Here is a 288,358-nt window from a genome sequence, read left to right on the forward strand (position 1 = left end):
CCTGACTTTTTCGCCCATAGGAAGCAATGATCCAAAAAACACGGAAAAAAAAAACACAATTACACATGCGCTGTGGATGCATCACACACGTAATTCGCACCCAACAAAATGCTGCAAAATCCTATAAATTTTTTTTTTTTTTTTTTTTTTTTTTTTTTAAAGCCACATTTTTACAGCCAAGAAAGCAGACCTTTGTCTGCTGAAAATGTGTACAATGTTCCTGGCACTATGAAAACGTACCTGAAATTGTTGATACCAGGGAACAATAGAGCGCAGTGAAATACACAGTAAATGGAAATGAGTTGGAGGTTTATTGTCTGACTGATACTCCCTGCTCTCATGCTACTGGCCCTTTAAATAAGGGCTACCTGACTGTATTTGGTTCTATACACTTATTACATAGAAAATGGGTCACATTGGCCCCAGAGGCAGGAAATGAAGTTCCTGGGTCCCGATGCACACACGTTATTTTATATACTGGTGCTGTCTTATGTGGCAGATGAGGGACCCCCTTAAGTGCCAGGGCCTAGGTGTGACTATTGGGTTGTGGTCTCCTTTAAGGGTAGATCGGCCTTTTCTCTATGGCGTGTTGTTCAGTTGCCCATACGACGGCGGTAAGAATGTGAAGGATGATCGGCGGCCATCACTGCGGTTATTTATGGTGTTGCTATAGGGCATCTAGGTGCGGCCCTGTGTACGTCTTAGGAAAATATAGAAATCTCCCCCGCCCCATATTGTACGTCCTGCAGCGGGGAGAGCCAGCAGTGCTGGTGGACGGGGCGACCATTCAATCATCGCCCCGTTATTTATTATAACTTTCTGTGTTTTTTTTGTTTTTTTTTATATATTAATTATGGTATTTTATTTACCCCATTTTAACGATCGCTTTCTATGAATGTAGCTTTTTGATTGGATCCTGGGGGGCTATGGTTACACAGGATCCTTAACGAAGCAGTTACTAAAATATCTCTCTGGAAGACCCGACAAATCCGCACAGTTTTATTGAAAACTTGTATTTTGTTAGTTTCTCACCATTTCCTTGGTCTCTGCTTCCATTTAATGAATGTGAACCTCCTGCGCTGATACATTGTAACAACCTGTCATGAGAGGAGAGTGATTGGCGCTGCTGGTGTAATGACCTCACAGAAGATTGTCTAAACGGGATGCAAATGTGACAAACCCTCCTCTGTGAGAAGTATAACGTCAGGACACGTGTTCAGACTCTGCTTGCTTTCAGTGAACAGGAACGATGTTTTGCATTGAAATATGTGGCTCCTATTTTTTTTTTTAACTATTGGAAAGTTGCAGAACATTTATACAATGGGGGGGGGGGGAAGAAATGAGGCATCTGCATAAATATAAAATAATATAAATAAAAAAAAAAAATCTGATTAAACTAAACCGCAAAGTGACAGTCGGCTCTGCTGCATCTTTCTCTTAATTTGCTGACCTTTTTTCCCACATTTTGGCCCCTTTTTTTTTTTTTATGGGATAGATGGATGCAGGAATCGCTTCCCATTACCGACCTCGTAATATGGCTGTGCATGGATTAATTTGGACAGTCAGGATCTGGGAGAAGCCGGATGTGGTGCCCACTAGGCGCGTACACCTAGATGATGGGATACAAGGGTTATCAATGCTAAGCCAAGATCAGATAATGTTTTATTGATATTTTTCCATTAGCTTTAATGCAAAAAACCAGCGCCACTTTGGCTAATCTGCAATACCAGACACAACCTGTAAGAAAGGGAGGCGCTAGTCAGAGCTTCAGTGTATTATAAACCAATGTTTTTGCCCCAGTCTTCTCTAAGCTTCCATACTGGTTCTCGGTCCTCGTGTTCTACCTGTAGGTGGGGGTAAGGGCTGAATTTGAGGAACTGTACATTTTTGCGTAGGAATGTGGTATTCGGCTGAAAGGGCAGCGGTCCCACCTGAATACCTGACGTGAGTGAGAGCTGAAGCCTCCTGTAGATGGGCGACTTTCTGAATGTGCTGGTTATGTGGGGTCACGGTAAGTATACGGGACCCCAGTGAGGAGCATGTGATGGGTGACGTGTAGGAATGCGGTGAGGCCGGGACAACCACTCAATGTAGGGTCCCGGGAGAAGGAAAACTGGTTTTCAGTTTGTTTTTGGTTTTCTTACATCAAGAGAGACTTTTTTTTTGTTTTTATTCCTCTCATTTCCATAGACCAGGCCCAATCTCCCTGTTGCTTTGTCTTGATATGTATAGTTTTAAATGGCCGGGACTGGGGGCAGATAAACCCCACTGCACTGCTAATGTATGTGATTTGTCCCCCCCCCCAAAAAAAAAAAATAAAATATATAAAATACAATACCAGACAAAGCCTGTGAACAGGTGAGGCGCTGTTTTTGCCAGAAAACTGATTTTAAAAAAATAGATTTACATAATCTTGTACAACCACTTTAATATTTAATGGCATTGTTCAGGAAAAGTAAAAACATGGCAATTTTCTTTGTAGAAACCGCACCACTCCTGAGCATGGATTGTCTCACATTGCAAATCTGCCCGATTGTAGTGAATGCAGCAAACACTACATACACCTCCCCCTGGTCAGGAGTGGCACTGATTCCAGAAATAAAGCAGCCATGTTGTTCTAACCCTGGACAATCCCTTTAAATCGGAGGTAGTTTATTATGATCATGTTATTACGGTACTGTTTAGTTTCTTTTTTTTTTTTTAAAGTTGTATTCTCGGAAACAAGACTCAGAGATCTAGTATAATATAAATGTATTTTTTTTTTTTATTGATAGTTTGCTTTTGTACTGACCTGGAGTCCACTAAAGAAGAGACGGGTCAGGAAATGTCTTTTTCTAAAAAGTCTACCCAGTGTTAAATGTGCCCCAAACTTGACAAAACTATTGATATTAAACAGGAGGTGACGAATTGTTTCCAAACTTCTCTTCTTGATTACTCTCCTCGATTTTAGAAAAAAAAATACTTTCATAGTCTTTAAAATTCTAGTAAGTGATTAGAGACCCCGACTTTGGGTAATAAAGTATATTACCCCCAATATGTCAACAAGAAAATAAAGAGAAGGGTAAGAAGGGAAAAAAAAAAAGTAAATTTGCAGGTGGCGTTTGTAAATGTAAGGACTGGTTATTGTGGGAAGCCAAAATGACTTTAGGACCATCTGGTTATAGTCCCAACACAATTAGCTGAATGAAAATTAGTAGTGCTGGGATGAGGTGTTATCTGAGCATGCTCGGGTGCTAATAGTGTATCTTCCGCGTGGAAGGATGGCTGACTGTCTTGGGCATAGTTATAAGGCCACTTGGGGGGGACGCCATCCTTTCATTCTATGGATCTTCGGATTGTTGTCCATGATGAAGATATGACCTAGATCATCATGACACTCAGATCTACCTCTCTGGCCCAGACGTCACCTATCTGCTATCCAGAATCCCGGAGTCTATCAGCCATATCCTCCTTCTTCTCCTCTCGCTTCCTCAAACTCAATGTAGACAAATCTGAACTCATCATCTTTCCTCCATCTCGCATATCTTCCCTACCTGACCTATCTATCACAATAAATGAATTCACACTTTCCCCTGTATCGGAAGTCCGCTGCCTCGGAGTAACTCTCGACTCTGCCCTGTCCTTCAAACCACACATCCAAGCTCTTTCCAACTCCTGTCGCCTCCAGCTCAAAAATATCTCCAGAATCCATCCTTTCCTCAGCCGTCAATCTACTAAAATGCTTGTGCATGCCCTAATCCTTTCCCGCCTCGACTACTGCAACATCCTTTTCTGTGGCCTCCCTTCTAACACTCTTGCACCCCTCCAGTCCATCCTTAAGTCTGCTGCCTGACTAATCCATCTCTCTCCTCGCTACACTCCTGCTTCCCCTCCTGTAAATCCCTTCACTGGCTCCCATTCCCTCAGCATATCCACTTTAAACTACTAACACTGACCTACAAAGCCATCCATAACCTTTCTCCTCCGTATATTTCCAAACTAATCTCTCAATATCTTCCCTCACGTAATGTCCGGTCCTCCCAAGACCTCCTTCTCTTCTCCACACTTATTCGCTCCTCACCCAACCGCCTCCAAGGCTTCTCCCGAATATCCCCCATCCTCTGGAATTCTGGGGATCCTTCCAAAGAAACTTGAAAACCCATCTCTTCAAGAAAGCTTACAACCTGTAATGACCACACGGCCACCTCAACACCATCGGAGCTACTGTCTCCTTCCCCACCATCCTGTAGAATGCAAGCCCGCAAGGGCAGGGTCCTCACCCCTCTGTACCAGTCTCATTGTTAGTTTGTTTGCTGTAAGTGATATTTGTATTCTGATGTAACCCCTTCTCATGTACAGCACCATGGAATTAATGGTGCTATATAAATAATAATCTGTAGTCGCGAGTGAGCTTTTGTCAAGGACAAGAGTCATGATGCACGATGGTCGTCCTCCACGCCGTCCTCCTACAGGTCTATTGAGCTGATATCGCCTTTTATACACTGTGTGCAAAATGCATCTAATAGTTTACTCTGAAAATGTAACACTCGATTGTTTCCTCTTTTGTAGATTGTCCACTCTTGACAAAATGAAGGGAGATTCAGGAGTTCGTTGTTTCCAAGTGATTCTGATATTCGGCAATGTGGTCATTGGTGTAAGTAGAAATGTTTCTGACACTTTCCTTCACATAGACTGAGGAACGCTTATCCCAGCTGGACTAGAGGAAGACCAAGAAAGATAGCGATATTTCCTTAGTAACCTCCTAGAAGTGATCATAGAGATATTGGTCCTATTCTTAAGGGCTCATTCAGACGCCCGTGACCATTGATCCGATCTTGGAACGATTTGCACAGAGATCTGAATGAGCCTTTAGGGGTTTCTCCATCCCAATTATTTTTACAAAAACTTAAAAAATTTAAAACTAAAGGTTGGTGGTCGGCCGAGTGACAATTTGGCCTTAAATTGAAGACCTGAGTATCACTAGATGACTTTTTTTTTTAACAACTAGTGCCCAAACCTTTACTCTGTCATATCGCAAGACAAGCTCCTGTTGGCTTTAGCGGCAGCTGACTGGCATTTCATGTGATGTTTTAGTTTACGATAATCAAGAACTTCTAAATCTTCTCCAGCTGGGCCGGGCACCTTCAGAAGAAATGTCATGGAGGCTGTTTGATGGCTGTGACCTATTATCCAGTACTTTTCCAGGTGACCATTAGAACTTGTGGCTTTCTTTGTTTCCCATCAGCTGGCTGGTCTTGCCCTGACGGCGGAGTGCATCTTCTTTGTGTCAGACCAGAATCGCCTCTACCCCCTTCTAGAAGCCACCAACAATGATGACATCTTTGCAGCGGCATGGATTGGCATATTCACTGGTTTCTGCTTTTTCTTACTCTCCATCTTGGGTATAGTTGGCATCATGAAATCAAATCGGAGGATGTTAATGGCGGTGAGTTGTCCCTGGTCCTTAGTGATGAAAGTTAATTTAATGACGTTCTCTTATGCACAGGCTGGTGTCCAAAAATAATTCTCAAAAGGTTTGATCGTTTAGGATTCTGGCCACTTTGTCCTTCATGATTCTCAAGAACGTTCGATGCCGCTGCTGACCTTCAGTAGTCATTGTCTTATTAAATAGATGGGTATTATGAAAGGGTCAATGGTAAGTGAATGTGTCAGTATTGGTCTATTTTGCATACTGACTATGCTTGACTGGGATGGTTTTGGGTTGTCTTCTACAAGAAGTCCCATTAAGATTGGTGGAAGCCTCTGGACAAAAATATAGGTGATGGCATCTTCCCTTCTGTTCACTTGACCTGCCAAAAGAATAACTTGAGGGGTCGCTGCGTAGGCAGGAGATATGGAGACTTCGAAAACCACCGAGAGCTCGGAGCCAACGCCCTTAACATCAACATGGGTCAAGTTCCACCTCGGTGATGTCAGAAATGAGCTATATATATATTTCTCAAATCGGTGAATGCAACAAGTCTCAGTATTTTCAACGCCTGAAGCAAATGTTTGGAAAAAAAAGCAAAAACTTCCTCCTAGTTCTTATCTATCTAGTTAGAAGGTCACTGACTTGGATATGAGACACAGTTGGCAGAGAGGATGGGTGGTGGGATCACTGAAGAAGATGCCCCTTGTTCCACTTTTAGTGCATGGCGTTGCTCAGTTATGATTTTTTTTTTTTTTTTCAGTATTTAATCCTGATGTTCGTCGTTTACTGCTTTGAAGTTGCATCTGCCATCGTTGCAGCAACGCAAAGAGATTTTGTAAGTATTTATGGGTGACTGATGGGTATCACCGCAACGATTGTATGGTTGGGCGAAACAATCAACGTGGTGCCTATGCTCTCTCCCCCAAAAAAACTGAACCCCCTCTTCTGATGCTTTTGATCAGTAAAGCCACCCCCAGTGCTTCATTAGGGAGCTGCCAATGTAGTAACACTCCTCATCCAGGGGCTTTACCGGTAACATCGATATTTCCATAAACGATGCCATTGTTACAAATGATTGTCCTAATTCATATGTTGCACATTGATCAAAATAACATTTAAAAGGGTTGTCCACTTTACACCTGGTTGTCCCCATTAAGTGCCCCCTGACATGAAGTTGGTCACAGCGAGTCCTGCTGAAAAGCCTGTAAGCAACTGTTTACTCCACCTGCAGCGCCCCCGCAGGGGTAAAAAAGTATTACACAAATCTCATTGAAATCCACATACTAAACAAGTCCAAAAAACGGCAAAACAAACGAAGGGCATTGAAGAAAGGATAGTTCTGCTTTTGTAATACTTTTTTGTTTTTATCTTTTTAGTTCACTCCTAATTTATTCTTGAAGCAAATGTTGGAATATTACCAGAACCAAAATCCCAGTAACAACAATGACGAACAGATCAAAGCTAACGGAGTGACGAACACCTGGAACCAGCTGATGTTATTGGTACTTTATGTTTATTGTACTTTTATGGCCCCACTGTAGGAGAACGGCAGTGGGTGATACATACACACTACATGAAGACCACCTTGTCTGTATGGGGGTGTTCTGATTCTTTCCCTGATGGGTCAGACATGTAGAATGTCAACATGCTCAATCCTTTCGTTTTTCACTTTTTTTTTTTTTAATATAGTCTGCCACCACTGCTGTCTAACAAATTTTAAGATCTGAAGAAATATGTGGCTAGGTTTTTAGAGTGGAATTTGACATCTTTAGAGCCGTATCATGTCCTCACTCCTCCTCGTGAGCAGTATACGGTTATGTAGTCACCGTCGGTACAACGTTCAAAATACACAAATCTATTGTAGTGGTGGTAATTTTTTATTTATCATTTATTTATTTTTTTGTAGAAAAAATGTTGTGGTGTCAACGGTCCTGGAGACTGGCAGGATTACACTTCGGCATTCCACACTTACAACAGTGATGCCGCCTATCCTTGGCCTCGGCAATGCTGCGTCATGGACTTTAATGGACAACCAACTAATCTTCAGCTCTGCAGACTTGGAGTCAATGGATATTTGTATATGAACGTAAGCAACTTCTCTTGGCGAGGCCTTCAGTGAGCCTTTGAATCATCATTGTGCATGTGAAGCTGGCCGGGTCCTGCTCGGTCGCATTACTGCTCGGTCGCATTACTACTATATCCTTGATGTGAGAAGCAGAAAGTATATTTGCCCAGATACCCATAGGAGCCCCAAGCCCTGTCGTATAGCATTGGCCCAGATTTTGGTTAATGCCAGTCCTAGGCTGGACTCCCTGACCATGCAAACTTGGACTTGTGGTGGCTCTGTTACAATATGGTTAAATATGCACTCTTCTTGTAAAAAGGGGCTTGGGCTCTCGCCAAAGCATCTGCATAAACCTGGATCTAGCCCTAGTGCATCTCTAGCATAGTCTGTGTTCATGAGTTGTCAAGCAAGAACCTTTTTCTAACGTACATGTCTGATTTTCTTAATTACAGGGCTGTTATGATCAAATTGCTGGACCACTGTGGCGTCACGCTTGGGGTGTAGCATGGTTCGGATTTGCCATTCTGTGCTGGACAGTAAGTATATTGACCATCTTGGTTGAACCCTTTTTTTTTTTTGTAGTAATCTTAAACGTCTGTCTTATATGCACTTTCTGATCTATCCGCTCCTCAGGGGTGGTGCCTTTGTTGTTAACGCCCCTGAGCAAGTGCCACAGTGCTTCTCTCACTAGTCCTTTTATTTCCTATTTTTACCAGCTTCTCTTCTCATTCTATGACTTTTTTTATGGATATACATTATATTAATATTTTAATTCTTCCAATCTCTTTAGTTCTTTGTGCTGCTTGGTACCATGTTCTACTGGGTTCGAATTGAATGTTAAATTCCACGATTTCTTCTCCTGTTGGAAAATTTTAAGAAACTAATGACCAAAGAGCATATGGCCAATATGGAAGACGGGATGTGAAAGCACCTCTTCACGAAATCCAAAGTATTCTCTCTGACTAATGATATGTTGGCCGCTGGACTTGTTTATTTTGGGGGGGAGGAAGAGGAAGTCATCTGAAATAACGCTGCCTGCTATAGAGTTCTGTAGTGGTTATGCGTGAATAAGTATTGTCCTCTTGTATATATCTATAATGTATCTCAGCCTGTGACCAGTTTACCAATGTTCCGCATGAATCCTACCAGAATATTCCTGACCCGTTATCACCTGAGCTTTTTTTTAACCGAAATTGTAGCCGGTAACTTTCAACATTCCATTTTATTTTAGTTTTTTTGTTCCTTTTAATTGTGAATTAAAATGTAACAAATGATGATTTTTTTTTTTTTTCCCTCTTTATTTTTATTATTCTTTATCTTGAACAAAAGTATTAGGTCCTCTTACTTCTGTCTGCGCACTTCTTGCTTTGTGAGAATCACAGAATTAAATATTGTCCAAAAATTGACTCTTGGCTTAATGTAATTTTACCTTTTTAATAAGCACAAATGGTTGATGTGGCGGATGGCTACAGAATTGTGGAGTTTTGAAACTGTGCCTATATAATCCTCCCCTAATCTGTGCCCATACCTGGATCAGCTTCGCCTTGTACCTTTTTAATATCCCTGACCACTTGTATTCACCAAGACGTTTATTTTTAGAGAATCCCAAGTTAAAATACGTTTTGCTATATATTTTGTGGGGGGTGAAAAAGTATCAAATGGGGTTATCTCATTAGAATAACCCCTGTTCACCTTTCAAAGACAAGGATCCAGGAGGAGGAACAATTTGCATCAAGTTTTGTTTATGATCGTGCCCGCTTTACTGAGGCCACCCCTTATTAGCTGCCACCATGGGTGAAGAAACCTCTATTTTTTTTTTTTTTTTTTTTTTTTTTTTTTTTTTGGTTTGTCAGGGGCCTCGGAAATTGATGAACCCCATACAAACCTTCACACTGTATAATTACTTGCACACAGAATAATGGCCCCCACATAACTCTCCATAAAGTGTAAAGGCTTCCACATAGCTCTCTAAACATTATAATGGCCCCCCACATAGCACTCCAAATATTAATAGCCTTCATATAGTATAATGGGCCCAATAGTCCTCCATATTGTATATTGCACCCCATAGTCCTCCATATAGTTTAATGCGCTCCCCATGTAGTGTAATGCGCTGCCGATAGCCCTCCATGTAGACTAATGCGCTTGCCATAGTCCTCCATATAGAGTATTGCCCTCCCCATAGTCCCCCATATAGACGAATGTGCTTCCCATAGTCCTCCGAGCAGTATAATGCGCTCTCCATAGTCCTTATAGTATTATGGCAACCACAATGTACGCATGAGGAAAAAAAAAAAAAAACATACAATACTCGCCCCTCCTCCTATTTCCCCTCAATGCTCCGATTTTTTTTTTTTTTTTGCAAAGAAAATCCTGAAGCACTGTGCTAAGACGTCAGGCACCGAGGAAGAATGATGGAGGAAGCATTAGCTGATGCTTCCTCTTTCAACATTGCTTTCAACTGTATCGAATCCAGGATAGGTTCACATGACCGATGTCTCCACATCTGCAAAAACTATTTGATTATTCTGATCGGACAGACATTCTTGCTTTTTTCAGATATGGGCAGAAATGAAAAGGTTCCACCACCTTCTCCATTCTGTCAGTTTGTGAAAGGTTTTTCCCCAGACACACAGACTTTCTTTGACTTTGATCCGATGCATGGATCAAAATAAAACTTGTCTCAGAATATTTCTACATGTTTTTTTTTTTTTTTTTTTTTGTTTGTTTTTTTCAATGGGTTAGGCATTAAAATAGCGGACCGTAAATTTTGTCAATGGGTTTACTTTTTTTAAATACTACAGAAAAGCTTTGATTCTTTACTTATAATAAAAAAAAAAAGGAAAATTGCTGTTGTATTTCTGTCTCCACATAGAAGCTTGTGGAGGAGAACAAAAAGCACCAAAACCGCACAGTCCTTTTTTTTAACTGAAATCTACTGTTTAACTGTCCAAGAAAGATAGATGTGATTTTAATGAAAGCTGCCCCCCCCCCCCCCCCCTGTGCATCTAAAGATGCGGCTGAACTGTGCGGTTTTGGTGCTTTTTTTTTTTTTTTTTTTTTTTCCCCCCCTCTGGAGACTAGGTGGAGCCTAAGCAAAACCTCTGGTTAAAAAAAAACAACAAAAAAAAAAAACTGCAGTTACTTTAAGTGCAGAATCAAATCTTTTTTGTTTTGTTTTTTTAATCGTATATAAAAAAAAAAAAAAAAATACAAAAAATAAAATCCCAGCTTCAAATCTGCACCAAATAAGCGAGAAAAGGCCTAAATAAAAATGCAATAAACAGAGAATATCGTTATTGTGTAGTTTGGAGCGTATACTGCAGAAAATCTAAAATACAGTATTTTATACAGCGTGTGAACACGGCCTTACAAAGACCAAAAAGACCAATTGTCGTATAGTGAAGCTCCATAAAGATGAGAAAGTTCTGGCGCCTCCGACTGTGAATGAATGAGCAAAAAAATAAATCCACAGGTCCCACCTAGAGATGAGCAGGACGCACAGATAATGGCGCACCAACCCTGGGTGATCAAAAGCCGCGCCGGGGACATCGGAAGGTTAGATTCAGAGGCCTCCGGTCCAGCCGCCAGGTACCACTGATCTGGACGCTGGATCGGAGTCCCGTGAATCGATCCTCTCATCTCTTGTCCCAACTGTCCTGGATACGGCGGACAGTCCTGGATTTGGGTCTCTGCCCTGCAGTCTCGGGCGTCTGCTGAATGTCCCTCACTGAGACATACTGAGCGTTTGAACATGGCCTAACAGTCATGTGTTTCTGTGATTGATCCTGTATGTACTTCAGCCTCCACTATCACAATACACCATATTGGACTCGCACACGCCCTTCGCCAAGCTGACAGGAAAACGACGACGGACTCGATCATTTCGAACATAGCTGAGGTAAAAGGAAAGCTGAGCTGTGATTGGGTAAAAGGAAGATGTGGTAAAATGAAAGCAGAGCTCGGATTGGACACTTGGGTAAAATGAGGGCTGAGCTCTGTCTGATTGGTTTCTCTGGTAAATAAAAGCTGTGCTCAGATTGGTTGCTTTGGGCAGTGCAAGCGGTTTTACGGTCGGTCAGTTCTGACGAATGTGGCTCGGTAAGCGACGAAAGCTGCGAATCGTCACCCGGCCTGTAGATAGTGTGACCATTCACCCCTTTAGGGCACTGCCAATTTCCACTTTTGGGTTTTTGTTTTTTCCTTCAGTCTTCCAAGAGCCTTTATTTATCGGTCGTCCATGACAGCACTACGGAGAGAGGGGATCCGCCCTTCAGGAACAGGAAACCTACAGATACATAAGGGCGGCACCTCTCCCACGCATCAGTTGGTTTCCTGTTCCTGGAGGACAGGATTCCCTGCAGATACGACTTCGTTTCTCCTATCAATACCCAGGCCGGCTGTCCGACCCAGGTAGCGAGGGGGTCTCCTACCTCGGGCAGTGCGGGTCCCTGGAAGCGCCACGGTGGGTCCGGGTAGGGCTCCACGACAGTGAGCGGTGCAGTGTGGAGCGACATCCGGAGGAGGTCCATCCCCAGTGGTCAGCAGGTGAGTATGTCCCCCCCCGGGGTCCGCTCTCCCCCCTGGGCCTCGGTCTTCCCCACTCTGATCCCCGTCGGTGCGGTGCAGCGCGGCGTCCTGTGTGCTCCTTTCGATTCGGGACCGGAGCTGGGGGTCGGACGCCGGCCTCTGCCGCGGTCACCGCTGGGCTGCGGCCGTGGAAGCGGCGGTGGCGTAGCGGGGGGGCGGCTGGATGGTCCGGCGGCACCGTTCCCCGGCTTCCGGGCACGTTTCTGAGCGTTCTGCCCGAAACCGGAAGTGACGCGCAGGGGGCGGGGCCAAAACCGGAAGTCAAACGCCGGCCGGTTTTTTTTCTAAAAACGCCGCTGTCCTGCATGCGGCGGGGGCGGGGGGGGGCGTTTGGGTGCAGGGGGGGGTGGAGCAGTCACCTGCAAGTCGGGGGGGTGGATTTGGCCACACACCTGCACTGATTCCGGATCCGGGGGAGGGCTATTTATAGCCAAACAGAATGCTGCAGCACTGCTTGTGAGCCCATCTGCAGCTATGGATGAGCCGGAAGCTGCCGTCGGTCTGCTGGAGCAGGAGCAGGATGGATCCTCGGAGAAGTCCCATGCGAACCCCCAGCTGAAGACCCGCGGACGCAGTAACCAGACCAGTCGCAGATCTAAGCAGAAGGATCTGGACCGACCCCCCAGTAATCCGGTACCTACCGCTACTGCCTGGGTAAGAGATCTTCGTGAATGTACCCTGATGCAGTCTTTTCCTATGTTTATTTCCGTAGGGGAAAAAAAGCGCTGGTAAATCAAAAAACAAGGCGTGCGCGCTATGCGCTTGCCCTTTGCCAGACGCCTACCCTAAGAGACTTTGTCAGTCGTGTGTACGGCAGACGGTAGGAAATAAATTGATGGGAACACTGATAGCGGTAGCGCCAGATAAATTACATAGCCTTTTTCTCCGCTCCCATAGGTGGCGGAAGAGTCTCCTGATTTCACATCAAGCCTTAGGGAGATTATCAGGAAGGAGGTGAAAGATTCCCTGAAATCCCTGTCCCGGGGGGAGTCTTCAAAAAGAAGAAGGGAGCCTAGCGCCTCAGAGTCGGAGTTGTCCGCTGGCCCTAGTAGGGAGAATGAGTCAGACGCCTCTGTCTCCTCAGCGTCCTCTTCGGAAGAGGAGTCTAACCGGTTCTGTTTCCCATTGGACCAAATGGACAAACTTATTAAGTCAGTTAGATCCACCATGGGGGTGGCTGATGAAAGGCCAGAACTCTCTACACAGGACCTAATGTTTGGCGGTCTAGACCCTAAAAAACGTAGGTCTTTTCCGCTCAATGACAAGGTCCAGAACCTCATCAAAAGGGAATGGAAAAAAACGGAGAAGAAAGGCTCTTTTCCACCTGCCTTTAAACGCAGATATCCCTTTGAGGACCCCATGGTGAATACATGGGATAAGGCGCCGAAATTGGACGCAGCGGTGTCTAAGGCGTCTAAAAAATTATCTATCCCCTTCGACGACATGGCTTCCCTAAAGGACCCTCTCGATAAGAAGGCTGACTCATTCCTTAAAGGGACATGGGAGATGTCGGCGGGTGCCCTGAGACCTGCTGTAGCTGCGACATGTGCAGCCAGATCGACGATGGTCTGGCTGGATCAGCTAGGGTCTAAGTTGGAAGGCGGTGTTTCCAGAGACTCTATGTTGAAATTCCTGCCAACAATTCAGAATGCCGCTGCCTTTCTCGCGGACGCATCTGCGGATTCGGCAAGAATGGCGGCTAGGGCGGCCGGACTATCAAACGCAGCACGCAGGGCCCTATGGCTGAAATGTTGGCCAGGTGACCTTCAATCCAGATCCCGTCTGTGCTCTATCCCATGCGAAGGGGAATACCTGTTTGGTCCAGTCCTAGACGAACTGCTGGAGAAAGCTGGAGACGAGAAGAAAAAGTTTCCCAATCTACCAGCTACCTCTTACAGGCGTCCCTTCACAGGGAAAAGATTCTTTCGGAGGAGACCAGCCAGAGACCAGAGCAGATGGGATGAGAAAAAGAAGAAAGGTACTGGATTTATGTTTGGAGGTGGAGGACGTCAGGAGCCATCCCGTGAGGTCAAAAAACCACCCCAATGACTAGTCGCCCCGGTGGGAGGTAGACTATCTGCCTTCTACCCGGCCTGGTCCAAAATCTCCAGTAGTGATTGGATTTTGGGGTTAATAGCCACGGGTCTGCGGCTAGAGTTCTCCTCCATCCCTCAGAACTTCTTCAGAGTTACCCCACTCAGGTCCTCTCCAGCAGAACAGGCGGCCCTGGAAGCAGAAGTTCACGACCTGCTCAGTAAGAATGTCCTGTCAGAGGTTCCGGAAGGAGAACAGGGTAGAGGATTCTACTCTCCTCTATTTCTAATAAGTAAACCTGATGGCTCCTTCAGAACAATTATTAACCTTAGGGCTCTTAATAATTTCCTGACCGTCCAATCATTTAAGATGGAAACTATTAACACCGCAATAAAGCTGCTGTTTAAAAACTGCTTTATGGTAGTATTGGATTTGAAGGACGCCTATTACCATATCCCCATTTATGCAGGTCACCAACGATACCTGAGGGTGGCGGTAAGGTTGGATGGGGTAATCAGACACTTCCAGTATAGGGCCCTCCCCTTTGGTATATCGGTCGCCCCTCGAGTGTTTACCAAAGTTATGGCGGAGGTTATGGCTCACTTGCATGAGTCCAACATTCTAATAATCCCCTACCTGGACGATCTCCTTATCGTAGGTAAAACGGTGGATCACTGTCTGGAACAGTTACATAAAGTGATGTCTGCTCTGGAGCATCTGGGGTGGATGCTAAATGTCAAAAAATCACGCTTACAGCCCATGACGGTGCAGCGATTTTTAGGCCTGACCCTGGATTCCCAGGTTCAGGAATGCCGTTTGCCTCAAGAGAAAATTGATCGCCTGCACCTTCAGGTGCTGAATGCCTCTAAAAACCCCACCATGTCCCTTAGAAGAGCCATGTCTCTGTTGGGCTCTCTCTCGTCCTGTATTCCAGCGGTCCGATGGGCCCAGTATCATACGAGGATACTTCAGGGCGAGGTGCTGTTACAACAAAAAAGGTTGGGGGGATGTCTGGAGAGCCTGATGACCCTATCCCAAGACGCTATTATATCCCTCGGATGGTGGCTAGTCCAAGAGAACCTGTCCACAGGGGTCCCCTGGGAATATAATGTAACTCGTATAGTCACCTCGGACGCTAGCCCTTCTGGATGGGGGGCTCACATGGGGGATACATTGATCCAGGGGCTTTGGGATCAGGATCAGATAGAAATGTCTTCCAACCTAAAGGAGTTAACGGCTGTGGAACAGGCAGTTAAATCACTCCTTATCTATCTACAGGGCCACCACGTGCGGGTATTCTCGGACAATCGGGTCGCCGTGGCATACATAAATCACCAAGGCGGGACTCGTTCCAAATCCCTAATGTGCGTAGCAGATCGTCTATTCCATCTAGCAGAGCAACATCTTCTCTCATTGACGGCTCTTCACATAAGAGGGGCAGAAAACACTACAGCGGATTTCTTAAGCCGCAACACATTGAGGCAGGGGGAGTGGTCCCTGAACGACTCCATCTTCAACCTCATCGTGGAAAGATGGGGTCAACCAGAAATAGACCTGTTTGCCACAAAAGAAAACAGGAAAGTGGCACAATTCTGCTCTCTCAACCCCAGAGAAAATCCTCTGTCAGTAGACGCCCTCCTCATAGACTGGAACTTCAGGCTAGCCTACGCCTTTCCTCCCCTGTCTCTACTTCCTCTGGTGGTGAGGAAAATCAGGAAGGACAAAGCCACAGTGATAATAATTGCCCCCTTCTGGCCCAGAAGGACGTGGTTTCCATGCCTGAGGGCTATGTCGATATCCGACCCATGGGTCTTGCCAGACATCCCGGATCTCCTATCCCAGGGCCCAGTCTACCATCCTCGGGCGGTTGGCCTTCATCTGACGGCGTGGATTTTGAGCGGGCGCTGTTAAAGGATAGGGGGTTCTCTCCGGGCCTCATTAACACTCTACTGAAGAGCAGAAAAATAATCACCACAAAGATTTATGTTAGGATCTGGAAGAGGTTCCTTCAAAACTCGGGGGTAATAGCTGGTCAGTCAATACCAATAGACCAGATTTTAGAATTCTTACAGAAAGGGTTAGATATGGGGTTATCCCCAAATACACTTAAAGTGCAGGTATCAGCCTTAGGGGCCCTCTTTGGCTGCAACATTGCTGAGAATCACTGGGTCAGCAGATTCATCAGAGCGACAAAACGGTCCAGGCCAATGGTGAAGAATAGGGTCATGCCATGGGACCTGAACCTAGTCCTCTCAGCCATGACAGAGGCCCCATTTGAGCCAATTGCATCAGCCTCTATTAAAAATGTATCACTTAAAGTAGCCTTCCTGGTGGCCCTAACATCGGCGCGTAGGATAGGCGACATCCAAGCATTATCCAGGGTTCCCCCTTACATGCAGCTTAGGGATGATAGAGTGATACTATCCCCTGATCCAGCATATCTTCCTAAAGTAGTGTCCAGGTTCCACAGAACACAGGAAATAGTTCTTCCATCCTTCCTCCCCAATCCTACTAACGATAAGGAAAGGAAGCTACACACTTTAGATGTAAAAAGATGTATCCTGGAATATCTGGCAGTAACTGATCCCTGGAAGATAGATAACGCCCTATTCGTGTCCTATCAGGGTAGTAGGAAGGGTCACAGGGCATCAAAATCTACTTTAGCTAGATGGATCAGGGAGGCTATCTCGCTGGCATACATCTCAAAGGGCAAGCCGGCGCCTGAAGGTCTGAAAGCGCATTCCACTAGAGCTATGGCGGCTTCGTGGGCGGAAAGATTGGAGGTGTCGATCGACCAAATTTGTAAGGCTGCTACTTGGTCTTCTCCACACACATTCTATAACCATTATAGATTGAACTTGGGTGCCTCTTCTGACCTTTCGTTTGGTGTAAGGGTGCTGCAAGCTGTAGTCCCTCCCTAGTTAGTTACTCTCTGTAATTCTCTCCGTAGTGCTGTCATGGACGACCGATAAAGTCTTAGTTACTCACCGGTTAACGGTGTTTTTCGGAGTCCATGACAGCACCTGTACATACCCTCCCGTCTTCTTAAGTTCTGGGTGTACACCTCTTCCTTTATTTATATAATTCACGGGTAGTGAATAGTTAGTTATTTGTATCATTGTTTATTATGTATGCTATTAACCTTGGTGGTCCTCTTGTGCTCTGTAAACCAACTGATGCGTGGGAGAGGTGCCGCCCTTATGTATCTGTAGGTTTCCTGTTCCTGAAGGGCGGATCCCCTCTCTCCGTAGTGCTGTCATGGACTCCGAAAAACACCGTTAACCGGTGAGTAACTAAGACTTTTCCTTCCCCCATAGCCAACAAGTTGTCGTTTTGAATGACTCCATTCATTTTACTATATAATGTGCCAAAAAATGGGAAAAAATAATTGAAGTGGGGTTAAATGGTGAAAAAACTAAAATTCGTCATTGGTTTTTTAGATTTTGTTTTAACGGCATTCATTGTACGGTAAAAGTCACTTGGCGACCTGATTCTCCAGGTCCGTTTGATGTCGGCGACTCCGAACTTGCAAAATCACTATTTTGAGGCCTGTAACTTTTTTCAATGTTTCTGCTGATGGAACTGTGTGAGGGCTTGTTTTTTTTTTTTTTTTTGCATGTTGAGTTTACGGTTTTATTGCTACCGTTTTTGGACTACATTTGATGTTATGATCCCTTTATATTGTATTTTGGGGGTCAAAATATAGCAATTCTGGAGTGTTGACCATAGGGGTTAATTAATTTGTATATATTGTTAGATTGTACATATACAGAGGCGGAAATAATGAATATTGTATTTTTTGTCTTTATTTTAAGATGAGTTAAATGGGAGCAATTCAAACTTTTAGGTCCTTTTTTGTTATATATACTTTAAAAAAAACTTTTCTTTTTTTATCAGTTTCCCATTTATTTAGTGCATTAGCACGTTATTGCAGTAAGTAGACACCCTATGATGGGCAGCCGATGCTTTGTTGGTGCTGATCTGCAATACCACACACAGCCTGTAGACGGGGGCGGCGCTGTTGTAGAATGAAAGCAGCCATATTTTTCTAATTGTAAACCTCTTTGTGGTCACCTTTTAATCTGCTTTGTACCTCGGCACATTAAACCCAAAAGCTTTGCTGAACTTAACTCACCATAGGGTCTGAGGCCGTAATATGGTCCCTAAGATGCGTCCCCTACACTTACTACATCACAAAGATGCCTAGTAATTCTAAATCAGACCTTTAATATCTGTCCCAAGTTGTAAAATATTCTGGTCTTCTCTGCGAATCTTTCATTGGGTCTGGGAGGGACCCGTATTACTGACAATGGGGCCTGATTTCACTGCAGATTTTTATAATACCGCCTCATGGTACCATAAACTACACCGCCACATAGGAACATTATTGTAACTGTGACGGTAGGATACCTCTTGTATGCAGCATATTATAGTGACATGTGACCGCCCCGGGGTAAACATTAAAGATATTCTGAGTATGGAGATATCTGGAGCAGAAACCTGTAGCGCAGGATTCTCTGACTGTAGCTTTATGTGAGAAGTTGTCCAATCCGCTCTGTCGTCTGCTCAGATACTTTATAAGCTCCTCCCATGACGTCGGGGGACGTACAGTGTATTTACCTGGGCTGTAGGTAAAGTAGACGATCCCTCCTGCGGCACCTAACACTGCTATAATAAGGATACAGAGAGGCCTAATATGTGTAGGTGGGAAGATAGTGGTTCTCTGCAATAGTATCACACATGATAGGATTAGATACATGACTCGTCAGACAGTATCACATATGGTGGGATTAGATACATGACTCGTCAGACAGTATCACATATGGTGGGATTAGATACATGACTCATCAGACAGTATCACACATGATAGGATTAGATACATGACTCGTCAGACAGTATCACGTATGGTGGGATTAGATACATGACTCGTCAGACAGTATCACGTATGGTGGGATTAGATACATGACTCGTCAGACAGTATCACATATGGTGGGATTAAATACATGACTCGTCAGACAGTATCACATATGGTGGGATTAGATACATGACTCGTCAGACAGTATCACATATGGTGGGATTAGATACATGACTCGTAAGACAGTATCACATATGGTGGGATTAGATACATGACTCGTCAGACAGTATCACATATGGTAGGATTAGATACATGACTCGTCAGACAGTATCACACGATAGGATTAGATACATGACTCGTCAGACAGTATCACATATGGTGGGATTAGATACATGACTCGTCAGACAGTATCACATATGGTAGGATTAGATACATGACTCGTCAGACAGTATCACACGATAGGATTAGATACATGACTCGTCAGACAGTATCACATATGATGGGATTAGATACATGACTCGTCAGACAGTATCACATATGGTAGGATTAGATACATGACTCGTCAGACAGTATCACACGATAGGATTAGATACATGACTCGTCAGACAGTATCACATATGGTGGGATTAGATACATGACTCGTCAGACAGTATCACATATGGTAGGATTAGATACATGACTCGTCAGACAGTATCACGCATGGTGGGATTAGATACATGGCTTGACAGTATCACACATGAGGAGATTAGATACACGGCTCGGCAGACAGTATCACGCAGGATAGGATTAGATACACGGCTCAGCGGACAGGATTACGCATGGTGGGATTAGGTAAATGGCTCGGCAGATAATATCATGCATGGTGGGATTAGCTACACTGCTCAGCAGACAGTATGTATATACAAAGACCCCAAAATGTTTTTTGGTGAGCGCCCCCTTTTTCAGTTTGCGGATACAGGCTGGTAGTGACAGAAGCGATCAGCTCCAACAAACAGCAAATAAAGAGTAGATTAGTCTGATAATTTCCATGGGGCAGGCAGGGAGGGGTTAATGTATTATTCCTGCAGGCTGGTTTCTCTATTCACACCTGGCGCCATCTTGTGGAAAAATCCGGTAAAGCTGTAGCCATAAGAGACCATTGCTACCCTAAAGTTAGCAATTTATTATTTCTTGCAGCTTATTTAGCACCAGCATGTTTTGCAGCACAGCACATAGACCATTCCCAACAGTTCACTTTCCTAACGTGGCTCAAAACTTAATTTTCCTATCTAAAACCTATTCAGAGTAGAGGGTGGAAACAAACTCTAGTCATTCTCTGGCCGATATGGTGTCATAATGTTGGTCTGGATCATGTCTCCCTTTGGTATTTTTCCACCATGTGGACGATATCCTCTTGTTGACCATATACTTTTATTACAGTAATGTGATGTATACACTGTGTGCAGAATTATTAGGCAAGTTATTTTTTGGATCACATGATACTTTTTATACATGTTGTCCTACTCCAAGCTGTTCAGACTTGAGAGCCAACTACCAATTAAGTAAATCAGGTGATGTGCATCTCTGTAATGAGGAGGGGTGTTGTCTAATGACATCAGCACCCTATATAAGGTGTGCTTAATTATTAGGTAACTTCCTTTCCTTTGGCAAAATGGGTCAGAAGAGAGATTTGATGGCTCTGAAAAGTCCAGAATTGTGAGATGTCTTGCAGAGGGATGCAGCAGTCTTGAAATTGCCAAACTTTTGAAGCGTGATCACCGAACAATCAAGTGTTTCATGGCAAATAGCCAACAGGGTCGCAAGAAGCGTGTTGGGCAAAAAAGGCGCAAAATAAATGCCCATGAATTGAGGAAAATCAAGCGTGAAGCTGCCAAGATGCCATTTGCCACCAGTTTTGCCATATTTCAGAGCTGCAACGTTACTGGAGTAACAAAAAGCACAAGGTGTGCGATACTCAGGGACATGGCCAAGGTAAGGAAGGCTGAAAAACGACCACCTGTGACCAAGAAACATAAGATAAAACGTCAAGACTGGGCCAAGAAATATCTTCAGACTGACTTTTCAAAGGTTTTATGGACTGATGAAATGAGAGTGACTCTTGATGGACCAGAGGCTGGATCAATAAAGGGCAGAGAGCTCCACTCCGACTCCGACGCCAGCAAGGTGGAGGTGAGGGACTGGTATGGGCTGGTGTCATCAAAGATGGACTTGTGGGACCTTTTCGGGTTGAGGATGGAGGGAAGCTCAACTCCCAGACCTACTGCCAGTTTCTGGAAGACATCTTCTTCAAGCAGTGGTACAGGAAGAAGTCGGTATCGTTTAAGAAAAACATGATTTTCATGCAGGACAATGCTCCATCACATGCCTCCAACTACTCCACAGCGTGGCTGGCCAGTAAAGGTCTCAAAGAAGAAAAAATAATGACATGGCCCCCTTGTTCACCTGATCTGAACCCCATAGAGAACCTGTGGTCCCTCATAAAATGTGAGATCTACAGGGAGGGAGAACAGTCCACCTCTCGGAACAGTGTCTGGAGGCTGTGGTGGCTGCTGCACGCAATGTTGGTCATAAACAGATCAAGCAACTGACACAATCTATGGATGGAGGCTGCTGAGTGTCATCATAAAGAAAGGGGCTATATTGGGCACTGATTTTGGGGGGTTTTGTTTTTGCATGTCAGAAATGTTTATTTCTACATTTTGTGCAGTTATATTGGTTTACCTGGTGAAAATAAACAAGTGAGATGGGAATATATTTGGTTTTTATTAAGTTGCCTAATAATTCTGCACAGTAATAGTTACCTGCACAAACAGATATCCTCCTAAGAGAGCCAAATCTAAAAAAAAACCTCACTCCAACTTCCACAAATATTAAGCTTTGATATTTATGAGTCTCCTGGGTTGATTGAGAACATAGTTGTTGATCAATAATAAAAATAATCCTCTAAAATACAATTTGCCTAATAATTCTGCATACAGTGTATGTGTGTGGAGTATTAGAATATATACCAGGACTCCTTGGGTGATTGAGGTGAGAGCCAGAGCTCTTACTGTTGCTCTTATTCATTCTCATCTGGACTATTGGAACTCTCTGCTAATCAGTCCTGAATGCTGCAGCAAGGATCATATTCCTAACCAACCGCTACACCGATGCCTCCACCCTGTGCCAGTCATTGCACTGGTTGCCCATCCAATACAGAGTTAAATATAAACTTATCACTCTCACCCACAAAGCACTCCATGGTTCAGCACCACCCTACATCTCCTCCCTTGTCTCAGTCTACCACCCTACCATGCCCTCTGTTCTGCTAATGACATAAGATTAAATTCTCAATAATCCTAACCTCCCATTACCATCTCCAAGACTTCTCACGTGCTGCACCAATTCTTTGAAATGCATTACCAAGGACAATTTGATTAACTCCCAATACCCACAATTTTAGGCGTGCCCTAAAAATGCATTTCTTTAGTCTGGCCAATCGCCTCACCTCACTTATCTAACTATCCCCGTTTTGCCCATTCACAATCTGTTCACACTCCCTCCATGCACTTAATAGCCCTCTGGTAGCCCTCTGGGTCTGTACTGTACACCCATTGGCTGGTGACCGGTTCATGCAGCATTATATGAATACCTTATTTACTATATTGATGGCTGGACCCTACAATGCAAGCACTTTACCTTTTACCTTTCGTGTCTCCCCTATTTCCTCATAGATTGTAGCTTGTGAGTAGCAGGACGCTCACTCCTTTTCGTATCTCTTGAATTTGTTTATTCTGTAATGTCTTTATTGTCTGTACGAGTCCCTTCTAAATTGTAAAGTGCTGCAGAATATGTTGGCACTATAGAAATGATTATTATTAGATTTATAGACCACAGAGTTGTGATCTTAATGATTTAGTATTTATTATGTAGCTGAGCAGAAAAGTTTAGAAGCTTAAAACAGCTCCACTTCATTGCTGCATTTTGTGTGTGCTCAGTGCCTGTGGTGTGTGTTCTGTGGTGTGTGTTCTGTGCCTGTGGTGTGTGTTCTGTGCCTGTGGTAAATGCTCTGTGCCTGTGGTGAATGCTCTGTGCCTGTGGTAAATGCTCTGTGCCTGTGGTAAATGCTCTGTGCCTGTGGTGAATGCTATGTGCCTGTGGTGAATGCTATGTGCCTGTGGTGAATGCTATGTGCCTGTGGTGAATGCTATGTGCCTGTGGTGAATGTTCTGTGCCTGTGGTGAATGCTCTGTGCCTGTGGTAAATGCTCTGTGCCTGTGGTAAATGCTCTGTGCCTGTGGTGAATGCTATGTGCCTGTGGTGAATGCTATGTGCCTGTGGTGAATGCTATGTGCCTGTGGTGAATGCTATGTGCCTGTGGTGAATGTTCTGTGCCTGTGGTGAATGCTCTGTGCCTGTGGTAAATGCTCTGTGCCTGTGCTAAATGTTCTGTGTCTGTGATAAATGCTCTGTGCCTGTGGTAAATGCTCTGTGCCTGTGCTAAATGTTCTGTGTCTGTGGTAAATGCTCTGTGCCTCTGGTAAATGCTCTGTGCCTGTGGTAAATGCTCTGTGCCTGTGGTGAATGCTCTGTGTCTGTGATAAATGCTCTGTGCCTGTGGTAAATGCTCTGTGCCTGTGTGTGTTCTGTGCCTGTGGTAAATGCTCTGTGCCTGTGGTGAATGCTCTGTGCCTGTGGTGTGTGTTCTGTGCTTGTGGTGTGTGTTCTGTGCCTGTGGTGAATGCTCTGTGCCTGTGGTGTGTGTTCTGTGCTTGTGGTGTGTGTTCTGTGCCTGTGGTGAATGCTCTGTGCCTGTGGTGTGTGTTCTGTGCTTGTGGTAAATGCTCTGTGCCTGTGGTGTGTGCTATGTGCCTGTGATAAATGCTCTGTGCCTGTGATAAATGTTCTGTGCCTGTGGTGTGTGTTCTGTGCCTGTGGTAAATGCTCTGTGCCTGTGGTGTGTGCTATGTGCCTGTGATAAATGCTCTGTGCCTGTGATAAATGTTCTGTGCCTGTGGTGTGTGTTCTGTGCCTGTGGTAAATGCTCTGTGCCTGTGGTAAATGCTCTGTGTCTGTGGTGAATGCTCTGTGCCTGTGATAAAGGCTCTGTGCCTGTGGTGAATGCTGTGTCTGTGGTGAGTGCTCAGTGCCTGTGGTGTGTGCTATGTGCCTGTGATATATGCTCTGTGCCTGTGGTAAATGCTATGTGCCTGTGTGTGTTCTGTGCCTGTGGTAAATGCTCTGTGCCTGTGGTGAATGCTCTGTGCCTGTGGTGTGTGTTCTGTGCCTGTGGTGTGTGTTCTGTGCCTGTGGTGTGTGTTCTGTGCCTGTGGTGTGTGTTCTGTGCCTGTGGTAAATGCTCTGTGCCTGTGGTGAATGCTCTGTGCCTGTGGTGAGTGCTCAGTGCCTGTGGTGTGTGCTATGTGCCTGTGATAAATGCTCTGTGCCTGTGATAAATGTTCTGTGCCTGTGGTGTGTGTTATGTGCCTGTGGTAAATGCTCTGTGCCTGTGGTAAATGCTCTGTGCCTGTGGTGAATGCTCTGTGCCTGTGGTGAATGCTCTGTGCCTGTGGTAAATGCTTTGTGCCTGTGGTAAATGCTCTGTGCCTGTGGTAAATGCTCTGTGCCTGTGGTGAATGCTCTGTGCCTGTGATAAATGCTCTGTGCCTGTGGTAAATGCTCTGTGCCTGTGGTGAATGCTCTGTGTCTGTGGTGAGTGCTCACTGCCTGTCGTGTGTGCTATGTGCCTGTGATATATGCTCTGTGCCTGTGGTGTGTGTTCTGTGCCTGTGGTAAATGCTCTGTGCCTGTGGTGAATGCTCTGTGCCTGTGGTAAATGCTCTGTGCCTGTGGTAAATGCTCTGTGCCTGTGGTAAATGCTCTGTGCCTGTGGTAAATGCTCTGTGCCTGTGATAAATGTTCTGTGCCTGTGGTGTGTGTTCTGTGCCTGTGGTGAATGCTCTGTGCCTGTGGTGAATGCTCTGTGCCTGTGGTAAATGCTCTGTGCCTGTGGTAAATGCTCTGTGCCTGTGGTGAATACTCTGTGCTTGTGGTGAATGCTGTGCCTGTGATAAATGCTCTGTGCCTGTGGTAAATGCTCTGTGCCTGTGGTGAATGCTCTGTGCCTGTGGTGAATGCTCTGTGTCTGTGGTGAGTGCTCAGTGCCTGTGGTGTGTGCTATGTGCCTGTGATATATGCTCTGTGCTGTGGTGTGTGTTCTGTGCCTGTGGTAAATGCTCTGTGCCTGTGGTGAATGCTCTGTGCCTGTGGTGAATGCTCCGTGCCTGTGGTAAATGCTCTGTGCCTGTGGTGTGTGTTCTGTGCCTGTGGTGTGTGTTCTGTGCCTGTGGTGTGTGTTCTGTGCCTGTGGTGTGCGCTCTGTGCCTGTGGTGAATGCTCTGTGCCTGTGGTGAGTGCTCAGTGCCTGTGGTGTGTGCTATGTGCCTGTGATAAATGCTCTGTGCCTGTGATAAATGTTCTGTGCCTGTGGTGTGTGCTCTGTGCCTGTGGTGTGCGCTCTGTGCCTGTGGTGTGCGCTCTGTGCCTCTGGTGTGCGCTCTGTGCCTCTGGTGTGCGCTCTGTGCCTCTGGTGTGTGCTCAGTATTTGTGGTGTGTGCTCAGTGCCTGTGGTGTGTGCTCAGTGCCTGTTGTGTGTGCTCTGTGCCTGTGGTGTGTGCTCTGTGCCTGTGGTGTGTGCTCAGTATTTGTGGTGTGTGCTCAGTGCCTGTGGTGTGTGCTCAGTGCCTGTGGTGTGTGCTCAGTGCCTGTGGTGTGTGCTCTGTGCCTGTGGTGTGTGTTCTGTGCCTGTGGTGTGTGTTCTGTGCCTGTGGTGTGTGTTCTGTGCCTGTGGTGTGCGCTCTGTGCCTGTGGTGAATGCTCTGTGCCTGTGGTGAGTGCTCAGTGCCTGTGGTGTGTGCTATGTGCCTGTGATAAATGCTCTGTGCCTGTGATAAATGTTCTGTGCCTGTGGTGTGTGTTCTGTGCCTGTGGTAAATGCTCTGTGCCTGTGGTGAATGCTCTGTGCCTGTGGTAAATGCTCTGTGCCTGTGGTGTGTGTTCTGTGCCTGTGGTGTGGGTTCTGTGCCTGTGGTGTGGGCTCTGTGCCTGTGGTGTGGGCTCTGTGCCTGTGGTGTGCGCTCTGTGCCTGTGGTGTGCGCTCTGTGCCTGTGGTGTGCGCTCAGTATTTGTGGTGTGCGCTCAGTGCCTGTGGTGTGCGCTCTGTGCCTGTGGTGTGCGCTCTGTGCCTGTGGTGTGCGCTCTGTGCCTGTGGTGTGCGCTCTGTGCCTGTGGTGTGCGCTCTGTGCCTGTGGTGTGCGCTCAGTGCCTGTGGTGTGTGCTCTGTGCCTGTGGTGTGTGCTCAGTGTCTGTAGTGTGTGCTCTGTGGTGTTTGCTCAGTGCCTGTGGTGTGTGCTCAGTGCCTGTGGTGTGTGCTCTGTGCCTGTGGTGTGTGCTCAGTGCCTGTGGTGTGTGCTCAGTGCCTGTGGTGTGTGCTCTGTGCCTGTGGTGTGTGCCTGTGGTGTGTGCTCTGTGCCTGTGGTGTGTGCTCTGTGCCTGTGGTGTGTGCTCAGTGCCTGTGGTGTGTGCTCTGTGCCTGTGGTGTGTGCTCTGTGCCTGTAGTGTGTGCTCTGTGGTGTTTGCTCAGTGCCTGTGGTGTGTGCTCAGTGCCTGTGGTGTGTGCTCTGTGCCTGTGGTGTGTGCTCTGTGCCTGTGGTGTGTGCTCTGTGCCTGTGGTGTGGGCTCTGTGCCTGTGGTGTGCGCTCTGTGCCTGTGGTGTCCGCTCTGTGCCTGTGGTGTGCGCTCAGTGCCTGTGGTGTGCGCTCAGTGCCTGTGGTGTGTGCTCTGTGCCTGTGGTGTGTGCTCTGTGCCTGTGGTGTGTGCTCTGTGCCTGTGGTGTGTGCTCTGTGCCTGTGGTGTGTGCTCTGTGCCTGTGGTGTGTGCTCAGTGCCTGTGGTGTGTGCTCAGTGCCGTGTGCTCAGTGCCTGTGGTGTGTGCTCAGTGCCTGTGGTGTGTGCTCAGTGCCTGTAGTGTGTGCTCTGTGGTGTTTGCTCAGTGCCTGTGGTGTGTGCTCAGTGCCTGTGGTGTGTGCTCTGTGCCTGTGGTGTGCTCAGTGCCTGTGGTGTGTGCTCAGTGCCTGTGGTTTGTGCTCAGTGCCTGTGGTGTGTGCTCAGTGCCTGTGGTGTGTGCTCTGTGCCTGTAGTGTGTGCTCTGTGGTGTTTGCTCAGTGCCTGTGGTGTGTGCTCAGTGCCTGTGGTGTGTGCTCTGTGCCTGTGGTGTGTGCTCAGTGCCTGTGGTGTGTGCTCAGTGCCTGTGGTGTGTGCTCTGTGCCTGTGGTGTGTGCTCAGTGCCTGTGGTGTGTGCTCTGTGCCTGTGGTGTGTGCTCTGTGCCTGTGGTGTGTGCTCTGTGACTGTGGTGTGTGCGCTCTGTGCCTGTGGTGTGCGCTCTGTGCCTGTGGTGTGCGCTCTGTGCCTGTGGTGTGCGCTCAGTGCCTGTGGTGTGTGCTCAGTGCCTGTGGTGTGTGCTCAGTGCCTGTGGTGTGTGCTCAGTGCCTGTGGTGTGTGCTCAGTGCCTGTGGTGTGTGCTCTGTGCCTGTGGTGTGTGCTCTGTGCCTGTGGTGTGTGCTCTGTGCCTGTGGTGTGTGCTCAGTGCCTGTGGTGTGTGCTCAGTGCCTGTGGTGTGTGCTCTGTGCCTGTGGTGTGTGCCTGTGGTGTGTGCTCTGTGCCTGTGGTGTGTGCTCTGTGCCTGTGGTGTGTGCTCAGTGCCTGTGGTGTGTGCTCTGTGCCTGTGGTGTGTGCTCTGTGCCTGTAGTGTGTGCTCTGTGGTGTTTGCTCAGTGCCTGTGGTGTGTGCTCAGTGCCTGTGGTGTGTGCTCTGTGCCTGTGGTGTGTGCTCTGTGCCTGTGGTGTGTGCTCTGTGCCTGTGGTGTGCGCTCTGTGCCTGTGGTGTCCGCTCTGTGCCTGTGGTGTGCGCTCAGTGCCTGTGGTGTGCGCTCAGTGCCTGTGGTGTGTGCTCTGTGCCTGTGGTGTGTGCTCTGTGCCTGTGGTGTGTGCTCTGTGCCTGTGGTGTGTGCTCTGTGCCTGTGGTGTGTGCTCTGTGCCTGTGGTGTGTGCTCAGTGCCTGTGGTGTGTGCTCAGTGCCTGTGGTGTGTGCTCAGTGCCTGTGGTGTGTGCTCTGTGCCTGTGGTGTGTGCTCAGTGCCTGTAGTGTGTGCTCTGTGGTGTTTGCTCAGTGCCTGTGGTGTGTGCTCAGTGCCTGTGGTGTGTGCTCTGTGCCTGTGGTGTGTGCTCAGTGCCTGTGGTGTGTGCTCAGTGCCTGTGGTGTGTGCTCATTGCCTGTGGTGTGTGCTCTGTGCCTGTAGTGTGTGCTCTGTGGTGTTTGCTCAGTGCCTGTGGTGTGTGCTCAGTGCCTGTGGTGTGTGCTCTGTGCCTGTGGTGTGTGCTCAGTGCCTGTGGTGTGTGCTCTGTGCCTGTGGTGTGTGCTCAGTGCCTGTGGTGTGTGCTCTGTGCCTGTGGTGTGTGCTCTGTGCCTGTGGTGTGTGCTCTGTGCCTGTGGTGTGCGCTCTGTGCCTGTGGTGTGTGCTCAGTGTCTGTGGTGTGCGCTCTGTGCCTGTGGGGTGCGCTCTGTGCCTGTGGTGTGTGCTCTGTGCCTGTGGTGTGTGCTCTGTGCCTGTGGTGTGTGCTCAGTGCCTGTGGTGTGTGCTCTGTGCCTGTGGTGTGTGCTCTGTGCCTGTGGTGTGTGCTCTGTGCCTGTGGTGTGTGCTCTGTGACTGTGGTGAACACTGTGTGCCTGTGGTGAATGCTTCTCTTAATGCATTCATTTAATTTTTTTACGAATTGTAATGGACAAATGGAGACTACCATTTTTTTGTATAAAATTTTTTATTTTCCAGACCAAACTGCAATAAAAACTGGACTGAGATAACAGGATAAAAAAATTGCAAATCACATCTGAAGTTTAGCCACCAAGGGCACTGCTCAGCTTCTAAAGGCCAGAAATGCCTCTGGGTGCGCTGTGCAGGGCCGAGGTCCCCATCAATGTTTGCATATTCTCCTCACCAGGAGATTTACATTAAAGCTTCAGCCACAGATTCCAGTTTTATCTGAATGCGAGGAAAAATACAATCAAATTAGCACCGCTATTTGCAAGTTGTCTGGTCCAGTTGTGGGGTCTTCTTCACAGCCCCATCTCCTCTTATATATATATTTACTTATATTCTTGTTATTTATATTATTATTATACACTTCAGGGACACGGCGTAGATACATCACAAATACAAAGACAGCTTACTGTGTACGTACAGTATAATACACCCCTCCCCCACAATCCGCACCTGACAACTGTTTGATGGAATCTATAGTAAATTACAATATATGAAGTTGTCAGCAAATATCACTCCTGAGATGGATTTATATTGGGAAAATCAAATTAAAATTGAAATCACCTTTCCTGCAAAGGTAACTAAGATGTAGTGTTTAGTGATTTATGACTTCAGTTATAATGCAGCTTTTCCTAGATATGTTGGTTTGTTCTTGTATGTTCAGTTAATCAAACATCAAAAAGATTTACTCATAAATGTACTATATTATACTGCTTTATTCTTGTACATACAGGCAGTATTATAGTAGTTATATTCCTGTACATAGGAGCAGTATTATACTGCTTTATTCTTGTACATACAGGCAGTATTATAGTAGTTATATTCTTGCACATAGGAGCAGTATTATAGTAGTTATATTCTTGTACATAGGGGCAGTATTATAGTAGTTATATTCTTGTACATAGGGGCAGTATTATAGTAGTTATATTCTTGTACATAGAGGCAGTATTATAGTAGTTATATTCTTGCACATAGGGGCAGTATTATAGTAGTTATATTCTTGTACATAGGGGCAGTATTATAGTAGTTATATTCTTGTACATAGGAGCAGTATTATAGTAGTTATATTCTTGTACATAGGAGCAGTATTATAGCAGTTATATTCTTGCACATAAGGGCAGTATTATAGTAGTTATATTCTTGCACATAAGGGCAGTAATATAGTAGTTATATTCATGTACATAGGGGCAGTATTATAGTAGTTATATTCTTGTACATAGGAGCAGTATTATAGTAGTTATATTCTTGTACATAGGGGCAGTATTATAGTAGTTATATTCTTGTACATAGGGGGCAGTATTATAGTAGTTATATTCTTGTACATAGGGGCAGTATTATAGTAGTTATATTCTTGTACATAGGAGCAGTATTATAGTAGTTATATTCTTGTACATAGGGGCAGTATTATAGTAGTTATATTCTTGCACATAAGGGCAGTAATATAGTAGTTATATTCATGTACATAGGGGCAGTATTAGTTTTAATCTTATACATTGGGCAGTATTATATTTGTTTTATAACACAGGGGCGGTATTATACTTAATGGATCTTGCCTGTAAGGGGCAGTTTTATGGAATATAATACTGCTAATGTTCTTGCACATAGGGGGGCAGTATTGTAGATACATGTGTACACTATTATGGTAGATATATTATTGGACATTGATGGCAGTATTATAGTAGTTGTATCCTTGTACTTAATTGGTAGAAGATGTAATTAATGGGCAGTTGTAAAACCTTCTGCTATGCACAAAAGTATAAGCAAGAACTGATACGATAAGGTTTTGTGGGGGTATAAAGAAGCTGTATCTCTACACCTGTGTTTCTCAACTCCAGTCCTCAAGACCCCACGACAGGTCATGTTTTCAGCATTTCCTTAGTATTGCATAGGCGATGGAATTAATGCTTGAGCAGGTGATGAAATTATCACCTGTGCAATACTAAGGAAATCCTGAAAACATGACCTGATGTGGGGTCTTGAGGACTGGAGTTGAGAAACACTGCTCTACACTTACAAGTACTTCTAGTTTCTGAGTTACTAATATGAACCATACAAGGGAAACAAAACAACATATTTAGGAATACTTGCATAATCACTAAAACTATAAATCTAAGTGAATTCTCTAATACTTTATCATTGGGAATCTTATCAGAAAGCAATTTACAAAACCGTCTTCTGGCAAATCTCAGTCACACCAACCATTGTCATTGCTTGGCATGGCTGCTAAGTTGGACATTAAGCACTGGAAAACCGAGAACAAGCCCAGCATCTGTTCCATCCATTGGTGACCATAGACAGACAAGTTATCAAATCAGCCGTATAATGGACTACTGTATGGCCACCTCTAGGCAAAGATCTTCTTCTGACCCCATCATTCCGACTAATGAGGAATAATTATATATCTCAGATAATGTAACAAAAAAAAAATCCTCTTGAGGAAAGCATAATCCTAGACAGCTGAGCCGGTGGCTTTGAAAGCTTTTCATTATATTCATATAAAACATCCTCAGAAATAAAGTCATTTTACTTAAAAAAAATAATAATAATAATAATAATTAAATATTTCAAAAATAAGATGTCTTCCTTCTTCAAAAATTCACATGTCTAGAATATGGTTGCCTTGATTGTGAGTGAGAAGATGCTGTTTCCACCTCTTGTTTAGGTTGAGAGGAACGAACATTTTTGATGTTTTTTTCAAAGTGCTTTGGAGACATATAAAATTTTTGGGAAAGCATGCTAAGTATACAGTGACCGCTTTGTAGTATTTTACATATCGATTAGTCTGATCATGTGAACTGCACTGCAGCTATATATTATTGTTAATATTTAGAGAAAGGGAAGTAAATAGTAAAAAAAAAAAAAAGCTAAATCACCCAAAAATTTTTTTACATGGAAAAACTTTTTTTGCATTGAATATTTAAGTCCTTCCACATTGAAATTAGAACCTTCATTGAAGATGTCACTCAATTTGTCTTCCACTCCGACTGTCCAGGATGACAGATCTCCTTTGGGGTTGGTAAAAACAACTTGTGGATGTCTCAAGTCTTTGACCATTTTTGGGGATTGTCATCTTACTCCTGAGTATAACCCCATCCGGCGTTCTTTGGTTCTCGCCCGTGGATTCTTGGTTTGTCTGGGTTTGGCTCTTAATAGGACTCAGAAGAATTTTTGAGTCAATGGCAGGGTGATCCATAATGGGAAAAGGTGGGCTGAACAGGATTAGACTCTGAGGTCTTCCAGATCTCGCCCGAAATGAAGACCTCGAAAGTCCAGAAGATCGTTCCATTTTGGATGACAACGGTGTATCTCCTGCAGCTTCCCCATCGGAAGTCCGCTTCCTTCGGAGGACTGGGGCATCTTGAAGAATGCTATGATTGATATCTGTCAATGAATTCAAACCGGAATTATGGGAATTATCTACAGTAATTGGGTCGTTGTTTTCCTTCTCTTCTACAGGTTTGACCTCGGTTTTTAGACTCTTTGGAATGTCATTATGTGCAGTCAATGGTGGCAGAGGCTGCTTTGGTCTCTGGTCAGGTTCACTCACTACATCTTTTTTCTCCAGATCTGGAACTTCGGACTCTGCATTTACTGTCTGCAAAGGTTGCGGTATTTGAGTGTACTGAACTTTTGGTGGTATGACTGGCACTGCTTTGGCTTGACACATTTTTATCATGAATGATGCCCTAACGGCAGATACACTCACAGGAGCAGAATTGCGCCGACTCATGGGATGGTGATTTGTTGATTTATAGTCTCTGTCTGTACTTTGACTAGGTAAAGATGGCTTCTCATTTAGACTTTTTGACCGGTCATACATTGCTATTGTCGACACTGTACTTGACTGGTGAACCTGTTGACTCTTTGGCACTATATAATCAGGAGGCTTTGAATTTTCAAAAGTAAAAATAATAGCTCCTGATGTAGAGGCAGGGTCCAAGGTCAAAGATGATGGTCGTGTTTTTGATTTTTCTGAGACTTCTTTGTCATTTCTAATACTGTTTTCAATTGGCTCAACCCGATTACAAACCTTAGGTGGCATTTGAATATCCTGGGCATTTGACAAATTATCCAAATCATTTAAGGGTATGGTAGAGTTTTGGTGTGGACCATCCCTTACCCATGACAAATTTACGACAGATTTCAAATATGGACTTGTTTCATTATTAATAGGGCAGCAATCACTCTTATTTCCAATTAACGGCACCTCAGGAAGATTAGATATCACTTGGCAATGTCTTGGTTCCCTCTGCATGTTTTGATTGAATATTTGATCAGTCCTTGATCTTATATATGAACCTCCATCTGCTTTCATTTCAGCAACTTTCATGGTCCACTGACTCGCCCTTGTGTCTTTACTGTCCAGAGATAAACTACGAGTGAACTCTGGCCTTTTGTACAATTCTCCTGTGGTTCCTCTCCTTTTTGGTGGTATGGCTGGTGCCTTCTCAAAAAAGTTCTTTAATTTTGGAGAATGTAGTGGACTTGTTACCCAGTGGTGATCTTCCCAAAATTCTTCAAGCTCGAATGTGTGTACACTTTCCACCTCAAGATCATAGTCATCATTGTCCAAAGACTCGCTTGACTTTCTTTCATCAACCTTATCTTCTAAATGTTCAACTTTTTCTAGATCCACACTTATTTCCAACTTTTTGCCACGTTCCTTTTTCCCTCCTTTTTCTATAGTCGTATCCTCTTTGTCTGGCTTAGCAGGAACCAGTTTTGCTGAGCTTCGAGAAGATGTCAACTTTGAAGGTGGGTCATCGATAACCGGTTGATCCTGCATTGTGCTATCCTGGGACTCTTGAGGTAGAGTACTGCTACTTTCCAGTTTATTTGTAACTGATGGAATGAGGCTATCCTTCTCAGATTTTGCATCTTTTTTCAGACCATCAGCATCTACAGATTCCGAAATTAAGTCAGTTTGAAGACTAGATAAGACATCAGTGACACCATCTGATTCTACTTTAAGATTAGTTGCAGTAAGAGGTGACAGAGTTCTCTTAGGATCCATGGTACTTTCTGAATGGGTTGAAAGGTCTTCCTCGGACTCGGTAATCTTCAGCTCTTGTTGGATGTTTGACCAAAGGGGGTCCAGAAGATTGATGGAGGCGTCATCATCCTTAAAGAAAAGAAAATATACCAAAGCAGAAGATTAAAACTTGGTAAACGCAATAAAAAGCAAAACTTATTAAAGGGGTATTCCCATCTCCATACTCAGATATTCATATCCATTGAAAATTTCTGGGACACTCACAACAAAAAAAATGAGAACAGGGATATCCTGAACCTTATTCCACATGATAATATATAGGGAACAGAATGCAGAGAGCCAAAAACATAAGTGGCCATGTCTTCATTCTCTCTCTGCCTTAATGGACAATGGCCTCGTCTTGAGGCAGAAAAGGGGACCTACATCTAAGACACAATAATGAAAAACACCAATAAAGGTTATTAAATTGGTTGCCTCAGCTAGATATCCTTGCACCAATTTCCGAGAGGAAAGGTAGTGCATAATACACTTTGCACTTACATGCGCAATTTGTAGTGGACTTTCTCTAGAGAGAGTAGACAATCTCATGACTATAAACTGTATTTCAAGGTCCAGTCTAGTTTGAGACTCCCAATTCAGTCACAATCAGCTCAAACAAGTTAGCACATACCTGATCATTCAAGAACAGATCATCCAGATGACTTAAAGTCTTCTCTTCGACAGGTGAATTGACAGATTCTGGTTTCTTTGGCTCCGAGTCTTTGACTACAGGCAGCTCATTGATAGACACAAACGTGTGCTCAATCGGTCTCCTGTCTGCTGCCGAGCTGGGCAATATGTCTGGTAACTGGGACATTTCCAGCAATATTTCCTTGAGAGTCAGGGTTCGATCATCTTCTGCAAGGACAAAACACCAAAATTATTTACTGGAAAAAAATTATTTTGACAACATGGATTATCTTTGAGGAACTGTAAAAAGACAAAAATGAAAAGGTTTGGAGATGATCATCCCAATGATATGCCAATGTGTCCAACCTTACCTTTCCTCATGATACACATCAATACAATATCACAAGTCAACAAAACCCTTGACAAGGTGTAATTCACATCACAATCACTAGATGTTCACATATAGACACATACTGCATAAACATCTCCCAAAAGAGTACCAGAAAATCATGTTTTTTCCATTGCTGGTAATCTCGTGACATTCATCCTGGGAAATATTGATCCATTAGGAATGGTAAGGAAGGACACATCTGTACATGCCCCTGAGACCCAGGTAGAAGAAGTTATGGAAAGACATTACTCACTATCCAGTATTACCTTCAAACAAATCTGGGCTAAGGTCTTTAAGACATGGTCTCCTTGGCTCATGCATTCTAACTGGTTCAGCCACATCTGGAAATCCAGGTCCTGTTTTAAGTCCACTTTTGGTAATAGAATCTGCACCTGGAGATTTGGGACCCGCATCTGGCTCTAGCAGAGGTAGCTCCTCCAGGCTGGAGAGAAGATGGCGTTCCTTGGAATTGGCTCTGCAAGGAGTACTGTTGGCACTGATGACTGCAGAGACACGTAGAGGAACTGAGACAGCAAACGGTTCTGAGATGTTGAGAGCTTTACGTTGGTGTCTGGGTGAGGCTTCCAAAGGAAACAGACTGCCGGGAAAACCAGATTTAGTGGGTCCTTCACTTGAAGTATAAAACATCTTCCTTCCTTTAGGAGAGTTTTGCTCATTGTCCAGGTCATCGCCGATCCGGAATACTTTCATCTGTTCAGGTGGGGGTTTTACCGGAGGAGTCTTGAGTGTAGTTTTGTCTTGGGAAGACCCACCTGTAGCACCAATGGCTTCTTCGCTGTCCCATTCACTGTCTTGCTTGCTTACATCATAAGCGCTACCAGACCCTGTAGCTCGAGACCTGAGGACCGGAATAAAGAAGCCGCCGCCACCCACAGGTCTCTTGAATCGGCCTGCTTTCTCATCTTCACCTTGAAGAAAAAAAAGGAAAAAAGTGGGGGTTTTATTGTACCCATTCTGATCATACTAAATCATGTCATTATTGGATGAATTACTAAGCAAGAGATGTCCCATCACAGAAACAAATGGCATCATAAGTTCAAGTTCTGATTGGTAGATGTCCAACTGTAGACAGATAGATACAGATCTAGATAGAGAGCGATGACATCACTGAGAATGCAGCCTATCCATTCACTAGAGATAGATAGATAGATAGATAGATAATAGATAGATAACAGATATATAGATGATAGATAGATAATAGATAGATAACAGATATATAGATAGATAATAGATATATAATAAATAGAATAGATCGAAAGATAGATAATAAATAGACAGATAATAGATAGGTAATAGATAGATAAATAGATAGATGATAGATACATAAATAATAGATAGATGATAGATAATAGATAGGTAGTTAATAGATAGATAATAGATAGTTAATAGATAGATAATAGAGATAGATAATAGATAGATAATAGATAGATAATAGAGATAGATAATAAATAGATAGTTAATAGATAGATAATATAGATAGATAATATAGATAATAGCAGATAATAGATAGATAATAGACAGATAGATAGTTAATAGATAGATAACAGAGATAGATAATAGATAGATGATAGATAGATAATAGATAGATAATAGATGGATAATAGAGATAGATAATAAATAGATAGTTAATAGATAGATAATATAGATAGATAATATAGATAATAGCAGATAATAGATAGATAGATAGATAATAGACAGATAGTTAATAGATAATAGAGATAGATAATAGATAGATGATAGATAGTTAATAGATAGATAAAAGAGATAGATAATAGATAGATAATAGATAGATGATGGATAGATAATAGATAGATAACTAGATAGATAAATAAATGTACAGACAAACAGCTTCTAAAATCCACAGGTCGCTTCATAGTCATTTTCTGGAGCAGGTCTATCTATCTATTACTGTGCGGTGTTAATCAATGTGCCGATGCTGGAGACTTCCGTCCTGCATTTTTCTTGCACTCGTACATGTTTATAGCGCACAGTAAATCAGCGACTGCTGTGAGGATGGACTATGGATGACACAGTAGCGAGTCCTCGCCATGACTGGTGCGACCGGCGGCCACCTCTCCAGGCAGCACAAATCATCCGCAGAGTGACAATAATTCTCAGTGATTGGGATCGGAGCGCGGCGCTCACTGGAACAACTTGTAAATATTATTTTTCTCCATTACTGGAAGTGATTGATGAGCTCTTGACCAGCGTAAAAAAACGCCGGCTCATATACAGGGAGTCTACTGACCTTCTGTGGGTAATGAGCACAAGGAGTCCATGCTCTTAGCCGGTCGGATGGTGGCTTTATCTGCGGAGAGAGACATTCAGTGTTATAGATATGGAAAGAAAACGTCTTTACCCAAACATTTGTATACTTCACGGTTTGTAAACGGCACAAAATATTTTGAAACATGATGGCGTTGCCCACGTGTTCTACTCTTCAGATTCAAAGAATGGGGCATAGTGATCCATTCTGTATTAGTGAAATTGGACGTCAGCCACCAAAGATGAGGAGTCAATCAGTGGCTACATGAACCATCCGAAGGCATGAAGGCATCTGCATGACATCGAGCTACGAGCCAGACGTTATGCTATTGATCCCACACCACTAATCTCAATGACTAATGTGCAGAACAAGACCACAAGGAGGCTGGAATGGAGGTCTATCGACTTCAATGTTGAGTCCTTCTCTTGTTTTGGAAGCAATGATAGTCAGAGATTGGTTCTGGAGACCATGCAGCAAAGCAATGAAGAGGCATACTACTCCTGAATTTTGGTGGCGAGTGTCATAATGTATGGTAACCGGACCCCTCTAGTCTTCATTCCAGGTACACCAACTGCACAGCATTACATTGATTTGGTGGTGGAACCAGTGGTGCAGCCATTTCTCCAAAGTATCCCAGAAGTCATTTTTTAACACAACCAAACCAGGTCATATGTTTCTTGCACTACTGTGAGCAACCTGCATGGCGTAAGCGTGCTAACATGGTCTCCAGACTTGTCTCCCATCAACACATGTGAGACGTCATTGGTCAGTGATAACACAGGAGCTGCCAGCAAAGGATCTTGATGATTTGCACAAGTGCATTTAATGGCAGATCCTTCCTCAGACGACCATGAACAACCTCAGTGACAGCAGCCAAGGCTGGAAGCGCCGGGATCTCCACACAAGACTTATTAAATTCAGATGTTCTCAGTGTCACGGGGTCCTTCTCCGGTATTACACAATCAACAGAGAAAGAGAATAGTGAACAATTCCAAGACCTTTATTTAGGCAAAAATACGAAAGGTGCATATACAATCCACCACACAAAGGATAAGATAGTCCAGAAGCCAAATGCAGTTCAGTAAGAGGATAAAAGCCCTGGGATTCCAACAATCCAGCAGAGGATAACATATAACTCTTAATTCTCTCTGAGGTGCTGTGTTCACATCATAGTTCCACACAGGATCTGATCTGTGTCTCACCTCCCTGATATTTTAAAAGTCCCTGTCCTCATTCACAGGTCAGGAGGGGGAAGGTAGCAGGGGCTCATTGTTTCAACAAGCTAGTTCAATATGTAATTAGAATATTAGCAAACAGGATTATTAACTGACCCTGTGAGAAGACAACAATACAGTACTGTGGGAGCTGATATCAGATGGCAACCACAGCCACCCACCAACTAGCAAACTCCTCATCCTCAGGTGTCTTCCCCTCATCCTTCAAGCATGCCAAGATCACACCCATCCTCAAAAAGCCCTCCCCTGACCCATCCTCTGTGTCTAGCTATTGCCCGATATCTCTTCTCCATTATGCCTCCAAAATTACTGGATCAACACATCCATCTTGAACTGTCCTCCCACCTCTCCTCCTGCTCCCTCTTTGATCGGTTACAATCTGGCTTCCGTCCCCATCACTCAACTGAAACTGCCCTAACTAAAGTCACCAATGACCTACTAACTGTCAGGAGCAAGCAACACTACCCTGTCCTCCTCCTGGACCTGTCTTCTGCCTTCAACACTGTGGACCACTCCCTTCTGCTACAAATCCTCTCATCTCTTGGCATCACAGACTTGGCCCTATCCTGGATCTCGTCATATCTGACAGACCGGACATTCAGTGTCTCCCTCTCCCACACCACCTCCTCACTTCGCCCCTTGTCAGTCGGTGTTCCTCAAGGCTCTGTTCTAGGACTCCTACTCTTCTCCATCTACACCTTCGGCCTTGGACAGGTCATAGAATCCCACAGTATGCAGTATCATCTCTACGCCGATGACACGCAGATCTACCTATCCGGACCTCACCTTACCTTCTTACTTACCAAAATCATGCACGGTCTGTCTGCTATTTCAGCCTTCTTTGCTGCTCGCTTTCTACAACTGAACATGGACAAAACAGAATTCATCATCTTTCCCCCATCTCACTCTACCCCTCCACCAGACCTATCCATCAATGTCAATGGCTGCTCACTTTCACCAGTCCCACACACCCGGTGCCTCGGGGTTGTCCTCGACTCTGCCCTCTCTTTCAAGCCATATATCGAAGCCCTTGCCTCCTCCTGCCATCTCAAACTCAAAAATATTTCCCGTATCCGCGCATTCCTTGACCGTGACACCACAAAAACACTAGTGCATGCCCTTATCATCTGCCGCCTTGACTACTGCAACCTCCTACTCTCTGGACTCCCCTCTAGTACTCTAGCACCACTCCAATCCATCCTACACTCTGATGCCCGACTACCTGTCTCCCCGTTATTCCCCAGCCTCTCCCCTATGCCAAGCCCTTCACTGGCTTCCTATCACCCAGAGACTCCAGTTCAAAACCCTCACAATGACATACAAAGCCATCCACAACCTGTCTCCTCCATACATCTGTGACATGGTCTCCCGGTACTTACCTACACGCAACCTCCGATCCTCTCAAGACCTCCTTCTCTACTCCCCTCTCATCTCTTCTTCCCACAACCGTATCCAAGATTTCTCCCGTGCTTTCCCCATACTCTGGAACTCTCTACCCCAACACATCAGACTCTCGCCTACCATAGAAACCATCAAAAAGAACCTGAAGACCCACCTCTTCCAACAAGCCTACAACCTGCAGTGATCCTCAACCTACTGAACCGTCGCACAACCTGCTCTACCCTCTCCTAGTGTATCCTCACCCATCCCTTGCAGACTGTGAGCCCTCGTGGGCAGGGTCTTCCCTCCTTATGTACCTGTGTGCCTTGTTTTTTTGCTCATGTTTAATGTATTTGCCTATATTTGCCCCGTATTCACAACCTCTCATTGCAACCTCTCCCCTCCTCTTAATAAGTGAGCACACCATGAGGTCTACACAGACCTCTGGCCTGCTCAGTCCAGTCCACATTGCTCCACTGTCCATAGCTCCCTGTACAGCAGCAGGGGCCGCAACAATCATGAACAATTGCTGTGCATAAATTCCCAGGTCCTGGCTTTATGGTCATACCAGGATTTTTGTCTGGACTGGGCCATTCGCTGATGTTCTTTAGCCAAGGTAGCTAGCTGGGCGAGACGGTCTCTGAACTCTAGAACATAGGGAATGATGGGCACTCCGGTATCTGCGATATCTCACTCATTTGTTCTTTCACGGACCTTCTGGCCAAGCAGATTGCTTCCCGGTGAGGTCTGGATGTCGTGGTGCTTGAAGGGCCTGTAGTCAGGTGACTGCCCTCACAAAATGACACTAACTCCCCAATGTCATTTCCAAGGAGGATATCTGCAGGAAGTCCTCCCATAACGCCAATCCAACACAGTTTTTCTCCAAAACCATAATCCAAACGTACCAAAGCTCCCTGTATATATTTGCGGACACCCCCTGCCAGGACAATGGGAATTCCCGGGCCCTGGTGAATTACCTCGGGTCAAACCACACAGGGGTCAGCGATAGTCAGGAATGCCCCCGTGTCTCTAAATCCTGACACTTTGTATCCACCAATTAAGACATCCTGCAGGTTGCAGTTGCTCTGTATTTCTGAGGGACAAAGGCCGGAGTCCGTACACTCCAGGAGGGGTATCTATGGTGCTGTGGTCGGTGGTCCACTCTGGTGGGGGTGGTGGTTCCTCTTCCTCAGGCGGGATGGAGTGTACAGGATGCACTGGATGAGGTGGGGCTGCGTGAATCCTTGAGGGGACAGCTGGATTGTAAATGTCCAGGTTGCCAACAGCCATAACATCTCCTCTCTGTGATACCCCCAGGTTGTGGTCGGAACTGTTGGGGCCCAGGATTGTGAGGCGTGATTGTCATCGTCTTGCAACGAGGTGGAAGGGCAGATATAATCGGAGGGGGACGGGGCGCGGGAGAAGGCCGTGGTTCATTGTCCAGAAGCCTCCTCCATTGCGGTCGTATAGTAAGGGCTTCATTGGCCAGGGCTGCAGCTCTATCCACGGTGCACGGCGTGCGCTCCCGGACCCATTCCCGTACCTCGCGGGGCACTTGGCAAGAAATTGTTCTATAAGGAACGCCTGTATGACATCTTCCACAGTAAAGGCGTTTTCTGCTTCCAGCCATCTCCGACATGCCTGGGACATCATACATCCTAAACAATCCCCCCATGGTGCATGAGAGGTCTCGGAACTTGGCCCTATATGAGTCTGGGGTGATAGCATGGTAATCCAGGATAGTCCGCTTTACAATGTTATAATCTCGATTCCGCTGTGAGTCAATGGTTCGGTAAGCCTCCGCCAGGCTACCGTTCAGGAGTCCCACTAACAAACGCATCCAGCCAGAGTGGGGCACCTCCATCACAGCACACTGCTGCTCAAAGTCCTTGAAGAAACCCTCCACATCTCCAGAAGCCTCATCAAATGGCTTAAAGTCTGTCCGGGTGATCCGTACAGGCTCCCGGATCGTTGGGTTTACATTCCACATTGTGTTACTCCCTCTTTCAAGCTCCATTGCTTCTTGTCTCCGCTGTGCCCGGCAGGCAGCCTCCTCCTTGTACTCCAGACGCCTGGGCCCAGAACCGCCATCTCTTCTTCGTACCACACCACCCACTGGCTTTTTGGGGTGGGGGTCCTCGTCTCCTGCGCTTGTCCTTCAGACATATGGGAGTAGATGGTCTGGCTAGCACCCAACAGTAGGTCAGTTAAAGCTTCTTTAGTCAGTCCCTGGTAGTTAAGGCTCCAGTCTCTTCAGAGGCGTTGCTTCGAATCCCACTGCTGCCACCAGTTGTCACGGGGTCCTTCTCCGGTACCACACAATCAACAGAGCAAGAGAACAGTGAACAATTCCATGACCTTTATTTAGGCAAAAGTACGAAAGGTCCATATACAATCCACCACACAAAGGATAAAATAGTCCAAAAGCCGAATGCAGTTCGTAAGAGGATAAAAGCCCTGGGAAATGAGAGTCCAACAATCCAGCAGACAGAGGATAACAGTCCATATACTCTTCTTTCTCTCTGAGATGCTGTGTTCACATCATAGTTCCACACAGGATCTGATCTGTGTCTCACCTCCTTGATATTTTAAAAGTCCCCCTCCTCATTCACAGGTCAACAAGCTAGGTCAATATGTCATTAGCATATTAGCAAACAGGATTATTCACTGACCCTGTGAGAAGACAACAATACAGTACTGTGGGGGCTGATATCACATGGCAACAACAGCCATTCATCAATTAGCAAATAACTCATCCTACAAGAGAAGATCATGATAATCAGTAAGATATTAATACAAATAAAATGATACCCACATAACATATCACACTCAGTCATATGAATTCCATTATTTTACAACAATAATTTCAATATTGAGGAGTGCAGGACATATATTTGCCACAAGAATGTAAAGTAAACCTATTGCTTCCTATTTGCATCTAAATTGGTCCAATATAAGTTACATAATTATTTATTGAAATACCTTCTTTACAGTTAAAGCTCCAAATCGCCAGAATAGACAGAGATACAAAAATAAAATTAGTACTGCAGGCGGCCACCACTAGAGGGAGCTCACTGTATACTAGTCAGTCAATTAAATGTATATACAGTAAGCAGTGAGCTCCCTCTAGTGGCGGCTACAGAGAAACAGAATTGGATGATGTAGTTTTGTCTATGCAGGGGATATAGATTTTCTCAGAAATGTATATATATTTACATAAAAAGAAGAAAAAAAAAAAAAAGTACAGAGTGTACTGATTAGTTGTAATAATTAATTTATATATAAAGATACAACGACCTCTTCATATAAACTTACCACCCATTTCTTTCTGGCCTCTGACAAACACACTTCCATTACGGTTCAGTTTAGATTTGGATTCAGCTCCAGACCGGCCAAGGTTGAATATGGATCTCCATTTTTTAGACTTGGTGGAAAGTTTCCTCCTGTAGACAATCAACATGAATAAACACAGCATATTAAGAACAAATTCAAATTGGACAATCATAATACTACCAGATCGGTCATTTAAATGTATAATACGTGTCATCGATGGGGAGTTGAGCTTCTGTTGCCATCTTTAATACACAGCTATATTATTTTAAAAATATATTGATTCAGTATTGGAGTATTTAACTAATAATAGTTATATAAAGAACAATAATATACAAAGTATTCAATAGAAACTAATGACATAACTCAGAATGCAGCCTATCCATTCACTAGAGAGCGGTGACATCACTGAGAATGCAGCCTATCCATTCACTAGAGAGCGGTGACATCACTGAGAATGCAGCCTATCCATCACTAGAGAGCTGTGACATCACTGAGAATGCAGCCTATCCATTTCCTAGAGAGCAGTGACATCACTGAGAATGCAGCCTATCCATTCCCTAGAGAGCATTGACATCACTGAGAATGCAGCCTATCCATCACTAGAGAGCGGTGGTATCACTGAGAATGCAGCCTATCCATCACTAGAGAGCGGTGGTATCACTGAGAATGCAGCCTATCCATTCACTAGAGAGCAGTGACATCACTGAGAATGCAGCCTATCCATTCACTAGAAAGCGGTGACATCACTGAAAATGCAGCCTATCCATTCACTAGAGAGCGGTGACATCACTGAAAATGCAGCCTATCCATTCACTAGAGAGCGGTGACATAACTGAGAATGCAGCCTATCCATTCACTAGAGAGCGGTGACATCACTGAAAATGCAGCCTATCCATCACTAGAGAGCAGTGACATCACTGAGAATGCAGCCTATCCATTCACTAGAGAGCGGTGACATCACTGAGAATGCAGCCTATCCATTCACTAGAGAGCAGTGACATCACTGAGAATGCAGCCTATCCATTCACTAGAGAGCGGTGACATCACTGAGAATGCAGCCTATCCATTCACTAGAGAGCAGTGACATCACTGAAAATGCAGCCTATCCATTCACTAGAGAGCGGTAACATCACTGAGAATGCAGCCGATCCATCACTAGAGAGCAGTGACATCACTGAGAATGCAGCCTATCCATCACTAGAGAGCGGTAACATCACTGAGAATGCAGCCTATCCATTTCCTAGAGAGCAGTGACATCACTGAGAATGCAGCCTATCCATTTCCTAGAGAGCATTGACATCACTGAGAATGCAGCCTATCCATCACTAGAGAGCGGTGACATCACTGAGAATGCAGCCTATCTATTCACTAGAGAGCGGTGACATCACTGAGAATGTAGCCTATCCATTCACTAGAGAGCGGTGACATCACTGAGAATGCAGCCTAGCCATTCACTAGAGAGCAGTGACATCACTGAGAATGCAGCCTATCCATTCACTAGAGAGCGGTGACATCACTGAGAATGCAGCCTAGCCATTCACTAGAGAGCAGTGACATCACTGAGAATGCAGCCTATCCATCACTAGAGAGCGGAGGTATCACTGAGAATGCAGCCTATCCATTCACTAGAGAGCGGTAACATCACTGAGAATGCAGCTGATCCATCACTAGAGAGCGGTGACATCACTGAGAATGCAGCTGATCCATCACTAGAGAGCGGTGGTATCACTGAGAATGCAGCCTATCCATCACTAGAGAGCGGTGGCATCACTGAGAATGCAGCCTATCCATTTCCTAGAGAGCAGTGACCACTAAGAATGCAGCCTATCCATCACTAGAGAGCGGTGGCATCACTAAGAATGCAGCCTATCCATCACTAGAGAGCGGTGGCATCACTGAGAATGCAGCCTATCCATTTCCTAGAGTGTCCCACCATCTTCCCCTAAGATCCATTAGTCTTAAAGGATCACAAACATCTCATCTTAAAGGGCCAATGCGCCGTATTAATATATATTCAGTCTTGCCTGTCTTTCACGGTAACCCATACACTCTCCTGTACTGCACGTAATATTAGTCTCCGGCTCCTTTCTAGGTCTCAGACTCATTATTTCAGCTGTGTGTGGATTGGCTGCAAAATACATTTAGTGAAAAATTTAAAAATTCACAAAAAAATCCATTTTCGGTACAGAGCTCCTGTGAGGACGTACAGTCCTCCATAATTACAGACTAGTATAGGAGAACAGGGGACACGACTACAGGACCGGACTGCACGCCGCATGTCGCCTGTCACCATGGGGACACATAGTTCTGCACAGGGGCTGTAAACCCCAAATAGTCTCTTTGCTTCATTTTCAACGCAAATATAATTTGATTGAAAAAAAGTCTCCGTGCCCTTAAAGCGTGACAGCTAAGGGGAAGATTTAGCTTCCTTGAAACAAGGACATCAAACATGGCCCTGGGATTCTAGATGAATAGTATACTCAGAAATATCATGTCGCACCCTCCTCCCGGAGAATAGGGCAAATCATTCTGCTGGATTTTTACCGGAAATTATGATCCTCTGTAAACACTGCAGATATTATTCTGCACATTAACATTCATTAAAAAAACAAAGGCAAACACTGAAATGAGAAACTGTGAAGCAAAACCATCAGTCATGGCGCAGTTCCTCAAAATGACCTGCAGGTGGCAGCATCTGACCGCATTCAGTGCTGTGCTGCATTGCGTAAGCCAAAATACATCTGTCTGATGGATACAGTGCAGCAAAAAAGCTAAATTCTCCATGATCGCAGCATGAACTCTGGGGGACCAGTTAGCTATGTGAAATTTACACTGCAGGGGTAATCAGATAACAACAATGTAGTTACTGTAAGGAAAAGTAAAATTCTACGCTGGTTACCATATTTGATACAGATATTATACATTTTTATACAGAGCTCCATATCAACATAGAAAGTCAAAGTACTGAGGAATACGTTGATATAGAAATACAATTATTATTATTATTATCATTGTTATTATTAATAATAATAAATTCTGGCTACCCGAAGACACCACTAGGGGGAGCTCACAGCTCCCATTAGAATGAATGGGACAATATAAATACAGATGCCCACAGCTCCCTCTAGTGGCAGCTAAATTGACTACTCTTACAGTGTAAGTACAAGTTGGGGCAGAAGGAAGAGTTGTAGAGGGGGTTAAAGGGTGAGTTGTTTAGAAAGATTGTATTATTTGGAAACTATATGGCCATATCAAATTATCACTATACGTGAGTGTTACGGTCACTATATGGCTGCATTATATTATCACTATATGGCTGCATTATGTGTGCAAAATATTGAAAAATGTTACGAACAAAAGGCAGCAGTATTATAGGCACTTTATATGAGAACGATATGGCACTATTTCATGGAGACTTTATGGTTGTTTTGTTTGGCAATATTTCAGACACTATTCGGCAACATTTTATAGGCCCCAAGACAGTAGCAATCGACAGCTATATGGCAGTATTATAAATGCATTATATATAGCAGCATTACAAAAGCAGTGAGAGTATATTGTGATGGAATGGAAGTATAACGGGCTCTCACTATATGGCAGTAATAATAATAATCTTTATTTTTATATAGCGCTAACATATTCCGCAGCGCTTTACAGGTTGCACACATTATCATTGCTGTCCCCGATGGGGCTCACAATCTAAATTCCCTATCAGTATGTCTTTGGAATGTGGGAGGAAACCGGAGAACCCGGAGGAAACCCACGCAAACACGGGGAGAACGTACAAACTCTTTGCAGATGTTGTCCTTAGTGGGGTTTGAACCCAGGACTCCAACACTGCTGTGCTAACCACTGAGCCACTGTGCTGCCCAATATCAGAACAATCACTGGCAGTATTAAATGGGCACTCTTTGGATATGGCAGTATTATATATAAGTATCATATGGACACTATACGGCCATATTAAATAAGCATTACATCGCAGTATTCTATTGGCACTAGAGTTGAGGAAAATTTGCAGCAACCTAGCCCCGCAGCCACAATGGTGGTCCGTAGCCACCAGGCCAGAGCCCTGCGGACCTCCTTTTACTTCCTGGCATCTCCAGCTGTTTCTTTGATTAGTCAGCCTTCTGGCATGACGCCATCATTGAAGCAATACAGGCACGTCATCACGCCAGGACGACTATTCTGGCGACCGTGGACTACCAGTGTGGTCGCTGAACCACGGTCCTGTAAATCACTATGCTGAACTCAGATAGGCACTGTATTACAGCATTACATAGGGCACAGTATTACAGTACTACAGTATATAGGGTACTGTATTACAGTATTATATAGGGCACTGTATTACAGTATTATATAGGGCGTTGTATTACAGTATTACAGTATATAGGGTACTGTATTACAGTATTATATAGGGCGTTGTATTACAGTATATAGAGCACTGTATTACAGTATTATATAAAGCATTGTATTACAGTATTATATAGGGCACTGTATTACAGTATTACAGTATATAGGGTACTGTATTACAGTATTATATAGAGCATTGTATTACAGTATTATATAGGGCACTGTATTACAGTATTATATAGGGCGTTGTATTACAGTATTACAGTATATAGGGTACTGTATTACAGTATTATATAGAGCATTGTATTACAGTATTATATAGGGCACTGTATTACAGTATTATATAGGGCGTTGTATTACAGTATTACAGTATATAGGGTACTGTATTACAGTATTATATAGGGCATTGTATTACAGTATTATATAGAGCATTGTATTACAGTATTATATAGGGCACTGTATTACAGTATTATATAGGGCGTTGTATTACAGTATATAGGGTACTGTATTACAGTATTATATAGGGCATTGTATTACAGTATTACAGTATATAGGGTACTGTATTACAGTATTATATAGGGCATTGTATTACAGTATTATATAGGGCATTGTATTACAGTATAATATAGGGCACTGTATTACAGTATTATACAATATAGGGCATTCTATTACAGTATATAGGGTACTGTATTACAGTATTATATAGGGCATTGCATTACAGTATTATGTAAGGCATTGTATTACAGTATTATGTAGGGCATTGTATTACAGTATTATATAGGGCACTGTATTACAGTATTATATAGGCACTGTATTGAAGTATTATATAGGGCACTGTATTACAGTATATAGGGCACTGTATTACAGTATTATATAGGACACTATTACAGTATTATATAGGGCACTGTATTACAGTATTATATAGGGCACTGTATTACAGTATTATATAGGGCACTGTATTACAGTATTATATAGGCACTGTATTACAGTATTATATAGGGTACTGTATTACAGTATATAGGCACTGTATTACAGTATTATATAGGACACTATTACAGTATTATATAGGGCACTGTATTACAGTATTATATAGGGCACTGTATTACAGCATTACATAGGGCACAGTGGCACAGTATTATAGTACTACAGTATATAGGGTACTGTATTACAGTATTATATAGGGCATTGCATTACAGTATTATGTAAGGCATTGTATTACAGTATTATGTAGGGCATTGTATTACAGTATTATATAGGGCACTGTATTGCAGTATTATATAGGGCACTGTATTGCAGTATTATATAGGGCACTGTATTACAGCATTATATAGGGCACTGTATTACAGTATTATATAGGGCACTGTATTACAGTGTTATGTAGGGCAATTTATTACAGTATTATATAGGGCACTGTATTACAGTGTTATGTAGGGCAATTTATTACAGTATTATATAGGGCACTGTATTACAGTATTGTATAGGGCACTGTATTACAGTATATAGGGCAATGTATTACAGTATTATATAGGGCACTGTATTACAGTATATAGGGCAATGTATTACAGTATTATATAGGGCATTGTATTACAGTATATAGGGCACTGTATTACAGTATCATATAGGGCATTGTATTACAGTATATAGCGCATTATGTTACAGTATATAGGGCACTGTATTACAGTATAAAGGGCACTGTATTATAGCATTATATAGGCACTGTATTACAGTATTATATAGGGCACTGTATTACAGTATTATATAGGCACTGTATTACAGTGTCACGGGGTCCTTCTCCGGTACCACACAATCAACAGAGCTAGAGTATAGTAAACAATTCCATGACCTTTATTTAGGCAAAAATACGAAAGGTCCATATACGATCCACCACACAAAGGATAAAATAGTCCAGAACACGAATGCAGTTCAGTAACAGGATAAAAGTCCAACAATCCAGCAGACAGAGGATAGCATAGTCCATATACTCTTCTTTCTCTCTGATATGCTGTGTCCACATTATCATTCCACACAGGACTGACTTCCTCACTGATATTTAAGTCTCCCTCCTCATTCACAGGTCAGGAGGGGGAAGTCTCAGGGGCTCATTGTTTCAACAAAATAGGTCAACATGTCATTAGCATATTAGCAAACAATACAGTACTGTGGGGGCTGATATCAGATGGCAGCAACAGCCATTCATCAATTAGCAAATAACTCCTTCTACAAGAGAGCACCATGAAAATAAGTAAAATAGAAATATACACAAAAATGATACCCACATAGCATATCGCATACAGTATTATATAGGACACTGTATTACAGTATTATATAGGACACTATTACAGTATTATATAGGACACTGTATTACAGTATTATATAGGGCACTGTATTACAGTATTATATAGGACACTGCATTACAGTATTGTACAAAAGAAGAAACACACTGGCGCTCCTAAGATAAATAAGATGGAAAGCTGCTGGTGCCTAGACAGCCACTGTGCTAAATCTGTCACGTAATATGGAAAACTATAAAATGGATAAGGACACCGCGCTAACCAGCTGGAAACGTGCAATAAGATCAAAGTACCTAAAGAATGAGAAACCTAAGAATGGATGCAAAGGAGCTGCTAATAGGCAGCTAACAACAATGAGGAAGCGGCTCCGTCCCTCCAACAACACTGCTAGTCACAACTCCACTATTAATAGGTAGGTGCAATATATATGTAAGTGTATAACGGATGAGTTAAAGTTAATACACTTACTGTTGAGTACTTACTGGTCCAGGAAAATGCTCCTTTTCACACCAGCACAACGCTAGCACCTGCAACTCAACAGTAAGTGTATTAACTTTAACTCATCTGTTATACACTTACATATATATTGCACCTACCTATTAATAGTGGAGTTGTGACTAGCAGTGTTGTTGGAGGGACGGAGCCGCTTCCTCATTGTTGTTAGCTGCCTATTAGCAGCTCCTTTGCATCCATTCTTAGGTTTCTCATTCTTTAGGTACTTTGATCTTATTGCACGTTTCCAGCTGGTTAGCGCGGTGTCCTTATCCATTTTATAGTTTTCCGCATTACAGTATTATATAGGGCACTGTATTACAGTATTATATAGGGCACTGTATTACAATATTATATAGGACACTGTATTACAGTATTATATAGGACACTGTATTACAGTATTATATAGGGCACTGTATGAGAGTATTTAGGGAAGGTAATAGGTGAAAATTGCAATGTTACTCTCCACTTTTCTTCCTAAACAAATAAATAAGGCATTGTTTCCCACACATCTGTGCGGGGTCCTCCACAGACCTTGGTTCCTTCCCATTTTCTATTATTTATTACTATTCATTAAATTCCAGCTGATAATGTTCTGCGCACAGTTTCGGCTTTATTCCGGAATCTTGGTGTATATGAAGCGTGGAGCGTTGTTGTGCGTTTGCTGCCTCCAATTAGATTTCCCTTGTGCCCGCGACGTGTTTCTTCCAGAGAGTAATTAACGCAGGAGATCAGAGCCACTGTGTTCCCACTTATTGTTCCTGGGTAATTAGAGCCGGTGCCCGCGGTGCCGCCCGTGTCCCACTTACATACGGCTGTGATAAGATCTCCGCTCTGTATGCTACATGTATGCACCCAGGTAAACACAATGCCACTATCTGACAGATCTGCCCCATCCACATCGCACATTCCTCATCCTCTGTCTTCCCCGACATTCCACAAATTCTGATTCCGGAACACAATGGAGATTGATTGAGATACAAGTCAAGGTCTGAGCTGATGACAGCACCTGGTACCTCTACCTCCACAATGCCTCCACGGAGCGGCACTGCTGGGGGATGGTCCGGACCCCTATACACCGGACAAAGTCATATTCCCGTGTAATGCCTTAAAGCATTCTCGCTCTCTCATTATTCTGGCATTTGGTAAATATTAATAATAACGGTATGTTACTATATACAGGAAGATGTAAAATCATATGCCAAAATATACCCAGCCACCAGCCCTTTAATTGCTCCTTACACTGAGAGTACGCACGGACAACATTCACTGCTGAACACTGTGGCGCATGCAATGAAGTATTACGTGCCAGCATCAGGACGCACTTTGTGGTCGTTGTCAGCGTGCTCTGTGCTCCAGTCCCAGTGACAAACACAGTAGCATCAGCCCTAGCGTATCCTGTGATCTATATACCCCAGCCAAAGGGTCTCTGGTGATGTATATGGAGCGGCCCCCAGACGCAGGGCAGCGGGGTACTCGGTACCGGGTCTTTCTCTCGGTTCTGGGGATGTCACGGTGGCCTGACCCGGTCCGTGGTCCTGCTAAGGGGCGCCCAATTAAAGATGTAGGTGACGGTGTAGGTCGCAGTAAATGACGAGGACACAGGGTTGCAGTCTCTTTACCTCTTTACTGAAGGCTTCGGCATCCACAATCCAGAGCACTGCTAACAGGGCTGGCTGAGACCGGCCGGTCCGAAGGCACATCCAGAGTTCCCTTTACAGGTGGAAATCAGTGTCCTTCCTACTAGCGCCTGGGTGTTGTAGTACCTCCCTGCTGAGCACCACGGGATAGTCCTCACAACTGTCATGTATGTTTCTGTTCTTTCTCTCTCCGTCCCCCAGATGATATGGATAGGACGCACCCGTATGACGGGGTAGGCCTGGAGTTATTTTATAGGGACCCTAGAGACGCCCCTCTCCCACAATTGCCTCCGTTGTCTTCGTTAGGTGATTTAGGTGAGGCAGCCAACCTATAATTAACTGCCCTGCCGTTGGTTTAAAGTAATGCGTGGAGCCCAATACTTCCTCGGCGTTCTGGCCACCGGCTACGCGCCTCAGTAGAATGTTGCCACCATCTTAGGGCACGACTCCTCCTGGTTCTATCTCCTTGTGCTGTGATCTCGTTTCTCACTTCTCCACAATATACTTCGCTTCGTGTCCTTTCTTAAGATGCCGACGCAATGAGGTGCAGGCACGGCTCTGTAATGATCTGTCCTTTTGCTAGGCCTCTGCCGGATCCCACCCCTGACAGGGACCCCCCTGAATCTTTCCCCGCAACACCCTCTCTCACTAGGGCAAAACCCAGTCAGCTTCTGACTAACTTCCTATCCAGCCCCCAGTTTTACCAGAGTGTGAGGAGTGGCCTAATACATAGAACCCTTTGCTCCCCCTGGTGGCCGGAATGTGAAGTGTAATGTGTGACTGTGATACCTGGTCAGGTGAACTCCTTTAGTGCAATCAGACGTAACATCGCTTCCCTTAGTGGCAGAGCGACAGTACTGCAACGACCAGGACGCTGGGGCGCTGCACTTATGCACCAGACCCCAGCGTCTCCTGTGTTGTATGTACTTCAGCGTCTCCTGTGATGTGTTTGCACCAGCGTCTCCTGTGATGTATATGCACCAGCATCTGCTGTGAAGTGTATACCCCAGAGTCTCAGAGTCTCTTGTAATGTATATGCCCCAGAGTCTCCTGTGTTGTATATACTTCAGTGTCTCCCGTGATGTACAGTATATGCCCAAGTGTCTCCTCTGATGTATATGACCCAGCGTCTCCTGTCATGTGTATGCCCCAGCAGCTCCTGTCATATGTATGCCCCAGCATCTCCTGTCATGTGTATGCCCCAGCATCTCCTGTCATGTGTATGCCCCAGCATCTCCTGTCATGTGTACGCCCCAGCAGCTCCTGTGATGTATATGCCCCAGCAGCTCCTGTGATGTATATGCCCCAGCATCTCCTGTGATGTATATGCCCCAGCAGCTCCTGTGATGTGTATGCCCCAGCAGCTCCTGTTATGGGTAAGCCCCAGCATCTCCTGTCATGTGTATGCCCCAGCATCTCCTGTCATGTGTATGCCCCAGCATCTCCTGTCATGTGTATGCCCCAGCATCTCCTGTCATGTGTATGCCCCAGCATCTCCTGTCATGTGTATGCCCCAGCATCTCCTGTCATGTGTATGCCCCAGCATTTCCTGTCATGTGTATGCCCCAGCATCTCCTGTGATGTATATGCCCCAGCAGCTCCTGTGATGTGTATGCCCCAGCAGCTCCTGTTATGGGTAAGCCCCAGCATCTCCTGTCATGTGTATGCCCCAGCATCTCCTGTCATGTGTATGCCCCAGCATCTCCTGTCATGTGTATGCCCCAGCATCTCCTGTCATGTGTATGCCCCAGCATCTCCTGTCATGTGTATGCCCCAGCATCTCCTGTCATGTGTATGCCCCAGCATTTCCTGTCATGTGTATGCCCCAGCGTCTGCTGTGATGTATATGCCCCAGCATCTCCTGTCATGTGTATGCCCCAGCATCTCCTGTCATGTGTATGCCCCAGCATTTCCTGTCATGTGTATGCCCCAGCGTCTGCTGTGATGTATATGCTCCAGCATCTCCTGTGATGTGTATGCCCCAGCATCTCCTGTGATGTATATGCCCCAGTATCTCCTGTCATGTGTATGCCCCAGCATCTCCTGTGATGTGTATGCCCCAGCGTCTGCTGTGATGTGTATGCCCCAGCATCTCCTGTGATGTATATGCCCCAGCATCTCCTGTGATGTATATGCCCCAGTATCTCCTGTCATGTGTATGCCCCAGCGTCTCCTGTGATGTATATGCCCCAGCAGCTCCTGTCATGTGTATGCCCCAGCACCTCCTGTCATGTGTATGCCCCAGTATCTCCTGTCATGTGTATGCCCCAGTATCTCCTGTCATGTGTATGCCCCAGCATCTCCTGTGATGTGTATGCCCCAGCATGTCCTGTGATGTATATGCCCCAGTATCTCCTGTGATGTATATGCCCCAGCACCTCCTGTTATGTGTATGCCCCAGCACCTCCTGTCATTTGTATGCCCCAGTATCTCCTGTCATGTGTATGCCCCAGCGTCTGCTGTGATGTGTATGCCCCAGCGTCTGCTGTGATGTGTATGCCCCAGCGTCTGCTGTGATGTATATGCCCCAGCATCTCCTGTGATGTATATGCCCCAGCATCTCCTGTGATGTATATGCCCCAGTATCTCCTGTCATGTGTATGCCCCAGCGTCTCCTGTGATGTATATGCCCCAGCATCTCCTGTGATATAGATGCAACAACTCCAACATCTCCTATGTTCAGTGGCGCCGTTACCATGTGGCAAGTTGAGCGCTTTGCCTCAGGCGGCACTGCCGTCACTGAAGTGAGGGGGCGGCAGATTCTGCCGCTGTAGTAACTGAATTTGCGTTGGAGACACAGGATCAGTTAGTACTCTATTATACAGGGCTCAAGGCTGGCGTCAGCACCCGGGCAAGTGCCAGGGCCATAGCGAGAAGGATCACCAAAAAGAGACGGATCTGTGTGTGACTGGCCGGGTTCTGCTCCTCCTGCAACATTAGCTCAGCTGCGACATCACTGACAACACGTGATTGATCACATGCTCGAGACATCATGAAAGGTCCTCTACCTCCCGGATGTAGTCTTCTCCAGTATGGTAAGTATGTGCTCCGTCCAGTGCTACTCTGTGCAGCTCCGCTGCTGAGGTACGGCGGCCGCATTGTTCTGTGCTCCTCCGCGCACACTATCAGGCGGCTGCAGTGACTGGCGGAGAGCTGGGTGTGTCAGGGACCAGGTGCAGTTTGTGCGTGTTCACAGTTTTGTCTGTGCTGCGGATTCCCTGCAGATTTTACAAGTTCACACGTCCAGACCTTGCTGTGGATTCCGCACACGTCTGCAGCAATCTATAGTACTATACAGGTAGTGGGAGTTTCACCATCCCATTCACACACTGCAGAAAAATGCAGGGTGTGAAACCTGCCGCGGACTTCACCATAGCCTGAGTAGGGTGAACTCATCAGTAACCTGCGCATTCACTCACAAAGCCGCAGCGGATATTTCCTGCAATGTGTGAACATGGCCCAGAGTTAAAGAATAAATATAAGCTGAGCTATATGCTACGTGGCTGTGCTATATGCTACATGGGCTGTTATATGCTACGTGGCTATGCTATGTACTACGTGGGCTTTGTTATATGCTACGTGGGCTGTGCTATATGCTACGTGGGCTGTTATATGCTACCCGACTGCTATATGCTACGTGGGCTGTGTTATATACTACGTGGCTGTTATATGCCACGTGGCTGTGTTATATGCTACGTGGACTGTGCAGTATACTACGTGGCTGTACTATATGCTACGTGAGCTGTGTTATATACTACATGGGTCTGTTATATGCTACGTGGCTGTGCTATGTACTACGTGGGCTGTGATATATGCTATGTGGGCTGTGCTATATGCTATGTGGGCTGTGCTATATGCTACGTGGTCTGTGCTATATGCTACCCGACTGCTATATGCTACGTGGGCTGTGTTATATACTACGTGGGCTGTTATATGCCACGTGGCTGTGTTATATACTACGTGGGCTGTGTTATATGCTACGTGGGCTGTGCAGTATACTACGTGGCTGTGCTATATGCTACGTGAGCTGTGTTATATACTACAGGGGCTCTGTTATATGCTACGTGGATGTGCAATATTTCTGTGCTGTATCTGTGCATCATGAATCGTGGTATGTGTTAAAGGGGGGCCCACGGGGGGGGGGGGTGCCATTTTGCAGCTCGCCTCAGGCAGCAGAGAGGCTAGGTTCACCCCTGCCTATGTTACATATATTCAGCAGTCTTGGGGGCTTTATGTGCTGTATAAAGTTTGCTGCAGGCACAGTGTCTCCTATGTCATTTACATGCTCCAACCCCAGTGTCTCCTATGTGAAGTATATAGCACTCTCTGTGTCTCCTTTGTAATGCATATAGAGCACTTTCAATGTACCCTATGTAATGTATATGGAGCAGTTTTGATTTATCCAATGTGATGTATACAGCAGTTTCAGTGTCTCCTATGTGATGTATACACAGCTTCTTAGTGTCTCCTTTGTGATGCATTCAGGAGAGTATTGATGTCTCCTATGTGATGTATACAGCAGTCTTAGTGCCTCCTATATGATGTATATACTGCAGATCTCCTACTGCTTGAGTTGTATAAATGTTACGTGAGCAGCGATTAATTTCCCACAGTGAGGAGACCTGCAGTGTAATATACATCTGTATTCATAGCTAACTGCTGAAAGTTCTCTTCCAAATTCAATGCAAAGAGATGACTGCGCTCCAGACCGCTGCAATCCGATAAAGCAGCTGTGAGCAGCAACATCATCCATACCACCAAACATGACACCTTACCAAGGGGAAGACGTTCCAGCCATCACATTAACTGTTTGACCAAATATAGCAGGATACATTTCTAGTTAATAATTTTGTACAGCCGAGAATGATGGTACAAATATCCCGATGGCCCCTGGCAGAAGAAAGGTTCCCATCCCTGAATTATATAGAGAAGATGCTCAGGTTATACCGGTTGAGTATATAAGTAAGTTGTGGTGGCCATGACACAGATAGCCTTCAACATGAGTCAGACCCCAAAAATGTTCAGAACATATAAAACACAATAAATGTGATTGAATTCTGGAATGTGAAGCTTACTTGTTTTCTGGTAGATCTATGACTGTGTGGAATAAAGCGCCTGTGACCGGGACAATCTCTGGTAAACTGTTCTCTCTTCTTTCTTTCCTGGCAGGGTGCGTGGCCGATAAACTACGGGCTTGAGCTTCTTCTAAACTGACCAATTTCATGGGGAGTGATCCACATGGTAGGGTCATACTCTTCACAATCCGGCAATCTGGAGGAGGGAGAGACATTATATATGACCATAGAGAGTACGACACCAAACAATCAGTATAAATTACCCCTCATAACACACCTGATTCTTGTACCTAGGGGGCAGTATTATAGCAGTTATATTCTTGTACATAGGGGCAGTATTATAGTAGTTATATTCTTGTACATAGGGGCAGTATTATAGTAGTTATATTCTTGGACATAGGAGCAGTATTATAGTAGTTATATTCTTGGACATAGGAACAGTATTATAGTAGTTATATTCTTGTACATAGGGTCAGTATTATAGTAGTTATATTCTTGTACATAGGAGCAGTATTATAGTAGTTATATTCTTGTACATAGGAGCGGTATTATAGTAGTTATATTCTTGTACATAGGAGCAGTATTATAGTAGTTATATTCTTGTACATAGGGGGCAGTATTATAGTAGTTATATTCCTGTGCATAGGAGCAGTATTATAGTAGTTATATTCTTGTACATAGGAGCAGTATTATAGTAGTTATATTCTTATACATAGGGGCAGTATTATAGTAGTTATATTATTGTACATGGGGCAGTATTATAGTAGTTATATTCTTGTACATAGGAGCAGTATTATAGTAGTTATATTATTGTACATGGGGCAGTATTATAGTAGTTATATTCTTGGACATAGGAGCAGTATTATAGTAGTTATATTCTTGTACATAGGAGCGGTATTATAGTAGTTATATTCTTGTATATAGGAGCAGTATTATAGTAGTTATATTCTTGTACATAGGGGGCAGTATTATAGTAGTTATATTCCTGTGCATAGGAGCAGTATTATAGTAGTTATATTCTTGTACATAGGAACAGTATTATAGTAGTTATATTCCTGTGCATAGGAGCAGTATTATAGTAGTTATATTCTTGCACAGAGGAGCAGTATTATAGTAGTTATATTCTTGTACATAGGGGCAGTATTATAGTAGTTATATTCTTGTACATAGGGGCAGTATTATAGAAGTTATATTCTTGTACATAGGGTGTTGTGAACTCCGTTCTCGAACTCCCTCCGGTGGTCAGGAATGGTACTTCTGTGAGTTCTGTCCGTGGACTCCCTCTGGTGGCTGAAAGTGGAGCTGCTGGTCTGGAAGTGGCTTCCTCAGCTGCATCATTTAGGACTGGGCTGGTTCCTCTATTTAACTCCGCTCAGATCATTACTTGATGCCAGCTGTCAAAGTATCAGTACTGGTTCAGATCTCTCTTTGATCCTTCTGATGTCCTGTTTACTTCAACAGAAGCTAAGTCCCTGTTAAGCTCATTTGTTGTTCATTTGTGTACTGAATATATTCCTTAGTACCTGTTTATTTTCTGTCCAGCGGGTAATCATGATTTTGTTTTGCTAGCTGGAAGCTCTGGGTGGCAGCGGGGCGCCATCGCACCGTGAGTCGGTGGGGGGGTCTTTTTGCTCTCTCTGTGTGGCTTTTGTAGATTTTTGTGCTGACCGCAAAGATCCCTTTATCTATACTCTGTCTATTTAGTAAGACTGGCCTCCTTTGCTAAAAAAACTGTTTTCATCTCTGTGTTTGTACCTTCCTCTTAACTCACAGTTAATATATGTGGGGGCTGCCTTTTCCTTTGGGAAATTTCTCTGAGGCAAGTGAGGCTTTGTTTCTCTTTAGGGGTAGTTACCTCTCAGGCTGTGAAGAGTCGACTAGGCAGAGTCAGGCACGATCCACGGCTAATTCTAGTGTGTGTGATAATAGGATTAGGGTTGCGGTCAGCAGAGCTCCCACTTCCCAGAGCTCGTCCTATTTTGCAGTTTGACTATCAGGTCAGTCCAGGTTCTCCTAACCACCAGGTCCATAACAGTACAGCCGGCCAAAAGTGTTAATGCATCTCAATAGAGGGATAAGAGAAGTTCTGAGACCATTTTTTTTTCTCTGTAGTGTGCTCTGCCTTTCTTTTCCCCTTAACCCTTGGGTGGTTCAGGAATCAGGTGTAGATATGGACATTCAAGGTCTGTCCTCTTGTGTGGATCATCTCACTGCACAGGTACAAAGCATTCAGGATTATGTAGTTCAGAATCCTATGTTAGAGCCTAGAATACCAATTCCTGATTTGTTTTCTGGGGATAGATCTGTTTCTGAATTTCAAGAATAATTGTAAACTGTTTCTTGCTCTGAAACCTCGCTCCTCTGGTGACCCTGGTCAGCAAGTAAAGATCATTATTTCCTTGTTGCGGGGCGACCCTCAAGACTGGGCATTCTCCCTAGTGCCGGGAGATCCTGCATTGCTTAATGTAGATGCGTTTTTTCTGGCGCTTGGATTGCTCTATGACGAACCAAATTCTGTGGATCAGGCAGAGAAAATCTTGGAGAAAGGGCATATACGCCTGTCGTCATCACCATTAGGAGCAGGGTTCTTTTTTGTGGCCAAGAAGGATGGTTCTCTGAGACCTTGTATAGATTACCGCTTTCTTAATAAAATCACGGTCAAATTTCAGTACCCTTTGCCTCTATTGTCTGATTTGTTTGCTCGGATTAAGGGGGCTAGTTGGTTTACCAAGATAGATCTTCGAGGGGCGTATAATCTTGTGCGTATTAAGCGGGGCGATGAATGGAAAACCGCGTTTAATACGCCCGAGGGCCATTTTGAGTATCTGGTGATGCCATTCGGGCTTTCTAATGCGCCATCTGTGTTCCAGTCCTTTATGCATGACATCTTCCGAAAGTATCTGGATAGATTCATGATAGTATATTTGGATGATATTTTGGTCTTTTCGGATGATTGGGAGTCTCATGTGAAGCAGGTCAGAATGGTGTTTCAAGTCCTTCGTGCTAATTCCTTGTTTGTAAAGGGGTCTAAATGTCTCTTCGGAGTTCAGAAGGTTTCCTTTTTGGGCTTCATTTTTTCCCCTTCTACTATCGAGATGGATCCAGTTAAAGTCCAGGCCATTTATGATTGGACTCGGCCTACATCTGTAAAGAGCCTTCAGAAATTCCTGGGCTTTGCGAATTTCTACCGTCGCTTTATCGCTAATTTTTCTAGTGTTGTTAAACCACTAACTGATTTGACCAAGAAAGGAGCGGATGTGGTGAACTGGTCCTCAGCGGCCGTTGAGGCGTTTCAGGAACTGAAACGTCGTTTTTCTTCGGCCCCTGTGTTGTGTCAGCCAGATGTTTCGCTCCCTTTTCAGGTTGAGGTTGATGCTTCTGAGATTGGAGCAGGGGCTGTTTTGTCTCAGAGAAGTTCGGATGGCTCTGTGATGAAGCCATGTGCTTTCTTTTCTAGAAAGTTTTCGCCTGCTGAGTGTAATTATGATGTTGGCAATCGGGAGTTGTTGGCTATGAAGTGGGCATTCGAGGAGTGGCGACATTGGCTGGAAGGAGCCAAGCATCGCGTGGTGGTCTTGACGGATCACAAGAATCTGACTTATCTCGAGTCTGCCAAGCGGTTGAATCCTAGACAGGCTCGATGGTCACTGTTTTTCTCCCGTTTCGATTTCGTGGTTTCATACCTTCCGGGTTCTAAGAATGTGAAGGCTGATGCCCTTTCAAGGAGTTTTGTGCCTGATTCTCCGGGAGTTTCTGAGCCGGCTGGTGTTCTCATGGAGGGGGTGATTTTGTCTGCTATCTCCCCTGATTTGCGGCGGGTTCTACAGGAGTTTCAGGCGGATAGACCTGACCGCTGTCCAGCAGAGAGACTGTTTGTCCCAGATAGATGGACTAGTAGGGTTATCTCGGAGGTTCATTGTTCGGTGTTGGCTGGTCATCCTGGAATTTTTGGTACCAGAGATTTGGTGGCTAGGTCCTTTTGGTGGCCTTCCTTGTCGCGGGATGTGCGTTCTTTTGTGCAGTCCTGTGGGACTTGTGCTCGGGCGAAGCCCTGCTGTTCTCGTGCCAGTGGGTTACTTTTGCCCTTGCCGGTCCCGAAGAGGCCCTGGACGCATGTTTCCATGGATTTTATTTCAGATCTCCCTGTCTCTCAAAGGATGTCGGTCATCTGGGTGGTTTGTGATCGCTTCTCTAAAATGGTCCATTTGGTGCCCTTGCCTAAATTGCCTTCATCCTCTGATTTGGTTCCGTTGTTTTTCCAGCGTGTAGTTCGTTTGCATGGCATTCCGGAGAACATTGTGTCGGACAGAGGTTCCCAGTTTGTTTCGAGGTTTTGGTGGTCCTTTTGTGCTAAGATGGGCATTGATTTGTCTTTTTCTTCGGCTTTCCATCCTCAGACAAATGGGCAAACTGAACGAACCAATCAGACTTTGGAGACCTATCTGAGATGCTTTGTTTCTGCTGATCAGGATAATTGGGTGGCCTTCTTGCCATTGGCTGAGTTCGCCCTTAATAATCGGGCCAGTTCGGCTACTTTGGTTTCACCTTTTTATTGTAATTCCGGTTTCCATCCTCGTTTTTCTTCAGGGCAGGTTGAGCCTTCGGACTGTCCTGGTGTGGATTCTGTGGTGGACAGGTTGCAGCAAATTTGGACTCATGTAGTGGACAATTTGACATTGTCACAGGAGAAGGCTCAACGTTTCGCTAACCGCCGTCGCCGTGTTGGTCCCCGACTTCGTGTTGGGGATCTGGTTTGGTTGTCGTCTCGTTATGTTCCTATGAAGGTTTCTTCCCCTAAGTTTAAGCCTCGTTTTATTGGGCCTTATAAGATTTCAGAAATCCTCAATCCTGTGTCATTTCGTTTGGACCTTCCAGCTTCTTTTGCCATCCATAATGTGTTCCATAGGTCGTTGTTGCGGAGATATGTGGCGCCTTTGGTTCCTTCCGTTGACCCTCCTGCTCCGGTGTTGGTCGAGGGAGAATTGGAGTATGTGGTGGAGAAGATTTTAGATTCTCGTATCTCGAGACGGAAACTTCAGTATCTGGTCAAGTGGAAGGGCTATGGCCAGGAGGATAATTCCTGGGTTCTTGCCTCCGATGTCCATGCTGCCGATTTAGTTTGTGCCTTTCGTTTGGCTCATCCTGATCGGCCTGGGGGTTCTGGTGAGGGTTCGGTGACCCCTCCTCAAGGGGGGGGGTACTGTTGTGAACTCCGTTCTCGAACTCCCTCCGGTGGTCAGGAATGGTACTTCTGTGAGTTCTGTCCGTGGACTCCCTCTGGTGGCTGAAAGTGGAGCTGCTGGTCTGGAAGTGGCTTCCTCAGCTGCATCGTTTAGGACTGGGCTGGTTCCTCTATTTAACTCCGCTCAGATCATTACTTGATGCCGGCTGTCAATGTATCAGTACTGGTTCAGATCTCTCTTGGATCCTTCTGATGTCCTGTTTACTTCAACAGAAGCTAAGTCCCTGTTAAGCTCATTTGTTGTTCATTTGTGTACTGAATATATTCCTTAGTACCTGTTTATTTTCTGTCCAGCGGGTAATCATGATTTTGTTTTGCTAGCTGGAAGCTCTGGGTGGCAGAGGGGCGCCACCGCACCGTGAGTCGGTGGGGGGGTCTTTTTGCTCTCTCTGTGTGGCTTTTGTAGATTTTTGTGCTGACCGCAAAGATCCCTTTATCTATACTCTGTCTATTTAGTAAGACTGGCCTCCTTTGCTAAAAAACCTGTTTTCATCTCTGTGTTTGTACCTTCCTCTTAACTCACAGTTAATATATGTGGGGGCTGCCTTTTCCTTTGGGAAATTTCTCTGAGGCAAGTGAGGCTTTGTTTCTCTTTAGGGGTAGTTACCTCTCAGGCTGTGAAGAGTCGTCTAGGCAGGGTCAGGCACGATCCACGGCTAATTCTAGTGTGTGTGATAATAGGATTAGGGTTGCGGTCAGCAGAGCTCCCACTTCCCAGAGCTCGTCCTATTTTGCAGTTTGACTATCAGGTCAGTCCAGGTTCTCCTAACCACCAGGTCCATAACAATAGGGGCAGTATTATAGTAGTTATATTCTTGTACATAAAAGCAGTATTATAGTAGTTATATTCTTGTACATAGGGGCAGTATTATAGTAGTTATATTCCTGTGCATAGGAGCAGTATTATAGTAGTTATATTCTTGTACAGAGGAGCAGTATTATAGTAGTTATATTCTTGTACATAGGGGCAGTATTACAGTAGTTATATTCTTGTACATAGGAGCAGTATTATAGTAGTTATATTCTTGTACATAGGGGCAGTATTATAGTAGTTATATTCTTGTACATAGGAGCAGTATTATAGTAGTTATATTCCTGTACATAGGAGCTGTATTATAGTAGTTATATTCTTGTGTATAGGGGCAGTATTATAGTAGTTATATTCTTGTACATAGGAGCAGTATTATAGTAGTTATATTCTTGTACATAGGGGCAGTATTATAGTAGTTATATTCTTATATATAGGGGCAGTATTATAGTATATATTCTTGTACATAGGGGAAGTATTATAGTAGTTATATTCTTGTACATAGGGGAAGTATTATAGTAGTTATATTCTTGTACATAGGGGCAGTATTATAGTAGTTATATTCTTGCACATAGGGGCAGTATTATAGTAGTTATATTCTTGTACATAGGGGCAGTATTATAGTAGTTATATTCTTGTACATAGGAGCAGTATTATAGTAGTTATATTCTTGTACATAGGGGCAGTATTATAGTAGTTATATTCTTATATATAGGGGCAGTATTATAGTAGTTATATTCTTGTACATAGGGTGCAGTATTATAGTAGTTATATTCTTGTACATAGGAGCAGTATTATAGTAGTTATATTCTTATATATAGGGGCAGTATTATAGTATATATTCTTGTACATAGGGGAAGTATTATAGTAGTTATATTCTTGTACATAGGGGAAGTATTATAGTAATTATATTCTTGTACATAGGGGCAGTATTATAGTAGTTATATTCTTGCACATAGGGGCAGTATTATAGTAGTTATATTCTTGTACATAGGGGCAGTATTATAGTAGTTATATTCTTGTACATAGGAGCAGTATTATAGTAGTTATATTCTTGTACATAGGAGCAGTATTATAGTAGTTATATTCTTCTACATAGGGGCAGTATTATAGTAGTTATATTCTTATATATAGGGGCAGTATTATAGTATATATTCTTGTACATAGGGGAAGTATTATAGTAGTTATATTCTTGTACATAGGGGAAGTATTATAGTAGTTATATTCTTGTACATAGGGGCAGTATTATAGTAGTTATATTATATAGTTATACATTTCTGGACAATGCCTTTACATGTTACATAAGACACGAGGAGGATCCTGGAATATTTGTCTGTTTTGTTTTGAGCTGTTTGGTGTCAAGAACATTTGCATTAAGTTACAGCATTGCAAAGTGAGAACAGATCCCTTCGCACATCATTTCTTGGCACTGAATGAGAATTTCCTTAGCGATACGACATCAGATAAATTATGAAAATAAACATGGAAGCAGTGGAGCCAAAAACAGCACGGTGACCACAACTGAGTTTATCAGCCGTTAGTTTTGGGTTCGATCATAGACAAGGTCATAATAGCTTAAAATTGCTTTTGGATATGTGCCATTATGTGATGTCCAGAGAGGACTTGAGGGTCAGGGGGGTGGTATTTTACTACCTATTAAACAAAACCCTGTTTCACTTTGAGTATAACATAATAGAAATATATAAAGAGATTTTTGAGTTCCATGTTTCCTTCTTCCTCATTTCCTTGTCCTGTGTCTGACTGTTAAGACAAACCGCTGCAGCAGGAGCCTCTCCCTCTTCTCGGCTCTATAGGCAGTATTACACAATGATAGGTTAGCCTTGCCCCATGGATGAGTCAAACTCTTGATGCTCATCCCAAATGAAAATGGAGCTGACCAACAGGAGATCAACCCCCATGTTCCCTAGGATTTCTACAAAAATGTTTCCAGATCCTTCAGAAAATTCTTCAAAAAAAAAAAAGAATAAGGTTGTATAGTCCCTTTAAATTGAGTGAGAGGACGGAAAAGATGAAACCCTATGGCCACACACTTACCAATAGGTGCAGGCTTGCTGGCCAAAAATAGGTCCTCGGGGTCCCTGTGCTTGATGGGGGCCATGGGACATTTACTGAAGATCTGGTCCACATGATTGAGGATGAACTCGATGACAACTTGCTGGACTCGTACCTCCATGAAAGCTGCATCTCCATTACACCCCGAATCCTCGATTTCTTTGGACCTGGCAGCATAAATGATATGGAAATTGTTTAAGAATGATACATCATGAGTTAGGAATTGAACTGATGGAGCCCCCTAGTGGTCAAAACAGCATGAAGAACAATAAAAAGATAGAATTTCTACAAAAGTACCAGATTGGCTACAAAATAGGATCCTCACTAGACCTGCGACCAACATGGCCCCCATCCCAAACTTCAGAATAGCTAAACAAGGGATGCATCTATACACAACCAGGTAGATTTGGCATCCAGAATGAACCTGATAAAATATTTTTGTGCACAAAGAGTCACAAGAATTCAGGAAATACAGTATGCTCTAATGTACATGTTTAATCCCCTCAAGGGTGGGGTCAAGGGCGTAACTTGAAGCTAATTGGCTCAAAAGGAAAAATCTGTGGAACTTATTACTCTAGTGTCTTCTTATGTGGAAGAGAGGCCTTTGGGGCATCCTGACTCAAAAACTTATATAATACTTGCAAAAGTAAAAAACAAAACAAAATAAACCAGTAAATATAATAGTTTAAGATTACACCTTAGAAGATACAGGACCCTTATTATGTTTTTATTAGCATTCCTGTATTCCCAGATGCCTTTTTTAGGAGAGGGGTGCAAAATAACAATAGAAAAAAATCCAATCATCAATGTACCTTAGAAGGTTAGGAGCCCAGACAAGGGCCAGGTTCCTGATATGCATATTGGTGGTGGAGCTGAAGGAGGCGATGTGAGTCAGGTGTCTGCTCAGGTATTCCAGAGTCCTAGAAAATAAAGGCAAAAGATCAAAAAGTCAAATACAATGTAAAGACTGAACAGAGAGACGTCGTCAATATACCGGCACCCACTGAGAGGATGGAAGGGAATAGTGGAATATCACTTTATCAGTCCTTCGGATCATCACAGAGAGATGATTAGGAATCATACCACTCCACACTTATTCCATATCGTATCTTAAAGGGAACCTGTCACCACGTTTTTGGAAGATGGGATAAAAATAGCGTTAAATAGGGGCAGAGGTGGGCATTACATTAGTGTGTTTGTTATGCGTTTATTACCCACCTAAGTTGCCGAAATACCTTTGCAAAGTCTCCGTTTTCGCCTGTCAATCAGGCTGGTCTGGTCAAAAGGGCGTTGTCTTCCCCCAGATTTTGCGTAGTTTTCCGTTGGTGGCGTAGTGGTGTGCGCATGCCCAAGGTCCCGAATCCACTGCCAGGGGATTTAAAAGAGCGCGCTGTTCGTTATTTCCTTGGTGATCGGTGGGCACGGCCATCTTCCTTTGGCCGCGCGTGCGCAGAAGCAGCGCTCTGCTGGCCGCGGCTTCAGGAAAATGGCCGCCGCGATATCCATCTGCGCACGCGCGGCATCCCGCAGCCATTTTCCTGAAGCCGCGGCCAGCAGAGCGCCGCTTCTGCGCATGCGCGGCCAAAGGAAGATGGCCGCGCCCACCGATCACCAATGAAATCACGAACAGCGCACTTTTTTAAATCCCCTGGCAGAGGATTCGGGACCTTGGGCATGCGCACACCACTACGCCACCAACGGAAAACTACGCAAAATCTGGGGGAAGACAAGACGCCCTTTTGACCAGACCAGCCTGATTGACAGGCGAAAACGGAGACTTTGCAAAGGTATTTCGGCAACTTAGGTGGGTAATAAACGCATAACAAACACACTAATGTAATGCCCACCTCTGCCCCTATTTAACGCTATTTTTATCCCATCTTCCAAAAACGTGGTGACAGGTTCCCTTTAAGCTTTCAAAGGAAATTAATAAAAGCAGGTAGGAAAAGAAGTTAGCTACTTCCTCTGCGACCATTCTTCTATTTCACCATTAAGTTAAGGATTCCAGTCAAGTAATTTAGGAACCATACCCTTACAGGCAATTAATTATTTGTGACAAATTGTGAGGAGGACCTGGTGAGGAGCCTCTTGTTGACCATATGACAAAACATACAAGCCAATGAGAAGTAACATGGCAGACAATGGTGGCTGTCAGGTGCTTACTACCTATCTCTCTCATACAGCTTCACTTCACAGTAGATAACACAGGATCCACCACTCACAATAGGTGGTGTCACAACTCACCTCCTCCTCCTGTACAATGACTGATAATACCTCTATATACAGTACATAACACAGGATCCATCATTCACAATAGGGGATGTCACAGCTCACCTCCTCCTCCTGTACAATTACTGATAACACCTCTATATACAGTAGATAACACAGGATCCACCATCCACAATAGATGATATCACAGCTCACCTCCTCCTTCTGTACAATGACTGATAACGCCTCTATATACAGTAGATAACACAGGATCCACCATTCACAATAGATGATATCACAGCTCACCTCCTCCTGTACAATGACTGATAACACCTCTATATACAGTAGATAACACAGGATCCACCATCCACAATAGATGATATCACAGCTCACCTCCTCCTTCTGTACAATGACTGATAACGCCTCTATATACAGTAGATACCCAGGATCCATTATTCACAATAGGTGATGTCACAGCTCACCTCCTCCTCTGTACAATGACTGATAACACCTCTATATACAGTAGATAACAGAGGATCCACCATTCACAATAGGTGATATCACAGCTCACCTCCTCCTCCTGTACAATGACTGATAACACCTCTATATACAGTAGATAACACAGGATCCACCATTCACAATAGGTGATTTCACAGCTCACCTCCTCCTGTACAATGACTGATAATACCTCTATATACAGTAGATAACACAGGATCCACCATTCACAATAGCTGATGTCACAACTCACCTCCTCCTCCTGTATAATGACTGATGTCACCTCTATATACAGCAGATAACACAGGATCCACCATTCACAATAGTGTTGTGATCCGCTTTTTGGGCTCCCCTGGTGGTGGCTGGTGGTACTGGAGGCTTGTGTGTGCTTTTCTCCCTCAGCTCACCTGTTTCCATCAGTTTTGGGAGTTCCCTATTTAGCCTTGCTCTCCAGTCACTTCCTTGCCGGTCATCATTGTAACCTGAGTCTTTCAGTTGCATGTTCCTGCTACTAGTCTGCTGATCAGCTAAGTGGACTCTTGTCCTTTTTGTTTTGTATATTTTGTCCAGTTTACAGTTTTGTCATTCCCTGTTACTGGAAGCTCTTGTGGACTGAAATTGCCACTCCTGTGTCATGAGTTGACACAGGAGTCTTAAAGTAATTTCAGGATGGGTTTTTGAAAGGGTTTTTCAGCTGACCGTGAAGTCCTCTTTTGTATCCTTCCTCTATCTAGTAAGTGGACCTCGCTTTGCTAAATCTACCTTCATACTGTGTATGTCTTTTCCTCTGAACTCACCGTTAATATATGTGGGGGCTACTATCATCTTTGGGGAATTTCTCTAGAGGTAAGCCAGGTCTGTTCCTTCCTCTTCCAGGCGTAGTTAGTTCTCCGGCTGGCGCGTGGCATCTAGGCAGCCGTAGGAATGCTTCCTGGCTACTGTTAGTTGTGTGGTAGATTTAGGTCACGGTCAGCTTGAGTTTCCATCACCCGAGGGCTAGTCTGTTATTTTGTGTTTCTGATGTTCCCATGCCATTGGGGAATCATGACAGTATGACCGGCCGCTGTTAAAGTAATTGGCAGAAGAAAGGAGAGTAAAAGAAGTCTGTAGATTTTTTTTTTTTTTTTTCCTCTCATGTTTGCTACTTAGTTGGCTCAGTTGTATTTCTGCTCTATTTACAGCCTTGCCTTTCTCTCCTTCTAATCCTTGAATGGCTCTGATCTCTCCGGTTTAAGGATGGACCCTCAGAGTTTGGCTGCAGGTTTAAATAATCTTGCTACGAAGGTTCAGAATTTACAAGATTATGTTATACGTACTCCTATTTCTGAACCTAAGATTCCTACACCAGAGGTATTTTCCGGAGATAGATCTCGGTTTCTGAATTTCAAATGTAATTGTAAATTATTCCTTTCTCTCAGACCTCACTCCTCAGGAGATCCTGTCCAGCAGGTTAAGATTGTAATTTCCTTGCTGCGAGGTGACCCTCAAAATTGGGCATTTTCATTGACACCAGGGGATCCTGCGTTGCTCAATGTGGATGCGTTTTTTCTGGCTTTAGGGTTGCTGTATGAGGAACCTAATTTGGAGATTCAAGCTGAAAAAGCTTTAATAGCCCTGTCTCAAGGGCAAGATGAAGCTGAGATATACTGCCAAAAAATTCGTAAATGGTCTGTGCTTACTCAGTGGAATGAGTGCGCCCTAGCGGCAAATTTCAGAGAGGGCCTTTCTGATGCCGTTAAGGATGTCATGGTGGGGTTTCCTACGCCCACAGGTCTGAATGAGTCCATGACAATGGCGATTCAGATTGATCGGCGTTTGCGGGCGCGCAAACCCGTGCACCATTTGGCGGTATCTTCTGAAGGGACGCCAGAGAAAATGCAATGTGACAGAATTCTGTCAAGAAGCGAGCGGCAGAATTCTAGGCGCAAAAATGGCTTGTGCTTCTACTGTGGTGATTCCGCGCATGTTATATCAGCATGCTCTAAACGTACTAGGAAGGTTGACAAGTCTGTTTCTATTGGCACTTTACAGTCTAAATTTCTTCTGTCTGTAACTCTGATTTGTTCATTATCAGTTATTACCGTGGATGCCTATGTGGACTCTGGCGCCGCTCTGAGTCTCATGGATTGGTCCTTCGCCAGGCGCTGTGGGTTTGATTTGGAGCCTCTGGAAGTTCCTATACCTCTGAAGGGTATTGATTCTACACCTCTGGCTTGTAATAGACCACAGTTCTGGACGCAAGTGACTATGCGTATGACTCCAGACCATCAGGAGATGATTCGCTTCCTCGTGCTGCATAATTTACATGATGTTTTGGTGCTTGGATTACCATGGTTACAGTCTCATAACCCAGTACTGGACTGGAAAACTATGTCTGTGTTAAGCTGGGGATGTCGGGGGGCTCATGGGGACATACTTTTGGTTTCTATCTCGTCATCTATTCCCTCTGAGATTCCGGCATTTTTGTCGGATTTTGGGGATATTTTTGAAGAGCCTAAAATTGGTTCTCTCCCTCCCCACAGAGAGTGTGATTGCGCCATAGATCTGATTCCAGGCAGCAAATTTCCAAAGGGTCGTTTGTTTAACCTATCTGTACCTGAGCATGCTGCCATGCGAGAGTATGTTAAGGAGTCCCTGGAAAAGGGACATATTCGTCCTTCTTCGTCACCTTTAGGAGCTGGGTTTTTCTTTGTCTCTAAAAAGGATGGCTCGCTGAGGCCGTGTATTGATTATCGTCTCCTGAATAAAATTACAGTCAAATATCAGTATCCGTTGCCGCTGCTTACTGATTTGTTTGCTCGCATAAGGGGGGCTAAGTGGTTCTCTAAGATTGATCTCCGTGGGGCGTATAATTTGGTGCGAATTAAGCAAGGGGATGAGTGGAAAACCGCATTTAATACGCCTGAGGGCCACTTTGAGTATTTAGTAATGCCTTTCGGCCTTTCTAATGCACCTTCAGTTTTTCAGTCCTTTATGCATGATATTTTGCGTGAATATCTGGATAAATTTATGATTGTGTATTTGGACGATATTTTGATTTTTTTCTGAGGACTGGGAGTCTCATGTTCAGCAGGTCAGGAGGGTTTTTCAGGTCTTGCGGGAGAATTCTCTGTGTGTAAAGGGTTCTAAGTGTGTTTTTGGGGTTCAAAAGATTTCTTTTTTCGGGTACATTTTTTCCCCTTCTTCTGTTGAGATGGACCCTGTCAAGGTTCGGGCTATTTGTGACTGGACGCAGCCTACTTCTCTAAAGGGTCTTCAGAAATTCTTGGGCTTTGCTAATTTTTATCGTCGATTTATAACTGGTTTTTCTGGTGTTGCTAAGCCTCTTACGGATTTGACTAAGAAGGGTGCTGATGTTGCCAATTGGTCCTCTGCCGCTGTGGAGGCCTTTCGGGAACTTAAGCGCCGCTTTTCGTCTGCCCCTGTGTTGCGCCAGCCCGATGTCTCTCTCCCCTTTCAGGTTGAGGTCGATGCTTCCGAGATCGGAGCGGGGGCGGTTTTGTCGCAGAAAAGTTCCGATTGCTCAGTGATGAGACCTTGTGCGTTCTTTTCTCGAAAATTTTCTGCCGCCGAAAGAAATTATGATATCGGTAATCGGGAGCTTTTGGCCATGAAGTGGGCATTTGAGGAGTGGCGTCATTGGCTTGAGGGTGCTAGACATCAGGTGGTGGTTTTGACTGATCACAAGAATCTGATTTACCTTGAGTCTGCCAGGCGCCTGAATCCTAGACAGGCGCGCTGGTCGTTGTTTTTCTCTCGGTTTAATTTTGTGGTCTCATATCTACCAGGTTCTAAGAATGTGAAGGCGGATGCCCTTTCTAGGAGTTTTGAGCCTGATTCCCCTGGTGATTCGGAACCTACAGGTATTCTTAAGGATGGGGTGATATTATCCGCTATTTCCCCAGATCTGCGACGTGCTTTGCAAGAGTTTCAGGCGGATAGACCTGATCGCTGTCCACCTGGTAGACTGTTTGTTCCTGATGATTGGACCAGTAGAGTCATCTCGGAGGTTCATTCTTCTACGCTGGCGGGTCATCCTGGAATTTTTGGTACCAGGGATTTGGTGGCTAGATCCTTCTGGTGGCCATCTCTGTCTCGAGATGTGCGTGTTTTTGTGCAGTCTTGTGATGTGTGTGCTCGGGCCAAGCCTTGTTGTTCTAGGGCTAGTGGGTTGTTGTTGCCCTTGCCTATTCCAAAGAGGCCTTGGACGCACATCTCTATGGACTTTATTTCTGATCTTCCTGTCTCTCAGAGGATGTCTGTTATCTGGGTGGTGTGTGACCGTTTTTCTAAGATGGTTCATTTGGTGCCATTGCCGAAGTTGCCTTCCTCGTCTGAGTTGGTTCCTTTGTTTTTTCAAAATGTGGTTCGCTTGCATGGCATTCCTGAAAATATCGTTTCTGATAGGGGTACCCAGTTCGTTTCTAGATTTTGGCGGGCATTCTGTGCCAGGTTGGGCATTGATTTGTCTTTTTCGTCTGCCTTCCATCCTCAGACTAATGGCCAGACGGAGCGAACTAATCAAACTTTGGAGACGTATTTGAGGTGTTTTGTGTCTGCGGATCAGGATGATTGGGTTGCCTTTTTGCCGTTGGCGGAGTTTGCTCTTAATAATCGGGCTAGTTCTGCCACTTTGGTTTCCCCTTTCTTTTGCAATTCGGGGTTTCATCCCCGTTTTTCTTCTGGTCAGGTGGAGTCTTCGGATTGTCCTGGAGTAGATGCTGTGGTGGATCGGTTGTATCGGATTTGGGGACAAGTGGTGGACAATTTGAATTTGTCCCAGGAGAGGACTCAGCGGTTTGCTAACCGCCAGCGTCGGGTTGGTCCTCGTCTTCGTGTTGGGGACTTGGTGTGGTTGTCTTCCCGTTTTGTCCCAATGAGGGTTTCTTCTCCTAAATTTAAGCCTAGGTTCATCGGTCCCTATAGGATTTTGGAGATTATTAACCCCGTTTCCTTTCGTTTGGACCTCCCGGCATCTTTCGCTATCCATAATGTGTTCCATCGGTCGTTGTTGCGGAGATACGAGGTGCCGGTGGTTCCTTCTGCTGAGCCTCCTGCTCCTGTGCTGGTTGAGGGTGAATTGGAGTACGTTATAGAGAAGATCTTGGACTCCCGTATTTCCAGGCGGAGACTCCAGTACCTGGTTAAATGGAAGGGCTATGGTCAGGAAGATAATTCTTGGGTAACTGCCTCTGATGTTCATGCCTCGGATTTGGTTCGTGCCTTTCATAGGGCTCATCCAGGTCGCCCTGGCGGTTCTTGTGAGGGTTCGGTGCCCCCTCCTTAAGAGGGGGGTACTGTTGTGATCCGCTTTTTGGGCTCCCCTGGTGGTGGCTGGTGGTACTGGAGGCTTGTGTGTGCTTTTCTCCCTCAGCTCACCTGTTTCCATCAGTTTTGGGAGTTCCCTATTTAGCCTTGCTCTCCAGTCACTTCCTTGCCGGTCATCATTGTAACCTGAGTCTTTCAGTTGCATGTTCCTGCTACTAGTCTGCTGATCAGCTAAGTGGACTCTTGTCCTTTTTGTTTTGTATATTTTGTCCAGTTTACAGTTTTGTCATTCCCTGTTACTGGAAGCTCTTGTGGACTGAAATTGCCACTCCTGTGTCATGAGTTGACACAGGAGTCTTAAAGTAATTTCAGGATGGGTTTTTGAAAGGGTTTTTCAGCTGACCGTGAAGTCCTCTTTTGTATCCTTCCTCTATCTAGTAAGTGGACCTCGCTTTGCTAAATCTACCTTCATACTGTGTATGTCTTTTCCTCTGAACTCACCGTTAATATATGTGGGGGCTACTATCATCTTTGGGGAATTTCACTAGAGGTAAGCCAGGTCTGTTCCTTCCTCTTCCAGGCGTAGTTAGTCCTCCGGCTGGCGCGTGGCATATAGGAAGCCGTAGGTATGCTCCCTGGCTACTGTTAGTTGTGTGGTAGATTTAGGTCACGGTCAGCTTGAGTTTCCATCACCCGAGAGCTAGTCTGTTATTTTGTGTTTCTGATGTTCCCATGCCATTGGGGAATCATGACACAATAGCTGATGTCACAACTCATCTCCTCCTCCTGTATAATGACTGATGTCACCTCTATATACAGTAGATAACACAGGATCCACCATTCACAATAGATGATGTCACAGCTCACCTCCTCCTCCTGTACAATGACTGATAATACCTCTATATACAGTAGATAACACAGGATCCACCATTCACAATAGCTGATGTCACAACTCACCTCCTCCTCCTGTATAATGACTGATGTCACCTCTATATACAGTAGATAACACAGGATCCACCATTCAAAATAGATGATATCACAGCTCACCTCCTCCCCATCCTGTACAATGACTGATAACACCTCTATATACAGTAAACACAGGAGCCACCATCCACAATAGATGATATCACAGCTCACCTCCTCCTCCTGTACAATGACTGATAACACCTCTATATACAGTATATAACACAGGATCCAACATTCACAGTAAATGATGTCACAGCTCACCTCCTCCCCCTGTACAATGACTGATAACTCCTCTATATACAGTAGATAACACAGGATCCACCATTCACAATAGGTGATGTCACAGCTCACCTCCTCCTCCTCCTGTACAATGACTGATAACACCTATATATACAGTAGATAACACAGGATCCACCATTCACAATAGGTGATGTCACAGCCCACCTCCCCTTCCTGTACAATGACTGATAACACCTCTATATACAGTAGATAACACAGGATCCACCATCCACAATAGGTGATGTCACAGCTCACCTCCTCCTCCTCCTCCTGTACAATGACTGATAACACCTCTATATACAGTAGATAACACAGGATTCACCATTCACAATAGGTGATGTAACGGGTCACCTCCTCCTCCTACTGTACTATGACTAATAACACCTCTATATACAGTAGATAACACAGGATCCACCATCCACAATAGATGATGTCACAACTCACCTCCTCCCCATCCTCTAAAATGACTGATAACACCTCTATATACAGTAGATATCACAGGATCCACCATTCACAATAGGGGATGTCACATCTCACCTCCTCCTCCTCCTGTACAATGACTAATAACACCTCTATATACAGTAGATAACACAGGATCCACCATTCACAATAGGTGGTGTCACAACTCACCTCCTCCTCCTGTACAATGACTGATAATACCTCTATATACAGTACATAACACAGGATCCATCATTCACAATAGGTGATGTCACAGCTCACCTCCTCCTCCTGTACAATGACTGATAACACCTCTATATACAGTAGATAACACAGGATCCACCATTCACAATAGGTGATGTCACAGCTCACCTCCTCCTCCTGTACAATGACTGAAAACACCTGTATATACAGTAGATAACACAGGACCGACCATTCACAATAGATGATATCACAGCTCACCTCCTCCTCCTGTACAATGACTGATAACACCTCTATATACAGTAGATAACACAGGATCCACCATTCACAATAGGTGATTTCACAGCTCACCTCCTCCTCCTGTACAATGACTGATAACACCTCTATACACAGTAGATACGGTAATACAGGATCCACCATTCATAATAGATGATGTCACAACTCTCCTCCTCCTCCTGTACAATGATGATATCTCCTTTATATACAGTAGATAACACAGGATCCACCATTCACAATAGGTGATTTCACAGCTCACCTCCTCCTCCCCCTTTACAGTGACTGATAACACCTCTATATACAGTAGATAACACAGGATCCACCATTCACAATAGGTGATGTCACAGCTCACCTCCTCCTCCTGTACAATGACTGATAACACCTCTATATACAGTAGATGACACAGGATCCACCATTCACAATAGATGATCTCACAGCTCACCTCCTCCTGTACAATGACTGATAACACTTCTATATACAGTAAATAACACAGGATCCACCATTCACAATAGGTGATATCACAGCTCACCTCCTCCTCCTGTACAATGACTGATAACACCTGTATATACAGTAGATAACACAGGATTCACCATTCACAATAGGGGATGTCACAGCTCACCTCCTTCTCCCTTTGCACTTGCTCATTAGATGCTTCAATACAAAAGATAGAACCTGAGTCAGTCTATTCCTGCTAATGTGCATGTGCATTTCCTGAAGGAACAGTGATCAGTGAGTGAAAAAGATACATTTAACAAAAAACCTGTGATTCAAACATTAGGTGATGTGCGGCGGACACACTCCACAGAGGCATTAGTTGATTTCCTCCAAGGCTCTGCCTCTGCTGACTGTTGCCATGTTAGGGTTGGTTTATCGCCCCTTGTGCACAGATGTAGGGTCTGCACAACTGGGAAAGCTCCTGCTGCCAATACTCTGGTGTGTAAATAACCTCATATATACACCAGAGCTCCAGAGTGACATCCTCGGTATGACGGACGCTCATGTCTGCGCCTTCTGGATCCAGAGCTGATAATAAACTGATGGGTAAATATTTATCCTAATAGTAACAGATACCTGGAATTCCTCCTGGGGGAATTACAGTATGGGAAGGATGAAGCCCCCTACCGCAGGAGCACTATATAAGGTCCAGGCCGTCTACACACAGCGCCATACATCAGCTAATGTTACAAAAGAACAATGCCGAGAATGTAACATTGTAACCAAACTCATCTGTAGTAGAAACCAGCAGGAATGTTTTATCTTATTATTATTACTATTTCAGATATAAGAGAGAGGATGAAATATCAATCACCTCTAATCCTCGCTCTATTCCTAATTCCCCAGTGGATTCCTGTGACAATTGCATCAAGAAATCCTGCAAGTCATACACGGATACGATCAGGGTTACCGTCACTAGTTGATCCAAGCCAGCAAGTTCCCCTTAAATCAGGGATGGGGAAACTTTTTTCTGCCAAGGGCCATTTGGAATTTTATAATAGCGTTCGGAGGCCGTATAAAAATATTAACTTAAAAATTAACAAACTATATTGATTCAAAGATTTAAATAAATTGCAGCTCCCCCCACCACAAAGTATAGTGCAACAACCCCCCACACCCAGTATAGTGCACCTCCCCCCACACACAGTATAGTGCAGCCCTCCACACACAGTATAGTGCAGCCCCCACACACAGTATAGTGCAGCTCCCCCACACACAGTACAATGCAGCTCCCCCCCACACACAGTATAGTGCAGCTTCCCCACACACACAGTATAGTGCAGCTCCCCACACACACAGTATAGTGCTGCTCCCCAACAAACAGTATAGTGCAGCTCCCTCCCACACACAGTATACTGCAGCTCCACCCACACAGTATAGTGCAACTCCCCCCCACACACAGTATAGTGCAGCTCCCTCCCACACACAGTATAGTGCAGCGCCCCACACACACAGTATAATGCAGCTGCTCCAACACAGTACAGTGCAGCTCCCCCGCACACACAGTACAGTGCAGCTCCTCCACACACACAGTACAGCACAGCTCCCACACACAGTATAGTGCAGGTGCAGCTCCCCAATACACAGTATAGTGCAGACACACACGCACACACAGTATAGTGAAGCCCCTGCACTCACACACACTCACAATATTCACCCCTCCTCCTTGTTTCCCGCGCTGCTCCAGGCTCTGCTCTACTGCTGGTACAGCGTGGCCCACGATGAAGTGACGTCATCATGCACCCGCTGAGTCACAAGCAGAGGGGAGTGATGGGAGAGGGAGCGTCTGACGCTCTCTCCTCCATCAGTGCTTTCAATTGTATCCGCGTCTATGATGCCAATAAGTTGAATGAGCAATGGTGCGGCGCTGGGCTACAGAGCGGCCGTCTGCGCGCACCTCAGCAGAATTAAAGGGCCTGTGGCCAATAACGGGCAAAGTGGCTGTGGGCCGCAGCAGATGATATTGGGGTACGCAGTTTTACACCATTCCATCCGATGCTCGGCATTGTGCTTGGTGATGTACTGCTGCATACTGCTGCCCGGCCATGAAGCTCCCGGGGGGGGGCAGTGTTTGTGCTGCTACCAGAGGTGGTCTGGACTCTGCAGTTATGGGGTCAGCAGAGTGGTGGTGACTTTTCTGTCCTCTGATCCTCAGCACTCGGCCCCCCGCTCTGTAACGTTACGGGGTCTCCACTTCGCAGGTGACTTGCCGCAGTTTCTTCCACTTCCCAATAATATCACTCACAGGTGATGGGGGAAGATTCAGGAGGAATGAATGTCATGGACGGACTTGTTACCCCGGTGGCTCCTTTTACAGGACCGTGCTGGTATCAGGAGCTCTGCACCTTCTGCTGTTGTGTCACATGGTAGTAAAGGCAGGCGGGGGGCTGGAGGTTATACACCGGGGGGCGAGGGGCCGAATGTTATACATGAGGGAGCAATGGGACTGATGAATAAAACCGGAACTTATTGATTACAATGTATCTATCATTATGTCCATTTCCAATATGACTGCTGACATCATTTTGTGTCCCGCTGTAGCAGTAGGTGGCACTTTGCTGGGCAGGCGCCCGCTGGAGGGTACTTTGGCCCCTGTGGACAGCCCCTGCTGGGTATTGTGGGCTCACCAGCTGTCTACCTCTGAATGTTTTGGAATGTTTTGTCGAAAATAATATAAATTCTATATAAAGTTCTGCTTTGCTTATTTGTGTTGCTAGGACAACAGGAAGCGAGCGTTTCCTGCACCGCGGTCGCAATTGTTATTTTGACGGTGATCTTCTGAGTGGGAGCATTTATGTGGCAGCTGCAGAACTGCGGCGTCTCGGTGTTTTGTGCTGCAGCCAGAAACCCGTCTCCTCCGCATGAGAAGCGCGACATCTAAACGGTGCAGACCGAACGCCGCCCTCGCTGGGGTGTAAAACGTTCTCACTTTCTGGGGGGAGGGGGCGGATGGATCGCCATAATTCAGGAAAGTTAAACTTATGCAGACTCTGCGGGCACAAAAAGTGACCTCACCGTCCTGGAGGAGTTTTATGTAAGACGGGTGGTGCCAGTTGTTGGCAAGGGACAAAGTGGCAAAGATTTGGAAAGCTGCTGCGATGCAATCCGAGGCTCTTCTGTGCTTTTTCTTTTCCTTTTTTTTTCTCTTGAAAGGGCACAAAATTCTCCTGATAATTTATTTTATAATGTATCTTTAAAGGGATGGAGCGCAGCTTTTCTGACACCTCAAATCACAAAGTTACAAACGTAAATAAGTTTCTGTCTGCCTGCAACTACCACTAGGGGGAGCTCACAGCCAGCACTAGGGGGAGCTCACAGCCACCACTAGGGGGAGCTCACAGCCACCACTAGGGGGAGCTCACAGCCACCACTAGGGGGAGCTCACAGCCACCACTAGGGGGAGCTCACAGCCAGCACTAAGGGGAGCTCACAGCCAGCACTAGGGGGAGCTCACAGCCACCACTAGGGGGAGCTCACAGCCACCACTAGGGGGAGCTCACAGCCACCACTAGGGGGAGCTCACAGCCACAAACAAGGGGCAGCTCACAGCCAGGACTAAGGGGAGCTCACAGCCACCACTAGAGGGAGCTCACAGCCAGGACTAAGGGGAGCTCACAGCCACCACTAGGGGGAGCTCACAGCCACCACTAGGGGGAGCTGACAGCCAGGACTAGGGGGAGCTCACAGCCACCACTAGGGGGAGCTCACAGCCAGCACTAAGGGGAGCTAACAGCCAGCACTAGGGGGAGCTCACAGCCACCACTAGGGGGAGCTCACAGCCACCACTAGGGGGAGCTCACAGCCACAAACAAGGGGCAGCTCACAGCCAGGACTAAGGGGAGCTCACAGCCACCACTAGAGGGAGCTCACAGCCAGGACTAAGGGGAGCTCACAGCCACCACTAGGGGGAGCTCACAGCCACCACTAGGGGGAGCTGACAGCCAGGACTAGGGGGAGCTCACAGCCACCACTAGGGGGAGCTCACAGCCAGGACTAAGGGGAGCTCACAGCCACCACTAGGGGGAGCTCACAGCCAGGACTAAGGGGAGCTCACAGCCACCACTAGGGGGAGCTCACAGCCAGGACTAAGGGGAGCTCACAGCCACCACTAGAGGGAGCTCACAGCCAGGACTAAGGGGAGCTCACAGCCACCACTAGGGGGAGCTCACAGCCAGGACTAAGGGGAGCTCACAGCCACCACTAGGGGGAGCTCACAGCCACCACTAGGGGGAGCTCACAGCCACCACTAGGGTGAGCTCACAGCCACCACTAGGGGAGTTCACAGCTAGGACTAAGGGGAGCTCACAGCCACCACTAGGGGGAGCTCACAGCCATCACTAGGGGGAGCTCACAGCCAGGACTAAGGGGAGCTCACAGCCACCACTAGGGGGAGCTCACAGCCACCACTAGGGGGAGCTCACAGCCACCACTAGGGGGAGCTCACAGCCACCACTAGGGGGAGCTCACAGCCACCACTAGGGGGAGCTCACAGCCAGGACTAAGGGGAGCTCACAGCCACCACTAGGGGGAGCTGACAGCCAGGACTAGGGGGAGCTCACAGCCAGGACTAAGGGGAGCTCACAGCCACCACTAGGGGGAGCTCACAGCCAGGACTAAGGGGAGCTCACAGCCACCACTAGGGGGAGCTCACAGCCAGGACTAAGGGGAGCTCACAGCCACCACTAGGGGGAGCTCACAGCCAGGACTAAGGGGAGCTCACAGCCACCACTAGGGGGAGCTCACAGCCACCCCTAGGGGAAGCTCACAGCCACAACTAAGGTTCAGCTCACAGCCATCACTAGGGGAAGCTCACCGCCAGGACTAAGGGGAGCTCACAGCCAGGACGAAGGGGAGCTCACAGCCGCCACTAGAGGAAGCTCACAGCCGCCACTAGGGAAAGCTCACAGCCACCACTAAGAGGAGAGCTCACAGCCACCACTACGGGGAGCTCACCGCCAGGACTAAGGGGAGCTCACAGCCACCACCAGGAGGAGATCACAGCCATCACTAGGGGAAGGTCACAGGCACAACTAAGGGGAGCTCAAAGCTACCACTAGGGGTAGGTCACAGCCATCACTAGGGCAAGCTCACAGCCAGGACTAAGGGGAGCTCACAGCTACCACTAGGGGAATGTCACAGCCAAGGCTAAGGGGAGCTTACAGCCACCACTAGGGGAAGCTCACAGCCACAAACAAGGGGCAGCTCACATCCGGGACTAGGGGAAGGTCACAGCAACCACTAAGGGGAGCTCACAGCCACGACTAAGGGGAGCTCACAGCCACAACTAAGGGGAGCTCACAGCTACCACTAGGGGGAGCTTACAGCCACTACTAAGGGGGAGCTCACAGCCAGGACTAGGGGAAGGTCACAGCCACCACTTTGGGAAGCTCACAACCACCAAGAGGGAGCTCATAGGCACCACTAGGAGGATCCTACAGCCACCACTAGGGAGAGCTTACAGCCACCACTAGGGGAAGTTCACAGCCACCACTAGGGGAAGTTCGCGGGCACCAATAGAGGAATTTCGCAACCACCAATAGTAGCTCATAGCACTACTAGGGATAGTTCACAGCAAACCGGGGATGATAGCAATTTTTGCTACATCTCGGGCATTGATGCAAGTCACAGACAAGAGTGACTGGAGGCAGCAGCGAGCAGAGAAAGAGCGAGAGCAGTTAGAGAGCTGTAGTGCAGGACCAGGCCCCTTGCACATGTGGCTCATTTGTATGAAAATTCGCAGATGGATTTCTATAAAAAGGAGGCACAGACTTACAAAACAAAGGTATGGACGTCATCAACATTAAAGGGACTTTGCATAGAAGAGTTAGTTTGGGGTCAAAAAACTGCTCATCTTGTGATTGAACTTTGATGAGGTCTTTGATGACAACTCAGCTGAGAGAAGGTCAGAAAAAGACAGATAAAAAAAAGTTACAGATTCTCCCGTCAGACCATCATGAAGAGCTCACTGACAGATTTTCGGATCACTCATTCTGCAGCCAGCAATAGACAATGTAACACACAGAGGCTTCAGAAAGAAAGTGATGCAATGTTTGTAGTGAGAACCAATTGCAGAAATGATTTTTAGCTCCAAATACAAGCATTTGAGTAAAAAAATAAAATTATCCCATTTAAACAAACTACTTCTTGTAGGCTGAAAATCAGCGCTCCCACCCTTCTGAGGATTTAGGGGAGTTACATTTCTCTGATATAGAGCTGCACACATGTAGCATGAGATTTCGCATTTCATACTACAGTCGTCCACTTGCCAAGTTTTACAGTCGCTGATCTGATTGATGTTCGTGGCGTACAGAACGCCTCGCCAACATTTATAAGTTCCGATAACTGTGCTGCCGCAACCCCTCCACATCTGTTTCATGCACCGATATCCACTCCCAAAAGCTGCGATTTGACGCCAAGTCTCTGTACAATCACAGAGCATCACATGGAGGATCCGGCGCACACATCTTCATAAATTTGGCACATTTTTGGGGGTCTGTTTTAAAGGTCAAAATTGAAATCAGCTGTCATTGATTGTGCCAATTTCACAATTAATAATAAATCTTTATCGCTCGGAATTATCCACCTCTCCTGGAAAACCAAACCCACATTTTTAAAAGTTGAGAAAAGTCACAATGTTTGAGTGGTTTAATATATTTACATGCAGAAACGCTTCCTTCCTGCAGCTGCCACTAGGGGGAGCTAAGTAGTATATTGAATACAGACTTATTATGGCACTCAATGTAAGGACTGTATGCAGTCGCTCTAGAGCTCCCCCTACCTGTAAAAATGGGAAATATATACTAACTGGGCAAATAGCTTATATTCATCAGACCAGCGAATCGAGAGGTAACATTTGGTTTACAGTCCCTAAAAATTCAGTTCTAAATGTTTTTTTATATCAGTATTCTACCATTAAATAATTTTGTTTCTGTTGTGCATCTAGCAAAAAAAAAGTTAGGACTTGTTTTTTTAGACTTCATTTTTATCTGACAACTCAGGATACTGTCTGACAACTCTGATCACAAGTCCCAGTCACTAGAGATGGCTTGTGATAAAAAAAACATTACAGAGTTTCCCAGACCGTACATCTCCCACTTTAATTCATTTCCCTCTTTGTCATCATTTATAATATTATATTAATTAGAATTTTGTGAGACAAATTCCTGGAACTGGAGGGGTCAGACGAGAATGATACAGAAGAAATCTGACATTTACTGAGCATCTTAGTCATGTGGAAGTGGATGCATCGCTCTGTAATCCGCGGCCTGCGGTCTGTTGTGCAATAAACTGGAGAGCGAGTAAACAGTCACATCTGGGACAGATGCTGCTGCGCTCAAAAAGGGGAAATCAAAAGCATAAACATGCACAAAATAATGTCCCCTGGAGAAAAAGGATCCTCAATGCTCATACATAGAAATTAATACTGCCATACAGTGTACAGATACATATAGCGTCCAAATAATATTACTATATACTGGGTTAATGCACATTTCTAATTGGAGGTATTTGCTAATATTATTATTATACCCACTACATATTGGGATAGGATCTATTGGGATAGGATCTTAAAGATGGGAATACTCCTTTAAATAGGATAGTGTTAAGAATAGTATTGGGGATAGGGTTAGTGATAGGGTTGTGGATATGATTGGGTTTAGTTGGGGATAGAGTTGGGGATAGGGTTGGGGATACAGTTGGGATAGGGTTGGGCTAGGATTGGGGATAGGGTTGAGGATACGGTTGGGGATAGGGTTGGGGATAGGATTAGGGTTAGGGTTGGGGATAGGGTTGGGGATAGGGTTAGGTATAGGAATAGGGTTGGGGATACGGTTGGGGATAGGGTTGGAGATAGAATTGGAGATACGGTTGGGGATAGGATTGGGGATACAGTTGGGGATAGGATTGGGGATAGAATTGGGGATAGGATTGAGGATAGGGTTGGGGATAGGATTGGGGATAGGGTTGGGGATAGGGTTGGGGATAGGGTTGGGGATAACATTGGGGATAGGGTTAGGGATAGGATTGGGGATAGGGTTGGGGATACGGCTGGGATAGGGTTGGGAATAGAGTTGGGATAGGGATAAAGATAGGGTTGGAGTGGAGTTGGGGATAGAGTTTGGGATACGGTTGGGATAGGGTTAGGGATAGAGTTAGGGATAGGATTGGGGATACGGTTGGAGACAGGGTTAGTGATAGGGTTGGGGATACATTTGAAGATAGGGTTACAGATAGGGTTGGGTATAGGGATAGTGTTAGGGATAGGGATATGTGATAGGGTTAAGGATAGGGCTAAAGATAGGGTGGGGATAGGGATAGTGTTAGGGATAAGGTTAGGGAATGGCCTAGGTTAATAAATGAGTTAAATAACAAAAATATAATGTAAAACTTTATTTTTACATTTATACGTCAAATTTGAGTAAACCACAGAAAACAAAACTAGCGGGTCAAAGGGCAAACTGTAAAAACATCAGGGGTTTATTACTAAACTGGAGGAAGGCACTAAGAGAATGCTAATGGTTCACTGGTTACAGGATGCGGAATCCTAGCCCTCCGCCAGGTAGCCCACGGAAAGACCCCATTAAATGATCTGTGTATTATGAGCACATGATTGAATATATGACTATTGTTACATCGTCACTATTAGTAACATATTATATTGACGCGCTCGAGCAGACGTCGTACACTGATTGTATATACAGCCGCAGACAGGCGTCCTGGGATACAGACACCGGATATTCGTGAGGCCGGTGTCGCCTCCATTCACAACGATCTACTAACAAACACTAAATCCATCACTGCTCTGGGGCCGACACCAATAAGCTGGGATCAGAGGAGCGGGTCAGAACCGCGCGCTAAACCAACATGGACAGCTCTATCAGTCACATATTATTTCCACTGCCCAGGATTCACAATTTATAACCCCGCCCCGTTAATATGAACCACTAATAGACACTATAGATGGAGTAAAGATGATCAGAATCTGTGCAGAGGTGTCACCTAAAATCCAGAATACAGCAATAACTGGGTGAGATTAATGATGAGAACTCGCGTGTTCTTACCTGTAATGCGATGAAGGCAACTCCTGGATGACATTCTGTATTTGGGATAATTGATCTCCCTCCACCGAGCATGAGACAGCGTCCTGAGGAGAAGACAAGGAGAAGCTGCATTAATGTCATACTCTAATTATTGTTATGAAGTCAAACAATAGCAGAAGTATTAAAGCAAAAATGTTGTACATAGGGGCAGTATTATAGTAGTTATATTCTTGTACATAGGAGCAGTATTATAGTAGTTATATTCTTGTACATAGGAGCAGTATTATAGTAGTTATATTCTTGTACATAGGGGCAGTATTATAGTAGTTATATTCTTGTACATAGGAGCAGTATTATAGTAGTTATATTCTTGTATATAGGGGCAGTATTATAGTAGTTATATTCTTGTACATAGGGGGAGTATTATAGTAGTTATATTCTTGTACATAGGGGCAGTATTATAGTAGTTATATTCTTGTACATAGGAGCAGTATTATAGTAGTTATATTCTTGTACATAGGAGCAGTATTATAGTAGTTATATTCTTGTATATAGGGGCAGTATTATAGTAGTTATATTCTTGTACATAGGGGGAGTATTATAGTAGTTATATTCTTGTACATAGGGGCAGTATTATAGTAGTTATATTCTTGTACATAGGAGCAGTATTATAGTAGTTATATTCCTGTACATAGGAGCAGTATTATAGTAGTTATATTCTTGTATATAGGGGCAGTATTATAGTAGTTATATTCTTGTACATAGGGGGAGTATTATAGTAGTTATATTCTTGTACATAGGGGCAGTATTATAGTAGTTATATTCTTGTACATAGGAGCAGTATTATAGTAGTTATATTCTTGTACATAGGGGCAGTATTATAGTGGTTATATTCTTGTACATAGGAGCAGTATTATAGTAGTTATATTCTTGTACATAGAGGTCAGTATTATAGTAGTTATATTCTTGTACATAGGGGGAGTATTATAGTAGTTATATTCTTGTACATAGGGGCAGTATTATAGTACTTATATTCTTGTACATAGGAGTATTATAGTAGTTATATTCTTGTACATAGGAGCAGTATTATAGTAGTTATATTCTTGTACATAGGAGCAGTATTATAGTAGTTATATTCTTGTACATAGGGGGAGTATTATAGTAGTTATATTCTTGTACATAGGAGCAGTATTATAGTAGTTATATTCTTGTACATAGGGGCAGTATTATAGTTGTTATATTCTTGTACATAGGAGCAGTATTATAGTAGTTATATTCTTGTACATAGAGGTCAGTATTATAGTAGTTATATTCTTGTACATAGGAGCAGTATTATAGTAGTTATATTCTTGTACATAGGGGGAGTATTATAGTAGTTATATTCTTGTACATAGGGGCAGTATTATAGTACTTATATTCTTGTACATAGGAGTATTATAGTAGTTATATTCTTGTACATAGGAGCAGTATTATAGTAGTTATATTCTTGTACATAGGGGCAGTATTATAGTAGTTATATTCTTGTACATAGCAGTATTATAGTAGTTATATTCTTGTACATAGGAGCAGTATTTGTTGTGAAATTGGATTTTGGGCTCCCCCGGTGGCCACTGGTGGAATTGAACTGGTGTGCATCATCCCCTCTGTTCACCTGTTTCCATCAGGATGTGGGAGTCGCTATTTAACCTTGCTCCTCTGTCACTTCCATGCCGGTCAACATTGTAATCAGAAGCCTTTCTGTGCATGTTCCTGCTTCTAGACAACTCCCAGCTAAGTTGGACTTTTGTCCTCGTTTGTTTTTGCATTTTGTTCCAGTTCACAGCTGTAGTTTCGTTTCTGTGTCTGGAAAGCTCTTGTGATCTGAAATTGCCACTCTGATGTTATGAGTTAATACTAGAGTCTTAAAGTAATTTCAGGATGGTATTTTGATAGGGTTTTCAGCTGACCATGAAAGTGCCCTTTCTGTCTTCCTGCTATCTAGTAAGCGTACCTCAATTTTGCTAAACCTATTTTCATACTACGTTTGTCATTTCATCTAAAATCACCGCCAATATATGTGGGGGCCTCTGTCTGCCTATCGGGGAAATTTCTCTAGAGGTGAGCCAGGACTATATTTTCCTCTGCCAGGATTAGTTAGTCCTCCGGCCGGCGCTGGGCGTCTAGGGATAAAAAACGTAGGCAACGCTACCCGGCTACTGTTAGTTGTGCGGCAGGTTTAGTTCATGGTCAGTTTAGTTTCCATCCTTCCAAGAGCTAGGACTTATGTTTGCTGGGCTATGTTCTCTTGCCATTGAGAACCATAACAGTTTGACCGGCCAAAAAAGGGTTAAATTAATTGACAGAGAAAGGAGAGAAAAGAGAAGTCTGCTGAAGATTTTTTTTTTTTTTTTTTTTTCCTTTCCCTTCAGTTCTGAGTGTGCTTGTAATTGAATCTCTTGCAAGTCTGCCTATATTGCAGCCTTTCTCTCTCTCTCTCTCCTTCTAATCCTGGAATGGCTCTGTGTTCACCTGTTTAAAATGGATATTCAGAGTTTAGCTGCAGGTTTGAATAATCTCACCACGAAAGTTCAAAATTTACAAGATTTTGTTGTTCATGTTCCTATATCTGAACCTAGAATTCCTTTGCCTGAATTTTTCTCGGGGAATAGATCTTGCTTTCAAAATTTTAAAAATAATTGCAAGTTGTTTTTGTCCCTGAAATCTCGCTCTGCTGGAGATCCTGCTCAGCAGGTCAGGATTGTGATTTCCTTGCTCCGGGGCGACCCTCAGGATTGGGCTTTTGCATTGGCTCCAGGGGATCCTGCGTTGCTCAATGTGGATGCGTTTTTTCTGGCCTTGGGGTTGCTTTATGAGGAACCTCAGTTAGAGCTTCAGGCGGAAAAGGCCTTGATGTCCCTATCTCAGGGGCAAGACGAAGCTGAAATATACTGCCAGAAATTCCGTAAATGGGCTGTGCTTACTCAGTGGAATGAGTGCGCCCTGGCGGCGAATTTCAGAGAGGGTCTCTCTGATGCCATTAAGGATGTTATGGTGGGGTTCCCTGTGCCTGCGGGTCTGAATGAGTCCATGACAATGGCTATCCAGATCGATAGGCGTCTGCGGGAGCGCAAACCTGTGCACCATTTGGCGGTGTCTACTGAGAAGACGCCAGAGAATATGCAATGTGATAGAATTCTGTCCAGAAGTGAACGGCAGAATTTAAGACGAAAAAATGGGTTGTGCTTCTATTGCGGTGATTCAACTCATGTTATATCAGCATGCTCTAAGCGTACTAAGAAGCTTGATAAGTCTGTTTCAATTGGCACTTTACAGTCTAAGTTTATTCTATCTGTGACCCTGATTTGTTCTTTATCATCTATTACCGCGGATGCCTATGTCGACTCTGGCGCCGCTTTGAGTCTTATGGATTGGTCCTTTGCCAAACGCTGTGGGTATGATTTGGAGCCTCTTGAAACTCCTATACCCCTGAAGGGGATTGACTCCACCCCATTGGCTAGTAATAAACCACAATACTGGACACAAGTAACTATGCGGATTAATCCGGATCATCAGGAGATTATTCGCTTTCTTGTGCTGTATAACCTACATGATGTGTTGGTGCTTGGATTGCCATGGCTGCAATCTCATAACCCAGTCCTTGACTGGAAAGCTATGTCTGTGTTAAGCTGGGGATGTAAGGGGACGCATGGGGACGTACCTGTGGTTTCCATTTCATCATCTATTCCCTCTGAGATTCCTGAATTCTTGTCTGACTTTCGTGACGTTTTTGAAGAACCCAAGGTTGGTTCACTACCTCCGCACCGGGAGTGCGATTGTGCCATAGATTTGATTCCGGGTAGTAAATACCCTAAGGGTCGTTTATTTAATCTGTCTGTGCCTGAACATGCTGCTATGCGAGAATATATAAAGGAGTCCTTGGAAAAGGGACATATTCGTCCTTCGTCATCTCCCTTAGGAGCCGGTTTTTTCTTTGTGGCTAAGAAAGATGGCTCTTTGAGACCGTGTATTGATTATCGGCTTTTGAATAAAATCACGGTTAAATATCAATATCCGTTGCCACTGCTGACTGATTTGTTTGCTCGCATAAAGGGGGCCAAGTGGTTCTCTAAGATAGATCTCCGTGGGGCGTATAATTTGGTGCGAATTAAGCAGGGGGATGAGTGGAAGACCGCATTTAATACGCCCGAGGGCCACTTTGAGTATTTGGTGATGCCTTTTGGTCTTTCAAATGCCCCTTCAGTCTTTCAGTCCTTTATGCATGACATTTTCCGTGATTATTTGGATAAATTTATGATTGTGTATCTGGATGATATTTTGATTTTTTCGGATGACTGGGACTCTCATGTCCAGCAGGTCAGGAGGGTTTTTCAGGTTTTGCGGTCTAATTCCTTGTGTGTGAAGGGTTCTAAGTGCGTTTTTGGGGTTCAAAAGATTTCCTTTTTGGGATATATTTTTTCCCCCTCTTCCATCGAGATGGATCCTGTCAAGGTTCAGGCTATTTGTGATTGGACGCAACCCTCTTCTCTTAAGAGTCTTCAGAAATTTTTGGGCTTTGCTAACTTTTATCGTCGATTTATTGCTGGTTTTTCTGATGTTGTTAAACCATTGACTGATTTGACTAAGAAGGGTGCTGATGTTGCTGATTGGTCCCCTGCTGCTGTGGAGGCCTTTCGGGAGCTTAAGCGCCGCTTTTCTTCCGCCCCTGTGTTGCGTCAGCCTGATGTTGCTCTTCCTTTTCAGGTTGAGGTCGACGCTTCTGAAATCGGAGCTGGGGCAGTTTTGTCGCAGAGAAGTTCCGATTGTTCCGTGATGAGACCTTGTGCCTTTTTCTCGCGTAAATTTTCGCCCGCCGAGCGGAATTATGATGTTGGGAATCGGGAGCTTTTGGCCATGAAGTGGGCTTTTGAGGAGTGGCGTCATTGGCTTGAGGGGGCTAGACATCAGGTGGTGGTATTGACTGACCACAAAAATCTAATTTATCTTGAGTCCGCCAGACGCCTGAATCCTAGACAGGCGCGCTGGTCATTGTTTTTCTCTCGGTTTAATTTTGTGGTGTCCTAACTGCCGGGTTCTAAGAATGTTAAGGCGGATGCCCTTTCTAGGAGTTTTGAGCCTGACTCACCTGGTAACTCTGAACCTACAGGTATCCTTAAGGATGGAGTGATATTGTCTGCCGTTTCTCCAGACCTGCGGCGGGCCTTGCAGGAGTTTCAGGCGGATAGACCTGATCGTTGCCCACCTGGTAGACTGTTTGTTCCTGATGATTGGACCAGTAAAGTCATTTCTGAGGTTCATTCTTCTGCGTTGACAGGTCATCCTGGAATCTTTGGTACCAGGGATTTGGTGGCAAGGTCCTTCTGGTGGCCTTCCCTGTCTCGAGATGTGCGAGGCTTTGTGCAGTCTTGTGACGTTTGTGCTCGGGCCAAGCCTTGTTGTTCTCGGGCTAGTGGATTGTTGTTGCCCTTGCCTATCCCGAAGAGGCCCTGGACGCACATCTCGATGGATTTTATTTCGGATCTTCCTGTTTCTCAGAAGATGTCTGTCATCTGGGTGGTGTGTGACCGTTTCTCTAAGATGGTCCATTTGGTTCCCCTGCCTAAGTTGCCTTCTTCTTCCGAGTTGGTTCCTCTGTTTTTTCAAAATGTGGTCCGTTTGCATGGTATTCCGGAGAATATCGTTTCTGACAGAGGAACCCAGTTCGTGTCTAGATTTTGGCGAGCATTCTGTGCTAGGATGGGCATAGATTTGTCTTTCTCGTCTGCTTTCCATCCTCAGACTAATGGCCAGACCGAGCGGACGAATCAGACCTTGGAGACATATTTGAGGTGTTTTGTGTCTGCAGATCAGGATGATTGGGTTGCTTTTTTGCCTTTAGCGGAGTTTGCCCTCAATAATCGGGCCAGCTCTGCCACCTTGGTGTCTCCTTTTTTCTGTAATTCGGGGTTTCATCCTCGATTTTCTTCTGGTCAGGTGGAATCTTCGGATTGTCCTGGAGTGGATGCTGTGGTGGAGAGGTTGCATCAGATTTGGGGGCAGGTAGTGGACAATTTGAAGTTGTCCCAGGAGAAGACTCAGCTTTTTGCCAACCGCCGGCGTCGGGTTGGTCCTCGGCTTTGTGTTGGGGACTTGGTGTGGTTGTCTTCTCGTTTTGTCCCTATGAGGGTTTCTTCTCCTAAGTTTAAGCCTCGGTTCATCGGCCCGTACAAGATATTGGAGATTCTTAACCCTGTGTCCTTCCGTTTGGACCTCCCTGCATCTTTTTCTATTCATAATGTTTTTCATCGGTCATTGTTGCGCAGGTATGAGGTACCGGTTGTGCCTTCCGTTGAGCCTCCTGCTCCGGTGTTGGTTGAGGGCGAGTTGGAGTACGTTGTGGAAAAAATCTTGGACTCCCGTGTTTCCAGACGGAAACTCCAGTATCTGGTCAAATGGAAGGGATACGGTCAGGAGGATAATTCTTGGGTGACTGCCTCTGATGTTCATGCCTCCGATCTGGTCCGTGCCTTTCATAGGGCTCATCCTGATCGCCCTGGTGGTTCTGGTGAGGGTTCGGTGCCCCCTCCTTGAGGGGGGGGTACTGTTGTGAAATTGGATTTTGGGCTCCCCCGGTGGCCACTGGTGGAATTGAACTGGTGTGCATCATCCCCTCTGTTCACCTGTTTCCATCAGGATGTGGGAGTCGCTATTTAACCTTGCTCCTCTGTCACTTCCATGCCGGTCAACATTGTAATCAGAAGCCTTTCTGTGCATGTTCCTGCTTCTAGACAACTCCCAGCTAAGTTGGACTTTTGTCCTCGTTTGTTTTTGCATTTTGTTCCAGTTCACAGCTGTAGTTTCGTTTCTGTGTCTGGAAAGCTCTTGTGATCTGAAATTGCCACTCTGATGTTATGAGTTAATACTAGAGTCTTAAAGTAATTTCAGGATGGTATTTTGATAGGGTTTTCAGCTGACCATGAAAGTGCCCTTTCTGTCTTCCTGCTATCTAGTAAGCGTACCTCAATTTTGCTAAACCTATTTTCATACTACGTTTGTCATTTCATCTAAAATCACCGCCAATATATGTGGGGGCCTCTGTCTGCCTATCGGGGAAATTTCTCTAGAGGTGAGCCAGGACTATATTTTCCTCTGCCAGGATTAGTTAGTCCTCCGGCCGGCGCTGGGCATCTAGGGATAAAAAACTTAGGCAACGCTACCCGGCTACTGTTAGTTGTGTGGCAGGTTTAGTTCATGGTCAGTTTAGTTTCCATCCTTCCAAGAGCTAGGACTTATGTTTGCTGGGCTATGTTCTCTTGCCATTGAGAACCATAACAAGTATTATAGTAGTTATATTCTTGTACATAGGGGCAGTATTATAGTAGTTATATTCCTGAACATAGGAGCAGTATTATAGTAATTATATTCTTGTACATAGGGGGCAGTATTATAGTACTTATATTCTTGTACATAGGAGCAGTATTATAGTAGTTATATTCTTGTACATACGGGCAGTATTATAGTAGTTATATTCTTGTACATAGGAGCAGTATTATAGTAGTTATATTCTTGGACATAGGGAGCAGTATTATAGTAGTTATATTCTTGTACATAGGGGCAGTATTATAGTAGTTATATTCTTGTACATAGGAGCAGTATTATAGTAGTAATAGTCTTGTACATAGGAGCAGTATTATAGTAGTTATATTCTTGTACATAGGGGCAGTATTATAGTAGTTATATTCTTGTACATAGGGGCAGTATTATAGTAGTTATATTCTTGAACATATGGGGGAATTTTATACTAAATATTTCATGTCGCATACACACATTCTGCCCTGGTAATGATAAGTGCAGCTCTGATGACACTATGGTTCTGACTGGAATTTCTCTTTTCTATGTTACTTTATATTATAACCACACAGGTATTTTGAGTGTTGCAGTTTAGTGGCCCTTAAATATTTATCTTGCACTTGCAGTCATTTCTAGCCTTGTCCTTCATTCCGAGAGACTGGAATTTGAGAGATTGTGTATGAAGTGATGTCACAGTCCAGCAGCTGCTGGGAGGTCTGCAGCATTAGTGTCTCAGCACTGGAAGCATACAGGCATTTTTCCAGCCTGTCGTTCAGATAAGCAGAGTACACTTGATGGGACATGACACCAATCCCAGGGCTCCCGGTATGAACTGGCCAAAGACTCTCTATGGATCTGCAGAAACTCTCTGTAATCCCTGCAAGCTAAATCCAAACCATTACACATATTACAGGGCTGAATCAGGTGATTAGTGACATTGAGGTCTCATAACAAGAAAAGTCCTCCTATATACTATATACTGTAGACAACATGTTATTAGGGCGAGTAATGACAATCACCAGTGAAGATATATGTATACACTGAACAAACAGCCTGCATATTTATGAATTCAGCTCTGGAGTATAATACAGGATGTAACTCAGGATCAGTAATGTAATGTATGTACACAGTGACTGCACCAGCAGAATAGTGAGTGCAGCTCTGGGGTATAATACAGGATGTAACTCAGGATCAGTAATGTAATGTATGTACACAGTGACTGCACCAGCAGAATAGTGAGTGCAGCTCTGGGGTATAATACAGGATGTAGCTCAGGATCAGTAATGTAATGTATGTACACAGTGACTGCACCAGCAGAATAGTGAGTGCAGCTCTGGGATATAATACAGGATGTAACTCAGGATCAGTAATGTAATATATGTACACAGTGACTGCACCAGCAGAATAGTGAGTGCAGCTCTGGAGTATAATACAGGAGGTAACTCAGGATCAGTAATGTAATGTATGTACACAGTGACTGCACCAGCAGAATAGTGAGTGCAGCTCTGGGGTATAATACAGGATGTAGCTCAGGATCAGTAATGTAATGTATGTACACAGTGACTGCACCAGCAGAATAGTGAGTGCAGCTCTGGAGTGTAATACAGGATGTAACTCAGGATCAGTAATGTAATGTATGTACACAGTGACTGCACCAGCAGAATAGTGAGTGCAGCTCTGGAGTATAATACAGGATGTAACTCAGGATCAGTAATGTATGTACACAGTGACTGCACCAGCAGTATAGTGAGTGCAGCTCTGGAGTATAATACAGGATGTAACTCAGGATCAGTAATGTAATGTATGTACACAGTGACTGCACCAGCAGAATAGTGAGTGCAGCTCTGGAGTGTAATACAGGATGTAACTCAGGATCAGTAATGTAATGTATGTATACAGTGACTGCACCAGCAGAATAGTGAGTGCAGCTCTGGGGTATAATACAGGATGTAACTCAGGATCAGTAATGTAATGTATGTACACAGTGACTGCACCAGCAGAATAGTGAGTGCAGCTCTGGAGTGTAATACAGGATGTAACTCAGGATCAGTAATGTAATGTATGTACACAGTGACTGCACCAGCAGAATAGTGAGTGCAGCTCTGGGGTATAATACAGGATGTAACTCAGGATCAGTAATGTAATGTATGTACACAGTGACTGCACCAGCAGAATAGTGAGTGCAGCTCTGGAGTATAATACAGGATGTAACTCAGGATCAGTAATGTAATGTATGTACACAGTGACTGCACCAGCAGAATAGTGAGTGCAGCTCTGGAGTATAATACAGGATGTAACTCAGGATCAGTAATGTAATGTATGTACACAGTGACTGCACCAGCAGAATAGTGAGTGCAGCTCTGGAGTATAATACAGGATGTAACTCAGGATCAGTAATGTAATGTATGTACACAGTGACTGCACCAGCAGTAGTGAGTGCAGCTCTGGGGTATAATACAGGATGTAACCCAGGATCAGTAATGTAATGTATGTACACAGTGACTGCACCAGCAGAATAGTGAGTGCAGCTCTGGAGTATAATACAGGACGTAACTCAGGATCAGTAATGTAATGTATGTACACAGTGACTGCACCAGCAGAATAGTGAGTGCAGCTCTGGAGTATAATACAGGATGTAACTCAGGATCAGTAATGTATATACACAGTGTCTGCACCAGCAGAATAGTGAGTGCAGCTCTGGAGTATAATACAGGATGTAACGCAGGATCAGTAATGTATATACACAGTGTCTGCACCAGCAGAATAGTGAGTGCAGCTCTGGAGTATAATACAGGATGTAACTCAGGATCAGTAATGTAATGTATGTACACCGTGACTGCACCAGCAGCATAGTGAGTGCAGCTCTGGAGTATAATACAGGATGTAACTCAGGATCAGTAATGTAATGTATGTACACAGTGACTGCACCAGCAGAATAGTGAGTGCAGCTCTGGGGTATAATACAGGATGTAACTCAGGATCAGTAATGTAATGTATGTACACAGTGACTGCACCAGCAGAATAGTGAGTGCAGCTCTGGAGTATAATACAGGATGTAACTCAGGATCAGTAATGTAATGTATGTACACAGTGACTGCACCAGCAGCATAGTGAGTGCAGCTCTGGAGTATAATACAGGATGTAACTCAGGATCAGTAATGTAATGTATGTACACAGTGACTGCAGCAGCAGAATAGTGAGTGCAGCTCTGGGGTATAATACAGGATGTAACTCAGGATCAGTAATGTAATGTATGTACACAGTGACTGCACCAGCAGAATAGTGAGTGCAGCTCTGGAGTATAATACAGGATGTAACTCAGGATCAGTAATGTAATGTATGTACACAGTGACTGCACCAGCAGAATAGTGAGTGCAGCTCTGGAGTATAATACAGGATGTAACTCAGGATCAGTAATGTAATGTATGTACACAGTGACTGCACCAGCAGAATGGTGAGTGCAGCTCTGGGGTATAATACAGGATGTAACTCAGGATCAGTAATGTAATGTCTGTACACAGTGACTGCACCAGCAGATTAGTGAGTGCAGCTCTGGAGTATAATACAGGATGTAACTCAGGATCAGTAATGTAATGTATGTACACAGTGACTGCACCAGCAGAATAGTGAGTGCAGCCCTGGAGTATAATACAGGAGGTAACTCAGGACCAATAATGTAATGTATGTACACAGTGACTGCACCAGCAGAATAGTGAGTGCAGCCCTGGAGTATAATACAGGATGTAACTCAGGATCAGTAATGTAATGTATGTACACAGTGACTGCACCAGCAGAATGGTGAGTGCAGCTCTGGGGTATAATACAGGATGTAACTCAGGATCAGTAATGTAATGTCTGTACACAGTGACTGCACCAGCAGATTAGTGAGTGCAGCTCTGGAGTATAATACAGGATGTAACTCAGGATCAGTAATGTAATGTATGTACGCAGTGACTGCACCAGCAGAATAGTGAGTGCAGCTCTGGAGTATAATACAGGAGGTAACTCAGGACCAGTAATGTAATGTATGTACACAGTGACTGCACCAGCAGAATAGCGAGCGCAGCTCTGGAGTATAATACAGGATGTAATATAGAAACAAATGAAGTATATAAATTACTTCACTGGGAGAGAATTGGGGTCCTCCCCCTCCAATTGCTCTCCTTATTGAGCTAAAATGTTATAGTGGGTGGGGCTTAACGAAAATGGGCATTGCTTAAACAGTTTGTCTCATTGTTAAAGGGAACCTGTCACCCCCAAAATGGAAGGTAAGCTAAGCCCACCAGAATCAGGGGCTTATCTACAGCATTCTGTCAACAAGGCAGATAAAGTACGCTGGATCTGCAGCGTGGAGACAAGAAGAGGCCAGGGACCGGACTGCGACACCCATCAGACCAGAACCGGACCGGGACCGCCCCTGGGTGAGTATAATCTAACCTCTTTTTCTCATATTTTAGGATACATCGGGGGCTTATCTACAGCATTACAGAACGCATTACAGAATGCTGTAGATAAGCCCCTGATTCCGGTGGGCTTAGCTCACCTTCCATTTTGGGGGTGACAGGTTCCCTTTAAAGTCCTCAATTGTTTGAACACGATTTTACTCGCGTTAGTGATGAGCGAATATACTCGTTACTTGAGATTTCTCGAGCACGCTCGGGTGAACGTATTTTATTGCTCGGAGATTTAGTTTTCATTGCCTCAGCTGAATGATTTACAGCTATTAGCCAGCTTGATTACATGTGGGGATTCCCTAGCAAACCAGGCAACCCCCACATGTACTCAGCCTGGCTAACAGATTTAAATAATTCAGCTGCGGCAAGAAAAACTAAATCTCCGAGCACTAACAAATACTCGGAGGACCCCCGAGCATGGTCGAGAAATCTCGAGTAACGAGTATATTCGCTCATCACTACTCGGCATACGTGTAACCCTGACATTGAATGTTCTACATTTACAAAACATGTAAAGGGAATTATTGCCATAGAGCACTTACGTATTTTTATTATTAGTAGGATTTTATATATTATTCCAAATATTACTCTTTTAGTCATTTTGTTTTGTTATTATTATTTTTATTTTTTTGCTTTTTTATTATTATTATTTTACTTTTTTTTTATTTTTATTTTTTTCTTTATTTTTATTTTTTATATTCACTTTTTATTGTCAGTTTTTAATTTTAGGAATACATTTCTGTGGTGGATAAGACTGAAAATGATCCGAGCTGCAGGCGGAACACGTGAGCGGTCTTTGTGGAGGATGTACACGCTGTGCGGGGAGCTCGGTCTTTAATTAGCGCCTGAATGTCGTTCTGAATCTCAATGTCTCGTCCTTTATAGGATTCTTAGTAAAGCCGCTGACTTGTGCGGTCAGAGGAGACATTGCTGGGATTCCTGCCCTGCACAGGTGATGCTCGTGGCCTCATCGCAGTCTTATATACCATAAATGATGGAGTTCATGCAGCTGCAGTATGGAGCATAACCTCCTGTTGGGGGATGGAGGTAATATTATACCAGACCCAATGAGGACCAAATAGTCTCAAAATATCTATGGACGTGAACATAAACTGAGCAGAACCATCGTATGCAGCTATGGACTTGTACTATATTCCTCTGTGCTTAGGATTTTATATGGAGGTACATATTCTTGCTTTTTGCATGAACGGGTGAAGCCGCACACTCAGTACTTGGGGTTCTGAACCTGTAATGACTCCTTAAATGGATTTTTCTTATCTTAAAAGATGGATAATTTTGGATACAGCTTGTAAAAACGAGCACTTTTGCAATTTGCTGCTTGTCAAAATTTGCAGCTGTTCTTGAGCTATTAACATTTACAGCCCGTTGCCAAGGAGACCGACCACTGCCGCTGAATAGCACGCAAGCATTGCGCTGTAGCTGGACTGGATTAGGAGGGAACTGCGATCCGTGCCAGCTTCTCAACATTACTTAGAAAGTCAGTGGAAAAGTGCATGTAAACACTGCGCATGTTCAAATGTCTAGCTGCAGTGGTCGGTTTCCAAGGCAACGAGCTATAAACAAAAAAGAGAAAAAAATGAATATCTCAAAAACGGCTGAAAATTTGAATAAGCAGGAAAATGTGAAATAGCTTGTACCCATTTATGAAGATGGGAATGACCCTGTAAAGTGATGCGTTCACTTGTGCATCTCTAATAAAAAAAATGAAGCAATACAAATAGTTTAGGTTAAAAATCTTCTATCATTTTGTGCACAAAGCTCCATTGCAATCCTATGCGTCTCCATGGTTACAGACTACAAAGAAATCCAGCGTAGTCTGATGGCACATTTATGAGTCTCCGATGAGGAATGGTCCTCAGAGTGAATCCAGATGTAGCTGGGCAAGGTGAGCTCCAGAGGAGGCACTAACAAGCCACACTCACTTGGCCAGGGTATCTAAATAAAGATTCGGGACAGCAAACTAAATAGTTGCCTCTTATGATAACAATTTTTCCCAAAATCACACCCCTTCCATTAGCTGAAGTCCCAGTCACGCCTTGGTTCATTCCCTCTAAATGTCTGATTAGATGCCGGTGACCGGTCTGATGATGGAGCTCCTCGGTGTCAGGCACTAGAAGACTTTTGGAAAAGATCCTTTCTTGGAGATTTCGACAATTCACCATACAACTCTTTTCGGAGTCTGGGAGGATTGGCAAGGATAGCATAGCTAAAGAGGATGCGGAGGGAGAAGTCACATCCAAGGACCGATACCAAAGGGTGCCCGAAGGTCTCCTCTGACAAAGTTGGTGTCACAATCCATTTTTGGATTTGTGGCAGCTCTGGTTCCACTCTGTTTTAAAAGTAGCTTTTATCCTTTCAGTACCATTGGGGGTTAATGTCAGTTTTTCCCCCGCTGGTAATCTGGTGTAACTGTAGTGCTGCTGGGTCATCTGATGTGGGTGGTGACCACTCCCACCATCCTTTAAATGGTCACCTGATACATCAGCTGACTGTTGGTGCACTAGCCAGTGCAGTGTTAGGTGACAACTATGGACGAGGTTCCTGACGGCAGTGGGGGAAAGGACCCACTTAGGGCATTAGGGGAGTGAAGGGACAGGCTCAGGTTTGAGCAGGAGGTGACCATTCCTTCATTTCCCTATTGATAGGGCCTTCCTCGCCCTTTTCCATCCTGTTGTGAATCTGTTATGCAGTACACTTACCGACCCCCATTGGGTCGCAATACGTATCGTGACAGATGGGGCCATGTTATGGATCTTGCATCGGGAGCATTACAACCTACCTATGGCTCTGGTGATCTAAAGAAAGTTTATGTCAAATATTCTGCAATTATCTACAATGTGCTAATTTATTGCTATCTATCAGTATTGGCGGGCGACCTTCATTTTTTCATCCTTGAAGTCTACTGTTGGCGATATGCATAATTATAGTGATTCATCCATGGCACCTTCTCTCCACAGAAATAATAAAAAACAATAGACCTGCATAACAAAACCTTAATATCATAATCTGGAAAATCATTGACCCTCTCAGTAGCTGAACCGCCGCATACTACACCTCAAGGATCCTGAGTGATCGGTGACATTGACTATTCTCTCGAGTTTGGAAAATCGTGAGGCACACAGAACCCTTTCTATTGAAGGAGACTAAATGGACTTTTATGATTTATAAATCCTCCATGCTGGCATTGTATGCCTAGCTATGTTGCTGCAAATGTGTAGGCAGTACAATTTTTATGTCTGCTTTGGAAAACAAAAATATAAATCAAGTCCGTGGAGCTATATCCTGAGAAGTATTTTTGAAATCCAGAAGATCTCATCATCACCTTGACCATTGAAAGGAGCAAGATGGCATTGTCCATGGTGAACTGGAATGTGCCAAAGAGTAGAGCATGACATCAGTGTTTAATATTTAGGACCCATAGCCGGTAATCATGGTGCCTAGAAGCAAAATTTGGAATGGTGTCCTCCTCACAAAAGGTTCTGATAAAGAGGTAGCTACACATATGCCTCAATTTTAGAGAATTATGGGAACCCACGAGAGGATATTCAAAACATAGAAACCTGAACCCAATGGTTTTGTGAACATTTATAGGCTTTAAAAATTAAATTCTCCTGTAGGAACAAGATTTGATACCAGGCAATGCCAATGTGCCCTGTGCCAGTTCCCAACAAAAAGTATATGGGTCACTGTCTGGCTTGTTATGATGACCTGGTGGTTAGGAGCACTAGGAATGACCTGATGAGCAAACTAGTAATACAGGACAAGCTCTGGGAAGTGGGAGCTCTGCTAACCGCAACCCCTAATCCTATCACAACAACTAGAAATAGCCGTGGAGCGTACCTGACTCTGCCTAGACGCCTCTTCACAGCCTAAGAGCTAACTACCCCTAAAGATAGAAAATAAAGCCTGACTTGCCTCAGAGAAATTCCCCAAAGAAATAGGCAGCCCCCCACACGTATTGACTGTGAGTTAAGATGGAAGTCACAAACACAGGAATGAAATAGGTTTCAGCAAAGGAGGCCAGACTTAACTAAACAGACTTGAGGATAGAAAAGGTATCTTTGCGGTCAGCATAAAAAACTACCAAAAAACCACGGCATGGAGGTGCCACTCTGCATCCCAGAGCTTCCAGCTAGCCAGGCAGAATCATGATAGTAAGCTGGACAAAAAAACAGTGGTAAACAAATAAGCTAGCAGGGACTTAGCTTTTGCTGGAGTAGACAGGTCATCTAAAAGATCCAAGAGCAAACTGAACCAGTACTAGGACATTGACAGCTGGCATCAAGTAACGATCCAAGTGGAGTTAAATAGATCAGCCAGCCTAGGACTAAATGAGGTCAGCTGAGGACAGAACCTCAGAACCAGCAGCTCCACTCACAGCCACCAGAGGGAGTCCATGGACAGAACTCGCCGAAGTACCATTCATAACCACCGGAGGGAGTTCGAGAACAGAATTCACAACACTGGCTGTTCCCTGTCAATTCCACCATCAAGCATAGATTAGGTTTCATCGGTCCTCTTTGTGTCTTCCAAACCCAGCAGACTGTAGAATCTGCTGAAGTTTATCAAAGAGAGTTGGCCGCGGCCATTTTTTCCGGTAGTAATGAGATTTGATAATTCCAATGTGGCCAGGACCGGCTTTAAACAAGGTATATGGGTAACAGTCTGACTTGGCCTCTGTCTACTCCACCGTTAAGAAAAAAAGGTTGCCCCAGAACACTTTATAGGTTCCAAACCCAAATGGCCCTAAAATCTGCCGAGATTTACCAAAGCAGAGTTGGCCATCGCCATTTCTTCAGTAGAAATGCTACTTGATACCTGGTAATGTCAATGTGCCAGGGGTATGTGAGTAACAGAATCCGAGTTGGCCCCTGTCTACTCTACTGTCAAGCTTGAATAAGGTTGATCTGATCTGTTTAAGGCTTCAATGCCCAATGGGCTCTAGAATCTGCTGCAGTTTATCAAAGTTGGTCATGGCCATTTCACCAGTAGGAATGAAATTTGATACCAGGCAATGTCAATGTGACCAGGGTCAGCTCCACACACAGAGTAGCCGCTGTCTACTCCACCATAATGCATGTATAAGGTAGCTTCAGACCTCTTTGTGGCTTCCAAGCCCAATGGGCACTAGAATCTGTGAAGTCTATCAAAGGAGGGTTGGCCGTGCACATTTTTCCAGTAGGAAAAAGATTAGATACCAAGCAATACCAAGGTGGCCAAGCTCAGCTCCAGACATAGAGTATATGGGTAACAGTCCGAGTTGGTCCCTGCCTACTCCACCGTCAAGAATAGATAAGGTTGCCTCAGATCTCTTTGTGGCTTTCAAGCTTAATGAGCCTGAAAATCTGTCAAAGTTAATCAAAGGAGAGGTGGACATCATTTTTTTTTTCATAGAAATGGACTTTCGATGAACTTTGTTTCCAGGCAGGTAGCTATTGTCATGTGTCTAGTAGGATGTAGATAGGATACCAGGCAATGCCAATGTGCCAGGGCCAGCTCCACTGACTTGGCCCCTGTCTACTCCTTCATGAAGAGTAGATAAGGTTGCCCCAGATCAATTTGTGGCTTACAAGCCCAATGAGCCTTCAAATCTGTTGAAGTTCATCAAAGGAGAGGTGGTCATCACCATTTTTTTAGTAGAATGCTTTTGATGATCTTTATTTCCAAGCAAACCAAATGTGGCTAAGTCCAGCTTACTTTTAGGTCCCAATAGAGCACGCATGGTGCCTACTAAGATCCTCAAAAATGTCTAAATCTTCCACTTGTCTTGGCTAGAATTACCTTGAAGAACACGATCCAGTGTGAATTTCTAGATGATGGAAGAGCTTCGGAGTCCCCAGATTTTACTAATTCCTCACGGCGCCTATAGACAGATATGCCAAAGTTTACAAGGCTGAAACCAGATACATAGCTATTGGAGTCTCAACACCAAACCAATCCTGTAGCCCCTCTTTGATATACTGTATGAACACTTCATACTTAGTTGTACTCGGTATCACTTTTTTCCCCATATTCTTGATTTTGTTTTTGCTGATTCAGGTCTCCGTACAACTTACCAGAAGCATATTTGATCCATCTTTGCCTCAAAAACCATGCCATGTTTTATCAAATGCCTTGCTACTAGCAGAAAAAAATCATGTATGTGTTCTATTTATCATGCCTCGAGAGTCAATCTGGCGGTCATGTGCTCTATTGTCCGCATCTCTGTCCGCTGAGCCACTGAGCCACAGCAGGTTCTGTCGCTGTCCGGATGCTGATTACCTTTTGCCTTTGTCCAGTCCTTTCGGTCAGCAGGCATTTTTCATTTGTTAACTAGCCTGTCCTATCTCAATGCAGGTGCTACCATTTAAACCTTCCCCTTGCTGGTCTTCTCTGCTGGTGATAGTCTTTAGTGGATCTTGCTGGGAGTACTAGTCCTACTGCTGAGTATCTAGGCTAGATAAGTGTACTGCTTTGGTTTCTTTCTGGCGCTGCACTCCTCATCGGTTCCTTAGGAGGTGCATGATACACTCGACGGCCTCACAGGGAGCCAGGTCTGAGCTGTCTTCTCTAGTTTTACTCTCATAGTTTATCAAGGTTGCGCTGAATCTGCGTTTCTGGATACTTTAGTCTGTACTGGAACCGGGTGAGGTTTATCCAGATTTTCTTATCTAAATCCTTCACCCCCGTGTTTATTACCACGTGTGCATAACAATATGTGTAGGGCACCTTCATTGTGCTAAATGGTGGGGGTCAAACATCTTGCGCAAACTCCAAACAATGAAAACTGTTATTGATTACAGCTGGGGAGGTCACGCTGAACCACCCTGCTACCCTTTTGTCACGAACAGCCCTCTGCTGCCCCCTATTGTCTGGACAATTACACAATTGACCAACGATTAATGAAGGAAGCTGTGGTTGTTTCCACTACTAGGCCAGTTATTAGGAAACTAACTATATATACAACAGATTCCAATGCATGGAATATATCCAATAAAAATAACCCAAAAATGATTAGCTGCCACCACCTATTGTTTACAGGCCGATTGGATCAATGACAGGTAGCTTATGGCTTTGGGGTGCGGCTAACAGAACAAAAGGAACAGATCTATTACATTTTATATCTAATCCATAAAGATAGGCAGTGTTTATAAAACATATACCGTGCCTAAGATTTTACAAAAGGGACAAAACAAAGACAGACCAACGAAACTTACTAACCCTGATGTCACAGCAATGGCTCAGAGCTTAGCAGAGGGAGGTACTCCAAGAAAACGGACAGAACCCACAGTGAACTGTGTCTCAAAGTCTCTGATTTTAAAAGGAGTTTTAATTAGTTTTGTCACTTCTTAGCTATTACGAATTTCCTTTTAGCCCATATGTCAACTATGTAACTGTACTTCAAGGAGTGTAAGCTCTTTGTCCCAGGATGCCCTAGGATATTCTGTGTGAGGGGGCGGAGGGTGAATGCCCCTTCCCTGGAGACGCCATACGTAACAATAAAATTCTGGGTAGCCCCTATAAAATTAATAATAAACGAGTGCCAGTAAAGTCACTAGATTACTACCTCCCGCAGTATAACAGTACGCAGTCACAGTTATGGGACACATTTGCTGACATGTTTCTGTTTTTTTTTTGTAAGTTAATAACTTTTTCCATTTAGTCTATAAAACGCGTTCGCTCCTTTATCTCCGTTGCCTCTCCATTAAAGCCTGACCTGAATAGATTGCTTTGCAAATGGGAGTTTTATTCTCCATACGGCGATGTATCCTGTCGCTGCAGTTTGTGCTTTGGTTCACATATTTTTTTTAAGCAAAAATAAATGTTTCATTCGACAACATAAAAGCCGAGGTTCTGTCAGGTCAGTCGCAGATATCGTCATAAATTCACTCCGGCTTTTTTTCCGCTTTTATCTGCGGGATTCTGTGAAGTCTGACGCGTCTGACCTTTAAGTTTGGCATAGTAAGCATGTTAGCGAGCAGAAGATCCATCAGGCGCCGTCTTACTCTTTTCCTTCTTTCTTCTTGATTTGATTCCTCACAGATTAGACGAGCGGCACTCAATACTGGATACCGAGCTTGATAGAAAATACCAGAGACTTCTTATCGCAAATATAAAAGGAAAACGTCTTGAAAACCTAAGAAGAGTCCATGAAGTAGCGACGGTTCTCAGGTTCATTGTCCTCACTGTTACAGTAACGTTTCTACATAGTAGCAATTCCAGGCTGTTCTTTTGCTAATGTATATGGATCCCCCTTGCTATATGGATTCCTCTCCTCCATATGGATCCCCCTCCCCATATGGATCCCCCCTTACCCATATGGATCCACCCTCATATGGATTCCTTTCCTATATAAGACCCCTCTCTCCATATAGATCCCCTCCCCATATAGATTCGTCTTCTTTCCATATGGATCCCCATTTTTCATATGAATCCTCCCCAAACAGATCCTATGGATTCTCTCCCCCATATAGATCCCCTTCCCCATAGAGATTTGTTATGAACTGGTGGTTTAGGAGCAACATGGGACGTGCTCTGGAGGAGGTGGTACCTGTACTGACCGCAGTTCCTGATCTTAACACAACACTAGAAGTAGCCGTGGGATGTTCCTGTCACTCCCTAGACACCTTGTCACAGCCGGAGGACTAACTACCCCTAAAGATAGAAACTGGAAAGCTATCTTGCCTCAGAGAAAATTCCCAAAGGACAGACAGCCCCCCACAAATATTGACTGTGAGTGGAGAGGGAAATGACATACACAGAATGAAACCTGGATGTAGCAAAAGGAGGCCACTCTAGCTAGATAGATAGAACAGGACAGAATACTGTGCGGTCAGTATTAAAAAACTAGAAAAATCCACCACAGAGTTTACAAAAATCTCCACACCTGACTAAAGGTGTGGAGGGTAAATCTGCTTCCCAGAGCTTCCAGCTTAACTGAATAAATCCATACTGACAAGCTGGACTAGAAAAAACATAGAAAGTGCTGAACGATTAAGTCCACAAAAAGTGGACTGCAAAAGAACAAAGCAAGGACTTATCTTTGCTGAACTGGACAGAATATCAGGGAAATCCAAGAGAGATGTGAATCCAACCAGGAACCATTGACAACTGTCACTGGCTGAAGGATAGAGCCAGGATAAATAGCCGAGCCAGAAAGACGATCAGTGGAAGCAGCTGCTGACTACTAAATCCAAGAAGCAGCAGTTCCACTTAAAACCACCGGAGGGAGCCCAAGAGCAGAACTCACAAAAGTGCCACTTACAACCACCGGAGGGAGCCCAAGAGCGGAATTCACAACAGAGATTCCTCTATCCACATGAATCCCTCTCCCCAAATTGATCCCCGTCCCCAAATGGAACTCCCTCCCTAAATGGACCCTCTTAGCATATGAATCTCGCTCCCCATATGGATTCCACTCCCATATAGGTTTCTTCTTCCCATATGCGATCCCCTTTCCCATGTGGATTCCCTTCTCCAAATGAATCCCCCTGTGCTATGTATCTCTGTCCTTATATGGATTCCTCCAATATGGATACCCAAATATAGGATCCCCCTTGCCATATGCATCCCTTTCTCCATATAGATCTCCCTCCCTATATGGATTCCCCATATGGATTCCCATCCCCATATAGGATCCCCTTGCCATCTGGATCATTCTCCTCCTATGGATCCCCCTCCTCTTATGAATCTTTCTTCCCATATGGATTCCTATAGAGCTCCGTGTAATATTACACTTTCCTTGCAGCGGCCGCTGCCGATGAAACGTTTGTTACTTATGTAGCAAAAATCTACCCCTTTAATGCAGATTCAAAGCTGTTCTACAGGGTCTGTCCAAGTTTATTTCAGACTAATACTGCCACATAATGCAGTAAAGAAAATAATTAACCACTTATATTTTTGTAAACCACAATGCCCAGCACCCCAACGCGCGTTTCGCGTCTAGCTTCGTCCCACCCCCAGAGTAAGGGGCATTGCTATCATGCAGGTTACCCGATTACAACAGCACAATAATGTTGGTCTAACATATGTCATGGTTATATATTTTCGGCTTGGGTTACACTCATTGTCAAGATCTCTACTTACTGTCAGAGAATGAAAACATTTTCGCTTTCATTCACGAATATTTATTATATAATGATCAATAGTGAGATCACAGGAACGACTTCAGAAGCCCAAATGTCAAGAAGTGCAAGAAATGGTTGAACCTGAGCGTCTCACTGGTCTTATGGACATACGGATTGAAAAAGTCCAAGAAATAGAGGCAAGCGGAATGAATATAAGGATATGAGACTGGTGTCACCCATAGCCCTGTAGATTATGAGCTTAGGCACTTTCTGCTGGTATCAAACATTTTGTGTTGCTCCCCGTTTACATCTCGCGTTCTTAGAACCTCACTGGCTCACTACCAAATGTTTCTCACTAAGGGATCAGGTTACAGCTGCTTGTGGAAGTCTATGAAGAAGAGGAGGAGCATAGTGAATAAGATATTGTTCTGGCGCTTTCTAGTAAGTGTTTTAGCTCACCCCAAAGATGGATTCACAGCTACAGTTCTCAGTACCCCTGTATAATGTCCTCCATGCTGCTGAATGCTTCTGAATATGAAATATATAGAGATAGGAGAGCAAGGATCCCTCATGTCTGTGTGTGCTGTGCATGGGAGACATCAGTTTCCCCAAGAGACAACTGAAAATTAGAGCTAGAGGGGAAAAGTGGTGTAAAATGCAGGAAACAAGTCAGAAAAAGCATTATCCCTCATGAGCAAACACGGCAGCTTATTCTGAAAAGTCACCTGAGATGGGCTTTCAAGAACAGAGCTGAATGGTGGAAAGGAACAAAGGTTGATACCAAGAAGGCGATAGTCACCGTGCCGGACTGGCATGCCAGTGGGCCACCATTGAGTCTGGGGGAGAAGATTGCGGTATACAGAGGGGCGGAGATGATCTGGTCGCTGAGATTTGTTTTGGTATTTTTTTGGGAATGTGTTTTAAAGAAGTGGACAATCCCTTTAAGTGAAACTTTATTATGATCCTTTTTATGCTACAGTGGGTCTTACCCGACTGGTTTTGTAATTTCCCCTTTAACTGTTGATTTGATGTAATCCCCATTACGCTCGCCACACTCTCGGCAGTCGGGGATCGAGGCCAGAGGCATTTACTGTGTGTTTATTTTTCTGGTGTTAGAAAATCAGGACAATTGTTTTCAGAAATACTCGGAAGATTCTCAAGTTTTCTGGAGAAACGAAACGTCTCGAGCAACCGCAACGAAGGTTTAGTGTGAGACATAATAATGTGCCAACCACGCACAGCGCTGCCAAGAGTCCACGGTCGGGGCCACGTCTCATGGCGGGACGCTGACGTGGGGGTCACGCTCACCTGGCAGAACTGAACCAACGAGGAAATGCGCGAAAAATTCTACTATAAGAACGAAGTTCTGTATTATGTATCCACAGGAATAAACAAAGTAACAAACACGATTCATTGTGTAACAGTCTCCCTTTAACCCCTTTACGACCAGGAAAATTTTCATTTTTGTGCATTCGATGTGTCCTGCCATTCTTTTTTTTGGTCCCCAATTGTTGGATGAAGTTTTTTTTTATTAGACTTTTTGTAGTTGTGAATGACAGCGTTCACTTTAACACTTATTGTGCTGAAAAAAAAGGGAAAAAAATCAAAATATATAAAAAAAAGAAAAAAAAATCACATGGTTTCTGGCTTTTGTTTTTATGGGGTTAATTGTGTGGTAGGAACGACTTGGCTGCATGATTCTTCCGGACAGTAAGATTGCCGCGATAACAAATTTGGTTAGATATTTGTAAAAGTTAACGATTTAAAAAAAATTCTGAACTTTTGTAGTCCTCTTGCAGGACCGGTGACGGTTGGATAACGTGTACTATACACTGCAGTCCCGCAGTATTGTAGTATCTTGGAGAAATGATCATCTCGTATAAAGAGCAGCCTGCGGATGGCCTTCATGGGAGTACAAAGATGGCGCAAACAAGGGCACTCTCTAGGCCGCTGGCTACAAGCACTTTCCAATGGGCACAGGGACAGATTCAGGACTGGATTGCTCTAATTTAATGCTTTTTGCTTTGGTTTGTTCTGTCAATAAATATATTTTTTTCATTTTATCTTTGATGGTCCTTGAGCTAGCATGCCTTCTTTTTTCTTTATTTATCTATTCTCAGTGTGTATTGTGTATGTATTGAGTGTGTGTTGTGTGTATTGTGTATGTGTATGTATTCACTGTGTATGTACAACGCATATGTATTTTACATGTATGTAGTGTTTATTGTGCATGTACTATGTGTATGTAATTAGTGTGTAATGTGTATACATTTAGCGTTACTGTGTGTCGTATGTATTGTGTATGTATTTACAGTGTGTAACGTGTATGTACTAGGTGTGTATTGTGTATGCACTATGCTTATGTATTTAGTGTGTATTGTGCAAGTACACTGTGTATGTATATAGAGTGTGGTCTATATATGCTGTGTATGTATGTAGTGTATGTACACTGTGTTGAGTTTGTATATAGTGTGCGTGGTGTATGCATGCTGTGTATGTATTTAGTGTGTATTGTGTATGTACGCTGTGTATGTATATAGAGTGTGGTATATGTACACTGTATGTATGTAGTGTGTCTGTACACTGTGTTGTGTTTGTATATAGTGTGTGTGGTGTATGTACACTCTGTATGTATTTTGTGTGTATGTTGTATGTACGCTGTGTATGTATTTAGTGTGTATTGTGTATGTACTCTCTGTATGTATTTTGTGTGTTGTGTGTGTACGCTGTGTATGTATTTAGTTTGTGTTGTGTATGTAGTGTGTGTTGTGTATGTATTTAGTGTGTGTATACGCTGTGTATGTATTTAGTGTATGTTGTGTATGTATTTAGTGTATGTTGTGTATGTAGTGTGTGTTGTGTATGTATTTAGTGTGTGTTGTGTGTGTACGCTGTGTATGTATTTAGTTTGTGTTGTGTAGTGTGTGTGTTGTGTATGTATTTAGTGTGTGTATACGCTGTGTATGTATTTAGTGTATGTTGTGTATGTATTTAGTGTGTGTTGTGTATGTATTTAGTGTGTGTTGTGTATGTATTTAGTGTATGTTGTGTATGTATTTAGTGTATGTTGTGTATGTAGTGTGTGTTGTGTATGTATTTAGTGTGTGTTGTGTGTGTACGCTGTGTATGTATTTAGTGTGTATTGTGTATGTACTCTCTGTATGTATTTTGTGTGTTATGTGTGTGTGTACACTGTATGTATTTAGTGTATGTTGTGTATGCAGTGTGTGTTGTGTACGTATTTAGTGTGTGTATACGCTGTGTATGTATTTAGTGTATGTTGTGTGTGTATTTAGTGTATGTTGTGTATGTAGTTTATGTTGTGTATGTATTTAGTGTGTGTTGTGTGTGTACGCTGTGTATGTATTTAGTGTATGTTGTGTATGTAGTGTGTGTTGTGTATGTATTTAGTGTATGTAGTGTGTGTTGTGTATGTATTTAGTGTATGTTGTGTATGTAGTGTGTGTTGTGTATGTATTTAGTGTATGTTGTGTATGTAGTGTATGTTGTGTATGTATTTAGTGTATGTTGTGTGTGTACGCTGTGTATGTATTTAGTGTATGTTGTGTGTGTACGCTGTGTATGTATTTAGTGTATGTTGTGTATGTATTTAGTGTATGTTGTGTATGTAGTGTGTGTTGTGTATGTATTTAGTTTATGTTGTGTATGTAGTGTATGTTGTGTATGTATTTAGTGTATGTTGTGTATGTAGTGTGTGTTGTGTATATATTTAGTTTATGTTGTGTGTGTAGTGTGTGTTGTGTATGTATTTAGTTTATGTTGTGTATGTAGTGTATGTTGTGCATGTAGAATGTATCATTATGGCTGCTGTGTGTGAATATATGAGTTATGTTTCCTCTATAATGAAGGCTGTGGGGTCGTTAATCAGTAATGGGCAGATTATTTATGAGTGTGTCTTGGACCGTGTAACCAGAGACAGATATACACGGTGGCGCGCCAAGCTGGCAAAGACTTCAGGGCAAGATGGAAAAGGGAGAAACCAGGAATGTTCTGAATGTGGAGCATAAACACTGGTGGGGATGGATCTGCCCCGTTCTGTCACAGATACGCTCCAGTCTGTAACATTTACACAGCCCAATGTAGATGAATAACCCGTAACTGATGGACGGAACCTCGTGGATGGGAGACTGCAGGAGCCGAGGAGCGAGACCTGGCAAACACCAGGAGAGAATTATCCATTGTCATTATGAAGTCATCATCTGAATTATTTGTGATGATCTTGCAGAGAAAATTGAGTATTACATGATATTCAGATGTATGGCAGTCCATGAAGTATATGGATGGTTTAAGGCTATCAGAGCGGGGCCCCTGGGAAGATGGGGCCAAGACCATGTTTCCTAAATACTAGGCTTAGGAAAAGTAGCCAAAGAACCAGATTCACCTGCCCCACATGGTAAATGGCGCGGTGGTAATAACTACCACCACAAGGGGGCACTATGGAAGTCAAAGACCCCACCAATGTGACAGTGTCATCATTACACAATTGTCTATGCCAGACTATAGGTTAAGGTGTAACGCACCTTTAAATGTAATTGTTTGAGAAGAGAACAATAAATTGATACTATATATATATATATATATATATATATATATATATATATATATATATATATATATATCTTCTTCTCCATTACCGGGAAATGTGGGTTTATGGCGGAAGTCTATGGTATTTTCGAAGAATCTTTACATAAAAAAGAAGAGGCGGAGTGGGGGTCTCAGCGTGAAATGTGGCTTTAAATACCAGAGCTATAAATATGTATCGTGAAGCAGCTGCAAGGAAATATGAGGGATGAACAAACATAGAGCCCTTGTTTTCTGTACACTATATATACTTATATATGCAGCCAGCGGAGAAGCAACAGGATCAATGGTCTGAGCAAATAGACCCAAAGCACTGGACTGGATCTGTACTGAGAAGCTCACTAACCTCTGGAAATCAGAACATTTCAGATGTCAGTTAAAGGGGTAGGTAGTATTTTGAACAACCCAGCTCCTCGGAGACCATTGGGAATACTAATAAAAATGGGTGTGATGTTTAGTAGATGCACGGTGGAGGGGTCCTGCCATGGGCACGGACCAGATGCCAACATGTTCTAAACATAGTAGTACCAACTCCCTAATATACACCTGACCTGGTGCCAAGAAAAGAGGACACTCCCTGTAATAACCACCAAACCGCCCGCAACTCTCCGGTGGTGTCAGAAAGCTCGGTCCAAGCCGCAGGTAATGGGTCATCCAACAGGATAATGACCCAAAATAGCGAAAAACATCCAAGAACGGCTTAGAGCAAAACATCGGACTCTTCTGAATAAGCTTCTGTGAGCCCTGATCGGAATTGTACTGAACATCTGTGGATGGAGCAGAGACCTGCAGTCTGGAGAAGACGCCTCCACACCAGAGACACAAGATGACATTTGCTCATGAGGAGCCAAAATATCTGTAGACGGGGGCAGAATTCTCGCCAAGAGGTGTATGTGTATCATTTCTTTGCAGTGATAGATCCAAAAGTCGTGCAACAAAATATTATGCTAAGGAACCTTTTGAGCAGGCCCGGGAAATATTTAGATTTAATTTTTCTGTTGAATCAAAATTCAGAAACTAGAACTACTAGAGAGGAGTCTCGGCCCGTGCTCAGGATGGGTTTAATGTCCCATTTCTCGGACGGGCCCTCACCGGACACACAGACGTCAGCAGAGCAGACAGAGGCTTACCGTGAACTTGGTGTACAGCTGGTAGGTGAGTAGCGGGTTGGGAAGCTCCCGGAAGTACAACTTGCACAACGACCCCACACAGTGAATGTCCTGGAGGTAAACTTCTCTGGTCAGGTCCGGGCATTGGTCAGAGACAAACTCCTGCCTGAAAAAGAAGACGGCACCGGCTGAGACCAACAAGTACTACAACTCTCACACGATGGGGACTGTAGTGCTGCGGATATAACTGGAGCAATAATTCACATTTAGGTCATTTTCCAGGATTTCTTCTCCTGGATAATTAGCAGTTATTAATATCCGATAATTAGAAGACAAACAGGGCCGGCGGGGCACCGGGCCGGCAGATGGTCCTGTGTGAGCGCACCCAATTATTATTAGCGGAAGACTGACCTACATCTTATCCGCTATGGTACATGATTAGTACCGACCCCGATAATACTGGAGGCTCATTAATGATGTGATTAGTGCTGGTTCTGTAGTCGCTGGCATCGCGGTGATATATTTTTTTGTCATTAGTTTATTTTCTTTTATAAAATATCATACAGATAAAATAAAAGTATCTGTTGCTGCCTGGAATCCATCAGCAAACCGCAGGTTTTTTTTTTCAGCCGATCGCTGGTTCCTGTCACTTACGGAAACTAAAAAAAAGTTATAAAAAATAAATAAAAGTAAAAAATATAGAAAAGTAAAAAATATAGAAAAGTAAACAACATAGAAGAGTTGTAACCCTGCCCCTCCTTTCCATTTCTTAGAGCAAAAATAAAGAAAATAAATAAACAAATATATTTGGTCTCGCTGCGTCTGTAAAAGTCCCAAGTATCAAAGTATAGAATTTGTTAAGTTAATACAGTTATATGAAAAAGTTTGGGCACCCCTATTAATCTTAAGCTTAATGTTTTATAAAAATTGTTTTTTTTGCAACAGCTATTTCAGTGTCATATATCTAATAACTGTTGGACACAGTAATGTTTCTGCCTTGAAATGAGGTTTATTGTACTAACAGAAAATGTGCAATCTGCATTCAAACAAAATTTGACAGGTGCATAAGTATGGGCACCTCACCAGAAAAGTGACATTAATATTTAGTAGATCCTCCTTTTGCAAAAATAACAGCCTCTAGTCGCTTCCTGTAGCTTTTAATGAGTTCCTGGATCCTGGATGAAGGTATTTTTGACCATTCCTCTTTACAAAACAATTCCAGTTCAGTTAAGTTTGATGGTCGCTGAGCATGGACAGCCCTCTTCAAATGATCCCACAGATGTTCAATGATATTCAGGTCTGGGGACTGGGATGGCCATTCCAGAACAGAGTAATTGTTCCTCTGCATGAATGCCTGAGTAGATTTGGAGCGGTGTTTTAGATCATTGTCTTGCTGAAAGATCCATCCCCTGCGTAACTTCAACTTTGTCACTGATTAATGAACATTATTGTCAAGAATCTGCTGATACTGAGAGGAATCCATGCGTCCCTCAACTTTAACAAGATTACCGGTGCCGGTATTGGCCACACAGCCCCAAAGCATGATGGAACCTCCACCAAATTTTACTGTGGGTAGCAAGTGTTTTTCTTGGAATGCTGTGTTTTTTTGCCGCCGTGCATAATGCCTTTTTGTATGACCAAACAACTCAATCTTGGTTTCATCAGTCCACAGGACCTTCTTCCAAAAAGAAAATGGCTTCTCCAAATGTGCTTTTGCATACCTCAGCCGACTCTGTTTGTGCCGTGCTTGCAGAAACGGCTTCTTTCGCATCACTCTCCCATACAGCTTCTCCTTGTGCAAAGTGCGTTGTATAGTTGACCGATGCACAGTGACACCATCTGCAGCAAGTTGATGCTGCAGCTCTCTGGAGGTGGTCTGAGGATTGTCCTTGACTGATCTCACCATTCTTCTTCTCTGCCTTTCTGATGTTTTTCTTGGCCTGCCACTTCTGGCCTTAACAAGAACTGTACCTGTGTTCTTCCATTTCCTTACTATGTTCCTCACAGTGGAAATTGACAGGTTAAATCTCTGAGACAGCTTTTTGTATCCTTCCCCTGAACAACTATGTTGAATAATCTTTGTTTTCAGATCATTTGACAGTTGTTTTGAGGAGCCCATGATGCCACTCTTCAGAGGAGATTCAAACAGGAGAACAACTTGCAAGTGGCCACTTTAAGTAGCTTTTCTCATGATTGCATACACCTGGCTATGAAGTTCAAAGCTCAATGAGGATACAAAACCAAAAAAAGTGCTTTAGTAAGTCAGTAAAAAGTAGGTAGGAGTATTTAAAACAAGAAAATGATAAGGGTGCCCATACTTATGCACCTGTCAAATTTTGTCTGAATGCAGATTGCACATTTTCTGTTAGTACAATAAACCTCATTTCAAGGCAGAAACATTACTGTGTCCAACAGTTATTAGATATATGAAACTGAAATAGCTGTTGCAAAAAAAACAATTTTTATAAAACATTAAGCTTAAGATTAATAAGGGTGCCCAAACTTTTTCATATAACTGTATCGACACATAAAAGACAAAAAGAAATCAAGAAGCCAGAGTCGGATTTTTTGGTCCCCACCTTTTCCCCAGAAAAAATGCAACAAAAAAGCACTTAAAACATTTCAAAACCATATCAAGAAAAACAACAGCTCGCTACATAACAACAATCCTACACTCTGCTGCATCGGCGGAAAAAAAAAAAAGTGTCTCAGAAATAAACTAAAAGTTTTGTTTTTTTTTAACAAATTTTTATTTAGTTTCTTTCACCAATGTAGCAATCAAAAAACCTTGACAAGTTTGGTATCACCGTAAATCGTACTGAATTAGAGAGTCACGTTACCAAGTCATTTTTACCGCATAATGAACACAGTAGAAACAAAACCCAAAAAACAATGGCTGAATTACATTTTTATTTTAAGCATTTTACCCCCATTTGGATTTTTTTTCCCCATTTTTCCATTCATTGTATGGTAAAGTGAATGGTATCATTCAAAGCTACAACTCGCCTTGCAGAAAACAAGCCCTCAAATGGCTGTGTGGATAGAAAATGTGAAAAGATATTACTCCTGGAAGGAGAGGAGGGAAAAAAAAAAAGCCCCAAAATAAAAACTGTAAAAGGTGGGTAAAATAAAAGTTGCACTGTGACTGGTTCATATGGGCAACAGATAGTTTTTTTATGACCCCAATTATGTGCCCTGCTGTATTCTGATTGGCTCGTTAACACCATAAAGTTATTCCATATCCATTGGGACTTTGATAATGGTCCCACACCTTGATAATCATCTCATGCTGGATTAACAAGAGTTTAATCTGATAATCTGGACTTTAAGACGTAGGTGTTGCTATGTCAATGTCCCTTGTTTAAACATTTTCATGAAGTTGTATTTACCAGTTGCAATACCACCTTTCGCCACTTTGCAGAAGGACGAGTTCTGCCATAGACAGCAATGCAACAGCGCCATCTTTTTAGTAAATCGTTTCCTTTTGTTCCTTGTCATTAAAAAGAATGGATGTTTGTAAATAGGAAGGCAGAAGTTACCTTAGTTTCTGTATATTCGATGTGACTCCTGATAGGCGGTAGATACCATCCACGACCCCGTGCTCTTCGATAAACTCTGCGCAGCTTTTCAACACAAGGGGAACTAAGGGAGAAAGACATAAGAAGGGATGACGTCACTGGGAGATAAAATGGTCACTTTCATAGATCACAATCTGAGATTAAAATACATGCAAGCAAGTCATCAGAATTCAACACGACGGCTATGGATGGATGCGTAGATACAGCAGAGCAGAGTTTGCCGTGTGGCATCACTCAGCGTTTCATCAATAATCTTACATAGGACTGCAGACACGACAATTTATCAGATCTATTGATAAATCATGAGGGATTGGAACTCAAAAGTACATTAGAAAGTTACAGAACTTTTCCAACTTAAAAGTAGAACAATCCCTTTAAATCTAAATGGTGGACATTAATAGGAGTTACACAATGAGTCCCAGGGATTAAACACTAGTGAAGGATATAATACACAGCTTGATAGCACCCGACGTGACAGGTAGAGAGTCAGTGACTGGTTGCAGTGGGCGCTCCGGGCCCATTAGTCTCGGATGACACCGTATTTACTCCATATGTCAGCAGATACTTATGTTATCAGTTTTCATTACCACTTGTTCTAAACACCTGAGAGGCCGAGCTACCACATTCTTGGAATGGGGCCGAATACTCCTCCATCACCCTCCTCCTCTGTGATCATGCCTCCCTTTCCCGTGCCTCCTCATTTTCCAGCCTCCTTAACACATTAAGGTCCCAGGTTCAAATCTGACAAAGATAATATTTGTAATTGTGTTCTTTTGAGCTTGCTACAACATTTTTTCCAAAAATTCAAAAACATGTTTTATTTTGGTTTTCCCAAAAAAAGCTCCCCTTCCTCCATTACCAAATGCATGACCACCAAAAACTCCATGCAAACTTCCTCTCACTCCGGTGGTCATGACTGGAGGGACAAGGGCTCAGGATTCTCAGTCTAATAATTAATCAGTCTTCAGCCGACAGAAAATGATTCCTCGTCCTTCCTGTGGACAGCCTTGACTCTTCTGGGATGGATTAATCTTATGGCCAGAGACTGGCTACATAGACAGAACCATTTGCCGTTCCTGGAGTTGATCAGATTTACCTCCCTCTATCTATCACAGCTTCCACTATTTGGGATTGGCTTCCAACTAGAAATTAGACCATGGTCATTGGGAATTATGACCGCATATCATTATCATGGTCCGGAACTCATTGTTTCAGTGTAGCCCTGTTTGCAAATTTGTCCAAACAATTTATAGCTTTGTTTATGTTGAGGGTCATGATAAAATAGAAGAGGACTTTCTTCAAGTGTTTGCCACAAATATGGGCGCTCAGGTTTCTCTGCAATAGAAAAATATGCAAGAACATAGAGTTCCCTTTACGGAAACTAAGAACCCTACCAAGAAGAACATCTCCCAACCATCGTCCTGGTATCTACTATGAAGAATTTCTCCCAATTATCTTCCTGTACCACCTAAAGCTGGAAACTTTCATGACACAACTATTAAGAACATTTCCCAATCATCTTTCTGGCACCAATCATGTAAGAACATCTTCAACCTTGAGAATAAAGGAAACAAAAAGGGAAAGTCAACTCACCAACAATTGTAGCAGGAGCCCAAAAGGCTCAGATAAAAATCATTGTTAGGACCGAAACGCATCCCCTTTAACTTTTCATTAGACAGTTATGTTTAGGAGCTATACAAAAAATTTTTTTTATATGGACTGATTAAATAAATCTTGGATTTTATCGGAAGGAGCAGGAACAATTTTGAGATTTTTTTCAAGAACATCTACAAACCATTTTCCTGGTACCTACTACGAAGAACATCTCCCTATTATAGTCTTATACCACCTAAATCAGGAAACTTTCATAACTCAACTATGAAGAACATCTCTCAATCATCTTCCTGGCACCAACCACAAAGAACATTTCAAAAATATCTTTCTGGTGCCAATTATGAAGAACATATTCCATTCATCTTCCTGGTACCTACTATGAAGAACTGCTCCCAATCATCTTCCTGGTACCTACTATGGAGAACTGCTTCCATTCATCTATCTGGTACCTACTATGAAGAACTGCTTCCAATCATCTTCGTGGTACCTACTATGAAGAACATCTCCCAATAATCTTCCTGGTACCTACAGTACTATGAAGAGCATCTCCCAATCATCTTCCTGGTACCTACTATGAAGAACATCTCCCAATCATCTTCCTGGTACCTACGATGAAGAACATCTCCCAATCATCTTTCTGGTATCTACTATGAAGAGCATCTCCCAATCATCTTCCTGGTATCTGCTATGAAGAGCATGTCCCAATCATCTTCCTGGTACCTACTACAAAGAACATTTCCCAATCTTCGTCCTGGTATCTACTATAAAGAGCCGCTTCCAATCTTCTTCCTGGTATCTACTATGAAGAACATTTCCCAATCATCTTCCTGGAACCTACTACCTACTATGAAGAACAGCTCCCAATCTTTGTCCTGGTACCTACTATAAAGAGCTGCTTCCAATCATCTTCCTGGTACCTACTATGAAGAGCATCTCCCAATCATCTTCCTGGTACCTACTATCAAGAGCATCTCCCAATCATCTTCCTGGTACCTACTATGAAGAACATCTCTCAATCATCTTCCTAGTACCCACTATGAAGAACAGCTCCCAATCTTCATCCCGGTACCTACTATAAAGAGCCGCTTCCAATCATCTTCCTGGTACCTACTATGAAGAACTGCTTCCAATCATCTTCCTGGTACCTACTATGAAGAACATCTCCCAATAATCTTCCTGGTACCTACTATGAAGAACATCTCTCAATCATCTTCCTGGTACCTATGATGAAGAACATCTCCCAATCATCTTCCTGGTACCCACTATGAAGAACAGCTCCCAATCTTCATCCCGGTACCTACTATAAAGAGCCGCTTCCAATCATCTTCCTGGTACCTACTATGAAGAACCGCTTCCAATCATCTTCCTAGTACCTACTATGAAGAACCGCTTCCAATCATCTTCCTAGTACCTACTATCAAGAACATCTCCTAATCATCTTCCTGGTACCTACTATGAAGAACCGCTTCCAATCATCTTCCTGGTACCTACTATGAAGAACATCTCCCAATCATCTTCCTGGTACCTACTATGAAGAGCATCTCCCAATCATCTTCCTGGTACCTACTATGAAGAACATCTCCCAATAATCTTCCTGGTACCTACTATGAAGAACATCTCTCAATCATCTTCCTGGTACCTACTATGAAGAACATCTCTCAATCATCTTCCTGGTACCTACTATGAAGAACATCTCTCAATCATCTTCCTAGTACCCACTATGAAGAACAGCTCCCAATCTTCATCCCGGTACCTACTATAAAGAGCCGCTTCCAATCATCTTCCTGGTACCTACTATGAAGAACTGCTTCCAATCATCTTCCTGGTACCTACTATGAAGAACATCTCCCAATAATCTTCCTGGTACCTACTATGAAGAACATCTCTCAATCATCTTCCTGGTACCTATGATGAAGAACATCTCCCAATCATCTTCCTGGTACCCACTATGAAGAACAGCTCCCAATCTTCATCCCGGTACCTACTATAAAGAGCCGCTTCCAATCATCTTCCTGGTACCTACTATGAAGAACCGCTTCCAATCATCTTCCTAGTACCTACTATGAAGAACCGCTTCCAATCATCTTCCTAGTACCTACTATCAAGAACATCTCCTAATCATCTTCCTGGTACCTACTATGAAGAACCGCTCCCAGTCATCTTCCTTCTACCTACTATGAAAAATATCTACCAATCATTTTCCTGGTACCTACTATGAAGAACCGTTTCCAATCATGATCCTGGTACCTACTATGAAGAACCGCTCCCAATCATCTTCCTGGAACCTACTATGAAGAACAGCTCCCAATCTTCGTCCTGGTACCTACTATGAAGAACATCTCCCAGTCATCTTCCTGGTACCTACTATGAAGAACATCTCCCAGTCATCTTCCTGGTACCTACTATGAAGAACATCTCCCAGACATCTTCCTGGTACCTACTATGAAGAACAGCTCCCAATCTTTGTCCTGGCACCAAGCATGAAGAACATCTCCAAGCCATTTTTCTGGTGCCAACTATGAAGGACATCTTCAAACCATCTTCCAGGTCAATGCCAAGCTGAGACTAGACCAACAAATGGTTAAGTGATATTGATCAGTCAAGGGACTCTCCATTGCCGACAAGTCTAGTAATAGGGTAATGAAAATTCTCGACAACTCATCGTTTAAAACATAATGTAGAATTGAAGTACTACGTCATTTCTATCGACCTCAATTGTACACTTGTCAATTTACAGGTGAACTGATTTTGTCAGGTTAAGACTCTCTCATTGTAGCACATCTTTGATCTGGATAACAGACTTGTCTCCAGAAAGGGGGTCCCTCCTGTAGTACATCTAAACAGTGTCAGAGAATAGAAAGAGCACCAGGAAAACATGATCGCGGTCTTTTACCACTATGGGAATCTTGAGGCATCTAAACAGCATTTGTTAATGCTCTCCTACTAAGCAGAGGTGGGGAGGTGGCCATGCATGCTGGTTTATCTACTTTCGTAACTCCAAAGTAATTGTAGACACGGAATAGGGGGCACCACCAACCATAATCCAACCATCACACTACAAGTCTCAAGCTAAATCTGAAAAAGGGTTTTCCAAAGTGAACAACCCTTCTGGGTCAGGGGAACCCACTGTTCATCTGCGCAATGTACACTAAATCGTACTTCACATTGGACCGAGGGCATTTTTGAATGTCAAGTAAAGAAAAGTGTAACTATAGCAGGGCATGACAGCTATCGGAAAATGATGGCAAATAAGACAATTCATTTTCTGGAAATCAATCATCCATCTCTCCTATCATGATCACACCCAGCTGCTGCCATCACGGTGGTGTCCTTTTTTTTCCTTTCTAGAGGCAAAAACAGTCTGCTGACATCAGCTGAGGCCGACTACCCGATGCCTTCTACGGAGATGCCAGCTGGGTCCGTGTGCTCAGGACGTCTGCAGTGCATGTGATGCAGGAGCACATCTGTATCATCTGACTTCATAAAGATTGATCACAGCTGCTCCAGCAACCTCACAAATATCCCATAGTCAGGTCAGGTGACTAAGGCAAAAGTGTAATGTTATAGAATCAGGTCAATACATTTGTTACTGAAAACAAAGAATATATACATAACACAGATTGTAAAGTCAACAAGGAGGTTACTGAAAATGCAGCATTCTTTAGAAAGTAGTAAAGTCACTGAGAATGCAACCTATCCATCACTAGAGAGCGGTGACATCACTGAGAATGCAGCCTATCCATCACTAGAGAGCGGTGACATCACAGAATGCAGCCTATCCATCACTAGAGAGCGGTGACATCACTGAGAATGCAGCTTATCCATCACTAGAGCAGTGACATCACTAAGAATGCAGCCTATCCATCACTAGAGAGCGGTGACATCACTAAGAATGCAGCCTATCCATCACTAGAGAGCGGTGACATCACTGAGAATGCAGCCTATCCATCACTAGAGAGCGGTGACATCACTGAGAATGCAGCCTATCCATCACTAGAGAGCAGTGACCACTAAGAATGCAGCCTATCCATCACTAGAGAGCGGTGACATCACTGAGAATGCAGCTTATCCATTCACTAGAGAGCGGTGACATCACAGAATGCAGCCTATCCATCACTAGAGAGCGGTAACATCACTGAGAATGTAGCCTATCCATCACTAGAGAGCGGTGACATCACTGAGAATGCAGCCTATCCATCACTAGAGAGCAGTGACCACTAAGAATGCAGCCTATCCATCACTAGAGAGCGGTGACATCACTGAGAATGCAGCTTATCCATTCACTAGAGAGCGGTGACATCACTGAGAATGCAGCCTATCCATTCACTAGAGAGCGGTGACATCACTGAGAATGCAGCCTATCCATTCACTAGAGAGCGGTGACATCACTGGGAATGCAGCCTATCCATTCACTAGAGAGCGGTGACATCACTGAGAATGCAGCCCATCCATCACTAGAGAGCAGTGACCACTAAGAATGCAGCCTATCCATCACTAGAGAGCGGTGACGTCACTGAGAATGCAGCCTATCCATTCACTAGAGTGCGGTGACATCACTGGGAATGCAGCCTATCCTTCACTAGAGAGCGGTGACATCACTGAGAATGCAGCCTATCCATCACTAGAGAGCAGTGACCACTAAGAATGCAGCCTATCCATCACTAGAGAGCGGTGACGTCACTGAGAATGCAGCCTATCCATTCACTAGACAGCAGTGACATCACTGAGAATGCAGCCTATCCATTCACTAGACAGCAGTGACATCACTGAGAATGCAGCCTATCCATTCACTAGACAGCAGTGACATCACTGAGAATGCAGCCTATCCATTCAGTAGAGAGCGGTGACATCACTGAGAATGCAGCCTATCCATTCACTAGAGAGCAGTGACATCACTGAGAATGCAGCCTATCCATTCACTAGAGAGCAGATATATAACTTTGTAATTAAGCCCACTGCAATACTTTAATGTCACTTGGTTGATGTCAGATATGAATTAGAATCAGGAATCTTATCTAATCACAGTTCCGGGGTCAGCGGTGATGTATGTGTGCGGTGATGTATGTGTGCGGTGATATATGTGTGCGCGGTGTTGGTTCTGGATTCGGAGCGCGCTCTCTGGGACTTATTACATAACATTTGGCTTTGAACCGCGTGTGACAATTAGATTAAACTAACAAGTAAAGACGATGATAAGGCTGAACTAATTCCTCATGTAGGAAACTGGAGTAACCAAAAGATTAATGACCGCGGAGCGACCATGCCTCACAGCCACGGCACAACAACAACACGCCTGCCAAAATCTCTGATTGCATGAACCTTGCCCAATTACTCAGAACCCGCTGGGTACGGCTGAGGCCACCGCTTTGCTCTGTTTACCTTTCACATATTTATTCTTAAAGGAACTGCAATATTAAAGAAACATTTAAATTTCCCAAAATTGTGCCACCTTTGACCTCTGGCCGCATCTGGTATCACAGGTTAATTAATTTAAATAAAAGGTGAGTTGTAATACCAAACACAGCCAAAGATGGCGCACTTTCCAAAAAGAGGCAAACTCTTCTATTCCAATCAGATGCACCCCTCTACATGTTTCCATTCATTTCAATGAGCGATCAAAGTGGTTCAATCTGTACCAGCTCCGATGGGATTAGGTATTATTTGTGCCATCCAAAAAAAATACTGCTGAATTTTCAGTCAAATATTTCCAGAAGCTTTTTTTTTTTTACCTAATCTTTCATAAAGGGAGGAGGAAAAAGTCATCAGAAAATCGCATGTTGTCCCAATTGTCTTTATGCTGGATTTTGAATCCCATTTTTATTTTTTCTTCCACCAATAAGCAAATTGATCGGCACATTAGATATGAGACTTGTGAAGAGGTTAAAAAAAGGATCTTGGACTAAAAAAAAATAAGGCAGTAAGCATTTTATTTTTATGCAGTGCCCCCACAGGTGAATTGCAGTATTACACAACTCTCCTTTAAATGTAATGAATGGATGTGTTGTGTCCTCAAGAGCTAGAGATACAATTTGTAGCCAGTTTATCTATGAGAGTCATCAATGGCACAATTCCCAGTAGGTTATATATATATATATATATATATATATATATATATATATATATATATATATATATATATATATATATATATATATATATATATATATATATATATATATATATATATATTTTACAACCAGACAGCAACTTAGTTTTAAAAACAAACAAATCCTCCCACAGTTCCATTGATGGAAAAATAAAGTTATTGGTCTTGAAAAATTACTAGAAAAACTTTTTTTTTTTAACAAAATTGTAAGTTTGGAATTTCCATAATTGTACGGACTCTGGAATCATACCACTAGGACGCCATTTTTACTGCACAAAAGGAAATTGCCCAAAACAATTTTCAGCTTTATTTTCGCACTTTTCAGTGAATTATATGGTAACATTTAAGGCGTCATTCAAATCTACAACTTGTCCTGCAAATAGCAATCCTTCATATGGCGATGGGGATGGAAAAATAAGGTTACGGCTCTTGGAAGACAGGGAGAAAGACACAAAAACGCAAAAATGAAAAGGTCCAAAAGGGCCCAAAGTTGAAGTTAAAAGGACTGAACTGCAATACCGGACAAAGCCTCTAGACAAGGGTGGCGCTGTTTCTGTAGAAAAATCGGATCCATTTTTTTTTCTAATGTTAGAAAAATACCTTTAAGAAAAATGAATGAAATGTAAGCAGAAAATGTCAGGGCAGGTCATTCCCTCTCCACCAGGTGAGCTCTAATGATCTTATTGTTACACCAAGGACTTGTGTAATTGAAAGCAGGAATCTCTCCTGAAAAAGGTCAAATCAAGTCACAAAACATGGATCAGATTGTTCACAGAGTCAGCAGAACTCTCTCCTGTTCTGTCAGGACGACAATAGAAACCAGATGCTGGAGAAGAAAGGAACATTCTCATCTGAAACCGTGGAAAAACATGGCAAAGGGGTGACGCCGAGAATGGCCGCCCCGGGACTGTAACATAGCCATCGGAAGATCACGCCGTCAATTACAGGTTTGTAGCACAGAATAGTCGTGTGGCTAAAAAAGAAAGAAAATAGCAAAAATTGCTACAAAAGTGACAATGAAAATGGTTTTGAGAAATGAAATAATGCGCTGTCTTTGTGGTGGAAAACAAAATGGAAAACTGTTAACAAACAAGGAATCTTCCTCTGTGACACAACTTGGAATCTTTCCGTCCGTGATATTTTAAGGGATATTTTAATGTTTTGTTACAAGGAATTTTATTTTGTGTTAAAAATAAATATTTAGTGTCATCTGCTCTTTGTAGCACAAACATCAACGAGTGCTCAGATCCACGTATATGGCATCAAGTAAACCAAAATTATATAATGTGGAGAACTTGGTAACATTAATAACAAAATTTGCTTTCAAGAATTAAAAAAAAAAATTCAAATGGACAAGCAGCAGAGAATATTATAGTAGTTATATTCTTGTACTTAGGAGCAGTATTATAGTAGTTATATTCTTGTACATAGGGGCAGTATTATAGTAGTTATATTCCTGTACATAGGGGCAGTATTATAGTAGTTATATTCTTGTACATAGGAGCAGTATTATAGTAGTTATATTCTTATACATAGGGGCAGTATTATAGTAGTTATATTCTTGTATATAGGGGCAGTATTATAGTAGTTATATTCTTGTACATAGGAGCAGTATTATAGTAGTTATATTCTTGTACATAGAAGCAGTATTATAGTAGTTATATTCTTATACATAGGGGCAGTATTATAGTAGTTATATTCTTGTACATAGGGACAGTATTATAGTAGTTATATTCTTGTACATAGGAGCAGTATTATAGTAGCTATATTCTTGTACATAGGGGACAGTATTATAGTAGTTATATTCTTGTACATAGGAGCAGTAGTATAGTAGTTATATTCTTGTACATAGGGGCAGTATTATAGTAGTTATATTCTTGTACATAGGAGCAGAATTATAGTAGTTATATTCTTGTACATAGGGGCAGTATTATAGTAGTTATATTCTTGTACATAGGAGCAGTATTATAGTAGTTATATTCTTCTACATAGGGGCAGTATTATAGTAGTTATATTCTTGTACATAGGGGACAGTATTATAGTAGTTATATTCTTGTACATAGGGGCAGTATTATAGTAGTTATATTCTTGTACATAGGAGCAGTATTATAGTAGTTATATTCTTGTACATAGGGACAGTATTATAGTAGTTATATTCTTGTACATAGGAGCAGTATTATAGTAGCTATATTCTTGTACATAGGGGACAGTATTATAGTAGTTATATTCTTGTACATAGGGGCAGTATTATAGTAGTTATATTCTTGTACATAGGGGGGAGTATTATAGTAGTTATATTCTTGTACATAGGAGCAGTAGTATAGTAGTTATATTCTTGTACATAGGGGCAGTATTATAGTAGTTATATTCTTGTACATAGGAGCAGTATTATAGTAGTTATATTCTTGTACATAGGGGCAGTATTATAGTAGTTATATTCTTGTACATAGGAGCAGTAGTATAGTAGTTATATTCTTGTACATAGGGGCAGTATTATAGTAGTTATATTCTTGTACATAGGAGCAGTAGTATAGTAGTTATATTCTTGTACATAGGGGCAGTATTATAGTAGTTATATTCTTGTACATAGGGGCAGTATTATAGTAGCTATATTCTTGTACATAGGAGCAGTAGTATAGTAGTTATATTCTTGTACATAGGAGCAGTATTATAGTAGCTATATTCTTGTACATAGGGGCAGTATTATAGTAGTTATATTCTTGTACATAGAGGACAGTAGTATAGTAGTTATATTCTTGTACATAGGGGCAGTATTATAGTAGTTATATTCTTGTACATAGGGGCAGTATTATAGTAGCTATATTCTTGTACATAGGAGCAGTAGTATAGTAGTTATATTCTTGTACATAGGGGCAGTATTATAGTAGCTATATTCTTGTACATAGGGGCAGTATTATAGTAGTTATATTCTTGTACATAGAGGACAGTAGTATAGTAGTTATATTCTTGCACATAGGGGCAGTATTATAGTAGTTATATTCTTGCACATAGGGGCAGTATGATAGTAGTTATATTCTTGCACATAGGGGCAGTATTATAGTAGTTATATTCTTGTACATAGGGGCAGTATTATAGTAGTTATATTCTTGTACATAGGGGCAGTAGTATAGTAGTTATATTCTTGTACATAGAGGACAGTAGTATAGTAGTTATATTCTTGTACATAGGGGCAGTATTATAGTAGTTATATTCTTGTACATAGGAGCAGTATTATAGTAGCTATATTCTTGTACATAGGGGCAGTATTATAGTAGCTATATTCTTGTACATAGAGGACAGTAGTATAGTAGTTATATTCTTGCACATAGGGGCAGTATTATAGTAGTTATATTCTTGCACATAGGGGCAGTATTATAGTAGTTATATTCTTGTACATAGGGGCAGTATTATAGTAGTTATATTCTTGTACATAGGGGCAGTATGATAGTAGTTATATTCTTGCACATAGGGGCAGTATTATAGTAGTTATATTCTTGTACATAGGGGCAGTATTATAGTAGCTATATCCTTGTACATAGGGGCAGTATGATAGTAGCTATATTCTTGTACATAGGAGCAGTAGTATAGTAGTTATATTCTTGTACATAGGAGCAGTAGTATAGTAGTTATATTCTTGTACATAGAGGACAGTAGTATAGTAGTTATATTCTTGTACATAGGGGCAGTATTATAGTAGTTATATTCTTGTACATAGGGGCAGTATTATAGTAGTTATATTCTTGTACATAGGAGCAGTATTATAGTAGCTATATTCTTGTACATAGGGGCAGTATTATAGTAGCTATATTCTTGTACATAGAGGACAGTAGTATAGTAGTTATATTCTTGTACATAGGGGCAGTATTATAGTAGTTATATTCTTGCACATAGGGGCAGTATTATAGTAGTTATATTCTTGTACATAGGGGCAGTATTATAGTAGTTATATTCTTGTACATAGGGGCAGTATGATAGTAGTTATATTCTTGCACATAGGGGCAGTATTATAGTAGTTATATTCTTGTACATAGGGGCAGTATTATAGTAGCTATATTCTTGTACATAGGGGCAGTATGATAGTAGCTATATTCTTGTACATAGGAGCAGTAGTATAGTAGTTATATTCTTGTACATAGGAGCAGTAGTATAGTAGTTATATTCTTGTACATAGAGGACAGTAGTATAGTAGTTATATTCTTGTACATAGGGGCAGTATTATAGTAGTTATATTCTTGTACATAGGAGCAGTATTATAGTAGTTATATTCTTGTACATAGGGGCAGTATTATAGTAGCTATATTCTTGTACATAGGGGCAGTATGATAGTAGTTATATTCTTGCACATAGGGGCAGTATTATAGTAGTTATATTCTTGTACATAGGGGCAGTATTATAGTAGTTATATTCTTGTACATAGGAGCAGTATTATAGTAGTTATATTCTTGTACATAGGGGCAGTATTATAGTAGCTATATTCTTGTACATAGGGGCAGTATGATAGTAGTTATATTCTTGTACATAGGGGCAGTATTATAGTAGTTATATTCTTGTACATAGGGGCAGTATTATAGTAGTTATATTCTTGTACATAGGAGCAGTATTATAGTAGTTATATTCTTGTACATAGGGGCAGTATTATAGTAGCTATATTCTTGTACATAGAGGACAGTAGTATAGTAGTTATATTCTTGTACATAGGGGCAGTATTATAGTAGTTATATGCTTGTACATAGGGGCAGTATGATAGTAGTTATATTCTTGCACATAGGGGCAGTATTATAGTAGTTATATTCTTGTACATAGGGGCAGTATTATAGTAGTTATATTCTTGTACATAGAGGACAGTATTATAGTAGTTATATTCTTGTACATAGGAGCAGTATTATAGTAGTTATATTCCTGTACATAGGGGGCAGTATTATAGTAGTTATATTCTTGTACATAGGAGCAGTATTATAGTAGTTATATTCTTGTACGTAGGGGCAGTATTATAGTAGTTATATTCTTGTACATAGGGGCAGTATTATAGTAGTTATATTCTTGTACGTAGGGGCAGTATTATAGTAGTTATATTCTTATACATAGGAGCAGTATTATAGTAGTTATATTCTTGTACATAGGGAGCAGTATTATAGTAGTTATATTCTTGCACATAGGAGCAGTATTATAGTAGTTATATTCTTGTACATAGGGGCAGTATTATAGTAGTTATATTCTTGTACATAGGGACAGTATTATAGTAGTTATATTCTTGTACATAGGGACAGTATTATAGTAGTTATATTCTTGTACATAGGAGCAGTATTATAGTAGTTATATTCTTGTACATAGGAGCAGTATTATAGTAGTTATATTCTTGTACATAGGGACAGTATTATAGTAGTTATATTCTTGTACATAGGAGCAGTATTATAGTAGTTATATTCTTGTACATAGGAGCAGTATTATAGTAGTTATATTCTTGTACATAGGGGCAGTATTATAGTAGTTATATTCTTGCACATAGGGGACAGTATTATAGTAGTTATATTATTGTACATAGGGAGCAGTATGATTGTTTGGCTCATGTTTATGAACTGACATACAACACAATAATGTGCTGATCACAGTGGTCACCACTTCCCCCACCACTTTTCTCAGCTCATATAATGTACATTACTGTACTCAGCTGCTCTTTGAAATAAAGAGTTCATGTTCTCTCCCATCTGAGAAATAATGGAAAAATAACAAATTCTGTTGTTGTTCTCTAGTAAATGATTCAGTTAAAAAAAAAAAGTATAAAAATATGGTCTCCAGTAACGAGTCCTTTCCAGCTCGCCCCGGGGCCACTTCTGGGAACATGAAGACTCTGTTATATTCGTACACTATGTTAAGTTGATCGGTGGAGCTTTCCTCTTATGAATGAGGGTCGGTCTCGGTGGATGTTTTCTGTGTATGTGATGGATATGGTTGGTATGTAGATTGTGTGTACGCTGGCCACGGGCCAGGCCTGAGCAGCTGTAACAGGGGGACCCATTAAGGAATAAAACATGACCAGGGTGAAGCCCCCAGCTGCTGGAAACATATCCATCATTTGAACATATTCTAGTCAGCTCCAGTCTTTTAAAGCCACAAGAAAAATGTATTCCGCAATCTGTATACCGCACACTGGTGCAAATCGACCATTACCGCTATTGTCAATATACGCTTTGCTCTATGGTTAGCTCTTAAAAGATTAAGAAAAACATGGTGGTTTTCATCCAAAAACAATGCCACACCTGTCTTCAGGTTCTGTGTGGTATTGCAGTTTAGCCCTTAGTTTAACCAGTAGGCAAGAGTGGTGCTGTGTTGTTTTTTTTAGAAAGAAGCATGTTGTTTCTTTCTATCTTGGACAAGCACGTTGTCCAAAAACAGCACCACCCCTTTCTAAATGTTGTGTTTGGTATTGCAGCTCTGGACCATTCAGACTGATAGAGCTGAGCACTGGCATACCTGCAATAGTGGCCCTGTGTCTGCCATGGGGCCCGTGAGAAATGGGGGAGCATTGATGCTCAGGACCACCCTCTCCCCAACTGGTGTTACAATTTCAATGATACTCGCATCCGCAGGATTAGGCTACCATCACAGGTTTGTTTTTCCAACTTTGTGTGTCAAAGTTTCAGTCCAGCAGGCAAGATAACATCACTAAATCGCCTGCGGTGCGGAGTCTCAGTCCACACACAACACAGACCGGTGCTAGATAAGTAGTTTTATTTTATTAGTCAATACTTGACAAGGACTATCTGAGGCCATCACACGGTGTGGGGTACAATCATACTGTGTCTGGGAGAGTATGGGCATCATACTGTGTGTGGGAGGCTGTGGGGGCACCATACTGTGTGTGAGAAGCTGTGGGGGCACCATACTGTGTGTGAGAGACTGTGGGGGCATCATACTGTGTGTGGGAGGCTGTGAGGGCATCATACTGTGTGTGGGAGACTGTGGGGGCATCATACTGTGTGTGAGAGGCTATGGGGGCATCATACTCTGTGTGGGAGGCTGTGAGGGCATCATACTCTGTGTGGGAGGCTGTGAGGGCATCATACTGTGTGTGAGAGGCTGTGAGGGCATCATACTGTGTTTGAGAGGCTGTGGGGGAATCATACTGTGTGTGAGAGGCTGTGGGGGCATCATACTGTGTGTGAGAGGCTGTGAGGGCATCATACTGTGTTTGAGAGGCTGTGGGGGAATCGCACTGTGTGTGGGAGAATGTGGGGGCATCATACTGTGTGTGAGAGGTTATGGGGGCATCATACTGTGTGTGGGAGGCTGTGAGGGCATCATATTCTGTGTGTGGGAGGCTGTGGGGGCATCATACTGTGTGTGAGAGGCGGTGGGGGCACCATACTGTGTGTGAGAGGCGGTGGGGGCATCATACTGTGTGTGAGAGGCGGTGGGGGCATCATACTGTGTGTGGGAGGCTGTGAGGGCATCATATTCTGGGTGTGGGAGGCTGTGGGGGCATCATACTGTGTGTGAGAGGCGGTGGAGGCATCATACTGTGTGTGGGAGGCTATGGGGGCATCATACTCTGTGTGGGAGGCTGTGAGGGCATCATACTGTGTGTGAGAGGCTGTGAGGGCATCATACTGTGTGTGAGAGGCGGTGGGGGCATCATACTGTGTGTGAGAGGCGGTGGGGGCATCATACTGTGTGTGGGAGGCTGTGAGGGCATCATATTCTGGGTGTGGGAGGCTGTGGGGGCATCATACTGTGTGTGAGAGGCAGTGGGGGCATCATACTGTGTGTGAGAGGCTATGGGGGCATCATACTCTGTGTGGGAGGCTGTGAGGGCATCATACTGTGTGTGAGAGGCTGTGAGGGCATCATACTGTGTGTGAGAGGCTGTGGGGGCATCACACTGTGTGGGAGACTGTGGGGGCATCATACTGTGTGTGAGAGGTTATGGGGGCATCATACTGTGTGTGGGAGGCTGTGAGGGCATCATATTCTGTGTGTGGGAGGCTGTGGGGGCATCATACTGTGTGTGAGAGGCTGTGGGGGCATCATACTGTGTGTGAGAGGTGGTGGGGGCATCATATTCTGTGTGTGGGAGGCGGTGGGGGCATCATACTGTGTGTGAGAGGTGGTGGGGGCATCATACTGTGTGTGGGAGGCTGTGAGGGCATCATACTATGTGTGAGAGGCTGTGAGGGCATCATACTGTGTGTGGGAGGCTGTGGGGGCATCATACTGTGTGTGAGGTGGTGGGGGCATCATACTGTGTGTGGGAGGCTGTGAGGGCATCATACTGTGTGTGAGAGGCTGTGAGGGCATCATACTGTGTGTGAGAGGCGGTGGGGGCATCATATTCTGTGTGTGAGAGGCTGTGGGGGCATCATACTGTGTGTGAGAGGCGGTGGGGGCATCATACTGTGTGTGGGAGGCTGTGGGGGCATCATACTGTGTGTGAGAGGCGGTGGGGGCATCATATTCTGTGTGTGAGAGGCTTTGGGGGCATCATACTGTGTGTGAGAGGCGGTGGGGGCATCATACTGTGTGTGAGAGGAGGTGGGGGCATCATACTGTGTGTGAGAGGCGGTGGGGGCATCATACTGTGTGTGGGGGGCGGTGGGGGCCTCATACTGTGTGTGAGAGGCTGTGAGGGCATCATACTGTGTGTGAGAGGCTGTGAGGGCATCATACTTTGTGTGAGAGGCGGTGGGGGCATCATATTCTGTGTGTGGGAGGCTGTGGGGGCATCATACTGTGTGTGAGATGCGGTGGGGGCATCATACTGTGTGTGGGAGGCTGTGGGGGCATCATACTGTGTGTGAGAGGCGGTGGGGGCATCATATTCTGTGTGTGAGAGGCTGTAGGGGCATCATACTGTGTGTGAGAGGCTGTGGGGGCATCATACCGTGTGTGTGTGAGAGGCTGTGAGGGCATCATACTGTGTGTGAGAGGCTGTGAGGGCATCATACTGTGTGTGGGAGGCTGTGGGGGCATCATACTGTGTGTGAGAGGCGGTGGGGGCATCATATTCTGTGTGTGAGAGGCTGTAGGGGCATCATACTGTGTGTGAGAGGCTGTGGGGGCATCATACCGTGTGTGTGTGAGAGGCTGTGAGGGCATCATACTGTGTGTGAGAGGCTGTGAGGGCATCATACTGTGTGTGAGAGGCGGTGGGGGCATCATACTGTGTGTGGGAGGCTGTGAGGGCATCATACTGTGTGTGAGAGGCTGTGAGGGCATCATACTGTGTGTGGGAGGCTGTGAGGGCATCATACTGTGTGTGGGAGGCTGTGAGGGCATCATACTGTGTGTGGGAGGCTGTGAGGGCACCATACTGTGTGTGAGAGGCTGTGAGGGCATCATACTGTGTGTGAGAGGCTGTGGGGGCATCATACTGTGTGTGGGAGGCTGTGAGGGCATCATACTGTGTGTGGGAGGCTGTGGGGGCATCATACTGTGTGTGAGAGGCGGTGGGGGCATCATACTGTGTGTGAGAGGTGGTGGGGGCATCATACTGTGTGTGAGAGGCTGTGAGGGCATCATACTGTGTGTGAGATGCGGTGGGGGCATCATACTGTGTGTGCGAGGCTGTGGGGGCATCATACTGTGTATAGAAGGCTGTGGGGGGGCTCATACTGTGTGTGATAGGCTGTGGGGGCACCATACTGTGTGTGATAGGCTGTGGGGGCACCATACTGTGTGTGAGAGGCTGTGAGGGCATCATACTGTGTGTGAGAGGCGGTGGGGGCATCATACTGTGTGTGGGAGGCTGTGGGGGCATCATACTGTGTGTGGGAGGCTGTGGGGGCATCATACTGTGTGTGGGAGGCTGTGAGGGCATCATACTGTGTGTGAGAGGCTGTGAGGGCATCATGCTTTGTTGCAGCTATTGTAAAGTCATCATACTTTGCATATGGGTACAATATGGGGGAATTCACTGTGGAGTCACAAGTCATAATATGTGTGTGGGGAATTTTGGGGGTCATCATATGTTATGTGAGCCATGACCACACCTACTCCACTGAATATTTAATTTTAATTGAGGGGGGCTCAATTAGGACTCTTGCTATGGGCCCCCATGATCTCTATGAATATCCCTAGAGCGGAGCTGCTATCTTTTACGGATCTTTAAAAAAGCACTTATTCCAACAACAGCACCACCCCTGTCAGCAGGCTGTGCTTGGTATTGCAGCTGTACACCATTCAGATTAATGGAGTTGAGCTGTAATACCAGACACAATCTAAAAACAGCAGTGGCGCTATTTTTGATGGATGCCTTCTAACTCTGCACAACACCGTTTAAGACCCATAGCTGCAGTTCTATTAGTCATCTGATAATTTTGTGCTTTTCTCATCCTTTGTGACCCTTCACTTGCAGTTTTTGTGTCTTTGTGTTAGTGATTAATACGACAATCACCAGTTTGCCAGACAAATCCTGTGATTTGAAGCCAGGAGCTGCTCTGAAAGCGCAGACCTTTCTCTCATTTTTCACCGGGTGGTTACGATTTCGTCCTGGAGAATTCTGTTATATGGTGCATGTCTGGATTCTGAGTCTCAGACATGCAGGGTCAGCGGGAACGTCGCACAGACAGTCGCAATGTCTTCCTGTTTTCTTCTATACATGAATCAGTTATGAGTCGACATATCAAAGTGATCTATGACAAAGCAAAAGGGCCAGCAATCTCATACATGTCTGAACGACTCCAGACTATTCGGGATTGGCCATACACTGGAAAATCCCATAGAGACCGTTCTATAGGATTTATCTTTTGCAATTCTACTAAAATGTTCTCCCATACAGGCAGCAAATCTGCACAAAAAAAATACAGCGATATTATCGATTTATTAAATGTGCATTTACCTAGAATGTTTCTGTTCAATTTATTTATGTTCCAGATTATGTATCGTGGCTTTGGCTTCAATGGCCACCATAGCGTCAGATCATCTCCCCTAATATGCGTACAATTACCTAATATAAATTTTTAGGGTTGTACAAGATTCTTTACACGGTGACTGTCAAGTCCTTTACACAAAATTAGGTTTTCAGATTTGAAAATCACTCAAAAAAGTTATTTTTGTCTAACTTGCTCTACACTGCCTGTTGTCAAGTATAATCCATCTCCAGCAGGAGACATGCCAGGACAGATTGCGGGAATGAAAGAGTCTCTGCCGCTCTGCAACAAGCAGGTTCATGCCTCTTTGCACTAAACATTTCTACAGAAATCTGGGGTGGGTCTATGCCTTCCTACAAGAAGCAAGGGCAGGTCAGTGGCTCCCTGCAGGAGTCAGGAGCAGCTCTACGCCTCCTTACAGGAAGTGGGGGTGGGTCTGCGCTTGCCTCCCTACAGGAGGCAGGGTCTGGTCTACACCTCCCTACAGGAAGCAAGGGTGGGTTACACCTGATAAAATAAAATAAATATTCAGCTCACCCTCATGGAGGACTTCACATGGTAAATGTGTGGAGCACAGGATTCTGTCTCTGCTGAACGTGGAAACAATGCAGCAGTGAAGATAGAAAAATCCAGCTCTTTTGTCAGAGGTGGGTCTACACCTGTATGTGGGAAGCAGGGGCATGATTACTCCATACTACAGAAAACGGAAGCTGGCCTTCACTGCAGGACACGGGACCAGGTCTGCACCTTCCTACAGGAAGTGGTGGGGAGGGTCTACGCCTGCCTATAGGATGCAATGCAGGTCTGTGCCTTTTTACAGGAAGCATGGGTGGTTCTGTGCCTCCCTACAGAAAGCAGGGGCAGGTCTATGATTTCCTACAGGAATCAGGGGTGGGTCTACACCTCCCTACAGGAAGCATCCGCAGTTCTACATCTTACTACAGGAAGTGGAGACTGGTCTACACCTCCTTACAGGAAGCAAGGGTGGGTCTACACATTCCTACAGAAATCAGGGGTGCATCTACACCTACCTACTGGAAGCAGAAGCGGGTCTACAATTTCCTACAGGAAGCAGGGGTGGGTCTATGCCTCCATACAGAAAACGGGCGTGGATCTACATCTTTCTACAGGAAGCAAGTGTGGGTCTACGATTTCCTACAGGAATCACATGGGTGGGTCTACGTCTCCCTACAGGAAGTGGGCACGGGTCTACATCTTCCTACAGGAAGTGGTGACTGGTTTACATCTCCCTACATGAAGCATTGGGCGGGTTAACTCTTCCCTACAGTAAGCAGACACAGGTCTACTACTCCCTGCAGGAAATGTGCGGGTCTGCACCTTCCTACAGGAATTGGGGGCACGTCTATGCCTGCCTACAGGAAGCAGGGGCAGGTCTATGCTTTCCTACAGGAATCTTAAGTGGGTCTACACCTCCCTACAGGAATTAGGAGTGGGTCTACACCTGTTTACAGGAAGCAGGGGTGGGTCTACACCTCCCTACAGGAAACAGGGGCAGGTCTACACCTGCCTGCAAGAAGCAGGGGTGGGTCTATGCCTTCCTACAGGAAGCAGGGGCAGGTCTATGCCTCCCTACAGGAAGCAGGGGTGGGTCTATGCTTTCCTACAGGAATCTCAAGTGGGCCTACACCTCCCTAAAGGAATTAGGGGTGGGTCTACACCTGCTTACAGGAAGCAGGGGTGGGTCTATGCCTCCATACAGGAAGCAGGGGTGGGTCTATGCTTTCCTACAGGAATCTCAGATGGGTCTACACCTCCCTATAGGAAGTAGAGGCGGGTCTATATCTTCCTACAGGAAGCGTATACTGGTCTACGCCTCCCAACAGGAAGTGGTGACAGTTCATTTGTCTTTCTGCTGCTCTCCTATCTGCCAAATGCATACAGACTTAATGGAGTGGTGGGCTTTTAGTTTACCATCGGTAAGCCACAGGACAGTGGTAGAGGCAATGATAAGAACGTTCCAAATCTATAGTGCTAGCAGAATGCTAGTGAAGAGGAACGACTCACCGATAAAGAGTAGACGGCTAGTTATAAAACATGAGAATTAGATCAGTCCCTGGAGAAATGAGGCCGAAACGCACACCAAGAGCAGTTTCTATCATGTTGTGGGGGGCATGAGAGAAGTAAGATCATGCTTACGAAGGCATCTTTTTTTAAATCCAAAAGAAAAAAAATGTCCAGCTTCACCGAATCTGTGAAAAAAAGTTTTCTTTATTCACAAACTTAAACATGGAGGAAACAAACTTCAGCACAAACCATATGGGTAAGATCTCAACGCGTTTCTGACGACTAAGCTCCCTTAATATCATGATTAAGGGAGCTTAGTCTCCAGGAACGCGTTGAGATTCTTACCCATATGGTTTGTGCTGAAGTTTGTATCCTCCATGTTTAAGTTTGTGAATAAAGAAAACTTTTTTCACGGATTCAGTGAAGCTGGACATTTTTTTCTTTTGGATTCTACACGCCTGGACACAGCGGGTCCGTGCTCCCGAAACTCAGCTTATGCATCACGGGTGAGCTGGTTTACATTCCATCTTTTTTAAATGCATTTATTTTAAGTGTTCTTTTCCTTTTTTTCCACTACTCTGTGAGGGGTTTAATCTTTCCAGATGTTTTTGCTTGATTAATAATTAGCGATGTTTCGAAAAGTTTTGCTCAAATGTACTTAAATTTTCCCCTGATGTGATTCCATGCAGACCAGAAACTTTTTAAGACATTTTGCAAACTGTGTAACTTTTTGTACTTAAAAATTAAAAAAAAAAACATTTTAAAGACAAATATAAAAATGTTTTTTTGATTTTCAGAAAAAATCATAGACTCATGTGCAACACTTCGAAGAATTAGCAACAAATATTGCAAGAATAAAAAAGAAAAGTGACTTTTAAACAAACGCAAATGATGTGGAAATTGACTTTTCTGAGGCTTCTCTGTCTTAAGTGATTGGTTTCCTCTGTGCATAAATAATACAACCTTAAGATTACAAATACATTATGAAATTGCTATGTATGTAGTTACCTAATATAAAACTATAGGGTCATGCTCCGTTCATTACAGGCGACGGAGGACACAGGGTCTTCATGAAGCCTGGCCACAACAGCACCCAACCTGGTGGAACATCTTATGCTTTACTGCCAGTTAACCAAAAAATGCAACGCAATAAATGTGATATCATATAAATGTCACCAAGTGTCCGACTTCACTGCAATCTCTGACGTCTGCTATCATATAGCTAAATAAATCAGACCAGATGACAAAAAACGCAAAAAGTCAATGTGGAGTTCTGGAATAATAAAATTAAGAGCAGATCCAGGAACAAAAAGGAACGAAAACTGGGATAAGTCACAAGGTAAAAGCCGCCCCATTGTAAAAGCACTTCAGTAACTTAATATCCTTCTTTATATCCTCTCAGTGACAGCAAATCTGAGGAGCGCCAGGCAGATTCATGGCAATAAAATGAGAATAAAATGTCAACAGTCATATTAACAAGAGCATTAAAGTCACTCAGCGGAAACAGAAAAATGACCTCTCTCCTAAATCTTCAAGACAAGAGACACTTTGTGCCAACTAGTTTCTACACTGCTCTAAAATATAAAAATGTCCTCGGTGTATTGTCAGTGCAGCCTATCCATTCACTAGAGAGCGGTGACATCACTGAGAATGCAGCCTATCCATCACTAGAGAGCGGTGACATCACAGAATGCAGCCTATCCATCACTAGAGAGCGGTGACATCACTGAGAATGTCTCCTATCCATCACTAGAGAGCAATGACATCACTAAGAATGCCTCCTATCCATCACTAGAGAGCGGTGACATTACTAAGAATGCATTCTATCCATTCACTAGAGAAAGGTGACATCACTGAGAATGCAGCCTATCCATTCACTAGAGAGCAGTGACATCACTGAGAATGCAGCCTATCCATTCACTAGAGAGCGGTGACATCACTGAGAATGCAGCCTATCCATTCACTAGTGAGCGGTGACATCACTGAGAATGCAGCCTATCCATCACTAGAGAGCGGTGACATTACAAGGTTACAAATGTCACAAGTGTGTTTAGACAATGTTGTTCTGTGTCAATAAAGGGATTTGTTAGGAAACAAATCTTATCTTAACTGTGATTGAGAAAATTCCAGAGACTTTACTAATAGATTTGCAGCTGTATTAGGTTAAGCAAGAATCAAATGTAGTATCCTGCGACATAAGAGATTCTTCTAGTAGAACCGGACAGTGTTGTCTGCAACCTTCCAGCTGTACGGTTCTGTCTGCAGAACTCGGTGGAGGGAGGAGGTTGGACATTGCGGTCAGACAGATGTGGGTCTATTTCCATCCGTCCAACTCTCTGACCGCCAAAACACAATGTGAGATTCGCTGGACGTCTACAGCTCCTTCAATTCTGCAAACTACACAATAAATTTAGGGTTTATACAGCATAAAATCTCTTAAAGGGAGTGGTCACAATTGTTTTTTAGACCTGAAATACTTCATTTCTTCTCTAAAGGTGCTGTAGGCAAACAGGTCAGCAAAAAGGCTTTTCATAAAGGCGACCTAAAATCCTTCATTTAAAGTCACCGGCTGAGGCACCATTCTAACGTAGCAGATTGCCAAAAACAATGAAAAGAACAAAGCAGACAGAAAACGAACAAAATGTGACCCAACCCACCATGGAGAAATAGATAAACCAACCCAGCGTGGGCTCTACACAGAAAAGGGAAGAGGATTATGCACACGCTTCTCACTTTGTAGTTTACGTAGGAAGACTTTTATTGTCTTGATATTAGGCTTTGAAAAAGAATCCACATCCGCATCCAAACCCATATTTTACATCTTCTCTACAGAAGGAAACCATTATGTAAAGTTATAACAGACTGGAAACATTATAAATGTCTAGAATAGATGATAGATTCTCCTGCTGTATTGTTTTATTAATAACGTATGCAAACCTTAAGTAGAACCAAATACATATATAATAACTACTACTAAGACTGCCCCATGTACAGGAATATAACTACTATAATACTGCCCCCTATGTATAAGAATATAACTACTATAATACTGCCCCATGTACAGGAATATAACTACTATAATACTGCCCCTGTGTACAGGAATATAACTACTATAATACTGCTCCTATGTACAAGAATATAACTACTATAATACTGCCCCTATGTACAAGAATATAACTACTATAATACTGCCCCTATGTACAAGAATATAACTACTATAATACTGCCCCTATGTACAAGAATATAACTACTATAATACTGCTCCTATGTACAAGGATATAACTACTATAATACTGCTCCTATGTACAAGAATATAACTACTATAATACTGCCCCTATGTACAAGAATATAACTACTATAATACTGCCCCTATGTACAAGAATATAACTACTATAATACTGCCCCTATGTACAAGAATATAACTACTATAATACTGCTCCTATGTACAAGGATATAACTACTATAATACTGCTCCTATGTACAAGAATATAACTACTATAATATTGCCCCTATGTACAAGAATATAACTACTATAATACTGCCCCTATGTACAAGAATATAATTATATAAGAGGAGGACAACGGGAGTATATATAGAAAAGTAACAATTTTATTGAAAAACACAATTAAAAACACACACATTTAAAAGACACCAAATGAATGTACCAGGAATCCATATTATATCCCATTTTAACAACCAACCATTGGAATGTACAAAGAGAAGATGTGCGGTAACTCCATGTAATCCTACCAAGTGGACCCAGTTCCCAATGACCACCCTATATCCGCAGTAATACATATAAGCCTGTGCAACTATGAAGTTAGAAAAGGTGCCAATACAAGAACCTGATCCACAATGGAGACTGAGGCTACGTTCACACGATCAGGATTTCCATCCTTTTTTTTTCCTGCCCGTTTTTGGAAAACGGCAGCTAAATTCCGCAGTGAATTTGAGCTGCGTTTTCTGATCCTTTTTCTTCAGCGTTTTCCACTGCGGGTTTCCAATAGCAGTTTCCTATTGGAGCTGCTGGAAAACCGGTGCGGAATCCGCTGAAAGAATTGACATGCTACTTCTTTTTTCCGCTGGAAAATCCGCGCGGATTTTCCAGCGGAAAAACGGATCGTTAGCACAGCGGTTTTGGTTTTCCATTGGGTTACATTGTACTGTAACCAACATGGAAAACTGATCCGGATCCGCTGCTGAAAATCCGCTACGGATCCGGATCAAAATCCGGATCGTGTGAACGTAGCCTAACATGGAGAGTGCCCGGAGGAGCAGCAAGAGTAACAAGCCATGCGGCGTTAGAAAATCCACCTCCCAGAGCACAAGCACAATCTTACCCACATGAGGATCCCTGGACTGAGCGTCACCCCCGAAGCACGTTTCGCTGCTATCCTAGCGGCTTTCTCAAGGCTTTCTTCCCCTTGAGAAAGCCGCTAGGATAGCAGCGAAACGTGCTTCGGGGGTGACGCTCAGTCCAGGGATCCTCATGTGGGTAAGATTGTGCTTGTGCTCTGGGAGGTGGATTTTCTAACGCCGCATGGCTTGTTACTCTTGCTGCTCCTCCGGGCACTCTCCATGTTAGTCTCCATTGTGGATCAGGTTCTTGTATTGGCACCTTTTCTAACTTCATAGTTGCACAGGCTTATATGTATTACTGCGGATATAGGGTGGTCATTGGGAACTGGGTCCACTTGGTAGGATTACATGGAGTTACCGCACATCTTCTCTTTGTACATTCCAATGGTTGGTTGTTAAAATGGGATATAATATGGATTCCTGGTACATTCATTTGGTGTCTTTTAAATGTGTGTGTTTTTAATTGTGTTTTTCAATAAAATTGTTACTTTTCTATATATACTCCCGTTGTCCTCCTCTTATATAGTTCCTATTGGGAGTTATACGCACAGGGGTGGGGACATTGTTCCTGACCACCTGTTTTACTATGAGTCTGGGTGTGGGTGGAGTACAGGAATATAACTATTATAAAACTGCCCCTATGTACAAGAATAAAACTACTATAATACTGCTCCTATGTACAAGAATATAACTACTATAATACTGCCCCCTATGTACAGGAATATAACTACTATAATACTGCCCCAATGTACAAGAATATAACTACTATAATACTGCCCCTATGTACAAGAATATAACTACTATAATACTGCCCCTATGTACAAGAATATAACTACTATAATACTGCCCCTATGTACAAGAATATAACTACTATAATACTGCTCCTATGTGCAAGAATATAACTACTATAATACTGCCCCTATGTACAAGAATATAACTACTATAATACTGCTCGTATGTAAGTGTAGCGGAGACGATGTGGTCTATCTTTGGGCCTGCACTCCTCCGCCGCCGTCCTCTCCCGTTACTGACTGTGGTGGTCTATGTCTATAACACTCGGGTGGTCTCTTTCTTACATCTCTCTGTTTCTTCCTGATATGTCTACAGAATAGATTCAGTTTACGAGGACTCCGGAATGTAAATCCCCCACAGCTGTAGCGTCTTCTATGACTTTCTATGATTTCAAAGGTATCGAGGCTTTAAACTCTGCACGTTGCTGCCGCCGCCGCTATGTTGAGGACACGGCGGCCTGTGATTTCAGTCTCCCCGCTGTGATCGGGCCTGTTCTCTCTTTTCTCACCTGGGCCTTGATCATCTGTATTTCTTTTGGCAGAAGAACAGACAGGGATCACATTTAAACAGATGCCGCCGGCTTATATCCAGGGGATCGCCAGCGGCGGGGGGAGGACGAGAGGCGAAACAGCAGAGAAACCGGTAATAACTCAATAAATGGGAAAATTCTCTTTTCTTCCGAGAATCTGTCAGCACCGAATAATACAGACAGTAGACTCACAGACACCGCTGACTGAGCATAAACACATCCACGTTACCTAAACTGACCGCTCCAGTGTATCTAATCCTATCATGTGTGATGCTACCTGCTGAGCTGTGTATCTAATCTGCCTACTCTGAGAATGCTTCTCATGGTATCTGATCTCTATAACAGAAGATAATGTGGAGAAGAAGTCTGAATTCCCCGACTCAGCACAGTCCGTCATCTCTGAGGTTCTGGAGCGCAGGCGTCTTACACCATCGCAATAAGACGGGAGCAGAACAATCCAAATATGATCAATGCGATCAAGACCTGGGAATCTAGAGACATCACCGTGATCCCCGGACCATTCCTGCCGAGACGGACGGTGCCCTATCGATGCCCCTCAGAATCCTTGTGATGAGGGCGACGCCCGTCTAAGGTGCTGCACCCAAATCTATCCATTTACATCCTCCAGCCTAATAAAGGAGGGTCTCTGACTGCTGCCCAAGGGATTGAGGGGGTCAAGGTGCTCTCCTGCCATTTAATTCAGTCTTAAGAAGTGAAAATGGTGCCACTGCCAGGAGACTAACGCAGGAGCACCATTTGCCGTATGGTTACGATGCCCTGCACCCAACAAATCAATGAGTCTTGAGAACCCAAGACTTTTGCGCCTTTCACCATTTGTAATTCCTGGTACCATTTATGTAAGAACTTAAACACTGCTTACCTATCCACATGACTTGCTGTATATCGAGAACGCCCTACAAGACCTCTGCATACTAGAAGCTCTCCACAAGACCTGCCGTATATGGGGAGCACCCCACAAGTTCTGATGTATACCCGGGACACCCCAAAAAAAACCTGATGTATACCAGGAACACCCCACAAGACCTGCCTTATACTGGGAACATGTCACAAGACCTGACATATACTGGGAACATTCACAAGATCTGCCGTTTACCAGGAACAGCACACAAGATCTGCCCTTTACTGGGAACATCTCACAAGTGGTGCCATCTACTGGGAACATCTCATAAGACCTGCTGTTTACTGGGAACATCTCACAAGAGCTGCCGTTTACTGGGAACATCTCACAAGAGCTGCCGTATACCAGGAACAGCTCACAAGATCTGCCATTTACTGGAACATCTCACAAGTGGTGCCATTTACTGGGAACATCTCACAAGACCTGCTGTTTACTGGGAACATCTCACAAGAGCTGCCGTTTACCGGCGACACCCCACAAGACCTGCTGTATACCGGGAACACCCCACAGGACCTGCCATATACTGTAAACACCCCACAAGACCTGCAGTATACCAGGAACATCCTACAAGACCTGCCGTATACCAGGAAGACCCCACAAGACCTGCCATACACTGTAAACACCCCACAAGACCTGCCATATACCGGGAACATTCTAAAAGACCTGTTGTATACCAGTAACACCCCACAAGTCCTGCTGTATACCAGGAAGACCCCATAAGACCTGCTGTATACCAGTAACCCCCCACAAGACCTACCGTATACCAGAAACATCCCACAAGACCTGCCTTATACCAGGAACACCCCACAAGACCTGCCGTATACAGGAAAACCCCACAAGACCTGCTATATACTGTAAACACCCCACAAGACTTGCCGTATACCAGGAACATCCCACAAGACCTGCCATATACCAGGAAGACCCCACAAGACCTGCCATACACTGTAAACACCCCACAAGACCTGTATGCCGGGAACACCCCACAGGACCTGCCATATACTGTAAACACCCCACAAGACCTGCTGTATTCCAGGAAGACCCCACAAGACCTGCTATATACTGTAAATACCCCACAAGACCTGCCGTATACCGGGAACATCCTAAAAGACCTGTTGTATACCAGGAACACCCCACAAGACCTGCTGCATACCAGGAACATCCCACAAGACCTACTATATACCAGGAACAGCCCACAAGACCTACTGTATACCGGGAACACCCCACAAGATCTGCCGTAAACCGGAAGACCCCACAAAACCTGCCTGTGATGGTGTGATATGTTATGTCGGTATCATTTTGTGTATATCTTACTGATTTTCATAGTGTTCTCTTGTTGCCCTGTATCATTCCGTGTATTCCCCATATTGTATAGAGTCTCAATTACCTTCCAAAAGGCTGATAATTGAATTAGCTCACTTACTGTCTGCAGCCTGACTGTATCTATGCCTCTTGATGACCCACTGTAGTACCTTAATCCCCGAGGCACCTTTGTCAGGTCTGGGAGGCCTGAAAACCACCCCAACCTGTCTGACTACCCGTGGACATAAGGAGGGGGCTGGGGAGGACAGGACCTGGAAGTCAGTTCCTATGTGGCGAGGATTGTGTGAACACAGCACGTCAGAGAGAAAGGGAAGCGTATGGATTTTCTTATCCTCTGTCTGCTGGATTATTTGACTCTCATCTCCTTGGACATTTTATCCTGTTACAGAACTGCATTCATGTTCTGGACTATTGTGTCCTCAGTGTGGTGGATTGTTTATGGGCCTAGTTTTTAGTTTTGCCTATAATAAAGGTCTTGGGATTCTTCACACTTCCCTCGCTCTGTTGATTGTGTGGTATCGGAGAAGGACCCCGTAACAACTGGTGGCAGCAGTGGGATCAACAGAGTGCAACCCAATGGAGAACCACCCACAGAGTGAGTACAGAAATTGAACTGTATCCAGTTTACAGGAGAGAGCCAGAGACCTGGGCCTGAACTACCAGCGACAGACTAAAGAAGCCTTAATTGACCTACTGGTGGGTGCTAGCCCGGCCACCTCCTTCCAGATGTCTGAAGGACAAGCCCTGGAGACAGGGATCCCCACCGCAAAAAGCCAGTGGTTGGTGTGGTACGAAGAAGAAATGGCGGTTCTGGGCCCAGGCGTCTCTCTGGAGTATAAGGAGGAGGCTGCCCACCGGGCACAGCAGCGACAAGAAGCAATAGAGCTTGAAAGAGGGAGAAATGCAATGTGGAGTGTAAACCCAACAATCCGGGAGCCTGTACGAATCATCCAGACAGAGTTTAAGCCATTTGATGAGGCTTCCGGAGATGTGGAGGGATTCTTCAAGGACTTTGAGCAGCAGTGTGCTGTGATGGAGGTGCCCCACTCTGGCTGGATGCGTTTGTTAGTAGGACTCCTGAACGGAAGCATGGCGGAGGGTTACCAAACCATTGACTCACAGCGCAATCGGGATTAAAACGTTGTAAAGCAGACTATCCTGGATTACCATGCTATCACCCCAGACTCATATAGTAGCCAAGTTCCGAGACCTCCCATGCACCATGGGGGGATCGTTTAGGATGTATGCACATAAGATGTCCCAGGCATGTCGGAGATGGCTGGAAGCAGAAAACGCCTTTACTGTGGAAGATGTTATACAGGCGGTCCTTATAGAACACTTTCTTGCCAAGTGTGTTATGACCCCAATGGCGAGGGTCTCAGAGGAACGTGGAAGTCTGCAGAATACAAAAATCCAGCTCATAGGGCAGTGGTAACTGGGTTGACCATATATCTACTCCTAACGCCAACACTAGAAGTAGCCGGGGATCATTCCTACGTTGATTCTAGATGACACGCGCCAGCCGGAGAATCTAGCTACCCCTAGTAGAGGAAAACAAAGACCTTTCTTGCCTCCAGAGAAGGGGACCCCAAAGCTGGATAGAAGCCCCCCACAAATAATGACGGTGAGGTAAGAGGAAATGACAAACACAGAAATGAACCAGGTTTAGCACAGAGAGGCCCGCTTACTGATAGCAGAATAAAGAAAGGTAACTTATATGGTCAACAAAAACCCTATCAAAATCCACACTGGAAATTCAAGAACCCCCGAACCGTCTAACGGTCCGGGGGGAGAACACCAGCCCCCTAGAGCTTCCAGCAAAGGTCAGGATATAGATTTGGAACAAGCTGGACAAAAATACAAAACCAAAACAAATAGCAAAAAGCAAAAGGCAGACTTAGCTGATATAACTGGAACCAGGATCAGTAGACAAGAGCACAGCAGACTAGCTCTGATAACTACGTTGCCAGGCATTGAACTGAAGGTCCAGGGAGCTTATATAGCAACACCCCTAACTAACGACCCAGGTGCGGATAAAAGGAATGACAGAAAAACCAGAGTCAAAAAACTAGTAACCACTAGAGGGAGCAAAAAGCAAATTCACAACAGTACCCCCCCCTTAGTGAGGGGTCACCGAACCCTCACCACGACCACCAGGGCGATCAGGATGAGCGGCATGAAAGGCACGAACTAAATCGGCCGCATGAACATCAGAGGCGACCACCCAGGAATTATCCTCCTGACCATAGCCCTTCCACTTGACCAGGTACTGAAGCCTCCGCCTGGAGAGGCGAGAATCCAAGATCTTCTCCACCACGTACTCCAACTCGCCCTCAACCAACACCGGAGCAGGAGGCTCAGCAGAAGGAACTACAGGCACAATGTACCGCCGCAACAAGGACCTATGAAATACATTGTGAATAGCAAACGACACAGGAAGATCCAGACGAAAAGATACAGGATTAAGGATTTCCAATATCTTGTAAGGCCCAATAAAACGAGGTTTAAATTTGGGAGAGGAGACCTTCATAGGAACAAAGCGGGAAGAAAGCCACACCAAATCCCCAACGCGTAGTCGGGGACCCACACCGCGGCGGCGGTTGGCAAAGCGCTGAGCCTTCTCCTGTGACAACTTCAAGTTGTCCACCACATGATTCCAGATCTGCTGCAACCTATCCACCACAGAATCCACCCCAGGACAGTCAGAAGGCTCCACATGACCCGAAGAAAAGCGAGGATGGAAACCAGAGTTGCAGAAAAAAGGCGAAACCAAGGTGGCGGAACTAGCCCGATTATTAAGGGCAAACTCAGCCAACGGCAAGAATGTCACCCAATCGTCCTGATCAGCAGAGACAAAACACCTCAAATAAGCCTCCAAAGTCTGATTGGTTCGCTCCGTCTGTCCATTAGTCTGAGGATGGAAAGCAGACGAAAATGACAAATCAATGCCCATCCTACTACAAAAGGATCGCCAGAACCTGGAAACGAACTGGGATCCTCTGTCAGACACAATATTCTCAGGGATGCCGTGCAAACGAACCACGTTCTGGAAAAACACAGGAACCAGATCGGAAGAGGAAGGCAGCTTAGGCAAAGGAACCAAATGGACCATCTTGGAGAAGCGATCACATATCACCCAGATAACGGACATGCCCTGAGATAGCGGAAGATCAGAAATGAAATCCATGGAGATATGTGTCCAAGGTCTCTTCGGGACAGGCAAGGGCAAGAGCAAACCGCTGGCACGAGAACAGCAAGGCTTAGCTCGAGCACAAGTCCCACAGGACTGCACAAATGACCGCACATCCCTTGACAAGGAAGGCCACCAAAAGGACCTGGCCACCAGATCTCTGGTGCCAAAAATTCCCGGGTGACCTGCCAACACTGAGGAATGAACCTCGGAAATGACTCTGCTGGTCCACTTATCCGGGACAAACAGTCTGTCAGGTGGACAAGACTCAGGCCTATCAGCCTGAAATCTCTGCAACACACGTCGCAGATCCGGAGAAATAGCTGACAAGATAACTCCATCTTTAAGAATACCAACAGGATCAGCGACTCCAGGAGCATCAGGCACAAAGCTCCTAGAAAGAGCATCTGCCTTCACATTCTTTGAACCTGGTAAATACGAGACAACAAAATCAAAGCGGGAGAAAAACAATGACCAGCGGGCCTGTCTCGGATTAAGGCGTTTAGCAGACTCGAGATACATCAGATTTTTGTGATCAGTCAAGACCACCACACGATGCTTAGCACCCTCGAGCCAATGACGCCACTCCTCAAATGCCCATTTCATGGCCAACAACTCCCGATTGCCCACATCATAATTTCGCTCGGCAGGCGAAAACTTCCTAGAGAAAAAGGCACAAGGTTTCATAACAGAGCAACCAGGGCCTCTCTGCGACAAAACGGCCCCTGCCCCAATCTCTGAAGCATCCACCTCAACCTGAAAGGGAAGTGAGACGTCAGGCTGGCACAAAACAGGCGCCGAAGTAAACCGGCGTTTCAACTCCTGGAAAGCCTCCACGGCAGCAGGAGCCCAGTTAGCTACATCGGAGCCCTTCTTGGTCATATCCGTCAAAGGTTTCACAATGCTAGAAAAATTAGCGATAAAACGACGGTAGAAGTTAGCGAAGCCCAAGAACTTCTGAAGACTCTTAACTGACGAGGGCTGAGTCCAATCAAGAATAGCTCGGACCTTGACTGGGTCCATCTCCACAGCAGAAGGGGAAAAAATGAACCCCAATTATCAGAAAAAAAAAAAATATCATCCAGATAAACAATCAAAAATTTATCCAGATACTTCCGGAAAATGTCATGCATAAAGGACTGAAAAACTGAAGGCGCATTGGAGAGCCCAAAAGGCATCACCAAGTACTCAAAATGACCTTCGGGCGTATTGAATGCGGTTTTCCATTCATCACCTTGCTTAATGCGCACAAGGTTGTACGCACCACGAAGGTCTATCTTGGTGAACCACTTGGCACCCTTAATCCGGGCAAACAAGTCAGACAACAGCGGTAAAGGATACTGAAATTTGACAGTGATCTTATTTAAAAGCCGATAATCAATACAAGGTCTCAAAGATCCGTCCTTTTTTGCCACAAAAAAGAATCCCGCACCAAGAGGGGAAGAAGACGGACGAATATGTCCTTTTTCCAGAGACTCCTTGATATATGAACGCATAGCGGTATGTTCAGGAATCGGTATTTTAGGTTCTGACCTAGGATTTCTGATAACATAGTCTTGTATGCCCTGCACACGAGTAGCCAGCTGGTCCACACTTGTAATCAAGGTCTGGACATTCATGTCTGCAGCAAGCATAGCCACTCTGAGGTAAAGGGGAAGGAGAAAAAAAAAAACTCAGAATCTTCTTTCTTATAATCCCTCTTCTGCAATGCATTAAACATTTAATATAGGCCTGGCAAACTGTTATGACCCCAATGGCGAGGGTCTCAGAGGAACGTGGAAGTCTGCAGAATACAAAAATCCAGCTCATAGGGCAGTGGTAACTGGGTTGACCATATATCTACTCCTAACGCCAACACTAGAAGTAGCCGGGGATCATTCCTACGTTGATTCTAGATGACACGCGCCAGCCGGAGAATCTAGCTACCCCTAGTAGAGGAAAACAAAGACCTTTCTTGCCTCCAGAGAAGGGGACCCCAAAGCTGGATAGAAGCCCCCCACAAATAATGACGGTGAGGTAAGAGGAAATGACAAACACAGAAATGAACCAGGTTTAGCACAGAGAGGCCCGCTTACTGATAGCAGAATAAAGAAAGGTAACTTATATGGTCAACAAAAACCCTATCAAAATCCACACTGGAAATTCAAGAACCCCCGAACCGTCTAACGGTCCGGGGGGAGAACACCAGCCCCCTAGAGCTTCCAGCAAAGGTCAGGATATAGATTTGGAACAAGCTGGACAAAAATACAAAACCAAAACAAATAGCAAAAAGCAAAAGGCAGACTTAGCTGATATAACTGGAACCAGGATCAGTAGACAAGAGCACAGCAGACTAGCTCTGATAACTACGTTGCCAGGCATTGAACTGAAGGTCCAGGGAGCTTATATAGCAACACCCCTAACTAACGACCCAGGTGCGGATAAAAGGAATGACAGAAAAACCAGAGTCAAAAAACTAGTAACCACTAGAGGGAGCAAAAAGCAAATTCACAACACAAGTGCCCGCAGAGGTATGGGAATGGGTCCGGGAGCGCACGCCGTGTACCGCGGATAGAGCTGCAGTCCTGGCCGATGAGGCCCTTACTATCTGACCGCAATGGAGGAGGCTTCTGGACAATGAACCACGGCCTGCTCCCGCGCCTCGTCCTCCTCCGATTATATCTGCCCTTCCACCTAGTCACAAGCCGATGACAATCACGCCTCACAATCCTGAGCCCCAACAGTTCTGACCACGACCTGGGGGTATCACAGAGGAGATGGTATGGGTGTGGGCAACCTGGACATTTGCAGTCTGGCTGTCCCTCAGAGATTCGGAGGGAGCCCCACCTCATCCAGTGCATCTTGTGCACCTCATCCCGCCTGAGGAAGAGCTACCACCACCCCCACCAGAGTGCACCACCGACCACGGCACCATAGATACCCCTCCTGGAGTGTACGGACTTCGGCCTTTGTCCTTTAGCCACCCAGAGCAACGGCAACCCCACCTGCAGGATGTCTTAACTGATGGATACAAAGTGTCAGGATTTAGAGACATGGGGGCATTCCTGACTATCGCTAACCCCCGTGTGGTTCAACCCGAGGCAATTCACCAGGGTCCGGGAATTCCCATTGTCCTGGCGGCGGGTGCCCGCAAATATACACATCGAGCTTCTGTGCATTTGGATTATGGTTGTGGAGAAAAACTGTGTTGGATTGGAGTTATGGGAGGACTTCCTGCAGATATCCTTGGAAATGACATTGGGGGGGTTACAGTGCCAATTTGTGGGAGCAGTCATCCGACTACAGGCCCTTCAAGCACTACGTCATCCGGACCTCACCGGGGAGCAACCACCACAAACCGCATCAGAGTTGGTAAGCAATACGTTTGCTGCTACTACATTGGGAGAGTCTTAGGATAGAGAGGAGTTTAGGAGAGAAATAGAGGGTGACACTACCTTAAGCTGAACATAATCACTTTGTTAAGCAGGCCTTAGAATTTTGTCTCACCAGAAATTACTTCCTGTATGACGGTAAATACTTCCACCAGCTCAGGGGTACTGCGATGGGGAGCCCCTGTGCCCCCTCATATGCAAATCTGCTCCTGGGCTGGTGGGAGGAGAACATCGTCTTCAATGATACCACTTCGACTGAGAGTAGCGTCATACTATGGCTAAGGTATATTGATGACGTTTTTGTTATCTGGAGGGGGAATGAATCCAGTTTTATTGCTTTCGTGGCGGGCTTGAACCGCAATGAGCTGAGTCTTCACTTTACCTTCAAGGTAAACCCGTAAAAATTGCCTTTCTTGGATGTTCTGATCGAGAGGGGGAGAGATGGCCAATTGGTCACAAGTACCTTCAGAAAACCTACGGCAACAAATTCTCTCTTGAGATGGGAATCTAATCATCCAACACCACTCGAGAGGAATCCCTAAAGGTCAATACTTACGAGTACGGAGGAACTGCTCCGATAATATCCTTTATCAAAAACAAGCCGAGGACCTGAGGGAACGTTTTCTGGAGAGGGGGTACCCCAACAAAATTTTGAAGGAAGCATATAAATCATCTCTCACTAAACAAAGAAGGGACCTACTGACCCCCACCCCTAAAAAGGAAAATGACAACAGTTTAAGACTGATTACAAAATACATGAATGGGGCAGGTGATTTACGTGAGATCATTAAAAAACACTGGTCTATTCTGCAAATGGACCATGATCTCACGGATATCCTGACCGCAGCTCCACAGATCACATTCAGGAAAGGCCGCTCAATAAAAGACAGGGTAGTCCACAGCCACTTTGCCCCTCCCCAAACACAACCTACTTGGTTAGGTAATCAAACTAGGGGATGCTATAGATGTGGGAACTGCAAATACTGCCAGTCCATACAGCAAGGTAGAGTGTTTTCGAGCAATGTAACAGGAAAGACTTTCCATATTAACCACTTTATAAATTGCAAAACCAAGGGGGTGATCTACAAAATGACGTGTGATTGCGGGCTCGAATATATCGGAAAAACTAGCAGGGAGCTCAGGAGAAGAGTTGGAGAGCATCACTGTGATACTATTAACAAAAGAGACACCCCTGTTGCTAATCATATCAATAGGGTCCATCAAGGCGATTTAAAGATGGTTAGATTTATGGGCATCGATAGAGTGTACCAGTCCCAGAGAGGTGGGGATTGGGACAGGAGCATTTTACAGAGAGAAAGCAGGTGGATTTTTCGCCTCCAAACTACAACACCACATGGTCTTAACGACCACCTTAGCTTTTCTTCTTTCCTGTAGAGATAGGGAGCAATAAGGTATCCCAGAAATAGGGATAGCCGCCGTTGAGTGAGGGCGCCACTGCGCAGGAATAGGGTGCCAACCTCCGCGGTAGGTAGGGATGAATATAGAGAGGGTTCCTTAGGGACTCCAATAGTTGCCCCCTTTTCTATCATTCCCACTATTGAGGGTCCGCCGTGTCGCTTACATATATCCTCACCATCTTTTCAAATATATTTTTTTTTTTTGTGTAGGGCCGTTTTTTTGAGGTGTGTGTGAAAACATCCTTTATGGTTGATTCCTAGCCTTTGTCTGATTTTCTCTGTGAGCCTCAGACCATGGTGGTATTGTGATTTTAATGTGGTAGTTTCATTTGCATATGCCTTTGTTAGGAGATAAGGAGATGCTCCCTGTATCCATAGCAGTACAGGATAGGTTTGAGTGACAGTTGTCCCCTTCCTTGTACTGAAGAGAGCGCAAAGCGCTGGGACGCACAACTGAGTGGGCGGAATACAAGGGCAATGCCCGCCCACCGGATATGACGTTACGGCATGTTGTGCCGACGTCTAAGTGTCCGGAACGAAGGTGCGTTCCATGAATCTAGGGTGCATTAATATGGGTACACCGGAAGTGAGGCTCTCGGCGTCCGGAAGCACGAGGTTGCAAACGCCGGTGAGTAACATATAAAAAGAGGCGGTAGATGGACCGCCTTAGCGATATGCTCATCTAGTATGCGTAAAGGTGACACAATCCCCTGATGATTATTATCCATATGAAACGCGTTGGGAGGCACTTTTCAGCAAGGTGGACCCAGAGGGAATGATGCGGTTGAAAGTAGTAAGCCGCCCTGACGGGCCACTATAACTCAGAACTGCACCGGGTCCAGATGATGACCGGCAGAAGACAGATGAGTAAAACATTTTAATATACGCATGTGACAAGTATAGATTTAGGCATGAAATGTCTGCATACTAAGGGAATTTACATGGCCATATTGTCACTGCCTGTATATGAGCATTAAAATAGGAATACACCGCCTTTTTTGGTAAGAATATGTACATAATGTTACGGTGTGTATCTAGAGGCATTTAAACCTCAATTAATTTTGGTACGCTACCCCACCTTACCATATCTGTGCAGATCTGGAGCGTCTATATATTTAGGGTCATGGTTCTATAGACTCTGGCGCATTGTGGATTTGTATGAGATACTAGTTTGTCTAATATTGGGACAGGATATTATCTCTTGGCGGTGTTATGCTTATGCCTTTTTATATTCGACTTTTTGTTGTACGTATGCACCTTGCACTTTTTGTTAGCACTATGTCTCCACTTTTTTAACTAGAAGGAAATAAAAGTTATATTTTATATTATATGGGAATCCGCTTATACTATGACACTACCTTAGCAGCCCTTAGGCTAAGGGCAGAAACTGGGCACATGACAGATAATGGGGATGGCCTCACTCGAGAAAACGGACTGTATTATTGTGTAACAAAGGTCAGTGACAAAGGCAACCCTGACGAAACGACCAGGCAACTCATTGTCCCTCAGAAGTACAGGGCACAGCTACTCCAACTGGCCCATGACATCCCCTTGGCTGGGCATCAAGGAAGGAAAAGGACTGAAAAGAGACTCACCCAAAGTTTTTACTGGCCTGGCATCTTGCAGTCGGTAGCCCATTATTGCCGCACCTGCGATGTGTGCCAGCGAATGCGGCATCCAGGAGCTTGACATAAGGTACCCCTGCAATCCCTGCCCTTAATTGGTGAACCATTTCAACGTGTAGCTGTCGACATCATAGGTCCTCTGGCCCACCCCAGACAGTGGTGGACTATACCACTCGGTATGCTGAAGCTGTGGCCCTGTCCAGTATTACAGCAGTAAAGGTAGCAGAGGCCCTTGTTACTATCTTAACCCGTAGAGTTTCCTAGTGAAATATTATCGGATCAAGGCACTCAGTTCATGTCAGATCTGGTCCAGTCCCTATGGCATACCTGTGGTGTTTGAGCCATTCGCACCACCCCATACCACCCGCAGACCAACGGACTGTGTGAACGCTATAATGGAACCCTAAAAAATATGCTGAGGGATTTGTTAATGTTGAAAAAGACTGGGAAAATTACCTGCCACATCTCCTCTTCGCCTATTGGGTGGTTCCCCAAGAGTCCACAGGGTTCTCTCCCTTCGAACTACTGTTTAGCCGGAAGGTCCGTGGGCCTCTCACTCTTCTGAAAGAACATTTGGAGGGAGATATCTCAGACACCGAAATGCCCATCATTCCCTATGTTCTAGAGTTCAGAGACCGTCTCGCCCAGCTAGCTACCTTGGCTAAAGAACGTCAGCGAATGGCCCAGTCCAGACAAACAAACCTGGTATGACCGTAATACCAGGACCCGGGAATTTATGGAAGGACAACAAGTGCTCATGATTACTGCTTCCCCTACCAACAAGCTTCAAGCAGTGTGGGAAGGCCCTTATCAGGTTGTCAAGAAAATTAATGACACTACGTTATTGCCCTGGACTCTAGTGGTCGACAACAGAAAACCGTCCACATTAACATGCTGAAAGACTACCACGACCGATCTCTGCCTGTTCTAGCCATCTGCCACCCCCCTAGTGATACCGCCGACGACGAGTATTTCCCCGATCTTCTTCAGGTCGCCCAAGCGGGAGGATCACTGGAACAAGTGCCCCTGGGCTCCCATTTATCAGATATACAAAAGGACAATATTTTCGCTGTACTAAGGCTGAGGGCTGCTGCTTTCTCCTCAAAGCTGGGGAAGACTACTTTCACCAGCCACCATGTGGAAACCCCCAGGCAACGCCCCTTCCAGCAGGCTGCCTACCGGGTTCCAGAGGCTGTTCAAGGCATGACAAAGAACGAACTGGAGGAGATGAAACAACTGGGAGTTGTTCAGCCATCTCACAGTTCTTGGGCCTCTCCTGTCGTCCTGGTCCCCAAGAAGGATGGTACAACACGATTCTACGTTGATTACAGACGATTAAATGATGCCACCAAGAGTGATGCTTACCCCATGCCCAGGATTGATGATCTATTGGATCGTCTGGCCAGTGCCCAATTTGTGACCACATTAGACTTGAGCAAGGGGTACTGGCAGATACCCATAACGGAGGACGCTCGGGAGTGCTTGGCCTTCATTACTCCATTTGGGCTTTTTGAGTTCCTGGGAATGCCCTCACTTATTATTAGGGTATGTGCACACGTCAGGATTTCTTGCAGAAATTTCCTGAAGAAAACCGGAAATTTTAAGCAAGAAATCCGCATTTTTTTTTTGCGTTTTTTTTCCCGTTTTTTTCGAGTTTTTTTTAGCATTTTGCAAGTGAAATTAGCTTGCAGAATGCTAAAGTTTTCCAAGCGATCTGTAGCATCGCTTGGAAAACTGACAGGTTGGTCACACTTGTCAAACATAGTGTTTAACAAGTGTGACCAACTTTTTACTGTAGATGCTGCCTATGCAGCATCTATAGTAAAAAATAGAATGTTTAAAAATAATAATAATAAAAAAAAAAAATGGTTATACTCACCTGCAGACAGCGGATCTCCTCAGCGGCGTCCGTTCTTATAGATGCTGTGTGTGTGCAGGACCTTCCATGACGTCGCGGTCACGTGAGCGGTCACATGACCGGTCTCGCGACCAATCACAAGACCGCGATGTCATCGCAGGTCCTTCACCGCACACCAGCTATAGGAACCGAAGCGGCAGCATGCACCGGAGAGGCGGGAAGACTCCGGAGGCCATCGAAGGTGAGTATATCACTATTTTTTATTTTAATTATTTTTTTTTTTACCAATTATATGGTGCCCAGTCCGTGGAGGACAGTCTCCTCTCCTCCACCCTGGGTACCAACCGCACATAATCTGCTTACTTCCCGCATGGTGTGCACAGCCCCGTGCGGGAAGTAAGTAGATCAATGCATTCCTAGGTGTGCGGAATCCCCGCAATTCCGCATTTTTAATGAACATGTTGCTTTTTTTTTCCGCGATGCGATTTTTTCGCGGAAAAAAATGCAACATTTGCACAAAAAATGCGGAATACACTGTAAATAATAGGAGGCATATGTTAGCGTTTTTTTTCGCGTTTTTATCACGTTTTTATAGCGAAAAAACGCGAAAAAAACGCGAAAAATACTGAACGTGTGCACATGGCCTTAGGTTGGAGAGGTTGTGATGGTGTGATATGTTATGTGGGTAACATTTTGTCTATATTTATATTTTACTGATTTTCATAGTGTTCTCTTGTTGCCCTGTATCATTCCGTGTATTCCCCATATTGTATAGAGTCTCAATTACCTTCCAAAAGGCTGATAATTGAATTAGCTCACTTACTGTCTGCAGCCTGACTGTATCTATGCCTCTTGATGACCCCCTGTAGTGCCTTAATCCCCGAGGCACCTTTGTCAGGTCTGGGAGGCCTGAAAACCACCCCAACCTGTCTGACTACCCGTGGACATAAGGAGGGGGCTGGGGAGGACAGGAGCTGGGAAGTCAGTTCCTGTGTGGTGAGGATGGTGTGAACACAGCACGTCAGAGAGAAAGGGAAGCGTATGGATTTTTATCCTCTGTCTGCTGGATTATTGGACTCTCATCTCCTTGGACATTTTATCCTGTTACAGAACTGCATTCGTGTTCTGGACTATTGTATCGTCAGTGTGGTGGATTGTTTATGGACCTTTTAGTTTTGCTTATAATAAAGGTCTTTGGATTGCTCACACTTCCCTCGCTCTGTTGATTGTGTGGTATCGGAGAAGGACCCCGTGACACTGCCGCATACTGGAAACACTCCACAAGAGCTGCCATGTACAGGGAACACAGCACAATACCTGCCGTATACCAGGAACACCCCACAAGACCTGCCGTATACCAGGAACACCCCACAAGACCTGCTGTATACCAGGTGCACCCCACAAGACCTGCTGTATACCAGGAACACCCCAGAGGTCCTGACTTATGCCAGGAACATCCCACAAGAGTTGCTGTATTCCATTAATATCCCACAAGATCTGCTGTGTACCAGGATTACCCCAGAAGATCTGCCGTATAGCGGGCTCAAACCCTCAAGATCTGCCATATAACACGAGCATCGCAGAAGACCTGCCTTTTGGTGTAAGAACTGACCGCTCACTTGCTGTCTGATATCTCGCCCCCTTGACAGGCGCTTCACCTGTCAGTGGTTTTACGGCTGTTATAGGTACATGCTCATAATCATTTTATCCTGGAGACAATACCACAAAAGAAGCATTTTGGGTGGTTTGTGCAGAGCTCCGTAAGGAGGATTCTGCAGCCCCACATTCAGCAAGGAAAATAATACATAAAAATATTTGAATGACACAATATGTGGCTGATCACTCATCATTGTCAGGATGGTTGTAAGTGATGACAGGCAGGCTCGGGGACAGGCGCTGTGGTGACTCCAGCACAGGTAGCAGATATGGCTTCCTCTGTATTCTGCAGCCCCACATTCAGCCGTTTCCTGCCCGCTTTGTCTAAAGCCCAGGCCAACATTGTTTCCAGAGCCTTGGCCTTGGGATTAGCAGCGGAGAGATTGGAGCGGCGCTTCCTGTTGATGTCAGTCGCGGCTTCCTCCTCTCCGAGCGCCACTTCCTGTTAGCAGATAGAGAACACTTTTCCGTATTTCTGACAGGACACATTTTCCAATACTTAAACCTCAAGAAATATAGATTTTCCCATTGCCAGAAAGTCTTCCGCAGAACAGAACTTTCCTTGTTCATGCGCCAAACAAATGCGCGCCGTACGGGACGGCCATCGTATCTGCTGACCCCTTGCACCAGTCCAGTAATGAACCCTTTATTCCTCATTTACAATTTGCCTTTTCGCCCTCTAATTTTTTCTCTGTTCCTTACTGAAATCGGACATAAAACATTAATAATAAAAAGTTATCCATTTCTAGATTTAAAAAAAAATAAAAAATCTTTTAATTCATTTTTTCATGTCATTATTTGATCATCCTAGCCTATAGTTAACCCTAGCCCTAACCCTAGGTAGTAAAAGTAAAAACATAAAAGCTTTTATGATGGTTGTTTTTTTTTTTTTAGTATTTTTTTTTTATTTAATCTTTTACAATGGAGACTATTTTAATTTGGGAAAGGTTTCCCAGCAGTCTGAGTGAGAGAGGAAGAAAGCGGCAGGAGAACACAATGCAGCACATGCAGAGCGCAGCATGTGAAATCAGCTTGTCAGGAGCTGCTGCGCTCTGCATAGGCAGTGACCAAGATGACTAAGCTTATAGGACTTTAGTGTAGCGCCCCCACTGCCGCAGGGCCGAGGGGCACCCAGTACCGGGCCTCTGAGTCTCTGTCCTGGGGTTGTCACGGTGGCTAGGCCCGGTCCGTGACCCTGCTGAGGGGCGCCCAATAATAGGTGTGGATGGTGGTGGTAGTGCGGTGCAGTAAATAACGAGGACACCAGGTTGCAGTCTCTTTACCTCTTTACTGAAGGCTTCAGGGTCCTCAATCCGGAATACGGTTAACCGGGCTGCGCAAGCCTGACCGGTCCGATGGCACCTCCAGAGTTCCCTTTGCAGGTGGAAATCTGTGCCTACCTTCTAGCGCTTGTGTGTTGTGGTCCTCCCCTGCTGTGCTTACGGGATAGTCCCCACAACTGTTGTGTCTGTTTCTCATGTTCCCTCACAACTCGATTCTGATGTTCTTCCACGTCCCCCAGATCTTATGGTTAGGACGCACCCGTATGACGGGGAGGCTCGGAGCTCTTCCGGGACTCTAGCGCCGCCCCACTCCTGTTGTTACCCCCCTGTGTCTTCCTAGGTCAATTGGGTGAGACAGCCCGCCTATAACTGACTGTCCTGCCGTAGGTTTGAAGTTTGGCTTGGAGCTCTATACTTCCTCGGCGTTCCGGCCACCGGTTATGCGCCTCAATAGGATGAATAGCACGACTCCTACTGGTATTTCTCCTTGTTGCGTTGATCTCGTTTCTCACTCAGCACAATATATCTCGCTTCTTATCCTTTCTTGGGGTACCACCGCTATATCGTGCAGGCGCGGTCCCGTAACGTTCTCTCTGGTTGCTAGGCCTCTGTCAGGATCCCACCCCTGACAGGGACCCCTCCGAATATTCCCCTACAACACCCTCTGCCACAAGGTGTTGCCTGGTTCCAACCCAGTCAGCTTTCTGATCTAACTTCCTGCCTGACCCCCAGTTTTACCAGACTGTGAGGAGTGGCCTAATACATAGAACCCTTAGCTCCCCCTGGAGGCCCGACTATGAAATGTATTGGTGTCTGTGATACCTGGTCAGATGAACTCCTTCAGTGCCATCAGACGTACCATAGCCCCCCTTAGCGGCGGAGCCACAGTACTGCAACGACCAGGACTCTGGGGCGCTGCATTAGCATATTGAGAGCTTTGTCATAGTGCACCCCACCCATTCCCTTATTCTAAGGCACTGACTGGACAATCCCTTTATGTCACATGTTCCCCTATAGCTGTATAGGGGCATCAAACTGCTACAATACAGAGGTCACCTAACAGCCATTCCGCATACATGCACGCTCATCTGAGCCGATCATGCATGCATCCTAAATGGACACAGAGGGATGAGATGCAGGCAGGCACTTTTCTCATAAGAACAAAGGATTGGACATGTTCAAATCCAACATGCCTGATCCCTCTTTCCCCTGACATCTACCATTAGGGGAGAGTCCGGGGTCCATGTGTATAAGATGGTCGGCAGGTTGAGACTAAATCAGAGGAATTACAAAATTGTTGTTGCTTTTGCAGCTGCCGCTTGGCATTGAGTACAGTATCATGCGAATATTTGCTGAAACATTTTTCTAACATATGAGGTCAGTGCCGCGTCTGCTGCAGTCGCACATGAATATTCTGCTCTAATGACTTAGTTACTGGCATGGAGGTGGTTATATCGGGCGACATGAACATGACACCAAGCCAATGCCGAGAGCCTCACCGGCCAGTGTGCGTTCTCCCAGTAGGCTGTATCAAACATGATTAGGTACACAGGCTCAATAGAGGGTCAAACATGATAGGCTTAGATACACAACAATACTGGGAAGAGCATGGAATGTCGGAAGTATCATCACTGCTGACACACTGTAACGAATAGTCAGTAATATGTAACCCAAAATGAAATCATAGAGGAGGAAACACAGAGGAGCCAGAGGCACGAGGTACCACAAGCCTCAGTACCGTCATCCAGAAATATGTTATACCGAACATCAAGGGATTAGATACACAACTCAGCAGACAGTATCACACAGGATAGGATTAGATACACAGCTCAGCAGACAGTATCACACAGGATAGGATTAGATACACAGCTCAGCAGACAGTATCATACAGGATAGGATTAGATACACAGCTCAGCAGACAGTATCACACAGGATAGGATTAGATACACAGCTCAGCAGACAGTATCAGGCTGGTTTCACACTTGCGTTTTGATCTGCAGCGTTTTTTAAAAAACGCATGTGGTGAAAAACGCATGTAAACGCGTGCAAACGCTGCGTTTTTTAGACGCATGCGTTTTTGCATGCAGAAAAAAAAACCGCGGCGTTTTGCCGCGTTTACATGCGTTTTTTCCTGCGTTTGCGTTTTTTAAACGCATGCTGAGAAGTGTGTGACAGCTGCCAATCATCAAAATCAACTAGAAAACCCACTATAAACAGAAATAGCTAGGGTTAGGGTTAGGGTTAGGATCCCTAGTAACCCTAGGGATCCTAACCCTAACCCTAGGGATCCTAACCCTAATCCTAAGGGTTAGGATCCTAACCCTAACCCTAAGGGTTAGGGTTAGGATCCCTAGGGTTAGGGTTAGGATCCCTAGGGTTACTAGGGATCCTAACCTTAGGGTTAGGGTTGGTTAGGGTTAGGGTTTTCTTGTTTTTTCTTGTGTTTAGGGTTAGGGTTAGGGTTTTCTTGTTTTTTTGTGTGTTTTTCTATAAAAATGCATGCGTTTTTAACGCAAACGCATGTGCTTAAAAACGCATGCGTTTACATAGACAGCAATACATTTTTTTGCTGCGAATAAACGCATGCGTTTTTTTGTGGCAAAAAAACGCAGCTAGAAATTACTACAGGTTGCATTTCTGCAAACAAACGCACGCATAAAAAACCGCATGCGTTGCCAAAAACGCATCAAAACGCATGCAAAAAAACGCATGCGTTTTTAATGTTAAGTATAGAAAAAAACGCATGCGTTTTTTAGCGCTAAAACGCAGCGGACAAAAACGGAAGTGTGAAACCAGCCTCACACAGGATAGGATTAGATACACGGCTCAGCAGACAGTATCACACAGTATAGAATTAGATACACAGCTCAGCAGTCAGTATTAGGGTACTGTCACACTCTGCAACTTTCCAACGATCACGACCAGCGATACGACCTGGCCGTGATCGTTGGAAAGTCGTTGTGTGGTCGCTGGAGAGCTGTCACACAGACCGCTCTCCAGCGACCAACGATGCCGAGGTCCCCGGGTAACCAGGGTAAACATCGGGTTACTAAGCGCAGGGCCGCGCTTAGTAACCCGATGTTTACCCTGGTTACCAGCGTAAAAGTAAAAAAAAACAAACCGTACATACTCACATTCCGGTGTCCGTCAGGTCCCTTGCCGTCTGCTTCCTGCACTGACTGAGTGCCGCCGTAAAGTGAAAGCAGATCACAGCGGTGACGTCACCGCTGTGATCTGCTTTCACTTTACGGTCGGGAGTCAGTCAGAGCGGGAAGCAGACGGCAAGGGACCTGACGGACACCGGAATGTGAGTATGTACGGTTTGTTTTTTTTTACTTTTACGCTGGTAACCAGGGTAAACATCGGGTTACTAAGCGCGGCCCTGCGCTTAGTAACCCGATGTTTACCCTGGTTACAAGCGAACGCATCGCTGGATCGCTGTCACACACAACGATCCAGAGATGACAGCGGGAGATCCAGCGACGAAATAAAGTTTCAAACGATCTGCTACGACGTACGATTCTCAGCGGGGTCCCTGATCGCAGTAGCGTGTCAGACACTGCGATATCGTATGGATATCGCTGGAACGTCACGGATCGTACCGTCGTAGCGACAAAAGTGCCACTGTGAGACGGTACCCTTACACAGGATAGGATTAGATACACAACTTAGCAGTCAGTATCACACAGGATAGGATTAGATACACGGCTCAGCAGACAGTATCACACAGGATAGGATTAGATACACAGCTCATCAGACAGTATCATAGATAACAGGATTAGATACACAGCTCAGCATGAAGTATCACACACATTAGATACACAAACACATATGATGAAATTCCAGATGAAAGGTTTTGATACACCATCTCAGCAGGCATCACAAGTGAAAGGCTTAGATGCACCAGCTGAGCAGATAGTAGAGTTTATATAGGTTTGGATACACAGATATGACAGGCGGTATCACACATCATGTGTGTCGTTTTCTCTCCTATATCCCCCATAATGTGCACTCTCAACTAGGTTGAGCGTTCATTTTTTTTTCAGCAGAGATCAATGAGAAAGTTGCCGACAGATGATTCTGGCGATGGCGTCTTATCTCGCAGAGAACAAGAAGTTCAGGATCCTTCCCCCCGAGATCATCTACTGGGGGAGTGGGGAGACCCCCAGACATATCAGAAAGTTGGACAATTCCACCGACCGGCGTTGGCGGGTTTAGCCAAAATGAATCGCATGTCTTTGGGGGTCTTTAGATACTGGCTCACCACATCGTATCACACATCTTAGGCTTAGATACACCATCTAAACCCCATAATGTGCTATTAATGGTCTCCCCAGCCGGTGTCCTCTCCTCCCGTAACAGTAATGTTACATCATCCTATATATTATATAATAGTCACATTCCCGGATCAGATGAGACGCTCTGCCCCATCCTAATGAGGCACATCCGTTGTGCGCAGCATCGAGGACGAGGCTCGAGCTTCAAAGCCGGAGTCTATTCTGTACAATGGAGCTCGATCCAAAGAGAACTGGTTCATAAGATCAGGAAGAGACAGAAATCATACAGATCTATGGTACAGATCGCAGCACAGAGACAGTGGGGGGCTAGGAAGGAGGGTGGGGGGCTAGGAAGGAGGGTGGGGGGCTAGGAAGGAGGGTGGGGGGCTAGAAAGGAGGGTGGGCTTCAAGGGAATCTAACAGGACCATTTTATTACCGAGACTGGCAGCACCGGTCCTATAAAAAGGATAAATTCCTTATAGTAACCTGAGGTGCCAGCGCAGAGAAATGGAGCATTAACCCCTTCATGACCTTGCCGTTTTTTGCAATTCTGACCAGTGTCCCTTTATGAGGTAATAACTCAGGAACGCTTCAACGGATCCTAGCGATTCTGAGGTTGTTTTTTCGTGACATATTGGGCTTCATGTTAGTGGTAAATTTAGGTCGATAATTTCTGAGTTTATTTGTGAAAAAAACGGAAATTTGGCAAAAATTTTGAAAATTTCGCAATTTTCACATTTTGAATTTTTATTCTGTTAAACCAGAGAGTTATGTGACACAAAATAGTTAATAAATAACATTTCCCACATGTCTACTTTACATCAGCACAATTTTGGAAACAAATTTTTTTTTTGCTAGGAAGTTATAAGGGTTAAAATTTGACCAGTGATTTCTCATTTTTACAACAAAATTTACAAAACCATTTTTTTTAGGGACCACCTCACATTTGAAGTCAGTTTGAGGGTTCTATATGGCTGAAAATACCCAAAAGTGACACCATTCTAAAAACTGCACCCCTCAAGGTGCTCAAAACCACATTCAAGAAGTTTATTAACCCTTCAGGTGTTTCACAGCAGCAGAAGAAATATGGAAGTAAAAAATGAACATTTAACTTTTTAGTCACAAAAATGATCTTTTAGCAACAATTTTTTTATTTTCCCAAGGGTAAAAGGAGAAACTGGACCACGGACGTTGTTGTCCAATTTGTCTTGAGTACGCTGATACCTCATATGTGGGGGTAAACCACTGTTTGGGCGCACGGCAGGGCTCAGAAGGGAAGGAGCGCCATTTTACTTTTTCAATGAAAAATTGGCTCCAATCTTTAGCGGACACCATGTCGCGTTTGGAGAGCCCCCGTGTGCCTAAACATTGGAGCTCCCCCACAAGTGACCCCATTTTGGAAACTAGACCCCCCAAGGAACTTATCTAGAAGCATAGTGAGCACTTTAAACCCCCAGGTGCTTCACAAATTGATCCGTAAAAATGAAAAAGTACTTTTTTTCACAAAAAAATTATTTTAGCCTCAATTTTTTCATTTTCACATGGGCAACAGGATAAAATGGATCCTAAATTTTGTTGGGCAATTTCTCCTGAGTACACCAATACCTCACATGTGGGGGTAAACCACTATTTGGGCACATGGTAAGGCTCGGAAGGGGAGGCGTGCCATTTGACTTTTTGAATGGAAAATTAGCTCCAATCGTTAGCGGACACCATGTCGCGTTTGGAGAGCCCCTGTGTGCCTAAACATTGGAGCTCCCCTACAAGTGACCCCATTTTGGAAACTAGACCCCCCAAGGAACTTATCTAGATGCATAGTAAGCACTTATAACCCCCAGGTGCTTCACAGAAGTTTATAACGCAGAGCCATGAAAATAAAAAAATATTTTTTCTTTCCTCAAAAATGATTTTTAGCCCAGAATTTTTTTATTTTCCCAAGGGTAATAGGAGAAATTGGACCCCAAATGTTGTTGTCCAGTTTGTCCTGAGTACGATGATACCCCAGATGTGGGGGTAAACCACTGTTTGGGCGCACGGCAGGGCTCGGAAGGGAAGGCACGCCATTTGGCTTTTTGAATGGAAAATTAGCTCCAATCATTAGCGAACACCATGTCGCGTTTGGAGAGCCCCTGTGTGCCTAAACATTGGAGCTCCCGCACAAGTGACCCCATTTTGGAAACTAGACCTCCCAAGGAACTAATCTAGATGTGTGGTGAGCACTTTGAATCCCCAAGTGCTTCACAGAAGTTTATAACGCAGAGCCATGAAAATAAAAAATAATTTTTCTTTTCTCAAAAATGATTTTTTAGCCCACAATTTTTTATTTTCCCAAGGTTAACAGGAGAAATTGGACCCTAAAAGTTGTTGTCCAGTTTCTCCTGAGTACGCTGATACCCCATATGTGGGGGTAAACCACTGTTTTGGCACACGTCGGGGTTCGGAAGGAAAGTAGTGACGTTTTGAAATGCAGACTTTGATGGAATGCTCTGCGGGCGTCACGTTGCGTTTGCAGAGCCCCTGATGTGCCTAAACAGTAGGAACTCCCCACAATTGACTCCATTTTGGAAACTAGACCCCCAAGGGAACTTATCTAGATGTGTAGTGAGCACTTTGAACCCCCAAGTGCTTCACAGAAGTTTATAATGCAGAGCCGTGAAAATAAAAAATGTGTTTCCTTTCCTCAAAAATATTTTTTTAGCCCAGAATTTTTTTATTTCTGCAAGAGTAACAGGAGAAATTGGACCCCAAAAGTTGTTGTCCAGTTTCTCCTGAGTACGCTGATACCCCATATGTGGGGGTAAACCACTGTTTGGGTGCACGGCAAGGCTCGGAAGGGGAGGCGTGCCATTTGACTTTTTGAATGGAAAATTAGCTCCAATCGTTAGCGGACACCATGTCGCGTTTGGAGAGCCCCTGTGTGCCTAAACATTGGAGCTCCCCTACAAGTGACCCCATTTTGGAAACTAGACCCCCCAAGGAACTTATCTAGATGCATAGTAAGCACTTATAACCCCCAGGTGCTTCACAGAAGTTTATAACGCAGAGCCATGAAAATAAAAAAATATTTTTTCTTTCCTCAAAAATGATTTTTAGCCCAGAATTTTTTTATTTTCCCAAGGGTAATAGGAGAAATTGGACCCCAAATGTTGTTGTCCAGTTTGTCCTGAGTACGATGATACCCCAGATGTGGGGGTAAACCACTGTTTGGGCGCACGGCAGGGCTCGGAAGGGAAGGCACGCCATTTGGCTTTTTGAATGGAAAATTAGCTCCAATCATTAGCGAACACCATGTCGCGTTTGGAGAGCCCCTGTGTGCCTAAACATTGGAGCTCCCGCACAAGTGACCCCATTTTGGAAACTAGACCTCCCAAGGAACTAATCTAGATGTGTGGTGAGCACTTTGAATCCCCAAGTGCTTCACAGAAGTTTATAACGCAGAGCCATGAAAATAAAAAATAATTTTTCTTTTCTCAAAAATGATTTTTTAGCCCACAATTTTTTATTTTCCCAAGGGTAACAGGAGAAATTGGACCCCAAAAGTTGTTGTCCAGTTTCTCCTGAGTACGCTGATACCCCATATGTGGGGGTAAACCACTGTTTTGGCACACGTCGGGGTTCGGAAGGAAAGTAGTGACGTTTTGAAATGCAGACTTTGATGGAATGCTCTGCGGGCGTCACGTTGCGTTTGCAGAGCCCCTGATGTGCCTAAACAGTAGGAACTCCCCACAATTGACTCCATTTTGGAAACTAGACCCCCAAGGGAACTTATCTAGATGTGTAGTGAGCACTTTGAACCCCCAAGTGCTTCACAGAAGTTTATAACGCAGAGCCGTGAAAATAAAAAATGTGTTTCCTTTCCTCAAAAATATTTTTTTAGCCCAGAATTTTTTTATTTCTGCAAGAGTAACAGGAGAAATTGGACCCCAAAAGTTGTTGTCCAGTTTCTCCTGAGTACGCTGATACCCCATATGTGGGGGTAAACCACTGATTTGGCACACGTCGGGGTTCGGAAGGGAAGTAGTGACGTTTTGAAATGCAGACTTTGATGGAATGCTCTGCGGGCATCAGGTTGCGTTTGCAGAGTCCCTGATGTGCCTAAACAGTAGGAACTCCCCACAAGTTACTCCATTTTGGAAACTAGACCCCCAAGGGAACTTATCTAGATGTGTGGTGAGCACTTTGAACCCCCAAGTGCTTCACAGAAGTTTATAACGCAGAGCCGTGAAAATAATAAATGTGTTTCCTTTCCTCAAAAATATTTTTTTAGCCCAGAATTTTTTATTTTTGCAAGAGTAACAGGAGAAATTGGACCCCAAAAGTTGTTGTCCAGTTTCTCCTGAGTACGCTGATACCCCATATGTGGGGGTAAACCACTGTTTGGGCACATGCCGGGGCTTGGAAGGGAAGTAGTGACGTTTTGGAATGCAGACTTTGATGGAATGGTCTGCGGGCATCATGTTACGTTTGCAGAGCCCCTGATATGCCTAAACAGTAGAAACCCCCCACAAGTGACCCCATTTTGGAAACTAGACCCCCCAAGGAACTTATCTAGATGTGTGGTGAGCACGTTCAACCCCCGAGTGCTTCACAGAAGTTTACAACGCAGAGCCGTGAAAATAAAAAATCATTTTTCTTTCCTCAAAAAAGATGTTTTAGCAAGCAAGTTTTTATTTTCACAAGGGTGACAGGAGAATTTGGACCCCAAAATTTGTTGCCCAGTTTGTTGTGAATACGCTGATACCCCATATGTGGGGGTAAACCACTGTTTGGGCACACGTCAGGGCTCGGAAGGGAAGTAGTGACATTTGAAATGCAGACTTTGATGGAATGGTCTGCGGGCGTCACATTGCATTTGCAGAGCCCCTGATGTGCCTAAACAGTAGAAACACCCCACAAGTGACCCCATTTTGGAAACTAGACCCCCGAAGGAACTTATCTAGATGTGTGGTGAGCACTTTCAACCCCCAAGTGCTTCACAGAAGTTTATAACGCAGAGCCGTGAAAATAAAAAATAATTGTTCTTTCCTCAAAAATTATGTTTTAGCAAGTAATTTTTTATTTTTGCAAGGGTAACAGGAGAAATTGGACCCCAACAGTTGTTGCCCAGTTTGTCCTGAGTACGCTGGTACCCCAAATGTGGGGGTAAACCACTGTTTGGGCGCACGTCGGGGCTTGGAAGGGCGGGAGCACCATTTGACTTTTTGAACGCAAGATTGGCTGGAATCAATGGTGGCGCCATGTTGCATTTGGAGACCCCTGATGTGCCTAAACAGTGGAAACCCCTCAATTCTAACTTCAACACTAACCCCAACACACCCCTAATCCTAATCCCAACTGTAGCCATAACCCTAATCACAACCCTAACCCCAACACACCCCTAACCACAACCCTAACCGCAACACACCCGTAACCCTAATTCCAACCCTAATCCTAACCCTAATCCCAACCGTAACCCTAATCCCAACCCTAACCACAACTGTAACCCCAACACACCCCTAACCCTATCCGTAACCCTAACCACAAGCCTAATCTTAACCCTATTTCAAACCCTAGCCCTAATTCCAACCCTAACTCTAATTCCAACCCTAACCCTAAGGCTATGTGCCCACGTTGCGGATTCGTGTGAGATCTTTCCGCACGATTTTTGAAAAATCTGCAGGTAAAAGGCACTGCGTTTTACCTGCGGATTTACAGCAGATTTCCAGTGTTTTTTTGTGCGGATTTCACCTGCGGATTCCTATTGAGGAACAGGTGTAAAACGCTGCGGAATCCGCACAAAGAATTGACATGCTGCGGAAAATACAATGCAGCGTTTCTGCACGGAATTTTCCGCACCATGGGCACAGCGGATTTGGTTTTCCTTAGGTGTACATGGTACTGTAAACCTGATGGAAAACTGCTTCGAATTCGCAGCGGCCAATCCGCTGCGGATCCGCGGCCAATCCGCTGCGGATCTGCGGCCAATCCGCTGCCAATTCGCGGCCAATCCGCTGCCGATCCGCTGCGGATCCGCTGCCAATCCGCGGCCAATCCGCTGCGGACCCGCGGCCAATCCGCTGCGGATCCGCGGCCGATCCGCTGCGGATCCGCGGCCGATCCGCTGCGGATCCGCGGCCGATCCGCTGCGGATCCGCTGCCGATCCGCTGCAGATCCGCGGCCGATCCACTGCGGATCCGCGGCCGATCCGCTCTGTGTGCACATGCCATAACCCTACCCCTAACCCTAACCCTACCCGTAACCCTACCCCTAACCCTACCCCTAGTTCTAACCCTAGTTCTAACCCTAACCCTAGTGGAAAAAGAAAAAAATATATTTTCTTTATTTTATTATTGTCCCTACCTATGGGGGTGATAAAGGGGGGGGGTTTATTTATTATTTTTTTATTTTGATCGCTGTGTTAGAACCTACCACAGCGATCAAAATGTACCTGTAATGAATCAGCCAGCCGGCAGATTCGGCGGGCGCACTGAGCATGCGCCCGCCATTTTGGAAGATGGCGGCACCCAGCGAGGAGACGGACCGACACCGGGAGCCTCGGTAAGTATAAGGGGGGGAGATCGGGGCACGGGGGGGGGCGTCGGAGCACCGGGGGGTGACATAGGAGCAGGGGGGGAGCGGGCAGGAGGACGGGGGAGCGGAGCACAGGACGGAGGGGACCGGACCCCATAACGGAGCACTGGGGGGGCGATCGGTGGGGGGGTCACATTAGTGTTTCCAGCCATGGCCGATGGAGACAGTATGGCTGACAGTGTTATGAGACACTATGGCTGACAGTGTTATGAGACACTATGGCTGACAGTGTTATGAGACACTATGGCTAACAGTATTGTGGGACACTATGGCTGACAGTGTTATGGGACACTATGGCTGACAGTGTTGTGGGACACTCTGGCTGACAGTGTTGTGGGACACTATGGCTGACAGTGTTATGGGACACTATGGCTGACAGTGTTATGGGACACTATGGCTGACAGTGTTATGGGACACTATGGCTGACAGTGTTGTGGGACACTATGGCTGACAGTGTTGTGGGACACTATGGCTGACAGTATTGTGGGACACTATGGCTAACAGTGTTATGGGACACTATGGCTGACAGTGTTATGGGACACTATGGCTGACAGTGTTATGGGACACTATGGCTGACAGTGTTATGGGACACTATGGCTGACAGTGTTATGGGACACTATGGCTGACAGTGTTATGGGACACTATGGCTGACAGTGTTATGGGACACTATGGCTGACAGTGTTGTGGGACACTATGGCTGACAGTGTTATGGGACACTATGACAGTGTTATGGGACACTATGGCTGACAGTGTTATGGGACACTATGGCTGACAGTGTTGTGGGACACTATGGCTGACAGTGTTGTGGGACACTATGGCTGACAGTGTTGTGGGACACTATGGCTGACAGTGTTATGGGACAATATGACCGACAATGTTACTTGCAACATTATAGGGCACAATGCCAACATTGCTACTGACATTGTTATGGGGCATCATGGGTGGCATTACCATGGTGCACTCCGACTGGCAGTGATAAAGGGCACTGTGGAAAACATTGTTACTGACATCAATATGGGGCACTGTGGCTGACAGTGTTATTGGACACTATGGCTGATATTATGGGGCACTGTGACTGATATCATTATGGGGCACTGTGACTGATATCATTTTGGGGCACTGTGACTGATATCATTATGGGGCACTGTGACTGATAACATTACAGGGTACTATCATTATGGGACACTATGGCTGATATTATGGGCCACTGTGACTGATATCATTATGGGGCACTGTGACTGATATCATTTTGGGGCACTGTGACTGATATCATTATGGGGCATTGTGACTGATATCATTATGGGGCCCTGTGACTGATAACATTACAGGGTACTATCATTATGGGACACTATGGCTGATATTATGGGCCACTGTGACTGATATCATTATGGGGCACTGTGACTGATATCATTATAGGGCATTGTGACTGATATCATTATGGGGCCTGTGACTGATATCATTATGGGGCCCTGTGACTGATCTCATTATGGGCGCTGTGGCTGATATCATTATGGGGCCCTGTGACTGATATCATTACGGGGCACTGTGACTGATAATTACATTACGGGGTACTGTGACTTGTATCATTATGGGGCACTGTGACTGATATCATTATGGGGCCCTGTGACTGATCTCATTATGGGCGCTGTGGCTGATATCATTATGGGGCCCTGTGACTGATATCATTATGGGGCACTGTGACTGATAATAACATTACAGGGTACTGTGACTTGTATCATTATGGGGCACTGTGACTGATATCATTATGGGGCACTGTGACTGATATCATTATGGGGCACTGTGACTGATATCATTATAGGGCATTGTGACTGATATCATTATGGGGCACTGTGACTGATGTTATTATGGGGCACTGTGACTGATGTTATTATGGGGCACTGTGACTGATGTTATTATGGGGCACTGTGACTGATATCATTATGAGGCCCTGTGACTGATGTTATTATGGGGCAATATGACTGATATCATTACGGGGCACTGTGACTGATATCATTGTGGGGCCCTGTGACTGATATCATTACGGGGCCCTGTGACTGATATCATTATGGGGCCCTTTGACTGATATCATTATGGGGCCCTGTGACTGATATCATTATGGGGCCCTGTGACTGATATCATTATGGGGCACTGTGACTGATAATAACATTACGGGGTACTGTGACTTGTATCATTATGGGGCACTGTGACTGATATCATTATGGGGCCCTGTGACTGATCTCATTATGGGGCACTGTGACTGATATCATTATGGGGCACTGTGACTTGTATCATTATGGGGCAATGTGACAGATATCATTATGGGGCACTGTGACTGATATCATTATGGGGCACTGTGACTGATATCATTATGGGGCACTGTGACTGATATCATTATAGGGCATTGTGACTGATATCATTATGGGGCACTGTGACTGATATCATTATGGGGCACTGTGACTGATATCATTATGAGGCCCTGTGACTGATGTTACTATGGGGCAATATGACTGATATCATTACGGGGCACTGTGACTGATATCATTACGGGGCCCTGTGGCTGATATCATTATGGGGCCCTGTGACTGATATCATTACGGGGCACTGTGACTGATATCATTGTGGGGCCCTGTGACTGATCTCATTATGGGCGCTGTGGCTGATATCATTATGGGGCCCTGTGACTGATATCATTACGGGGCACTGTGACTGATATCATTACGGGGCACTGTGACTGATATCATTACGGGGCACTGTGACTGATATCATTACGGGGCCCTGTGACTGATATCATTACGGGGCCCTGTGGCTGATATCATTATGGGGCCCTGTGACTGATATCATTACGGGGCACTGTGACTGATATCATTGTGGGGCCCTGTGACTGATATCATTATGGGGCCCTTTGACTGATATCATTATGGGGCCCTGTGACTGATATTACTACTCCAGTCACTGACATACTGAACATTGTTATGCAGGAATGCAGCATACACAAATGGAGAGACTGTGTCTGGCACTGTTAAGGATGGATGTATGGGGCGTCACTTTTATATCAGCAGCACTGTTGCATACTGGACTGGGGAGGTTTCATTAAAGACTCTACTCCTGAAAGCAATCCCATAAATGCCTACTGTGACCACCGATATACACCAGTAGCTGGGGGGCAATAATAAAATCCATGAAGCGCAGTGGGGTCAACAGTTGGGATCAGGTCTCTCTGACACATAATGGAAACCATAAATCACGCGGCAGCTGCGGATGGTGAATGACAGGAGGCTCCGGAGTTTGTCTTGCTCTTTCTATTCAGGGGTCCGACTCTCAGGGGCCGGTCAGGGGCTCACATGCCGCCATTGTTCACTAATTGTCAATTCTAACAGAATCTGCCCCTAAACAAATTACACTCTGAAATTCGCTTCTTGTCCCATCTGGTTTTTGGCTGAAGCTGGGTAAGTGTAATTGTGTTATACTGTGTAAGGGTCAAAGAGCGCAACGGTCAATCAATGACAACTGGTCACAGGCAGGACCAGAGAAGGCTCCTCTGACATCATCCAAAACTTGGGATGCTCAGATTATACAGGTTACTGAAATGACTTTAGTAAAAATGTTTTAACATTAAACGTTCCTGCGATAATTTATAATAATGTCAAAAGTCCAATCACCAATCCTGTGTCATATAACAAGGAGAGTAATACAGCGATGGCACACAAAATGTCCCACCAACAATGGCAGACATGACATGGATTTCATGCTCGTTGAAATTATTCTACAATACTGCTCCTATGTACAAGAATATAACTACTATAATACTGCCCCTATGTACAAGAATATAACTACTATAATACTGCCCCTATGTACAAGAATATAACTACTATAATACTGCCCCTATATACAAGAATATAACTACTATAATACTGCTCCTATGTACAGGAATATAACTACTATAATACTGCCCCCTAAGTACAAGAATATAACTACTATAATACTGCCCCTATGTACAAGAATATAATTACTATAATACTGCTCCCTAAGTACAAGAATATAACTACTATAATACTGCTCCTATGTACAAGACTATAACTACTATAATACTGCTCCTATATACAAGAATATAACTACTATAATACTGCCCCTATGTACAAGAATATAACTACTATAATACTGCCCCCTAAGTACAAGAATATAACTACTATAATACTGCTCCTATGTACAAGAATATAACTACTATAATACTGCTCCTATGTACAAAAATATAACTACTATAATACTGCTCCTATGTACAAGAATATAACTACTATAATACTGCTCCTATGTACAAGAATATAAGTACTATAATACTGCTCCTATGTACAAGAATATAACTACTATAATACTGCTCCTATGTACAAGAATATAACTACTATAATACTGCTCCTATGTACAAGAATATAACTACTATAATACTACCCCTATGTACAAGAATATAACTACTATAATACTGCCCCCTATGTACAAGAATATAACTACTATAATACTGCTCCTATGTACAAGAATATAACTACTATAATACTGCTCCTATGTACAAGAATATAACTACTATAATACTGCTCCTATGTACAAGAATATAACTACTATAATACTGCTCCTATGTACAAGAATATAACTACTATAATACTGCCCCCTAAGTACAAGAATATAACTACTATAATACTGCTCCTATGTACAAGAATATAACTACTATAATACTGCTCCTATGTACAAGAATATAACTACTATAATACTGCCCCCTATGTACAAGAATATAACTACTATAATACCGCCCCTTATGTACTAGAATATACCTGTAATACTACTGCTAGGGGCATAACAACCGCGGGTGCAGCAGGTGCCTCAGACACCAGGCCTCGTGGATCAAGGGCCCGCTGACTTCAGCCGAAAATTCAACTGAAGTGTATTGCACAGCACAGACCCATTGTGTTTGTGCGCAGTAATACATGCTGCCGGCCAATTAGAGACCAGCAGCTGATGTCTGCGTGCACGTGATCGGCGGCGCTTGGCAGTGACATCATGTGCTCCCGACACACACAGAAGTCAGCTGCCGGCTTCAAAAGAGGACGCTGTACGCCAGGGGAGTGAGGGGAAGGTGAGTATTTTTTTTTTTTTTTTAAATCAGTGGCCATAATACTTTATGGATGACTATGGGCTGTGCATTATACTTTATGGATGACTATGGGCTGTACATTATACTTTATGGATGACTGTGGGTTGTACACTCCCTGACAGAAGTTATGTCGCTTATCCATGTTATGTAAATAAAAGCTTATAACCTGATGTTAAATTCATCCATTGGTTGTATAAATTATTCTTTTGAAAGCTGAAACCCTCCGAAATGTGGTTTAGGTTAAGAAAATAAATTGGCATCGATGCAGAAATATTGATCAGTTAATGGACACAGAATGGTCAGATTTTGGCAAGACAAAAGTTTTGTTGTATGGTCATATAATGCACCCAATCCTAGTTTACATCCTCATCTTGTGCTCAGTAAATGATCGGTTAATTAGTGTGTGTGTAAAAAGAAACCCAGCATCCCAGACCTTCACTTGAACTGTAACTTGAGCTCTGACAACACGCCAAAAATCCACCCTGCAACTAAAGCCTGGATTATCAAGAGGCTGAAGACCAGATCCACTGCAGAAGTAGCTGGCACCTTTAATGCGTCTCAGCGTCAAGTACAAAGAATTTAAAAAAGATTTGAAGAGACTGGAGTTGTGTTTGACAAGCCCAGGTCCGGCAGACCCCACAAGACAACTGCTCAGGAGGAACATTTGTTGGTTAGAAAATCCAATGCAAGCACCTTTTCCACTGCAGCAGAGCTCCAACAGGCCTGGTCACCTCAAGTCCCCGTGTCAACTAGAACAGTTTGTAGGATTCTGTCTGGAAATGGCCTCCATGGTGGAATCAGTGCCCAGAAGCCAGCACTAAACAAAAGGCAAATAAAAAACCGTGTGGCATTTGCAAAGTCCCACAGCCTGCTAAACAGATGGACACTGGAATAGTGGCAGAAGGTGGATTTCTCTTCAGTAGAATTACACCACAGCCACCGCAAATACTGCAGGAGACCTACTGGAGCCTGAATGGATCCAAAATACACCCCGAAAAGTTAAATTTGGTGGTGGAAAGATCATGGTCTGGGGTTACATTCAGTATGGGGGTGTGCGAAACATGTGCAAGGTGGAAGGCAATATCAATAGCCTAAAATATCAAGAAGTATTAGCTACGTCTTATATTCCAAATCATAAAAGGGGTCACATTCTGCAGCAGGATGGTGCTCCATCTCATCCATCCATCTCTACAACAAAGTTCCTCCAGGCAAAAAAGATCAAGGTGCTCACGGACTGGCCAGCCCAGTCACCAGACATAAGCATCATTGAGCATGTTTGGGGTAGGATGAAAGAGGAAGCTTGGAAGATAAAACCAAAGAATCTAGATGAACTCTGGGAGGCATGTAAGACTGCATTCTGTGCTATTCCTGATGACTTCATTAATGAATTGTATGAATCATTGTTGAACCGCATGGATGCAGTCCTTCAAGCTCATGGAAGTCACACAAAATATTAAATATGACTCTAATAGCACTGCAAGTTCATTCACCAATGTTATGCAACATATATTTGTATTTTAAGTTATTTGTTTGAATATCACATTACTTTCTGTGGGCGACAAAACTTTTGTCTTGCCAAAATCTGACCATTCTGTGTCCATTAACTGATCAATATTTCTGCATTGATGCCAATTTATTTTCTTAACCTAAACCACATTTCGGAGGGTTTAAGCTTTCAAAAGAATAATTTATACAACCAATGGATGAATTTAACGTCAGGTTATAATCTTTTATTTACATAACATGGATAAGCGACATAACTTCTGTCAGGGAGTGTACATAATACTTTATGGATGACTATGGGCTGTGCATTATACTTTATGGATGACTATGGGCTGTGCATTATACTTCTGCTATAGGGCCTCATGACTTCTATGTTCGCCCCTAGTGAGTATAATGGTTTATGTTTTTCTATACGTTATAGAACATCGGCAGACTGGGGGACATATACGAAGATGGGGGACATATACCAGAATGGGGCTCAGGATAAGGGACATATACCAGGATGGGGCCCAGGATAAAGGACATATACCAGGATGGGACCAAGGATAATGGACATATATACAAGCATGAGGTCCAGGATAAGGGACATATTCCAGGATGGGGCCCGGGATAAGGGACATATACCAGGATGGGGCCCAGGATAAGGGACATATACCAGGATGGGGCCAAGGATAATGGACATATATACAAGGATGAGGTCCAGGATAAGGGACATATTCCAGCATGGGGCCCGGGATAAGGGACATATACCAGGATGGGGCCCAGGATAAGGGACATATATACCAGGATGGGGCTCAGGATAAGGGGCATATATACAAGGATGAGGTCCAGGATAAGGGACATATTGCAGGATGGGGCCCAGGATAAGGGACATATATACCAGGATGGGGCCCAGGATAAGGGACATATACCAGGATGGGGCCCAGGATAAGGGACATATACCAGGATGGGGCCCAGGATAAGGGACATATATACAAGGATGGGGTCCAGGATAAGGGACATATATACCAGAATGGGGCCCAGGATAAGGGACATATACCAGGATGGGGCCCGGGATAAGGGACATATATACAAGGATGGGGTCCAGGATAAGGGACATATACCAGGATGGGGCCCAGGATAAGGGACATATATACAAGGATGGGGTCCAGGATAAGGGACATATATACCAGAATGGGGCCCAGGATAAGGGACATATACCAGGATGGGGCCCGGGATAAGGGACATATATACAAGGATGGGGTCCAGGATAAGGGACATATACCAGGATGGGGCCCGGGATAAGAGACATATACCAGGATGGGGTCCGGGATAAGGGACATATACCAGGATGGGGCCCAAGATAAGAGACATATACCAGGATGGGGCCCAGGATAAGGGACATATATACCAGGATGGGGCCCGGGATAAGGGACATATACCAGGATGGGGCCCGGGTTAAGGGACATATACCAAGATGGGGCCAGGATAAGGGACATATACCAGGATGGGACCCGGGATAAGGGACATATACTAGGATGGGGTCCAGGATAAGGGACATATACCAGGATGGGGCCCAGGATAAGGGACATATACCAGGATGGGGCCCAGTCCAGATCTTGCTCCAGGCCCCATCAGATTCCAGTTACGCCACTGACTCCTGCCATCTATGGAGCAGTGCTGCAGCAGATTTGGAGGTGATCACTGCTGTATTATCCCTTTTTTCTGGCAGATTATCGCGTCTTTGGATGTGGTGGTCATGGGACTGATCCGTATCTTGCTGTACTTTATGTGTTACATTCCTGTTACTTTGAGGTTACATTCTCTTTAAAGGCAATGATATTTTGATGTCTGCAGATAATTGCTCATTATTTGAAGCTTTCCGCTCTCGCAGTCACACAAGGTCTTTACAGTGCGCACAGAATCCTATGTAATGACTGTAGAGAGGCTCCGGAGAGGTTCCTGCTCTGCTCCTTGTGTCACCCCCAGAAATGCAGAATAGACCTTTTCAGTGGAGGTTTACGCAGAACAGTGCCATTTTCACCAAGTAGCTGGAAGCAAAATTCATCCCACAATATCCAAAGCGAAGAACAAAGACCTTCTCATAGCCCAAGACATCAGGGCACAAGTTCTCCTCGGAGACATTCTAACAGTGGAAAAAAAAAAAGGTCCCAACTCCCAAGTTATGAAAGAAATGACTATCACGGGTTGGAAGGGCGAGGAATTCTGATTTTCATCATGTAAAAGCGTTTACAATGTTCACTTCATACTCCATTGTTAGGAACATCAAGTCGGCCCCCGATGGCTCCATCTGCCCAAGAGCTGAAGGCACAGAAGAGAGGGTGGAGGACAGGATGGCGAGACACAGAAGGACTGGCTGCAGAGGGGTCCGAGACCTCCAGGAGTGAGCAGCGAATTATCACTATGCACCAGCTGTACATGTATCTATATGTGCAGGAGATGCCCAGGTTATACCAGCTGTACATATATCATTATATACAGATGATGCCCAGGTTATACCAGCTGTACATATATAATTATATACAGATGATGCCCAGGTTATACCAGCTGTACATATATAATTATATACAGGAGATGCCCAGGTTATACCAGCTGTACATATATAATTATATACAGGAGATACCCAGGTTATACCAGCTGTACATATATCATTATATACAGGAGATACCCAGGTTATACCAGCTGTACATATATCATTATATACAGATGATGCCCAGGTTATGCCGGCTGTACATATATAATTATATACAGGAGATGCCCAGGTTATACCAGCTGTACATATATAATTATAAACAGGAGATGCCCAGGTTATACCAGCTGTACATATATAATTATATACAGGAGATGCCCAGGTTATACCAGCTGTACAGTACATATATAATTATATACTGGAGATGCCCAGGTTATATCAGCATTACTAATTCCTTACACTATCCCTCCTCCTTTGTAGATTATTCGTTCTTATCCTTCAGCCTGCCTGGGATACACGTCGGTCTAGACTGGCGTCTATAATGTTTCGGTGACATCATCTCCGTCTCTCTAATAATCAGCGCAGTGATATTGTACAGTGAGACCATCCAGCTGTTTGTCACTTGCTGCAGCTCTGTCTCTCACCTTATATTGATGCACAAAAGTGAATATATATATATATATAACACAAAACTTATGAACTGGACAGAGGATTGTTATACAAATGATGAGGATAAATATTTGACATATCCAGAATACAGATGGATGTATACTAGTGTTCATCCTGAAGGTCCTGGTTCACCAATACAGAGATGCAGTGAAGACTGACACAAAAGCAGGAAATATCGGAGACAAAGGGGGAGATGGAACCTGTGCATCGCAATCTGTCTGCGGCTCAGTAGTCACTCCTTAAAGGGCCAGTAATGTGGCTTGTCTTTGTCATCCACAGTAAGTCTAACATGGCACGAGGCAGATACCCACCATAAAGTGGTATACACTGGGGGAAAAAAAAGTATTTAGTCAGCCCCCAATTGTGCAAGTTCTCCCCCTTATAAAGATGGGAGAGGCCTGTAAGTGACATCATAGGTCGACCACAACTATGAGAGTCACAATGAGAAAACAAATCTAGAAAATCACCTTGTCTGATTTGGGAAGATTTATTTTGCAAATTATGATGGACAATAAGTATTTGGTCATTAACAAAAGTTCATCTCAATATTTTATTATATCTCCTTTGTTGGCAATGACAGAGGTCACACGTTTTCTGTAAGTCTTCACAAGGTTGCCACACACTGTTGTTGGTATGTTGGCCCACTCCTCCATGCAGATCTCCTCTACAGCAGTAATATTTTGGGCCTGTCACTGACCAACACGGACTTTCAACTCCCTCCAAAGGTTTTCAATAGGGTTGAGATATGGAGACTGGCTAGGCCACTCCAGGACCTTCATATGCTTCTTACGAAGCCACTGCTTCGTTGCCCTGGCGGTGTGCTTGGGATCATTATCATGCTGAAAGACCCATCCACGTTTCATCTTCAATGCCCTTGCTGATGGCAGGAGGTTTGCACTCAAAATCTCACGATACATGGCCCCATTCATTCTTTCATGTGCATGGATCAGTCGTCCTGGAATCTTTGCTGAGAAAAAGCCCCAAAGCATGATGTTGCCACTCCCATGCTTCACAGTAGGTATGGTGTTCTTTGGATGCAACTCAGCATTCTGTCTCCCACCAAACACGACGAGTTTTGTTTCTACCAAACAGTTCTACTTTGGTTTCATCAGACCATGTGACATTCTCCAAATACTCTTCTGGATAATCCAAATGCTATCTAGCAAACTTCAGACGGGCCCTGAGATGTACTGACTTAAGCAGGGGGACACGTCTGGCACTGAAGGGTCTGAGTCCCTGGTGGCATAGTGTGTTAATGATGGTAGTCTTTGCTACGGTGGTCCCGGCTCTATGCAGGTCATTCACTAGGTTCCCCGTGTGGTTCTGGGATTTTTGCTCACCGTTCTGATCATTTTGTCCCCACGAGGTGAGATCTTGCGTGGAGCCCCAGATCGAGGGAGATTATCAGTGGTCTTGTATGTCTTCCATTTTCTTATTATTGCTCCCACTGTTGATTTCTTCACTCCAAGCTGGTTGGCTATTGCAGATTCAGTCTTCCCAGCCTGGTGCAGGGCTGAAATTGTGTTTCTGGTGTCCTTCAACAGCTCTTTGGTCTTCACCATAGTGGAGTTTGGAGTCAGACTGTTTGAGGTTGTGGACAGGGGTCTTTTATACTGATACAAGGTCAAACAGGTGCTATTACTACAGGTAATGAGTGGAGGACAGAGGAGCCTCTCAAAGAAGAAGTTACAGGTCTGTGAGAGCCAGAAATCTTGCAAGTTTTTAGGTGACCAAATACTTTATTTCCATCATAATTTACAAAATAAATCTTCCCAAATCAGACAAGGTGATTTTCTGGATTCGTTTTCTCATTTTGACTCTTTACAATCGCCAAGTGTCTTACTCGGGTCTCACTTTTTACTTTTATCAGTGGCCATCAGGACGCGGCCACTATGTAAAGACATAATAAAATGTTCTACAGCTTCTATGTGTCCCCATGATAACACTCCTCGTCACGTGTTCTGGCAGTTCATATTGGAGAAGCTAAGGCTTTATTCACACACTGAGTTTCTGCAGCGGTTTTTTTTTTTTGCTGCTTTTTTTAATGCAAATTAAAAGCTGATTTTAAAGTACCATCAAAATGTATGAGATGTCAGAAATCGCATGCACACAATTGCTTTTTTTTTTATGAATGAATTGAAAAACCGCTGCATTTTTTAAAACTGAACCTTGTCAATTCTTTCAGGATTTTTGCAGCGGTTTTTTTTTCACCATGGGAAGCAATAAGGAAGTGCAAAAACGCAGCGAAAAAATGCAACCATGTGTTTTTGGTGAAAAAAAAGTGACTTTATTAAAAGTACTGTAGATAAATCTGCCCTCCAAAATGCAGGAAAAATTAAACAAAAACGCACCAATAAAAACCCTATAAAAAAAAAGCAAAAAATTCCTTTTAGTAAGCAACTTCTTAGGAGGTGTTGCTTACAGAAAAAAAGCAAAAAAGCAACGTGTGAACAAAGCCTAAAAGTCAATATTTTGTTAAACAGTTTCTTACATCACTATTGCAAATTAAAATGTAAAAAAAAAACGGTAGATTTGCCACAACGATCATCAGATTTTGGGTTTCCATTTGTAACTGGGTAAAAAAAAGAAAATTAACTTTTTAAATAGTCACAAATTTTAAATCTGTTGGAAAGATTCTCGCACTCGATGCTTGCCCACAAATGTGCTCGGGATCCATGGATGGCAGTGCTGGAGTTGTCTCCATTCTCTGCTGCACCTGTTGCTAGGCAACGATTGTTGATACATATTTTCTACTTGTAGATACTGTATCTGGAATTTGCCTTTAACTCTTGACTCCCCTCTAATATTTAGTCTTTTTTTTTTTAGCTATCGGGAGATATCTAGCCTGATCAGCAATTGCTCAAGAACATCTCCCCTAAATGGACACCTTGAGGTCGCTATCTTTGTTTTTTTTTTCAGTAAGGCTCAGTTCACATTAGCAAAATATCGGGCCCCATAAGTGTTACCCACCCAGCTCTGGGCTCAAGGATCATGATGTAATAATATATTTGCATTCATGGTATAGAGGAGCAGTGAAGCATCAGAAAGATTTCCAGGATTTCCAGCCTTTCCCCTGGGGATGAGGTAGTTATAGTGCTCGGAAATGACTGCACACTGGGATGCACGAAGTGTAAAAAAAACGAGCAAGTATCAGACACAACCACCAAAAAATAATGAGCCAGGGTTCTAACACTACAAAGCTTTAGATGGCTGATACCAGTAGAATATTATGTAGTGTTCTCTGTTAAGAAAACCTAGAAAATAAAGACTGTTACTGTTCCTTTAAGTGTTCACTGTTAAGTACATAAAGCTCACAGAATTGCTGTACACAGTCTCACAATATATCGCAACATGCTCTGGAGTCAGCAGAGGCCAGTGGGGCCGGATTTGGCAAGAGGAGGGTAACATGGATTATATATAACTTTATCACTAAATGTTGTCAGTTCTCATTTTATTATTAGGAAAGTTTTTGGCAGAAATCCCTCGACATGGTCCAAGTTTTTATATCGACTCCTTCAACTTAACCATATCAGTTTCCCCACATATGAGATAAAATGGGACTATTCCCAGCCTTAACCATGGTCAGTCACACATCCCACCATATTACTGCCCTATGTATACAAGAATATAACCACTATAATACTGCCCCTAGGTACAAGAATACAACTACTATAATACTGTCCCTATGTACAAGACTATAACTACTATAATACTGCTCCTATGTACAAGAATATAACTACTATAATACTGCTCCTATGTACAAGAATATAACTACTATAACACTGCCCCTATGTACAAGAATATAACTGCTATAATACTGCCCCTATGTACAAGACTATAACTACTATAATACTGTCCCTATGTACAAGACTATAACTACTATAATACTGCCCCTATGTACAAGAATATAACTACTATAATACTGCCCCTATGTACAAGAATATAACTACTATAATACTGCTCCTATGTACAAGAATATAACTACTATAATACTGCCCCTATGTACAAGAATATAACTACTATAATACTGCCCCCATGTACAAGAATATAACTACTATAATACTGCCCCTATGTACAGGAATATAACTACTATAATACTGCCCCTATGTACAAGAATATATCTACTATAATACTGCCCCTATGTACAAGACTATAACTACTATAATACTGTCCCTATGTACAAGACTATAACTACTATAATACTGCCCCTATGTACAAGAATATAACTACTATAATACTGCCCCTATGCACAAGAATATAACTACTATAATACTGCCCCTATGTACAAGAATATAACTACTATAATACTGCTCCTATGTACAAGAATATAACTACTATAATACTGCCCCTATGTACAAGAATATAACTACTATAATACTGCCCCCATGTACAAGAATATAACTACTATAATACTGCCCCTATGTACAGGAATATAACTACTATAATACTGCCCCTATGTACAAGAATATATCTACTATAATACTGCCCCTATGTACAAGACTATAACTACTATAATACTGCCCCTATGTACAAGAATATAACTACTATAATACTGCCCCTATGCACAAGACTATAACTACTATAATACTGCTCCTATGTACAAGAATATAACTACTACAATACTGCTCCTATGTACAAGAATATAACTACTATAATACTGCCCCCATGTACAAGAATATAACTACTATAATACTGCTCCTATGTACAATAATATAACTACTATAATACTGCTCCTATGTACAAGAATATAACTACTATAATACTGCCCCTATGTACAAGAATATAACTACTATAATACTGCTCCTATGTACAAGAATATAACTACTATAATACTGCTCCTATGTACAATAATATAACTACTATAATACTGCTCCTATGTACAAGAATATAACTACTATAATACTGCCCCTATGTACAAGAATATAACTACTATAATACTGCTCCTATGTACAAGAATATAACTACTATAATACTGCTCCCTATGTACAAGAATATAACTACTATAATACTGCCCCTATGTACAAGAATATAACTACTACAATACTGCTCCTATGTACAAGAATATAACTACTATAATACTGCTCCTATGTACAAGAATATAACTACTATAATACTGCCCCTATGTACAAGAATATAACTACTATAATACTGCTCCTATGTACAAGAATATAACTACTATAATACTGCTCCCTATGTACAAGAATATAACTACTATAATACTGCCCCTATGTACAAGAATATAACTACTACAATACTGCTCCTATGTACAAGAATATAACTACTATAATACTGCCCCCATGTACAAGAATATAACTACTATAATACTGCTCCTATGTACAATAATATAACTACTATAATACTGCTCCTATGTACAAGAATATAACTACTATAATACTGCCCCCATGTACAAGAATATAACTACTATAATACTGCTCCTATGTACAATAATATAACTACTATAATACTGCTCCTATGTACAAGAATATAACTACTATAATACTACCCCTTATGAAGTTGAAAACCTCCTGCCACTAATGCCAACCCCAGTTCTGGGATGTGAAACATGGCAATGAAATATCTACAAGTTTTTACTATTTCCCAGATTTACGGTTTTATTAGTGAAATCTGGTAGCCCGGATATCCTGACTGAATGAATTATCTGGACGTCCCATGGTCTCTATCAGCAGTGAGCGCCAGTGAGAGGATGAACTGCCAGATGGCATGTGAGGAGGCCTTGAAAGCCAGAAACTGACAATGGTTTTTCTCATTTGTTATGAGCATCTGTTACTTTACATAAAAATCATGTTTTAAAAAAAGAAAAGTAACAAAAAAAGAATAAGAATAAAGTAAATCTTTCCCTTTTTTTTCTTTAACCGTCCATTAGCTGACGGAGCCAATCAACTTTAACTCCGTGACTCAGTTTTTTTAAGGTCCAGCGGGTTGTGAATTTTGGAAAGCTGGGTGGGGACCTATGGGTCACCCAGTAATCAAAGATTGATATTTATCTCCTGTTATCCTGGGAACTTTTCAGAATATTTTCCCACGCTCGAGTTCATATGAGTTCATCCAGCAGAGGGCGCGTCACCGCGACTCGAGGTAACTACAGGACATTCCCCTGCACTCCATTCATTCACCAAGTTTTACAGACAGGAGCACAGCTGCATTAGCAGAGCTCCTGAGTGTAAAATGAATTAACCCCATCAGATGGATTTACAGCGTGGGACAACACTGAACGACGGAAGGTATGGAATATTGTTGTTTTTTTTTTTTTTACTTTATTTCAGGTGACAAGGGTCTTCAGGTGGATTGAGAGTATAATAAAATATTAAAACACCATGTGTCTTTATATCATTAAAATACTTTTTAATAATGTGTGTGTGTGTTTTATTACCCATTTCAAACTATTGTATTAATAATGGATAGGTGACATAATTGACACCTCTCCATTATTAATCTGGCTTAATGTCACCTTACAATAGCAAGGTGACATTAACCCTTCATTACCCCATATCCCACCGCTACAGGGGGTGGGAAGAGAGTGGCCAAGTGCCAGAATAGGGGCATCTTCCAGATGTGCCTTTTCTGGGGTGGCTGGGGGCAGATGTTTGTAGCCAGAGGGGTCCTATAACCATGGACTCTCTCTAGGCTATTAATATCTGCCCTCAGTCACTGGCTTTACCACTCTGGCGGAGAAAATTGCGCGGGAGCTCACACCAATTTTTTCCGGGATTTAACCCTTTAATTTAATAGCTAGAGCGCACAAATTTTACACATACACACTACTAACATTAGTAGTGTGGAATATGCAAAAAAAAAGGGATATGAGATGGTTTACTGTATGTAAACCATGTCTCATATCATGTCGGGTTTGGGAAGGAGAAATGAAAAGCCGGCAATTGAATTACCGGCTTTTCACATATCTAGCGCTGAGTTAAATATAAATAAATAAATATATATATATATCTATGTGTATCACTGACATATATATATATATATATATATATATATATATATATATATATATATATATATATATATATATATACACATACACACACACACACATTCTATGTGTGCACATTTATTCTACCTATTCTATTCTGTCAGTGTGATTTTACTGTACACTGCACTGAATTAACGGCTTTTCTATAGAACACCGCTGCGTATTTCTCGCAAGTCACACTGCTGGTCCGTGTGTAATCCGTAATTTTCTCGCCCCCATAGACTTTCATTGGCGGATTTTTTGCGCAATGCGCTGACAAACGCAGCATGCTGGGATTTTCTACGGCCGTAACATACTGTATATTATGGATGCGTAATATACGGCAGATAGGAGCTGGGCCATAGAGAATCATTGGGCCGTGTGCAATGAGTATTTTCTGCGCTCATACGTCCGTAAAACTCGCTAGTGTGAAGCCGGCCTTAATTTCTAGTTCTTTTACAAAACAAGGAGGAGTATTTTTCAGTAAGACACTGATGTAATGTTCAGAATGAGAGAACATTTTATTTCTGGATCAGAACGATGTCATCGGGAACATATGACATCATCGCATCAATATTTAGCCACAACACTGTGACAGCATCACGTCTGCTCACCAGATGTAGCAGAGCCGAGTTTGTGACTGTGTATTATGTCCGTTTCCCACGGAGTTATCATATTTATAGGGGTCCTTGGTGGATTAGAGGGTCCAGAGTCCTCTCTGCCAAATAGGACACCAGTTCACAGAAGGCACACGGTGGGCAGGTAGGAGGGGTCAGGCCTTTTACGGATATTGCATTAAGGCCCAGGAACCGTGGGTTGCACCTCTGCCTAATTATAATTTTGCTGGGTTAGGTGCAATCAAATCCTCAGTAAAAAAAAAAAAAAAAAAAAAAAAAGTGAAAATAGAAAATCCTGTAGGTCTGCTAATATCAAACTATGCTCTGCTACATGTGAAAACCTGAGCTCTGCTACATCCAAAAATTCTAAGTACTTTTATTCCTGAATCACAGAGTGCTACATTAATGGTGAAATCACATACAATGTGGCAAGTGACAAACTGATCCTAGCTACACTGTCACTCTGAGCTCTGCTACTTCTGCCTACTTGAGCTATGCTACATCTGTCAATCTGACCTTTGTTAATTCTGCAACTTTGAGGGCTGCTATTTCTGCCCCCTCCGAAATCTGCTACTTCTGCCCCCCCAAATCTGCTACTTCTGCCCCCCCCGAAATCTGCTACTTCTGCCCCCCCCAAACCTGCTACTTCTGCCCCACCCTGAACTCTGCTGCTTCTGCCACTCCAAGCTCTGCTACTTCTGCCCCCCCGAACTCTGCTACTTCTGCCCCTCCGAACTCTGCTGCTTCTGCCACCCCGATCTCTGCTACTTTTGCCCCACCAAATCTGCTACTTCTGCCCCCCCCCCCCGAAATCTGCTACTTCTGCCCCCCCCCGAAATCTGCTACTTCTGCCCCTCCAAACTCTGCTGCTTCTGCCCCCCCGAGCTCTGCTGCTTCTGCCCCCCCAAACTCTGCTGCTTCTGCCCCCCTGAACTCTGCTGCTTCTGCCACCCCCGAACTCTGCTGCTTCTGCCACCCCCGAACTCTGCTGCTTCTGCCACCCCCGAACTCTGCTGCTTCTGCCACCCTGAACTCTGCTGCTTCTGCCACCCCAAACTCTGCTGCTTCTGCCACCCCAAACTCTGCTGCTTCTGCCACCCCAAACTCTGCTGCTTCTGCCACCCCGAACTCTGCTGCTTCTGCCACCCCAAACTCTGCTGCTTCTGCCACCCCGAACTCTGCTGCTTCTGCCACCCCAAACTCTGCTGCTTCTGCCTCCCCAAACTCTGCTGCTTCTGCCACCCCGAACTCTGCTGCTTCTGCCACCCCAAACTCTGCTGCTTCTGCCTCCCCAAACTCTGCTGCTTCTGCCACCCCGAACTCTGCTGCTTCTGCCACCCCGAACTCTGCTGCTTCTGCCACCCCGAACTCTGATGCTTCTGCCACTCCGAACTCTGCTGCTTCTGCCACTCCAAACTGATTTTCCATTCAATTCAGGACTGGGCTGTTCCAAGACTTTGCTTTCCTTCTGGCACAGCTATTCTTTGAACTATTTGGAGGTCGCTTAGAGTCATTGTCATCCTGAAAAGGTGAAATTCCTCCTCATCTTCAGCTTTTTAACAGAGGCCTAAATGTTTTGTTGTAAAATTGACTGATATTTGAAACTGTTCATAATTCCCTCCACCTTGACTAAAGCCCCAGTTTCAGATACCAAAAAAAGAGCCCTAGAACACAATGCTGCCTCCACCATGCTTCTCTGTGGGTATGATGTTCTTTTCGTTTTGGCTTTGCGACAAACATATTTTAGAATTATCGCCAAAAAAGTTCAACCTTAGTCTCATCAGACCATAACACGTTTTCCCACCTACTTTTGGCAGACTTGATGTTAGTTTTGGCAAAACATAGCCCGGTTGGATGTTTTTCTTTAAAGAGGTTGTCTGGGCTAAAACGACAAGTATGCAGTCACTCTATGTGACTGCAGACTTGTGAATCCTCACATTGACCGCACAGCGCACTGTTTGGATTCTCCGATGTCAGCACTGGGAACGGCAGTTATGTGACCACAAGTCTGCGATATGCATTCTAATTGCCACAATCCAAGTAAATTGTTTCTGGCCTAGTTCAGTACACTTTCATTAAGCAAGGCTGCACCCATCTTATCAGATTGTCACCGCTAGTATGCATATCGCATACAGGTGGTCACATGACAGCCGTACCGGGAGCCGCTGTGAAGATTCACAAGTCTGCAGTCACATGGAGACTAGACAGCCCCTTTAAAGAAAAGTATTCAATTTTTCCACTCCAACCCTTGTGGGTCGGACATATGAATAATACAAGAGATTGTTGTCAGCTGCAGAACACAACCAGAACTTGCCAGAAATTCTTGAAGCTCCTTTAGTGTTTCTGTAGGCCTCTCGGTAGCCTCCCGAAACCAATTTTCTTCTAGTCTTTCCATGAATTTTTGAGGGACATTAAATTCTAGGTGATGTCACTGCTGTGCCAAATTTACACCACTTCACCACTTGATGATGTTTTCACAGTGTTCCATAGTATACGTAATGCCTGGGAAATGTTTTTGTCCCTGTCTCTGGACAACTTTCAATAATGAGATCCCTTTGCTGTGTTGTCAGCTGTTTATGGATCATGTGTCTTATATATATGTTACCATTTATGTATCTAATATGTATCAATCCATCAATCTATCCCATATTTAATATTGAATATGTGTCTATCCATATATCTATAAACAGATAGATCTACCATAAAAGTTGGGAGACTGATGAATTTTCCACAGAACTAGAAGGTGTACTACTTTCTAAATTTGCAATTAATTATAATAAAGCTCTTTATTAAATCAATAAATCTTTCCCCATCTTGATACCAGTTTATGTCGCTATCCCAGACTAGGACGTCCCAGTGCTTGTTGATGATCCGACACCCGCCCAGCACTGTACCTGTGTGAATGGACAGCTGTGTATAAGCACCACCCATGAGTAAATGTGGGTGGAGTCCAACTGAGCAAGGGCCGTCCTACAGCAGCCACACAGCCTTTGAAGGAGCATAGATGCCTTTGACGATACGGGGGAGAGTTGGGGTAATAATGGAAACCTTGAGCAATGAATAAAAATAAAATATTACAAGAATAAGTAACTTTTTCTGTTCTGTGCCCTCATCCATGCCGCCCTAGGCTGGAGCCCATATGCTAGATATAGTAATGGTATAGATTCCCCTATTACTGCAGGATCCTCAGTGCCATGCAAACAGTGATTGATGGCACAGAGGTTTATAAGGTCGCGGGGGGGGGGTTACCTTAGGAATAAACGCAAATGAAGCAAATAGTCAATGTCAAGGATGAAACAGAAAATACTACATGACAAGTGAATGATGGGGGAGGGTCGCCTGACACCTGGAGAACCTCTGATCTCCTTGGGGGTGAGTTGTCGGCATGCATGTAACATACAGGGCACATGGCAACACTGGCACATTGTTATTCTGGTTTTCCTACAAGTTTATCTCACTTCTTCCCCAAATGTAAGGGTTACCAAACAATCTCCGACTAAGTCCGATAATGAGATGATTTTCCAGCCAAGTAGCTCGTGGGAAAGTAACCTGGCCAAAAGCTGCACAGCGAGGACACAAATTATTCCCGTATGTATGAATTTGGCATTGGGACAAAAAACAAAACAAAAAAAACATACGAGGACAATTATCCGACCAGTAGCATTGCAGTTGTCCATGGTCATGTTCACACAAGGAGAAAACGCTGAGGATTTTCCATTTATACAGATGGAAAGAATTCACAGTGAAAAATGGATCTGCAATACTGATTTAAGGTCTGTCGCGTGTCATATTATGCTGCAGATTTCACTTTTTTGCTATGCGAAATCAGCACAGGAAGATTTACACTTCTAACTGCAATTCACTTGTGAATAAAAACTTTACTCATTATGCAGAAAATCCATTCACTAGAGAGCAGTGACATCACTGAGAATGCAGCCTATCCATTCACTAGAGAGCGGTGACATCACTGAGAATGCAGCCTATCCATTCACTAGAGAGCGGTGACATCACTGAGAATGCAGCCTATCCATTCACTAAAGAGCGGTGACATCACTGAGAATGCAGCCTATCCATTCACTAGAGAGCGGTGACATCACTGAGAATGCAGCCTATCTATCACTAGAGAGCGGTGACATCATTGAGAATGCAGCCTATCCATTCACTAGAGAGCGGTGACATCACTGAGAATGCAGCCTATCCATTCACTAGAGAGCGGTGACATCACTGAGAATGCAGCCTATCCATCACTAGAGAGCGGTGACATCACTGAGAATGCAGCCTATCCATTCACTAGATAGCACTGACATCACTGAGAATGCAGCCTATCCATCACTAGATAGCACAGACATCACTGAGAATACAGCCTATCCATCACTAGAGAGCGGTGACATCACTGAGAATGCAGCCTATCACTAGAGAGCGGTGACATCACTGAGAATGCAGCCTATCCATCACTAGAGAGCGGTGACATCACTGAGAATGCAGCCTATCACTAGAGAGCGGTGACATCACTGAGAATGCAGCCTATCCATTCACTAGAGAGCGGTGACATCACTGAGAATGCAGCCTATCCATTCACTAGAGAGCGGTGACATCACTGAGAATGCAGCCTATCTATCACTAGAGAGCGGTGACATCACTGAGAATGGAGCCTATCCATCACTAGAGAGTGGTGACATCACTGAGAATGCAGCCTATCCATTCACTAGAGAGCGGTGACATCACTGAGAATGCCTCCTATCCATCACCAGAGATCAGAGGTGACATCACTGAGAATGCAGCCTATCCATTCACTAGAGAGCGGCGACATCACTGAGAATGCAGCCTATCCATTCACTAGAGAGCAGTGACATCACTGAGAATGCAGCCTATCCATTCACTAGAGAGCAGTGACATCACTGAGAATGCAGCCTATCCATTCACTAGAGAGCAGTGATATCACTGAGAATGCAGCCTATCCATTCACTAGAGAGCAGTGATATCACTGAGAATACAGCCTATCCATCACTAGAGAGCAGTGACATCACTGAGAATGCAGCCTATCCATTCACTAGAGAGCGGAGACAACACTGAGAATGCAGCCTATCCATCACTAGAGAGCGGTGACATCACTGAGAATGCAGCCTATCCATCACTAGAGAGCGGTGACATCACTGAAAATGCAGCCTATCGATCACTAGAGAGCAGTGACATCACTGAGAATGCAGCCTATCCATCACTAGAAAGCAGTGACATCACTGAGAATGCAGCCTATCCATCACTAGAGAGCGGTGACATCACTGAGAATGCAGCCTATCCATCACTAGAGAGCAGTGACATCACTGAGAATGCAGCCTATCCATCACTAGAGAGCAGTGACATCACTGAGAATGCAGCCTATCCATCACTAGAGAGCAGTGACATCACTGAGAATGCAGCCTATCCATCACTAGAGAGCGGTGACATCACTGAGAATGCAGCCTATCCATTCACTAGAGAGCTGTGACATCACTGAGAATGCAGCCTATCCATCACTAGAGAGGGGTGACATCACTGAGAATGCAGCCTATCCATTCACTAGAGAGCAGTGACATCACTGAGAATGCAGCCTATCCATTCACTAGAGAGCGGTGACATCACTGAGAATGGAGCCTATCCATCACTAGAGAGTGGTGACATCACTGAGAATGCAGCCTATCCATTCACTAGAGAGCGGTGACATCACTGAGAATGCCTCCTATCCATCACCAGAGATCAGAGGTGACATCACTGAGAATGCAGCCTATCCATTCACTAGAGAGCGGCGACATCACTGAGAATGCAGCCTATCCATTCACTAGAGAGCAGTGACATCACTGAGAATGCAGCCTATCCATTCACTAGAGAGCAGTGACATCACTGAGAATGCAGCCTATCCATTCACTAGAGAGCAGTGACATCACTGAGAATGCAGCCTATCCATTCACTAGAGAGCAGTGATATCACTGAGAATGCAGCCTATCCATTCACTAGAGAGCAGTGATATCACTGAGAATACAGCCTATCCATCACTAGAGAGCAGTGACATCACTGAGAATGCAGCCTATCCATTCACTAGAGAGCGGAGACAACACTGAGAATGCAGCCTATCCATCACTAGAGAGCGGTGACATCACTGAGAATGCAGCCTATCGATCACTAGAGAGCAGTGACATCACTGAGAATGCAGCCTATCCATTCACTAGAGAGCGGTGACATCACTGAGAATGCAGCCTATCCATCACTAGAGAGCGGTGACATCACTGAGAATGCAGCCTATCCATCACTAGAGAGCGGTGACATCACTGAGAATACGGTCTATACACTCACTGGTTACTGATTAGAAACAGATGGGTCAGGTCTCACGTAGCCACTTAGGAAGATTAGTTTTTATTTAAAAAAAAAAATCAAAGTAGGAAAAGGGCAATTAGGATGTTGTCGTCAGAGAATAGCAAGACTCTACTTGAAAGCCTGGAGCGGCACTTTCTGTGTAGAAGCGCCCGTGCTGCATTATTAAGTACACGGCTGCTGAGTAACGACTGACAACATCAGGGCAGCATCATAGGGAGAGGGATGCGAGCAGGAAACAGATGTGAGGACTGCGGAGGAAGTGATGCCCCTTTCATTACCCTCTTCAATGTACAGTAGTCAAATCAAATAATCAATTATCTAAATCTGATAATTTCACTCCATAGCTGGGCAACATCTAATACTCCAGAGTCATGTGCTAAAGGGTCGTGTGAGGGTGCAGCCTTAAATATGAGCTTCCTGCCATCTTCTTACTAAAGGAGCCATATAGCTAAAGTCCCAAATCTAAGGCCATCATAGGTGAATTTAAAAAATGTCCACTTGTCACCACCTTGCAAACTACAGAATGCATTATCTTTTAGGCCACACTCCATGTACAAAGCCGTTGCTTTTTCACCCACTGAGTTTTTTTCTGCTGATTTTCACACTAGTAATTTGTTTTGCATTTTTGCTCTATTTTACCTTTTTTATGTATATTTCTAGCAGTGTTTTTTTATATATTTCCGGTACATTCTAGTACAAATTTCACACTTTAAATTTGTAATTTTATTTTTTACATGCATTTTTTCAGGCTTTAAATACAAAACCTATAAAGAAAAAAAAAATCACCCAAAAAATAGCATCTTCAAATGCATAAGTTTTAATGAAACTACATTCACTTTGCTTGAACTGTTTAACGCAGAAAATTTTCTGCACACAAAAATGCAACATCTATACCATCTCGCAGACTTCCCTTTTTATTAGGATAAGCATGGCATTAAAGGCACAATTTTTACATGTGGTACCGCAATGGGGCTTATCATTGGGCCAACTGAAAGTATTTAGTAGAATTGCTTCATAAAGAAAAAAAATGATACATTTGCTTATTTAACATGCAGTGAAATGTAAATTGTAAGGCTTCTTTAATCAGTGTGTTATCTATCTAAAGCTCATAAACTTTGCATTTATAATCTAGAAAATGTTAATTATTTTTCAATTTTAATTATTTTTTGCCATTACTTTGTGAAAATTTTTTAATATTTCCTACATATTATATTGATTTTCTGAACCTCTCCCTACCCACCCAGACAGATTAATTTGACTTTTCCGTGAACAGAAAATTACTTCACTTCAAGAGGAGGAAAAAAAAAAATCACAGAGAACAAAGGGTGTGACTCCCTATTAGGAACAAGGAATCCCTCCAACGTTTTCTGGACATCATCTTAGAAGTCAAGTTTAGAATCTGCATGGGACCCGACCCATGATTCCTTCCTCCTAACTACTGTCAGGACCTCCCCATTACCCAATCTTGTAGATCTGGATAGAACAATTTTCACTCATTTACCCCATTACGATAATTATTCCCAGACATAAGATGTGACGCAGGTTTTCTTTGTACAAACTGTACTGGTCAATGCTGACTCAACCAATGGTGGCAATTTGTATCCAGTCCTAAAGAAAAAAAAATGTAATTAAAAATTATGATTGTGAGACGTGTGAAACCATACATACATACTGCAACAGAATGTATTGTGTGCTGGCATTATGTAGTGGAAAAATTCTCTTTTTTTTAAACACAAAATACAAAAACTGAATAGGATGAAACACGAGTTTACCCAAAATCAATTTTTCACAAAAATAATATATGTATCAAAAGTTAAGCTGTGGAACAAAACTATACTTTGTCTTTTGTGTCACACAAAAATTTAAAGAATCCAGAATGCCCGATAAATATCTAAAAATGATTTTTTTTGCCATTCTCCAAAAATTAAAGGAGCCTCAAACCAGAAATGCTCTAGAAAAGAAAAATAGTAATTACTTAAAAAAAAATAATAATATCTTTTAAAGATGACTAAATTTCCTTAAAGGGAATCTGTTAGCAGGGTCAACCCTCCTAAACAGTCTATAGGGAAATGAAGGTCATGGAAAAGTTGAACAAAATTGTACCTAGATATCTGCGATTTGATGTCTCATTCCCAAGAAATCTATGGCTTTCTTAATATGTAAATGAGTTGTTAAGATCTATGGGTCGGCCATAGATCTCCCTGAGAGTTCGCCTCTAAAGCTTATAAATGAATGAAAGGGGGAGTTACCAATGTGAGACATGTAATCACTGACAGTCTATTCTCTTGATCTACATGTCTCACACTGGTAACGCCCCTTTACATTAGAAATAAGCTCTGGAGGCAGATTCAAGTCCATAGATCTTAACAGCTCATTTGCATATAAGAAAATGTGGATTTCTCATGAATAAGACATTTGTAGGCAGATATGAAGGTATCATTTCATTCAGCTTCCTATTACCTACATGCCCATATAATCGTCTTAAGATGGGTTGATCCCACTGATAGATTCCCTTTAAGTAGATCAACTATGTATAGTGTCTTATCGACAATGTCCTGTGAGGAAAAAGAAAGAAAAATGTGGATATGTTGCAAGGAGTGTAAAAGGGTAGGATGTTGACTTACAGGCATGCTACCACCAAAGGTCGAACAGTCTTTATGTTCTACAGGTCGTGAAGTTTTCCTTGCCTTGACTTCCGGTAATTACAGGTACAGCACAAAGGAAAAGGGCAAATACAAGTCTACAGGACCGTGAAAAACACGAAGAGCACACGGCATGGCAGAAGAGGAGAAGCTTTGTAATTTATTTATCCATGAAAAACGCTGAGGACACACTGACCATACACTGATTTCGGAATGATGCCTAAAGCTGACATCACATGAGCGACGTTCACAGTATGTCTACGGAACCCGATGTCCGGAAATAAAATACTGACCAAATACTGAACGTGGCCTGATCAGAATAATTGGTCCATTTTTCTCATATGGAAAAATTGGACGTGTGAATGAGCCCTAAGGCACCCCTGATTGCACTAATTATGGATGGCAGTATTCATGGGGGGACTCTAAAGACCCCCAAATTTATGTCAGCACTATTATTGACATAGCTCCCAACCTTCCTGGATTCAGCGGGACTGTCCCATTTAGAGGGCTCAGTCCCACGTCTCGTCACGTCAGGACACGTCAGAGCTTTTGTCCCAGCTTCTGATACTTACCTCTCATCGCTCCATAGCTCCTCTTCCTCGGGGGCTGGGACACTGCTCTGCTCAGTGCATAAAATAAATTATATATATTCACTACTTCTTCGCCTGTGATCAACTCGCATCTCCAAGTCCACAAGTTGCAGCTCTACCAATGAGCCACAGCTTATAATGATCTAGATAGGAGAATTTGGTAATCTTGACCTCTACTGCAGGCAATGAACCCAGGAGCAAATTATACATGTCCATAGAAATATATTGTATATATAACAATGGATTTCTATGGTCCCTGTATGCTGAGGTGAAGAAAAAGGTTTTTTTAGTTTCAATAAAAATAGTAAAAATAATAAACAGTAATTACAAAAATATCATTTTCTCTATTTTTGTGAGTCTACCAGGTCCTGAACCCCCCAAAAATTAACATTACAGGCATTAACCTAAGCTACTGAGACACAAGCTCTGCTGATGTTACCAGGAGAATATTGTATACTTGATCTGTACTGCAGGCTGTGACTCCATAGGCAGATTATACAGAGCTATAGAGATACACTGTACACCGCAATGGATTTCTATGTATTTGTATTCTCAAGGCAGAATAAGAGATTTTTTTCATCCTATAAAATTACTAAAAAATAATAATGAAAAACTCTTAATAATGAAAGCAAATTAACATTTCGAATGCGTTTTTAAAAAGAAACAAAAATAATAAAACATCACTAATCAGCAAATAACAAGGACATATTTGGTGTCCCTGTAATCATAACAACCTGCACAACACAACGATAAGATTATTTACAGGGATCAGTAAATGAAATAAAAAAAATGGGGTAATTTATACCGTAGTTCTCTAGTAAAACCTATAAAAAAAAATAAAAAATGTAAAAACTGTAATGGTGAAGCCGTGTTCACACGTAGCGTAAATGCTACGTTCTTTCTGCTGCTTTTTTTCTACACCACACGATGCAATAACAATTTTCCCTGATTATTATGTTTTGCTGCATTTCTTTTATGTATTTTCTCCCTTCTTTGATGCAGATGTGAATCCTCATTTTTAAAAGCTTTGATCCTGCTCTTGAAAATGTAATAGCGTTTTTTTTTCATGTTTTTTTTTTTTCAGAAGAAGCCTATAGAGAAAAAAAAGGCACCAAAATGTCATCGTTCAGCAGCGTCTTTAGATGTACCGACGGTGGAGATTTCATGGAGTCGTATTTGCTTAACAATTTAGACCGTGTTCACATGTAGCATAAATGCTGAGTATTTTCTGTTGCTTTTTTTTTTTGCACAGAAATTCTGCTGTTCAACTGTCCAAGCAAAGTGGATGTGATCCCATGAGAACTGGCCCCCTGTGGTCTAAGGCTATGTGCACACGTTGCGGATCCGCAGCTTTTTTTTCCGAACAGAAACGCTGAAGATCCGCAGTGATTTACAGTACAATGTAAATCAATGAAAAAAAAAAATTGCTGTGCTAATGGTGCGGAAAATTCCGCACGAAAAATGCTGCGGATCAACAGAAGGAGCATGTCATTTATTTGTGCGGATCTGCAGCGTTTTTGTACCCATTCCATTATAGAAATCCGCAGGGGTAAAAAACACAAGAAATCCGCACAAAATCCGCATAAAAAACGCATCAAATCCGCACCTGCGTTTTTTGCCAAGAGATGCAGAATCCACACAAAAAATTCCAGAGGCAAATCCTCAACGTGTGCACATAGCCTAAAGACGCTGCTGAACTCTGTGGTTTTGGTGCATTTTTTTTTTGTTTGTTTCTTGTCTTCTATGTGGAGCCTAAAAAAACACATAAAAAAGTATCTGCAGTTTTTCACATGTGCAGAATCAAAACTTTCCTGAACTATAAAAAACATAAAAAAGCGACTTAAAATCTGCACCAAAAATGCATCAAATAAGGGAGAGAACATTGTTTTAGAGTAGTTTGGTGCGGATCCTGCAAAAAACAAAACAAAAAAACAACACAGACTTTCTGCACCGTGTGAACACGGCCTTACAGACACCAGACGCTGGATGTCATATAGTGAAGCTCCATAAGGCCGGTTTCACACGTCAGTGGCTCCGGTACGTGTGGTGACAGTTTTCTCATGTACCGGAGACACTGACTCACATAGACACATTAAAATCAATGTGTCTCTGCACATGTCAGCGTGTTTTCACGGACCGTGTGTCCGTTTAAAAAACACGGAGACATGTCAGTGTTCGTAGGAGCGCACGGATCACACGGACCCATTAAAGTCAATGGGTCCGTGTAAAACACGTACCGCACACGGATGCTGTCCGTGTGCTGTCCGTGTGCCGTGCAGGAGACAGCACTACAGTAAGCGCTGTCCCCCCAGCTTGTGGTGCTGAAGCTGCCATTCATTCCTTCTCTCCAGCAGCGTTCGCTGGAGAGAAGGAATGAAAAATCATTGTTTTTTTATTTTTTTTCTGGTTAAAATCAAGTTCCCCTATGGGAGGTGGAGCTGCATATTCATCACTGTAATGAGCGGTACCACGTGACCGCTCATACAGGAAGAAGCTGCGGCGCTGAGAGGAAGCATCGAGGGAGCTGGGTGAGTATTTTATTTCCAGCGGGCGGGCGCACAGGGGGTGGAAGGTTGCCGGGAACTTGATTTTAACCAGAAAAAAAATAAAAAAACAATGATTTTTCATTCCTTCTCTCCAGCGAACGCTGCTGGAGAGAAGGAATGAATTCCGGCTTCAGCACCAGATGCAGGGGACAGCGCTTATCTCTAGCGCTGTCTCCTGCACGGTCCGTGTGGTCCTCAGTGGGCACACGGGCAGCACACGGCTGCCGCACGTGTGCCACACTGATGTGCCACGTGAGCACACGGACACGGATAACTCCGGTACCGATTTTTCCGGTACCGGAATTATCTGGACGTGTGAGACTGGCCTAAAGAAGAGAAAGTTCTGGCGTCTCCGGCTGTGAATGAAGGAACGAAAAATAATCCATAGATCCTAACAAGAGATCAGCAGGACGCACTGATGATGTCGCACCAACCCTGGGTGATCAAAAGCCGCGCCGGGGACATCGGAAGGTTAGAGATTTGTGGCCTCCCGTCCAGAGTCCCCCGGATACAGCGGACAGTCCCCGATTTAGGTCTACGCCCTGCAGTCTCGGGCGTCTGCTGAATGTCCCTCACTACCAGCGTCCCTCTGACAACTCCTCCTGTCAGGGGAGAAAGAAATGGTAGATGGGCATGGATTGGGGCACGACGCATCACCTGTCCCCTCTCTCTGTTCTTCCATAGTCTGATTATTGGCACCATTTATGGCGGCTTCTATAAGGGCACTGTGGCGTCGGGCTTTCTGATGTCCACTGTTATGTTTGGGTCCGATGGCATATAATGTCGCTGATTATATCGCATGGCTGGATAGAGTTTACTTTCTGGCGCTGCAACATCATTTATTAGGTGTGATAACTTTTTTTATAAATTGTTAATAATGTCACCATTAACTACAATCGACACGTTATTATACAGGGCTCTGTTTTACGACCGCCTAATACAGTGGGATTTATGGGAGCGACGTATTCTTAGAAATCCAACTTTCTTTATTGTCCGTAGCAACCAATCACAGTGCTGCTTTCATTTTGCCAGAGCAGTTTGGAAAGTGAAAGCTGAGCTTTGATTGGCAGTTATGGGCAACATTTTTCATAAAAGGAGACATATGAAACCGTTACTCATAGCAACCAATCACAACACAGCTTTCATTTTTTAAAAGCAGAATATGACATGAAGGCTGTGCCGTGATTGGTTGCTATGGGTGTCAGACATTTTCTTGGAGACCGTTTTATAAATTTCCCACACTAGTCATCATTTGTGAAAACTGTTGCCCATAGCGACCAATCAGAGCTCAGCTTTCATTTCTTAGACTGCTTTGGTGAATTAAAAGCTGCTCTCTGATTGGTTGCTATGCGAAAGCGACATTTTATTTTAGACGGATTTATTACTCTACCCCAATTTAATCGCCTCGTGTCTATGACAATAAAGTAAATGACCCCAGGTAATTTATATCCAAGAATCCCAGCTGAGAAATCAAAATGACAACCCCCTTTAAATAAGATGATAGTTGTCACCCAGCTTTTCCAGACTGAGACCGACGATGGCTGAAGTATTTCTACCATTCCAGTGATCTGGAGGAATAGACATAGTTTATGTTAGAGGATTAATGGCGGCGGTGAATGACTGGGACGTGTTGCGGCACACACACGTGTCTACAGAGACATGTGAAGGAAATGAAGCGTTAAAGGCGCAGGCACGCACTCTGGTTGGCGGCTGATCAGAGACCCGGACCGTCCCAGAACAGAGGCCTCACTATGCTGCCTGCTGATGGAAGGCGAGCAGGAATGGCGGCCACTCTGCGGAGAAGGGGCAGGTGGGAAACAGATGGAGCCACCAGCATTCCTCCCGCCTGGCCCTACTCCTGCCATTCCTAACCCATGTGGGAATCATTACCCCAAATTCCTGCATCTAGCGGAGGGACCAGTACAGTCCTGTCATCAGCAAAGCGGGGCAGAGTCAAAATAAGCAAAAACATCATACAGCTCTGTGTGGGGCGCTGCATGATGACCGGCTACCGCTACTACTATAAGGCCGGGGTCACACTAGTGTAGAATACGGACGAGTGATATGTGAGAAAACATCATACAGCTCTGTGTGGGGCGCTGCGTGATGACCGGCTACCGCTACTACTATAAGGCCGGGGTCACACTAGCGTAGAATACGGACGAGTGATATGTGAGAAAACATCATACAGCTCTCTGTGGGGCACAGCGTGATGATCGGCTACCGCTACTACTATAAGGCCGGGGTCACACTAGAGCAGAATACGGAGGAGTGATATGTGAGAAAACATCATACAGCTCTGTGTGGGGCGCTGCGTGATGACCGGCTACCGCTACCACTATAAGGCCGGGGTCACACTAGCGCAGAATACGGACGATTGATATGTGAGAAAACATCATACAGCTCTGTGTGGGGCGCTGCGTGATGACCGGCTACCGCTACCACTATAAGGCCGGGGTCACACTAGCGTAGAATACGGACGAGTGATATGTGAGAAAACATCATACAGCTCTGTGTGGGGCGCTGCGTGATGACCGGCTACTGCTACTACTACTATAAGGCCGGGGTCACACTAGCGTAGAATACGGACGAGTGATATGTGAGAAAACATCATACAGCTCTCTGTGGGGCGCAGCGTGATGACCGGCTACCGCTACTACTATAAGGCCGGGGTCACACTAGCGCAGAATACGGACGATTGATATGTGAGAAAACATCATACAGCTCTGTGTGGGGCGCAGCGTGATGACCGGCTACCGCTACTACTATAAGGCCGGGGTCACACTAGCGCAGAATACGGAGGAGTGATATGTGAGAAAACATCATACAGCTCTCTGTGGGGCGCAGCGTGATGACCGGCTACCGCTACTACTATAAGGCCGGGGTCACACTAGCGCAGAATACGGACGAGTGATATGTGAGAAAACATCATACAGCTCTGTGTGGGGCGCAGCGTGATGACCGGCTACTGCTACTACTACTATAAGGCCGGGGTCACAATAGCGCAGAATACGGACGAGTGATATGTGAGAAGACATCATACAGCTCTGTGTGGGGCGCAGCGTGATGACCGGCTACCGCTACCACTATAAGGCCGGTGTAACAGGCCAGATTATACCCCCAGGCCAGACTATACCCGGGGTTAAAGTGGCCTAGGCTAGATTATACCCCGGGTATACTTTGGCCTAGGCCAAACTATACCCCGGGGTATAAAATAGCCTAGGCCAAAGTATACCCCTCCAGGCCAGATTATACCCCCCAGGGTAAGCTGAGGGAAAGCTGCTCATTCTTCTAGGTCACAGCTCCCCCTCCCATCGGGCACTGCTCCTTTTCAAGCTCCTCCACCTCTGGTGACGCCAGGGATCTCCCTTTCTAAGCCCCACCCCCTCCCTATAGTCACATGTGACATGAAATCTTCAGCCCTGCTCGTGCCAGCTCGTTGTCTTGGCGCCTTGGATATGCTTGGAAAAGGGCTTTGTATACCTAGGGGGCACTGACGAGCACTGAGGGGTGGGTGGGGAACCCCTTTACTGGTTGCTATGGGATATAGCATGATCACTCTATCCTAGCAACACCTTGGATACGCTTGGAAAAGGGGTTTATCTATCTTGGGGGCACCATTGCAGCACTGCGGGTGGGTGGGGAAACCTTTTACTGGTTGCTATGGGATTTTACATGGCCATTCTATCCTAGCAATGCCTTGGATACGCTTAAAAAATGGGTTTATCTACCATGGGGGCACCCTCGCAGCACTGCGGGGAAGCCGGGGAACCCTTTTACTGAGGAAGGAAACAGCACAAAAATTCAAAAGCTGACTTAGGCCATAGTATACCCCCGGGGGATAAACTTTATACCAGGGGGTATAAAATAGTTTTTATAGTATTTCTCTAGGCCATAATGTTATCACTTCACTGTTTTTCTCACCCTATTGCTTATTTGTTGAAAAGTGTGCAGATCTGAACTGACAGTAGATGGCGCTGTCCTGTCAGTGCATAGTTAATGATAACTTGTTTTGTATGTTCTCTATGACACCTCTCTGCTCTCTATGACACCAAATCTTTTCCAATTTTGACAACCATGGAAGATCAATTGTATGACCAGCTTTTGAGATTCTACACTGCAACAGAACAAAGGTACCCTCAGTATACCTACGATCTACCTCCTGAGAAACGTGCAAATGCCAAGTCCCAGTTTAGACAAACAGCAAAGCCATATCGAGCCCAAGGAGGAATTGTTTATCATAGGGAAAAGGAGGTTCTTACTAAAAGTCGACTGCCAAATATCCTGAAGGCCTGTCATGACAACCCAATATCTGGGGGCCATTTTGGCAGAGATAAAACTTTAGCCAAAATCTCTGACCGGTTTTACTGGAAGGGAATGAAAAATGACGTTCACCAGTATGTGAAAGCCTGTCAAAAATGTTTTGTTATAAATCCCAAAATCACAAAGGAAGCTCCACCACTCAACAGTATATCAGTGCCTGGAAAAGTATGGAGCTTAGTTGGGATTGATATGATTGGCCCTCTTCAGGAAACATCAAATGGCAACAAATATATAGTTGCTGCCACTGATCATTTCTCCAAATGGACTGAAGCAACAGCTGTCCCAGATAAGAGTGCCAAGTCAGTGGCAAATTTTTTGTACTCCGTTATCTGTCGCCTTGGCTGTATGGAGACTCTGATTAGCGACCAGGGACGAGAGTTTGTAAACTCGATCATTGACAACCTGATGGAACATTTTCAAACAGATCACCGTATTTCATCTGCATACCACCCACAAACAAATGGCCAGCGGGAACGTGATAATCGGACACTTAAAGAAGCTCTTAGTAAGCTTGTCAATGACCAAGGAAACAACTGGGATCAATTCATCCCTGGTGTTCTGTTTGCCTATCACACATCTGTGCATGCTTCAACCAAGGTTACTCCATTTGAGGTCATGTATGGACGGAAGGCCAAGCTTCCCATGGACCTTAATCCCTCAAAAGATGATACGGTGGATCCCATGCCCATTTCAGATCATGCCACCCCTGATGTGCTAAATACACTGTCAAGCATTCTTAAAAAGCTGCACTCAGACGTCAGTACCAACATCCACTCTGCTCAAGAACACCAGAAGTGTGCCTTTGATCGCCGACACAAAAGCAACAAAGAAATCACTGCTGGTACCATAGTTTATATCAAGAATCAGCGCCGTATTCAACGCATAGGTTCAAAGATGGAACCACGCTGGATTGGACCTTATTTAGTTGTGGAATCCTTGACCAAGGGACGAGTAAAACTTAAGAACAACAAAACTGGCAAGATATTAAGCAACACATACCACACCAGCAACCTAAAGATTTACCAGGATAAAGAGGCTTCTCCACCATCCGATGATGATTATTCCAGTGACTCTGCCACACAGAAAAATAAGCAAACTAAGGCTTTCAACCTACTACCAAGTTCAAGAAGGAAGTATCTTAGCACCACTCTTGGCCTTACGTTTAGTAAGGTTGTATACTGTGGATGCAGACGAGACCTTGAACAACCACGGCGTACATATAAAACCAAAGGTGATGGAAACTGCTTCTTCCGGGCCATCAGCTACATCTTGACAGGAACAGAGGACAACCATTCCCTTCTCAGAGATAAAGTCATCCACCATATGAAAACTGACTTGACAAAAAAACTACAGGACTACTTGAACCAAAATGTGAATGAATATGTGAACATCTCTGGAATCTCTCGTGATGGAGTCTGGGCAACTGATGCAGAGATCATGACCACGGCGAATCTGTTGAGTTGCGACATAATAATCTACACAAACGTCGGTGACTCCATGGATTGGTTGACATATCCTGCAAGCTTCAATCTGCAGTCAACAACTGAACATGCACTGTATCTTGAAAATAAGCACGATCATTTCAATGTTGTTATCAGTGTTTAGCTTTAAACGTTAATTTGGTAGCAAGGACATGCTAGACTAAATGTCATAATACACAGAATGACTGTTGGGCGATTTGTTGCCCCAGATAATTGCATTGCATGATAAGTGACTTATAGCTAATGAGAAATTATTGCCCCCCCTCCCACCGCTAGGTGGTGCTGGCTCTGCTTCTACAAGCTCCAACGGCACTAGCCAGGTGCCGCTCTCCTCTATGGCGCCTGGCTGTGACGTCGGCGCATGGAGAGGCAGCGCCACCTAGCGGCAGGAGGGGGACCCCGTCTACCAGGAGACGGGCAGCGGCGGTTAGCGAGGGGGGGTAATCGGGCAGCCCCCCTAAGGTAACTATAAAATGGGGGGGTATTTGTAATGCATATGCATTACAAATACCCCCCTTTACAACTACTTTTGCCATGGGCAAAAGTTTTGTATAGTGGGAGGTACTCTTTAAGAATTGTCAGTTTGGTTTCTCAATAAAATGTTGAAGCATTAAGTAATTCTTGTGTATATCACTCAATGCAAATGATTTCATTGGGGTATAATATGAGCTGAGAGGTATAAATTGGGCTAGGCAACTTTAACCCCAGATTAGTTACATAATCTGGCCTGGAGGGGTATAGTTTGGCCTAGGCTATTTTACACCCCGGGGTATAGTTTGGCCTAGGCCAGTTTATGCCCGGGTATACTCTGGCATAGACCAAATTATACCCGGGGTTAATCTGGGACAGGGTTACTTTGGCCTGTTACACCGAGGAACCCTTTTACTGGTTGCTATGGGATTTTACATGACCACTTTATCCTAGCAATGCCTTGTATATGCTTGGAAAAGGGGTTTATCTACCTTGGGGGCACCCTGCTTGCTATAGGGTTTTACATGGTGTAAGTACCTTAGATTGATCATTTGAAATCGCTTAGCAACCAGGAAAAGAGTTCCCCAGCCTCCATGCAATGCTGCGACAGTGCCCCCAAGGTAGATAAGCCCCTTTTCCAAGCGTATCCAAGGCGTTGCTAGGATAAAGTGGCCATGTAAAATCCCATAGCAACCAGTAAAAGGGTTCCCCGGCTTCCCCGCAGTGCTGTGAGGGTGCCCCCAAGGTAGATAAACCCCTTTTCCAACCGTATCCAGGGCGTTGCTAGGATAAAGTGGCCATGTAAAATCCCATAGCAACCAGTAAAAGGGATCCCCACCCACCCCGCAGTGCTGTGAGGGTGTCCTCCAAGGTAGATTAACCCCTTTTCCAAGCGTATACAAGGCGTTGCTAGGATAAATTGGTCATGTAAAATCCCATAGCAACCAGTAAAAGGGTTCCCCGGCTTCCCCGCAGTGCTGTGAGGGTGCCCCCAAGGTAGATAAACCCCTTTTCCAACCGTATCCAGGGCGTTGCTAGGATAAAGTGGCCATGTAAAATCCCATAGCAACCAGTAAAAGGGATCCCCACCCACCCCGCAGTGCTGTGAGGGTGTCCTCCAAGGTAGATTAACCCCTTTTCCAAGCGTATACAAGGCGTTGCTAGGATAAATTGGTCATGTAAAATCCCATAGCAACCAGTAAAAGGGTTCCCCGGCTTCCCCGCAGTGCTGTGAGGGTGCCCCCAAGGTAGATAAACCCCTTTTCCAACCGTATCCAGGGCGTTGCTAGGATAAAGTGGCCATGTAAAATCCCATAGCAACCAGTAAAAGGGATCCCCACCCACCCCGCAGTGCTGTGAGGGTGTCCTCCAAGGTAGATTAACCCCTTTTCCAAGCGTATACAAGGCGTTGCTAGGATAAATTGGTCATGTAAAATCCCATAGCAACCAGTAAAAGGGTTCCCCGGCTTCCCCGCAGTGCTGTGAGGGTGCCCCCAAGGTAGATAAACCCCTTTTCCAACCGTATCCAGGGCGTTGCTAGGATAAAGTGGCCATGTAAAATCCCATAGCAACCAGTAAAAGGGATCCCCACCCACCCCGCAGTGCTGTGAGGGTGCCCCCAAGGTAGATTAACCCCTTTTCCAAGCGTATACAAGGCGTTGCTAGGATAAATTGGTCATGTAAAATCCCATAGCAACCAGTAAAAGGGTTCCCCGGCTTCCCCGCAGTGCTGTGAGGGTGCCCCCCAAGGTAGATAAACCCCTTTTCCAACCGTATCCAGGGCGTTGCTAGGATAAAGTGGCCATGTAAAATCCCATAGCAACCAGTAAAAGGCTATAGTCTGGCCTGAGGGTATAGTGTGGCCTGTTATAGTTTGGCCTAGGCTGTTTTACATCCTTAGGTATAGTTTGGCCTAGGCCAAAATATACCCAGGGTTAAATGTAGCCTAGGCCACTTTAACCCTGGGGGGTATAATGTGGCCTGGAGGGGTATAGTTTGGCCTAGGCTATTTTACACCCCGGGGTATAGTTTGGCCTAGGCCATTTTATGCCTGGGTATAGTTTGGCCTAGGCCAGTTTATACCCCGGGGTATACTCTGGCCTAGGCCAAATTATACCCGGGGTTAATCTGGGACGGGGTTACTTTGGCCTGTTACACCGGGGTCACACTAGCGCAGAATACGGACGAGTGATATGTGAGAAAACATCATACAGCTTTGTGTGGGGCGCTGCGTGATGACCGGCTACCGCTACTACTATGGGACTGAGGGCACACAAAGCCAGAAATGGATCCGGCGGGAAGGAGAAGGCCTCCACTTAGGCTATGTGCACACGTAGAATGGTCCTCTGCGGATTTTTCCGCAGCGGATTTGATAAACAAACAAAAACACTGCGTTTTTCCTGCGGATTTATAGCAGATTTACCGTGGTTTTTGTGCAGATTCCCCTGCGGTTTTATACCTGCGGTTTTCTATTATGGAGCAGGTGTAAAACCGCTGCGGATTCCGCACAAAGAAGTGACATGCTGTGGAATGTAAACCGCTGCGTTTCCGCGCCATATTTTTCGCAGCATGTGAACAGCCTTTTCTGTTTCCCATAGGTTTACATTGTAATGTAAACTCATGGGAAACTTCTGTGGACCCGCAGCAAAATCCGCATCGTGTGCACATAGTCTTAGATTTCCAAAAAACTGCATGTGTGATTTCAGCTTGTCACTTCTCTGATGCGACTCCTGGCGGAAAAGGCCCCAAACTCGGCAGCATCCAATCAAAAGGCTGCAAAAAACACAAAAAAAAACCTTTAGGGCTGTGTCCACACAGAGTTATTGGAGGAGTTTTTGCTGCTCTTTTATTGTCTTTTGTATATGTTGATCAAGTTTAGTGTTTCCTCAAAAAACATGATTTAGCTTCCTTAGGTTTTTGCACAAAAAAACAGAGACAAAAACGGGTAACTGCATTTTTTGCACTTACCCAATATTTCTCATGGGTGAAAAAACCCCACTACAAATACTCTGAAAGAATTGACATGCTGCAGTTTGCAAAAACACAGCAGTTTTCCAAATCAGTCAGGAAAATAAACCCAATCTGTGCACATGAATTTTCTGAAATCTAACTTTGCTGGTACAGTAAAACACAGCTTAAAGTTTGCATAAAAAAAAAAACGCAGCAAAAACGCAACGTGTGAATATAGCCTAATCCGAAGCTGAAAGGAAATTCACCCAATGCTTCACAAAATGAGCAGAGCCTCCAAGTTTTCAAGGAGTTTTGCAGTTTCTGCTCAAGAGCGATTGAAAACTTTTTCGCCTTTGAAATGTTGCATTTTCTTTGAATAGCAGAGTATGCACGTGCAACAACAAAAAAATAAACCTTTGGCGTTTTCATGCAATTCTCGCCCCAGCTCTGACAAAGTGGAATGTTATGGCATTTGCTTCAGCACAAATCTTACTCCTGCACAGGCTGGAGTAATATCTGTGGCGAGGCGCACATAGCGGAGCACGCCACTACGCACCTTGCCTGGTTCATTTTAGGTGGCTGGCAGATTTTTCCTGAAGCTGCTTCCCCAGCGGTTTTACCCTCATTTTCACAGCATCGTTCTGCTATATCTTCTATTAGTGTAGAAAGGTACAGTAGGTACGAAGAGTATCAGACCCCTTTAAATTTTTAACTCTGTTTCGTTGCAGCCATTTGGTAAATTCAAAAAAGTTCATTTTTTTCTGATTAATGTACACTCTGCACCCCATCTTGACTGAAAAAAAAAAGAAAAGTAGAAATTGTTGCAAATTTAATAAAAAAAGAAAAACTGAAATATCACATGGTCATAAGTATTCAGACCCTTTGCTCAGACACCCATATATAAGTCCCATGCTGTCCATTTCCTTGTGATCCTCCTTGAGATGGTTCTACTCCTTCATTGGAGTCCAGCTGTGTGTAATTAATCTGATAGGACCTGATTTGGAAAGGCGCACACCTGTCTATATAAGACCTCACAGCTCACAGTGCATGTCACACCAAATGAGAATCATGAGGTCAAAGGAACTGGCCAAGGAGCTCAGAGACAGAATTGTGGCAAGGCACAGATCAGGCCAAGGTTACAGCAGAATTTCTGCAGTGCTCAAGGTTCCTAAGAGCACAGTGGCCTCCATAATCCTTAAATGGAAGAAGTTTGGGACCACCAGAAGTCTTCCTAGACTGGCCGTCCAGCCAAACTGAGCAATTGTGGGAGAAGAGCCTTGGTGAGAGAGGTGAAGAAGAACCCCAAGATCACTGTGGCTGAGCTCCAGAGATGCACTAGGGAGATGGGAGAAAGTTACACAAAGTCAACTATCACTGGAGTTCTCCACCAGTCAGGCCTTTATGGCAGAGTGGCCCGACGGAAGCCTCTCCTCAGTGCAAGACATATGAAAGCCGCATAGAGTTTGCTACAAAACATATGAAGGACTCACAGACTATGAGAAATAAGATTCTCTGGTCTGATGAGATGAAGATAGACCTTTTTGGTGATAATTCTAAGCGGTATGTGTGGAGAAACCAGGCACTGCTCATCACCTGCCCAATACAATCCCCACAGTGAAACATGGTGGTGGCAGAATCATACTATGGGGTGTTTTTCAGCTGCAGGGACAGGACGACTGGTTGTCATTGAAGGAAACATGAATGCAGCCAAGTACAGAGATATCCTGGATGAAAACCTCTTCCAGAGTGGTCTGGACCTCAGACTTGGCCGAAGGTTCACCTTCCAACAAGACAATGACCCTAAGCACACAGCTAAAATAACATGGAGTGGCTTCAGAACAACTCTGTGACCATTCTTGACTGGTCCAGCCAAACCCCTGACCTAAACACACTGGAGCATCTCTGGAGAGACCTGAAAATGGCGTCCACCAACGTTCACCATCCAACCTGACGGAACTGGAGAGGATCTGCAAGGAAGAATGGCCGAGGATCCCCAAATCCAGGGGTGAAAAACTTGTTCCATCATTCCCAAGAAGACTCATGGCTGTACTAGCTCAAAAGGGGCTTCTACTCAATACTGAGCAAAGGGGCGGAAGACTTATGACCATGGGAGATTTCAGGGTTTTTTTAAATAAATTTGCAAAAATGTCTGCATTTTTATTTTCAGCCAATATGGGGTGCAGAGTGTACATTAATGAGAAAAAAAAAAAATCACTTTTTTGAATTTCCGAAATGGCTGCAATGAAACAAAGAGTGAAATATGTAAAGGGGTCTGAATACTTTCCGTGCCCACTGTACATGATACTTTTAACAGCTCCACGGTTTCCAAACCCTGAAATGGTTAAAAGAAATAACAAAAGCCTGATCATGTGCACAAAAAGTCATATTTTCATATACATGCATATGTTCATTCTTCTGAACGCTTTTTGATAGGTTTTTCCGCAGTTTCCGTGGCGTAAACGCCTGAAAAAGACATTGTGTGTTCATAACTACTGAGCAGAAACTATGTGGGAAGTCTTCAAATCCTCCTCAAAAAATGAAAGTCCCTCAAAAACGTCTCCATGTGCATATAACCTAAGGCTTTGTACACATGGAGTCATTTTCTCGTTTGCTGAGTTTTCGCAGTTAAAATGAGCAGAACCTCTACGTTTTTCAGGAGTTTGGAGATTTAGAGAAGGATCTGGATATGTTTCATTCAGTTACTGCTCCGAAAAACAATAGAAAAACTGTGTGAACATTGCTCATAAACGCTAAAAAAACTCTTCAAAACTGCTTCAGTAAACGAAAAACTCCCCAAAGAAGGATTTCTTGAAGTGGTTTCCACTGGAAAACTTTTTGACTGCAGTAAAAAAAATACTCAGTGTGAGCATACCCCCAAAAAAATCAGAGATCATGATGTAAAAACTGCAAGATTTTCACTATCAAAAATCCACATGATGAGGACTTGAAATTCGCAGTACCCATCAATTTTTGCTGCAGATTTTCTCCGCAGTGTTTGGATGAGATTTGCTACAATCTTAACCACAATATTTATACTGTAATATGTAATAATATCTTCATCCTTTAATATCCAGATGGAAACTCTGCTGCATATCTGACCCTAAGGGTATGTTCACATGAAGTTTTTTTGGAGGTGGAAAAAGTAATAAGCAATCCAGTGTATAATATGTAGCTGTTATTTGAGAAGGGGAGGGAAATTTGGAGATTTTTTTTCTTTTCCTGAAGCAGTTTTGAAGAAGTTTTCTGAAGCTTTTTTTCCACTTTGGGTTTTGCTGCCTTTTGTCTTGACAGTGTCACGTTTGGAGCAGATTCCACAAGGAAGAAGTGACATGTCGTTCCTTTTTTTCATCCCCACAGTAATTCCGAAACCTTGTTGAATTCGATGTACGTAAAGCAAAGTGATTTTTCTATTGAAATGAATTGGATAAGGATTCCAGGAATAGATGAAACAATTTTTGATGTACTGTAGATATTGGAGAAAATCAAAATCCTCCTAAAAATTAAAACATATTCTGAAGGTATATGCACATGGATTCCGCCTGGAAGCTGCCTGAAAACGCACCGCAAAACCACTGCAAAGAGTGAGCGTAATGCACAGCAATGTTAAAGGGAAGGTGTCACTAGTTTTCTTGTAGTTTGTTTTTTGTGAAATTAAGCTTAAAATAGTAATTCAAATGTACAGTGGGGCAAAAAAGTATTTAGTCAGTCAGCAATAGTGCAAGTTCCACCACTTAAAAAGATGAGAGGCGTCTGTAATTTACATCATAGGTAGACCTCAACTATGGGAGACAAACTGAGAAAAAAAAATCCAGAAAATCACATTGTCTGTTTTTTTATCATTTTATTTGCATATTCTGGTGGAAAATAAGTATTTGGTCAGAAACAAACAATCCAGATTTCTGGCTCTCACAGACCTGTAACTTCTTCTTTAAGAGTCTCCTCTTTCCTCCACTCATTACCTGTAGTAATGGCTCCTGTTTAAACTTGTTATCAGTATAAAAAGACACCTGTGCACACCCTCAAACAGTCTGACTCCAAACTCCACTATGGTGAAGACCAAAGAGCTGTCAAAGGACACCAGAAACAAAATTGTAGCCCTGCACCAGGCTGGGAAGACTGAATCTGCAATAGCCAACCAGCTTGGAGTGAAGAAATCAACAGTGGGAGCAATAATTAGAAAATGGAAGACATTCAAGACCACTGATAATCTCCCTCGATCTGGGGCTCCACGCAAAATCCCACCCCGTGGGGTCAGAATGATCACAAGAACGGTGAGCAAAAATCCCAGAACCACGCGGGGGGACCTAGTGAATGAACTGCAGAGAGCTGGGACCAATGTAACAAGGCCTACCATAAGTAACACACTACGCCACCATGGACTCAGATCCTGCAGTGCCAGACGTGTCCCACTGCTTAAGCCAGTACATGTCCGGGCCCGTCTGAAGTTTGCTAGAGAGCATTTGGATGATCCAGAGGAGTTTTGGGAGAATGTCCTATGGTCTGATGAAACCAAACTGGAACTGTTTGGTAGAAACACAACTTGTCGTGTTTGGACGAAAAAGAATACTGAGTTGCATCCATCAAACACCATACCTACTGTAAAGCATGGTGGTGGAAACATCATGCTTTGGGGCTGTTTCTCTGCAAAGGGGCCAGGACGACTGATCCGGGTACATGAAAGAATGAATGGGGCCATGTATCGTGAGATTTTGAGTGCAAACCTCCTTCCATCAGCAAGGGCATTGAAGATGAAACGTGGCTGGGTCTTTCAACATGACAATGATCCAAAGCACACCGCCAGGGCAACGAAGGAGTGGCTTCGTAAGAAGCATTTCAAGGTCCTGGAGTGGCCTAGCCAGTCTCCAGATCTCAACCCTATAGAAAACCTTTGGAGGGAGTTGAAAGTCCGTGTTGCCAAGCGAAAAGCCAAAAACATCACTGCTCTAGAGGAGATCTGCATGGAGGAATGGGCCAACATACCAACAACAGTGTGTGGCAACCTTGTGAAGACTTACAGAAAATGTTTGACCTCTGTCATTGCCAACAAAGGATATATTACAAAGTACTGAGATGAAATTTTGTTTCTGACCAAATACTTATTTTCCACCATAATATGCAAATAAAATGATAAAAAAACAGACAATGTGATTTTCTGCATTTTTTTTTCTCAGTTTGTCTCCCATAGTTGAGGTCTACCTATGATGTAAATTACAGACGCCTCTCATCTTTTTAAGTGGTGGAACTTGCACTATTGCTGACTGACTAAATACTTTTTTGCCCCACTGTATTAATGCAATGCTTGCAAACATTTCTATATGAAAAATATAATATACTAGATGGTGGCCCGATTCTAACGCATCGGGTATTCTAGAATATGCATGTCCACGTAGTATATTGCCCAGCCACGTAGTATATTGCCCAGCAACGTAGTATATTGCCCAGTGACGTAGTATATTGCCCAGCGACGTAGTATATTGCCCAGCCACGTAGTATATTGCCCAGCCACGTAGTATATTGCCCAGCCACGTAGTATATTGCCCAGCCACGTAGTATACTGCCCAGTCACGCAGTATATTGCCCAGCCACGTAGTATACTGCCCAGTCACGCAGTATATTGGCCAGTCACGTAGTATATTGCCCAGTCACGTAGTATATTGCCCAGCCACGTAGTATATTGCCCAGTCACGTAGTATATTGCCCAGTCACGCAGTATATTGCCCAGTCACGTAGTATATTGCCCAGCCACGTAGTATATTGCCCAGCCACGTAGTATATTGCCCAGCCACGTAGTATACTGCCCAGCCACGTAGTATACTGCTCAGTCACGTAGTATATTGCCCAGTCACGTAGTATATTGCCCAGTCACGTAGTATATTGCCCAGTCACGTAGTATATTGCCCAGTCACGTAGTATACAGCACAGAGCCACGTAGTATATTGCCCAGTCACGTAGTATATTGCCCAGCCATGTAGTATATTGCCCAGCCACGTAGTATATTGCACAGCGACGTAGTATATAGCACAGAGCCACGTAGTACACAGACTTAAAATAAAAAATAAACATATACTCACCTTCCGAAGGCCCTCTGAAGTCCTGGCCCTGTGTGCGGTGCACGCGGCAGCTTCCGGTCCCCGGGTTGGTATGACCGCAGGACCTGTGATGACGTCGCGGTCACATGCATAGGCAGCATCAATAGTAAAAACTTGGTCACACAGGGTTAATAGCGGCGGTAACGGAGTGAGTTACCCACGGCATAACGTGGTCCTTTACGCTGGCATTAACCCTGTGTGAGCGGTGACTGCGGGGAGTATGGAGCGGGCGCCGGGCACTGACTGCAGGGGAGTAGGGAGGGACTAATCAGACTGTGGCCCTCGCTGATTGGTCGCAGCAGCCATGACAGGCAGCTGGCGAGACCAATCAGCGACTTGGATTCCATGACAGACAGAGGCCGCGACCAATGAATATCCGTGACAGACAGAAGGACAGAAAGACGGAAGTGACCCTTAGACAATTATATAGTAGATTTTCTTACAAATATATATTTACCACTAGGGGGAGCATTTTCAGTTTTAGACCTCAAGCAGCTATAGTGAGACTTACCAGCTTTACTGTTAGCTGGAAAATTGGGGCAGTAACTGCTGACATCACCGTTTCCCTCCCCTTTTGGGTTGTCTAGTATACATGGGGCAGAATGAAGAGCAGCATCACAGGGCAGCACCATTTTGTGGGTGACTGCCCTGTGATCCGCTATCACCAGCAGTTACTGTCTCTCTCTCTCTCTCCCATCAGTCTCTCTCACCCAGATTACATTATTCTCTCACCCCCCTCCACAATGTCTGGCCATTCACTGCAGACCTGTAGCTCCTTCTTAACTTACTGAGGGATGAATGACAGCTCCTGCTGAGCAGCTGACAGCTCCTGTTCCAATAATGCTAATGGTACACTGTTCCTCCTTGATGTCTCTGCTATTCTGCATGCTTTTCTCCTACATTTTACTCCCATCGGCTGTCAATCAAGGATCTGTTCTGCTGGAAGCAGTACTGCTTATGTTAGCAGATCCAAGGGCTCCATGAATATGGCAGCAGAACACTCCCACTACTGTGAATTGTGCAGCCCACAGAGGTGTGCCCAGTTCACAGCGGTGACAGTTCTATTACAATAGATAGGGTCCGAGTCCATCTGTTATCTCCTATGACCATGGGTTGCCGTATTATGACACTCATAATGTCGTGCTGCTACTGTGAAAGCAAGATGTCAGCCCCCAGTGCCGCCTTTAAACTCCTATAACACACAAAATGTTTCAAATGCATTCAAAACTTGGTTAGAACAGCATGTTATGCTACATTACATTGATTTATTAGTTTTTACAAATGCGGTACCTTCCCTTTAAAGTGACATTGCTCCTCACATGTTCAATTTTTTTTACTTCTTTTGCCTTAAAAACCATGGAACCCCGTGGTTCTCCGAAGCAGCCAGACCCGGGCACTTCGAACTTTCTCAGCCGGCACTTAATTGCCAGGTCATTATGTCACGGGGGCTAGTAATCGTAAGTGGCATTCAGGATGCCAGCAAAATTACTGTTTATGGTCAATCTGCCTCCCCCCAAAAAATGTAATAATAAGATCAGAAAGCCGTAAGGACCCCAAAATGGTAACAAATAAAGCTACAAATTGTGCAGAAAGAAATTATATAGCTCTTTTGACATAAAAATCAAATGAAAAAAAAAGTTACGGCTGTTGGAAGGCGAAGAGAAAAAAGCAAGAGATGAGGAGCCCACTTTGACACTGTCCTACAAGGGCCACATTCACCCTGTCCCATGACAACACTTCCTGCCCTGTAATCAGATAGTTCAGTCTTATCACAAGGACACTGGGTCTCTGAATCATTTACAACTTTATTTTTTTTTCTAGGGTCTGGGCTACAAAAATAAATGCTGGCTGTGATTGGTTCCCAGGATAACCCGTGATCATGGGGAATCCGGCAATGAAGCCTCAGTGAATCCACAGTTTTCATTCACACAGTAAAGTGTTCTATCAATAAATGGTAAGATCTAGATTGATGTGTCCGGCTTTATAGCATTTATACTTCATCTCATTAATAATATATGAAAAAATTCTCACTGGAAGCTTCAATATCCAGTAGCCAAAAACTGGGTGAAGGCAGCCATCAATGAGAACTTGTGACATTTTCTAAGGCTTCGTTCCCACAATGAGTTTTTTGGATGTTGCAGATTTTCTGCATCCATTAAGTAAGAGAAGTTATTTGCATTTTTTCAAAAATATGTGCCACCAAAAACTCATCGTTGACATGTATAGTCTCAGCATTTCCTCACCATCTGCAAGATCTCTGCTTGCTGTCAGTGAACGTGAGCATTGCCATTTCTATTCACAGGCTAAAAAAAGCCATGAGGATCGTGTCCACGTGACATGGGTGAAACAAAGTAGAAAGTTGTAGAACTTTAGGGGTGTAAAGATTTGATCAGCCCCAAAATGAGAGAAAAGTGGGAGCTGGAATGTGAATGATCATTTGTACAACTCCTCTTTATGGGCCACATTTTAACACATAGAGCCCTAAGATCGGGGCGGAGGAGGACACAGGTATTTAGGAGGACAGGACCATCTCTATTCGACAGCACAGTCCCCATTGCTCTGTCACAGCCACGTATGAGCAGCGCAGACGCACACACTGTAATTATCAATCGCATACAATTACCAGAGCTGTAATTATCGTCTATCGGAAAACATCGGCCCTTAAGGGGGAAGAACAGGACACAGGATCCCAATGAAGAGACTTTGCCAGGTGATGGAAATTGTCATACTGTCACTTTAAGAATTAACGATATGGTAAGAAAACAAACAGACATGACATCAAAATGAGGAAATCTGAACCCACCAGAGTGAGCAAATACTGTGATGTCAGGTCTCCTCCAATGCCTACCCCATGACTCCCAGCAGCACAGAGAGTGTAAGCGTGACACACACCATGATGACTGATCGTCTCGCTTGTGTCATTTCTTTTTAATCCATACAGGATGTTAATAGAATGACTCTTCAGGGCAAGTACAAGGAGTAACATTCGTATTAACCCTTTTTAGCCAATTTGCGATGTGATTATCCAGACGATCGTGAACGATTCATACAAAAGGAAATGAAGAAATGTCATTGAAATGTACACACAGATATTAGAAAGCAATGGCGTAACTTCAAGCTCTTGAGGCGCAATGCAAAATCTCCAATAATACTTTCTAAGTTTTTATTTTTGTTTTGTTTAATAGTGGTCTTCTCACTTGGGCCAAAGGAACATGTTGTGCCCCCTTAGACTCCAGGGCACAAGTGCAACTGCTCCCCCCATAGTCACGCCTTTATAATGGAGCAATATTGATAACAGACAAAAGCTTAAAGGCAGTTGCTTTGCGTTAATGGATACTGGCCACTTATGAAGATGCCTTATCAAATAAAAGTGCACCCCACCAACACAACCCAAGCATTGCGACCCCAGATTAGGCTGAATAATCGAATTATCCCTGTCCTGCTTTATAAAGTGCAAGTCCGTGCAACGAGGGGTTAATCGCAATCTTTTCATTAACCATTTCTTTGCTAGGTCAGTCGTTCCTACAAATTGAAAATGCCTTTAAGGCAATGAACTTTTAGTAAATTTTTGAGCTGCAGATTTTCTGCACCCATTATGTAAAATAGGTTACTTGCATTTTTTTTAAAATACGCAGCATAAGAAAAAGTCACCAAAAGCTCATGGTGGGAACATAGCCTTCAGGCCAGGGATACACTGCAATATTATGTAGCGCTACTGATTGATTTTAACTATTAAGTGGCGGCTGCAGCCCTCCCTGTTACGTACAATTTAGTGTATTGCTTTGGAATACGGCTTTAGCTAAATAGTTAAAAATCAAATCAGTAGCGCTACAAAAAGTCGCAGTGTAGCCAGGGCCACAGTATGACATCATACAAAATTTACGAAATTCTTAATATATTGGACATAATAGGTTAAAAATATAAAAGTAATGCTGGGAGTGGAAATTCAAGACCCAAGAGGATGATCCCTGACACACTATTATACATAGGTCATGCACCATCCTAGCAGTCAATGAGTTAACTCTAGGGTTATAAAACTGCAAGTTACCCCTTTCCCCATGGATACTTAGAAGTCTATAAACTATGCAGCTTCCTGGCAGTCAGCGAGTTAATGCCACCTCCATCTGTATAATGCCATCTATTCACTTGATATGGAGCTCCCTGGCAGGCAGTGGGTTAATCCAAGCCCTTCCTATATATTGCCTTTACAGTGTATAGTTAGGACTCACGGGGTATGCTCCTTCTTCACCCCTTCCCTACCAGGGACCTTTCCCAGCATTGATTCTGATTCCTGGCAGTGAAAGTGTTAACCTCCCCTGTCCCTCTCCCCTCCAGGTGCTGTCACCTCCGCCTGCGGCGCGCACAGGGTTAACGTTCTATTGATACATTTTGTGGAACTTGTAACAGTTTCTCCTTTTTTTTTTTTCCGGCCGTTAATTCAAATCAGATGTCCATTAACCCCTCCGTGCCAACGCCTCGCAGTTGCATCATTCCCAGGATCCAGTAACTATCATGCAGTGATACAGAGGAGGGTGCCCACCCTTAGGTGGGCAGCCAGGAGGAGGGGGCACTTACCATCCTGCCCAGAGGTCTCCAGGTGCTCAGCCAGGTCACATCCAAAGGCTCCTTTCCTTTTGATCTTCGTCTTGGCTCCCTTGTTCTTCATGAGTTGGTCCAGAGAGGAGCCCCCCTACCCCTCCCAGTGCAAACCAAAGTAATGTCTAGATAAAGCAGCAATGAGAGGGGTGAGGGAGCCCAGGGGGAGCTCAGCCGGCCAACATTAGGGATGTCCCAGCTCCTTCCAAGTCACTCCATGAAGATCCCAGCAGCTCTGGACAGGAGATCAGCTGTCACCCCAGGGTGGGGAGGAGGAGGAGGAGGGATGGACACTGGAGATCTACAGGCTGAGATTGGGATGGACAGAGGGATCACATCCTGGGAGGCGAAGCAGCTGGGTGGTGGCACCTTGGCATCTGGCTCCAGGGCACAGTGGCCACCTCTGCAGGACTGTCCCAGGGTAAATCAGCAGAAAGTCACAGGAGCTTGCACTCCAAGGTGCACCATGACCAGTCCCACAGGCTGTAAATGACTCTTTTTGACCTATCTGTCTTTTTTTTCCTTCTTCCTCCTTTTCTTACAAATCACTGGGTTATCCAGCTCAGGAAATGCTGTTAAGGAAATGAGGAAGGAGAAGGGGGGGGTTGCTTGTTTTTTTGGCAGTGTGTGTGAGGGGTGGGGGGATGTGGTGGTATGACAGGGGGGGAGGGAGGGAGAGTAGTCCTGACATGCACCACCAGATAACGGGACAGCAAGGATTGTGCTTGAAGGAAATTTGCTACCCAGCTCCCAACTCCAGCAACTTCCTCCCAGCCCAGAACTTGTCAGGAGAAGGGCCATCCCAGCAGAGGAGGCGCTGCAGGGTCCTCGACACTGACATGGGTTATTGGGGAGCTGTCACTTTAAGGTGTTGCGCCTGCACTCCGGTCGCATGATGGCAAAAACAAAAACAATCATGCGACTATTTTAAAGCCAAATTGCAATCAAGGCGCATACAACTTGTGCTCAAACCTATAGGTGCAACCGGAACCAAAAACTCAAAAGGGTTGGGGATTTCTTGACGCTCGTGCCGCGATGGGTCGTGATTCATATCACAACTCCATTTACAAACGTGATCACTGATAACGCAACTGTCGAGAGATAAAGCCAAAAATTACATTTTTGACTAAATAGATTTCAAAGTATGTTGCATGCGAAATCAGAGCTGTAAAATAGTCAGAAAGTCGCAGAATATATTGCAAATGTTTAGGTTGTGCGACAAGTGTTGTCTTAGTCTTAGGGCTGCATTCACACTTCCATAAAAGTCTTCTGTGACGGCTCAAGGACCCATAGACACATCCGTTATAAATACAGATCCATGTGCCCTATCCGTGAGAATCAGACGTATCGTAATCCACTCTGCCATTAAAGTCTATGGGGACCTCCTCTCTGTACCGGTCTGTCATTGTAAATTTGTTTACTGTAAACGATATCTATAACCCTGTACGTAAGCCCATGGAATTAATGGTGCTAGATAAATAAATAATAAATAACGATAAAATCAAAGACAACTATTTCATTTCCATTTTCAATCTGTTTCATCCTTTTTCAACCGATACATTGCAAAGATGGATAAAAAAAGAGTTCGGTCTAACTCCAACTTGTAAAAAAAAGATGAGAAAAAAAAACAGACGCAACACGGAGATTAAACGGAAGTAAAACAGATGATACATGAGAGAAAAATGGTCAGTTCTTGATGTACGTGGAAACAGACATGTGAATGTCGCTTTAGATTTATCTTATTGCTTCCAACATTTGCAGAAATGGTGACAGTTGGGGTGGAGGCTTCTTATAGAAGTAAAAAAAAAAATACTCAAACTCTGAAGCCAAGAAACTGACACTTATCAAACTTTAAGATGCTGATCAAAACCACTGATGGAACTCGGACAGTTTTTTTGCGTATGAGAAAGATCACGTACCTGCGAAGGCTAAAAATTACAAATGGTTCAAGGTGGCAACTTACATTTTCGGATGGTAAAATCATGTACGATGCACAACCTGCAAGCAGAATCCAGCCGCTCAGGATTATCTAGCAACAGTCACAACACGACCACATAACTGTGAGATTGCAATCTTCAGGTCGCGTTACCAACGTCGCCAGGTGGCCGTAGCCTTAGGCTAATCTCATGTCGCCTTAGTCATTGGACGCGGTATTAACCACAAGTATCGTCATCTCGGCTGCCAGTGGTCACAAATGTGCAGAACTTTGTACCCAAAAATATCGTAAAGATTTTGGGAACCTGCAGAAGTTGTTTAGTCGCACCCCTTTAACGCAACTTTAAAAAAAAAAAAAAAACATCTATGAATAACCCTTTAATGACCGGGCTGTGTCAGCCAGTTTATAAACTAAAGAACGCCTAATGATGAGCAGGAGATCAATCATGTAACTGCTAGTAGTAATGTAGAAAACAGCCCTGCCACTCCCAGCATTATATACACTGCCATCATCTGGCCTTCTATGTATATGAGTTTCCCTCAGCACTGAAGTTGGTGGTGCAGGTGTTGCGCTGACTGGATGAGGAGGCGGTGGAGGAAGCGGAGTAGGAGGAAGAGGCAATCTAGAAATCAGAGAAATGTCCAGCAATCCTCGGTGGTGGTAGGACATGAGCTAGAAGGCCTTCTGCCTCTGCCCCAGCCGCACACTGTAGAAAGACGCAGCAGTTGGCCCCTGAGTTCCATCATCAGAGATGTGCTGCAGTGATCCGCACAGCGTGTGCCCTAACCCTCCAGCGTACCCATCCTCCAACATAACAAGTTGGGCATCACTGCACTCAGTCTCTTTTACTGCTGGGGCAGGGCCAGGTGGATGGGCCACGGAACCACTGCCAGAGAAGTCAGCAAAAAGCAGAGGTGACTGCTGCATGACTTGGGGCTCAGATTGCTTGACTGACTTGCAAGTGGGTGAGGTGGAAGCCATATGACCATGGTCCTCAGGTGCCAACTCTGTGATTTCAGCAACGGTCCAGATGGATGATAATATGAAGAAATTGTAGGCATTCTAAGCCATACAGTCTAAAACTGCCTCTACCTGTTCACCATCGTCACCAGGCTGTTAGGGTACTCTATATTAGGCTGTTAGGTCAGTCTGAACCAGGCTGTTAGGGCACTCTGTACAGGTTGTTAGGGCACTATGCACCAGGCTGTTAGGGCGCTGTGAACCAGGTTGTTACGGCACTGTGAACCAGGCTGTTAGGGCACTGTGAACCAGGCTGTTAGGGCGCTGTGAACCAGGCTGTTACGGCACTGTGAACCAGGCTGTCAGGGCACTCTGTACAGGTTGTTAGGGCACTATGCACCAGGCTGTTAGGGCACTATGCACCAGGCTGTTAGGGCACTCTGTACAGGTTGTTAGGGCACTATGCACCAGGCTGTTAGGGCACTCTACACCAGCTGTTATCGCACTCTGCACCAGGCTGTTAGAGCACTCTGCACCAGGCTGTTAGGGCACTGTGAACCAGGCTGTTAGGGCACTGTGAACCAGGCTGTTAGGGCACTGTGAACCAGGCTGTTCGGTCACTCTACACCAGGCTGTTAGGGCACTGTGAACCAGGCTGTTAGGGCACTGTGAACCAGGCTGTTCGGTCACTCTACACCAGGCTGTTAGAGCACTCTGCACAGGTTGTTAGGGCACTCTGCACCGGGCTGTTAGAACAATGTGCACCAGGCATGAATGCTGAATACTTAGCATGGTTGTTATGGGTCTGAAAGTTCCTACAGCCAAAAAGCATGTTGATTGGCTGTGGTGAAGCCTTTCACAAACTTTTTTCGGCACTGTGTTCAGACTTCGGCACCGGACATTAGGTTCCTGGTACAAACTACAAAATTTACAATTTGGGTTCGCTCAATCCTACTCATGTGTTTGGCTCAAAACATCCTACCCCTTTAAGGATTAGCACCCCTTTAACAGTGGGTGGAAAGTTCAGGTCATTTGCCTGTGGACACATGAACGCTCAGGGGCTGGCTTCATATTCACTTTAGATTCATTTCCCTGCTCACCAGGGTATTTGGCTGCAGTAGAAAGGGATGCAAATCTGAAATATTGCGCACAGCTGCCGCTCCTATCTCCACACGTGTCACCGTCACTGCGCCACACCAACCCCTCACACCCTGGGCACCCGCGCCTGCTGGTCAGTGCTATCATAAAAACTTCATTTAACTCTTGGCATACTTTCTGCCTGTGACACTATATATGATCTATAGGGGCCCTCTTTGCCTGGAGCACTATTGACAGTCTCACTCTGGGGTACTGTGTGCATGGTGTTCCTTTGCCCTGGGATACTGTGTGCATGGTGTTCCTTTGCCCTGGGATACTGTGTGCATGGTGTTCCTTTGCCCTGGGGCACTGTTAATAAGTCACTTTCTGCAGGGGGCACTGTTAATAGAGACAGTTTCACCCTGGCATACTCAGTGCATGATGCCCTTCTTCTTAGGGCACTGTACATAGGACACTTTCTTAATGGGGTACTATTTATGAGCGCTAGTATCTATTGTCTGTGGGGGGCACTATTTGCCTGTGGCGCTGTTGACAGACAGCCTGACCCTGGGGTACTGTGTGCATGGTGCTCCTTTGCACTGCAACACTGTTAATAGGTATTTTCCTGCAGGGGGCACTGTTATCAGAGCTAGTTTAACCCTGTGTTACTTAGTCCATGGTGCCTTTCTTTTTGGGTCACTGTACATAGGACACTTTCTATATGGGGTACTATTTATGAGAGCTAGTATCCATTGTCTATGGGGTGTGAGGCAGTGGCAGGTATTATATGTGAGGGTCGCCATGTATCTCCAAGGATGCACATAGAAGAGTATTAAACCCGCTGGAGTGCATTGTAGTCACAGGCATAGCTGTGGCTGCAGTGCAAAATAAAAGTAAGTGTGGACCTGGTCAAGTTATTTAACCAAGGCAATGTTTAGGAAAACCCGTTAAGGGCATTAATTTTTGGCGTGAAGTACAGAATGGTAGTGGGGCGGTTCACTCCCTCCAGGCCGGATTTTACAAGTGGCCCATGGCCACAGATTCCATTTAAAAACCCGGCAGTAAAGGGTTTGGGTGTGTCAGTGTTTGTTTCTAAGTGACAGAGCAGGTGGCTCTGCAGCATCCAGCCTGTGTGAGGTAACACAGAGCCAAGAGCAGCAAACGCCTGGCACCCCGCAGAGTGATACGGTGGTGCAGTCGCCCTCGGCAACCGGCCTTGGCTATGGACTGTTGTGACGCCCCAGCTGTGATCCGGAGGATACTGTGTGCTGTTCATTTTGTGAGTTGTTTGGCCATTAAATACGTTCTCTGTGAACTTTCCTAGGTTACTGCCTCATTACTGCACGGTATGAACACCGGGGCACTACAGGTGGCACTATTTGCCTGTGGCGCTGTAGTCAGACAGTCTCACCCTGGGGTACTGTGTGCATGGTGTTCCTTTGCCCTAGGGCAATGTTAATAAATCACTTTCTGAAGGAGGCACTGTTAACCCCTTTCTGCCAGCTGACGGAATAGTACGTCAGCTGGCAGATCCCCTGCTTTGAGGTGGGCTCCGGCGGTGAGCCCACCACAAAGCCGCGACATGTCAGCTGTTTTGTACAGCTGACATGTGCGCGCAATGAGCGAGAGCAGAATCGCGATCTGCCCGCGCCCATTAACTAGTTAAATGCCGCCGTCAAGCGCTGACAGCGGCATTTAACTAGCGCTCCCGGCCGCGCGGCCGGAGGTGCTCGCACCGCTGACCCCCGTCACATGATCGGGGGTCATCGGTGCATTGCCATAACAACCAGAAGTCTCCTTGAGACCTCTATGGTTGTTGGTGGCCGATTGCTTTGAGCGCCACCCTGTGGTCAGCGTTCAAAGTACACCTGCATTTCTGCTACATAGAGGTGATCTGTACTTCTCCTATGGAGGCTATTGAAGCATGCCAAAATTAAAAAAAAAAAGTATTTAAAAATATAAAAAAAATAAAAAATTTATAAAAGTTCAAATCACCCCCCTTTCGCCCCAATCAAAATAAAACAATAAAAAAAAAATCAAACATACACATATTTGGTATCACCGCGTTCAGAATCGCCCAAACTATCAATAAAAACAAAGGATTAACCTGACCGCTAAATGGCGTAGCGACAAAAAAAATCAAAACGCCAAAATTACGTTTTTTTGGTCGCCGCGACATTGCATTAAAATGCAAGATCAAAAGAACGTATCTACACCAAAATGGTATCATTAAATACACCAGCTTGGCACGCAAAAAATAAGCCCTCAACTGACCCCAGATCACGAAAATTGGAGATGCTACGGGTATCGGAAAATCGCGCAATTTATTTTTTTTTTTTAGCAAGTTTTGGATTTTTTTTTCACCACTTAGATAAAAAATAACCTAGACATGTTAGGTGTCTATGAACTCGTAATGACCTGGAGAATCATAATGGCAGGTTAGTTTTAGCATTTGGTGAACCTAGCAAAGAAGCCAAACAAAAAACAAGTGTGAGATTGCACTTTTTTTGCAATTTCATCACACTTGGAATTTTTTTCCCGTTTTCTGTTACATGTCATGGTAAAACCAATGGTATCGTTCAAAAGTACATCGTGTCCTGCAAAAAATAAGCCCTCATATGGCCATATTGACAGAAAGTTAAAAAAGTTATGGCTCTGGGAAGGAGGGGAGCAAAAAACGAAAACTAAAAAACGGAAAAAGCTCCGGGGGTGAAGGGGTTAATATAGATACTTTCACCCTGGAATACATAGTCCATAGTGCCCTTCTTTTTAAGGCACTGTACATGGGACACTTTCTTTATGGGGTACTGTTTACGAGAGCTAGTATCCATTGTCTGTGGAGGGAACTATTTGCCTGTGGCGCTGTAGTCAGACAGTCTCACCCTACAGTACTGTGTGCATGGTGTTCCTTTGCCCTAGGGCACTGTTAATAGGTCACTTTCTGAAGGAGGCACTGTTAATATAGATACTTTCACCCTGGAATACATAGTCCATGGTGCCCTTCTTTTTAGGGAACTGTACATAGGACACTTTCTTAATGGAAGAAACTAATGGAAGTGATGGGATCCAAAACCACATGTACAGAGAAAGGAACAGAGACGACACCGAGCAGAGAAGACTCCGAGAGCAGCAAATCATCGTGGACGATCCCTTCACTCCTGATCCTGTAGAGATAAGGGGAAGGCGAGATCATCGATCTCAGTGGGTTATTTTTATGTGATATGTGGGGGTCCGCAGCCTCCACTGATCAGCTGATATCCACTCTGGAGTATGGAACCGGAACAGCACAGCTCCGTACACTATACACTGTCCATTCTCAGGGATCGGGGGGCTTTTCTCACAACAAATGGCTTTGGGGGTTATAAACAATCTAGCGATACAGAATGTATTCCTGGGGAGAAAGTTTGAATGTGATGGAGCTTTGTCTTTTTTCATCTTATGTAACTATATAAATAAGATATCTCAACTATCGCCCCCTATTGGTGCAACTGAGGGTTGCGCTCAAAGAGAAGCGCTACATTTACATTTTTCTATGGGGCCCATCTTCTTCAATATGACGCCTGCACCCAGAGATGCTCAGGCCAAGAAAACCTCCATGGATTGAGACCTTTTCGAGATTCCTCATAAGGGGAGACATCTCTTTCTATTTCTGTCTCTCCCTCTTTTGTATGCCCGGCCAAGTAGAAGTCGTTTCCTGTCTAGAGATCTCTGCACTCCGAAGCAACCTGCCAGGCGCCGAAAGAGAGGAAAGCGCTCCCCTATAAATAGATCATTGAGTTATCAAGCTTTCCTGATATGGACAGTTTGTTATGACATCACCTGTGCACATTAGCGGCCCGTTCCTGCTAAAGGAGCGGGTACAGAAACCCCTATAGGGAATTCAGTCCTTGTTCTCTCCTGGATGGTATTGTGTCTCCAGGGTCACTGAAATCAATCTCAAATACCTGTGATAATTAGTTTGTCAGCTGAGCGCAATTAAAGGAAAATGACATGAATAGGACGTTCCACATTTATAAGCTGCAAGAGGTTTCATGCAAAATAAGAAAGAAAAGGATCTCTCTGCTGCCGAAGAGCATCTCATAGTACAATGTATTGGATAAGGTAAGAAAACATTAGACCCAAGTGTGATCTTCGTATTGCAAAGAGATTTGTCGCTGATACAGAGCACAGACGGGTCCGTGCAGATAAAGGCATAATAAGGAAGGTTCCTGCAGACTAAGGCATAATGAGGAAGTTTTCTGCAAGACAAATTCATTGGATTAAGAGAGCAGCTGCTAAAATACCATTACAAAGCAACAAACAGGTATTTGAAGCTGCTGGTACATCTGGAGTCCGATGAACCTCAAGTTGTAGGCTCCTCCAGAGGCTGCAATTATACATAAGCCTACTATTCGGCCACCCCTAAACAGAGCTCACAAGCAGAAATGGTTGCAGTGGCCCAGACAGACATGAAGTCTCATTGTAAAACAGCCTTGTTGCCTTTGATTGCCGGCAACACTGGATGGTCCAGATGGATGGAGTAGTGGATGGTTGGTGGATGGCCACCTTGTCTAAACAAGACGGAGGAGTGGCGGAGACATGTTTTGGGCCGGAATAATGGGGAGAGAAGTGGAAGGCCCATTTAGGGTCCCTGAAGGAGTGTAAAAGACCACAGCAAAGTAACAGTGTTTCTGACTGATCACTTTCTTCCATGGTAGAGAAAGAAGAGCCATAACATCCATAAGCAAAATCATCTTCATGCTGACAATGCCGCATCTCATGCTGCAAGGAAACCTCTGAGCCATTGGCTGCTATGGGCTGAAAAGGAGTGTGGTCACCATCCTCCCCTAACCTCAACCCTATTGAGAAACTTTGGATTATCCTCAAGCAAAAGACCTATGAGGGTGGAAGGCCGATAACTTCAAAACAGCAGCTCTGGGGGCGATTGTAACATCATGGAAAGAAATTATCCAAAAACTCACAAGTTCAATGGATGCATAAATTGTGAAGGCAACGCCACAGATGACTCTGATGTTACATGTAACCTGGCCTGTTAAGGTGGTTCTGTTACAAAAAGCTTTTGACTTCAGTAAGGGCTCATACTCATCTATGTTAGAAATGGTCAAGTTCAGTCTGATAAAACATTGGATTATAATATTAGTCAATTATTTCCTGCTCATTTGCGATTTTTTTCTCAGCTCAGATTGAACTAAGAAAAAAATATTAGTATGCTGCGAGTGGCCGCATATATCAGACAAGACTCGCCAATGCAAGTCAAGGAGTGCATGACAAAAATCGCACTGCCTACAGACCATGCATGTGCCGTAGGATTTTTACACACCCAGCTCCTAGAAAATCTGACATTTCGCTAGCCAAGTACAGTAAATTTCCAATGTGAACCATCATAATAGATTAGAAGAGATATAGAAAGAATAAAACAAAAATGGTATGTGGTCCCCTGAATTTTTATTAACCAGCTTAGGGAAAGCCGACAGCTGGGGGCTGATGTTTATAGCCTGGGAAGGGGATAATAAGGCAATTAAAATCAGCTCACAGCTGTATACTTAGCCTTTACTGGTTATTAAAATGGGGGACCCCCCCCCAAAAAAATGATGTGGTGTCCCCAATATAATTAATAACCAGCAAAGGCTAGGCAGACAGTTGCGGGCTGATATTAATAGTCTGGAAGGGGGCCAATATCCATGGTACTTTCTTAGCCTAAGAACATCAGCCCTCAGCTGTCCCAGAAATGGCGCATCCATAAGATTGGCTAAATCTGGAGCTTAGCCTTGTACTTCCCACTTGCCCTGGTGCGATGGCAAGTGGGGTAATAGGGTTGGGGCTGACATCAGCTGTTTTTATGGTCGCTGACATCAAGCCCAGGGGTTAGTAATGGAGAGGCGGCTATAAGACACCCCCATTACTAACCCCATAGTTATATTGTAAAAAATACACAGCCAGAATAAAGTCTCCAATATAAAGATACAGACTCCAATTTTTTTTAGGCCCATCATTTTAATAACCAGTAAAGGCTAAGTATACAGCTGTGAGCTGATATTAATAGCCTGGAGAGCTCCATTGATATTACCCCCTTCCTAGGCTATAAACATCTGCCCACAGCTGTCTGCTTTCCCTGAGCTGGTTAATAAATATTTGAGGGACCACACTCCATTTTTTTAACATACTTAATTATGAGCTAAATACATATACAGTAAGCTGCACTGCACTGATTATATATCTCAATTACATCTATGTATCTATCTATTATCTATCAATTATCTATCTATTATGTATCTATCATCGGTCTATTATCTATCTAGAATCTATCTAGTATGTATCTATTGATCTGTTTATCTATTATCTATCTATCTATCTACAGTGGGGAAAAAGTATTTAGTCAGCCACCAATTGTGCAAGCTCTCCCACTTAAAAATCACACAAGGTGATCTTCTGGATTTGTTTTCTCATTGTGACTCTCATAGTTGTGGTCGACCTATGATGTCACTTACAGGCCTCTCTCATCTTTATAAGGGGGAGAACTTGCACAATTGGGGGCTGACTAAATACTTTTTTCCAAACTGTATTACAGTATCTATCTATTATCTATCTATTATCTCTCTATTATCTATTATCTATGATCTATTTATTATCTATCTCTATAATCTATTATCTATTTATCTATTACCTATCATCTATCCATTTATTATATCTTTATTATCTATCTATTTTCTATCATCTATCTATTATATATTATCTATCTATCTAGAAAAGAAAAGAGCGGCACTCTGCATAAGTTTAGCTCATGAGAAAACATTAAAAACATTGAATCTAGACTTTACTACTCAAAACGACAAACTTACAAAAATGAAGGTACTTAGCTCATAAATTGTCGAGTTCATGTGAGCCCATCGACCACGGCAAGGTGACCTCTCTCTGATGGGTCCCTGTTCTACTGTACATGCCTCTCTCGGGCTATCAACACTACAGTTAAATAAACAAACATGGTGAGAAAAACAGAAAAATGGCATCGTACTCGCATGACACTTGTCTGACTTTTCTGGACCAACATCGGACCGATTTTCTAAACGCGGATGAGTATGCGCCCTTAATGTGACCTCTTAAAGGGAACCTGTCAGGTCCCCCATGCCCTCCAATCCGTGAGCGTTCAGCCATTTTTGATTACACTCCCTCCCTAACCAGCAATGTAACATAATTCAGCTAAATGAATGCTTTAAAAAAGCATTTCTAGTGTCCCCATTTGCTATGCTAATTAGGGCTTTGACTAATTGAGGGGCGTTAGTTGCCCCAGACCAGTCAGCCCTCTTCCCGCGTCATCACCAGCTCCTGTAAATCTGCAGCCGGGTGTACGCGTCCCGGCTTCATAGGCGTGCATTGCAAATTTAATATTGCAACTCAGGACCAATCCCTTCAATAGAGCTGGGTTGCATCATCTTTACCAAAACTTTAAAGCCTCCATTTGGGGCAGAAAAGGTTGTTGCGCTGTTGCCATGCCCCTTTTATAGGTCACGCCCCTTTTCCTGCAGTGTTTTTTTTTTCCCTCTTTATGACCCCGTTCCCTGCCTCCTTCTGCTAACTTGCAGAATTTACGCTTAGTTTTCCCCTTTTTTCAGGAGCCTCCCGGACATTCTACAAAAATTGGCCAATATTAGAAACATTATATGCTTTTATTAACATATGATTAAAGAGCAATTCCGCCGATAATTAGGAGCTGCACTGCACAATGTGACCACTAGAGGGCTTCATTACGCACTATGTTTATGGAATGACTGAGCAGTCACAGCTCCGCCTCTGATGTGCGCCCGTCCTCGCCTCTCCTGCAAAGGAAGATGGGAAGAGTTTAATGAGCATAAAGAGGATATTCCAGAAATCACACATCTTGTATTAACAAAATTAGCATCAGGAATGTATAGACGAGTCTAATGTGTAGAAGTGGAGATACCCTTTAATTAAAGGGATACGTCAGACAAAATGTATATGATGCATTATGTCAAGTGCAGGACCCAAAGGGGCGGGCATAACACAAAAGAGAGCGTCTCTGTATCATGCTCCAACCCCGCAGGCTCCACATCGGGTACAGCAGTGTTTTAGTTCGTCCCTTTAAAGGACCCTTTCTATGGCTGTGCCTGGACTGACTGTGCATTAATCACCTGTATTATGCAGCAGACAGAGTATTGATCCACAGCCCGGCAACACTGTCTGCAGCTTTAATGTCCACCGCTGCCAAAATAATTTGTGTATGCTAAATGGGGACCGAGATACCATGACAGGTGGGCACAAGACACGTAAATAGATGTTATTCCTCAGGCCTCATCATCATCATCATTATCATTATTGGAAATATGTCCCTATTATATACATTGTGCATCTCCTTGTATTCACCCGAAGAGCGGACAATGTCAATTCTCATTGAACATCACACACAAGTGAAAAAAAAGACTTGTCTCAGAAGAGAAAAAAAATAATGAAGAGATTTTTTAAAAATCTTCTTTCTCATCAGAAGGTTACAATGTTAGTAATTCATAATGATCCAGGTCGTTTGTGATGTTCTGAGCAGAGACACTGATGATGTGATGACCATAAAGTGATGAGCAGAGATGTCTCTGGTGTCCTGATCGAAGATGCCCATGAAGTTCGAAGCAAAGATGCCCATGATGTCCTGAGGAAAGGCACCTGTGAGTTATAGAGCACAGAGGACCATGAAGTTCTAAGCAGAGATACCCATGATGTCCTGTGGAAAGGCACCCGTGAGTTCCTGAGCACAGAGGACCATAAAGTTCTAAGCAAAGATGTCCATGATGTCCTGAGGAAAGGTACCCGTGAGTTATTGAGCACAGAGGACCATGAAGTTCTAAGCAGAGATACCCATGATGTCCTAAGGAAAGGCACCTGTGAGTTCCTGAGCACAGAGGACCATAAAGTTCTAAGCAAAGATGTCCATGATGTCCTGAGGAAAGGCACCCGTGAGTTCCTGAGCACAGAGGTCCCTGAAGTTATAAGCAAAGATGCCCATGATGTCCTGTGGAAAGGTACCTGTGAGTTCCTGAGCACAGAGGACCATAAAGTTCTAAGCAAAGATGCCCATGATGTCCTGAGGAAAGGCACCTGTGAGTTCCTGAGCACAGAGGTCCCTGAAGTTATAAGCAAAGATGCCCATGATGTCCTAAGGAAAGGCACCTGTGAGTTCCTGAGCACAGAGGACCATAAAGTTCTAAGCAAAGATGTCCATGATGTCCTGAGGAAAGGCACCCGTGAGTTCCTGAGCACAGAGGACCATAAAGTTCTAAGCAAAGATGTCCATTGTCCATGATGTCCTGAGGAAAGGCACCTGTGAGTTTCTGAGCACAGAGGTCCATAAAGTTCTAAGCAAAGATGTCCATGATGTCCTGAGGAAAGGTATCCGTGAGTTATTGAGCACAGAGGACCATGAAGTTCTAAGCAGAGATGTCCATGATGTCCTGAGGAAAGGCACCTGTGAGTTCATGAGCACAGAGGTCCATGAAGTTGTAAGCAAAGATGTCCATGATATCCTGAGGAAAGGCAACCGTGAGTTCCTGAGCGCACACATCCATGAAGTTCGAAGCAAAGGTGCCCATGATGGCCTGAGGAAAGGCACATGTGAGTTCCTGAGCACAGAGGTCCCTGAAGTTCTAAGCAAAGATGCCCATGATGTCCCGAAGAAAGGCACTCGTGAGTTCCTGAGCACAGGGGTCCATGAAGTTCTAAGCAAAGATGAACATGATGTCCTGAGGAAAGGCACCTGTGAGTTCCTGAGCACAGAGATCCATGAAGTTCGAAGCAAAGATGCCCATGATGTCCTGAGGAAAGCCACCCGTGAATTCCTAAGCGCAGATGTTCATGAAGTTCTAAGCAAAGATGTCCATGATGTCCTGGGGAAAGGCACCCGTGAGTTCTTGAGCACAGAGGTCCATGAATTTCTAAGCAAACATACCCATGGTGTCCTGGGGAAAGGCACCTGTAAGTTCCTCAGCACAGGGGTCCATGAAGTTCTAAGCAAAGATGCCCATGGTGTCCAGGGGAAAGGCACCTGTGAGTTCCTGAGCACAGAGGACCAAGAAGTTTGAAGCAAAAACATCTATGAAGTTCTGAGTAGAGATGTACATTATGACCTGGGAAAAAAGTCTTGTGAGATCATGACCAGGGGCAGACACAGACAGCTTAGGGCCCCTGTGCAAGAAATGTATCTGGGCCCCCCTCCTTTCATCGCGACCAAGCTACAGATATACATATTTTTTTTACAGTCTCCTCTCATATATATTGCCGCCCCTTATTACACAGTGCTCTCTCTTTATGTATAACACCGTCCCGTATCACATAGTTCCCTCTTGTTATGTACAGCACCGTCCCTTACATATCAGATTCTCATTATTTTTGTTATTTATACCTCCCTGTTCTTTATTACATATCATCCACTCCTGTTAGATATAAACTGAAATGATGGCTGATGGAGCACGGGAAAGCTTCTTTTGTGATGGATGCGGCTGATGGACTGGTCTTCTGGTCAGATGCTGCTCCCTCAGCAGTCATTTTACAGGAGAGGACACCATGCAATAAAGAAAAGACGCTGTGAATAACCAAAATAATGAGAATACTCAATGTAAGGGACGGTGCTGTAGATGGCAAGAGATTATACTGGGTAATAATGGACGGCGCTCCACATAACAGGACGCTGTTAGTGATGAGCGAATCTACTCGTTACTCGAGATTTCTCGAGCACGCTCGGGGGTCCTCCGAGTATTTTTTAGTGCTCGGAGATTTACTTTTTCTTGCCGCAGCTGAATGATTTACATCTGTTAGCCAGCATAAGTACATGTGGGGATTCCCTAGCAACCAGGCAACCCCCACATGTACTTAGCCTGGCTAGCAGATGTAAATCATTCAGCTGCGGCAAAGAAAACTAAATCTCCGAGCACTAAAAAATTCTCAGAGGACCCCCGAGCGTGCATGGGAAATCTCCAGTAACAAGTATATTCGCTCATCACTAGACGCTATATAATAAAGGACGGCATCATACATAAATAGGATGTTACGTAATAAGGGACGGGAGGGTACCGATACCGCAGATGCGATTTCAGGATACGGTCACCGCCGAAGCAGTCACAGGAAGCGAGCACTAATAACAGTACACAGGGTATGGGATATGGGATACTATATCAGACTAGGGATGGGGGACCTGGCAACATACAGTTGCATACACACCAACTACCTAACATACTGTAACTATAGGGATTGCTCAGGCACCTCCCTACTGAGGAGGGTGCTTTTTATACAAGATGTCTCCACGCTTTTGGCTGGGAGACACGTTGCAAGTGAACACACATTTAACTAAATGCCTCCCGGCTGAGCATTTACCATGTGTACGTGCTGCCCCTTTTAGAACAGGGGAGTGCGCACAGATGCACCCTAGGCACCCCATCAGGACACAGTGCAGCATGCATAGTGGAGGTAGAAGGCAGGAGCATGCTGGAGACAGTGCCATGGGCCGGTGAGTAAGCTGGTGTCCCTGCATAGAGGGAGGAGGGGACACCATGTCAGGCATAGCGCTACATGCCCCTTTCTGAATTTGTCTTGTTCTTCTGCAACACATCGAAAAAACCTCGATTCTACTCACCTTTCTCCGCTCCCATGCCACACGGCGTCCTCTTCTGCAACCGGCGCAAGAGCCGCCAGCTGACTTGTCGTCACTGCCATATGCCCCCCAGTCATGGACACACCGAGGTCAGATGCTGGATGCAAATTGGTCAGCGGCGTATACTGCAGCGGAACTGGCGGATCACCGGCGCTGCAGTATATTTCAGCTGAATGTGCGTCCAAGGATGCAGATCGAGCTGAAATATTCGCTGGTGTCAGTGGCCACACTCCACTTCTGGGCCCAATGCAGCTGCGACTTGTCTGGCCCCGGGAATGGCCCGCTAAAGGAAACCTGTCACCAGGTTTGGCAGATATAAGATACAGCCACCACCTTTCAGGGCTCATCTACAGCATTCTATAATGCTGTATATAAGCCTCCGATCCGACCTGTAAGAGAAGAAAAATAAGTTTTATTATACTCACCCGGGGGGCGGTCCGGTCTGATGAGTGTCACAGCTCCGGGTCCGGCGCCTCCCATCTTCTTATGATCGCCGCCGTGCTGCTTGCATCATGGCTCCCCGGCATTGCGCTCCTGCGCAGTCGTACTTATCTGTGCATAGTACTACAGTGCGCAGATGCCAGGAAAGGTCAGAGAGGCATAGCGCCTGTGCACTGCATGACTTTGCTCTGCCCTCAACAGGACAGATAAGTACGTCTGTGCAGGAGCGCGATTCCGGGGAGCCATGAAGCAACAGGAGGACGGCATTGCAAGAGGATGGGAGGCCCCGGACCCTGAGCTGCGACACCCATCGGACCGGACCGCCACCTAGGGAAGTATAATAAAATTTGTTTTTCTTATCTTTCAGGTTGGATCGGGGGCTTATCTACATAATTACAGAATTCTGTAGATAAGCCCTGAAAGGTGGTGGCCGTATCTTATAGCGGCCAAAACTGCTGACATGTTCCCTTTAAGTGATATTTACCTTTACACTTACTACCTACTGTGTCTCAGATACTAATATATATATATATATATATATATATATATATATATATATATTGTACATACATGCATAGATAACCAAAGTACACATCGATACATGAAAACACTTTTGGCCATGACTGTGTGTATGTGTGTGCATTATATGTAGCATATACAGTGTACTGTATATATATAATTATAGACACACAGATAACTACTGTACACTCAGGTTCTAATACACACACATACATATATATATATATATATATATATATATATATATAGTGTACTGTGATTATCTTTGTGTCCCACAGATACATGTAGTATATTGCCCAGCCACGTAGTATATTGCCCAGCGATGTAGTATATTGCCCAGCCACGTAGTATATTGCCCAGTCACGTAGTATATTGCCCAGTCACGTAGTATATTGCCCAGCGACGTAGTATATTGAACAGAGACATAGTATATTGCCCAGTCACGTAGTATATTGCCCAGTCATGTAGTATATTGCCCAGCCATGTAGTATATTGCCCAGCCACGTAGTATATTGCCCAGCGACGTAGTATATTACCCAGCCACGTAGTATATTGCCCAGACACGTAGTATATTGCCCAGTCACGTAGTATATTGCCCAGTCACGTAGTATATTGCCCAGTCACGTAGTATATTGCCCAGCCACGTAGTATATTGCCCAGCCACGTAGTATACAGCACAGAGCCACGTAGTATATTGCCCAGCCACGTAGTATATTGCCCAGTGACGTAGTATATTGCCCAGCCAAGTAGTATACAGCACAGAGCCACGTAGTATATTGCACAGCGACGTAGTATAAAGCACGGAGCCACGTAGTATATTGCCCAGCTACATAGTATATTGCCCAGTCACGTATGTCACAGGTTAAAAAATAAAAAATAAACATACTCACCTTCGGATCCGAGGGCCCCTTGTAGTTCTAACATACTCACCATTCTCGTCGCTGCTCCTCAGCCTCCTGGGATCCAACGGCGCTGTGCCGAGGGGCGCGAAATCTTCCATTCCTAGCGAGACCGCTAGGTCTTCTGGGTAATTTCGCAAAGCATCGCTGGGAAAGGAAGATGGCGGCAGGCGCGAGCGGACAACGGAGGGTGAGAATAGCAGGTTTTTGGGGGTTTTTTACATTACTTTTTTTACTATTGATGCCGCATAGTGTTATAATCTGGTGGCCTAGGAGCAGCATAAGACGTACTCTGGAGAAGGTGGTATCTGTACTGACCGCGGACCCTGAACTTAACACAGCAACTAGAAGTAGCCGTGGGATGTACCTACTGATCCTAGACACCTCGACACAGCCGGAGGACTAATTAACCCTATAGATAGAAAAGGGAAAACTATCTCGCCTCAGAGAAAATTCCCAAAGGATAGGCAGCCCCCCACAAATATTGACTGTGAGAGGAGAGGAAAAAACATACACAGACTGAAAACAGAATTTAGCAAAGGAGGCCAATCTACCTAAATAGGAAAGATAGGACAGAGAACTATGCGGTCAGTATTAAAATACTAGGAAATATCCACCACAGAAAATACAAAAAACTCCACATCTAACTAAAGACATGGAGGGTATATCTGCCTCTCCAGAGATTCCAGCTTGACTGCATAAATCCTTACACAGATTAAGCTGGACAAGAAAAAACATGAAATGCACTGAACAATGAGGCCCACAAAATGTGGGCTGCAAAACAAGCAGGACTTATCTTGGTGAAAAGACCAGGAAGCAGGAGAAACCATGAAGGGATGTGAATCCTCCAGAAACAATGGACAACTGGCACTGACTAAAGGGTGAGGCCAGACTAAATAGCCCAGTCCAGAGTGGACACACCTGATAACTGCTGTGAAGGACAGACAGCAGCGCTACCACTTATAACCACCAGAGGGAGCCCAAGAACAGAATTCACAACAGCATAGGCAGCATCAATAGTAAAAGGTTGGGGACACACAGGGTTAATAGCGGCGGTAACGAAGTGCGTTACCCGTGGCATAACGCGGTCCGTTACAGCCGGCATTAGCCCTGTGTTAGCAGTGACCGGAGGGGAGTATGGAGCGGGCGCCGGGGACAGTGACTGCGGGGAGCATGGACCGGACTGCCGGGGACACTGCAGGGGGTATGGACCGGAGCACCGGGGACACTGCGGGGAATATGGAGCGGAGCGCCGGGGACACTGCGGGGAGTAAAGAGCGGCCATTTTCTTCCAGACTGTGCCTGTAGCTGATTGGTCGCGGCAGCCATGACAGGCAGCTGGCGAGACCAATCAGCGAATGAATAACCGTGACAGAAGGACAGACAGACGGAAGTGACCCTTAGACAATTATATATACATATATACAGATACTTATATATAGACTTTGGTAATACACATAGGTGATAGTGAGTCTGTACACATTTTGTTACTTACACGTGCCGTCCCTCTGGCAGGTGCATTCTTCCATCTCCAGCAGCTCCATCCTGGAGGTCTTCAGTCCTCCATCAGCACTTACTGGCCAGTCCTCCTGCCTCTTCACTACCTCTGATAGCTGCAGTGTTCTCCCCGTAGTCAGTGGATCTGAGACTTCTTCCTCCTGAGAAGTTCTGTCAGGTGCCTGACCCATGTGAACATCGGCCATCACATCAACCTCCCCTCCCCCGTAGCCACTTACCAACCCTGTACTGAGGGGTCTTTACTGGGCTGCACTGGCCACTCTTCAGCATTCACACTGCAGCTCCTGCATCTGAATGGGCCAGTGCCGCAGTTTTCCAATAAAGCCCCCTCAGTACAGGAGGTGGAGGTAGCTACAGGGGGATTGATGTGATCTCTCATGTGAACATTGATCAGGCAGTTCAGTTGTCAGAACTGCTCAGGAGGCAGCAGAGGTGTCAGATGTACTGACTGCTCAGAGGCTGCTCCCAGCAGCAGTCAGAGGCAGTGAGGAGGAGGCAGGAGACAGGACTGGCTGAGATCAGCCATACTTACCAGGCCTGTTCCTGCCTGCCCTGCAGGAACCAGGAAGAGAAGCTGGGGGCGTGTCCAAGGATTCTGGGGGGCGTGTCCAGTGATCCCCGGCTCCTTCATCATATCAAAGAGCCAGCGGCAGCATCAACTCAGAGGAGAGGAAGAGGCCCCTCTCTGACAGCAAAAGACTCATGTACGGCCCCTTCCTCTCCTCTTAGTCTAAGTTCACATTTGCGGTCAGCGCCGCAGCGTCGGGCGCCGCAGCGGCGCCGCATGCATCATGCGCCCCTATATTTAACATGGTGGCGCATGGACATGCGTTGTGCTGCGTTTAGCGCCGCATGGCCGCAAGCGTTGGACGCAAGAAACGCATCAAGTTGCATTTTTTTGGCGTCCAACTTGCGGCCAAAAACGACGCATGCGGCGCAAAACGCAGCGTTTTAGCGTGCGTTTTGCCGCGTTTTTGTTTGCGTTGTGCGCTGCGGTGCCGACGCTGCGGCGCACAACGCAAATGTGAACGTAGCCTTAGTGTAGATGCAGCCGCTGGCTCTATGAGAGAGTAAGATATTTGAGCAGCTGATCGGGCCCCCTGTCCGCCTGGGCCCCTGTGCAGCTGCACAGGCTGAACATGCGGTGTGTCCGCCCATGATCATGACTAAAGATATCCATGATGTTCCAAGCAAAGATTCCGTGATGTTCTAAGCAAAAACATCCACAATGTCTTGAGCAAAGATGCCCCTTAAGTTCTGATCAAAGATGCCTATGAAATTCTGAGCAGAGATGTCCATGATGCCCTGACCAGAGGTACTTATGATACTCAGGCTGATTGGGAGACATAATCTGCTTCTGTGGGTTCAAGTGCCAGGATTTTTGTCTTTGGGAAAACAGAGAAATGTAATATCAACTGGAATTAGGGATATTATTTTATTATTTTACTTAACAGCCTTTGGTTCGAGCTCAAGTTATGGGTACTTGATGGATGAACGATCTGTAGGAAGATTGATCTTGTGCAGCCTAGAGAGGTCCACCAGGGTCTTCTCTACTGTTATCTTGACGGTATCAAGCCATCGGGTCGCTGGTCTTCCTCTTCACCTTGTTCCTTCTATTCTTCCGACCATGATGTCCTTCTCTAGTGATTGTTCTCTTCGTATGATGTGTCCAAAGTAGACAAGTCATAACTTGGTGGTCATTGCTCTGAGTGACATGTCTGGCTTGATTTGTTCCAAAATGTATTTGTTTGTTCTTCTTCCCATCCATGATATTGATAATATCCATGATGTTCTAACCACAGACATCCCTGAAGTATTGAGGACAGACTCCCATAATGTCCTGTTTATTGAGCGTTGATTGGTAGGTTACTTTGTGAACGTATCATCCTTAAAGAGACAGTTCCCTTTGCGAACAATGACTTGGATTGACAATGTGTGAGCAGAAGGCGGTCCCAGTCCATACTCCATGTGCACAGACGGATGGACGGCATTCAGGTTACAGTGTATTTGCAGCCGGGGGTGGTGTGCAGTAATTCGATAAAGGTCCGAAGAGGCGTTGGGCATGACTATGCAAAGAGGATGGTGAGAAAAACCAAGGTAGAAAATAGTGTGACAAAAAATAACCTCCCAGGACCCTGTGGTACCACGTAGCGGACAAGACCCCGCAGACACTGTGGGTGCAACTTTATTCTCTTTGGACCTTTGGAGTTACACATGTTCCACCAGCCCCAAAAGTAAAGATCTACAACACTCAAGTGCATTGCACCCTGGTGACCTGCAACCACCAAGCTTATTGTGCCTTCTTGTGGTCAAGTAACCATCATGTGCTTGAGTCACTGCTGTAAAAAAAAAAAAATTGTTTAACACCGGAACCCTCTAACACATCTTACAAGGTTGCAGAGGGGGTGCAACACTGGGGTTCGGCAATGGATATCACTGTTGTATGTGCACCTGTCACCTTCTAGTCATTTGTGGCTGGAGACCTTTCTGCCTAACACAATCTATAACTTGAGAATCTATGAAGACTTCATTTTGCATTTCTGAGAGTTAGCGGCATGTCCATTTGACATTATAAAGTTTTGTAACTTGCAGTACCACTTTTCACCATTTAATTTGGCCAAAACTTCCATAGTCACCAGTGAAACAGCGCCCCCAGATCTAATTTAAGTCAAATTGATCCTTGCAATAAAATTACTTTTTTTAATTGAGCCCAGCTGATATATTATGATTAGCTAAATAATTAAGATGTTTAACAGTAGTAATAGTAAACCTGACGTGTCCATGATACTGAGGGTTCCCTGTCTGTGCCGAAGAAATCCTACTTGGAATAAATTCCAAAGGAGAGAAGGCGACTACTGTGTGCAGCTAGGGCACACAGCGCTGGAACATGCGCTCCCTTTCATTACACTAGTACTGATGCCGAGTGTTCACCTCCAGTCTCCATTAATCCCCAGGAAATCATCACTGCATTCCCCAAATCCCAACAATATTCCCTTCATGTAATCTGTACAGAAAGAAAAACAGCAATCAGCAACCAAAGCACAGAATCACTGCGGACTATCAGATCTCTCCAAATACATTACCAGGAACATTCTGGGATTCTGATACTCAAGCACCTAACAGTCAAATTCCTAAAGTCTGGCTCTATTATTACTGTGATTGATATTTATCAATATATTTATCTATTCTATCACTATTCTGCTGGTGTAGTCACTGTGTACATACATTACATTACTGATCCTGAGTTACATCCTGTATTATACTGCAGAGCTGCACTCACTATTCTGCTGGTGCAGTCACTGTGTACATATTACATTACTGATCCTGAGTTACATCCTGTATTATACTGCAGAGCTGCACTCACTATTCTGCTGGTGCAGTCACTGTGTACATACATTACATTACTGATCCTGAGTTATATCCTGTATTATACTGCAGAGCTGCACTCACTATTCTGCTGGTGCAGTCACTGTGTGCATATTACATTACTGATCCTGAGTTACATCCTGTATTATACTGCAGAGCTGCACTCACTATTCTGCTGGTGCAGTCACTGTGTGCATATTACATTACTGATCCTGAGTTACATCCTGTATTATATGGCAGAGCTGCACTCACTATTCTGCTGGTGCAGTCACTGTGTACATACATTACATTACTGATCCTGAGTTACATCCTGTATTATACTCCAGAGCTGCACTCACTATTCTGCTGGTGCAGTCACTGTGTACATATATTACTGATCCTGAGTTACATCCTGTATTATACTCCAGAGCTGCGCTCACTATTCTGCTGGTGTAGTCACTGTGTACATACATTACATTACTGATCCTGAGTTACATCCTGTATTATACTCCAGAGCTGCACTCACTATTCTGCTGGTGCAGTCACTGTGTGCATATTACATTACTGATCCTGAGTTACATCCTGTATTATACTGCAGAGCTGCACTCACTATTCGCCTGGTGCAGTCACTGTGTGCATATTACATTACTGATCCTGAGTTACATCCTGTATTATACCCCAGAGCTGCACTCACTATTCTGCTGGTGCAGTCACTGTGTACATATATTACATTACTGATCCTGAGTTACATCCTGTATTATACTCCAGAGCTGCACTCACTATTCTGCTGGTGCAGTCACTGTGTACATACATTACATTACTGATCCTGAGTTACATCCTGTATTATACTCCAGAGCCGCACTCACTATTCTGCTGGTGCAGTCACTGTGTACATACATTACATTACTGATCCTGAGTTACATCCTGTATTATACTCCAGAGCTGCACTCACTATTCTGCTGGTGCAGTCACTGTGTACATACATTACATTACTGATCCTGAGTTACATCCTGTATTATACTCCAGAGCTGCACTCACTATTCTGCTGGTGCAGTCACTGTGTACATACATTACATTACTAATCCTGAGTTATATCCTGTATTATACTGCAGAGCTGCACTCACTATTCTGCTGGTGCAGTCACTGTGTGCATATTACATTACTGATCCTGAGTTACATCCTGTATTATACTCCAGAGCTGCACTCACTATTCTGCTGGTGCAGTCACTGTGTATATACATTACATTACTGATCCTGAGTTACATCCTGTATTATACTGCAGAGCTGCACTCACTATTCTGCTGGTGCAGTCACTGTGTGCATATTACATTACTGATCCTGAGTCACATCCTGTATTATACTCCAGAGCTGCACTCACTATTCTGCTGGTGCAGTCACTGTGTATATACATTACATTACTGATCCTGAGTTACATCCTGTATTATACTGCAGAGCTGAACTCACTATTCTGCTGGTGCAGTCACTGTGTACATACATTACATTACTGATCCTGAGTTACATCCTGTATTATACTCCAGAGCTGCACTCACTATTCTGCTGGTGCAGTCACTGTGTACATACATTACATTACTGATCCTGAGTTACATCCTGTATTATACCCCAGAGCTGCACTCACTATTCTGCTGGTGCAGTCACTATGTACATACATTACATTACTGATCCTGAGTTACATCCTGTATTATACTCCAGAGCTGCACTCACTATTCTGCTGGTGCAGTCACTGTGTACATACATTACATTACTGATCCTGAGTTACATCCTGTATTATACTCCAGATCTGCACTCACTATTCTGCTGGTGCAGTCACTGTGTACATACATTACATTACTGATCCTGAGTTACATCCTGTATTATACCCCAGAGTTGCACTCACTATTCTGCTGGTGCAGTCACTGTGCACATACATTACTGATCCTGAGTTACATCCTGTATTATACTCCAGAGCTGCACTCACTATTCTGCTGGTGCAGTCACTGTGTACATACATTACATTACTGATCCTGAGTTACATCCTGTATTATACTCCAGAGCTGCACTCACTATTCTGCTGGTGCAGTCACTGTGTACATACATTACATTACTGATCCTGAGTTACATCCTGTATTATACCCCAGATCTGCACTCACTATTCTGCTGGTGCAGTCACTGTGTACATACATTACATTACTGATCCTGAGTTACATCCTGTATTATACCCCAGAGCTGCACTCACTATTCTGCTGGTGCAGTCACTATGTACATACATTACATTACTGATCCTGAGTTACATCCTGTATTATACTCCAGAGCTGCACTCACTATTGTAATGGTGCAGTCACTGTGTACATACATTACATTACTGATCCTGAGTTACATCCTGTATTATACTGCAGAGCTGCACTCACTATTCTGCTGGTGCAGTCACTGTGTACATACATTACATTACTGATCCTGAGTTACATCCTGTATTATACCCCAGAGCTGCACTCACTATTCTGCTGATGCAGTCACTGTGTACATACATTACATTACTGATCCTGAGTTACATCCTGTATTATACCCCAGAGCTGCACTCACTATTCTGCTGGTACAGTCACTGTACATACATTACATTACTGATTCTGAGTTACATCCTGTATTATACTCCAGAGCTGCACTCACTATTCTGCAGGTGCAGTCACTGTGTACATACATTACATTACTGATCCTGAGTTACATCCTGTATTATACCCCAGAGCTGCGCTCACTATTCTGCTGGTGCAGTCACTGTGTACATACATTACATTACTGATCCTGAGTTACATCCTGTATTATACCCCAGAGCTGCACTCACTATTCTGCTGGTGCAGTCACTGTGTACATACATTACTGATCCTGAGTTACATCCTGTATTATACCCCAGAGCTGCACTCACTATTCTGCTGGTGCAGTCACTGTGTACATACATTACATTACTGATCCTGAGTTACATCCTGGATTATACTCCAGAGCTGCACTCACTATTCTGCTGGTGCAGTCACTGTGTACATACATTACATTACTGATCCTGAGTTACATCCTGTATTATACCCCAGAGCTGCACTCACTATTCTGCTGGTGCAGTCACTGTGTACATACATTACTGATCCTGAGTTACATCCTGTATTATACTCCAGAGCTGCACTCACTATTCTGCTGGTGCAGTCACTGTGTACATACATTACATTACTGATCCTGTGTTACATCCTGTATTATATCCCAGAGCTGCACTCACTATTCTGCTGGTGCAGTCACTGTGTACATACATTACATTACTGATCCTGAGTTACATCCTGTATTATACCCCAGAGCTGCACTCACTATTCTGCTGGTGCACTGTGTACATACATTACATTACTGATCCTGTGTTACATCCTGTAATATACCCCAGAGCTGCACTCACTATTCTGCTGGTGCAGTCACTGTGTACATACATTACATTACTGATCCTGAGTTACATCCTGTATTATACTCCAGAGCTGCACTCACTATTCTGCTGGTGCAGTCACTGTGTACATACATTACATTACTGATCCTGAGTTACATCCTGTATTATACCCCAGAGCTGCACTCACTATTCTGCTGGTGCAGTCACTGTGTATGTACATTTATTAACCTGTTCTCATCTGGCTCGCTGTAACCAGTGGCAGACAGTCTAATGTCTATGGGGGCTTCCTGTCTCTCTGAGGACAGATTATTTCGGGGGCAGCAGGATCTAGTACCTCAATCTTCTTGTTCTCCTAGAGATAAGCCATCAGAGGAATCTGTGGGAGGACAGAGGAGTCTGGCAGCAGCTCTGTCATAGAAAACTCAGGAAAGATGAGCGCTCCTGGGCATGGAGGAGTCGGGAGAGACGGCCATTGGCTGAGTGATTTGCTCTCACCATTCATTAGACATCTCTGTTTAGTGTATGGGGGGCTCAGTAGTGACGGCGGGGCTATACAAGCTCATGAATATGGGGGACTAGTCCTCTAGTGATAATCTCCTCCTGATAAAACACTGATTTTATCCAAACTGCAGCAAGCAGCCCAGTATGTGACACATCGCTTGAATCAGAGTCTCTGTCTTTATATTATGCTACTTTCATGTTAGGTGACAGATTCCTTATTAATTACTTTGTGCTGGAAGTTCCCAGTTAGGAACAAGCTGGAAGTTGGATGAAAAGGTTTCCACAAAACTCTTTCCCTGCATTGACTGATCACTGGCCGGCAAGAGCTGATTATTGGGGCTGACGACAGCTCCTGCTGCCCCCTGCTTGGTCTGACCACGGTTATAGTGACCTCTCTAGCGCATGCGCCTTGCTCCCATCCCAGCGATTCCTGGCAGCTTACCAAGCAATTCTTTCAGGCTGTATTGTTCAGCAGGAAACAAACAAAGACCAAGGCACAGGGTGGGCATGGGTGGACATGTAAAAATAGACCTTGTCCCCTTCCATGTCACCTCCTTCTGACCATGAAGTCAAGATGACTGGTGCTGCCTTGGTCCTCAGCAAAGATAACACAATTAGTATTGACTAAGTCTAATTACAAGATGCCCCAAGATGCTACTAGTTTAGGTAAAGTCAGCGCAAAAATGTAAAAGGCCAAAACAACTATAATACTGCTCCTATGTACAAGAATATAACTACTATAATACTGCTCCTATGTACAAGAATATAACTACTATAATACTGCCCCTATGTACAAGAATATAACTACTATAATACTGCCCCTATGTACAAGAATATAACTACTATAATACTGCTCCTATGTACAAGAATATAACTACTATAATACTGCACCTATGTACAAGAATATAACTACTATAATACTGCCCCCTATGTACAAGAATATAACTACTATAATACTGCTCCTATGTACAAGAATATAAGTACTATAATACTGCCCCCTATGTACAAGAATATAGCTACTATAATACTGCTCCTATGTACAGGGATATAACTACTATAATACTGCTCCTATGTACAAGAATATAACTACTATAATACTGCTCCTATGTACAAGAATATAACTACTATAATACTGCTCCTATGTACAAGAATATAACTACTATAATACTGCTCCTATGTACAAGAATATAACTACTATAATACTGCTCCTATGTACAAGAATATAACTACTATAATACTGCTCCTATGTACAAGAATATAACTACTATAATACTGCTCCTATGTACAAGAATATAACTACTATAATACTGCCCCTATGTACAAGAATATAACTACTATAATACTGCTCCTATGTACAAGAATATAACTACTATAATACTGCCCCTATGTACAAGAATATAACTACTATAATACTGCTCCTATGTACAAGAATATAACTACTATAATACTGCTCCTATGTACAAGAATATAACTACTATAATACTGCCCCTATGTACAAGAATATAACTACTATAATACTGCCCCTATGTACAAGAATATAAGTACTATAATACTGCCCCCTATGTACAAGAATATAACTACTGTAATACTGCCTCCTATGTACAAGAATATATCTACTATAATACTGCCCCCTATGTACAAGAATATAACTACTATAATACTGCTCCTATGTACAAGAATATAACTACTATAATACTGCTCCTATGTACAAGAATATAACTACTATAATACTGCTCCTACGTACAAGAATATAACTACTATAATACTGCCCCTATGTACAAGAATATAACTACTATAATACTGCTCCTATGTACTTAAATAATTAATCCCGCTTTCCTAGGACTCTGACAGATGTGGTACCAGTGATAATGAGTTTCACCCTGTATCGTATCTGCTTAGTTGCAGGATTTTATGCCTCTCACTGCACATAATGTAATTTGTGATATTGTATTTCCAGCAGTGTTGTGGGTTTTGGGCTATTAGACACGGTTCTGACGTCTCCCTGCCCGCCACGTACCGTACAGCTGGAGGGATTAATCTTGGTCAGTGCGGCCTCTGTACCATGTATCGAGCTGGCGATCTGCCCTGTTCCTGTCTTTGGCGATATTTGGCATGCATGCTCCTCATTTCCGTAATTTATTGCCATTTCCCGATCTCAGATCCTATTATAATCCTCATCGATGTGTGATGGCGGCACGTACAGTATTTTCCTACAGTCACCATTAATAGTGATTTTCTTGCAATCCTGTCATCATCTTCTTGTTTTGTTAGAAGTTCCAGTCAATGAAAGTCCTAATCTCTTTCTAGGAAAGCTGGGTGAAACTTATTATTTAATGATTCTTATTGTCTTTTCTTGCCAGAAAGTCAGCATAATAGTGTCACGTCGTGCTCCCGTAATAGTGCTATAAAATACCCAAATAATAATATATTATTAATGACAGAGCCATACAATTCACATCTACAATACAGTACTGTGGTCAGATAACTGTCAAATAATAGTACTAAACAATTCACAAATAATAGGATCATACAGTGCTGAAGTATTAGTGCTATAGAGTGGCCAAATAATCATGATTTACAGTGGCCAAGTCATAGGTGCATACAGGTCTGAAATAATTGTGCTAAACAGAGGCCAAATAATAGTACTATACAGTGTTTAAAAATAGTCCTAAATTGTGACTAAATAATATTACCTACAGTGCTCAAATAATAGCGCTATACAGTGCTTAAATGTTGTTTTTTTATACAGTTCCATAAAAATGGTACCATACAGTGTTGAGATAATAGTGCTTTATAGTGGGCATGTAAAAGTTCCTTACAGTTCAACAATGACTGAGCCATAATGTGGCCAAATAGTACCATACAGTGCTAAAATAATATTGCTATATAGTTATCAAATAATAGTACCACATAGTGCTCAAGAAATAGGATCATACCAAGCTGGAATAATTGGATTATATATTGCAGTAATTATAGGAGTATACATTGCTAAAATATTAGTGCTATACAGTGTGGAAATATTGGTAAGTACCATACAGTGTATAAATAATAGTTCTATATAGTGTCCAAATAAGAATACTGTACAGAGCTTAAATAAAAGGACCATATGATGCTCAAATATTAGTTCCATTCTGTGGCCAAATAACCGTACCATGCAGTGCTCACGTAATAATGCTACGGAGTGGCCAAATAACAGTGCCTTACAGTGCTCTTAAAATAAGCTCATATAGTGTGCCAGTAATAGTGTGATACTGAGTCATGTCAAATGTCATTCCATGCCCCCCAAATAATGCCATATAGTACACATGAATTTTGCTGCAGGTTTTAAGATTTGCTTTGTGGTTGTAGAGGATGGATGGATGAGCAGTAATGATCCTGGATAGTGGCGGTCTTTTTTCAATGTATGGCACATTTATTTGACCACTGTATAATGGCATTATTTAGTTATTGACTTACACTATTATTTGGGCACTGCATTATTAGTTAGGTTTATGGTAGTATTAGTTGAGGAACGCTTGGTAGTATCCTTACAGTTTTAAATCTAGATGTTGATATTAACTGGTCAATAATGTGTGTGCACCGTATAGCAGTATTATTTAGGTGTCATTTTGCAGCAGTATTTCTGTAACACATGGTAGGATACTTTATGTGTGATATGGTAATATTTGGGTACTGGATGTTGGTATTAAATATGTACTCTATGTCAGTGATATGTGAGCACTGTATGGCCATATTACTTAGGTATCGTGCGGAAGTATTGTTTCAGTGATATATTGCACTGTGCGCAGAATTGCTAAGCAGTTTCATACACCGCCAAAGCATCCTTCAACCTTTCAGTGAGGCCCTGAAGAAATTGGCTTCTGAGGGCCAGGTCATTCCATTTTGTATCAGTTGCCCATCTGCGGAATTCGGAGCTATATGTTTCCACTGACCGATTCCCCTTCTGATTGCGATGCAGCCTGGACTCAGCCAAGGAGACTCGGTCAGGGTCATCATAGATAAGGGCTACAACCCCAAAAAATCCCTCCACAGACTGGAGACACACCGAATCCTGCGGCAAAGAGAAAGCCCGGGATTGAGGACCTCGTTCCAGCAGAGAGATCACAATTCCTTCTTGTTGCTCCTCATTCCGGAGGAGCGGGGAAGAAGTTTAAAACACAGTTTGCAAGCTTCCGTGAACACAAAAACTTGTCTCTACCTCTGTCTGGGAGGAGAACCTTGGATTCTAGCTGGAGCGGCCTACCTGCAGATACCCCAACATTAGCGACCTGCCACCACTATTGCTGCTGCTGAACCTCATAGCGAAGGTCATTCCCCTCCAGAGACACAGCGTAGCTGCTCTTCTAACAAGCACCTGCAACTGGATCCATAACCAAGGGAGAGAAAGAAAAAAGCCCGGGGGAAAAAAAAACATAAATAAAACCATGTGTCAGTTTTTTTTTATTTCCTAAATATGCACGGCTGGTGATAATGTCACACACAGTGTGAGAAAGACTAAGTGCAACACGAGAGGAAGAGGGGAAGAAAGCCCAAACGCTAGGGAAAGGGTGAGTTAAGACCCCTAAGCAGATCTAATAGCACCCTGCCTCCCCTACCATCCCTATATTGATTCCACACCAATCGCCGAGCTGGAACCTAAGCCCTGTATATTCCTAGAGCTAGGCCCTGAATAGGGAAGAGGAGGGTAAGCACTGGTCAGTCCCCACTGTACACTAAAGAGAAGAAGGTAGACAAACAAGGGGGAAGCAACTTATCTTGAGCAGACTCAGAGAGGTAACACCAAAAGTCCTCCAACAGCACCAGAGAGGAAGTAAGCCGACTGCTATAGCTCCAAGCCTTCACAAGGGAAAAATGTGAATATCACCGGAGACTCCCTGATGCAGACTGAGAGTCTATAAACACCCAGGTCCAGGTGTGTAAATTAGAGCCAGAGGGAGGTTGCCACTGGGTCCAAAAGTCAGAAGGATTAAGAAGGCGTCTGCAATGCCAAACGCAGAGACCTTCTGCAGCCAGGTGCAGAGCGACGGTCTGTAACATCTGACACACCAGTATCGTACTGTAATGGAACCAGTGGCATAACTCAATGGGCCCCGATACAAGATTTGCACATAGACCCCCACTTGCTTGTTGGTCAGATGTATGGGTGGGCCCTTGAAGTGTTCTAAATCCTATAAAAACATGTGTTGCTTTCCTTTTGTGTAATAATGTCCTCCATCCGGGGCCCCTTTCCTGGTATAATGTCCTCCATCCAGGGTGTCTTCCTGGTAGATGTCCTCCATTTTGGGCCCCTTCCTGGATTAATGTCCTCCATCCTGGTCCCCTTTCCTGGTATAATATCCTCCACCCTGGGCCCCTTCCTGGATTAATGTCCTCCACCCTGGGCCCCTTCCTGGTAGATGTCCTTCACCCTGGGCTCCTTCCTGGATTAATGTCCTTCACCCTGGACCCCTTCCTGGTATAATGTCCTCCACCAAGTGCCCCTTCCTGGTATAATGTCCTCCACCCTGGACCCCTTCCTGGTATAATGTCCTCCACCCTGTGCCCCTTCCTTGTACAATGTCCTCCACCCTGGGCCCCTTCCTGGTAGATGTCCTCCACCCTGGGCCCCTTTCCTGGTATAATGTCCTCTATCCTGGGCCCCTTTCCTAGTATAATGTCCTCCACCCTGGGCCCCTTTCCTGGTATAATGTCCTCCATCCGGGGCCCCTTCCTGGTATAATGTCCTCCACCCTGGTCCCTTCCTGGTATAATGTCCTCCACCCTGGCCCCTTCCTCTAATACTGTCCTCTATCCTGTGCCTTCCAGTAATAATACATGGTAACTGAATGTGCGTCGCCGTCCCGTTTTCAGCTGCTGTAGGCTGGTGGGGCCCATCCCGTAAGGGCCCAGGTGCGGTACCACCCTCTATGACTCCCTCCTGAATTGAACACTTGTCGGCACACTAGAACCAATATTTCTGTGTAGGTACATGTAAAAGGTTGTCCAGAGATAGGGAAGTGGCATAAAATATATATATTTCCACGCGCCGCATTGCAGGATTTGTCCTTATTTTGTAACTTTCAGAGTTTTGAGAAATGCAAACTGTTTGCCGGCATTTTGGTTAAGCTGCAGAGTGACATCTAGTGGACAGTAATGACAAAAACATCCCGAAACTCAAATTCTAGGACAATGCAAAGATATAGCAGAGTTGATTGTGCTGAAACAATAATCCTGGATGCTTTCTTCTGTACACCCCCAAGAGTTGTGGCACAGAGCAGTCCTGGCTCTGCTGCATCTGGTAAATCACTTTTTTTTATTACAGCTGAGCCTGCGCCGCTCCCCATCTGCAGTGTAATCAGGCTATTATCCTTTAATCGGGCTGTATTTGCAGATGTTGTGCGTTTTAATAATATATTGTTTTCCTGGCATCAGCACTCGTGGCATTGTTGTAGCGACACAAGACAATCACGGCTCATTGTCCCGATGTCGCCCCGTCGCCCGCTTCTCATAAATTGTCTGTAATTTGTTTCTTGCATTTTGCAAACATTTAACAGTGCGCGTGCCAGGGCTGGAATATATAATCATCTCGTCCCACCTCTGCATCAGCCACATAGCGAGGACCCTCTCCACCAGCGCCACCATCTGCCTGCAATCCGGAAATAAGAAGCCCTTATTCGCCACGGGTGGGCAACATGTCAGAGGCTGCTCTTTGTGCAAGAACTTCTGCAACTTTCCAATGTACTCTGTGAGCCTAAAAAACATATAGAAATCACTACTTTCAAAATCTCTGTTTGCTATCAGTGAATAGGAACATTCTTGTTGCCATGAAGAGGCTGAAAGCCCTGACCCAGAGCAACGGACATCTTAAAAAAAAAAAAATGCTGAATGCCTGCGGCTGCCCAGCACCTTCCTCCTGCCGCAGGCATTCAGCACGCTGACGGCCGAGGCAGAGGCACACAGGGGAGCAGTGTTAGTCACGGACATCGCTCTCATTTCTCTCTGCCTGTGCTTCGGCATTGCTCTCTCTGCACTCAGTTGCAGGGGCGTAACTACCGCGGTCGCAGCGGTCGCCATTCCACTGAGCAGGGCCAGGCTGGCCATCGGGCACTTCTGGCAAATGCCAGAAGAGCCGATGCCAGTAGTGGGTCGCTGCACTGTTCCTCCCCCGGAACCCCCCCAGTGCCGCCGCCGCCGCCGCCGCATTTAACTATACCGGCGTCTATGACACCGGTATAGTTCAATGCAATGATGGGAGGAGAGAGCGTCACCTGACGCTTCCTCTCCCATCATTCCCCGCTCTGCCTCTGACAGTACACTGCGGGTGCGCGATGACGTGACGTCATATCATCGCGCACCTGCAGTGTCCTGGGCAGACTGCAGCCGCCAGGAGCAGCGCGGGCAAAAGGAAGGGTGAGGAGAGTTTTTTTTTTTTTTCTTTTTAACCGGACTGTGGGGCCATTATCGGGGGGGATGAGATGAGATGTGGGCTGTGCTCTATATACCCCTGTGCGGGCTGTGCTGTATATACCCCTGTGGGGCTGTGCTGTATATATCCCTGTGCGGGCTCTGCTGTATATATCCCTGTGGGGGCTGTGCTGTATATATCCCTGTGCGGGCTCTGCTGTATATATCCCTGTGCGGGCTCTGCTGTATATACCACTGTGCGGGCTCTGCTGTATATACCACTGTGCGGGCTCTGCTGTATATACCACTGTGCGGGCTCTGCTGTATATAACACTGTGCGGGCTGTGCTCTATATACCACTGTGCGGGCTCTGCTGTATATACCACTGTGCGGTCTGTGCTGGATATACCACTGTGCGGGCTGTGCTGTATATACCACTGTGCGGGCTGTGCTGTATATACCACTGTGCGGGCTCTGCTGTATATAACACTGTGCGGGCTGTGCTGGATAGACCACTGTGAGGGCTGTGCTGGATATACCACTGTGCGGTCTGTGCTGGATATACCACTGTGCGGTCTGTGCTGGATATACCACTGTGCGGTCTGTGCTGGATATACCACTGTGCGGGCTGTGCTGGATATACCCCTGTGCGGGCTGTGCTGTATATACCACTGTGCGGTGGGGGCCCATAACTTTGTAGTTACGCCACTGCTCAGTTGTATTCACATCTGTCAGACGACAATACAATTGCTGTGCGCGCTGCCCGGGACAGGAGCAGAGGAGCTGTAAATCTGTTATAAGCCGCCTGCTCCGCCGGGAACTCCAGCAAGACACAGGCCACTTCTGGAGACAGCGCACACAGGGGATATCGGAAGGTGCGATGCAGTCATGTGATCATGCCATCAAGCGTGGAAGAGGAGATGAGGAGCGGGACGCCTGGATTAGGTGAATATAAGGTTTTTTATTATTTGTTGTATTTCTTATATTACTTGGCCATGAAATCAGGGACTGTGCAAGGGGGCATAAAATGCAGAGCTGTGCGGGGGGAGGGCATAAAATGAGGGTCTGTGAAGGGGAGCATGAAATCAGAGACTGTGCAGGGGGCATAAAATGGGCTGTGCAGAGAAGCATGAAATGAGGGGCAGTGCATGGCGACAGGATGGGCTGTCCAGGGGGGCCTTGAGAAGAGGGGCTATGCATGGTGACCATGAGATGAGGGGCTGTGCAGGGGGGGCATGAAATGAGGGGCTGTGCAAAGGAGCAAAAAATGATGGGCCGTGCGGGTGGCCATGAAATGAGGGATTGTGGGGGTGCACGAAATGAGGGGCTGTACAGTGGGGTATGAAATGACTGGCTGTACAGTGGGGCACGAAATGAGGGGCTGTACAGTGGGGTATGAAATGACTGGCTGTACAGTGGGGCATGAAATGAGGGGCTGTACAGTGGGGCATAAAATGAGGGGCTGTACAGTGGGGCATGAAATGAGGGGCTGTGTAGTGGGGCATAAAATGAGGGGCTGTATAGGGATTGGCATAAAATAATGAAGCGTGAATAATGAGCGTGGTTAGCATGGTGGGGGGGGGGCAGTGTGGAGATATAGAAAGTGTCATGGAAAATTAGAGAGGGGACAGCCATGGAATAGGCCGTGGGTCATTAGGGCAGATGGTGTGGCCATTATAGCTGATAATGGTAGACAGGGTGGAGGCCATACACCATAGCCGGCTTATTTATGGTGCAGTAGGACATTTTAATAACACTCTTATTTCTAAGGGCACTGTGTGAGGATGTGCTGCAAAAAACTGGAGAAGAGGAGGGTCTGCAGAGAACAGCTGTGGATGTGAAAAGTCATCATGGCATCTAGACAAGATGGAGTTGAAGAGAAAGAGACGACTCCAGAGAAGTTGTAATATATAACATACCTGGATGTAAATGTTTATTTGTGATACTGACTGATTCTCACCAGTACTGTGGTTCCTGTATGGTCCACAGTCTGATGATGGCAGTTAATTACAACTCCCAGTATCTCCTCACCATTGTTAAGGAGATATTGGAAGTTGTAAGGTTGGAGGTTCATGCGATACAATTGTTTATGGCGCTGACTTGGTATTACAATTGATCGTTGCACTCAGCTGGGTTCTTGTATTCAAGAACTCTTGGTTCTGGTCATGTATCCATGTACTGATGGTGGTTCTGGTGACCCACTGATGGTGGGTCCGTTGATGTACTCATGTATCGATGGTAGATCTAGTGATGCATTCATGTACTAAGGATGATTCTGTTGACAAATTCATGTACTGATTGTGGTTCTGGTGACATATTTATTTACTGATGATGTCTGTGGCCATATTCATGTACCATTGATGGTTCTGGTGCACTAATTATATACTGTGATGATTTTGTTTTCGTATTCATGTACTGTTGATGGTTCTGGTGATGAATGTATCACCAGAATCATCCTCGCTACATGATTACAGTGCTAGTACAAGCATCACTACATGAATGTCACCAGGTCGGTATACATCATCAGAACCACCATCAGTACATGAATACATCATCAGAACCACCATCAGTACATGAATACATCATCAGAACCACCATCAGTACATGAATACATCATCAGAACCACCATCAGTACATGAATACATCATCAGAACCACCATCAGTTTTGTGCAAGCTATATTTGTCACATGATGGACGCAAAAACCATCGGACATTTCTCTTTGTCTATAATGGGGGTCTGTTTATTTTCCATTAGGGCATCTGCCAAACTGGACACATTAATTGAAACCAAACGACTCCCAGTATAGTTAAGCTATATTAGTTTCCATGATTATCCATGGGTTTGACATTTGTATTGTGTAAGTGGACCGTAGAAAATCATTTATTCTTTATCTAGTGGACGTGGTCATCAGAGCTTATTACCTAACCCATCGGAGGAGGAGGGGAGGTGCATTAGTTACCTTAGTCTCTGACCCATGTCTTTGGCATTGGCTTTATCTGCCTAGGGCACCAAATTACCTTTTCCCTGCTCTGGGTATCTTGGACTGTGGCACTCACGTGTAAATAAGGCATTAGACAAGGAGCTTTTTCACATTGAAACTATCACAATGATCATTAAATACAGTTATTGCTGCACTGTGATATTATGTATGAGGCACTGTAGCTGGTAATGTAATGAGCTCTTTGGTGCTGGGACCACATTTTACTCTTTTTTTTTTCTCGCCCCACCTGTGCACTTTAAATAGTTTGAATGGAACATAATGAGGGTCAGGAGTGTCAGCTGTGGGCTGACTGAGATTCCCCTATACTGCGGTTCCTACCTGCCCATTATAAAGCAGCCATCCAGAGAATCTATACTTTATCTTTCTATTCCAGCAAATAAAGCCCTCACCACGGTGCACACTCATCAGCATTAAAGAAGTTGTCCACTACTATAACCTTTTTTTTTTTCTTTCATAAATCTTGCTATTATGTGCCACTGAAAACATCTACTGTGTTTATTTTAGCAATATTACCTTTTATCATGCTGTAGCAGCACATTTTAGTGCTGGATTCAGCTCTCATGGAGTTAATCGACAACTTCCTTTCTCCTGAGTCATTGTGCTCTAATACTACAAGTTCCATGATGCATTGCACTGCTACTAAGCCTGAACCTAGCACACCCACTCCAAAACACACCCCAACCCCTCCCTCCTCTCCCTCCTCTAGCTTCAAAAAGATTTGTGATGTCATTTCTGTCCAACCTCCTCTTTTACATTTGTCCAACCCACACTCCATTACACACAGATAGATGGATAGATAGATGGATAGATAGATAGATAGATAGATAGATAGATAGTTAGATACATACAGATATATCTATGTCTATTTCCATAGGTATGTCCATATCCATGTTTCTAAACCCCTTCACCCCCTGGAGCTTTTTTGTTTTTGTTTATCGCTCCCCTTCTTTCCAGAGCCATAATTTTTCCGTCAGTATGGCCATGTGGGGGCTTATCTTTTGCAGAACAAGTTCTACTTTTGAACGCCATCATTGGTTTTAGCATGTCGTGTAGCAGGAAATGTGAAAAAAATTCAAAGTGCAATGAAATGGCAAAAAAAGTGCAATCCCACGCTTGTTTTTTGCTTGGCTTTTTGGCTAGGTTCACTAAATGCTAAGGCTGTGTGCACACTTTGCGGATCTGATTGCAGATCCGCAGCGTTTTTTGCTGCACGTGTAGTGTACAACCAATGTAAGTCTATGGGAGCCGCAGACTTGTGCACATGCTGCGGAAAAAGCCGCACCGAAACCGCACCAAGAACTGCATCAAAACCGCACCAAAAACTGTATCAAAACCGCACCAAAACTGCGAAACTGCACCAGGTTTTGATGCAGTTTTTGGTGCAGTTTTGATGCAGTTTTTGGTGCAGTTTTGATGCTTTTTTTGGTGCGGTTTATGCGCGGTTTTAATGCCGTTTTTGGAAATAAGTAAATAAACGGAAAATGTGCATGATTTGAATGGAAACATGCATGAAAAAACGGATTCCAAGGCCGGATTCATCATTTCACAGCTCAGTTTCATACTTTTTTTGCCGGATCCGTCGCTGTGCGTTTTTTCGCCGGACAGAAAAAACGTTCCTCTGTATGTGTTTTCCATCCGGCGGAAACAGCTTTTTTTGACGGATCCGGCAAAAAACGGATGAAACTCTATGAGAAAAAGACGGATCGTCGGAAAAAAATGGATCCGTTTTTTTCAAAACTCGCCGGATTGTGCCTCACGGCAAAAACCTGATGTGTGAAAGCACCCAAATATATGGATAGATACATCTATGTATCTATAGATATATCTATAGATAAATATATCTATAGATAGATATATCCATAGATATATAATAGAAAGGCCGATGTTTCTATAAGGCTACTTTCACACTTGCGTTTTTCGCAATCCGTCTTTTTGGGAAAAAAACGGATCCTGCAAATGTGCTCGCAGGATGCGTTTTTTACCCATAGACGTGTATTAGTGCAGGATCACGACGGATGGCCACACGTCGCGTCCATCGTGCAACGGATGCGTCGTGTTTTGGCGGACCGTTGGCACATCCGTCACGTCTGCCATTTTCTACCGCGCATGCGCGGCCAAAACTCCGCCCCCTCCTCCCCGGACTTCAGAATGGGCAGCGGATGCGTTGAAAAACTGCATCCGCTGCACACGACGTGCACAAATTTCACAACGTGCGTCGGTACGTCGGCCCAACGCATAGCGATGGACCCGTGCCGACGCAAGTGTGAAACAGGGCTTAATGAGCGTTTAATTTAATAAAAAACTGAAAAAAACGGTGTGGGCTCCCGCGCAATTTTCTGTGCCAGAGGGGGAAAGCCGACGGCCGAGGCCAATATTTGTAGCCTGCTATGAATATCAGCCCGCAGCTGTCTGCGTAGCCTTTACTGGCTATTAAAATAGGGGGACCCCCCCAAAAAAATGACGTGGGGTCACCCTATATTTTATAGCCAGAAAGGCTACGCAGACAGCTGCGGGCTGATATTCATAGCCTAGAGAGGGGCCATGGATATTGGTCCCCCCCCCCCCGGCTACAAATACCAGTCCGCAGCCACCCCAGAAATGGCGCATCTGTAAGTCTACGTTCACATTAGCGTTCGGCGCCGCAGCGTCGCCGCATGCGTCATGCGCCCCTATATTTAACATGGGGGGTGCATGGACATGCATTGTGCTGCGTTTTGCGACGCATGGGTTTTTTTGGCCGCAAGCGTTGGGCGCAGAGGACACAGCAAGTTGCATTTTTTTTGCGTCCAACTTTCGGCCAAAAAGGACGCATGCGTCGTTTTAGCGTGCGTTTTGTTGCATTTTTGTTTGCGTTGCGTCTCCGACGCTGCGGCGCACAACGCAAATGTGAACGTAGCCTTAGATGCGCCAATTCCGGCACTGAGGCTGGTTTCACACTTGCGTTTTTGGACGCTGCGTTTTAGCGCTAAAAAACGCATGCATTTTTTTCCTATACTTAACATTAAAAACGCATGCGTTTTTTCACATGCGTTTTGACGCGTTTTCGGCAACGCATGCGTTTTTGAACGCGCGCGTTTGTTTGCGTTAAAAACGCATGTGTTTTTATAGAAAAAAAACTGAAAAAACACTGAAAAACCACCCACCACCATCAGGGTGATAAAGGGATCCAAACCCTAACCCTACCCCTATAACCTCACCCCTAACCGTGTAATGAACATTTTATGACATAGTGCCACGATATTTAAGTGCCACGTATGTAAGTGCCACGTATGTAAGTGCCACGTATGTAAGTGCCACGTGTATAAGTGCCACGTATGTAAGTGCCACGTGCCACGTATGTAAGTGCCACGTATGTAAGTGCCACGTATGTAAGTGCCACGTGCCACGTATATAAGTGCCACGTATGTAAGTGCCACGTATATAAGTGCCACGTATGTAAGTGCCACGTGCCACGTATGTAAGTGCCACGTATGTAAGTGCCACGTATGTAAGTGCCACGTGCCACGTATATAAGTGCCACGTATGTAAGTGCCACGTGCCACGTATATAAGTGCCACGTATGTAAGTGCCACGTGCCACGTATTTAAGTAAGTGCCACGTATGTAAGTGCCACGTGCCACGTATATAAGTACCACGTATGTAAGTGCCACGTGCCACGTATCTAAGTGCCATGTGCCACGTATGTAAGTGCCACGTATGTAAGTGCCACGTGCCACGTATGTAAGTGTCACGTATGTAAGTGCCACGTATATAAGTGCCACGTATGCAAGTGCCACGTGCCACGTATATAAGTGCCACGTATGTAAGTGCCACGTGCCACGTATGTAAGTGCCACGTATGTAAGTGCCACGTATGTAAGTGCCACGTATGTAAGTGCCACGTATGTAAGTGCCACGTGCCACGTATATAAGTGCCACGTATGTAAGTGCCACGTGCCACGTATTTAAGTAAGTGCCACGTATGTAAGTGCCACATGCCACGTATATAAGTACCACGTATGTAAGTGCCACGTGCCACGTATCTAAGTGCCATGTGCCACGTATGTAAGTGCCACGTATGTAAGTGCCACGTGCCACGTATGTAAGTGTCACGTATGTAAGTGCCACGTATATAAGTGCCACGTATGCAAGTGCCACGTGCCACGTATATAAGTGCCACGTATGTAAGTGCCACGTGCCACGTATTTAAAGACAATGGCTCCTGCAGTGCATCACTGAGGTTACTATACACTGGTCTCACTTTATGGCAAAAAGCTGCGTGGGAACTTTCTCATACAGCATACCATAAAGTGAGACTAGGGACTATTTTCTCACAGGGGCGTAGGAATACATTGTGGGGAATACATTGTGGAAGGATACCTTCCTCCCCTCATTGTGTTCCTGGAGCCCCTAGAGAGTGGTTGCATCACCTGATGCTCCTGCTCTCTACGGGAGATCGTCGTGGGACACTCGTTTTAATTGGATTTCTGCGGATCAGGGAGTATAGTGTTTGTTTATTATTTTAATATTTTTTACAGATGACAATGGCTTCGGGGATCAAAGTGACAAGTGATGGTGAGTATGTACTCTATGTTATATGTACTGTATGTATGTTGTATGTATGTACTGTATGTGGCATGTCACATGAAGTCACATGTTGCATGTTGTCGCATGCTGCATGTCGTCGCATGGCGCATGTTGTCGCATGACGCATGTTGTCGCATGCTGCATGTCGTCGCATGGCGCATGTTGTCGCATGGCGCATGTTGTCGCGTGCTGCATGTTGTCGCATGGGCATGTCGTCGCATGGCGCATGTTGTCGCATGGCGCATGTTGTCGCATGCTGCACGTCGTCGCATGGTGCATGTTGGCGCATGTTGTCGCATGCTGCATGTTGTCCCATGGCGCATGTTGTCGCATGGCGCATGTTGTCGCATGCTGCACGTCGTCGCATGGCGCATGTTCTGTATGTGTGTATGTACTGTATATGTGTTGTTTTTTTTTACATTCAACACATTAGCCGGATGATGGGACTACTACTGTCCCATCATTGGCTAATGTGTCACTCACTGTCACTGTAGCAGGTAGAGCCCGATGGGACTTGTAGTCCCATCGGACGATGCCTGCACAGAGACACTGGGGCTCTGCATGCCGGTATGTGCGGGCGGCGCCGGTACGTGCGGACCGTGGCTCTGCGTGCCAGCATGTGATGGCCGGCGCCGCCGCCCGCACATACCGGCACCGGCACGCAGAGCCACGCACATCACATCGAGGATTCCCTGCCTAGCCCCGCCCCCAGCACATGCACAGCTCCGCCCGCCCCCCAGCACAGCCCCGCAGGCAGCGGGGCCGGGGCTCTGCATGCCGCGCCGGTATGTGCGGGCCGGGGCTGTGCGGGCCGGCGCTGCCCGCACATACCGGCGCCGGCCCGCACATACCGGAGCCGGCACGCAGAGCCCCGCACATCACATCGTGTATTCCCTGCCTAGCCCCGCCCCCAGCAAGTCCCGCCCGCCCCTAGCACAGCCCCGCAGGCAGCCCACAGCCCAGTCACTCTTGAGTGACTGCTGACTGTGCGGCTGGGACACGCCTGCTGCTGACGTCACGTCAATTTCCAGAGCCTGGAAATTGACGTGACGTCGGCGGAAATAAGCGGCGGCTGCAGCCTGGGGATCACGTGACCCGGACTCAGCCGCCGCTACAGCGCCGCTCACAGGCGAAAACGGCAACGGAAGGTAATCACACAATTCATCAGGGGCCCCGGGGGGATACATTGGGGGGTTAATTGAAAGTAGTGGACAACCCCTTTAACATATCCTCCATCCAATTCCAAAGCTCTGCTCCCCACCATTAGTTATGATGACCTGTCCTTGTAACTACTTGCAGCCACCACTAGGGGGAACTCACTTTATATCTACTATATAATTGTCTAAGGGGTACTTCCATCTGTCTGTCTGTCACGGATATTCATTGGTCGCAGCCTCTGTCTGTCATGGAATCCAAGTCGCTGATTGGTCTCGCCAGCTGCCTGTCATGGCTGCCACGACCAATCAGCGACGGCCACAGTCCGATTAGTCCCTCCCTACTCCCCGCAGTCACCGCTCACACAGGGTTAATGCCAGCGGTAACAGACCGCGTTATGCCGCGGGTAACTCACTCCGTTACCGCCGCTATTAACCCTGTGTGACCAAGTTTTTACTATTGATGCTGCCTATGCAGGCTTCAGGAAAATGGCCGCCGCGATCTCCATCTGCGCACGCGCGGCATCCCGCGGCCATTTTCCTGAAGCCCCGGGCAGCAGAGCGCTCCATCTGCGCACGCGCGGCCACAGGAAGATGGCCGCCCCCACCGATCACCAGGGGAATAGCGCAGATCGCGCTCTTTTTCCTCACCTGTGCAGTGGATTCGGCACTTGGGCATGCACAAACCACTACGCCACCAACGGAAAAATAAGCAAGATCTGGGGGAAGAAACAGCGATGTCACCACACCCATCCGACCAAACCAGCCTGATTGACAGGCGAAAACGGCGACTTTGGTAACGTATTTCGGCAGCATAGGTGGGGAATCAGGGTCCACAAAATACACTATTGTAATGCACAGCTCAGGCCCTATTTAACGGTATTTTTATCTCATACGGAAAAAACGGGGTGACAGGTTCCCTTTAAATGTATATACAGTGAGCTCCCCCTAGTGGTGGCTGTATAAATCTATATGTAGTGAGCTCCCCCTAGTGGTGGCTGTATAAATCTGTATGTAATGAGCTCCCTCTAGTGGTGGCTGTATAAATCTGTATGTAGTGAGCTCCTCTTAGTGTTGGCTGTTTAAATCTGTATGTAGTGAGCTCCCCCTAGTGGTGACTGTATAAATCAATATGTAGTGAGCTCCCACTAGTGGTGACTGTAGACATCTGTATGTAATGAGCTCCCCCTAGTGGTGGCTGTTTGAAACTCTATGTAGTGAGCATCCTCTAGAGGTGACTGTATAAATTGATATGTAGTGAACTCTTTTATTATAAAAATACAAAACTTACAATAAATAGCAAAAATCAAAACCCCAGCAAAAGCAACTGTCCGAGTCCAACATTACCCCCCCAGTCCAAAGCAAAGTCCGAGTCCAGCATAACTGTCCCCAGTCAAAGCAACCCTGCAAAAGAAAACAAACTGCCTTCTTCTTTCTCAGAGAAGCTTCATCCATCTTTCCTTTCTTTCTTTATGTTGTTTTCTGTCCTTTACTCTTCTTTTCACTTTTTGATTCCTCCTCCCCAGGTTACCTCACCCAAGGAGAGAAGAAACATTTTATTAATACACACGCACATACACACTTCATACCAAACCTGACAAAGAAAACTCTGGTCCATCGCCCAAAAAGAAACATTATAGCCACCTGGCTTAAACACATCTATCTAAATCCCACAAAAAAAATTTTATTATTTTTTTTAAATTTATATATATTTTTTTATTATTATTTAATTTTTAATTTTTTTTTTTTTTTTTTTTTTTTTTTTTTTACACAGCAAACACAACTATAAACAACCTACCACCAAACCCACACAATACAAAAATAAGCTCACCGAGTAACTCATAACCTCTTGCTTACAGGTGCATTAACCCCGTAAGCCACAGGGTCATCACCTTACAATACAATGCTACATAACTCTATATTACAACACTTACCCAGAGCCAGGATTGGTGCCTGTGAGCCCTATATCAATAATTCACTTCTGCAAAACAAAAATCTGATAGTGAAAAGCCCCAGCCCGCCACCGGGAAACCGGAGATGACAGGCTTCTACCCTAACAATCCTTACCCTACCAGCCGTCCCTACCTGTCTAGACATCTGCCCCTATTCATCTACCTACCTTTCCCTGTCTCTTTCTGCCTGACCCTACTACCCTACCTAATTCACCGCGTGCCTATCTAACTGTCCCTATCCTGTCCCTAACTATCTACCTGTCCCTACTGAAGCTGTCTACCTGTCCCTATCATTTACCTGCTCATCTAAGCCCTAGGTACATTAAATGAGAACCCTCTCCAGAGAAGAGAGGCCCTCGCTGCACCCAGCCTGTCATACTCCAGAGAGCGCACCTTCACCAGGCCACCCAGAATGTTCCTAACAACCTCGTCCCGGGGGAGGATTTTCTGCTGAGTTGACACTAAGCACCGTGCGTTCCACGTGTAAAACCTGACGACTAAACTGACTAGAAATAAAGTGCCCCGATCTCGGCCACCCAGGGATCCGAATGCCCCATACGCCCACTCCGCATAAGAAAGGTGTGCCAGCCGAGGCCAGCCTATGGAAGCACCCACCCTGTTGTAGACCGCTGTATTAAAAGGACACTGAAGGAGGAAGTGCTCCATGCTTTCCAGCGTGTCGCAACACCCCTCACGGGGACAACCCCGATCATCGGAGTTCCTACACTTCAGGTTGTCCCTTACATACAGTTTCCCATGGAAGCAACGCCAAGCCAAGTCCCAAAACTTCAAGGGGACCCGTGTAGAATTCAATAACCTCAGCCCACCCTCCAGATCCCGACTTGGGCAATCTTTGAGCACCAGAGGCTTCTGGAAATGGGTCAACAGGATCCTCCTGTCAAGGAATTTCCTCGACATGGTCCTGATCTCCCACATTCCCAGACCCCACCGGCGGATCACCTTCAGAACCGGGGTAGCGTAAGCCGGGAGATGCCCGTGCGGTGTGCGCAGGTCCTTCACTTGCCCTCCTGTCTCCCATTCCTGGAAGAAGGGTCGAAGTCACCCCTTGCAGGAGAATACCCACGGAGGAGCCCTCTCTGACCAGAGGTTGGCGATGTTAGTCTTGACAAAAGTGTTTATTAGAAACACCACTGGGTTGACCATACCCAACCCTCCTAGTCTCCTTGTGCGGTATGTGACCTCCCGCTTGATTAGGTTCAGCCTATTTCCCCATAACATCTGGAAAAACAGGCTGTAGACCCGTGTCCAGAGCGGCTCTGGCAACATGCAGACACTGCCCAGGTATATTAACAAGGGTAGCAAAAAACCCTTAACCAGGCTAACCCTTTCCCTCAGGGTCAAAGACCAACCCTTCCATTGGTCCACCTTCTGGGCGGCGATCTTAAGTCTGCCCTCCCAATTTTGCTGGGGGTAGTCCCCAGGGCCAAATTCGATGCCTAGGATTTTTGCCGATGCCTGGGGCTCTGGAAGAGTGTCCGGGAGACCAAAACTAGGGTCTCCCCCTCCCAGCCAGAGACTCTCACACTTTTCCTGATTAATTCTGGACCCAGAAGCCTCCGAGTAGCGATCAACCTCAGACATGACCCACTCCGCCTCCTCACCCGAGGACACGAAAAGGGAGACGTCATCGGCATACGCTACCACCCTCAGAGTGGCTTCCGGGGCCACCTGGTCCATCCTGACTCCCACCAACGGTCCACGCTCAATCCTCCTTAAAAGGGGATCTATCGCGAACACGTATAACAGCGGGCTCAATGGACAGCCCTGGCGGACCCCAGACCCAACCTCAAAAGGGCGGCCAGACCAACCATTCACGAGCGGGAAAGTCTCTGCCCCCGCGTACAAGATCTTTAGCCAATTTACAAACCCCCCAGGCAGACCATACCTCAGAAGGACGGACCAGAGGTACTCATGGTTAACCCGATCAAAAGCCTTCGCCTGGTCTAAGGACAGCAAGTACCCCTTCCAGTGACCTGCCCTGCCCTGCTCCACTGCCTCTCGGACACCGAGCACAGCACTAAACATACTGCGGCCTGGAACAGAGCAGTGCTGGGCCTCCGAAAGGAGCCGGGGTGCAAACTTCACCAGCCGTTTGAACAGCACCTTTGCCAGAACCTTCCGGTCCGTATTGAGAAGCGCTATGGGACGCCAATTCTCAATACGGGACGGGTCCTTACCCTTTGACAGGATAATCAGGGCAGACTGCCTAATTGACTGGGAAAGAGCGCCCGAGGAGAGACACTCGTTAAACACCTCAGTCAAGAGAGGGACCAAGGAGTCCCTAAAGGTCTTATAAAACTCAGATGTTAAGCCATCCGGACCTGGCGATTTCTTAGGCCGAAGCCCATCAATGGCCAGTCGCACTTCCTCTTCCCTGATTGGTTCTGTCAAAACGTGAAGCGAGGGGTCATCTCCTGGCTCAGGGATGGCTTCGGCCAGGAAAGCCGACATCACGTTCCGATCCAGATCCCTCTTCCCCAAGAGGTGTGAGTAGAAAGATCTGATCACCTCCAGGATCCCTGATTTGGATCTGTTCAGGGAACCCGTATCGTCGACCAAACCTGTCACCACCTTACAACTCACTGACATCTTACAGTTTCTGTAGGGGTCAGGCGAGCGGTACCTCCCGAAATCCCTCTCAAAAACCAAAGATGTGTGCCTATCGTACTGACACCTCTTGAGTAAAGACTTCACTCTGGAGATCTCCTCACGGTCACCTCCAGCCGAGACGAGATGTTCGAGTTTCCTCCTCAGATCCTGATACAGGCGGTACCTGCTCAGGCTCCTGAGGCTCGAGAGCTGGCGGAAGAAACTCGCAACCCGATCCTTGAACATCTCCCACCACTCTGACTTATCGCTACAGAGATCCAAAAGCGGTACCTGGCTCTGAAGAAAGTCCTCAAAGGATTGTCTTATCTCTGCTTCTTCCAAGAGGGACGAATTCAGCTTCCATAGTCCCCTTCCCATCCGAGGGGTTTCTGAAACATTCAGAGAAAAAGAAATCAGACAGTGATCGGAGAACTCCACCTCAACAACGGACACTGCTGAAGAGATGGCTTCCTCCTTTAAAAAAAACCTGTCTATCCTAGACCTACAATTACCTCTATAAAAGGTGAAACCACAGTGACCTGGGGTGTGCCGGATGTGGACATCCACCAGGCGAGCGTCACTAGCTATGCTATTAAGAGTATTACTATCATAAGCCAGCCGGTCAATGGAGCCTCCCCTATCACGAAGCCTTGTGACAGTGTTAAAGTCACCTCCAAAGACCACTTGCCGACTCGTAAAAAGATAGGGCTTAATCTTCAGGAAGAGACATTTACGGTCCCACTTTGACTGCGGACCATAGATGTTAATGAGCCGAAGCTCCTGTCCCCTCATGAAGACGTCTAAGACCAGGCACCTCCCCATTTCTACCTCGATAACTCTCCGGCATTCAACCGATGCAGTCTTAAAAAGGACTGCCACCCCGCTACACGGCTCGGCCGCAAGAGACCAGTACGAAGACCCGCACCTCCACTCGCTCTCCGCGTTGCGTATGGCCCCCATATCCGTAAGCCTGGTCTCCTGCAAAAACAAAATTTCAGCCTCAAATCGGGTGAGAAAATCAAAGGCCGCAAATCTAGCCGCATCAGACTTTATACTAGCGACATTAATGGTCGCTAGAGTCAACGGGGTGGGTGCCGCCATCATGAGTGATCAAGTTAGATGGCCTTTTTCTTCCCCCCACCCTTTTTCTTAGCCCGCTCATCTCCGGACGATGAAGCCCCCCCTCTTCTTTTCAGAGAGACTGAGGTATCCATCCCTCCCACCTCTTTCTCATCTCCGGACCCAGGGTCGTCCCCACCTCCCGAGGAAGACACACCCCCTGGAGAAGGGACTCCCCCGCCTCCCAAAGGCCCTCCCGATGTTACCTCCGGAACCTCACCCCCGACTCCCGTCTCAGCAGGATCGTCAAGGGCTTGGAACCGGTTGGAGAGGGGGATCAGAGGGGAGTCGGTGGGACCTTCCTTAGGCACCTTGGTCAGGGAAGAAGATTTTCCACCTTTTTTCTTCTTTTTTTTACTTTTGGCACTCTTGGCACTCTTGGTACCCTTGTCACCCATTTCTTTTGGCTGTTCCCCTCCATCCTCATCAAAACTTTCATATTGAGAGGCATCTGAGAGATCAGCCACTTCCTCATTCTCCATCCGTCTGATCTCCTCATTCACCGCTTCCTCCCCCGGTGCCTCAGTGACATGAGCTGTCGCCTCGGAGGAGGGGGCAGCCATTACCCCAGTTTCCCGAGGCTCCTCCTGCCCCCTGTCCTCCTGACGCCTTGCCTGCCTCCGCTGGTAAGAGGGGCCCCTCGCCCTGCCATTCCTCATCGGCCCCTCAGCTCCTCCCCCGCTGCCACCTCCAACCCCTGCAGAAGTTGCACCGCCAGGAACTTCCTCGCGGCTCCCCTCCGCCCGGCCGGCCATGGCATTAGAGAAGGAACGAGGGCAGCGGCTGAACGGGTGACCTAGATCACCACACAGGTGGCATCGAATGACACCACAGGATGCGGCGAGGTGACCCACCTCGCCACACAAGGAACATTTCTGCACCTTGCAGCCTGCGCTGAAGTGGCGAGGATCACCGCACCTGTGGCATACCTTCGGCTGCCCCTGGTAGAAGACCAGAATCCGATCCCTTCCCAGGAAAGCCGAGGAAGGGATGTGGGTGACAGTGCCACCTGAACGCTTCAACTTTACCATGAAGGTCCAGCCTCCTGACCAGATACCAAAATCGTCCCGGTTCTTCTTAGGGACGTCCACAACCTCGCCATAGCGGCTCAACCAGGTCATTATGTCAACGCCAGAAAGAGACTCATTACATGTTAAAACAGTCACTTTCTTCGGCCCACTTTGGCGAGAAATTGCTTCCACGGCGAACCCTCGCCAGCCGGGCTCCTCTTTTACCAGCTCATAATTCGACCAAAAGAGCTCCAAGCCCTCCGGCCGAACAAAGCTGATATCAAAGGTGGAGGTCCCAAAAGGATGTATCAGAGCAAAGATGTCAATAGCTCTGAAGTCCATCTTCATGAGGAGCTTCACTACATTTGTCCTGGATGGACACGCCTCATCGCCCCTCCAGCGAAGACGAACCACATTTCTCCTGGAGACCCCCTGCCCGGCTGTCGGGAGGGACCACACGGTCTCCCCCCCCCTTTTCTCTTGGAAGGCAGCTAGACCAAACTTATCTAGCCAGTAGGACAACGCCACCTCTCTTCCCTCTACATTGATCGTCCGCTCCCCTTTTTTGAGGGCCTCCAGGAAACGGCGGCGAAAAGCCTCATTCCCTGGGTCCGGAGATGAGGAAGACCCCTGTGGAACCCCAGCGGCAGCAGCCGCATAACTAATGGCGGCTGCAGGTGAGGGGGACGATGGACCAGCCCCTATATTCCCTGAACCCTCAACCTCACAGTCAACCATCTCCACCTCATTTACCTCAGCCTCACCATTTTCACTGGTAGAAATCACCGCACTGGCACCATTCACACCAACCATACCTCCAGCAGAAACCGCCCCTGACCCGTCACCATTATCACAGACACTATTCACACCACTTGCACCACTTCCATTCTTATTTACATTTTTGTTTGCATTTTTTTTTCTGCTTTCTGCTGGGGTTGTTACTATTTGCAGTGCAGCCGCCCCTTTAAGATCCATACTGCAGGGTTTGATTACCACACCCTGCTTTTCAGCAGAGCATGTGCTGGCAGCTGCAGACTGTTGCTCCAGCCTCTCCTGCAGACCATCGCTCCTGTGTGCACTTCACCACCGGGTCCCCCACAGATACAGGTGACACACATGCTGAGGACCCCGGCGGTGCGACCCCCTCCGGCGAGGGTGCGATCCGGGCCGGCATTACCGCAGCCATTACAGCTGCACCCGAGATGATAACCGGTGCCGGGGTCCCGGACTTTGACCCAGCATCGGATCTGCATGTGGGGGACCCCGACACCACAGCACACGCCGCCGATGATGCGGCCCCGGCTGACAGCGCACCGCCAACACTGCGGGGAGCGGTGACCACCGGCAAGGTACCCACAGCCTCCACCCCCCGAGCGTCAGCGGGTGCAGCAGGCACCAGGCCGTCCCCCGTTTCCACAGAGGATCGGGCCTGGACACCTCCACAGATCCCGACCCGCCACAGGGCCACGCCACAGGACCCGCCACAGGGCCACACTCCATACCATGCACACTGTCCGGCTCTGCAGCCGCATGCCCACTCTCGCCCCCTCTGCTACCGCCAGCAGAGACGGCGACCTGCGCCATACGACTTGTACTCTCCCCGCTCCCTCGCACCGGACCCACTGCAGGTCCCGGGCCGGGGTGGGTAGCGGGCTCCACACAGCGGGACCGGGGGGTCCCAGGAAGGGGGACAAACACCAACCTCTCCTCCGATGTTTTCTTCCTTTTTTTGCTTTTCTTTTTCCCCCTCCTGGTTGCCTCGTCCCCGCAGACCTCATCCCCAAACTTCAGGTGGGCATAATTTACTGGGGACTCTAGCTGACGGATCTGCTGCAAGACGAGGCAACCCCCACTACTGCTGTTATCGCTGCTGCTATCATCCGCATCACCCCCATCATCCTCTGAAATGCTATTGTCTGATGGGAGTGGGACCTGCACTGGATCTATCCCGCTGTGTGTGGCCTGGAGATCACTTACCAAGCCCCCAGGTGGGTACGGCGCCTCCTCCATCTCCTCATGGTCCACCTCCTCCACCTGGGTCGGACGCCGAGACCCCTCTGGCTCCTTCGCAGCAGCCATGTTGTGGAATCGGTCTTCGTTTTCCAGTTTTTCCCGGAAGGGCCCGCTGTTGTCTAATATAGCCGCTCTCCGGGCTTCCATGCCCTCAATGCATATCCCCAGGCTGGATATCCTGGCTGTCAGGGCAGACTTCTCTGTGCGGGAGGCTCTGTTTGCAGCTTGCCTCACCTCCTTCAGCTCCTCCCGGAGTCTCCTGATGGTCTTCCCAGCCTCCTCATACTCGCCGAGGTACGTATGGACACGGGAGCCATAGCTGGTAACCGGCTCCCGTGCGGCCCTAGTGCCCCAATCCTTCGGCACCGCCACCGCTGCACCTCTGCGAGTGCTCCGCTCACCTCCGGGAGGAGACACCGCAGTGGCCCTCGCCTCAGCCTTAGGGGCTTTGCAGCCCTCCTGGGTCTTCCTGGGCTCCTCCATGCTCTGGGCCTTGCCAGATCTGGTGACCCTCTTTGCCGGTAGCAATGAGCTCCCACCCCTCGCCGGCTTAGACCGAGGGGTGGGAGACGGGGACTCAGCCCCACAGTCCATCCACTACACCCCTCTCTTTCCTAGGTCAGAGAGGGGGAGAATTACTGGTGGGAAAAAAAACTGGTGACTCTCCTGGAGCAAACAAACCAGCACCTTCCTCCACAGACTACAAGCTCCTAGTGTTGGCTGTATAAATGTGTATGTAGTGAGCTCCCACTAGTGGTGACTGTATAAATCAATATGTAGTGAGCTCCCACTAGTGGTGACTGTAGACATCTGTATGTAATGAGCTCCCCCTAGTGGTGGCTGTTTGAAACTCTATGTAGTGAGCATCCTCTAGAGGTGACTGTATAAATTGATATGTAGTGAGCTCCCCCCAGTGGTGGCTGTATAAACCTATATGTAGTGAGTAGTGATGAGCGAATATACTCGTTGCTCGGGTTTTCCCGAGCACGCTCAGGTGATCTCCGAGTATTTATGACTGCTCGGAGATACAGTTTTGCTTGATTTACAGCTACTAGCCAGGCTGAGTACATGTGTGGGTTGCCTGGTTACTAGGGAATCCCCACATGTAATCATGCTGGCTAGTAGTCACAAATCATGCAGCTGCCGCAAGGAAAACTTAATCTCTGAACACTAACAAATACTTGGAGACCACCCGAGCGTGCTCTGGAAAACCCGAGCAACGAGTACACTCGCTCATCACTAGTAGTGAGCTCCCTTTAGTGGTGGCTGTATAAATCTGTATGTAGTGAGCTCCCTCTAGTGGTGGCTGTATAAATCTGTACATAGTGAGCTTCCCTAGTGGTGGCTTTATAATCTGTTTGCAATGCGCTATCCCTAGTGTATAAATCTGTATGTAGTGAGCTCCCCCTAGTGGTGGCTGTATAATCTATATTTAGTTAGCTCCCCCTAGTGGTGGCTGTATAATCTATATTTAGTTAGCTCCCCCTAGTGGTGGCTGTATAATCTATATTTAGTTAGCTCCCCCTAGTGGTGGCTGTATAATCTATATTTAGTTAGCTCCCCCTAGTGGTGGCTGTACTATCTGCATGTAGTGAGCTCCTCCTAGTGGTCACAGCATCCAGTGCTGTATAATATAGTTTCTAATAATAATTTATAATATAATTCCTATATTACTTTATTCCATTACAGGCCTATAACATACGGCGACGTCGTATAAATTTGTTATGGGGTGCTACAACTTCTGTATACACCCCCGTTTGATGACATTTCCTGGCTAGTGAATAGAATGCCAGAACTACAGTATTAACTGACACACAGACATGAAGTCAAACACTACTGTCCCCCCAGACGTGTCATCCATGAACCCCACTCCTGGTATTTAGTTACACTATTGGCACGTAGCAGGTTTGGAAAGAGTTGGTGCCATCCTCCTTGTAGCAGAATGATATGATAGAGAGTCCTGCTCTCCTCCCGCCTGGCTGATCGTACGCCGTGCCTCAATTTGTTTTATTTTATTATTTCCTATCCCCCATCACATGCCGCCCCTTATCTGATGCTGGGAGCTTAAGACGCACTATCAAATCTTGCTTTCCAATTCCCTCATAATCAGCGGAGGAATGTATGCAACGGATATGATTTCAAATCTCGTCTCGACAGAAAAAAATAGTTCATTTATCCTCAGGTCACCTTGTCACTAAGAGTTTGATTATGTTCTAGTCTTTAGGATTATTGAAGTTATTTATCATGATCTCCTTTTCATACAAGGAAAAGGAAAAAAAAAATATAATTACTATTATTTTTATTATTATTATTATTATTATTATTGTATTTTCTATTCTTTGTGGTAATTACTTATTTTCTTCCAATATTATTAATTTAAACAACATACAGCGTTTAAAGTTATGTTTTATATTTTCTATTGTTTTTTAATTATTTTTCACTAATCCCCCCACCTGATATAAATCAGAATTTACTATTAATACTTTTTATTGGATCTTTTGTCAAGTCAATTTTCCTTTTTCCTTTTTTTCTCTTAAAAAATAAAATTAAAACCTTTTTTTTTTACAACTACAACACTTACAGTTTGTTTGCATTTTTCATGTTTAGTATGCAGTTTTATTCATACTTTTTTATTTCTAATTTATTTTTTTCTCTTTTGTTGATTTATTATTTTGTTTGCTTTTAAATAAGTATACCCGCATACCTAAAATGCCTAGAAATTACTTTCTTTTTTTTAACATTGAGTTAACACTTTGTTTTACTTTTTGCACAGTTTTTTTATATTTACAGAACCTACTGTTTGTTTGTTTGTTTGAACCTATTTACTTGCTTTTATTTATTTATTTTGTATGACTTTTGTTTAAACTTGTGATCATTTTCTTTGCTTTTGAATAAAAAGCCCCTGAAATTGTCATCCGGAATACATAATAGGGACCAACTAAGGTGTGAGACAGAGTGCATTCTGGGAAAAAGGCGAGTAGCGTTACTGTGTTATGGGTGTGTATATGGACCTGTCTGTTTGTAGAGCGGTAATGTACACTACCGTTCCAAAGTTTAGGGCCACCCAGACAATTTTGTGTTTTCCATGAAATCTCATACTTTTATTAATCCAATGAGTTACCAAATGATTGTAAAATCTAGTCCAGACATTGACAAGGTTCGAAAAAAAGATTTTTCTGTGAAATAATAACTTTCTCCTTCAGACTTTGCTTTCGTCACAGAATGCTCCTTTGTACCAATTCCAGCATTGCAGACCTCTGGCATTCTAGCAGTTAATTTGCTGAGGTCATCTGGAGACATTTCTCCCCATGCTTCCAGAAGCCCCTCCACAAGTTGGTTTGGCTGATGGACACTTTTTTGCACCATACGGTCAAGCTGCTCCCACAATGGGGCTGAGATCTGGTGACTGTGCTGGCCGCTCCATTACAGATAGATACCAGCTGCCGGCTTCTTCCCTAAATAGTTCTTGCATCATTGGGAGGTGTGCTTTGGGTCATTGTCCTGTTGTAGGATGAAATTGGCTCCAATGACGCGCTGTCCACAGAGTATGGCATGGCGTTGTAAAATGGAGTGATAGCCTTCCTTATTCAAAATCGATTTTACCTTGTACAAATCTCCCACTTTACCAGCACCAAAGCAACCCCAGACCATCACATTACCTCCACCATGCTTGACAGATGGCGTCACACTCTTCCAGCATCTTTTCAGTTGTTTTGCGTCTCACAAATGTTCTTCTGTGTGATCCAAACACCTCAACCTTGGATTCTTCTGTCCATAACACTTTTTTCCAATCTTCCTCTGTCCAATGTCTGCGTTCTTTTGCCCATATTAATCTTTTCCTTTTATTAGCCAGTCTCAGATATGGCTTTTTCTTTGCCACTCTGCCCTGAAGGCCAGCATCCCGGAGTCGCCTCTTCACTGTAGACGTTGACACTGGCGTTTTGCGTGTACAATTTAATGAAGCTGCCAGTTGAGGACCTGTGAGGCGTCGATTTCTCACACTACAGACTCTAATGTACTTGTCTTGTTGCTCAGTTGTGCAGCGGGGCTCCCACTTCTCTTTCTACTCTGGTTAGAGCCTGTTTGTGCTCTCCTCTGAAGGGAGTAGGACACACCATTGTAGGAAATCTTCAGTTTCTTGGCAATTTCTCGCATGGAATAGCCTTCATTTCTAAGAACAAGAATAGACTGTCGAGTTTCACATGAAAGTTATTTTTTTCTGGCCATTTTGAGAGTTTAATGGAACCAACAAATGTAATGCTCCAGATTCTCCACTAGCTCAAAGCAAGGTCAGGTTTATAGGCTCGCTAATCAGCCTAACTGGTTTCAGCTGTGCTAACATACTTGCACAAGGGTTTTCAAGGGTTTTCTAACCATCCATTAGCCTTCTTACACAGTTAGCAAACACAAAGTACCATAAGAACACTGGAGTGATGGTTGCTGGAAATGGGCCTCTATACACCTATGAAGATATTGCATTACAAACCAGACGTTTGCAGCTAGAATAGTCATTTACCACATTAACAATATATAGAGGGTATTTCTGAATTATTTAATGTTAGCTTCATTGGAAAAAACTTTGATTTTCTTTCAAAAATAAGGAAATTTCTAAGTGACCCTAAACTTTTGAACGGTCGTGTACATGCAGGTGACCTGTCGTGACAACCATGATGTTTGCTCAGGCAGTTTATAGAATAGAATGCAAAAGGGCGTCAGAAGAAGAAGAGGAGGAGGAGGAAGAGGAAGACCCTATGTATAATTGCATTGTGTGGCAGCTGTATCCAAACTGAAAATTAAGTTTTCCATGTAAAATTATGTTCCGATCTTGTGGCTAACCATGCTTTCACATTGTCATGTTGTGCTTTTTCACCCGTTTGTTGGTCCCATCCAGTCCATCTGAACCTCCCGTAAATCGGGAATCGGGCGCATGCCATAGACTAATGGTGCCGACAGAGAGAACTAGAGCTCTCACTGCCTCATTTTCGGGCGTATACGCCTACTGGAGACAGACACCCTGATGCAGTCTACCACATGTGCACTGTCAAGCAACAATGTAGGTCCTTCCCTGGAGGAAGATTCAAAATATTAAGAAAATAATTTTAAAATTCTAACAGGAAATGATGCATCATCTTGGCGATATCAGAGGCATTATTATTGGAGGGGGAACTCAAGGCACATTATTTCTTGAAAGGGGGCACTCATGAGGCATTACTATTAAAGGAGGAACTCCGGGAGCATTATTATTTGAAGGTCCATTAGGGGCAAATTATTATTTGAAGTAAACACTCAAGGTGCCTTATTTTTAAAGGAGAAGTCAGGATGTGTTATTATTGGAGGAGGAAGTCAGGGGGCATTATTATTGGAGGGGAAGTCAGGGGGCATTATTATTGGAGGGGAAGTCAGGGGGAATTATTATTGGAGGGGAAGTCAGGGGGAATTATTATTGGAGGAGGAAGTCAGGGGGCATTATTATTGGAGGAGGAAGTCAGGGGGCATTACTATTGGAGGAGGAAGTCAGGGGGCATTATTATTGGAGGAGGAAGTCAGGGGGCATTACTATTGGAGGAGGAAGTCAGGGGGCATTATTATTGGAGGAGGAAGTCAGGGGGCATTATTATTGGAGGAGGAAGTCAGGGGGCATTACTATTGGAGGAGGAAGTCAGGGGGCATTATTATTGGAGGAGGAAGTCAGGGGGAATTATTATTGGAGGAGGAAGTCAGGGGGCATTATTATTGGAGGGGAAGTCAGGGGGCATTATTATTGGAGGGGAAGTCAGGGGGCATTACTATTGGAGGAGGAAGTCAGGGGGAATTATTATTGGAGGGGGAAGTCAGGGGGCATTATTATTGGAGGAGGAAGTCAGGGGGAATTATTATTGGAGGAGGAAGTCAGGGGGCATTATTATTGGAGGAGGAAGTCAGGGGGCATTACTATTGGAGGAGGAAGTCAGGGGGCATTATTATTGGAGGAGGAAGTCAGGGGGCATTACTATTGGAGGAGGAAGTCAGGGGGCATTACTATTGGAGGAGGAAGTCAGGGGGCATTATTGGAGGAGGAAGTCAGGGGGCATTACTATTGGAGGAGGAAGTCAGGGGGCATTACTATTGGAGGAGGAAGTCAGGGGGAATTATTATTGGAGGAGGAAGTCAGGGGGCATTATTATTGGAGGAGGAAGTCAGGGGGCATTACTATTGGAGGAGGAAGTCAGGGGGCATTATTATTGGAGGAGGAAGTCAGGGGGCATTACTATTGGAGGAGGAAGTCAGGGGGCATTACTATTGGAGGAGGAAGTCAGGGGGCATTACTATTGGAGGAGGAAGTCAGGGGGCATTATTATTGGAGGAGGAAGTCAGGGGGCATTACTATTGGAGGAGGAAGTCAGGGGGCATTATTATTGGAGGAGGAAGTCAGGGGGCATTATTATTGGAGGAGGAAGTCAGGGGGCATTATTATTGGAGGAGGAAGTCAGGGGGCATTACTATTGGAGGAGGAAGTCAGGGGGCATTATTATTGGAGGAGGAAGTCAGGGGGCATTACTATTGGAGGAGGAAGTCAGGGGGCATTACTATTGGAGGAGGAAGTCAGGGGGCATTATTATTGGAGGAGGAAGTCAGGGGGCATTATTATTGGAGGAGGAAGTCAGGGGGCATTATTATTGGAGGAGGAAGTCAGGGGGCATTACTATTGGAGGAGGAAGTCAGGGGGCATTATTATTGGAGGAGGAAGTCAGGGGGCATTACTATTGGAGGAGGAAGTCAGGGGGCATTACTATTGGAGGAGGAAGTCAGGGGGCATTATTATTGGAGGAGGAAGTCAGGGGGCATTGCTATTGGAGGGGAAGTCAGGGGGCATTACTATTGGAGGAGGAAGTCAGGGGGCATTATTATTGGAGGGGGAAGTCAGGGGGCATTATTATTAGGGGTAGCAGCAGGATGAGGAGTCTATGTAGGTTGGGAATAAGTGGGGACGATGTAGGAAATGTGAGAAATAAAATGTCTCTGTTACAATCTCTTCAGACAAGTCATCATGTCGGTCTGACCCAGATGGAAAAGACGGGAAAAGTGAACGACTACCAGAAAGAACGTCAGCGGTAAGTCGCCATCTATAACTGTACTGTGATCACTTATACTGTCTACAGGACTCGAATTTACCACTACATGGTCCCCATATGGCGGCATCATTGGGCTTTTTCTATAGTGTTTGTAGGTATTATCTAGTCCTGCTATAGCAGAAAATTATGATAATTTTTTGCTGTGAATATATAGTTTTATTTTAAGTGCCGGGGTGGGGGTGTACGGGAAGACATATCCTTTGGATCTTGCACCCCTGATCTTTTAAGATCGCCCTGATCTCCATAGCAAGGGCCAGCTTTATAGCTGCGTAACCTGTGGTTTTACACAGGGTGCATAGACCACCCAGGCTATGTATATCATTGCCCCTGAGGTTTGCGAACACCATGAATATTCAATATTGTAATGCGGTATTATTATCGACATTGTATTTCAATCTTATTACATTTCTTTATGACTATACTTTTTATTTGGACACTGTATGGTGTTTTATTATGCTGTTGCTGTTGATAAACTGAGCAGTATATCATTTTTGCCAGAGTCACTGTATGGCAGCAGTATTTTTTTGTACCATAAGGTGGTTTTTGTGGCACTGCTAGGCATGGACTGAACAGTATATTATTTTTACAGAAGTCATTGCATGGTTGTAGTACTATTTTGCACCTTATGGCAGTTTTTGTGGCACGGTTAGGTATGGACTGAACAGTATATTATTTTTGACAGAGTCACTGTATGGCAGTAGTATTTTTTGCACGGTATGGTGGTTTTTGTGGCACTGCTAGGCATGGACGGAACAGAATATTATTTTTTGTTGGCGTCACTGTATGGCAGCAGTATTTTTTTGTACTGTATGGCAGTTTTTGTGGCATAGTTAGGCATGGACTGAACAGTACTCTATGATAGTAGTACTATTTTGTACTATATGGTATTTTTTGTGGCACGGTTAGGCATGGACTGAACAGTATTTTATTTTAGCATGTCTTATAGGCCACTGTATGAGACTTATAATTGCGGCACAGAAACTGACTGAAATCATATGGAGGAATAGTTGAAGGAGTCAGGAAGGTGGGGCTAACTTCTAGCATCACCTTAAGTGACAATAGTGACTGCTCCATAATTTACCTTTAACCTAACATTATAAAAATGGATGTTTTAAAGTAAACATTTTCTTAAAATAATAATATAAGAATATATTAATACAATAAAAATTGTAGCACCGGCCCTTTAAAAAACATCGTATTGTCATCGACTCTTTCAAGAACCTCATTGCGCCAGGACAAGGTGACAGCGCATCTTTTATAAGTGTCTTTCCAAAGCCGAGAAAATTGTAGAGCGTTAATGTGTTCGGAAGAGATAGCGATGAAGCGCCATGAATCACTGCAAGTCTTAAGAGCTGATCCGTCCATGTGACCCACTAAGTATCACCCCAGGGCGATATCAATAAGCTGCTGGATATTGTCTACATTCATCATAACACAGAGGTTTGTTCAGCTCATAGCAAAGTCTTACATCCTGGTATAATCTACGGATATCTCCACTCAGTCAACAGCCGTTAATTACATGTCTTAAAGGGACGGCGTCCTGATTATAACATGTTTTGTAGCACAATTGGATATTTTCATGGATATTGAAAAAACAAGGTTTTTCCGATAATGTTTTAGAGAGTTTCGGGGGACGGAGACGATTTTACTGGAAGAAATGTCAGATATCAGATCCTGGAAATCAGCAGCAGGTCAAAGAAAATCATTTTCTTACATCAAAGCGGAAATTATGGCAACAGTAAGAAAAATGGAATAAACACGCGGATTATAAAATAATCTTGTTTCTATAAACGGAATCACAATTACCAACAATGATAAAGTAATCATTACTAATCAATTATCTGCCTGATGAGACCTGGATGGATAAAAGAAATTACCCAGGTAATAGGTCATATGGACATGAATATAAATGTACCAGAATATAACTGCTATAATACTGCCCCCATATACAAGACTATAACTACTATAATACTGCTCCTATGTACAAGAATATAACTACTATAATACTGCCCCTATGTACAAGAATATCACTACTATAATACTGCTCCTATATACTGCCCCCTATGTACAAGAATATAACTACTATAATACTGCCCCTATGTACAAGAATATAACTACTATAATACTGCTCCTATGTACAAGAATATAATTACTATAATACTGCCTCCTATGTACAAGAATATAACTACTATAATACTGCCCCTATGTACAAGAAGATAACTACTATAATAATGCCCCTATGTACAAGAATGTAACTACTATAATACTGCCCCTATGTACAAGATTATAACTACTATAATACTGTTCCTATGTACAAGAATATAACTACTATAATACTGCTCCTATGTACAAGAATATAACTACTATTATACTGCTCCTATGTACAAGAATATAACTACTATAATACTGCCCCTATGTACAAGAATATAACTACTATTATACTGCTCCTATGTACAAGATTATAACTACTATAATACTGTTCCTATGTACAAGAATATAACTACTATAATACTGCTCCTATGTACAAGAATATAACTACTATAATACTGCTCCTATGTACAAGAATATAACTACTGTAATACTGCCCCTATGTACAAGAATATAACTACTATAATACTGCCCCTATATACAAGAATATAACTACTATAATACTGCCCCTATGTACAAGAAGATAACTACTATAATACTGCTCCTATGTACAAGAATATAACTAATATAATACTGCCCCTATATACAAGAATATAACTACTATAATACTGCCCCTATGTACAAGAATATAACTACTATAATACTGCTCCTATGTACAAGAATATAACTACTATAATACTGCCTTTATGTACAAGAATATAACTACTATAATACTGCTCCTATATACAAGAATATAACTACTATAATACTGCCCCTACATACAAGAATATAACTACTATAATACTGCCCCTATGTACAAGAATATAGCTACTATAATACTGCTCCTATGTACAAGAATATAACTACTATAATACTGCCCCCTATGTACAAGAATATAACTACTATAATACTGCCCCTATGTACAAGAATATAACTACTATAATACTGCTCCTATGTACAAGAATATAACTACTATAACACTGCCCCTATGTGCAAAAGTATAACTACTACAATACTGCTCCTATATACAATAATATAACTACTATAATACTGCTCCTATGTACAAGTATATAACTACTATAATACTGCCCCTATGTACAAGAATATAACTACTATAATACTACCCCTATGTACAGGAATATAAATACTATAATACTGCCTCTATGTACAGGAATATAACTACTATAATACTGCCCCTATGTACAAGAATGTAACAACTATAATACTGCCCCTATGTACAAGATTATAACTACTATAATACTGCCACTATGTACAAGAATATAACTACTATAATACTGCTCCTATGTACAAGAATATAACTACTATAATACTGCCCCTATATACAAGAATATAACTACTATAATACTGCCCCTATGTACAAGAATATAACTACTATAATACTGCCCCCTATGTACAAGAATATAACTACTATAATACTGCCCCTATGTACAAGAAGATAACTACTATAATACTGCCCCTATGTACAAGAATGTAACTACTATAATACTGCCCCTATGTACAAGATTATAACTACTATAATACTGTTCCTATGTACAGGAATATAACTACTATAATACTGCTCCTATGTACAAGAATATAACTACTATAATACTGCTCCTATGTACAAGAATGTAACTACTATAATACTGCCACTATGTACAAGATTATAACTACTATAATACTGCCTCCTATGTACAAGAATATAACTGCAATAACACTGCCCCCTATGTACAAGAATATAACTACTATAATACTGCCCCTATGTACAAGAATATAACTACTATAATACTGCCCCTATGTACAAGAATATAACTACTATAATACTGCCCCTATGTACAAGAATATAACTACTATAATACTGCTCCTATGTACAAGAATATAACTACTATAATACTGCTCCTATGTACAAGAATATAACTACTGTAATACTGCCCCTATATACAAGAATATAACTACTATAATACTGCCCCTATATACAAGAATATAACTACTATAATACTGCCCCTATGTACAAGAAGATAACTACTATAATACTGCTCCTATGTACAAGAATATAACTAATATAATACTGCCCCTATATACAAGAATATAACTACTATAATACTGCCCCTATGTACAAGAATATAACTACTATAATACTGCTCCTATGTACAAGAATATAACTACTATAATACTGCCTTTATGTACAAGAATATAACTACTATAATACTGCTCCTATATACAAGAATATAACTACTATAATACTGCCCCTACATACAAGAATATAACTACTATAATACTGCCCCTATGTACAAGAATATAGCTACTATAATACTGCTCCTATGTACAAGAATATAACTACTATAATACTGCCCCCTATGTACAAGAATATAACTACTATAATACTGCCCCTATGTACAAGAATATAACTACTATAATACTGCTCCTATGTACAAGAATATAACTACTATAACACTGCCCCTATGTGCAAAAGTATAACTACTACAATACTGCTCCTATATACAATAATATAACTACTATAATACTGCTCCTATGTACAAGTATATAACTACTATAATACTGCCCCTATGTACAAGAAGATAACTACTATAATACTGCCCCTATGTACAAGAATGTAACTACTATAATACTGCCCCTATGTACAAGATTATAACTACTATAATACTGTTCCTATGTACAAGAATATAACTAATATAATACTGCTCCTATGTACAAGAATATAACTACTATAATACTGCTCCTATGTACAAGAATATAACTACTATAATACTGCCACTATGTACAAGATTATAACTACTATAATACTGCCTCCTATGTACAAGAATATAACTGCAATAACACTGCCCCCTATGTACAAGAATATAACTACTATAATACTGCCCCTATGTACAAGAATATAACTACTATAATACTGCCCTTATGTACAAGAATATAACTACTATAATACTGCCCCTATGTACAAGAATATATCTACTATAATACTGCTCCTATGTACAAGAATATAACTACTATAATACTGCCCCTATGTACAAGAATATAACTACTATAATACTGCTCCTATGTACAAGAATATAACTACTGTAATACTGCCCCTATGTACAAGAATATCACTACTATAATACTGCCCCTATGTACAAGAAGATAACTACTATAATACTGTTCCTATGTACAAGAATATAACTACTGTAATACTGCCCCTATATACAAGAATATAACTACTATAATACTGCCCCTATGTACAAGAAGATAACTACTATAATACTGCTCCTATGTACAAGAATATAACTAATATAATACTGCCCCTATATACAAGAATATAACTACTATAATACTGCCCCTATGTACAAGAATATAACTACTATAATACTGCTCCTATGTACAAGAATATAACTACTATAATACTGCCCCTATATACAAGAATATAACTACTATAATACTGCCCCTATGTACAAGAATAAAACTACTATAATACTGCCCCCTATGTACACGAATATAACAACTATAATACTGCCTCCTATGTACAAGAATATAACTACTATAATACTGCCCCTATGTACAAGAAGATAACTACTATAATACTGCCCCTATGTACAAGAATGTAACTACTATAATACTGCCCCTATGTACAAGATTATAACTACTATAATACTGTTCCTATGTACAAGAATATAACTACTATAATACTGCTCCTATGTACAAGAATATAACTACTATAATACTGCTCCTATGTACAAGAATATAACTACTATAATACTGCCACTATGTACAAGATTATAACTACTATAATACTGCCTCCTATGTACAAGAATATAACTGCAATAACACTGCCCCCTATGTACAAGAATATAACTACTATAATACTGCCCCTATGTACAAGAATATAACTACTATAATACTGCCCCTATGTACAAGAATATAACTACTATAATACTGCCCCTATGTACAAGAATATATCTACTATAATACTGCTCCTATGTACAAGAATATAACTACTATAATACTGCCCCTATGCACAAGAATATAACTACTATAATACTGCTCCTATGTACAAGAATATAACTACTGTAATACTGCCCCTATGTACAAGAATATCACTACTATAATACTGCCCCTATGTACAAGAAGATAACTACTATAATACTGTTCCTATGTACAAGAATATAACTACTGTAATACTGCCCCTATATACAAGAATATAACTACTATAATACTGCCCCTATGTACAAGAAGATAACTACTATAATACTGCTCCTATGTACAAGAATATAACTAATATAATACTGCCCCTATATACAAGAATATAACTACTATAATACTGCCCCTATGTACAAGAATATAACTACTATAATACTGCTCCTATGTACAAGAATATAACTACTATAATACTGCCTTTATGTACAAGAATATAACTACTATAATACTGCTCCTATATACAAGAATATAACTACTATAATACTGACCCTACATACAAGAATATAACTACTATAATACTGCCCCTATGTACAAGAATATAACTACTATAACACTGCCCCTATGTGCAAAAGTATAACTACTACAATACTGCTCCTATATACGATAATATAACTACTATAATACTGCTCCTATGTACAAGTATATAACTACTATAATACTGCCCCTATGTACAAGAATATAACTACTATAATACTACCCCTATGTACAGGAATATAACTACTATAATACTGCCTCTATGTACAGGAATATAACTACTATAATACTGCCCCTATTTACAAGAATGTAACTACTATAATACTGCCCCTATGTACAAGATTATAACTACTATAATACTGCCACTATGTACAAGAATATAACTACTATAATACTGCTCCTATGTACAAGAATATAACTAATATAATACTGCTCCTATATACAAGAATATAACTAATATAATACTGCCCCTATATACAAGAATATAACTACTATAATAATGCCCCTATGTACAAGAATATAACTACTATAATACTGCTCCTATGTACAAGAATATAACTACTATAATACTGCCCCCTATGTACAAGAATATAACTACTATAATACTGCTCCTATGTACAAGAATATAACTACTCTAATACTGCCCCCTATGTACAAGAATATAACTACTATAATACTGCTCCTATGTACAAGAATATAACTACTATAATACTGCCCCCTATGTACAAGAATATAACTACTATAATACTGCCCCTATGTACAAGAATATAACTACTATAATAATGCTCCTATGTACAAGAATATAAGTACTATAATACTGCTCCTATGTACAAGTATATAACTACTATAATACTGCCCCTATGTACAAGAATATAACTACTATAATACTACCCCTATATACAGGAACATAACTACTATAATACTGCTCCTATGTACAAAAGTATAACTACTATAATACTGCCCTCATGTACAAGAATATAACTACTATAATACTGCCCCTATGTACAAGAATATAACTACTATAATACTGCTCCTATGTACAAGACTATAACTACTATAATACTGCCCTTATGTACAAGAATATAACTACTATAATACTGCCACAATGTACAAGAATATAACTACTATAATACTGCCCATACATACAAGAATATAACTACTATAATACTGCCCCTATGTACAAGAATATAGCTACTATAATACTGCTCCTATGTACAAGAATATAACTACTATAATACTGCCCCCTATGTACAAGAATATAACTACTATAATACTGCCCCTATGTACAAGAATATAACTACTATAATACTGCTCCTATGTACAAGAATATAACTACTATAACACTGCCCCTATGTGCAAAAGTATAACTACTACAATACTGCTTCTATATACAATAATATAACTACTATAATACTGCTCCTATGTACAAGTATATAACTACTATAATACTGCCCCTATGTACAAGAATATAACTACTATAATACTACCCCTATGTACAGGAATATAACTACTATAATACTGCCTCTATGTACAGGAATATAACTACTATAATACTGCCCCTATGTACAAGAATGTAAGTACTATAATACTGTCCCTATGTACAAGATTATAACTACTATAATACTGCCACTATGTACAAGAATATAACTACTATAATACTGCTCCTATGTACAAGAATATAACTACTATAATACTGCCCCTATATACAAGAATATAACTACTATAATACTGCCCCTATGTACAAGAATATAACTACTATAATACTGCCCCCATGTACAAGAATATAACTACTATAATACTGCCTCCTATGTACAAGAATATAACTACTATAATACTGCCCCTATGTACAAGAAGATAACTACTATAATACTGCCCCTATGTACAAGAATGTAACTACTATAATACTGCCCCTATGTACAAGATTATAACTACTATAATACTGTTCCTATGTACAAGAATATAACTACTATAATACTGCTCCTATGTACAAGAATATAACTACTATAATACTGCTCCTATGTACAAGAATATAACTGCAATAACACTGCCCCCTATGTACAAGAATATAACTACTATAATACTGCCCCTATGTACAAGAATATAACTACTATAATACTGCCCCTATGTACAAGAATATAACTACTATAATACTGCCCCTATGTACAAGAATATAACTACTATAATACTGCTCCTATGTACAAGAATATAACTACTATAATACTGCTCCTATGTACAAGAATATAACTACTATAATACTGCCCCTATGTACAAGAAGATAACTACTATAATACTGCTCCTATGTACAAGAATATAACTAATATAATACTGCCCTCATGTACAAGAATATAACTACTATAATACTGCCCCTATGTACAAGAATATAACTACTATAATACTGCTCCTATGTACAAGACTATAACTACTATAATACTGCCCTTATGTACAAGAATATAACTACTATAATACTGCCACAATGTACAAGAATATAACTACTATAATACTGCCCCTACATACAAGAATATAACTACTATAATACTGCCCCTATGTACAAGAATATAGCTACTATAATACTGCTCCTATGTACAAGAATATAACTACTATAATACTGCCCCCTATGTACAAGAATATAACTACTATAATACTGCCCCTATGTACAAGAATATAACTACTATAATACTGCTCCTATGTACAAGAATATAACTACTATAACACTGCCCCTATGTGCAAAAGTATAACTACTACAATACTGCTCCTATATACAATAATATAACTACTATAATACTGCTCCTATGTACAAGTATATAACTACTATAATACTGCCCCTATGTACAAGAATATAACTACTATAATACTACCCCTATGTACAGGAATATAACTACTATAATACTGCCTCTATGTACAGGAATATAACTACTATAATACTGCCTCTATGTACAGGAATATAACTACTATAATACTACCCCTATGTACAGGAATATAACTACTATAATACTGCCTCTATGTACAGGAATATAACTACTATAATACTGCCCCTATGTACAAGAATGTAACTACTATAATACTGCCCCTATGTACAAGATTATAACTACTATAATACTGCCCCTATGTACAAGAAGATAACTACTATAATACTGCCCCTATGTAGAAGAATATAACTACTATAATACTGCCCCTATATACAAGAATATAACTACTATAATACTGCCCCTATGTACAAGAATATAACTACTATAATACTGCCCCCTATGTACACGAATATAACTACTATAATACTGCCTCCTATGTACAAGAATATAACTACTATAATACTGCCCCTATGTACAAGAAGATAACTACTATAATACTGCCCCTATGTACAAGAATGTAACTACTATAATACTGCCCCTATGTACAAGATTATAACTACTATAATACTGTTCCTATGTACAAGAATAAAACTACTATAATACTGCTCCTATGTACAAGAATATAACTACTATAATACTGCTCCTATGTACAAGAATATAACTACTATAATACTGCCACTATGTACAAGATTATAACTACTATAATACTGCCTCCTATGTACAAGAATATAACTGCAATAACACTGCCCCCTATGTACAAGAATATAACTACTATAATACTGCCCCTATGTACAAGAATATAACTACTATAATACTGCCCCTATGTACAAGAATATAACTACTATAATACTGCCCCTATGTACAAGAATATAACTACTATAATACTGCTCCTATGTACAAGAATATAACTACTATAATACTGCTCCTATGTACAAGAATATAACTACTGTAATACTGCCCCTATGTACAAGAATATAACTACTATAATACTGCCCCTATGTACAAGAAGATAACTACTATAATACTGCTCCTATGTACAAGAATATAACTACTGTAATACTGCCCCTATATACAAGAATATAACTACTATAATACTGCCCCTATGTACAAGAAGATAACTACTATAATACTGCTCCTATGTACAAGAATATAACTAATATAATACTGCCCCTATATACAAGAATATAACTACTATAATACTGCCCCTATGTACAAGAATATAACTACTATAATACTGCTCCTATGTACAAGAATATAACTACTATAATACTGCCTTTATGTACAAGAATATAACTACTATAATACTGCTCCTATATACAAGAATATAACTACTATAATACTGCCCCTACATACAAGAATATAACTACTATAATACTGCCCCTATGTACAAGAATATAGCTACTATAATACTGCTCCTATGTACAAGAATATAACTACTATAATACTGCCCCCTATGTACAAGAATATAACTACTATAATACTGCCCCTATGTACAAGAATATAACTACTATAATACTGCTCCTATGTACAAGAATATAACTACTATAACACTGCCCCTATGTGCAAAAGTATAACTACTACAATACTGCTCCTATATGCAATAATATAACTACTATAATACTGCTCCTATGTACAAGTATATAACTACTATAATACTGCCCCTATGTACAAGAATATAACTACTATAATACTACCCCTATATACAGGAAC

The 288,358-nt window shown here is 44.1% G+C and overlaps 3 protein-coding genes across 3 annotated transcripts in view; 1 reads left to right on the forward strand and 2 right to left on the reverse strand.

Annotated features, from left to right (window-relative positions):
• The window catches only part of UPK1B (uroplakin 1B), a 9,499-nt gene extending 618 nt beyond the window's left edge, over window positions 1-8,881 (forward strand). Inside the window, exons 2-8 of the mRNA XM_077293720.1 lie at window positions 4,549-4,633; window positions 5,225-5,425; window positions 6,171-6,245; window positions 6,787-6,912; window positions 7,317-7,496; window positions 7,928-8,011; window positions 8,266-8,881. Coding sequence (XP_077149835.1) covers window positions 4,568-4,633; window positions 5,225-5,425; window positions 6,171-6,245; window positions 6,787-6,912; window positions 7,317-7,496; window positions 7,928-8,011; window positions 8,266-8,316 — 783 coding nt within the window. The 5' untranslated portion in view covers window positions 4,549-4,567 and the 3' untranslated portion in view covers window positions 8,317-8,881. The remainder of the gene's footprint in view (window positions 1-4,548; window positions 4,634-5,224; window positions 5,426-6,170; window positions 6,246-6,786; window positions 6,913-7,316; window positions 7,497-7,927; window positions 8,012-8,265) is intronic.
• Window positions 8,882-30,359: 21,478 nt separating this feature from the next.
• On the reverse strand, window positions 30,360-219,629 carry ARHGAP31 (Rho GTPase activating protein 31). The gene is made up of 12 exons (XM_077293721.1): window positions 219,040-219,629; window positions 115,830-115,932; window positions 112,312-112,456; window positions 84,754-84,836; window positions 65,881-65,988; window positions 65,051-65,235; window positions 56,946-57,141; window positions 43,077-43,204; window positions 37,129-37,188; window positions 35,126-35,788; window positions 34,470-34,696; window positions 30,360-33,928 (listed from the first exon to the last, which is right to left on the reverse strand). The coding sequence occupies exons 1-12, from the start codon at window positions 219,128-219,130 to the stop codon at window positions 31,766-31,768; spliced, it is 4,152 nt and encodes a 1,383-aa protein (XP_077149836.1). The 5' UTR covers window positions 219,131-219,629; the 3' UTR covers window positions 30,360-31,765.
• Window positions 219,630-266,156: 46,527 nt separating this feature from the next.
• LOC143814979 (uncharacterized) lies at window positions 266,157-270,795 on the reverse strand. Its single transcript, XM_077293723.1, has 2 exons — window positions 270,082-270,795; window positions 266,157-266,364 (listed from the first exon to the last, which is right to left on the reverse strand). Exons 1-2 carry the CDS (start codon window positions 270,709-270,711, stop codon window positions 266,329-266,331), a joined length of 666 nt encoding a protein of 221 aa, XP_077149838.1. The 5' UTR covers window positions 270,712-270,795; the 3' UTR covers window positions 266,157-266,328.
• Window positions 270,796-288,358: the final 17,563 nt, after the last annotated feature.

Source organism: Ranitomeya variabilis, chromosome 3 (assembly GCF_051348905.1).
Source record: "Ranitomeya variabilis isolate aRanVar5 chromosome 3, aRanVar5.hap1, whole genome shotgun sequence".
NCBI classification, from domain to species: Eukaryota; Metazoa; Chordata; class Amphibia; order Anura; family Dendrobatidae; genus Ranitomeya; species Ranitomeya variabilis.

Coding starts and splice junctions, on each gene's coding strand:
- ARHGAP31 (XM_077293721.1), bottom strand. CDS start 219,130: ATGAAGAACAAGGGAGCCAAGACGAAGATCAAAAGGAAAGGAGCCTTT. Junction 84,837..112,311: donor AGCTGTACACCAAGTTCACG/GTAAGCCTCTGT, acceptor TCTTCTCCTCAG/GACGCTGTCTCATGCTCGGT. Junction 34,697..35,125: donor TAGCCCAGATTTGTTTGAAG/GTAATACTGGAT, acceptor TTGTCCTTGCAG/AAGATGATCGAACCCTGACT.
- LOC143814979 (XM_077293723.1), bottom strand. CDS start 270,711: ATGGACTGTGGGGCTGAGTCCCCGTCTCCCACCCCTCGGTCTAAGCCG. Junction 266,365..270,081: donor CGTACCCACCTGGGGGCTTG/GTAAGTGATCTC, acceptor TGAATGTTTCAG/AAACCCCTCGGATGGGAAGG.